Source organism: Mauremys mutica, chromosome 1, assembly GCF_020497125.1.
Source record: "Mauremys mutica isolate MM-2020 ecotype Southern chromosome 1, ASM2049712v1, whole genome shotgun sequence".
Lineage (NCBI taxonomy): Eukaryota > Metazoa > Chordata > Testudines > Geoemydidae > Mauremys > Mauremys mutica.
In genome coordinates, this window is record NC_059072.1 from 320,258,527 (window position 1) to 320,502,319 (window position 243,793).

General features: G+C 43.5%; 3 protein-coding genes across 7 annotated transcripts; 2 read left to right on the top strand and 1 right to left on the bottom strand.

The window, feature by feature from the left end:
- The first annotated feature begins 3,890 nt into the window (after nucleotides 1-3,890).
- On the top strand, nucleotides 3,891-4,910 carry GPR12 (G protein-coupled receptor 12). The gene has a single exon (XM_044999042.1). It carries the CDS (start codon nucleotides 3,906-3,908, stop codon nucleotides 4,908-4,910), a length of 1,005 nt encoding a protein of 334 aa, XP_044854977.1. The 5' UTR covers nucleotides 3,891-3,905.
- Nucleotides 4,911-79,133: 74,223 nt separating this feature from the next.
- Nucleotides 79,134-225,969, bottom strand: WASF3 (WASP family member 3). Of its 5 annotated transcripts, XM_045017208.1 has the most exons (12): nucleotides 225,896-225,915; nucleotides 204,982-205,050; nucleotides 159,321-159,410; nucleotides 132,885-132,997; nucleotides 116,444-116,586; nucleotides 104,197-104,331; nucleotides 98,569-98,722; nucleotides 96,491-96,608; nucleotides 89,400-89,575; nucleotides 85,369-85,632; nucleotides 82,935-83,314; nucleotides 79,134-81,793 (listed from the first exon to the last, which is right to left on the bottom strand). In XM_045017208.1, the coding sequence occupies exons 5-12, from the start codon at nucleotides 116,574-116,576 to the stop codon at nucleotides 81,636-81,638; spliced, it is 1,518 nt and encodes a 505-aa protein (XP_044873143.1). In that variant the 5' UTR covers nucleotides 116,577-116,586; nucleotides 132,885-132,997; nucleotides 159,321-159,410; nucleotides 204,982-205,050; nucleotides 225,896-225,915; the 3' UTR covers nucleotides 79,134-81,635. The 5 variants fall into 5 exon arrangements, with proteins under 5 accessions (XP_044873143.1, XP_044873125.1, XP_044873150.1 ...); XM_045017190.1 differs by lacking the exon at nucleotides 132,885-132,997; XM_045017215.1 differs by lacking the exons at nucleotides 89,400-89,575; nucleotides 132,885-132,997; nucleotides 204,982-205,050 and adding an exon at nucleotides 86,524-86,690 and having other exon boundaries at nucleotides 225,896-225,969.
- A 14,215-nt stretch (nucleotides 225,970-240,184) lies between these two features.
- LOC123361723 (zinc finger BED domain-containing protein 5-like) lies at nucleotides 240,185-240,838 on the top strand. The gene has a single exon (XM_045001848.1). It carries the CDS (start codon nucleotides 240,185-240,187, stop codon nucleotides 240,836-240,838), a length of 654 nt encoding a protein of 217 aa, XP_044857783.1.
- The last annotated feature ends 2,955 nt before the right edge of the window (nucleotides 240,839-243,793 follow it).

Genomic DNA, 243,793 nt, shown 5'->3' on the forward strand with positions numbered 1-243,793 from the left:
TTTACAATTTTCCATTCCAATTAAGCAATCATTAAAATAAATAAAAGAGCTTCAAAGTTTAAAATTAACCACTTTGTTAAAATATTAGGTTTCCCTCAATTGTTATACAAGTTTTAAAAGGTAATGAAAACTGTATTTGGCAATTGTAACTATTACAAATAAAATTGTGACCGAGCTAACAAATGATGAAAAGCACCAGACATATTCAAGCTAGATTGCAATAAAGCATTCTTTACACTATCACATAAGACGCTGGTGGATAAATTAAGAGGACAGGCATCAGTTCTATTGTGATATCCTTTTTGAATCCATGTTATGAGCTAGGATGCAATAGGTCATTGTAATACAACTGAATAATCTTAAAAAGAATACATACAGAATACCTGAAACATGTGACTTCAAAAAGCCTATTTTCCGTTTTGTTGCTAACATCAAAACTAGCACTCTGAGCTTGGTTCCCCCTAAGCCTGGCACCCCAGGCGGTGGTCACCTGCCCCTAAATCTGGCCTAGGTTGAGGCTCCGTATTTGCCAGCAGCAGTAAAGGCAGAGTCATAGGGTCAAAATAAGCCTGCTTTAGAAATAGATGTAAATGACGCTGAGGTTGCAATCCCTTTTAGGGCAGGGTTTATCTTTATCTTTTTGCCTAGCACACCTCCAAAGATACGCTCAGCACTAAACAACAAAAAATAGTAAATAATAACAGGGTTGCTTCCACTTATTCCAGGCCTGAATTTGACCTTTAGTATTCAGTATAAGGCGGTGCTCAGGGAGGTGGGGGGCTGTAGCAGTGTTGCTCGGGGGATTAATTATAAGTCAAGGAAGATTTGTATTATTATTGCACACATTTATAAGGTGCCACTGTGGTATTTGGGTGTCTTAAACTGAGGCACTAACATTCTCAATAAGAGCAGGAAAGCACCCGCATATTTCTACTTCTTGCAGGTTTGGGGCAGACAACGAAGAAAGATATGGCCAATCGGCTAAGCACCAGAATTCATACTTCCTTATATGAGTGCATGACATGTCTTGGCCATGCTACCCACACAGTCATTCTAATGGCATCATGTGTGACATTTATGACCAGATGGAATATGCCCCCATGTGGGGAAAATAAGACAGGGCCTGCCCAGATAATCGGGTGCTCACTTTCAGATCAGGTGCCCTTAGGGTTGCCAAGTTGCAGTGCCTAGGGGCAGGAGCCTCTTGGCACCACAGGGACTAGGGCTGGGGCAGTGGGTAGTCGGAGGGAGCTATAGCAGGGGGATGCTCAGCAGCAGCAGGTGGGGATTGGAGCCCCGGGCTCAGGGTGTCTGGGGGCAATGTAGCAGGGGGATGCTCAGTGAGGCGCAGGGTGGCTGGGGGCAGGCTCCAGGAGGCTGTAGCAGGGGAGACTCAATGTGGCAGAGAGCTGTTGCAGGGAGGGCTCAGGGAGGTGGGGTGCTGAAGCTGGGGATTGCTCAGGGCAGCGGGGGGCTGTAGCTGTGGGATGCTCAGGGAGGTGGGGGGGGCTCAGGTGGCAGCGGGGGGGTGTAGCTGGGGGATGCTCAGCAAGGCAAAAGGCTCAGGGTGTGGCAGGGGGCTGTATATGGGGGATGCTCAGGATGGCAGGGGCTGTAGCTAGGGGATACACAGGGAAGCAGGGATGCTCAGGGTGGCAGCAGGGGGCTATAGCTGGGAGGGCTCAGGACAGCAGGGGGGTGTAGCTTGGGGATGCTCAGGGGGGCTCAGGGCAACGGTAACAGGGGAAGGCTCAGGGAGGCAGGGGGCTGTAGCTGGGGGATGCACAGGGAAGCAGGGATGCACAGGGAAGCAGGGGGGCTGTAGAGGGGATGCACAGGGAAGCGGGGAGTATCAGGGATGCGGGAGGCTGTAGCTGGGGAAGGGGAGGCTCAGGGAAGCAGGGAGTATCAGGGAGGCGGGAGGCTCAGGGAGGTGGGGGCTGTAGCTGGGGAGGGGGAGGCTCAGGGAGGTGGGGGCTGTAGTTGGGGAGGGGGAGGCTCAGGGAGGTGGGGGCTGTAGCTGGGAGGGGGAGGCTCAGGGAGGTGGGGGCTGTAGTTGGGGGAGGCTCAGGGAGGTGGAGGCTGTAGCTGGGGAGGGGGAGGCTCAGGGAGGTGGGGGCTGTAGTTGGGGGAGGCTCAGGGAGGTGGGGGCTGTAGTTGGGGAGAGGGAGGCTCAGGGAGGTGGGGGCTGTAGCTGGGGGATGCACAAGGAAGCAGGGATGCACAGGGAAGCAGGGGGGCTGTAGAGGGGATGCACAGGGAAGCGGGGAGTATCAGGGAGGCGGGAGGCTCAGGGAGGTGGGGGCTGTAGCTGGGGAGGGGGAGGCTCAGGGAGGTGGGGGCTGTAGTTGGGGGAGGCTCAGGGAGGTGGGGGCTGTAGCTGGGGAGGGGGAGGCTCAGGGAGGTGGGGGCTTTGTTGGGGGAGGCTCAGGGAGGTGGGGGCTGTAGTTGGGGAGGGGGAGGCTCAGGGAGGTGGAGGCTGTAGTTGGGGAGGGGGAGGCTCAGGGAGGTGGGGGCTGTAGTTGGGGAGGGGGAGGCTCAGGGAGGTGGGGGCTGTAGCTGGGGAGGCTCAGGGAGTCGAGGGGCTGTAGCTGGGGTGGGGGAGGTGTAGCGGGGCTGCTTAGGGAGGCGGAGGGGGAGGGGGCTCAGAGCGCAGCACCCAGCGCTCGTGCCTCGCGGGGCGCGCAGACATCCCCTCATTCTAGCCCTCCTCCCAGAAGGTCGTCTGGGGGCAGGGACGGCTGCTTCTGCGCCTGCGCACCAGAGAGCAGCAGGTGTCTCCCTGTCAGCGCGTGCCTCAGCTCCTCCCCACCAACTTGGGTCCGTGCGCGCGCCGCTCATGCGACCCCTTTCCACTGCTGCCCACGTGCCTTCAGCTCCTCTTCCCGCGAACTGGCAGCGCCGCACAGCGCGCGCCCCCGCCTCTGTTCCTCTGTTGTGCGCGCGTGCCGGCGCCTCTCTCTGCCTCAGCCCCATGCACCAGGCACCGCGTCCAGGGGCCGGCGCGGAGGGGATTGCACCTGCGCTCCCTACTGCACAGCCAGGAGCTGGCACTGCCGCCCCCTCCCCGTGTCCGTGCAGTGCAAACAATGAGCCTGCCCGGAGCAGCCTGCCCTGCTGTATAGAAAGGACCTGGAGACCCTCCTCCTCCAGCAGGGGAGAAGCCAAGGTGACCACCATAGAGGGCTAGTCCCGCTGTCTGTCTGCCACTGTCTGTTTCCATCTGTCTGTATGAGATTGTGCTACCCTCGCACAGATGCTTGCATGGCATTGCTCTGTCTCCCCCACCTCATCACCTCCATTGCTATTAATTCACGACCAAGGATGCTCTGCGGGGTAAATATCCCCCGGCCCGAATTTCTAGCTGAGGTAGCTAGGACGGGGTTGCTGTATTGTCTGCTCCAGGTTTGAATCATGAGCATTCTTAACAAAATGGTAAAAAACCCTGATGTTTAATTGAAAACCCAGCTGGTGACTTGTGATTTTATTTCATGCATCATGCAACAATTGCTCTTTTTCTGTATTTAAACTCATGTGCTGTGGGTTTTGTTCATCTTGTTAAACCAAAACACCTTTCAAACAGTTATAGCTATGTTAACGGGTTTTTATTTCTTTAGTTCAGTACTATGTGTCCATACCACATTTCACTTGTTCTCCTCTTCCATTTAATGAAGAAAATCTCTCTAATTACTTCATGTCCTGTTCTTTTGTTTTCTTTAAATAATTTTAGGCAATTTTAAATTACGCATTTTTCTTCATCATTTGTACTGTCACGTTTATGTAACATGTGCCTGCCTGCATATGAGATTCATAGAAATAGCTAAGGTATTGCATGTTCTTGAATTCACTAGTACTGTATCTGAACATTAAAAAATGTCTTTTCATTGAAGAAGACAGGGGTTAAAATGAATGAAGATCTGAAGGTTAATTTAAGCTGGCTGCCTCAAGATCACTTAGAAGCCAGCTCTCCAGAGAATGTCTCAACTGCAGTCTCCTCCCTGATTCCTGTCGTAGACCCAGAACCAGAGCTCATAGTAAACCCCTGGGACATTGTTTTGTGTACTTCAGGAACCCTTATCTCCTGTGAAAATGCCATTGTGGTCCTTATCATTTTCCAAAATCCTAATCTTCGTGCCCCCATGTTCCTGCTGATAGGCAGCCTGGCACTTGCAGACCTCTTAGCAGGAATTGGATTGATCATCAATTTTATTTTTGCCTATCTTCTACAATCAGAAGCTACAAAACTGGTCACTATTGGACTGATTGTTGCCTCTTTCTCTGCATCTGTCTGCAGCTTGCTGGCTATTACTGTTGATCGTTACCTCTCATTGTATTATGCTTTGACTTATAATTCAGAAAGGACTGTCACTTTTACTTATATCATGCTTATTTTGCTCTGGGGAGCATCTATCTGTATTGGACTGCTGCCTATAATGGGCTGGAACTGCCTCAAAGATGAATCCACCTGCAGTGTTATCAGACCGCTCACTAAAAATAATGCAGCTATTCTTTCAGTCTCTTTCTTGCTCATGTTTGCTCTCATGCTGCAGCTCTACATTCAAATTTGTAAAATCGTGATGCGCCATGCCCATCAGATTGCCTTGCAACACCATTTCCTGGCCACATCCCATTATGTGACCACCCGAAAAGGAGTGTCTACTTTGGCCATTATTTTGGGGACCTTTGCTGCTTGTTGGATGCCTTTTACGCTCTATTCTTTAATAGCAGATTACACGTATCCTTCAATATATACCTATGCCACTCTCCTGCCTGCCACCTACAATTCCATCATCAATCCTGTAATATATGCTTTTAGAAACCAGGAAATACAAAAAGCATTTTGGCTCATCTGCTGTGGCTGTATCCCTTCTAGCCTGTCTCAAAGAGCAAGATCACCTAGTGATGTTTGATTAACAGCTATGAGGACTTTATTTAGCATTTTGTTTTTCAGAAATTCCTGCAACGCTCTTTGGTTAGATACATTCCTTAGATTGTACATATCTAATTCATATTCAAGCCACAGGATGCACTGACCCTTTTGTAAAGAGAAACCCCATTAACCGAAATGAACTCAGTGGTTTAAGGAAGATTTCCAAAATCAAAATGATTAGTGTTCTTTCAAATTGTATTGCTGCTCAGGTTCTATGAATAGTCTAAACTGGTAATTCACATTCACTATGATTCTAAGTTAACTTTATTAGTTAAAAAAGGTAGACTGAAGAGTTGTAGCCTTTTTAAAATAGTTTATGTGCTTGAGCTCAGTTATACTGCATGATTTTTCTGTTGTCAGAAATTCTCTCTCTCTTAGCCTTAGTGAAACAGTAAAGACTTATGTCCTTGGTTCTGTTGACATAAACTAAAATGTATATCATCAATTTAAAATAATGACCCAATAACTATTGATTCATTTGGTATTTATTGTAATACTTTCTGGACCATTAATTTGCTAAAATGAGGAAGTACTTGTGCAGGTTTACTGTTTTATATCTCAATATAAATTGATCAGTATTTTAAATGTTACCTATTTTCTCATGAGTTCTGGATAGATGCTAGAATAGAATGTACATTTCGTCTTTACTACTGCTTTGTTTCTTTTAAAAAAATCAACTATACATTTTTTAAAATATAGGACATCAGGGCCTATTGTAACATTGATTTTTAAGCAGAATTCCTCATTTAAATTGATGGGGAGTTCTACTCAGAAATCTATGGCACAATATGGCCTCTAGGAATTCTGCATTGTAATAGGTGCAGCATTTTAAGTTTCTTTGACAGATTAATATTTTCAGAAGTGTATAAGGAAATATTTAATAAAATAACTTGCTTAAAATAGTATATTTTTAGTACCTACAGTAAATGGTTCCCTAAAGTTTGCTATTGATACACAAGTGTTATTTCATGTTCTCATTGTTCTGCTATGGTTTCAGATTCTGAAGTTTGAAAATTCTTTGAGGATGTCAGGTGCATAATTGTATGTAGCAAAAATGCCTACGGAACATATTTTCTGCTATTCTAACAATTTAATCTTTGAGTCCATCACATATTATGATGCTCAGTACTATATACATATCATTTCACTTTATTCTAAGATAATACTCCATGTGTAAAAGGCAAAGCTTCCTTTCATGAATGGTTTAATTTAAGCTGCTTCTGATCTTTTCCCTGAAGCCACATTAGATTATTAGAACAAAAATGTTGTTTTCTAATAACAAGGTTGTATTGACAGAAGAAAAAGCTTACCGGAAAATAATACCCTGATTTTGGATTTCTTTGTTAAACTTAAGGTTTATTCTTTCATTAGTGAATGGGAATTTATAGTAAAACTTCCATTAGTGCTGATGGAAGTTACATGTATAAATGCCTAGGCACCAATATTGGGGTGTAGTCCCCTAAATGTCAAAGTAAATATACTATATTGTTGCTTTAGTATCTTCCATTATAGTTTAAAAAAATCTCAAATTTTGATGAAAAATACCTGTACAGTATAGAGAGTATACACTACTATGCTGCTGCCACTCAATCTTTTCAAATGGTATCTTTCCTTTCATTTAAACTTTTGGAACACTGTAGCTTTTGTGGCAAACTTCTGTGACATTAATAATCTTTATGCTATACCCAGAACTAAATTTCAAATGTGAGTCACTTCTATATTAGCAATAATTTATTTTAGTTTCAATGCCAGATTCAAATTCCATTATTTACTTAGTTAATGATATCTGGCTATTACTTTGCATTAATCTAATCAAATTTAATATTGTATGGTGGCGGCCATATCTTGACAGGACTGTGCTCTTGCAGCTCCCGTTGGCTTCACTGGGACTTGTAGGTGCTCAACACCGACTGAAATCTCTCCTCAAACTATATAGGATATTTGTGTTCTTTATCTATCCCTGAATATTAATGAAGTTCTAGTAGTTACCAGTTTTCTATTGTCTATAAGAAATCATCACTTCATAAATACCTATGATGTATATATACCTGATTTTTTAAAATATAGACACACACACACACACACACAAAGTATCAAATATACTGGAAATTATTGCTAGGATCATTTGTTAAAATTTTGAAATGAATTATGCATAAGGGTCACAAATGCTATTTGCTTGTTAACAAACACAGATAAGACTTGTTAAAACTATACAAACAAAACCTACCGCTCTCTTCCTTTATCCTTTCCATGAGTTTGGTCAGTTGCATCAAAGTGCCAAAAACTGATCAGGACAAACACCTACTGTTGTGACTAAAATTCTATCCCAAGAGGAACTGAGTTTTGCTCCACTTCTATCTAGGTACTAATATGCCCCTTCAGTACCAGAGTATCTGAGCACCTCACGATTATTTTTATGTCTTTATCCTCATAACAGCCCTGTGAGGAAGGGAGGGACTATCATCCCCCGTTTACAGCTAGGGAACAGAGACACAGTGACACCCACTGACTTGCCCAAGGTCACACAGGAAATCCATGGCAGAGCATAGAATTGAACCTCAGTCTCCTGAGTAGCAATCTAGTTCCCTAACCACTGGATCATCCTTCCTCTACTCTTGGCCCACTTCTCTTCCAGTCTGGATCACGCCCTCCTGTGGCAAAACCCATAGCATGGGGCTCTGGAGAAGAGATCTGTGATTTCAGTGGTTGTTCCATCAGAGAGATTCCCACCCCCTTGCCCAAGTAGGCCATTGTACTTAACAACAAATCCGGAAGATCTCCAGAGATCTGTAGGAGGCCACAGCTGACCATATGGAGGCTGTATGCCTCTGCACTGGCTCTGGTCTGGTAGGAGGATTCAGCAGAAAATATCCAAGGATGCCAGAGTGGGACAATGTGGGTCCCCACCATAATCTTACCCTCTCCTCTGCTCCTGGCTTACCTGATGTTCACCTCCTCACTCAGTGTGGAACTTAGACCTGTAGATCAGCCAGGGAAGACACTACACTCTTCTTCCATGCAGGATCAGAGAGATTTGTACCCAGAGGGTCCTCTTCACATGCAGATCTCAGGACACCATCTGGACTGAATTTAGGATAGCAAAGGATTAAAATTACAGAGTAATGTTCAGATAGGGCTAGATTATAGAAACACTGTGTGCCCCAAGTGAGGGGCATTGCCTGTAAGTGCACTGCTTCAGAAACAGACCAGCAATCAAATTGTGACTTCAGAGTCGTTACCTTGCCCTTGATGTTACTATGGTCACTTTAATAGCTTGAATGATCTGGACTCTTTTATAAAGATGTCCTTAAACTCAAAAGGCTCTTCAGTAATAGTCCTGACAGAGGCCAAAATTCTGCTAGAAGTCAGTAAGTTTGGCCTATGTAGGACTACAGGGTTGAGTCCAAAATTATCTAAATGTAAAACTAATAGTCCTGAGGTAAATACTGCATAATATGCATCTGAATGACCTTATGTTCATATCTGTGTATTAAACACTTGCCTCACCAGATTCAATAGTTCAACAAGAAGAAATGCTTCTTAAAAGCCAGTTGACCCCACAGAAATGGATGGCTCTGTCCAACATTCTATTCAAGTTTCTGTATCTAGACAGTTCTGTCTTAGGCCACAGTTCTGCAAATTGTTCTATGTGGGCAGAGCCCAGCACCACATGGAATCCCCCTGAAGTTAGTGGGACTCCACACAGCCACAGGGACTTGCCCCCATTGAACAGCTTGAAGGAACATGTAATATTGAACAGTACTAGTCCCAGAGGTGTTAAATTGACCATTCTTAGCAATATTGGGATTCTTCACAGCTCAGTCATCAATTCAAGTGTTTTAAAAATGCACATGCATAATTTAATTAAAAGAATATTTACTTTGTTTTAAATTATTAACACGCTAGATCTATTGTTAGTAATAAGTTGTATCTTTAATGTTGAAACCTGTTGCAGTCCGTGGTTTGTGTACCCAACCTAAAAGCTTTTGCTAGTTTTTTTATTTTTCCTAGCATTTAACATTTTAGCAATAATGCAAAAAAAATGCTTTTGTTATAAGAGCAATAAAGTCCCAATAAGATACAGTTTATATAAGCTGTAGAGTCAAAGCAATAGTGAGTAAGCAATAAAATCATTAGATAAAATATTGTGTTTCAATAAGCAAATCTCACCTGTGCAAGGACTTTATGTAAGCAGAATTCATACTTTACTGTTAGGCACTGATTATAGTATTACATGGGACATTGTTTCAGGCTGGTTGCATTATGATCATTGAAGTTATTGTGTTGAAATTTTTGTGGATAACGGTTTATCTCAATTTTCGTATCCTGAATTCATAATATTTCCAAGAGAGCATTATGTTAATGTAATAGGTATTTCTATGGAATGTATTATTTTATATTGTTTAAAATTTAATTTATAGAACAGTGTTAGTATGATTTTAATTATATGCAGAGTTTCAAGTTTTAGGTTGATCTAAATAAAAAAATTATAGGGTTTCACAAGATCTACACTGGAAGTACCCCAAATTTACAATGTTGAAAATAGTGGAGGGGCCAGAGGACCCTAGAGATCAGATTATCCATGCTCATTGGCCGCAATTTTGGAGTATGAAAGGAACATGATTTTGGAATAATTGAAGAACACATCCTTCACCTCCCCCATGCCTCGCCCTGTTTAAAGCAAGCAGAAAGCTCTACTTTGCCGTGTGCAGGGGATGCTGGAATGCCATCATTGCCCGCTTCCTGTATCTCTGTAACAGAAGTTAAGTGGTGTAAAGGGCCTTGTCCCATCCCTCATCACGGAGGGGCCTACTCTACAACTTACTGAAGTCAGTGGAAGGTCTCCCGTTGTCTTCATTGGGTTTTGGATCAGGCTCAGGTTGAATTTCACCCCCAGCTCATTCTTTTCTCATTACTCCCTTTTCCTCCCTACTATAGTTACTAAATATTGGACATTTGTGGTTTGATTTTTCAATGTTGCTGAGCACCAGCAGCTTCCTTTTGCTTCAAGGGGAGCTGAAACTGCTCAGCACCATTGATAATCAGGCCATTCATGCATAATTGTCAGTTTCCTCACTTTTGTAAATTTGTTCTGGACCATATTTTCAAAATGAAGGAACTGACTTTCATCCACAGGAAGGGCATGTGCTCCTGCTTTTGAGTGAAAATATTGTGTAGAGTGGTCACCATTTAAAAACCAACTGTTTTCACATAGTTATAGCCAAGACACCAATCGTTTCCCTGTGATAGCTCAGGTAATGCTGATAGCTTAGGTACCATCCAAAAATAAAAAACGGTAATTGGGTACATAATGTGAAAAGCTTGAAAGCAAAAATAGGAGAACTAGAATGTCTGGCAATGGAAAGAGATTTTGACATTATAGGCATTTAGGTGGAATGGAGAAAGGAACGATATACCTGGCTGTATACTATATAGAATGGACAGACTAAGTAACAGAGGCAGAGGATTATCACTGTGCCAGAAAGACTGAACAGCATCTCATGAGATCACATTTCTGACCATACAGAGTATCTTACTGGATGCATATCTTAAGTATAAGACTAAAAGTACACTGTTAGGGTACCACTGGCCTCCTGATCAGGAGAAAGATATTGAGAGCACACTTTTGAGAAGAATCAAAGATGCAATTAAATATAACAAAAGAGTAGTAATGGGTGACCTCACCTACCCTCATATAGACTGGTTAGATGTCACATTGGAAAGAGGTTTAGAGCCGTGGTTCTCAAACAGGGATCCAGGGCCGCAAGTAGGTTTTAGGGGGTCCGCCAAACAGGATAAGTGTTAGACTTACTGAGGCCTAGGGCAGCAAGCTGGAGTCCCACTGCATGGGGCTGAAGCATGGGGCCCTGAGCTCTGCCACCTGGGGCTGAAGCAGAAGCCCGAGCAACTTAGCTTTACAGTGCCCCCTGTGGCATGGGGCCCTGGGCAATTGCCCCACTTGCTACCCCTTAACACCAGCCCTGGCTTTTAGATGCAGAAAACCAGTTATTGTGGCACAGGTGGGCCGTGGAGTTTTTATAGCATGACTGAGGGAGCCTCAGAAAGAAAAAGGTTGAGAACCCCTGGTGTAGAGAATCAATTTATTGACAACTTAATTGATCGTCTTCTTAGAACAGCCAGTTCTAGAGCACATAAAAGGCTATTCATGAAATAGTTCTGAGCACTGTACAGGAAATACAAGGCGTAACTAAAATTGAGCTAATATATAAATTAGCCATAGTGTCTAAACTCCTCCCATTTTCCTTTTGTGTTCATCTGTGTGTACATGTCCACTTGCTTCCTCTTCAGTCTAAGCTTTATTGCTGCTGTCAGTGTTAAACACCCTAAAGGAAGAGAATATACAAGGTCTCTCCAGAGCAATATATGAGGGTGGTGTCATTAGGCCAGTACATGAAACAGGGCCAGAAAGTGACCATCCACAAAAGAGTGGGACTGATTACACAAAATACAGTCAAATGCACACAGTAAACAGATTGAAAATATAGAGCCAAGTTAAAAAAATCATTAATCTTTTTCAGCTATAGTGATCTTAAGAGTTTTTTTCAACAATAGTGGAGCAGATCCAGGCTATTTCAAGTGTGTTTGTTGACCTTCAGGGTATACTTTACCCAGGCTTTTGAGGAAGATCGGTCTTAATGTGGCCCTTTTTTGGTGGGTCCAGAAAGCATTGTTGAGGCTACATTTTGTTGGGGACTGCTGGAAGACTAGCGCTGAATTGATGGCAAAGCACCTAGAGTTTGAATAGGTGCCTCTTCCGCACATTAGAAATCAAAATGAATAAAATATTTCCAGTCAAATGCAATTCCCAAGGTGCAGCATCTTCTAAACATTATGGTGCCCCAAGGAGCCCTAGTAAGACAATGCTGTTAAATACATTGATTTATGGCATTGTGTGTGTACCATTAACATCTACAAAGCTAGACCATTGGGCAGCACGATGGCAAGTGAAATTCAGTGTTGATACATATCAGTTAGTGGTAGGAAGGAATAATACACTGGAATACATTGGAAGGAATAATTTGAACTACTCACCATCATTCCCGGGTTCTAAGGGTACGTCTACACTACCCACCGGATCGGCGGGTAGTGATCGATCTATCAGGGATCGATTTATCGCGTCTAGTGTAGACGCGATAAAACTGATCCCCGATCGCTCTGCCATCGACTCTGGAACTCCACCACGGCAAGAGGCAGAAGCGGAGTCGACGGGGGAATGGTGGCCGTCGATCCCGCGCCACAAGGACGCGAAGTAAGTGATTCTAAGTTGATCTAAGATATGTCAACTTCAGCTACACTATTCTCATAGCTGAAGTTGCATATCTTAGATCAAATCCCTCTCCCCAGTGTAGAAGGCCTTAATGACTTGCAACCCCTCGCAAAAAAAGACTATGGCCTAGTCTATACTGGCGGGGGTGGGGGGTGCGAGGGGAAATAGATCTAAGATATGCAACTTCAGCTACAAGAATAGCGTAGCTGAAGTCGATGCATCTTAGATCGACTTAGAATCACTTACTTTATGTCCTCACGGCGCGGGATCGACGGCCGCCACTCCCCAGTTGACTCCGCTTCCGCCTCTCGCCGTGGTGGAGTTCCAAAGTTGATGGCAGAGTGATCGGGGATCAATCACTACCCACCGATCTGGCGGGTAGTGTAGACGTACCCTATGGGTAGGGGGGAATTTTTGTCGACAGCTCAGTAAAAATGTTGGTTTAGTGCTCCAGCAGTCAAAACTTGGAATGCTGTGTTCAATTTTGGCCACTAGCAGTTCAGAGATGTTCAATGAAAATCATTAAAGATTGAAAAGGTTAGGGCTATTTATTATAGAGAGGAAACTAACAGGGAAATAATAAAGGCATAGCTGCAAAATGCGCAAATGTGATTGCAAATGAGCTGCCACTTTTCTGAAAATTTGACATGGTGGGTTGTATTTTAATTATGAATGGCCTTGATCCTGCAATCCTGACATGCATAACTTCAATTAAAGTCTGTGGGAGTTTTCTGCCAATTTAAGAACAGGCATAACAGCAGATTACTTTTTAGGGTGCATCATAATACATTCCTATTTCTTCTGAAGAAGAGATGAGCCCTTAACTTTATTGTAGTTGTTTCCTTGAAAGTGATTTTAAATGTGCTACCAAACATATTACATAATAAATGCCTATGCTGAAGTTTATTATTTCAATTCTTGCTGATCTTGTTGGCTAAATTAGCCCTAGCCTTCTAGATGAGATGAAGTAAATATATATAGTACAAAACCTTCAGTAATAAGGGAGAAAAAAATCTGAACAGAGCCGATTAGACATTACGTGCAGCCTGATGAGACTCAAAAGAGAAGGTAACTGACCCCCCAAAAAATCTTGTTACAAATAAGTATTGTAATACTTACGTGAAACAAACCTTTTCAATGTTATTGAAGTTTTTCAGTGTAATTTGTGGGGTGATATTCAGCAGTATCTAGGGTTCCCAGGAGCACAGTTCTCATTGAAAATTAATGGAATTCGCAATCCTCAATTCCCTAGGTACTTTTGAAATTCTCCCCCTGAATTGCCTACTTTGTAAACTAACTAGTTTTTATGCAAATATTAAAAATAGTAATTGTATCACTGTATATTTAATCAAATATAATATCAGGTTTATCAATATCAAATTATTTTAATTAATTTTAAAGTTCATTTTCAATAGAGCTCAGATTGAAAAAAAGCCAACAAGGACAATATCTGCAAGAGTTGTTTAGTCTTGTTTAATGTAATTTCTAAACAAAATAATTCATAATATAAACAAAATGAAATATAAAACAGCAGAGTACTATAATAACAGCTACATATTATTGGTTTGAGTCTCCACTCACTTACATCAGCTTTATGCTGGTGCACTGCAATTTTAATGACTGCAATGGAGTTACTTTTTATTTACAGCAGTGAGAGATCAAAATCTGGCCTCATATCTTTAGCTCCAAGGATCTGTCTTTTTATAATTCAGAGGTATCATAATCTTACATAAGTAAGGGATCTACATTCTTACATTTGAAAGCCAAATGGTAGTACTTGTATATGTACATCCAGAAACCTTTTATTTTTAAACAAAATAAAATGCTTTAAAAATTAATTCACTCATTTTCAAATTTCCCAAAGACAAATGGATTGCATTAGATAATTGCCTGTATATTTGTGATTGACTATTATTCTGCAATTTGCTGTAACACTTTCCTATATATCTGTAGCAAATTTACAGTGGAAAAAAATCTGTATCGGTGGATGTTTTTCTTGCAGGAGATGTCTGTTTTAATTGCAGGGAAAAGTTCACGTGAATTGCTGCCATATTGATTATATTTACATTGGTAGTATGTTCTCATCCTATTTAATCCTAAACTGCAAGGTATCCTACAACTATTTAAAACTGCAAGGATGTCTCAGTAAGGGCCTAATCCTGCAGTCCTTACTCAAGGGAAACTGCAATTGAATATTAAAACACAAAATTCTAAGGACTCCACCCTGCAAGGTACAAAGTGCTGCTGCTCATCTTGGAATTGGAGGTGCGCAGCACGTTTTAGGATTGGAATGCAACAATAATTATATTTTCAGAAATTCAAAAAAATAATGCTTTAATAAATCTCTTTTACATATGCAAACTGACCTAACCCCCCCCCCCCAATCCACTCTTCATTTTAAGAGCTCAGGCAGTAAAACAATTATATATAGTCTGCTTTCTTGAAAGGAGAGAAAAACTGTGTTCTAGCACATTTTGGTATCAGTTTAAACTAGATCTGTTGATTAATGACAGTTTTAATTGCACTACTAAATAATAGAATACCTATTGAAATGTATTATGTATTTTTGGATGTTATTCTACTTTTTCATATATATTGATTCCAATTACAACACAGAATACAAAGTGTACAGTGCTCACTTTGTTATTTTTATTACAAATATTTGCAGTGTAAAAATGATAAAAGAAATAGTATTTTTCAATTCACCTCATACAAGTACTGTCAGGGCCAGCTCCAGGGTTTTTGCTGCCCCAAGTGGCAAAAAAAAAAAAAAAAAAAAGCCGCAATCGGCGGCTGGTCCACTGCGTTGCTTTCTTCTTTGGCATCAATTCTGCAGCAGGTCCTTCCCTCCGAGAGGGCCCGAGGGACCCGCCACCGAATTGCCGCCGAAGAGCCCTTTGGCCGCCCCCCAAGCACCTGCTTGCTGAGCTGGTGCCTGGAGCCGGCCCTGAGTACTGTAGCGCAATCTCTTTATCATGAAAGTGCAACTTACAAACGTAGATTTTGTGGTTACATAACTGCATTCAAAAACACAACAATGTAAAATTTTAGAGCCTACAAGTTCACTCAGTCCTACTTCTTGTTCAACCAATCGCTAAGAGAAACAATTTTGTTTACATTTAGGGGAGATATTGCTGCCGGCTTCTTATTTACGATGTCACCTGAAAGTGAGAACAGATGTTTGCATGGCACTTTTATAGCAGGCATTGCAAGGTATTTATGTGACAGATACGCCAAACATTCGTATGTCCCTTCATGCTTCGGCCACCATTCCATAGGACATGTTTTCATGCTGATCACGCTCGTTATAAAAATAATGCATTAATTAAATTTGTAACTGAACTCCTTATGGGAGGAGTGTATCTCTCCTGCTCTGTTTTACTCTCATTCTGCCATATATTTCATATTATAGCTGTTTCGGATGATGACCCAACCCATGTTGTTCGTTTTAAGAACACTTTCACTGCAGATTCGACAAAATGGAAAGAAGGTACCAATGTGAGATTTCTAAAGATAGCTACAGCACTCGACCCAAGGTTTAAGAATCTAAAGTGCCGTCCAGAATCTGGAAGGGATGAATTGTGGAGCACGCTTTCAGAAGTCTTAAAAGATCAACACTCTGATCCAGAAACTACAGAACCTGAATCACCAAAAAAGAAAAACAACCTTTTGCTGGTGGCATCTGACTCAGATTATGAAAATGAACATGCGTCAGTCCGGACTGCTTTGGATCATTATCAAGCAGAACCTGTCATCAGCATATATGCATGTCCTCTAGAATGATGATTGAAGCATGAAGGGACATATGAATGTTTAGTGCATCTGGCAGGTAAATATCTTGCAATGCTGGATACCACCATGCCATGCGAATGCCTGTTCTCACTTTTAGGTGACATTGTAAACAATAAACAGGCAGCATTATCTCCTGCACATTTAAAGAAACGCGTTTGAGCGATTGGCTGAAGAAGTAGGACTGAGTTGACTTGTAGACTCTAAAGTTTTACATTGTTTTATTATTGAATGCAGGGTTTTTTTGTACATAATTCTGCATTTGTAAGTTCAACTTTCATGATAAAGAGATTGCACTACGGTACTTGTATTAGGTGAATTGAAAAATACTTTCTTTTTTTACAGTTAAATATATGTAATAAAAATAATAAAGTGAGCACTGTACACTTTGTATTCTGTGTTGTAATTGAATCATACTTGGAAATGTAACAAACATCCAAAAATATTTAAAGAAATGGTATTCTGTTATTAACAGTGTAATTAATCACACGATTAATCATAATTATTTTTTTAATTGAGTGATTAATCTCGATTAACTTTTTAATTGCTTGACAGCCCTAGTTTAAACATATCTCTTCTATGTCATGGATAGCTGAAGTGTGATCAGTGGACACTGAGACCAACAGTCTAATGGGATTCAAAAAAAGATTGGATGTTCTCGTTAGTCATACATTTCCAGAGTTACAGTGGCAAGAGTTTAAAACAAACAAAAAACACAACCAAGAATTTGGAAGGGATATAAATCCTCTTGCTTCAAGAGGGTTGGGAAGAAATTTTCCCCATAACTGCCTGCTGTGAGGTTTCAGACACAACTAGTACTGCCCACTGTTGGAGATAGAATACGTGGACCAGTATGTTGGAGATGGACCAGTATGTAGTTTCTGTGTTCCTGCATGCAGCATTCCATCATCACATCTCTGTCTCTCACTAGGAACTTAGATAGCTGCCATCACTACAGCATCTGAGCCTATTCCATGCATTTAAAAATAGAAGTAACAACAATTTTTTTATACACACACATAATACACATAACACACAGAGTTTTCAGGGAAAATCCCACAGAAAGGAGTAAATCTTAAAATCTCTGCATCTTGGGCCTAATCCTGAGAGTCATCAATTGTCCTCAGTTCCCATCCTCTTAGATGATTCTCAGCACCTCCTAGGATCAGGCCCATTAAAGCCACAGAAAACTCAACCAGTGCTCCTTTCAGGGAAGCGGCTACAGGAAGGGGGCAGGGACCTGGCCGTCTCAGTAGGAAGATACCCCAAGATCTGCCAGGAACATAGTTTTATGGCATTGGAATGTGGGGAATCAGTGTGTTGAATCAGCCCCATTTGTGCTGCTCCCTGACTCTGTCCTACAGCTTGCTTTGCCCATTTCAGATCTGTGTAACTGTTGTTATAGTAGTGCCTGCATGTATCTATAAAATCAAATGGAATGAGTGCAGAGATGTTTCTCCAGACCTGATAGGAATAGGGGATCATACTTTACTTGACTTGCCATGAATTCCTGCTCCTTTCTTCTGTCCCCTCCCCATTTTGTGCTTCCCGCCACTGCAAACAGAGAGCTATATCAGACCCATGGTGCTCAGTGCGTCAGTAGACATGTTCAGATGTGTGGCTTTCTACACAACAGCTCTTCCAATGTGGGTTGCACCTTAAACATACAGTTATCTACTTTCATTTATTCTTGGTGTTCCTACAAGTTATTAAGGATCGGAGCAGGAAATGGGTCGAGGAGAAAGCAGAAATAATGTAATGGTGTTTGCCAAAATATAGGCTAGGAATACAATTGCAGATAATTTTACTAAGCTCTATAGTATAAATCAAAGTGCAATGACAAGCCTATGGGGCCAATTCCCCAATGCTCACACAAAGCCTGTGAAAGCCCTGCACATGCATTAGGGGGCATAATTTGGCTGTGTGTGTATTAGGCCTGATCCAAATCCCATTGAAGTCAATGGGTCTTTTATTTTGCTTGTTACTTTTAGGAGTATGTACAGTAGACCTCTGTCCACCTTTTATTCTGTACCCCTTCCTTCTGAACCAGTTTGGGGTTAAAGCCTACAGTAGTTCTTCCTTTTTTCTCTCAGCTTTACTTTACTTGCAAAAAAAACTATGAAAATTGATAGTAAATGGGTTTATAAACAGAAATTTCACAGCACATAAATATTAAGACTGTGTCTATGACATCAAGTTTAACTCTAGCCCATCAGTTTAGAATCCCCTGGGCTAATAGAATCATTTTACAATTTTCTAGAGTTATATACATGTTCACTAACCAGATCCCAGGGAACATTTCTTTTCACTACCATATGCAGTAAAAAAAATACTATGTATAATTTACAGTGCTCATCCTCTTACATACGTTCAATGGGACAGCATTCCTTAAACTGAATATAATTCACCAAAATACCTAATATTGGTGACTTCAATATGAGCATTACATACTGTATTGTGAAATGTTTTAGCAACAGCAACTGCATGGAGTTGCTTTCTGAAATACACATATCACTAGGAGCCAAACAACTTTAATCCCAGTAGTTTGAATTCTTGCATGAATTGCTTTTGATATTAATCCCAATTATTGGCTTAGTATACAAAGACCCGTGGTTACTTCTTAGATGGCCTAATTTTTTAATTGTGGTTGAAGTTTGAACCATAGGTTACTAGTGTGTAAAGAAATTTACAAATTTTATGAGTTTCCTCCAGGGTAAAGCTTTGGACTGCAACTACAGCTCTTCTTGTTGTATACATGAAAATGATTTAATGCACTTTATTTAAATAAAAATGGCACAATTCTTTATTTATAAAATGTTACAATTGCACTATGCTATAAGAATCAGTTACTAAATTTAAAATTGTACAGTTTTGTAGTCTACAGTGTAACTGCTTATTCATAAATGATTGAAACAATTAGGTCTGTTTCAGTTAATGTTAATTTTATATGTGGTACATGTAACAAATAAATTTTCCTTTGTAAAAATGCTGTGTATGTCATCATACTGATTGGATTTTATCAGTCTTCATTCTTTTTCCCCACAGGAAAATAGTTGTGCTTTTTTTAAAAATTGAGTTAATACATACACAGCAGATACACGGGATTGTCAAAAGGTGTTTGTATTTTTCCAGAATTCTAAGGATCAAATGAAAATGGAGAAGACCCCGTTGGATGCCCATAGAACTACTGACACCCTGTGTACAAAAATCTAAGTTAGTGTCATTTCACACCAGTGAGCCAGAAGAAGGTAAATTCAGGACGTGATTCTAACTTGCACTTTCTTCCACCTACTAGTTTTGCTGCTTTTCTTGCTCCACTACACCTCTCTTCTAACACCTTGGTATGTGTCATCAAATTACACTCATATACAGTGAGCCAAATTCAGAGGGTATGTAAGATGTAATAGGTGCTGGGGTATAAGTTATATCTTGGTAAGTATAGGAGAGAGTCTTAATAAATGAGTTGTAAGGTTGAATAAGATGGGAAACTGAGTTATGAGTCCACCCAATTTAGAAATCTATTTTTACCTTTATTTGTAAATTTTCAGACAGAATGATTGTCATGTACAGTTTCTGCTAATATATTTATGACAGAGAATAAACAGATAAGGTGGAACAGGTAAGGGTCCAAGTTGCCATGTTCTGGGGTACCAGAAGGCTTTTCTGTACTTCATGGCTTCTGGTCTGATTCTTCAGTCTCATTCCTTCAGCTTCCGGCCTGGTATTTCTGACTTGGGTCGTTGTTCACTTGGTTTCTTACATCTTTTCATATTACATATTCATTAGCTTTCTTCCAGTCAATCAGTGTTAAGCATTGTGTCTGACATAACCCACACAATACACATGCAAGCTTGTATGCACACAGCTTTTGCTGTCTACACTACACCTTTAAAGTCAATATTTCTTATCTTCTCCAAACCAAAATAGGACATTTAGTACCTTAGTCAATTAATAAATGACCTGTGAAACTAAAGACCATTGATAGTTGTACTTATTATGAAATACCTTATATACTTTTTATAAAATACATTTTTGTGATTGTTCCCCCCCCCCAAAAAGAAGTACTGATAGAACAGATTTTTTAAATTTATTATTATTATTGATGCTAGTGCCAATCAAGCCCATTGTGCTAGGCATTGTCAAGTCAAGTAACGAAGAAGATAGTCCCTGCACCAGAGAGCTCATGCCAGACAGGATGCAACAGTAGGATGAAACAGGTAAATGGGGCAGGGTGGTTTGGAAGGCTTTGGTTACAATGAAAGAGTTTATCAGAGAAGCAGGGGTCTCAGTTTAGAGGTCAGTGCCAGCTGGGAGCGACTTAGGCATTGTGCTGAAGTGGGTTTTAAGGAGGATTTAAAAGAGGATAAGGTGGCAGCTTAATGAATTTTGACAGGCAGTTTTCCCCATGCACAGGAGACAGCATATGGGATAAAGCATGCAGGTGCCAGAGAGTTAAATAGACAAGCAAGCCATTGAGGCTTGTGGTAAGTGATACATCTTCATTTCTCCCCAGCCTACTGTGACAGATGTTGCAAACATGTGCAGTATCTTTGGGGGAACATACTGTATGAAGTGTATGTATCACTGTGGGCCAGAATTGTATGTATGATTGTGTTCTACTTCATGGAGGAGAGTTACCACACCTCCTTCAGGAACTAAAAGAGTGGGAAGGGGGGGTGATTATGGTGAATCTCTGACTTTGTAAACACCTCCAAAGAGGTACCATCTGCTAGGGAGGCTCATGTATTCTGGTTCAAACTGGGTTTCTAGAGACTAGGAGAACAAAGGGCTTGTGGCTTTAAAAGGCTGCATTTGAATTATCTCAGGGCCTTCATTCTGATCCAGCAAAATGACAGGAACTCATGTCCAACGAGTGCCCCAACCCGTAAAGGGTTAGATGGACTTTAGCCTACTAGGGCCCCATAAGATTGATGGTGACCATTGCTAAGCTTTCAGCGTGTGTATAGGAACTTCTATTTTTTGTTTTTATGTTTTCTCTAATGCTTTTACTTTAATAATAAATGTGCTTGCTTGGAGAGAACTATGTGTAATTTTCAACTGCGGGCAGTACACTCTTCATAGCCCTTGGAGAGAAAGCAAAGCATAAGCACTGGTCTTTAGGCAGGCTGGTTTGCTGGGGATATCAAAGTTTAAGGCAGGGAGTTATGCGGCCTTAACCCCTGCCCCCACCTCCACCCCATGGTTTGAAGGGAATGGAACAAGGGTCCCTGCCCAGAGTCAGGTGACAATATGGTGGCAGCATGTGTGGGATCTATGACAGTGGGGACTTGCCGGTATAGTTACAGCCACAGTGAAAGCAGGTACTATAGACAGAAAAATCTCAGTCTTTTCAGGAAAGGACTAGCAAAAGGCGGGTGGTGGAGTAATGAACAGCTGCAAAAGTGAGCTGGTTGAGAAAAAGACAGCTCAAAACTGAGGAGTGGACAACAGCACAACTAATTGACCTGGTAAACTTTGAGGAGCAGAAAAGGAACGATGGTCCTGGATTGCATGAAGCATCCAGCCCACTGACAGAGAGACCAGCAGGTGGGAGAAATCTTGGAGCCAACTTCCTGAAGGGAAGCAGGGAAGACACTGACAGACGCAGCAACCATGCTCCATCCAGATTGAATGCACCATTGCAACAGGGATCATGGACAGATCAACAGAGCAAGAGAGACTGCAGCTAGAGAAGACCAGAGTGTGCCTGGAAACCCAGCTGCTTGCAGAACAGGAGAAGCAGCACCAGCATGAGCAAGAAGAGGACAAAGATCAGTAACATCAGCTCAAGATGGAGAAGCTGTGACAGGAAAACCCTAATCTGGTAGGTGGTGCCAGACCCCATGTACCTGTCCCAGCAGGTGACATGGACTCCAAATTATTTCCTTGCTTTAAAGAAGGGGATGTGTTTCTAAGTGCTTTTGAAATGGGATGCGAATTGAACCAGTTGGAGCAGGCAGACCTGGTCTGGTATCTGGCTCTACCACCATCAGGGACAAAGACTTTAGACACTTTTGCCCACAGAGACACTGAGACTATAAAGATTATGGGCTATACAAACAAGATTTGTTGCAAATGTTTAAATTGACCCCTGAAGTGTACAGGAGGAAGTTTCGGGAAGTTCAGGGGAAAAAAAAAAAGGGAATATGACCTATGATCAGGTGTCCACCCAAATTAGGGATTACATAAGGAAATGGGAAACTAGCTGTGGGGTTACCACAGTCAGTGAGGCCTATGGGTTTAGAACAATTCTAATCACTCTGCCACCCCGACCTAAAACCATGGTTAATTGACAAAGATCTTAGAGATGTAACCACAGCTGGGAAATAGGCAGACCATTATGTGGATAGGACGCCTGGGTTTGATAGAGACTTAGTAGAGATGGAATGGGATCAGAGGACAGGGATTCAGTCCAAGCCAAGACCTGCACCTGCAGGGTAAGGAGACCATCTCCAAGAACCTCTGGGATGGGTGGGGAAAAGTGGTATGCCATATGTGACCAGCTGGGTCACTTTGCTCAGGGTTGCCCTCTCTGCCCACAGAGGCCCAATGCAGTGCCAGAAAGGCCAGCTGCACCCTGAACTCACAGAGTTAACTGTATGACTGAACCTTCAGAGGGAGGGAGTCAGCTACTCCACCAATAGCATATAGTTTTCATGCTGAGGCATTCACACCCCAAACTACTGCCCATATGTCCTGCAGCACCCTCCTGGGTGCAGATCCATTGGCTCTCCTGTGGGAATGGAAGGTGGAAGTTAACAGGGAGATATTCACTGAATGGAGAGATACGGGGACTGCTAGGTAAGACTACAGTTAAGACCCATGTCATGAAACCCCATCAGATGCTACCAGGATGTGAAGTCTGGATTAAAGTTCCTGATGTAAAAGCCTTCGCTCTGCATACAGCACAGATTCCTATACATACCCATGAAGGGTCAAATGTGCTGGTTGTAGTTGTATAGGAAGACATTTTTATTTTGTGCTTTTGGGGAATTATATTATGGCTTTAAATGCCAAAAGGATGAATCAGACTCTCTTAAAAGTTAGCTCCAAACCTGCATGGGACTGTTAGCCAAAGTGCAAATGGAGTAGCTGACCGGGAGGAGGGATGATGGGGTTGTATCCCTGCTGCCAGTACACAAGAGGAAAAGCTGTGGAGATGATCATGATCAAGTTACCTTCCAGCGTATGCAACCAAGTACCTGAGACTGAGGGAAGGGTGATGAGAAGTTTCCTACTCCATGGGAGTGAGGAGCCATACTGACCTGAAGGGAAATTCTCCAAGTCCTGTAGCCCAGGAACCAAAGGCAGTAGAGAGCATGGTGATGGCAGTATCTCCAGCCAAAAGTGGGGGCAGCGAGGCAGCTGCAGTGCACTGCCAAATCTGACACCCACTCAATGGTGGGACATGCCCAAGTAAGGTGTACGACAGCTGCTTTGAGAGAGGATGAAGGTAACAACAGCCAGGAAGAAAGGGGAACATCTCCCAGTCTATGACTGCCTGATGGTCTGTGAAAATGTAAAGGACCCTGGAGGAAGAACAGCTGCACATCTTGACTCAGTATGAGAGTCAAAAGGTCACCCCAGAGGGGTGGAGGATCAGTGCTTTTCCCTTTCTCCCTCAGAGAAGCTGAGGTTAGGTCAAAGAGATCCTCTGGCCCCAACCTCTGAGGGGGTGGGTCAGAGAAAGGAATTTGACTATGGAAGAGGTTTGAAGATTCTCCCTTGCCCAACTCCTGTGCTATTAAAAGTAGTGCATGATTAAAAGCTGCTCCAGGAAGAGCCAGCCCTTCCTTGTTTCTCCCTTTTGTGTAAAGAGATGCTTCCTGGAATATTCCAAGGGAGGGTGGAGAACCCCAGGAAGCGTCACAGTCAGGGATGCTACAATCTCCCTTGACAACCTATTCCAGTACTTAACTTTCCTTATAGTTAGAAAGTTTTTTCTTCTAATTTCTCACCTAAATCCCCCTTGCTGCAGATTAAGCCCATTACTTCTTGTCTTATCTTCAATGGGTCTGGAGAACAAATGATCACTGTTTTCTTTCTAACAGCCCTTAACGTACTTGAAGATTTATCAGCCCCCCACCCCGGGCTTCTTTTCTCAAGAATAAACATGGACAGGTTTTTTTCTCTTTTCCTCATAGATCATGTTTTCTAAAAAATTTAATCACTTTTTCTTGGTCTCTTATTATTAGACAGTAAAAATTCTTTATGTTTTGGGAAAAATACTGGAAAGTGTCATAATTCTTTGACATTAGGTTTTTTTGGAAAATGTTAGTGTGCCTTCAATTTGGTCCCAGCAGTGCTTTGTGTTTATAGGGATCACTTTATCAAAGCCAGATGCACTTGGTCTCAGCTCATTGTGTTGTATCTTTCCATGGTTGATTTTGCAATGGAGGCCAGGGAGCACTTCTGGAACACCCATACAAGGCTTTCAGGCTTTGGTGTCTCATCACATTAAATATTTTTTTCAACATTTAGAAAATTTGTCTAAGAAATGTGTCAGTTCTTCTGCAGAGATAAAATGAGGTGTTACTCTGGGCTCATAATTTTCCTTTTCTGATTAGCATTTTTCTGGTTCCACTTGATTCCATTATAATCTAGTTTGATGAGTGCTTATTAAACTTAGATGTATTTCAGTCTCTCCATAGACCCTAAGCATGGAATCTCTGTGATACATCATTTCCACAACTTCCTTACCTCAAAATGAAACCGGGCTTCATTCTAATAAGGTTTTCTTTCCATCATTTTACCTTTAATGGTGATTAAAGAAATAGAGCTTCTTCTGCTCTAAACTTTAGAAGTTATTTTTGACACCTTTTAAATTAGAAGGCATCTTTTCCAGGCACATGTCTAGTCTGTCCTGCAAAATATTTGAGGTTTTCATATTTAACAGTAGAAACAGCTGCTTTGCAAGGATGGGTGAAGTTACCCCCATGAAACATTTGTATGCTACTATTGTATCATCATGAAAAGCCCTTTAACAAGACACTCTATAAACGTTAGACCATAATTAAGCTAATTCAGGAAATTTATGCTAGAATTTGAAATTTTGTTTTAAAAATAGTTGTGAGACCTAACAATGTCATCTGAGTACTAATGGTAACTGGTACTATGGTGATCTGGAAGCAGGCCCCTCAAGCCATAACAAAAACCGAAGCCTACTAAAATGTTGACTATTCTTGCTTATTTGCTTGAAAAAAAAAATTATGTTATGAATGCAACATGAATGACTTGCATGTTTCAGTTACTATGGACTTGGTGGGTAAGTGCCTAAGATCATGTCTCATATTTAAGTTTTAAACAAATTTGTTTAAACATTTTGAATAATTTCTAGTCTAGATAGTGATGCAATTCTGTCAACAAGGTAAGGGTTTCAGTGTGTTATCATGATTACCAGTCAGTTGTTTGTGTTTTCTCTGGATAACACTCTTGGTATAACTGTGCAGTATTCAGAAAACATAAAACAGTCCCTCCCAACCCTGATATTGTATGATAACAGCATTCAACTATGGAGTATTCCCAAAACTGAGGACATGAAAGGGCCAGTCAGCGGAGCAGGTTATTCAGAAGTAGTCTCTGTTAAAGACAAGGTAGACCTACCAGCACACTGGAGTTTGTTATTCCACTGTCTGATCAGTTTGCTTTAATTTAGTCAGTGGCAAATAAATAGGGATCAAAAATTCAAACACTACTTACTCAGATTGTCTATCTTATTGAGTCTGTTTCAGAGTACATAACAAAAGGAGAGAAAAGGCCAGTATCGGTTTTATCTAACAGACTCTAGAGTATTGTTGAGTAATAAAAATATGCTTTTCGATGAACAAAACCTTTAATATTTATTTCAGCTACTTGGAATATTTTAAGAGCTCCAGTGAGTATATTGGCAGTGTGCTTGCTGAATCCAAATAAGAACATCACAAATCTGAATACCACATCTACAGCTGCCTGTGCTTAAGAGAAGTGAACAAGAGAAAATATTTATGCTTATTTCTATTAACTTACTTTCTTTCAGTTTAAACAATGATTTATAAAAAAAACCTACCCCTGGACCCAAAGGCATATATTCCAGCTCAAGGAGACATACCCCCGCTAGTTTCAATTGAACTAGTGCACTAAAAATAGAAGAGTAGCCATGGCAGCATGGATAGTGGGAAGGGCTAGCCACTCTGAGCACAATCCCTTCCAAGACACTAGGCATGTACTTAGAGCCCTGTGCATATACAAAAATATGGATCCACATCCACCAGGATCAATCCACGATCTGATCTGCTAGCCATCTTTTATGTGTATCCGCATCCGTAGCAGCAAGCCGTCTCACAAGGGCGAGTGACAGGCAGGGGCTGGAAGGGAGCGAGGGGGAAGTGTCTTGTAGGGAAGAGGCAGTGCGAGAGTCAGGACTGACTGGGGTAAGGGGCAGTGTGGGGGTGGGGTCTTGAGCTGAAGGGGTGGTATGGGCGGGGTCTGGGAGGAAGGGGCATTGCATCGTTTGCGCTCCCAGGGGTTTGCGAGCAGCAGCACATGGCGGCAGCAGTGCATGTTACATCACAGTGGGATGGGGCGCCAGGGCCCTGCTGCTCCAATCCCCGTGGCCGGGGTGGGCCCTGCTGCCCAGGAGCCAGCGGACCAGGCCCGGGAGTGCAGCCCGTGCTGCTGGGCCAGGCTGTGGTGGGGATGCTGGCACTGCCCGAGGGTCCCAAGTTGCTGGACAGGAAGCAGTGCAGTGAGTGGACAGCCCGACTCCACCCAGACCCAGCCACTGAGCCCGTCCCCGAGCACACTGCACCCCCTGGGCTGCCCGAGCCGGATGTCGTGGGCCAGGTACTGCCAATGAGTAGAGCCCTGAGCAGTTGTATCTGTGTCTGATCCACTATCCGCAAAAATGGTCCGTGGATATGAAGTGGATATCCACAGATTTGCAGGGCTCTACACGTACTCAGGGCAGCCAGTCCCTACCACTGCTTGTGCTACCACAGCTACACTTCTACTTTTAGTGTGCTAGCTTAATGAGAGAATCACACTCCCAACTCTAAGTATTGACAAACCCCAAGTGTGTTTCACATATATTAGAAACACAATTAAATAAACATACAAAACAACTAACAGCCTCTCCTCCCTCCCCACCCCCAAAAATAACCAAATAAAATTAAAATCAAGCCTAAATGATACCCCACCTCACACCACGTGAATACCAGCTTCTAACACCTCCCTCCCTCCTCAGTAGCCTGGGAAATAGATGAGCTTTGCAATGTGCCCAGAAAGACCCTGTCTAGACAAGGGAACAAGCCATTCTGGAAATGTATTAGCTAACACATTTTATTTTCTAGCCAAGCATGCCCGAAGTCAGTAGTACAGGATTACTTCAGATGTGGGGAATGAGTTCCAAAGTGAAGGGCTTTCATGGAGAACACCTTTCCAGCAGCCCCATCTCTTTTACACCATCTTCACCGGGAAAAGGTGTTTTCTTAACTGGCACAAATCCTAGTGAACACAAAGCAGTTTGTAGACCAAATGAAAGACTAGAGGGAAGCCTAGGGTTTACCTTGACCTGCTGACACTTGTGAAAACTAAAAATCACCATGTCTCTACTGGGATTTTACCTCATGCTAGTTCACTTGAGTTAAGATTAGAACACCTTTTTGTCCTAGTGAAGACAAGGCCCAAGAGGACTCAGCCACCCAGCTTCAGTTACTACACCTGCAGCAGTATCACATGGAGAGGGGTGGTCTCTCAGGTAAGAAGGTCCCAGTCCATTTAGGACTTTATAAGTCACAAATCAACACTTAAGACTCCATCCAGAAACCAACAGGCAGCTTGCATGGATCACCCTGTATAATGCTATAATTGAACAATGTGCTTTGCAACAGTTAAAATATGGAAACCAAAACCAGAAATCAGAATCCTGTCTGAAGAGCAAGCCATCAAGTATGACTGGGTGAAAAGAGAGAACCAGATTCTGAACTCACACTGTGTGACAAAGTTCCTCCTCTACCTTGGTGTGCCCTGCGCTTGTTGGCGGATTTGCTCGCCTCACAGATTCTCCACATGGGTCAGGAAACAGCCCAGAGACTTCCCCTCTGCTAGAAACCACAGTCCAGGTCAGTTTGTCCTCTGTCTGATCAGGAGTTGGGAGGTTTGAGGGGAACCCGGGCCCACCCTCTACTCCTGGTTCCAGCCCAGGGCCCTGTGGATCGCAGCTGTCTATAGTGCCTCCTGTAACAGCTGCATGATAGCTACAACTCCCTGGGCTACTTCCCCATGGCCTCCTCCAAACACCTTCTTTATCCTCACCACAGGACCTTCCTCCTGGTGTCTGATAACACTTGTACTCCTTAGTCCTCCAGCAATATGTCTTCTCACTCTCATCTCCTCTTGCTCCCAGCTCCTCATGCATGCCACAAACTGAAGTGAGGTCCTTTTTAAACTCAGGTGCCCTGATTAGCTAGCCTGTCCTAATTGATTCTAGAAGTTTCTTAATTGGCTCCAGGTGTCTTAATTATCCTGCCTGTCTTAATTGGTTCTAGCAGGTTTCTGATTACTCTAGTGCAGCCCCTGCTCTGGTCACTCAGGGAACAGAAAACTACTCATCCAGTGACCAGTATATTTGCCCTCTACCAGACTCCTGTACCCCACTGGTCTGGGTCTGTCACAACTGTTATAAACTCACTGGCTTCAACAGAGGAGATCTACATAAGTGTGAAATCAGGATCTGGCCCAAATAGTGACATGCAGACACTGTTGCTGCTAGGCTTTGTGGGGTGTTGATTTTCAGAAGTAATTTCGAGGATGAAAGGGGAGACATTTGTTAATTGCAAGGCTGTCCCATGCATAAGGGCACAGAAGAAGTCGTTAAACAAGGAGTAAGAAGTGAATAGAAGCTGTGGGTAGGAGGAAAGCTACAGAGAGCTTTAAAAGTGAGTTGAAGTCTGAACTGTTTGTGAAAGATGATGGGATGTCAGTAGAGAGATTCAGAAGGGAAAACTTGGCCAAATTTGTGGGAAAGGAAAGATGATCTTGGTCCAGTGTTTTGAACAGGATGGAAGACAGAGAAGTTGAGGGAGGAGAGACCAGAGCAAAGGAGTTACAGTATTCAAGACAGGAGAATTAACAGTAAATAGTGTTAGGGATATAGAGGAAAAGAGCAAAATTAATGTAAACTCTATCATTATCATACAAATATAATTTTTAAAACAGTGCAGGTGTACCCAGGGCTTACAGACTTCTGGATAAACCTAAAAACATTAAAACATTTTAAACAATTCATTACACAAATTTTGTTCATATTCAGCAGTGCAACATTTTTTAAAAACTCCATGCTGGGGACTATCTGACCTGGTTCTAAGGTTCTTTGTCACCTGCTCAGGTTCTATGCCAGCTTAGGCACAGGAGCAGTAGCTCAGATTTTCATTACTATTCATGTAAGTCAAATAATTATAGATTTCAAGGTCAGAAGGAACCATTGTGATCATCTTGTCTAACTGTAGAATACAAGCCATAGAACTCCCCCAAAACAGTTCCTAGAGCATATGTTTTAGAAAAACATCCAATCTTGATTTAAAAATTGTGAGTGATGGAAAATCCACCACAACCCTTGGTAAATTGTTCCATTGGTTAATTACTTTCACTATTAAAATGCATGCCTTATTTCTAGTCTGAATTTGTCTAGCTTCAATTTCTAGCTATTGGATTGGATTATGCCTGTCTCTGCTAGATTCAAGAGCCAATTATTACATATTTGTTCTCCACATAGATACTTTTAGACTGTAATCAAGTCACCCCTGAACTGCCTCTTTATTAAATGAAATAGAATGAACTAACTATAGAGCGTGTTTTCTAACCCTTTAATATTCTCGTGACTCTTCTCTGAACCCTCCACAGTTTATCAACATCCTTCCTGAATTCAAGTATCAGAGGGGTAGCCGTGTTACTCTGGATCTGTAAAAGCAGCAAAGAGTCCTGTGGCACCTTATAGACTAACAGACGTATTTGGAGCATGAGCTTTCGTGGGTGAATACCCACTTCGTTGGATGCATGACGAATCTATAAGGTGCCACAGGACTCTTTGCTGCTTCTTGAATTGTGGACCCAAGAACTGGACACACTATTCCAGCAGCAGTCACACCTGTGCCAAATATAGAAGTCAAATAATTTCTCCTCTCCTATTTGAGATATCGCTGTTTATGAATCCCAAGATCACATTAGCTCTTTTAGCTACAGCATCACACTGGGAGCTCAAGTTCAGTTGATTGTCTATCACAACCCCCAAATCTTTTTCAGAGTCACTGCTTCCCAAGATAGAGTCTCCCATCATGTAAGTATGTCCTACATTCTTTGTTCCTAGATATATACATTTATATTTAGCCATATTTGCTTGTGCCCAGTTTACCAAGCAATCTGGATTGCTCTGTATTAATGATGTGTCCTCTTCATTATTTACCACTCCCCACATTTTTGTGTCATCTGCAAACTTTGTCAGTGATGATTCTATGTTTTCTTTCAGGTCATTGATAAAAATGTTAAATAGCATAGGGCCAAGAACCAATCCACACTAGAAACACCTCTGTTCAATGACTCCCCATTTAAAATTACATTTTGAGACCTATCAGTTAGCCAGTTTTTAATCCATTTAATGAGTGCCATGTTAACTCCATATCTTTCTAGTTTTTTAATCAAAATATCATATGGTACCAGATCAAACACCTTACAGAAGTTGAAGTATATTACATCAACACTGTTGATCAACCAAACTTGTAATCTCATCAGAAAAAGATAAAGTTAGTTTGACAGATCTACTTTCCATAAAACCATGGCATTAATTATAGTACCCTCCTTTCATTCTTTATTAATCGAGCATCTTATACATAAAAACATCAATAATCAGTTAGAATTTTCTGTAGTCTTAAAATATGGGAATAGCTGGTATTGAGTCTTCCCATCTGTACCATACAACATTTTAAAACTTGTGATGACATGTAGTATGTGAGAATTACAGACCTTTTCACTAGCTAAGCTCAATTATACTCCTTCTGCAAGACCCTTTGCTTCCAGATGGTGCTGGCTAATTATTATGCTACTATTTCTGCCTTGGCCTGAGAGGGCATCTTAGTTAGCTGCCCAGCATCCCTGACCCCTCTAGAAGAGATGGAAAGGATAAGCGTAACAGTCTCCTCTGCCAGAACTAAGATCCTGAGTCTGTTCCCATTTATCGCAGTGCGGTAGGGGCTAGGCCCAAGTTGAGTTGCTGATGCCTCAGGTTTAAAACTGTGCTGCTCCCTAGTCAGTTTTATTATTAAGACAGCAATTGTCTCTATTCAAAAGGCGACATATAATTGCATGTGCAGGGAACCAGGCAGTCATTAAAAATCTCTTTTTTTAATCATTTACCAATTGATGGACTGGCAATAAGAAATTCTACCATTGCTCACTGCTGCCATGTATAGATTGTTGTCATTTTAGTAGCATGAGAGAGATTTTGGACAGGATTGATTGCATGAAATGTAATGACCTATGATATATAGGAAATCAGACAAGAAGATCTAATGGTCCTTTCTGCCCTTAAGCTCTATGAATCTATGAAACTATGATCCACAGTAGCTACAGAGTAAAGCTCATATTGTGCTGTCTCTAAGTTAAATATTGTACCACTTCTCATTAAATATTAACGCCAAATGCCTTTGTAAACAAAATTAAACAAATGGCTTCACCATCTACTCTTTTAGGACCCCCTCACCACTTTATTTTAAAAATTTGTGCCCTTTTTGTTTCTAAAAATATTTTCCCTGTGAGTTTTCTTGTACTGTTAATTTTATTATATTTGTAACCAGACTGAATTTTAAACAGGGCCTTGCACTGAGCTCCTTAGTGGGGTATGACCTTCAGAAATAAATTTACTTGAAATTATTATTAGATCCAGGTTTTCCTTGGTTCCCTATGTTTTATATACTGTACCAGAGACAGAAATGCACCATGATGATGACTGATTTCATTAAGGAGAAAAGGTTAATATTAATAGTATGTCTCATGATACTAATGACTTAGGCCTGGTCTACACTGGGGGCGGGGTCGATCTAAGGTACGCAACTTCAGCTACGTGAATAGCGTAGCTGAAGTCGAAGTACCTTAGCTCGAATTACTTACCCGTCCTCACGGCGCGGGATCGACGTCCATGGCTCCCCCGTCAACTCCGCTACCGCCACTCGCTCCGGTGGAGTTCCGGAGTCGACGGGAGCGCATTCGGGGTTCGATATATCGCGTCTAGATGAGACGCGATATATCGAACTCCGAGAAATCGATTGCTACCCGCCGATCCGGCGGGTAGTGAAGACGTACCCTTAGACTGTAAGTTATTTGGGGCAAAGACCATCTTTTGTTCTGTGTTTGTACAGTACGTAGCACAGTGTGGTCCTGGATCCATGACTAGAGATCCTAAGCACTATGGCATACAAATAAATAATACAAATGACTGAAAGCTGCTACCATCTGCCCACTGTTCGTTGGTCTCTGTGAAATGAGTTGGTGTTTTCACTCTAGTTCACAGTGGTCCAACTCAAAATTTCCTTCACCGTTGGCCCCTTTATTCACAGTATCAGCAGGACTGAAAGGAGAAAGACAAAACTAATAACTTAAAAGATATTTCATCCAGTGCAGTAGCTAATATAGATAAAGTGAAGACTTCGCTCTCCAGGGCTGTCAGAATGGCATGTTGGGAGCCCTGAATTCATGGAGAAGAAAGGAAAATGCTAGTCCTAGTACTAACAATAAAGTATCAAGAATCCATTTATTAACAAATAATTTTCTTCAGTACTCAATATCTTATTCTACTATACATTCACTAACATTGCTTTTTCCTGGAGTAATATCTCATTAACATCCAAGTGCAACATAATTTTGATAAACCAGGAGAATTAAGTGCTACACCTGTGCATTTCATAGAAATTCCTTTTGTTAGTTTGACAGTGGGTCAAAATATCCATATAATTTGAGACCTCTCTCAATAAACAGTAAAAAAGGTAACAGCTTCTTAATTGGAGACACAGCTACTCTATAAATTACCTTCTAAATGTGCCTGTTTATAAAGAGCTTTGCAAAAAAGGGCCTATTGAAGAGTTTGGCTGAAAGCCCTGAAACACCAGTCAAGAATTTCAACCAACATGTGCGCCATAAACACTTTTTAAAAGACAGTATTTAACACTTAACAAAAGTGCATGGAAAATCTAAGGGATTAGAGCATGACCATCACCATGGTATCTGAGCAATACCTGCTCATGCATCTGCCTCATTCTACACTTGATTAGAAGAGACATATTCAATCACTAACGTGCTAGTTTCCAGAAAATCATTGGAAACCTCAGTGGTTTGCAAGCTTTGTGTCCTTCCTGCAGATCCTAAAGCACAGAACAGCTCATTTTGGAGCATAAAAGAGGATAGTCTTCATTTAACTTAATCCTGGGTAACACATATAGGAGTTTGTTCCAAGCAGTGAATATCGTCCAACCACTAACTGTGGGAACAATGAATACAGTGTAGATATGATTTTTTTTATCCTTATTCCTTATACAGGGAAGAGAAGATTGAATTAGAATTAGCAACTTATGTCAAATTTCAAGAAGAGAGACTTCTTAAAAAATGCAGAAGACAGAAACAGTTATTTCCTAACTTTCTATGGGGAAAGTTAGGAAATAATAGTGGAAGAATTCTTCTCCTCTTTATCGTGTTAGCAATCCCACTGGATTTGTTTGGACTACTGATAGGAATTAAACAAATAGGATTTTGCCCCAAATCAGCATGGGGGGCCACTAAAAAATATGTTGTTAGAGTTCCAGAGTGTGTGCTTACACTTGACACAAACAGGAGGTAAAAGTGAAGTACAATGTGGCTAAATGGCATAGTAGACAAGTTTATTCAAGCCTCTCAAAGTATCCTTTAAAATATGAAATCTAACCTAACTATACAAATAGAATGGAACAAACTCCGGTAGGGAATGCGCATGACAGAGATTGAGGATAGAGAAAATCTGAAGAGCTGCAGATATCAAGATAAATAGTACAAGATTATGGAAGTGCCTCAGAAGTAAGAACCACATGGATGTGTCTAAGAGTCCACTTGCCCACAAGGATGTGAGTAGGAAAATTAAAGCAGATAAAATGATTATAGAGAAGTTACTGGTAAATAATACTTAGCACTTAGAATGTGCTTTCCATACTGGAAGTGCTTTATAGCTATTATCTAATCTTCGCATCATCTATCTGAAGTAAGTAAATACTATTAATCTCATTTTAAAGATTGGGAAACTGACACAAGGAGAAATTAGGAGTTTTGCCTAAAGCCTCAGAGGGAGTGCCAGAGCCGAGATGAAAACCTGAGTGCTTGTCTACCAGTTTGTGTTTAGACCACCAGGATTGTCTTTCTCTTCTACCTGTGTGGATCATGAGATTTATGGAGATACATCTGCCTCAAGGTAATGAAAGTGAAGCACCACTGTCTGAGAGAGTTTATTAGAGAAGGGATGGAGCAACAAACATATCTGTAGAATAAATGTGACATTTGCAAATCATCACATAGTTCTCTCTGTCTTCTGTCTGTCTGTTGCAGTGTTGTTGTGGCCATGTCGGTCCCAGGACATGAGAGACAAAACAAGAAGAAAAGGTCTAAGGAGCTCAAAGCTTGTCTCTTTCACCAAAAGAAATTGGTCCAATAAAAGATATTACCTCACCCACCTTATCTCTTTTTGTCTGTCTTGTCTATTTAGATTGTAAGTTCCTCAGGGCAGGGACTGTCTCTTATTCTGTTTGTGCCATGCCTAAGACAAGGGGGTTGTGTCATCAGTTGGGATCCCTGGGTGCTGCAATAATAGTAACAACAATAAATAATAATAATAATACTAAGCCACATGGATAACAGGCAAACTATTGCAGACAAACACACAAGTCAGGTGTATCTGCTCCACTACAACTCTCTGGAGAGATAGCTCAGTGGTTGAGCATTGGCCTGATAAACTCAGGCCTGGTCCACACTAAAAAGGGGGTTCGAATTAGGGTACGCAAATTCAGCTACGGGAATAGCGTAGCTGAATTCGAAGTACCCTAATTCGAACTACTCACCCGTCCAGACGCGGCGGGGTCGAACTCCGCGGCTCCCCCGTCGACTCCACCACCGCCGTTTGCAGTGGTGGAGTACCGGAGTCGACCGCGGCGCTTCCGGAGTTCGAACTATCGCGTCTAGATCAGACGCGATAGTTCGAACTCCATGATGTCGAACTCACCACGTCGACCCGCGCGGTGAGTATGGACCTGCCCTTAGGGTTGTAAGTTCAATCCTTAAGGGAGCCCACTTAGGAATCTGGGGCAAAAATCAGCACTTGGTCCTGCTAATGAAGGCAGGGGGCTGGACTCGATGACCTTTCAAGGTCCCTTCCAGTTCTAGGAGATTGGTATATCTCCTATTATTATAACTCTTTCTCTCTATGCCTCTTCCTGTCTCTCTCTCATCCTGTACCCTCAGTGTTCCAGTCTGAGACAGAAGGGAAGGTCTGGCTTGTGAGTTCTGCCTGCCCAATCCAGTTAACTAATACAAAGATTATCTTAGTAGCATTAATTCCTTCAAATCCATACAAAGCAGTGGATGCAACCAAGAGCATGGCTCAGGACCGCCCAGAGGGGGGGAAAGTGGGCAATTTGCCCCAGGCCCCACAGGGGCCCCCACGAGAGTTTTTTGGGGCCCCTGGAGTGGGGTCCTTCACTTGCTCCAGGGGCCCCGGAAAACTCTTGCGGGGCCCAGGCCCCCAGAGCTTCTTCTGCTCCGGGTCTTCGGAGGCGGGGGGTCCTTCCATCCCAGGGCGGAAGGACCCCCCACTGCCGAATTACTGCTGAAGTGGGACCCGCCACCAAAGTGCCGAGTCTTTGGCGGTAATTCGGCGGCGGGGGGTCCCCGCCGTGGGTCTTTGGGGCACTTCAGCGGTGGGTCCCAGAGCGGAAGGACCCCCCACTGCCGAATTACCGCCGAAGCGGGGGCCCCCCTCCGCCGAAGACCCCAGGCCCCCTGAATCCTCTAGGCGGCCCTGGCATGGCTTCCCTGCGAGTTGCTTTTGTGGCCAACCTTTTCAGGAGCTACTGGAAGGAAGATGGCTTTGAAGGAGTCACTTGCTCTTTTATACCCAGCTGTAGGGTCACATTTTTCCATTAGTATCTCTAGAGGATATTAAACAGAAGTCTACTAAAGTTAGACACTTTAAAATCAGCAGGTCCAGGTAACTTGCATGCAAGAGTTTTTAAAAGAATTGGCTGAGAAACTCCCTGGACCATTAATGTTGCCTTTCAATAAGTCTTGGAGCACTGGGGATGTTCCAGAAGATAGGGAATAAGCTAATAAGCCAATTTTTAAAAAGGGTAAATGGGATGATTCAGGTAATTATAGGCGTGTCAGCCTGATATCAATCCTGGGCAACATAATGAAGCAACTGATACAGGACTTGATTAATAAAGAATTAAAGAAGGGTAATGTAATTAATGCAAATCAAATGGGTTTATGGAATATATCCTGTCACATTAACTTGATTTTTTTGATGAGATTTCAAGTTTGATTGATAAAGCGTTGATGTAATAGACTTATGTAAGGTGTTTGATTTGATACCCACACAACATTTTGATTAAAAAGCTAGAATATAAAAAAGACGGTTACTCACCGTTGTAACTGTTGTTCTTCGAGATGTGTTGCTCCTATCCATTCCAGTTAGGTGTGCGCACGCCGCGTGCACATTCGTCAGAAGATTTTTACCCTAGCAACACTCAGTGGGTCGGCTGGGCGCCCCCTGGAGTGGCGCCGCTATGGCGCAGGATATATACCCCTGCCGACCCATCCGCCCCTCAGTTCCTTCTTGCCGGCTACTCCGACAGTGGGGAAGGAGGGCGGGTCTGGAATGGATATGAGCAACACATCTCAAAGAACAACAGTTACAACGGTGAGTAACCGTCTTTTCTTCTTCGAGTGATTGCCCATATGCATTCCAGTTAGGTGATTCCCAAGCCTTACGTAGGCGGTGGGGTCGGAGTTAGATGTTGCAGAATGCAAAACTGCTGAGCCAAAGGCTGCATCGTCTCTGGACTCTTGGACCAATGAGGCAAAGGTGTGGACCGAGGACCAGGTAGTTGCACGACATATCCCCTGAAAGGGTATGTGAGCCAGGAAGGCAGCAGAGAAGCCTGAGCCCTGGTGGAATGTGCAGTAAGGTGGCTTTATGGAACATGGGCCAAAACACAGGAGGTGCAGATGCACGATGTCATCGAAGATGAAATCCTCTAGGAGGAGACAGGTATGCCCTTTGTCCGGTATGCCAGTACGACGAAGATTTGGGGGCGTTACGAAAGGGCTTTGTCCGCTCGATATAGATTGCGGACGCCCTACGGACGTCTAGGGAGGGCAATTGTTGCTCTCCTTGCGATGAGTGTGGCTTCGGAAAGAAGACCAGAAGAAAGATATCCTGGTTGATATGAGAGGCCGACACCACCTTAGGGAGGAAGGTCGGACGTGGTAACAACTGCCCTTGTCCTTGAGGAACACAGTATACCGTGGGTCCATCATGCAAGCCTGAAGCTCGGAGACTCGTCTGGCCGATGGAAAGGCTACAAGGAAAACTGTCTTCCAGGACAGGTATATCAGCGAGCATGCTGTCAGTGGCTCGAATGGGGCAGTCATAAAACTGGTTAGAACCAGGTTGAAGACCCAGGTTTTGGTGGGGGCCAACTGGGGGAGTATAAACGCTCCAAGCCCTTGAGGAACCTAGAAACCACAAGGTGTAAGAATACGGAGCGGCCACTCTCCGCTGGGTGGAAGGTAGAGATGGCTGCCAAGAGTACCCTTAATGATGATCGCGCCAGGCGCTGCTGTTTGAAAGACCAGAGGTAGTCCAAGATGGAATGGATCGGGACCTTGGTGGGAGAAACATTGCGCGTTTCGTAGCAACAGGAGAAACGCTTCCACTTGGCCAGATACGTTAACCGAGTGGAAGATTTCTTACCATCCAAGAGAATCCTGTAGAACCGAGGCAGAACAACGTAACTCGGATCGGTTTAGCCACGCAGCAGCCATGCTGTGAGGTGCAGGGATTACAAGTCTGGGTGGTGAAGCTTGCCGTGATCCCGCGTTATGGGGTCTGGGCAAAGAGGCAGGGGAATAGGGTTGGCTACCGACAGGTGTAGCAACCTGGTGTACCAGTGCTGCCTGGGTTACGCTGGAGCGATCATAATCAGGTGCGCTCTGTCCCTGCGGAGTTTTAGCAGGACCCTGTGAACCAGCGGGAACGGTGGAAAAGCATACAGCAGATGGCTCATCCACGGCATCAGAAAAAACCTCCAAGATCGAGCCCGGGGAGAGGCCTTGGAATGAGGAGAACTTCTCTCTCTTTTCGTTCTCGCGAGAGCGAAGAGGGCTATGCGGGGAAAGTCCCACTTCCGGAAAACGGAATGGATAATGTCTGGAGGAAACGACCACTTGTGAGACAGGAAGGATCTGCTGAGGCGATCCACCAGCTGAAACGCCTGGTATACAAGGGAGACTGCTCTCAGCTCTCGGACATTGATGTGTAAGGCCAGCTCTTGAGCCGACCGAAGGCCATGAGTGCGAAACTGACCCAGGTGAGCACCCAGCCGAGAGATGGGGTGTCTGTCATGAGGGACCCCGAGGGGTGAATGGAACAGCATCCCTGGATACACCAGGGAGGGCGTCGACTCCCGGTCGAGGGAGCCTAGGATGCTCGGGGGGAACGAGACGACCATGAGTATGCTATCTCTGCCCAGGTGGTACACCAAGGTGAGCCACGATTGAAGTGGACGGAGGCGAAGCCTGGCATGTTTGGTTACAAACATGCAGACAGCCATGTGACTCAGGATACCTAGGAAAGTGCGAGCCAAAGTTGTCGGGAAGGTCCGTAGACCCTGTACAATTGTTACCATCGCCTGAAACCGAGGCTGAGGTAAGCAGGCTCTGGCGAGACTGGAGTTCAGGATGGCCCCAATGAATTCTATTCCCTGTGTGGGAATCAGAGTGGATTTTTCTATTGATCATCAGGCCTAGACACAGGAATAGGTTCGTGTCGATGCCCACATGACTGGTAACTTGGGCCCGGTGGTCCCTCGAATGAGCCAATCATCTAGATACGGAGAACATGTATCCGACGGTGGCGAAGAGAGGCGGCGACTACAGCCATGCACTTTGAATACACTTGGGCTGTATAGAGGCCAACCGGGAGGGCCGTAAACTGGAAATGATGATGGTAGGCCCCAAACCGGGGGTACCTTCTGTGTGGAGGAGAAATGGCGACATGAAAATACGCGCCCTTCATATCGAGGGCGGCATACCAGTCTCTGGGATCCAAGGATGGGATGACGGTCCCCATGGGTACCAAGTGGAACTTAGCTGTCTCATGAACTTGTTGAGTTCCCACAGGTATAGGATAGGTCTGAGACCGCCCTATTAATGGGAGTACCGTATTGTCCCGAGTATAGGCTGCACTTTTTTCCCCTAATTTAAGTCTTTAAATTAGGGGTGCGGCCTATAATCGGGATCTTGAAAAAAAACAACAATAAAAATAGGGTACTTCAAATCCCAGCCGCGGCCGGGAATCAGAGCGCTCTGGGCTGCCCGCCGCGGCGGGGAGCCCAGAGCCCTTTAAATCCCAGCCGCGGCTGGGAATCAGAGGGCTCTGGGCTGCCCGCCGCGGTGCGGAGCCCAGAGCCCTTTAAATCCCAGCCGCGGCCGGGAATCAGAGGGCTCTGGGCTGCCCGCCGCGGCGGGGAGCCCAGAGCCCTTTCAATCCCAGCCGCGGCTGGGAATCAGAGCGCTCTGGGCTGCCCGCTGCGGCGGGGAGCCCAGAGCCCTTTCAATCCCAGCCGCGGCTGGGAATCAGAGCGCTCTGGGCTGCCCACCGCGGCGGGGAGCCCAGAGCCCTTTCAATCCCAGCCGCGGCGGGGAATCAGAGCGCTCTGGGCTGCCCGCCGCGGGGCGGAGCCCAGAGCCCTTTCAATCCCAGCCGCGGCCGGGAATCAGAGCGCTCTGGGCTGCCCGCCGTGGAGGGGAGCCCAGAGCCCTTTCAATCCCAGCCGCGGCTGGGAATCAGAGCGCTCTGGGCTGCCCACCGCGGCGGGGAGCCCAGAGCCATTTCAATCCCAGCCGCGGCTGGGAATCAGAGCGCTCTGGGCTGCCCGCCGCGGCGGGGAGCCCAGAGCCCTTTAAATCCCAGCCGCGGCGGGGAATCAGAGCCCTTTAAATCCCAGCCGCGGCTGGGAATCAGAGGGCTCTGGGCTGCCCGCCGCGGCGGGGAGCCCAGAGCCCTTTAAATCCCAGCCGCGGCGGGGAATCAGAGCGCTCTGGGCTGCCCGCCGTGGCGGGGAGCCCAGAGCCCTTTAAATCCCAGCCGCGGCAGGGAATCAGAGCGCTCTGGGCTGCCCGCCGCGGTGCGGAGCCCAGAGCCCTTTAAATCCCAGCCGCGGCAGGGAATCAGAGGGCTCTGGGCTGCCCGCCACGGCGGGGAGCCCAGAGCGCTTTAAATCCCAGCCGCGGCGGGGAATCAGAGCGGTCTGGGCTGCCCGCCGCGGCGGGGAGCCCAGAGCGCTTTAAATCCCAGCCACGGCGGGGAATCAGAGGGCTCTGGACTGCCCGCCGCGGCGGGGAGCCCAGAGCCCTTTAAATCCCAGCCGCGGCCGGGAATCAGAGGGCTCTGGGCTGCCCGCCGCGGTGCAGAGCCCAGAGCCCTTTAAATCCCAGCCGCGGCGGGGAATCAGAGGGCTCTGGGCTGCCCCAGCCGTGTCCCTGCCTCCCCCGCTGCCGGGCTCCGGCCCCGGCCCCGCGTACCCGCCTCCGCCGGCCCTGGCCTCGCGCCGCCCGGCTCCAGCCCCGGCCACGTCCCCGCCGCCCGGCTCCGGCCCCGGCCGCGTTCCCCCCCCCCCGCCCCAGGCCCGTGTACCTGCCTCCGCCGGCCACGTCCCCGCCTCCCCTGCCGCCCGGCTCCACCCCGGCCGCGTCCCCGCCTCCCCCGCCGCCCGGCTCCAGCCCCGTGTACCCGCCTCTGCCGACCCCGGCCTCAGGGCCGCCCAGAGGGGGGGGCAAAGGGGGCAATTTGCCCCCGGCCCCACGAGAGTTTTTCGGGGCCTCTGGAGCGGTGTCCTTCACTCGCTCCCGGGGGCCCGGAAAACTCTTGCGGAGCCGGGCGCAGGAGCTTCTTCTGCTCCTGGTCTTCACCTGCAGGGGGAGGTCCTTCCGCTCCGGGGCGGAAGGACCCCCCACTGCCGAGTTACCGCCCAAGCGGGACCCGCTGCCGAAGTGCAGCCCGGTCTTCGGCGGTAGTTCGGCGGCGGGGGGCCCTTCCATTCCAGGACCCGCCGCCGAAGTGCCCCGAAGACCCGTGGCGGGGCCTCCCGCCACCGAATTACCGCCGAAGACCGGGCTGCACTTTAGCGGCGGGTCCCGCTTTGGCGGTAATTCAGCGGTGGGGGCGCCCCGCGGCGGGTCTTCGGGACACTTCGGCGGCAGGTCCCAGAATGGAAGGGCCCCCCCCGCCGAAGACCCCGGGCCCCCGGAATTCTCTGGGTGGCCCTGCCTGGCCTCGCGCCGCCCGGCGCCGGCCCCGGCCGCGCGTCCCCCGCCGCCCGGCGCCGGACCCGGCCGCGCGTCCCCCGCCGCCCGGCGCCGCATTGCCCGTCCCCATCCCCGCGTCCCCCGCCGCCCGGCTCCGGCCCCGCATCCCGAGGCTCCTGGCTCCAGCCGCGGCCGGACTGTAGTGCCGCCAGCCACATCCAGGCAGCGCAGTAACGGGGCAGGGAGGGGGTGTTGGAGAGAGGGCAGGGGAGTTCGGGGTGGGGGGTGGATAGGAGTTGGGGGGGGTCAGAGGGCAGGGAACAGGGGGATTGAATAGGGGCAAGGGTCCTGGTGGGGCAGTTAGAAAGGATCAGGGGATGGATGGGAGGCAGTCAGGGGCAAGGGTTCCAGGGGCTGTCAGGGGACAGAGAGAAGGGGTGGTTGGATGGGGCAGGGGTCCCTGGGGTGGGGGGAGGTGTCAAGGAACGTGGGGGGTTGGATGGGGCAGGAGTTCGGGGGGGGGCCATGATTCCTAACCCTAAGAACATTTGCTAATGTTGTTGATTGTTGTGCAGGGGAGAGGGTGAGAACTGTTCCCATCAGTCTCCTTGTTGTCCATTCCTTTTCCCTTCTTTATTTACAGTATAACTACAAAATAGTTTTCAATATTTCTGAGTATATAACATATGCCGTCAAAAGCAGGACTACCAAAAGTGTTAAAAGTGTTAAAAATACTGGTACATGTCTTCCTATTCATTAAATAAAATACTGTTTTACTGTTCTACTAATGTGTATATTTTAAGTTAAAAAAAGTTAAAAATTTAATTTTTTTAAAATAGCACCAAACTTTAAGGGTGCGGCTTATAATCAGGAGCGGCCTATACTCGGAACAATACGGTATAAGCCTTTGCCCGTTTCGTCCTTAGGTACCTCCTCTATAGCTCCGATTCAGAGGAGCGTCCGCACCTCTTGCAAGAGGAATCGCTCGTGAGAGGGGTCCCTAAGAGGGACGAGGATGGGTAGGCTTTTGTCCCATTGGTGGTTAGAAGGACCCTAATTTTGGCTCCTTTGGGGTCCTGATTGACGCCTACGACCGCGTAAGCCACGCCCGCTCGCAAAGTCCTGTCTTTGTCTAGGCGCAGGGTAAGAGCGGTGAGCCTGGGGACGGAAAGGTCGGCGCTGAAGCACCGGCGTGTGCATGCCGAGAGAGCGCGCAAAGTGACCCTGCTACCCTTTAGGCTTTGCAGCCTAGGGCCAGTTTTTTTCAGAGAACAGGCCTTTGCCATTGAAGGGCAAGTCCTGTATAGTGTGCAGCAGCTGCGAGGGAAGGCTCGATAACTGAAGCCATGAAATGCGCCTCGTGGCAACACCCGAGGCCAGAGTCGTGGCAGCGGAGTCAGCTGCATCCAACGAGGCCTAGAGGGAAGCTCTCGCCAGCTTCTTCCTTTGCTCCAGGAGGGCATCGAACTCTTGACGGGAGTTCTGAAGAACCGACTCTGTAAATTTGCCCACCGCCACCCATAGTAGTGGCTAAGCAGGGCTTGCTGGTTTGCTACACGAAGTTGCAGGGCCCCCGCCGAGTACATCTTACGGCCCAGTAAGACCATTGGCCTAGCCTCCTTGGATTTAGGGGCTGGTGCCTGCTGGCCACGGCATTCCGTCCCATTGAGGGACTGGACGACAAGGGAGTCAGGCGGGGGGAGATGTACATATAGGTACTCGTACCCCCTGGAGGATACCGTGTACTTGTGTTTCGATTAGAGGAGGGCCCGAGGAGTATGTTCCTGCCCCCGCCTCATCTGGGGAGGAGGAAGAAGAAAAGCCAGGGACAAGCGGGTCCTGTGTGGGCTCGCGCTCCTGGACGACCTCCTGATCCGGTGGGATCTGGGAGCCCGGTGGCTGAACTGGGGCTTGCTCTGTACTGGTCGGAGGGGGACGGCTAATTGTCACCTCTGGCACCCAGTGCTCCGACGGAACAGAGCGAGATGGGATCACAGGTACGCCTCTGGCGTGGTAGTACGCCCAAGGTGTCCAGAATGACCACTGATAGGTCTCCTGGAAGACTCTGGAGGGCACATCGGAAACAGAGTACTGCGCATATGAAGTGTCCACGCGGGACGACACTGATGCATGGCTGGATGGCCCTGGAGGAGCTGAAAAGCCCTTGTTAGAGTCTCCCTCTCTAACTGACGTCGCTCGATGCGGCACCGGGAATCGGTACCGGGAGGCATACCGGTACCGAGAACGGGACCTGCCACCGGAGCGGTGCCGGGCGGTCGACCGAGATCGCGAGGCTCGATGTCGGGAGTGGCTACGGGAGTCCCGGTGCCTGGAGCAGTGCTGGGAGCTGGATCGGTGCTGAGTGTACCGGGCCGGCGAAGGGGACGCTGACCGGTGCCACGAGTACTACTGGTACCGAAATGGAGAACGGTGCCAAGACTGAGCGGCGTCGGGACCTCGATTGGTGACGGGACAGAGAACGTCTGCGGGACCGCGATCGTGAACGGTGCCGCTCTGCGGTGCCGATGGAGGGTGGTCTGATCAAGGCAGGCTTGCCGATCGACTATATAACCTGCACCGGCGGTGCTGGGGGTTGAGGCAGCACAGACGCTGTCATTACAATCAGCTCCCTTGCCGTGGAAATTGTCTCCGGCATGGAGGGAATAGTGAGCTCGACCACAGCTCGCGCCGGGGAGCTTTCAGGCACCGGACTCGACGGCTCTTGCGTGGCCGGGGTCGACGGTGCCGGTATTGTCAGTGCCACGGCAGGTATCGGAGCCGGGCGGTCCGACTTAGTATAGCGCTCGGGCTGCGGAGCAGGGCTCTGACGCAGCTTAATAGTGAGCTCGACCACGGCTCGCACCGGGGAGCTTTCAGGCAGCGGACTCAACGGCTCTTGCGTGGCCGGAATTGACGGTGCCGCTATTGTCGGTGCCTCGGCAGTTATCGGGGCCGGGCGGTCCGTCTTGGTATAGCGCTCGGGCTGCGGAGCAGGCGGCTCTCACGCAGCTTAATAGTGAGCTTGACCACGGCTCGCACCGGGGAGCTGTCAGGCACCGGAGTCGACGGCTCTTGCGTGGCCGGGATCGACGGTGCCGATATTGTCGGTGCCTCGGCAGGTATTGGGGCCGGGCGGTCCGACTTGGTATAGCGCTCGGGCTGCGGAGCAGGCGGCTCTGACGCAGGAGTCTTGTGCCTCTTCACCTTCGGGGAGAGGGATCAGTGCCGAACAGATGTTGGTGCCGGCGACGGCCGGTGCCGAGAGGCCTTGGCGATACCGGCGATCGAGGGAGCGCTTCTTGAAGACTGACCAGCGCTCGGTGCAGAGGGCTGAGGAGTAAGAGCTGCCTCTCTCAGGAGCTGCTTGGGACGAAAGTCCTGCTCCCCCTTTGTTCTCGGCTTAAAGGCCTTACAAATGCGGCACTTATCTCTTAGGTGAGATTCCCCGAGGCACTTAAGACAGGAGTTGTGGGGATCTCTTGTCGGCATCGGCTTGTGGCAGGCCGAGCTTTGAAAACTCGGTGAACCGGGCATAGGCCCAGGCACCGGGTGCGGAGAAAGGGATAATCCCCGAACCCCTGTGAACTATATACACTAACTATAGTACAAACGAATAAAGTTAACTACAACTATATAAATCTAAACTATATACACAAGAATTAACGAGAGAACTACGAGTAGCTAGGGAAGTGGAGGTCAGCTAAGCCGCGCTCCACTGTTCCAACGACCGACACGGCCAGTAAGAAGGAACTGAGGGGTGGATGGGTCGGCAGGGGTATATATCCTGCGTCATAGCGGCGCCACTCCAGGGGGCGCCCAGCCGACCCACCGAGTGTTGCTAGGGTAAAAATCTTCCGACGAACGTGCATGCGGCGCTCACACACCTAACTGGAATGCATATGAGCAATCACTCGAAGAAGAATTAGTATGACACATTAAATGGATTAAAAATTGGCTAACTGATAGATCTCAAAATGTAATTGAGAATGGAGGAATCACTGAGCAGCTCTGTTTCCAGTGAAGTCCCATAGGGATTGGTTCTTGGCCCTATGTTGTTTAACATTTTTATCAATGACCTGGAAGAAAACATATAATCATCACTGAAAAGGTTTGCAGATGACACAAAAACTGGGGGAGTGGTAAATAATGAAGAGGATATATCACTAGTACATAGTGATATGGATCACTTGGTAAACTGGGGTGCAAGCAAACAATATGCATTTTAATGTGGATAAAATATATGCATACATCTAGGAACAGAGAATGTAGGCCATACTTGTGCAATGGGGACCCTACCATGGGAAATAGTAACTCTGAAAAAGATTTGAGGGTCATGATGGATAATCAGCTGAACATTAGCTCCCAGTGTGAATCTGTGGCCAAAAGAGCTAATGTAATCCTTGGATACATAAACAGAAGAATCTCAGTTAGGTGTAGAGAGGTTATTTTACCTCTATATTTGGCATGAATGTGATCACTGCTGGAATACTGTGTCCAGTTCTTGTGCCCACAATTCAAGAAACTTCTTGATAAATTGTAGAGGGTTCAGAGAAGAGTCATGAGAACGATTAACAGATTAGAAAACATGCCCTCTAGTCATAAACTCAAGGAGCTCGATCTGTTTAGCTAACAAAGAGAAGATTAAGGGGTGACTTGATTATAGTTGTGACATTCTGCTCAGGTCACCCAGAACTATCTTAGCAAGAGTGAACTTTACTGGAGATTAGATTTGATGTGTCAGCTCCCTGCCACACCAGTCTGTCCACTTCACCAGCAAATTCCTCAAGACTCTGGCAGGCTAAACTTTGCCCTGCAGATAACAGACAGTGAACTCTAGTTCCAGAGTTCCCCCCAGACACATCTTTCTGCAGTGTCCAGCACCTCTTACTGGACACTCACAGAAATTATCAAGTTTGCTGCCTCAAAAGAGACAGAGTATACATCAGCCTGTTAGTCTAGCTGAAGATGCACACTTTACTTCAATATGACAGCACTGAGATGGCTTATAGTAAAACTATTAACAAAGAACAGAGATTTATTCATAAAGTTAAGTGATACTAAACGAGAGAAAAAGACAGGTATGGTTACTAACAAAAGAAAACAAAACACGCTCTCTAGTGACTAAAACTTAATTATAACAAGTTACAATCTTTACCTGAGACTTTTTTTCCACTTACATTGAGCTAGCAGCAGCTCCTGCTCTTCATGGGGGAAGGGATAGCTCAGTGGTTTGAGCATTGGCCTGTTATACCCAGGGTTGTGAGTTCAATCCTTGAGGGGGCCATTTAGAGATCTGGGGCAAAAAATCTATCTGGGGATTGCTCCTGCATTGAGCAGGGGGTTGGACTAGATGACCTGCTGAGATCCCTTCCAACCCTGATATTCTATCATTCAGGCCAAGAAGGATTCAATTGGCTCCGGGGGGGGGTGCTGTTCCCTATATCCCCTAATTGATGGCTAACAAGAATGGAAAATATAAGAGGGCGCAAAAAGACAAAGTCCAGGAAGACTTTTTTGGATCCCTGGTGTGCTCACTAAATTGTTCCCTCCATTGTTTGTTAGCTCAATTGTTTTACCTTATCTGTAAATGTACTTTCATTGTCCTCTGCCTGTAATCAAGCCAGTCACACAGATGAATCTTGCATCCGAAGACGTGGGTATTCACCCACGAAAGCTCATGCTGCAAAACGTCTGTTAGTCTATAAGGTGCCACAGGATTCTTTGCTGCTTCTACATTCATCTAGGGCAGACCTGTTTTATGCACTGCCTCCCAAACACATTTTAAGAACATATTTCCAGCACACACATACAACTCTTCATACACAATCTGTACGTACATCATACAATGATTTTCAGGACCAGTTGTCACCAGTTTATATACGATACCTAACATGACATCTTTTAGATACATATTATGATAACAGTGTGTTGGGGATAATAAGTGTGTAAGACCTGATATGAGTTACAGTGTGGTAGGCCCTCTGTCAATGGGCACTAAGGGGCACAACAGTCTATAAGTATCTACATGAGGAACAAATATTTAATAATGGGCTCTTCAGTTTTGCAGAGAAGGGTGTAACATGATACAATGGCTGGAAGTTGAAGCTAGACAAATTTAGATTGGAAATAAGGTGTAAACTTTTGACAATAAGGGTAATTAAACATTGGAACAATTTACTGTACCAAGGGTCGTGGGGGATTCTCCATCACTGACAATTTTTAAATCATGATTGGATGTTTTTCTAAAAGATATACTTCTAGGAATTATTTTGGGGAAATTCTATAGCCTATGTTCTACAGGCTGTCAGACTAGATCACAATGGTCCCTTCTGGCCATGGAATCTGTGAATCTGCTTTGAGGAGTGATGCTGATCTGGGCTCACATTGCCCTTCTCCTCTGTGCCCCCTAGACCAGTCCTCCCCTTCCACCCACCCCCAGGTTTGGAAACACCGTTGTCATCCAGTCAAACCAGTCAGACCAACAGCCTACGTGAGTCAGGCAGAAACTTCCACCCAGTGAAATTTCCATCTGGGATCACAAGCTAACTGATTTAAAATTTAATATCTCATTCAAGCAAAAAGAAAAAAAATTACAGTAGATTGAATATCTTATTGTATCATTCATCTCATCACAAAATGAATATAGCAGAAACAGAAAAATTCAGAGAAAGGCAGCAAAGATGATTAGATTTTACTCTAAAGACCTACTGGGAAAAGGTTTCCAAAGATTGAGAGATTAAAAATACTCTCATTATTTAGCCTGGAAAGGAGAAAAGTAAGAGGAGATATGACCGGAATATCTACAATAATGAATGGGAGTGAGGATCAGGCAGATGCTCCTGTAGCCTTTATTGATTATGGTATTGAGTAATATTGGTAACCCCTTTAAACTCTAGTATTAGACAGAGGTCCTATCTCCATGGCTACCACAGTATTCAAAACATCCAGGCTAACACCACCACATTGGCTAGCATCACTGTTTGGGTTGCAGACTTGAGGAGCATGCAAGTAAAAAGAATCACAATCGCAGGAGCATGCAAGAAACAACAATGTACCTTTATTAAAAACCTTATCACATAGAAAGAACCCAGTAAATATAACTGCCATGGAGATTGCAATGGTTTGAAAGTACAAAGTGTCCAGCACCAGTTTTTCTAATTCTTTCATCCTCCTATAGCCAGATAGAATCCAGAAAAATAGTGGAGGTGGCTGACTCCTATTGAGGGTGAGGAACGATGACCCCCAGGAAGTGACTACCCCAGCCATCAACTAGGCCCCATTTATAGTAAGTTACACAGAGGATCACCAAAGCTTATTTAATATGCATGAGGATTGAACTCCTTCATGTTCATCTTTGAAGATGTTACCCCAATATTATTGGGAGGCTTGTCACTTGATAGGCCAATTGGATAGTCCTCCTTTCAACTAATTAGCATTTACGTTGCCTTATCACCATAGTAACATATGGTTACCTTAAGGAAGTTTCCAACATTTCCCCCCAGCCACCTATGGGCATCTTATGATGTCTACTGATCTCTCTTAGACATTATTATCCAAATTCAGCAGTTATTTTCAAAACATCAGCATAACACAAACAGACACAAGCTCAGCATGTTTATTATTAACTCACTTATGTTAACTGATCTTTATAATATAGCTAACTTATCCTAAGGCCTAATTTGACTAAGCTAAATATCTTACAGACCTAAACCTGTAGATTTCTTGCATTTCAGCTTTAAACATTAAGCTATCGCTTATCTGTTACCTATCAGTTGTTAGTCTCTTATATCCAGCTCTTATAATGCATTCATTTATTAGTTACAAGCTACACTTCCATTTACCGTATCCATCATTCAAGAGCGAGGAGACTTCTTTTGTGTTAACTAATTAAAGGACTGGGCCAATCTTGCAAGGCCCAGACAGGTGATTTCTTTAATGAGAGATGGAGAGATCCATGATTCCTAAAGTGTCTTCAAAATAAAAACTGTTGGCATTTGTTTTGTACAGAATAACTTACAAATCTGAGTCTGAAGTGACCCAACCCTAGCCAGCATGGCTGCAGCTCTGAGTGCACAAGCATAGACCTGTTCATTTCTCTCAAATGTCTCCCTTCACCACCCCCTTATTATCTCTCTCTCCCTCCCCTCACTATGGTTACACACCACTTGGTCCCTATCCCCATTATCTCTTTTACCTCCCTGCCTGGCCTGCTGATGTGCTGACTCATGCTGAAATGGCTCAGCAGAAAGCTGTGCCTCCTGAAGGGATTCAACTCCGTGGCTGAATTAAATAGAACATTTCTCTCACTGTCAGGCAGGAGAAGGGATTTTCAGTCAAGCCACTTTAGCAGCTGAGCATTTCACTGGAGTAGGTGTGTTTATACAAAGTATAAAAACATAGAGGGCATCATGAATAGCTGTTATACATGTGTGCAGCTAAGCATTCTCTCACCATGACATAGTAATGAAGGGAATCTTAAATTCCCACTGTTGTTCCCTAAATCCAGAATTTAGGTACCACTGAGATCCTCATAACGCTTGCTCAGCTGCTGAACTCTGGATGCACCTAATGTCCCTTGACACTCACATTTTTTCTGTAGAAGTCCCCATAACACATAGGTTTCTTCCTCTGGGCAGGCGCACAACGTGTCACTCTAAATCAGGGGTGGACAAAATATGGCCTGCTGGCCAGATCAGCCCATCTAACATTTCTCTACGGCCTGCCAGGCTCTTTGGATGCCCCCTCGTGATCTCTGGGCTGCTAAAAGTCCCATGGCGCAGCGGGGCGCTCAGGCAGGCTGCCTGCCTGCATTGGCCCCACGCCGCTCCTGGAAGCAGCCGGCTGCTGCTGGCATGTCTCTGCGCACCCCTTGAAACTGTTGACCTTGAAACTGTCCAACATTAAACAGTTTTAAACAAAGTTCAGGATTTGTTATGCAGAGACCTCTTCCTGCTTAGTACCATGGCAAATGCACCATTAAACTTCCTTGTAACCTTTTATTAAAGATACCAAAAAGAAGGAAAACCAGTAAAAGCATTTGAAATATATCATACTAAGTAAGGCTTTCATTTTAACAACATCCCTTGTTCTGTAGCTGGAGAGTCTTGGACAGCACAGAAATGTATCTGATCAACCCACATACAAAGAAAATTGCAAACGATCACTTTCTAGACTATGAGTAGGATTGTTAAAAGCAGCAAAGTGATTTAGGAATAGTAATGCCATTAAAAGTCAATGGGACCTGCATTCTTACATCACTTAGGCACTTATGAGTATCTCACTCCAGATCAGGGGTCGGCAACCTTTCAGAAGTGCTGTGCCGAGTCTTCATTTATTCACTCTAATTTAAGGTTTGGCGTGTCGGCAATACATTTTAACGTTTTTAGAAGGTCTCTTTCTATAAGTCTATAATATATAACCAAACTATTGTTGTATGCAAAGTAAATAAGGTTTTTAAAATGTTTAAGAAGCTTCATTTAAAATTAAATTAAAATGCAGAGCCCCCCGGACTGGTGGCCAGGACCTGGGCAGTGTGAGTGCCACTGAAAATCAGCTCGCGTGCCACAGGTTGCCTACCCCTGCTCCAGATCAAATTCAAGCGTCTTGGCCTCACTTTTAGGCCCTTCAAAATTCTGCCCTTACCTACAATTGTATTTTATTGAAGTCCCCCACCCCCATTCTCTTCACTTTGCCAATGCTGCCAGCCTTGGCAGGCTGTTTGGCCACTTCTCCCACAACTGCCTTCAACAGGCCCATATAAAAAGAGCCTCTGGGCAGAGCAGGGTCAGTAGCTGCCTGGAGCTTGAGAGGGAGGATTGTGGAGTAGGCTGCAACCCTGTAGCACCTTGGACAGCTCAGTGCAGACAGCAACCCAGGGAGAAGAGAGGGAACTCCAGACAGGCTGCTGAGTGAGGAGGGTGTTGTGGCCATGGGGAAGTGGCCCAGGGAAATGCAGTGATAGTAGAGGCAAAGGAATGCAGTAAGTGACTGAGGTTTGGAAGGTCCCTGGACTGGAACCCAGAGTAGTGGTCGGGCCCGGGTCTCCCCGCCACTTGCCACTGAGGAAGTAGCAGCACAATTGACTGCAGTTGCCACTGGGGAAGTGGCTGAATTAGTAACTAAACTCCCCCAGAAGGAGGACAGAGAGAGTGACATGGCCAGAGAACTGTGTCACGAAGATGACTCCGCAGTTCCTGATGCTGCGAGAGGGGCTGCAGGCCAACAGTGGAGAAGGACCGACAGTGTGCAGACTGTGGATAGGGGTGTCGATCTCGAGCTAATCCTCAGAGTGACCTGGAGGAGGTGCCAGTCCAGTGGTGAGTGACATGCTCCATGACACTCCCACTCCACCACCTCCCAGCCCCTAAAGTAGGAGTAGCTGCAAAAAACTGAGGCATGACCAGTGCATATCTGTGATCTCCACCCCGGAACAGCCTTTGTGGGGCTTTCAGCAGCTGATATAAAGCAGAGGCTTAGACACAGCTCCACTTTATAATGGGGAGGAGACCAGCCCCAGGTTAGAGCAAGCAGTAAAGGCTGCATTGCTCAGACACAGCCCAATCTGGGATCCATAATTCTATTCAAGGTTTGAGGTATAATCTTAAAGTGACAATGAAGTTTTGACTTGAAAAATGTACATTTGTTCAGTAACAGAGTCTCAATGTTCTAAAAACACAACCTTGTCTTTTCCACTAGCATGAATCACAATAAACCTCACTGCATAAAATTTTATGCAGCAACCGTGGGTGTTCACTCAGTTTTAATTTTATTTCATATTGTGACAAGTTATTGTAAAAAGGTGCTTATTATGATGGAAATGTTGTATTGCAGTGGCACTTTTCCCCCCTCTACTAGGGATCAAAGCAAACTATTGAACATGGGAGCCTAAAAAACAGCAACAGTTGAAGCAGCTTATTGTACGGCTAGCTAACATCAACAGCAAAAAGAACAGCAACACTGTCAAGACATGTCAATCTGCTTCCAATACACAGTAATAGAATGACGCTGTAATTACCCTACAGCCAGGTCTGCGCTAGGAAAAGCACTTTTATGCCAGTGTAACTGTGTCGACAAGAGGACTTTCACTGGTATAGAAATGATACAAAAAAGTCCCACCCCATAGCCAATATTGCTAGACTGGCAAATCTTTCTAGTGGAGAGCTGGCTGACAGCACACCTATAGGTTCATGGTAAAGCCCAGGTTCCTGTAGAGGACCTTGCCTGCCTGCCATCACTACAAGTATGCGGGGTTCTCTGCTTGGTGCCCTATCTGGTTCCCTTCGTTTGACCCTTTGACTGCACTCCTGTCCCTGTTATCTCATTAGTTGTGCCCCGGAATTACTTGGTTTCCAGGTCCTGTGGATCTCCCTCTTAGGCTGAGGGGGGGGATCCTTAAGCAGTGGGCGGGTGATCCCAATAGGATCACTACAACTGTGATAAATAGACCATAATCTCTCTGGGGCAGGGACCTTTTAGTTCTGTGTTTGTACAATATCTAGCATAAAGGGGCTCTGGTCCATGACTGGGATCCTAAGCACTGCCTCAACAGAAAGAAAGAAATAACGGTGCCCACTCCAGGTGTCATTGCTGTGAATAAAAACTCTCTCCAAAAGCTGTCTGATAATCATCTGCATTCATCTCAAGTTTACTAGGTGAGGAAAATGGATCCTTGTATATTATTAGCACTATTGGTTTGTAGTCTCTCTATAAACTTTAGTTATCATGGCAGTCTGGACTTAATATTCCATCCAGAGAATGCCACAGAAGCCTCTATTGATTTCCATTCTCTTTGAGAGCTGGCTTCATATCTACTTAAATTAAAGGTTATATATATTCCAGCTATGGATTAGTTGTCATTCAAGTGTTGTTCTATTGTTATGAAGACAGGCTGACCTACTGGCGAGTTCCATTTGAAATAGGCAATAACACACCTAATGAAATATATATGGAACTAAGCTAAATAAAGAATCTTTATGCCTTAAATAAAACATCTCTGGATTGACAGCACATTTGCTATGGAAAATTTGGAATAGATTCCTCCAAAGCAACGAAGAATGTCTTCAATATATACACTGCAAAAACATGAATTCAGTGTCTGTGTTCATACAGCATCCAGCACATAGGTGCCTGCTCCCCCAGACTAAGACTGAGCTTCTCTTTCCTCTCATCAGTTGGGGGATAGTGTAAGGTGCACGGTAAGGTGTGGTTTGATCTGCGTGTGGTATCACCATTCTGGTCCTACAAATGCTTGGGTCAAACCCAGCCCTTCAGAAAAGCAATGCTCACCTGAGATTTTTTTAATACAAAATAACAAGCACACAAACTTCCAAAATAGCCATTAAAGCTGTCTGCATTCATCGTAAGGGAGCAGGGACACATCATAGTCTAGTCTCCTGTGGGCTGTAATTCTTAGGTCTCATTTCACTTGCTGGGTGTAGTGTGTGGGTGCTGGGAGGGGTTGGTGGCCTGTGATATATAGGAGGTCAGACAAGACAATCTGATGGTCCCTTCTGGCCTTACACACTATGATTCTAGGTAAGGAGACAAACTTTGGCTTTTGTTTTTTCTTCACAATTCTCCATCTGAAATAAATCAAAGGCACTTCCATAGGCTCAGGGAGCAGGAAGCAGGGAAACTTGCAAAATAAAATTGCAATTTCCAATCTTGCCCCAAAATTACTTAAATGCTCTTCCATTGCCTACAATGGTACATGTAATTAATTAGGGTTTTGTTATAAGCTTTCTGCTTAGAAAGCTTTGTTTTCCATTCCACTGATGTGGGAAGAGGCAGGTGCAGGCAGCAAAAAAAAACCCTAGCACCAGCAAACAATTACCTCTTGCACTTTGGGAGGGGAAATCTAACCATGCCTACGATCCCCACTGGCTCAAGAGGAAATTCTTGCAGGAGTGGAGGGAGGACAGATATAAGTATCACCCCTGTGGTTCATCCCACCATCACACACACACACAGATTACTGCTCATGGGGAAGGGAGAGCTCTGGATCCTATTGCCTTTGAATGTTGTTCCTAGCCATCTTGGGGAGATTGGTCCCAGTTGCTTCTCCACCAAAACCTATTCCTGGTCAGGAAAGGAGAGGAAAGCTCTTAGACCTACAAGAGCCTCTCTCTGCCCCTCACCCGCATACCAGGCCTTCTCCTACAAGATAACCTGAAGCCCCTTCCCTTCTCCTTGAAAAATGTTCCTGCCAGGCTGAACTTGGGCACCTAAAAATGTTTCCCAATAGAGTGTTGGTCAGGGTTAGAAAAGAATCTCCCAAGTTAGCAAAACCAACACTATGGCTACATCTGCACTATGAGCCCAGGTGTGAGTCCCAGCTTGCATACACATGTACAAGCTCAATTCTCAACCGGGGGCGGGATGTTACCAGTATAGATAAAGCAGTACAACTTGTGTGTAGACAGGGCCTTACCTGTGGCCAGTCAGAGATGACTTTTTGCTCCTATCCATTTTTATGGGTTTTATGAATCTCTGGAATTCAGACCAAGAGTCTGCATGCTGAGTTTCTGCCATCTCTACCTGCTCTTTCTTCTCCTCTTACTGACAGAGAAAACATGCCATAAAAATCTGTCTCCAGATGGCAATTCCCAGTTTCTCCCTCTTTGTCCTCTTGCAGGGGCTGTTGGGAATGCTTCCTGCTCAATCATACTTTAATAATTGAAGGTTTCCTACTTCAGGGCTGTTTGTGTGCATTCGGAGCTATTTGTTTCCAGGGATAATCCTTCAGGGTGAAAGATGCTATACAGATATTGTAAAAGCAGCAAAGAATCCTGTGGCACCTTATAGACTAACAGACGTTTTAGAGCATGAGCTTTCGTGGGTGAATACCCACTTCGTCGGATGCATCAGGTGCCACAGGACTCTTTGCTGCTTTTACAGATCCAGACTAACACGGCTACCCCTCTGATACTATACAGATATTATTTCACAAGAACATTTAAAGATTTTAAGCACATTGGAGTCATATTAAGTTATGTAGGAACAAATATTTCCAATTAGATGGTGTGTCTTGTGTCATGGAAGAAGAAATTGGTAGTGCCTGAGCTGTTCGTTGCATGTATGTCCCTGGCCTCGTCTCTGCCATGCACTGCTGCTCTACTCTGGGCCTAACAGCTAAATGTTGATTCTGAATAAACTCCTATAATTGCCCCATCTGGCCACTGGAGGTCAGTGTCTTTCCATCGAAATATAGCTCCTTTTACCTGTTGTGTTTGCAGGCAAGTCTTTAATCCTCTCAGGCCAGCGCTCAGCTTTTCTGGTAGTGGAACTTTTTAAGGCTGGAATCTCAATGCAATGAAGACAGCAGACAGCAGTTTTTGAAGATGGCCTCTGTTGCACTACAGGTACTGCAGTGGGATGGATTCCAGCTGCAATCTTTCTCCTTCAGTTTAAGGACCTGTACTTGCAGCCTGGACTCATCTGAGCCGTATTATTCAGTTTGACTCACGTGAGTAAGAGCTGCAGAATTGGGCCCCACATTTGTCCTATTCCCCCAGCGGTCCCATAATAAACAGAAACTTCCAATCAGAATTCCACAGGCAGCTGTGTCGTTCCCCATCCTCCAACCCCACGCTTTCCTAGTTTTATTTCTATTTTTTAAAATTTCAAATGTCTAGTCATCCCAACCCCGCCCCCCACCGCCACTCCCCCACCCCCCCTGTGTCTCTTGAGACGTGACATCTAGTGTGGCAGAGGATTCCATGGCATAGTGAACATATGTTCACAAATGTTTTTCATGCTTCCTGTAATACTTATCCTCATGAGTATTTTCAATCAAATAATGTTGTAATTACTAGATCCTTGATGCTTCCCAGCTTCAGTCTAATTAATCCTGCTTGGCTCATTTTCTAGGATTAGCTGCTGAGAAGCTGCCTGCTTAGGTGGCTACACAAGATGTATACGACAGCAATTCTGCATTGCTCCACTTCTAGAAACACTTTTTAATATTACTATTGTTTACTCATTAAGTGCCAAAAGTGTGCTAAGAACATATAGCAAAGACATGGTCCATGCCCCAAACAGCTTGCAGTTAAATGATAGATGATGCAATGGGGAGACAAAATAAAAGGTGGGGCAGGAGGAACAGTAACACAACAGTAAGATTACACAGTTACTCAGCAAAGCTAAGTGGACAGTAAGGTTGAATCATTAATTTAAATTACCACCAGACCTCACCATTACTGGCACAGAACTTATGCTTAGCACTACAATAACACTTTTCATCTCAAGATCTCAAATCAATTGGGATCGGAGGGCAAGCATCATTCCCTCTGTTTTACAGATGGAGAAACCGAGGCACAGACCACTGACGTAATTTGCCCAATGTCAACCAGTGGGTTAGTGGCAGAACCTGGAACAGAAGCCAGATTTTCCAAGCCGCAGCCCAGCATACCATCCACTGTACCGTATGGCAACCAATCTCCTATTTTATATTTCATTTACTTTTTTGGTGCTCTCTGTATCCTAGTATTTAAATCTCCAGTCTATTTTCTGATTTAACCCAGGCCCGGCTACATGCTATATTTACAGTACCTTTATTTGTGTTAACTCTGTCCTGCATTGTTTGACAACGTATTAACAAAACAACCTGAGACTTTCTTTCCTCCTCATCCCTGATTAAAAAATTGAAGGTAATTTGCCTAATTCTATTCTGATGTAAACTGAGATTTACTCAACATAGATGCATAGATCTGAGGCCAGAAGGGACAATTATGAGCATCTCATCAGACTTCTTGCATAACAGATGCCACAGAAATTCAACCAGACATTCCTGCATCAGATCCATAACTCCTAGTTGAGCTAGCACATCTTTTAAAAAGATAGGTTTCAGAGTAGCAGCCGTGTTAGTCTGCATCTGCAAAAAGAACAGGAGTACTTGTGGCACCTTAGAGACTAACAGATTTATTTGACCATAAGCTTTCGTGGGCTACAGCCCACTTCATCAGATGCATAGAATGGAACATCTAGTAAGGAGATATATATACATACAGAACATGAAAAGGTGGAAGTAGCCATATCAACTCTAAGAGGCTAATTAAGATGAGCAATTATCAGCAGGAGAAACAAAACTTTTGTAGTGATAATCAAGATGGCCCATTTCAGACAGTTGACAAGAGGTGTGAGGATACTTAACATAGGGAAATAGATTCAATCTGTGTAATGACTCAGCCATTCCCAGTCTCTATTCCCACAGCCCCCACTGGCCTGGAGCAGCGAACCACGGCCAGTGGGAGCTGCGATCGGCTGAACCTGCAGATGTGGCAGGCAAACAAAGTGGCCCGGCCCGCCAGGGGCTTTCCCTGAACAAGCGGCGGACCGGCTTTGAGAAGCACTGCTCTAGGGGACTTCACACAAACTGTGCTTTTCTGCCTTCCCAGGACCCAGGAGGCTTTGCTTGGGAATTGCAGAGGGTTGCTTTTTTCATGAAAATAAATTTCCAGTCAAGGTGGGAAAGCTCTCCAGAGAAGAGGTCCTTGCAGCATATTCTCTATGCAGCCAGACTTCAGATTAGTCCAATCTCTTCAAGTAGCTCATAGGAGTATAGGACTTACAATAATGGGTCAGACCCAAGGTCAGTCTAGTCCAGTATCCTGTCTGCAACAGTGGCCAGCACTAGATGCTTCAGAGGATGGTGTAAGAATCCCACAGTAGGTAGCTCTGGAATAATCTGTCCCACACATTAGGCCTGATCCTGGTCTCTAATAGTTAGAACATAAGGTTTAATATTCCTTCCACAACATTTGTTACTATGATTATGATATTCTTGATATCCATGTACATCCAATACCTTTCTGAATCTTGTTAAGTTCTTCGGTTCAACAACTTCCTGCAGCAGTGAGTTTTCTGCAGTTTAATCACACACAGTGTAAAAAAAAATTATTTACTGTCCCCATATTCTTGTGTTATCAGACAGGGAGAACAGCAGTTCTTGATCTACCTTCTCTAGACCTTTTTTTTATGTTATATACTTTTATCACAATGTGTGCTGTTGGAAGAGAAGCCCAGGGTATCTCTCAATCTCTCCAAGTCATTTTGTGGAGCTTTTTCTATTCAGCTAAGTGAATTTCAAATAAGGTGAGAGGAGGGTGGGGAATCATATCAGAGCACAGGTGCCAGCTTCCTCCTTGCCCCAGAGGTGCTCAATTCCTGCTCAGCCCCAGGTCCTGCCCCCACTCCACCCCTTCCTCCAAGCCCCCACCCCCACCCTACCTCTTCATGCCCAGTTCTGCCCCTCCCTAAGCGTGTCCCATCCCCGCTCTTCTCCTTCTCCCCCAGAGCCTCCTGCACACCACAGAATATCTGATTGCAGTGGGTGGGAGACGCTGGGAGGGAGGGGAAGGAGTTGATCGGCAGGGCCGCTGGCAGGCAGGAGGCACTGGGGGGAGCTGGCTGTCAGTGGGCGCTAGGCACCCGCTAATTTTTTCCATGGGTGCTCCAGGGCTGGAGCACCCACAAAGTCGGCGCCTATGTATCAGAGTATAATAAAAAAAATAGGGCTGAATTTTCATTTATACTAGTGCAAGCCCATTACCTTCTCTACCAGAGTGGCTTGTCCCTAAGGGCTGGAAGGCCTGGGGCCAGCCAACCCTGATTACTCAAGAAGCCACACCTGAGAGGAATCAGGTGATTTCCCTATAAAGAGCAGCAGAAAGCATAGGGGGAGAGATAGAACGGTTACTCACCTGTAGTAACTGTTGTTCTTCGAGATGTGTTGCTCCAATCCATTCCAGTTAGGTGTGCGCGCCGCGCGTGCACGGCTTCTCCGGAACTTTTTCCCTAGCAACCCCGGCGGGCCGGCTGGCGCCCCCTGGAGTGGCGCCGCCATGGCGCTAAATATATACCCCAGCCGGCCCATCCGCTCCTCAGTTCCTTCTTGCCGGCTACTCCGACAGTGGGGAAGGAGGGCGGGTCTGGAATGGATTGGAGCAACACATCTCGAAGAACAACAGTTACTACAGGTGAGTAACCGTTCTTTCTTCTTCGAGTGATTGCTCCAATGCATTCCAGTTAGGTGATTCCCAAGCCTTACCAAGGCGGTGGGGTCGGAGTGAGACGTGGCGGAATGCAATACCGCAGAGCCGAAGGCTGCATCGTCTCTAGACTGCTGCACCAACGCGTAGTGGGAGGCGAAGGTGTGGACCGAAGACCAGGTGGCCGCTCTGCAGATGTCCTGGATGGGGACATGGCTCAGGAAGGCGGCTGACGAGGCGTGTGCCCTCGTAGAGTGAGCGGTGAGTCGGCATGGTGTCACGTGAGCAAGCTCGTAGCATGACCTGATGCATTGAGTCACCCAGGAGGAAATGCGCTGGGTAGAGACCGGTTCGCCCTTCATGCGATCAGCGACTGCGATGAAGAGTTGGGTGGAACGCCGAAAGGACCTTGTCCGGTCGATGTAAAAAGCCAGCGCCCGACGGACGTCGAGAGTGTGGAGCTGTTGCTCCCGGGGCGAAGCATGGGGCTTCGGAAAGAAAACCGGGAGAAAGACGTCCTGATTAAGGTGGAAGGCCGAGACCACCTTTGGTAGGAAGGCCGGGTGAGGACGAAGCTGCACCTTATCAGCGTGAAAGACGGTGTAGGGGGGGCCCACCGTCAACGCTCGGAGCTCCGAGACTCTCCTTGCAGATGTTATGGCAACCAGGAATGCCGTTTTATAGGAGAGGTAGAGGAGAGAACACGTGGCCATAGGCTCGAATGGCGGACACATGAGCCTGGCCAGGACGAGGTTCAAGTCCCAGGTCGGGGCAGGGCGACGTACTGGCGGGTACAAGCGGTCGAGGCCCTTCAGGAAGCGGGAGACCATCGGATTGGAAAAGATGGTTCGACCCTCGACCGACGGACGAAAGGCGGACAGTGATGCGAGGTGGACCCGCAAGGAGGAAACCGCCAGACCCTGTTCCTTAAGGTACCATAGGTAATCTAGGATGGTAGGGACAGGTACCACGAATGGGTTGAGCCCTTGCTGGTCACACCAGAGCGCGAACCTCTTCCATTTCGCCAGGTAGGTGGAGCGAGTGGAAGGCTTTCTGCTCTCAAGCAGGACTTGCTGCACGGCCGCCGAACAGCCCCTCTCTGCGTGGGTCAACCACGCAGGTACCAGGCTGTAAGATGGAGGGACTGCAGGTTCGGATGGTGGAGTTTGCCGAAGTCCTGCGTGATGAGGTCCGGCCACAATGGGAGGGTGATGGGCTCCCAAACGGAGAGCTCGAGCAGCAGGGTGTACCAATGCTGCCTCGGCCAGGCTGGAGCCACGAGTATCATGGTGGCTCGATCCCTCCGAAGCTTCTGGAGCACTCTGTGCACGAGTGGAAACGGAGGGAAGGCATAGAGGAGGTGAGTCTGCCATGGATACAGGAAAGCGTCCGACAGAGAGCCCGGCGAGTGCCCCCGGAACGAACAGAACTGGAGACACTTCCTGTTCGCCTTGGAGGCGAAGAGGTCGACCCGGGGAAACCCCCACCTCTGGAAGATCGTGTGAGCAACGTCGGGACGGAGGGACCACTCGTGGGAGAGAAACGACCTGCTGAGATGGTCGGCCAGCGTGTTCTGCACTCCCGGAAGAAAGGACGCTTCCAGGTGAATGGAGTGGGCCACACAGAATTCCCACAGGAGGATCGCTTCCCTGCAGAGGGGTGACGAGCGGGCTCCGCCCTGCTTGTTCACGTAGAACATTGCTGTTGTGTTGTCCGTGAATACTGTCACACAGCGGCCTTCCAGCTTGGTCCGAAAGGTGTGACATGCAAAACGGATTGCTCGGAGCTCGCGGACATTGATGTGGAGTGTGAGCTCGCTTGCTGACCAGAGGCCTTGAGTGTGGAGGTCTCCCAGGTGAGCCCCCCATCCGAGCGCAGAGGCGTCCGTGGTCAACGTTGCCGATGGCCGGGGAGGGTGGAACGGGACTCCGGCGCACACGACCTCCGGGTCGAGCCATCAGCGGAGGGAGTCGAGAGCCGTCCTGTTGACTGTGACCACCATGTCGATGGCGTCGCGATGCGGGCGGTACACCGTCGCGAGCCAGGACTGAAACGGACGAAGGTGAAGTCGTGCGTACGCGGTGACGTATGTACACGATGCCATGTGGCCCAGGAGGCGGAGGCATGACCGCACCGTCGTGGTCGGGAAATTGACGAGGTCTCGGATGATGGAGACCATCGTCTGGTGTCGAGCGCGAGGGAGACAGGCTCTGGCCATCGTGGAGTCGAGGACCGCCCCAATGAATTCGACTCGCTGCGTCGGAATCAAAGTTGACTTCTCGGTGTTGACAAGAAGACCAAGGCGCCGAAAGAGAGCCAGGACCTCTATTATCTGACTCTCCACGAGCTGCCTGGACAGACCGCGAATCAGCCAGTCGTCCAGGTACGGGTATACGTGTATCTGGTTCCGTCGCAGTGCTGCGGCGACGACCGCCATGCATTTGGTGAATACTCTGGGGGCGGTCGAAAGGCCGAATGGCAACACGGCGAATTGGTAGTGGGCGTCGTTGGCCACAAACCGAAGGTAGCGCCGATGAGGGGGGTAGATAGCGACATGGAAGTAGGCATCCTTCATGTCGAGGGCCGCAAACCAGTCTCCCGGATCCAGGGAGGGAATGATGGTCCCCAAGGTGACCATGCGGAACTTGGGCTTGAGTAGGTATCTGTTCAGCCCGCGAAGGTCCAGGATAGGACGTAGCCCGCCTTTTGCCTTGGGGATGAGGAAATACCTGGAGTAAAATCCCCTGCCCCGCCTGGAGGGAGGCACCTCCTCTATGGCACCCACGCTCAACAGAGTCTGGACCTCTTGTAGGAGGACTTGCTCGTGAGAGGGGTCCCTGAAGAGGGACAGGGAAGGTGGGTGGGAAGGAGGGGGAGAAACAAACTGAAGACGGTATCCCGAGTGGACCGTGCTGAGCACCCAGCCGTCCGACGTTACTCGGGACCACTCCAAGAAAAAACGGGAGAGGCGGTTGTGAAATAAACGATGAGGATCCGTAGGGGAGAGTGATGTGCAGCCCTCGTGCGTCCCATCAAAAGGGTTGCTTCGCTGCCTGTGGGGCTTTGGAAGCGGCCTGGCCCCGGTTTCGGCGGTTGCCCGACGGGCGACGGCGATTTTGGGCCGGTCGCCGAGCCGGGTAGGGTCGGTACCGCGACTGATAGCGGGAGGGCTGCGGGCGGAAAGGTCTACGCTGCGTAACCGGCGTATGCATCCCGAGTGTCCGGATCGCCACCCGGCCGTCCTTGAGCGACTGGATCCGCGAATCCGTCTTCTCCGAAAACAACCCCTTGGTGTCAAAGGGCAAATCCTGGAGAGTAAACTGGACTTCTGGAGGCAGGGTGGAAGATTGGAGCCAGGCGATGCGCCGCATCGTGACCCCTGTTGCTAAGGTCCGTGCCCCTGAGTCCGCCGCGTCGAGGCCGGCTGTAATGGAGGAGCGAGAGGACCGCCTCCCTTCCTCCAACATTGTGGTGAAGTCCTGGCGGGATGTTGACGGCAGGAGGTCAGTGAACTTGGCCAGAGACGTGAGTATGTCGAACACGTATCTGGCCAGGAGGACCTGTTGGTTACCGATCCTCATCTGCAGGCCCCCTGCAGAATAGACCTTTCGGCCGAGAAGGTCCATCCGCCGTGCCTCTTTCGCCTTTGGGGCAGCGGCCGGCTGGCCGTTACGCTCCCTATCGTTAACGGACTGTACCACCAGGGAGTCCGGAGTTGGATGCACGTACAAGTACTCATAGCCCGAGGGAGGGACTGAGTACTTCCTTTCCACTCCCCTGGCTGTGGGAGGCACGGAAGCGGGCGTTTGCCAAATGGTGGTGGCGTTTCGTTGGACCGTGCGCACAAAAGGTAACGCAACCCGGAGTGGCACGTCTGACCCCACCACGTTTGTGATGGGGTCCTCGTCCTCTTTTACTTCCTCTATAGGGAGGTCCATAGCCGTCGCCACACGGCGGAGTAAGTCTTGATGCGCCTTCGCATCAACGGGGGGCGGCTCCCTTGATGCCGCGCCGGCCACTGCCTCATCGGGAGAGGATGAGGAGGATAACTCCTGAACGACCTCAGCCGAAGAGGGGTCCACTGCGTGGTGGGCTGGGGGTTCGGAGGGGCACTCTGGCACCACTGGAACGGCTGGCGGTGGGGATGGCGGTGGTCGAGATATCGATGCCTCTGGGACTCTGCGGTGGGCCGCTGGAGGCCTCGGCGGAGCAGGCATAGCGTCCGACTCATATTGTGCCCATGGGACCCAAAAACCCCACTGCTGGGCCCCGCTAGGCTGGGCTGGTGGCGTTGGAGGCGGGAGCCCATAGGCTTCTGCGCCGGAGGCGACCGACTCAGGGCGGGAAGGCCAGGGAGGTGCCAAAGAGGGTCCAGGGCACACCGCCGGGGGATGCTCTTCCCCTCGGCGCTGGGAAGGCGACCTCGCTCGACGGTCTTCACAGTGCCGGGAGCTCGACCGGTGCCGGGAGCTCGACCGGTGCCGGGAGCTGCGCCGGTGCCGGGGGCTGGTCCGGTGCCGGGAGCTCGACCGGGAGTAAGATCTCCGATGCCGAGACCGACCATGGTCACCGCGGTGCCGGGAGCTCGACCGGTGTCGGGAGCTCGACCGAGAGTGCGAACTGCGACGCCTGGAGCGTCCGCGGGAGTCTCGGTGCCGGGAACGGTGCCGGGACTGAGACCGGCGGTGCCTAGCTGGTGGCGACCTCGATCTGGTGCGACGTCGGGAGTGCGACCGGTACCGCGAAACGGAGCGGTACCGGGACTTCGACCGACGAGGAGACTGCGATCGGTGCCGCGATGGGGTGCGGTGCCGGGAGCGCGATCGGCGGGACGGCAAGCTGTCGACGGTGCGGGAGCGAGACCGGGACCGTGACCGACGTCCACGCCTTGATTCCATGGAGGGTGGCCGGACCATTGCCGCCGGTTTTCCTCTGGAGACGACAGCCCGCGCCGGCGGTGCCGGGGGCCGGAGGCCTGGAGCCTCTATGAGCTGTATCAGCTCTCGCGCAGAGGCGAACGTCTCCGGCGTCGACGGCCGCCGAGGCTCGACCACGGACGGCACCGGGGAGCGAGGCGGCGCCGGACTCGACGGCCCTTGCGGCGCCGGAGTCACAGGTGCAATGCACTGTTTGTGCAGAGGCACCACAGGGGCTGCAGGCTGCGGAGTCGCCTTGGCGGAGTCCTGCACGCGCGCCTGAGCCAAAGCCTTCGCCAGTCTTTGTTTCCTGGCGGGCGAGAGGGAGCGGTGCCGAGTCTTCGCAGCTGCTTTCTTCGCCGGCGGTGCCGCAGTCGGTGCCGGCGGTGTGTCCTGCACGGGAGGAGGCCGCGGAGGCGGCGCGGGCGGTGCCGGTGGTTGGAGGGACTCCTCCATGAGGATCTGTTTTAAGCGGCTATCTCGATCCTTGCGGGTCCGCGGCTTGAATTTCAAACAGATCTGGCACTTGTCAGTTCGGTGCCCTTCGCCTAAGCAGCGGAGACACGCGTCGTGCGGGTCTCCTACGGGCATCGGTTTCTGGCACCCCGTGCAGGGCTTAAAGCCCGGCGCTTTGGGCATGAGCCCGCACCGGCTAAGGCAAAAAAAGGGGGAACCCCCCCTTTTTTAGCCTAACTAACTAACACTAACTATGCTAACTTAACAACTATAACTAACTATGCTAACTATGTACAACAATGAACTAGAGAAAGCTAGGGACGTGAAGAGCTATCAAGCACTCCACAGTTCCAACTGCCGTCACGGGCGGTAAGAAGGAACTGAGGAGCGGACGGGCCGGCTGGGGTATATATTTAGCACCATGGCGGCGCCACTCCAGGGGGCGCCAGCCGGCCCGCCGGGGTTGCTAGGGAAAAAGTTCCGGAGAAGCCGTGCACGCGCGGCGCGCACACCTAACTGGAATGCATTGGAGCAATCACTCGAAGAAGAAGAAAGACTTCTAGGAGTTAGCAGGATCCAGGAGAAAGTCCTGAGAGTTAGGACTGAGATTCCAGCCACATAGGGCCTGACAAAGCAGGAAAGGCCCCAGGCAGGAAGGCCTCGGAAAAGAAAGAAAAATCCTTTATTTTGTGCAGACATTTTGATGGACTTTGTTTTGGGGTTTTGAGTATTATTTGAAGTTTATTTTATATTAAAAATCCCAGTCCCCCAGGAAAGGTATTTTTACTACAAAAAGCTTAGGTGACATTTTATTTGAAAAAGCAGCAAAGAGTCCTGTGGCACCTTATAGACTAACAGACATATTGGAGCATGAGCTTTTGTGGGTGAATACCCACTTCATCAGATGCCGGTATTCACCCACGAAAGCTCATGCTGCAAAACGTCTGTTAGTCTATAAGGTGCCACAGGACTCTTTGCTGCTTTTACAGATCCAGACTAACACGGCTACCCCTCTGATACTTGACATTTTATTTGAAGAGTTCAAGAGGGGAAACCGAGGCAGGCTGCCTGTAGTGTGACCCTAGGCCACGAGGGAGCACAAAAGAGGTGGCTGGCCTGATGTCAACTTCATGTCTATAAAATCCCCTCTCCATAAAGAAAGTGCTTAATATTTTTGTCTGATTCTCCAATCTACATGATTTTTTCTTAATGCAGCCACATGCTGTATGACATCACACAAAGGAGCTCCATTTTTTAAACATTGCTATAGTTACAAAGTGAAAGAAGAGAAGTCTTTATTCAGAGTTACTGTGAAGATCTGGCCTGGCGTTAGTGCACTGCAACATGGCACTGCAACATGGCACAACCACAATTAGGAGGAAGATCCAGACTCCAGTTCTAGGTATCTGGAGATCTAGCATTCCACGTTGACTTTCTAAATCTGTGCTATTTTTCTTGGCCCCTGCACTAACAAATTCATGTTGTTGGCAGTAACTTTAGTGCTGTCCTGCCAAACAGATTGGTTCTGGGGTTAGCTTGCCTCCTGGCTTCCCAGTACATGCCATCTTCTCTATTACATGAGAAGTTCTTTGAGGCAGTGAATGGCTTCATTTTGTGTCCTGTACACCAGGGAATTTATTGTCAGCTCTTGACAAATAAATAATAGATGGAGAAGGATAAATAGTATCTCAGAATAAGAGGGGGAAGAATGCCAATGTAAGGTTGGGAGCTAGAGCAACTGCAGTAAAACTCACCCTTGGAAGCTTTGAAAATCACTTTCCTTTATGAATTCAGAGCATTTGCCCTCTGTTCCTGAAATGATTCCTGGACGCCGATATTCTGACAATTTTTCCATGAGAGAATCTGCCCAGATTACTACACTCTCCTCTTTAAAATTCATGACTTAAAAAAAATTGATGAGGTATTTCTTTTTAATGTCATCTTTAAGACGGCATGTCCCAATGGGGTAGCAAGGCCAGCAGTTACTGCCAATGCTATTTGCCCTCTCATACATCTCAGCTGATTGATGAGGGAAATAACAGCTGAAAGAAGCAGATGGGTGAACAGGGAGGAAAAAATCATTAAGTACTGAAACAGATCAAGCAGACAGAATAAAAAGGGGAAGGTGATCTTCAAGAAAGAAGGTTTAACAAATTAAGGTTATCACTTAAAGGGCAGAGTTTCTCAGCATGTAATAAAATATACATGAAATAAAATGAAAATGTATGAATATACTGTTCACTCTGATGTCCTTACAGTCCTTAGCATAGCATGATGCCTGGTCTCTCTCTTATTCCCTGCCTCACTCCTTTAATCTCTGCCTAATATGTTTTCCTCTCTCACACTTATTTATTAAACTGACTAAAACCCACATAGTTCCTTTCATCAAATTGCTCAGCAAAGCTGGGTAAGCATTATTCTGCTAATCTTATGGATGACACTCTGAATGGCTAAATGACTTGTCTAAAGTCACTGAGTGAGTCAGAAGCAAAATTCTAAGTAGACCCCCTTATACCCTGTGTGTGTTCATTCCAATACCTCACAGGTGCCTGACAGTTCTCTATATTGTACCTGGATCTGAAGCTCCCCAGGGCTAGGGGCATTCTCCTATTTTTCTGCAGAGCACCAAGCACATCTCTGGTGCCGTGTGAATAATTAATATGAATTCCAGAAGCGTAGCAAAGAATATGGAGTGACTAGAAGCACCCGGGCGATCTCTTGCTTTGTTTAAAATGCACGCTGCTGTGGGAGCCAAAATCAGTCTCTGAGACAGACTATTTAAATAAACTGAAAAATGGAAAGTGACCAGATGGTAAAGGGATGGTTTGGAATAAAACTCAAACAGGAGTCTTTGAAGGGAATCGAGATAGGATAGAAGTAATGTGGCTCAAAATGGATTCCAAAAAGAGAGAAAGTCAGTACTACGAATTTTCCTTACACAATCCAGCTAGAAGAGATAAGAGACAATTGGAGTAACATTAAAAAAAAAAAGGTGGAACAAATACTAGTGAGAACAGGAGATTTCAGCAACCAGGACAAACCAGGGACCCACTGTGTCAACATGGACAGGGGACAAGAATTGATTCAAGAAAACAAATTAAATTGAAAATCCTGCTAAAGTGCTGCTCATAGAAAGGAAATATCTTTGGCAGGTAACATGTAAACTGAGGCCCTTGGAGGGCTAAGGGTCTGTCTACACTGCAGTTAGACACCCGCAGCTGGTCTGTGGCAGCTGACTCAGGCTCGTAGGGCTAACAAGCTGTTTTATTACCATATAGATGTTTGGACTTGGGCTGCAGCCTGAGCTCTGGGATCCTCCCATCTCGCAGCGTCCTAGAGCCCAAACGTCTACACTGCAATTAAACAGCCCCTTAGCCCAAGCCTGGTGTGCCTGAGTCAACTGGCATGGGCCAGCTGTGAGTTTTTAACTGCAGTGTTAGACATACCCTAAGAGGAAATATAAAGAACTAAAAGTCCAGTCTCCAGCTGGTATAAATCACATAGTTCCATTGACTTCAACAGTGTTACTCCACCTTATACCAGCTGAGGAGCTCGCCAAAATATCTGAAAGCTTAGAAGTAGGACGTGGACCCAGTCAGTCCACCATGTTATAAAAGGGACAAAGATGATGATGGTTGTGGTGGTAAGAAGATTGCTGGGAAGTTAAATGCACTGGCAGAAATGGAAACATTAAAGAGACTTTCAAATCACAGCAAGAGGTTGAAAAGACCTAATTAAATCTTTTCAGCCATTTTCCCATATAGCTACTGGGAGTAGTGTAGGATTAATCCTTACTATCTATTTTTTCATGCTTTGCTTACCCAAGTGTAGCTATAAATGTCTCAAGCAATGATTCTTCCCTCAGTTCTCTTGGAAAATAAATCCAAAGATCACCTAGAGATCAGCTGCTCCTGGGATAACGTTGGGGTTCACAGGCTGGTTAATATTTGTTACCATTAGGCTGTGTTCCCGTATTCATTTTCCCATGCCCCCATTTAGCATCTAAGATGATAGGTAACTGTGACCACTGAAGGGGTCAGAAAAACATGCCAACTGCTTGCCCTCTGAGTTCAAGTCACTTGTTTTTGACCATTACCAAGCACTCTGGCACACCAGGTATTTTCATCTCAGTAACCTGCCCAAGATCTCAGATCCAATCTCAGCTTCCAATTTCAACTCTCCAGCATCCTTTTTATATGGCCTCTGACTCAAGATCCAAGCATAAATGTATTCCAGACCACAGCTAATCAGGTAAGTTTTTCTGTATTTAACTATAACAAAGAATTAATCTCCCAAGAGACTTTTCTGTATTTAACTAAGAATCCTGTAAAGGCTACTTGCTTTCTTAGGTAACTGAACAAAAATTCCAATGCAATGTGAATATGTGAGAATTCCCTTTGTGTGTACAATAATCATAAGTGTTATTCATAGACAGGCACACTCATTTCTCCACTACTCTTTCATTGTTACAGAACACATGGGCCTTCCTCAGTAAAGAGGACAGCAATCCTCTCCTCCCACTCAAGCAAGGTTATTAAAACACACCTTTTAGATCATGAACACTCAGATTCCCTTCTCCCATTCCTTTCTCCATAGTACATTTCCCCACACTGCTGCCCATGCATGGAACACCCCTTCCATTCATCCCAGTTCTCCAAGCCACCGTTATCTCTTCATTCAAGTCCTTCAAAAGACCTTACATCTTCCACAAGGCCAGCAAGAGCTGAATTATCCTTAAACAAACCTCTAAAATCATTGCCTCCTTGCTTTCCCAGCGCCTCCCATCTTCTGTGCTTCTCTAAGGTCTTTGTGTACTGTACATCACCGTGCACATCATCTGTGCTAAACAAATAATAAACAAATTCCAAGTCTTGCACAAATCCAAACTGTTTGATGTTTGTAACCAATATCCCAGAAAAAGCTGTTTCCATTCCTGCTCTGTCAGAGGAATCTAAAGTGATGTCAGAGACTCATCACACGCTCAGAGTGTAAACTCTCTGGTGCAGGGACTGTCTCTGTTGTACCTGTGTACAGAGCATAGTAGAATGGGGCCCTGATCCCTGACTGGGGTCTCTGGGCACTATTACAGTATCACTAGTATGAATAATAATGTTCAGGGTCACAAATTCTCTAGCATGTATTAGTTGAGGAACAAATGATGACTGTTGTTTGCAGCCTTTGCAGGCTTTTCTGTTACTCGCTGCAGTTTGGCTGGGGATTGCCAATACTATCTGGAATTTTTACATACCTTGTGACAGAAGCAGCTTGTGCCCTACAATATAGGGATCTGGGTTGTGCAGACCATCACAATGGATCCCCATGACATGTCCCAGTGAGCACCTTCCTCATGCTCATCAGCTGTCCTGATAAATATATATTCTATTTTCTTAAAAAAACAGAAAACAAACAACATAAGAATGCACTTACCAATAACCCAAGAGCCATACGTTAGGTGAATCAAGTAAAACTATCAAGAGCTACACTACAAACATTATTAGAAACAAAAGAAAGAACAACTAAGCTCAAATATAGGTCCCACATAATCTTAAATGTCTCCGGATGACCCTAGAGAGGCAAAGGGGGTGAGGTAGTAGCTTTTGTTGGACCAACTTCTGTGGGTGACAGAGACAAGCTTTTGTGCTTACACAGAGCTCTTCCTGAGGTGGATGACCTGGGCATTGATTAGTCATTTGTTCTAACATGATGCGTGCATTCATACCCGTAATCCATTCTGACATTGAGGGAAATGTCCTTTGTCCACTGACTCATTATGCATGTTCTTGCTGGTGCCAATACTTGTCCCATACATTTCTTTGATGCCTGTTTAGCAGGTCTTCTAATGCATAACAGCTGGATTAAATAAACAAGAACCATCCAGTAAACCTGCTTGGCTCTGACTTTTCTTTTTTTCTGGTATTTTCTCAGGAGCCTGGCAAATTCTTTCATGGTTCATTGTACAGGCTATGTTACTGCTTTCATGGCTAGATAAGGCCTCATTTCCCCCCATAGGACACAAAATTGGTTCCTTGAAACAGCTTCCCTTTGGGGTATCTCTTTTTTTCAGAGACCAACATAAGGGACCCTTCATGCTCAGATCTATTATTGACAGACAAAGCAACAAATCAAGCATCTGCACAGTGCTATCGACAGGAGAGATCTCGACAAGGCACACACATCCGTCTGAGGCTGTATTGAGTTGTCTCTGGAGCCCCTCTGCGCTGAGGAACCCTCCCTCCTCTGAAAGGATGGCCTGTGGCAGAGGAATTTCTGATACTCTGACGCCAGTGGAGTCACACTGGCCAAGAGCTGGAGGGAGAAGCAGCAGAGCCCATAGCTAAGGCAGAGTTCCTATCTTCCTTAATTCATTTGCATATTGCAAATTTATTTCACTTTGAGGGCTTGTTATTTTTTTAAAACAGCATACACATCTCCTCCCAGGAAAGTCAGATTCGATCCCTTCGTTTATCCAGTTCAGATGAGAACCGCTGGAGTCGTTTGATGCCTGTTAAAACAGACAAACATGTCAACATAAGCACATTGGATTGGATCCCCAAATATTCAAAAAACTAGAGGCTAACACTGAAAATGGAGGAAACAACATGGCATGTGGACGTGGGCATCCATACTAATCAGCCATCCTAACGCCAAACCACAGCGGGTTTACAATACACGCTTATGTTGTTGCTGAGAGGACACCAGCCTGATTGTATTAAAACAGCCTTTAAGTGCCCAGAAAAGCCTAGTTTATTAGGCAAGTTTGCATTTAGAATAGGCATCTTTGTCCTAAATTATTTGAATTCAGTTTAAATCAGGCATGAAGAGGGTTAACCGAATAAAAGTAAAACCAGAGCTGCATGCCAGAAGGGCAGGAATTGTCAGGGGAACAGACCTGAGATGAATTAATTTTCCCAGTACGTTATAAGGCCTTGTCTACACTACATAAATAATCCCACTTAATCACAGTTGGGCCACAATCACTTTTCACAAACTGTTTTATGAGATGCATTCTTCTTTCCAGAAAAAAACAAGACCTATTACCATATCAGGGAATAAGGTTTTAGCCGAGGGCTTGGAGCTCCGCCATGCTTTACAACCATGTTTATTTAAACATGAGTTTTGCTAATGCAGCTAGGCCTGCAGGGTTCATGATCTGGGAAGCTGTTTCTAGCTGCCATTAATAACCACGCCCTTCCCTAGAGAAAAGGCTTTTGCAGCTAGTAATTTCATCCCCTTTACACAAACGTTGGCTGCAGAAAGCCACGTTTTTTGTTTAATTTATTTAAATATTAAGGAATCTTTGGCTGAAAGATTAGAAAGGGCTCTGAAAAGAGCTACCAGAATGATTCAAGGGCTGTAAAACGCCTTGTAGTGGGAGACTTAAGTATCTCATTGATTTAGTTTGTCCGACAGAAGGGTAAGAGCTGACAATCACAGTCTGCAAGTACCTACCTGGGGAAGATTTCGAATAGTGAGACTGATCTTTAATCTAGCAGAAATAGGCATAACAAGATGCAATGGCTGGAAGCTGCAACTAGACAAAAATCAGATTATAAATAAGACACAAAGTTTTAGCAGCACTGGCTGGCTATGCCAGAATAAGGGCAGGAGACACTGGATGTGGTGTAATTAGGCCACAACTTTATTCCTATAGGTCTGGGGGTTGGGTGGACCCCGCAGATAAAAGTGTACATTGCAGGTAATTCCATAATCATTTACATATATCTTGGTCCCCAGCCAACCCACGGCTGGGAGACCTCCCTTGAATGAGGCTTCGGGGGCATAGGCGGCAGGTTTGTATAATTTTTGGTGGGGCCCAAAATGGTGGTGCCCCCCCGCTCCCGCCCTGTAAGCTGATATAAAATGAAGCTACAACGCGTCAGTGCCACAAGATTACAAGGGTCAATTAAAAGTGGAAAGTCAGAAGCAGCACTTGCCTACTTCAATATACAGTATTATATTTTGTTGTACCTGTTGTGATGAAGTGGGAATGTTCTTAATATTTTCTCTGAATACTGTGTGGGTGCCTCAGTTTCCCCTGCAAGATGCCAACTGAAGGTGTTGGGGACAAAGAGATCAGGTGGCCTCCTTGTCCGGAAGAGACACAGAGGCCAGAGGAGGGAGTGTCAGTTTGGAGCTGGCTGGGGAAATGGGGAGAGACCCAGAACTTGGTTCTGGGCTCCCCACCCCCCAAGATGGACATGACCGAGGGGTTCTGTTTTCTGTACCAACAAGCTCTGTTTAAACTGTGTTCCCATCATCTAATAAACCTTCTGTTTTACTGTCTGGCTGAGAGTCACATCTGACTGCGGAGTTGGGGTGCAGGGCCCTCTGGTTGCCCCAGGACCAGCCTGGGCAGACTCACTATGGAAAGTGCATGACGTGGAAGGGCTGAATGCTCCGAGGTCAGAGCCAGGAAGGTGTAAGCTTCTTGCCCTGGAGGCAGTACGCTCCAAAAGAGGAGGCTCCCCCAGAGTCCTGACTGGCTTTGTATGGAGTTGTTCCAAAGCATCGCAGCATCCCCTTCCACACCGTGCACTTCCCAGAAGTCCGCACAGGCACTGACACTCCCTCCTCCGGCCTTTGTCTCTTTTCCAGGCATTAGGAGGCCACCCGATCTCTCTGTTCTCCAACACCTTCAGTTGGCACCTTGCAGGGGAAACTGATTTGGGAGAAATGAAGTAAAAGCTGCCCAAACCGAGCTTGAGCACTCCTGAATTTTGAGGGGTTCAAATCTGGAAGGCAGGTGCTGGGGGTGGGAGAGGGCTGTGGGCTCCATGGGGGAGCATGGCAGCAACTGTCTGGAGCTGCACGGAGCCAGACACGCTGGTCTGAGTGGCACAGTAAGCGGTTTGGGGGTTGGAGAAGAGGTAGGGAGTTCCGGGGGGCAGTCAAGGGACGAGGGGCAGGGGGGGTTGGATGGGGCAGAGGTTCGAAGGGGCAGTCAGGGGACAGGCAGCAATTGGATAGGCATGGGAGTCCAGGAGGTTTATCAGGGGACAGGTAGGGGGTGCAGTCCTGGGGGGGAAGTTGGGTGGGATCTCAGAAGGGGGCAGTTGGGGACAAGGAGAAGGGAGGCTTAGATAGGGGCTGAGGTCCCCAGGGGCAGTTAGGGGCAGGGGTCTCGGGAGGGGGTAATCGGGGAACAAGGACCAGTGGTGCTTAGATAGGGGGTGGAGGTTCTGGGGGGCAGTTGGGGCAGGAGTCTGGGGAGGGGGCAATCAGCGGACAGGGGCTGGGATTCAAAGGGCTCTGGGCTGCTGGCAGCCGCGGGGATCCCAGAGCCCTTTAAATCTCAGCCCCGGCTGGGAGTCAGAGGGCTCTGGGCTGCCTGCAACCGCGGGGAGCCCAGAGCCTTTTAAATCCCAGCCGCGGCCGGGAATCAGAAGGCTCTGGGCTGCCCGCTGCGGCGGGGAGCCCAGAGCCCTTTAAATCTCAGCCGCGGCTGGGATTTAAAGGGCTCTGGGCTGCCTGCAACCGTGGGGAGCCCAGAGCCCTTTAAATCCCAGCCGCGGCTGGGAATCAGAGGGCTCTGGGGTGCCCGCTGCGGCGGGGATCCCAGAGCCTCTGATTCCTGGCCGCGGCTGGGATTTAAAAGGCTCTGGGCTCCCCGCGGTTGCAGGCAACCCAGAGCCCTCTGACTCCCGGCTGTGGCTGGGATTTAAAGGGCTCTGGGCTGCCGGCAGCGCAGAGCAGGGGAGAAACCTAGCTCCAAATATTGCTGGAGCAGAGCCCCTGTCTGTGAATATTCCTGGGGCTAAAGCCCCAGGAGCCCATATAAGTTGGCGCCCATGTTCGGGGGGAGAGGTGGATTGGCTCCCTGCTGTACCAGTCATAGAAGCCCTGGACACACTGTTTCCATGCCTTTAAAGAATATCTCCTTTAAATTATTTACCAATCCATTTTATCTGATCACTGTATTCCTGCCCTAGGTAGTACCTGCACTGGACAAGGAGATACCAACAAATAGCTTGGCTGCCTCCCCACCACACCTAGCCAGATTCCCAGACATCTACTAATGCCCTCTTCAATATTGGCCAAAAGGGTCAGTTCCCGAGTCTGACAGGTGGACCCCATCCTCTGAATAATTCTGGTGCCCCATATGCTATGTCCAGAGGAGAAATTACCAACCCCGCTATGCCACCTATGAATTTGGCCACCTCCCTATTCATGTGTCTCCTACCATCGTCAGCCCATGGGAGCTTCACAGCTCTCTGCCACACTCTGCCCAATAAACACTCTGATCATTAATTCCACCCCTTTGCACATTCCCAAATCATTTCCCCCAAGGTGAACCATAATCATATCTGGTGCCTTCTCACGGGCCACCACGGTGTACAGAAGGAGCATCTGTTAGTCCCGTAACATGCCCCGCCTCTCATGCCAGCTCAGGACTGCTTCATGACTAAGGCCCAGCTGCGAAACTCCAGACAAACTGGAAGCCTGCCTATGCGTCTAGTAAACAATACTGCACCTGAAGAGCCACACCACCTTCTGCCAGGCCTGTCTGCCAGCATCTGCAATGCAAACACAAACACTGATTCCCCAGCTGGGTTCTCCCATGCGTTCTGTGTGCTCCCGAATGCCAACATCCAACTGCCTGAATTGTGCTAGGCCCCAGACCCAGCTGGGCCACACCTTTTGCCCCCTGATCCTGAATGAGTGGGAACCAAATTCACATGCTGAAAGCCCCAACCTCATCAGTCCCAGTCTTGAAATGGTAACAAACTGCTATGTTGTGAGAGGGATCCCATCACCATGAATCCAGAGGGACCCATCCCTCCCTGGCCTTATTGCCACGTATGCCCTCACAGCCTCCACAGGGCAGCTCCTGGGCTCGCCACCCGCCAGTAGAATAATGGATTCACCCTGGTCTCTGATCCATTTTGACCTCCTCAAGGTTGATGTCACTAATCACCCCTCTCAATGTATATCCCTTAATTCCAAAGCCTGTCCAGAAGAGTCCCTACAGGACCCAAGTATTAGTCTGCTTATCCTAAAAGCTAAAAAAAAAACGCTTCCAGAAATGCTGCCCTTAAAAAGGCCACCCTTGTCACAATGACATATGGTCTCTAGGATCCACACCAGATCCATAAGCGTATTAACATCAGTGGGATGACGTGCATCTTCCATATGGTGCTTCAAGACCACCCACCTAGAAACCTCAAACTAAAAACCTGAAACATTCCCATCCTAAAGGTAGCATTATATGCCTGCCTGATTATAGCCATACATCTGAACCATGCTGGGCTTCTCTCTGGCTAAGGCTCTGCAATAACACTTGCATAGATCAGGAGAGTGGCTTCTCAATTTTCCCATGTTCCAGCCACCCATAGCCACTTGGGCATTTCATTGTCCAGCTGGTTCTGCCCCAGATTGCTCTCTGTCAGCACCTCCCCTGTGCAGCAGTGAGAACATCTATATAGTCACTTCTCAACATTATATCTTTAATAGTACTGAACAGGTGAACTCCCATCGAGTCAGCCACCCCCGAGTTTTCATTGGAACAAGTTACCTTGGGATGTGGTGGATTCTCCATCACTTGAAGTCTTCAGAAAGACACACTATAGCTCAGACATTATGGACTTGATGTAAAAGTTACTGGATGAGGTTCTAGGGCCTGTGGTTATGGAGGAAGCCAAACTAGATGATCATAATGGGCTTAAAAACCTATGAATCTATATTCTAAGCTCTAAGTTTCAAACCTGAACTACTAGACGTTTGTTAGGTTTAACCACGTTCTGAAAACCCCAAAAACTTTGGACAATTGAACTCTTAGGACTTGTCTACACTGGCAAGTTACTGCGCAGTAAAGCAGCCTTCTGCAGTGTAACTCCTGAGATGTACACACTGCCAAGCCACTTAGTGTGCAGAAACTCCGCAGTTGCAGCGTTGCAAAAACACCACCTCAACGAGAGTTGTAACCCTTAAAGCGCAGAGGCTCCAGCACTGTATTGGCAGTGTAAACACATTACAGCACAGAAAGCAATCAATTGGCCTCCGGAAGTGTTCCATAATCCCTCAAGTGGCCACTCTGCTCATTGTTTTGGACTCGGCTGCCCTGGAGACATGCGCCTCTCCCCTTTCAAAGCTCCATTTGTGACAGCCTTTGTGTGCTGGGCTGATCTGCTCCGGGACACAAAGGAGGAGAGAGGGGTGTGTGTGTGCGCGCGAGAGCGCGCGCGTGCCCTGGGGAGGCCGGAGGGAGCTGATGTTGGGGTTTCCCTCTCCCCCTGCCTCAGGACTGGTTGCTTCCTGCCACTGTCTGAACAAGACAGCATGCTGACACACTCTGCCCCCTAAAACACATCTCTCTCCCCCCTCCATACACACACACACACCCTCCCTGTCATACACTCTGCCCTCCCCCCCCCCGACTTCAGTTGAAAAGCAGGCGGTGATGTAGTAGGATGCCCATGGAATATTGGGATTGGGAAACCTACATCATGTGATACTGTGCCTGCCCAATGAGGCATTGCAAACCCTTCCCAAAGCACCTGTGGCTAGTTCTACAGTGAGATAGCTACCACAACGCACTGCTGTCTTTGCCGTTGCAAGAGCTGCTAATGTGGATGTGCTCCACTGGCACAAGGAGCACAGTGTGGACACGCAACTGTGGTTTAATTCCAGAGCATTAATAAAAGTAGTATAACTTGTTGCACAGAAACTTGCCAGTGTGGACATACCCTTAGATGACAAATATTAATTTCCCATCCAATGAGAGTTTGGCTGACCTGTCCCAGAACAGAATATTTTGGTACATTAACTTACCCTTTTGTAAATTACTTATGTGCCACCTGAAATGTTTTGAAATCTCCCTAAGAAGCATTGGGTGTTTCCATGTTGCAATTTATCCAAGAATGCATAATCTTTATAAGATATGTATTCACGAGCTCCGTATGTTTGTGTCTAAATATTCTAGCATCTACAAGTCATTATGTAAGGCAGTACAGTAAGGAAGGTATTTTCTCATGTGGGCAACCTGAAGTCCAGATACATATTGTAGCCTGGCAGCAGTGGCTAAAGGAAAGCTCTGTAAAGAAGGGGTATTCTGAAAATCAAGTTCCCATTATTTGAAATGAAAGTTTGAATTAATAGTGCAGCATATGGCTGCAAACCAGCCTCTTTTTTTTTTTAAACACGAATACTGCCCCATCTAGGAGTCCCTCACTGTGTCAGCATCACCAAAGTCAAGCTGCAGCATCAGAAGCCCCTGGAGCCACAGCTGAGGGAACGATCGAGCTACCACCCACTTCTGCTGCACATGGGGTAGGGCAGGTGCTGAACTGTGCCACTCCAACAGAGGCTGGTCAAACCACAATCACTACTTGGGGTAATGGGCCACATGGAAGCTGCTTCTGCTCTGAAGGCAGCCCAAACCTTCACTGCCAAGCTGGGAAGCAGAAGTGCAACCAAGGAAGACGACGTTGGCTGGTGTGTCAACAGACAACTTGTTCCTGCTGCTGCTTGAATCACGGTGGCAGGAGAAACAACAGCCCGGGAATGCCCCCTGCAGGCTAGTAGACGCAGCTGTCCCAACAAGAGACTGGTTTCACAGGAGGAATGACAGCTCATTACAGAGAAACCCCTCCCCCAACCAGTACACCCAACTCCTGACAGTGGTGTTTTCTGGGCTGTGAAAGAGGCTTGTAAGAGTACAATATACCTATTGCTTCCCTCGCCCAATATGACCACTGATTAAAATTACAAGTCAAAATGATTTAGCAGACTATCTACATTGTGTGCGCAAAAATTTTTGAACGTCTTCTTTGAAACTAATGTCAAAGGGCATCTTTCTTACTATGCTAATTAACAACTCAATTAACAAGCAATTTTCCTCTGCAGTAAAGATACCCCAAGCCGGTTACATTCTTTAGTATTTGTTATTAATTAAATTATACTTTTTTGGCAACTGGAAAACACAACTGAGTAGCTATTTGTATAGGACAAGTTGGTGGAAACAAAAATACTATAAAACTGATGAACAAGTATCCCTATCAGTCCATCTTTACAAGTAAGTGAGGTAGGAGGAAAAATTAAAGGGATATTATAGGAGCATAACTATTACATAGTAGTTCAAAAGTATCAGGTTATCACTGATGTTTTTACTTAGCAAACCAAAAAACTAATCAATCTAAAAATAAATTAGCAGCAAAACTCATGCAATGTATTCCAAGGAAAGAAACACAAAGGCGCAAAAGCGATACTTTATTCATATTTGTTACTTTTACATACCCAGAGTAAGATATACAAACAGATAAAAATGACCTAAGAGTGAGTTAGTTTACACATCACTAAATTCAATTTAAATTTGTATTGATAAAATACTGAACGGAGATGACAAAATACTCCAAGTTCAGAAAAACAGATTGGCTACTATGGCTGAAAAATTCCAGTTATCTTTAACTGATCACAAATTATCACTTTTTTTATATTTATCATTTAAAACTAACTGATGCATATTACAAAATTTCCATGGTACACTCAGTCTCTGTGCTCATAAAATATATTTTAGTCATATCAAATTTCATTACAATGGAAAGAATTATTTGTGATGTCAGAATCTTTCGCCTCAACACAAATCAAAAGAATATTGAAAGTACCTCTCTCACCCATACAGTGACACTGGATAATACTGCAGTATTAGCTGGACTTTTATCCATTTTATTTGTTCACCCACAGAATCATTTTGGTGCATTTTGCAAACTACTGTATAACACTTATATCCTTATGACCAACAGAAACAATGTCTCTCACATGTTAATGAGGAACCACCAGCCCAGAAGTAGAATTTAGCCCCGTGTTTTAAGGCAAAAACAATCCTATAAGGTGCCGTGTGCCCTCCTTTCCCATTGGCTAACCATCGTTCAGCACCTCACAGGATAAGGCCTTTAATGGGCAGTCACACAAACAGGGAGGCAAAGCCATTTTTGCCACACTAGTATAAATCATAGTGAAATCAGAAACTTGCATGCAGATTAAACAGTAATAAAATAGCCAATAATGTAATATGTGAATATTGTGACAGGCTGAATATTATTTTCTTTGGACAAAAATACAAACTGCTGTGAGTGGACATGGATTAACAGGAAGGGAAGTTCAGAGTGAATGAGGATAAAGGCTAGAGGCATGTTCTTCCCTTCCTTCCTAAGAACAGAAGGGCCTTGCAGAACAAAAGAGCTTTACCAAATATTTGACCTGGAATTATACACAGCTCTTCTGTTACAAAGATTAAAATTGTAATCTGGGAAGGAAAAAAAAGACCAACCCTTCCCACTCTCTCACACACCATAAAAAAGCCTTATTAGGCAAGGAAGCAGTCTGAGTCGCAGTGTACAAAAGAAAAAAAATATGCAAATTTCAATATTGTATTGAATAAAGTATGAATTATTTTTTAAAGGGAATAGAGAAAGAGCAAAAGCAGACTGTATGGTAGCCTTCTTTTCTGGAAGAAACTGAAAATATATACAGCATGGTAACTAAACACCAATTAAGCCATTTTAATTGTCAGTGTTATATAAATGGGATATACTGGGATAGAAATACATTCAAAGATCAAGGGCCTTTAATGAGTGAGTTATAAGAAACTGAAATGACATTACATGACTACACACATTCCATATAAGCAAAAGTTTATCCACATACATTTATATCTACAGGAATAAAAAACTAGGTTTAGTACTTGTGAAATGTATCCAATTGCTAGCACTGAACTGAAGCCATTCCATTCATCCACATAACAGACATAGTATTACCAGTAGTCGAGTAAGCTTCCCACTCTGTACTGACAAAGTAGCTCCACTCAGGTATCTAAAAACTACTCCTGAGTGTAACAGGGCATTTCATACTTCAAGTATAGTCAATCCATGTCCAGAGACTGCCAAAAGAGAGTGTCAATTCCAATTGTGGTTGAATCACGGTGCCTACTACATACTGAACTGAGACCATTCTGTTATTTTACTGTCAAACCACCAGCCAGCAACCTCCTGTTACTGACTGAGTCATCCAGTCCTCTCAAAAATAACTAGTAAATCCTGTGAACTGACTCTTCAAACTTACATTTCATTTGTGATTTTTCAATGGCCAGAATGTGTAAAGGAGATTAAAATAATATAAGCAACTAAATCAAGAAATTACTTAAAAATAGTGTAGTAAGAAGACATTTCGTTGCTGTCTGTTATATTTTAAGGTTACATGATTTCTGAAAAATGCTAAAAAGATGACATTTAAGGAACTGAAGACATTGCTCAGTCATATATCATTAACTCTCCTCAAATACCTACATGACTAACAGCCAGTTAGTTTCACGAGTATCTAGATTACATTTTATTCTTTATAGTGTTGCAAAGTAAAAGTATATAGTTATATCTTCATGATCAAGAAAGTAAAACAAAATGCTGGTTTTGTAACAGTGCAACAACTGCAGCTTACTTTGCGTGCAGCACACGATTTGCTACGTTTAGTGGCACTTATGTATTATGCAGTAAATACCGAAAATAAGACTGAATTTTTGGATCTGCATCAGCATAATCACATTATTATTACAAGAGTTGCTAAGCTACAGCATTCTGAATACCACCAATCCATATTTAGTACTTAGATCGCTAGTTTTAATGCATTTCAACACCCTGCCTTCTGTCCTGCTAATGGTGTGATTATTGGAGCAAAGCATTTCATGAATTCTGCTTCTGCACTTGGCCCAGGTCTTAGTCTGACCAATCATTTTCATCAAATTCTGAATCATCATCAGAATCGCTGTACTCCACAGCAATGCGCCTTGAAAGAATAGTTGCCACATCATTTCCAACAGGTTCTCGCTTTGCTTCTTGTTCACGCTGCTCTTGTACCTTTTTCAGCTGAATTCCTATAGACAGGTAGACAAATCTATTCACAAACAGTTCTTTGCACCTAAAATATAATTTACGGTTGTTGCTGCAATTTATATTTTAACTGAAGTTGAGAGGCATTTCCAACAGGTGAAGGAAAAAAGACAGATTGGAAGTCATGAAAACTTTCTTGATCAAGAAAGAAAGACACACACACGAAGTGGTCTGACATCAGTCTTTCCAAGAGTACGTGCCTGTAACTTTCTAAAAAAAGCCTGCTATGGTTTAAAGTAATGTTCTAAAAGAATACAGGACACTTTCAGGAGGAGTGATGTCAAATTCTGTCTGGAAGCATTTTAAAGGGTTATGCTTTTTAAAGCAAGCATAACTGAATGAAGGCTGCAGCACCTGATTACAAAATATTTTTCAACTGTTAAAAAAAGCCAAATCAAATGCACTGGAGTCAATGTTTGGATTTCACAGCTGTTGCAAGTGACCCCATGGAACCTGCACACTTTTTAAGAGGATACTTCATATACTGAAGACGAGTAAACGTTTTCATTTGACTTCATTCAAAGAAGCACCTGAATTCATCTTAAATCTGTTGTAAGGCTTGGAATGTATGACTTGATGTACAGATCCCACCCCAAGCGTTGCAAGGAGGTTAACACCCTGAGGGCTTGTCTTCACTACCGGGATAATTCGACCTAAGTTACACTACTCCAGCTACATGACTAATATAGTTGGAGTCGACATATCTTAGGTCAACTTATCTCGGTGTCTTCACTGCGCTGAGTTGACAGGAGACACTCTCTGGTTGACTTCCCTTACTCTTCTTGGAGAGCTGGAGTACCGGGGTCAACTGGAGAGCACTCTGCCATTGATTTAACGGGTCTTCACTAGATCTGCTAAATTGATCCCTACTGCAATCGACTGCAGCAGCATCGATCTCCCCGTAGTGGAGACCAGCCCTCTGTCAAGGCATACCAAAAACGTATGTCCAAAGAGCAGGGGCTGTCAAGATAGCTAGGCTGGGCCAATTGTAGTGAAGTATTTCTCTCAGCAAATTATGAAGATGAAATTGTGGCTCGTGGTTAACAGCAGCCATGAACACAAATCATAGGAGACACTGTAGTCTCACTGTGTAAAAGGAATAGGTCTTAAATTGTGTTCACTTACCCATTCGAATAGCAGCAAGAAGATCACTTCGAGCATCACTGATCGGCGGCTGTGTGGATTCATGTCGTTTTGCCTCAGGAACTGTAAAAGCATGCATCGGGGAGGACGTGAGAGACGAACCTGCAGCAGGAGGACCTGGTGGGGGAGGAGGTGGGCCGGGGGGAGGGGAAGCTGCAACAAGAAGCCCAGAAGGAGGAGGAGGAGAAGGAGCAGCAGCAGCAGCATATGTAGACCCAGTCACTAGTCCAGAATGGGAAGGTGGCACAGGAAGTTGAAGAGGACTAACAAAAGCAGTTTGTGCTGAAGGAATCATAGGGGGAAGAGGAATGGGGGGAGGTCCAGTAGGATTATAATAATCCACCATCTGAGTTGGGAGCATCCTACATAAAAAAAGAACAAAAATAACTTTAAAGAACTGAAATGTGTGTCAGTAAGAAGAGTGCTTTTCTGAAATGACTGAAATATTTAAAACACTTAACACTTACACAGTGAGTGTAAAATGTGCTCATTTTGCCTCCGGTACCATTAACTCACTCATTTTTTACAGCTTTCCCCAGCCAATTCCTTAGATTTTCATATAGGGAATATTGCAAATACTGAGGGGTAGTGTTATATTGTTATCCAAGGCAGTTAAATTTTTAAAGGGCAAGCACTATATAGGTCTTTTCATATTCAAAGCGCTTTTACAAACACTGTCTGAATCTACCTTAATTCTCAATATGTCTGTGAGGTAGGTAAATAGATGCATTTGTTTTTAAAGAATCATTTTAATCTCTCACATAAGTAATGTGTGAAATAATATCAATATATGCATCTACTTCTATTGTTTTCTTGCAGTTTTCGATATTTTTCGGTGCACTACCCTGTGGCTATTGTTCCTCGTGTACAAGAAAATCTTGCCATTATCCCTTTGTTTGGCAATGCATTGAAAGCTTTTCACATTTTACAGACATATCAATTGTGATGTTACACCCCATATTCTTTATGGAAATATGCTTATGATACGGATATGGCATAACAAATATATTTTATGCAAGATGGGTCTTGTAAGGTATCTTCAGAAAGGTTATAATTTACTGAATGTGATTATCCAATTTGTATGCATGTATCATTTCTGTATCTAAAGTTAGGAATACTGACTATGTAACAATTACAAATGTATGTATTTGGGAGACACCCACCAGACAACAGGCCATCAGGCTTGATGGGCCATTAGGAAGAAACAATAAGACTGTGAAGATAATAATCTCTCTCCTTCCTGAGAAGCATCCTGGGACGTAGCTGTGACACTATTAGGTCAGGTGGTCCTGTCACCTGGTACTAAACACCATCTTGGACTTCTAGTAATTTTCCACTAAAAGGAGGGGAGGTCAAGACTGGGAAACAAAAGATTCCCACACCTTATGTAAATCTTATTTAAGGCCGGGGATTAAGGCAAACAGGACTCTTCTCCATTGCCTTCCTCCCCAAGAAGGAAGACTGCTGAAAGTATCTGAAGAAACAAAGGCACTGAGCGGTGGGAAAGACAAGGGCTGAGTCCAGACTAAGACAGAAATCTAGTCTGTAAAGAGAAATAACTGGAATTCTAAGTTACAGAAACTCTGCAACTTCCCAAAAACAACATTTAGGGTGAGAAATTATTTCTTGAAGCCAGTCTCTAAGATTTTAAGCTTAGTATATGTGTTTTGTTTTATTTGCTTGGTAATTTGCTTTGATCTGTTTGCTAGCCCTTATAATCACTTAAAATCTGCCTTTTATAGTTAATAAACTTGTTTTTGTTTATTATTAAACCCAGTTTGTGCAATTTATAACTGTGGGGATGGGGGGCAAGAAGTTGTGCATATCTTCCTCCACACTGAGGGAGGGGGTGAATTTATGAGCTTATGTTGTATAGATTCCTCTACACAAGACAATATTATTTTGGCTGTACTTTCCAGAGGGGAGCTGTACTTGAGTGTTGGGTAATTTCCTAGCTGAGTCTTCTCATAGAGAGCTGTTAGCAGACTCTGTGTGATTCTACAGCCGGTGCATCCCTACCCGTGTGTGTGTGCTGCCAGAGGCTGGAGAGCCTAATTCAGCAAAACAAGGAGAGGGAGCCTAGGCTAGTGGAGCAGGCAGGCTCAGTGAAATCCCAGTACATCAGGTGGCATCCCAGAAGGGGAGTCCAATCGGTCACATCAATGTTATTAAATACATTGTTCTGTATTTCAGTTTTTGACATTTCCCCACCAGCATTTAGTTCACACTGTTAAATATACTTTGCAAATTAGCAAATTTCCTACTATCTACCTTAATGAAGTGTTAACAGGATTAGTTAAGTTTGTACAGAGTTTTGAACATGTAAAACAAGTCCTAAATATTGAATTATGATGATGAAAAATCCACATCCTATTGGTCTTTCCAAGAACCCACACCAGTAAATCAGAAGTTTTACCCATAGTCTGCTGGTACCAAAGGTACAGAGCTGTGTGGGCCATCTGAGGCCTGGGGTGGAGGTGGCGGTGGTTGTTGAGGTCTGTTTAAAGTAGCATGCCGCACTGTGGTAGAAGATGGTCTATATTCATGTTCAAGTCCCTGGTTTACACCCATATACTGTGGTCCATCTCCTGTTCCATATGAAGACATTACTGGCTGCTGGTGGAGGGAATGATTCGGAGTAGCAGGATAAGAATAATCGGTAACATCGGATGCATGGGACCTGAAATTAAAGTAAATGGGATGAGGTGGAACAGAACACATGAGTGTAGCAGAACACTGTCTCCACTGCTAAGCAGTAAGGCTAATGACTGCATTGGGAATGACTTTTCTTGTGATGGGTTTCCCTATTTTCATTATCAAGCATTTGTCAGACCATGCAAACTACAACAGCAGCAATATAATTATTAAGGCAACAGCCAGCCCCTGTTCAGATTCATGTAACATCAAAATGAATTAATCTGACAAACTAGAGTACACAGAGACTAAATCTTAATCTGCAGGTCTTGCATCTTTTCAATATTTTGGCATATTAACTCTGTGACAGAATACTGTAGAATAAATCAAATCAAATTAAATTAAAAAAAGCAAAACCAATAACAGCTTTTTTTTAGTCCTCTCCTAGTTGCAAGGAAACACTGATTTTTTTTTGACAACACACAATTAATAACTGTGGGCATCCAGCTAAGTATTAACAATGAAAGCAGAAAGAGAAAGCAAGAATGGAAGCAGACAGTTATACAGAAAAACATATTTTACCAAAGCAGAGAGAACTAATTTCAAAAGCTTAATCTTTAAAGGCTTTCTTGCTTTCTTTGCATAAGTAGTTTGGTTGGAAAGGCTGAGAGAGATTGAAAAATGCACATATTATTAGTTGAGCAGAGAGTTCATAAAGATGCAAAGTCTATGATGTTTTGTCAAATAAGCCCAAGAGAGGGAGCAAAAGGATCTCTTCATCCCATAACTGCACAGTGCTGTACTACATTAGTAACAGTCGTGCGGCCTGTCACTTGGTTAAAACAGATAGTCAGTAAAATTATGCACGTCATCTCTAAGACTGGAAACAAGGCAAGCAACAAAAAGCCAGGGGTTTGAGTAAAACAAAATGACACACCCTTTGGGCATTTTGTCCTTTTTCATACTTCCTGCCTGCTCCAGTTTCTTTGCGTCACTCATGAACTCAATGCCCATTTTCCTTCTTTCCCACTCTTCTTTTCTTGTTCTTACTTTTCTCACATTTATTTGCTGGTTTCTATTTGGATTCAGCTTGTGTCTCTCTCTCTGAAGCACAACAGGTGTAACATAAATGCATTGAAATAAGTAGGCAGGCTGGAAATGTAGATTTCAAACTTTATGGATTTGACTGGAACAGCATAACAACAAAGGCTTTTTAATCACCTAAGCTCTGTATTAAAATATAACAAGATACTATGAATACAAGCACATCTTTGTATTTTGTCAAATATTTACAACAAAGCTAAAATGATTTGTATATTATGAGTTAGTTATATATAGGCACTCTATTTATAGGCATTTCTATTTGCACTTATCACCATAAGTCAACTTTTGTGAAAACTGGACTCTTCCACATTTACTTTTATAGCTTCACTCCCACAACCTTCACAAGGTAGACCAAGGTTAAAATGGTGCATTATACAAATTACTAAATCTCTTCCTCACCCTACCACAGTCCCAAAACTAACCCACAATTGAAGAGATTTCTGCAATGCAGCATTGTTGTAGCCATGTTCAGTCCCAGGACATTAGAGAGACAAGGTGGGTGAGGTAGTATCTTTTATTGGATCAATTTCTGTTGGTGAGAGAGACAAGCTTTCAAGCTACACAGAGCTCTTCTTCAGGTCTGGGAAAGGTACTAAGAGTGACACAGCTAAATACAAGATCAAACAGATAGAATGTGCGCTAACTACTTATGCTAAACTAACTTTTATTTACCTGTGTCACACTTGGTACCTTTCCCAGGCCTGAAGAAGAGCTCTGTATAGCTCGAAAGCTTGTCTCTCTCACCAACAGAAGTTGGTCCAATAAAAGCTATTACCTCATCCACCTTGTCTCTCTAGACTTTGCAATACAGACAGGTATTTGATTCATGCAAAATACATTGTTCACATTGCTATGAACATTTCAAAATCTGTAATAAGAAAGGGATAGTACAATGTTATAACCAATGATACTACAAATAATCCTCCTTCCTCCACCCACACCAAAATACCCCAGATCCTAGTGGAAGGTCTTTACAGTTCCTCCTTGGGGAAAGTTACATGTTACAACTATTTCCCAGAGCTTGCTTTCTTCACATTATAAAAATCTGAACACAAAGCATGATGAACACGTTTTGACATTACAGGGAAATAAAGGGGAAAAAAGTTAAATTAAATGTGACTCTTTAATCTCAAGGTTCCTGGAAGCCATGTGATAGGTGTGTGAAGGAAGAAAATATAGAGATGCAATAAATCTACATCTTGCAGTTGAGTAATGGGCACTGATATCATCCCATCAGTTCAATCAGACCTGGATTAACCAATGTGCCCTTGGTAAACTTGCACAGGGTCCCCATCTCAGGCCTCCCTCCTCCCTCCACAAACACTATGGGGTGTGAAAGCCACATACACACACAAAAACACCAGTGCTGGGAAAAAGGTGGGGTGGGGTGAGGGCCCTGTCTGCATGCTGTGGTAAGAGCCAACAGACCAAAGCTGGGAGGCTGATCAGCCCCATGGCACAGGAGCTGCAGCAGGGTGAATGCAGGACAAGCTCACTCTAGAATACCCTCCCTGTCCCGGGGCCTCCCACCCAGAAAGGTGGGAGCCCCCCCATTGCCATAGTGAACAAGGCACCAAAAGTCTTTTATCTGGCACTAAATTCAAGCAAGATTCAGATCAACATTTTGAAAATACTAACTTAAAAGAACTTTGCATAAAAAAAAATAGAGTGATTAGCAGGACACATTTTTGGCTGTAGAAATTATGGTAAACTAAAATAAACTGGTAAAAAAATAGACACGGGAAAAAGTGTCTAATAATCACAACTATCCAGTGAACTGAAAACATCAACCCCACTCCTGCTCAGTGGCTGTTGCCCAATGGCCACAACAAGTAAACAACCTAAACACTTACTGGAATTGTGAAATAGTTTGGCTTTTCACTAGATTCCAATTATTTCCTATGTTTCTTCTGCCTATCAATTAAATACAACACACAGAACAAACGTTTAGGGAAAAATTCTCTACCTAGACCCACTTGATGAACAGCCTCAGATGTCTGGCTCTCCCTTGCATACAGATCTCCTACTGAGTTCAAAGGGAGTTTCATACACATGGTGGGAGCAGAATACTGAAGATGAGCTCTGTTGCATGCACCTGAGAGGAGATTTTTGTTCAAAGTGACTTGTTTTAAGCCGTAACGATGCAGCTGGTTTTGTAGCTTGCTTTTGTAAAAAAGCAGAGTGACAATAAAGAACTGTTCCCCAATTATAGCATCCCAAAAAAGGCAAAATTATATACATCACCAGGTATTTAAAGTATTTCTCACTTAAATAGAAAAACACCAAGATCTCACAGATGACTAGATCATCTTGCACAGAAAAACAACATTACTGTCAGTAGCAATAAAATGTATCAAGGTCGAAATGAAGGAAGAGACACTGGAACTAACAATTATATACAGATCTAAATCTTTCTTCAATTATACCTGTTCAAAATGCAAAAATAAAATATGAAGCAAACACCATCACACAAGTTAAATACAATGACTAAAGTTCAGACAACAAAAACATATGGAGTGGATGTACAGAAATTTAAAGTAATTAGTACATATTTCTTAAATTTCACAATACTTTAAAAGCATTTTTGAGAACAAGTTTAAAATGTTTATGGTGTCTTTTCTATACTAACTGCTACATTCTCAATCTAAGACTACTCAGAATCTCTGAACATATAACTGTGATATAGTAAAGGGCTTGTTGTAAACAGACCTAGTATCTGGGGACAGTGATCCCTCTGAAGATGCTCCATGGTACACATTTTGAGACAACCTGTTGTCAGGTCTAAGCTCTTTGTCATATGCCATCATATTCCACTCCTGGCGCCTGTTCCTGGCTTTTCTAACCTTTTTCACCTCACGGGTTGTGCCATCTATACGCTTTTGCTCCTTATGTTCAAAGGAGAGAAAGCAAGCATGCAAAAGAGAAAGAAAAGGAAAGGAAAAGAGCAGGTTAAAATGCAGTTAGCGTGCATAGAAATAAGATTAGAATTACAGATAAAACCAAGTCTACATAAAATTCCTCTGCAGTAACAATGACAATGAAAGAGTTAAATATCTCCTTATACTATGGGCCTGAGAGAAGGTAATGTTATTCATTACTGTACTATTACTGTTTCTTTGACATACTTTTGTAGAAATTTTTAATTTAAGTAATGATCTTTACCTATTTCCCCAACCCAGTAAACACAGAATAACTGTCATTGTTAAAAGATACATTTTTAAAATCTTTCCTCACAATACATGGTAATGATGTATTCAGACAATTCTGAAATGCATCTGGTAACACTTCTTAGACCTACAAACAATATAAATGTGTGTGTAAAACATAATCAGAATGAATTGCATATAAACACCAATGGTTCTGCATGCCTATAAAGCACCTAGAGTTTTGAAAGAAATATGGAAAAGTGGTAACTCTTTCCAGCTGCTATTGCATGCCACGATTTGAGATTTTCTTTTGTAACTTGTTTGTCCTTTTCATGTCTGAATAACAAATAAGAAAAAGAACAAAATTCCTCCCGCTCTCTCCTCACTCTCATTTCACATTATCTTATAGGAAATGAGTCACATTAATCATATTTGCAACACGTCAGTATTCAGTTCAGTAATTTATTGTATCATGAAGCTATCAGTCTGTTTCATATACTTCAGATTTTGGTGTAAAACTCCAAGTACTTTCAGTGAATTCTTTCTTTCTTCCTCTCTTTCCGGTGCTATTTTAGTGCTTTCACAAACATCCACAATCCCAATGGTAGCTATCCTGCCCAACCAAGATGATGAATACATTTTAAAAAAAACTTAGAAATTAAAAAAAAAATAGATTTATTAGAGGGTCAAGTTTAGGTTGTCTAGTTGTTCCAGATTATTTAAGATTTGTACCTTTATTGAATGAGCACTGGAATCTAGACTTGGATAACATTTACCTCTAACTTTCTTGATTTACTGGTTCACTTTAAATCTAGAGACTTCTCCAATATATTTAATTTCAGTCAAAAGGATTGGGAAGGCTTGTTACAAAACAGAATTATGTCTGCATATAGGGCAGTTTTATTTTTATCCTATTTTAATAGTGACATTTCTTTTTATTAGCATGCAAATGTCGGGCAAATAATTCCACTGCAGCTCTGGTGATGGGTATGTGGGGTGATGAATGCAGAACTCTAGAGGATATTACTACTTTCAAAGAGAGTGGTGTCTCTCTCGCTCTTTAAATAAAATGTATAGAGCTCTGCGTAGATACAACATTTGTATACGTATCCGATCTGCAAAAATGGTCCGTTGATATAAAGAAGATTTCTGTGGATTTGCAGGGCTCTAAAAATGTAGTAGAAGCCATGTAAACAAGTAGGTGCTATAGATTAAAGAGAGGGAAGGAGTGTATAGTCTGACTTTCAGAAAATAAGTGCTTCAACAAACATGGCAAACATATTGTTAGAGACCAGAAATAATTAACTTCAGCATAACACTTGCATTAAAAAGGTTAGCAAAAATTATGCACAAAAAGCATCTGCAATGAAGTGATAGGGGTGATGTAAGAAAATAGCTTCAGCATGTATCTGCAGTACTTTGAAGAAATTAAAAAAGTTTACCAATAGTTAATATATTAATTTGAGTTTACCAATTGACAGCATAATATCACATCAGAGATCACTGACTGACTTCTTAAATACAACTGTAGAAAAATCACTTAAACACCTTAAAGAATAGGAGTACTTGAGGCACCTTAGAGACTAACAAATTTATTGTAGCATAAGCTTTCGTGGGCTACAGCTCACTTCATCGGATGCATGTAGTGGAAAATACAGAAGGAAGATATATATATATATATATACATACACACACACACACACACAGAGAACATGAAACAGTGGGTGTTATCATACACATTATAAGGGGAGTGATCAGTTAAGGTGAGCTGTTATCAGCAGGAGAGAAAAATAACTGTTTGTAGTGGTAATGAAAATGGCCCGTTTCCAGCACTTGACAAGGAGATACAAGGAACTTGGGGGGGGGGGAGGGGGATAAGCATGGGGAAATAGTCTTACTTTATGTAATGGCCCACTCCCAGTCTTTATTCAAACCTAATTTAATGGTGTCCAATTTGCAAATCAATTCCAATTCAGCAGTCTCTCCTTGGAGTCTGTTCTTTAAGTTTTTTTGTTGTAATATTGCAACTTTTAGGTCTGTAATCGAGTGGCCAGGGAGGCTAAAGTGTTCTCCAACTGGTTTTTGAATGGACACAAATCAGACGTCAAGAATTATAACATTCAAAAACCAGTTGGAGAACACTTCAAACTCCCTGGCCACTCGATTACAGACCTAAAAGTATAACAGTGCAGAATAGGAGACCTTATAGTAGTTTTTAAACGCATGGAGGATTTTACAAAAATACACTTTTGTTCGGAGAGAACACTGTCATTTGAAAGAACCATCATATTAAATGTTCATGCATGCCTCCATGAGTTTCCTAATCCTGTAAAAATAGGGTCAAAAATGAATAATAGGTATCAAGAACTTCCTATGGCCAATACCTCAACCATTTAAGGCAACTGCCCCACAGATACTCTGAAAACCTGAATCTATGAGTGATGATCACCTTTTATCTCTCATTGATTGTAGTGGAAGTTGAGGCAAAGAACCTCACAGGATTAGACCCTAAATTAGCATTCTATTTGAATGTCTGTTTTTTAGCAGACTACAGAGTACTATACATAGTTCTCATTTAGAAGACTTGTAGAGATTTTACTCTGATAAGGTACAAGTCATTTGTGGAATTCTCATGTACTGAATTCTACATGGAATTTCAGCTATAAAAATGTAAATTGTTGTCATTGCCGCTTGACTAAATACACTCAAATACATCTAAAAAGTTGCCATTCTGTGAAGTAGTTAAGTATGCTCACGCTGTCTTTAAAACTGCAAGTGCTATGTTAATAAGATTTGTAACAGAGATCTCAATATTCCCGAACTTTCTTTTTATTCAACGTACAGTATATAAACAAAAATTATTCAGTCTGAATTACATTTTTTTTCTTAGTCTACATAGGGTCTATTTTTGATCAACAAGTTAGTTTAAGAAGACAGCATCATTCTTAAAGTGCATGGGTATTCAATAGGGATGGATAATTTGTCTTAAATACATATGGTATGTAAAGAACTAAGACCTCAAAGGAAATCATATATAAAAAGAGATATAAGTAACAAATGTAAGAAATATTCCTCTAGGGGAATTCAAGACACAAAATACAATTCTTCAACTAACAAAACAAAATCTTGTCATCTTCTTTCAACATTCTAAGGGTCTAGGGCAGTTTCTCTCAAACTTTTGTATTGGTGACCCCTTTCACACAGCAAACCTATGAGTGCGACTTATATATTAAAAACACTTTTTTTGTATTTAACACTATTATAAATGCTGGAGGCATAGCAGGGTTTGGGGGTAGAGGCTGACAGCTCGTTACCCCCCCCCCCATGTAATAAACTTGTGACCCCCTGAATGGTCACGACCCCCAGTTTGAGAACCCCTGGTCTACAATGATTTAAAATGCATGACCTCACACTGGCATCAGGAGAGCTATTCGGTATGTTTCTGTCAATCATCTGAGGTAATGCCCTATTCCTCATAGCAGCTTTATATTTTTCCTTTTTTCAGTTTTGTTTACTCAATTCAAGTGCCTCATAAGGTGAAATTGTGAAGGTATATAGACTGTATTTTTAGAAGTTTACTATATTACCCTTACCAGGAATACATAACTAGATCATAGCTAGATCATAACTTCGGCATAGTGGCTCTCCTAAAAAATTGTTAAAATTTGCATACACAGGCACAAAATAAAACATAATGAATGAATTAAATTATCTAAAAATGTGCCCCAGAAATGTGTTTATGAGAATTCTCACGTTTATAGAAGAATCTCTGTAGAATAGGTTAAAATTTTCCAAATGAAAATTATTTTTCTAGAATGATGGCCTTTATAAAAATTAGATGCATTTGTGAAAAATTGTTTTTTCTAAATTATTTTTTGAAAAAACTGGAAAATGAAAAATTTACTTGATTTTTTTCAGTTAATAGATTTTCCTGTCCTTCCCCTTTTTCAAAAGTAAAATGTAAAAAAAAAAAAAAAAAATAGAAGGGACAAAAGGATTGGAAAAGAAAAAAAATAAGAATCAAAAGATGCAGTAAATAATTTTCTATAAAAATGTTAATGAAAAATATGAAAGAAACTAAATTACTCCTTTCCTAACCTGAAGAATGAAAATTATTTCTAAGTTTGTCACAAAAAAGTGTTTTCCATTTTTCAATAAGCTCTAATTCTCTACTTTGCAAGCATTTTCTATCAATAAATTCCCCCCCCCACAACACACTCACCAAAATATCTTCAATAATGATATTTGTACATCTATTTAATGTGTTTTTCTATCTCAGATGAATTGGGCCTTCCACAAATTCTTGTTTCAGAGTGGTAGCCGTGTTAGTCTGTATCAGCAAAAACAACGAGGAGTCCTTGTGGCACCTTAGAGACTAACAAATTTATCTGGGCATAAGCTTTTGTGGGCTGGAACCCACTTCATCAGATGCATGGAGTGGAAAATACAGGAGCAGATATAAACACATGAAAAGATGGGAGTTGCCTTACCAAGTGTGAGGTCAGTCTAACGAGACAATTCAATTAACAGTAGAATACCAAAGGAGGAAAAATAACTTTTGTAATGGTAATGAGAGTGGCCCATTTCAAGAAGGTTTGAGTAACAGTAATGTTACTCACACCTTCCTGTCAACTGTTTGAAATGTGCCACTCATGTACTCTGGAATGGTGGCCAAAGCATGAAGGGGCATACGAATGTTTAGCATATCTGGCATGTAAATACCTTGCAATGCTGGCTACAAAAGTGCCATGTGAATACCTGTTCTCACTTTCAGGTGACACTGTAAGTAAGAAGCGGGCAGCATATCTCCCATAAATGTAAACAAACTTGTTTCTCTTAGAGACTGGCTAAACAAGAAGTAGGACTGAGTGGCCTTGTTGGCTGTTTTACATTGTTTTGTTTCTGAGTGCAGTTATGTAACAAAAAAAAAAATCTACATTTGTAAGTTGCACTTTCATGATAAAGCGATTGCACTACAATACTTATCTGAGGGGAATTCAAAAATACTATTTCTTTTATCATTTTTACAGTGTAAATATTTGTAATAAAAATAATATAAAGTGAGCATTGTACACTTTGTATTCTGTGTTGTTCTTGAAATCAATATATTTGAAAATGTAGAAAACATCCAAAAATATGTAATAATTTTCAATTGGTATTCTATTGTTTAACACTGCAATTAAAACTATGATTAATCACAATTAATTTTTGTAATCATGATTAATTTTTGAGTTAATCGCGTGAGTTAACTGCGATTGGCAGCCCTACTTTTAATGCACTGTCACTTCCACACAGACCTGTCTAGACAGATGCAATGAAGACCTGTGTTCTCTCTCAACGTATGGTAGAATTCCCTACTGACTACTGGGACAAGTCCTTGTGGCTCAGTCTTCAGGTGAGTGAGCCTACTGACCAACCCTTCCAGTTTGATCTATTTTTAGTCTTGCAGGCATGCATCCCACCTCCCTTCTGATGTCAGGCTCCTTGTAGGCTCTATGAGCAGCAATGGGAACAGCAGTTCCACCTTACATTATGTTCACAGATCTGGTGAATGTTCTATGTGATTTATGATGCTGAGAATCCAAGGGGGTCAGGAGGAGTGAATTTCACTTTATGAATTTGGAGGAGTGAAGTTTCACTATGGTGACTTTTCACTTTGATTTAGAGGCAGGTGGCATATGTGCATTCAAAGTTTTAACATGCGACTCTCCAAATCATCAGTCTGATGGTCCTTACTTGGAGCTCTTTTCTTCTGGAATCCTTTAGACCAATTAGGCCCCTTCCCTGGTATCCAGGAGGGCATCATGCTGGATAAGACAGGCAACTGTTGCTTCATCTAACTTTTCTTCTAATTCTCCTTTCTTGGGACTGCATGAAGAACCTTATGGCCCTTCCAGAGCTTCCTCAAACCAATCAGCAGCAAAGCGGCAACATGAATAAGCATCCACTAAACTCTTCATCCCACGCAAGCTAAAAACAAACACTTTAAAAAATATATATGTGTACACCCTCACGATAGATGCCTCTGACCTGTGCTAGTCAAATACCTGAACACACTAGTAAAAATTTGGAAGATTCTTCTCTATGAAGAACTTTAATTTTTTTTGGCTTTGAGGGGCAGCAAGGAGTATCATTCCTAATACACATCCACTCTAGTTGCTTATCCATGAAATATCTGTGCTGTCTTCCAATAGAAGCAGAAAAGTGAAGAGTCACAATGAAAGAATATAAAGAAATAGGGTAATTATCTGAAATTTGTGTTCTCCTGTGGGTGTGGGGTAACTGGATAAAGAACCCCTAATAATGAATACAAAGATAAAGAAACATCATGAAACATTACAATTTAAACTTCATTCCTACCAAGGCATATACTGTTCCCAATGAAGCAAAGATGGCTGAGTTCCTGAATACTAAAAAGCAGATAATAGTAAGGATTTAAAGAAAACTATAGCTCTGTTTCATTCCATTTCCAAGCCTCAAAGTAAAGAGAATAAACTGTAATCGAAATTCTAATGCGAAACCTACTATTTCAGTCATATCTAAGTAGCAAAAGACTTTAGATATATACATAAGCTAAGCACACCCTAGCCTGGACAAGTGCACATGCATAAATTCTGTATATATATTCTACACATTTATTATACTGCTTTTTACCTTTTGTCTCCTCTTCTCTTTTCGTTTGTCTTCTGTATCTTGTAACATTTTTTCTTTCCAAAGATCAAAAAAATAGGAGGGATCAGTATAGAATTTCAAACCATCTTTCTTATCATCTCTGTAAACACAATGGAAGAAAAGCTTAGCAAATGTCAACAATACGTTATTTAAAACTCAAGAGGCTCAGCTTTGAGGTTTGTTGGTTTAAGCTTAGTCTCCTTCTATTGTTTAACTGTAGTAAGCCAAATAAAGTACACTGCACGTAATTTTAGTTCAACGTCTATGAAAGATTTCCAGAGCAATGTCATCTGCGTAAATGAACTACACTACTACTCTGAAACTACAATATATCTAACCGAATTAAAAGAAGTCTTTGAATCATGATTTGAGGACTTGAGTAACTCAGACAGATGTTATGGATCTATTACAGGAGTGGATGGATGAAGTTCTGTGGCCTGCCTTTCTGGCCTTAAGGTCTATGAGTACAGTAAAGCAAAATCTCTCAATTACACTGCTATACAGTACACTGTCACCAACATATAATTATGCAGCACAAACAGATACACAAAATACTTCATTATTCAGCTATTTATGAGCACTGGATTAATAAAATTTTAATTTCATTTTTAAATATTCAGCAATTAAAATTATCTACAATTATACCTTCAAGATAATGATACTAAAAAATACGCTGCAATCACTCTGATATATGTTATTTATATAGAGCTTTTTCAGATAAGTTACTGAAGCACAAGCATGTACTTTTTGCAGAAATATTGTACAATCAGAAATCACAAGGCATCCTGTTATAAGCATTAGTTATATTTAGCAATCACTCATATTTAAGCAATCTAATACCCAAAACATTTTAGGGAAAGAAATGATAATGTATTACCCAGAATACCTAGAAAAAAACTTAAAAATGTGATTCTTTAAACAGACTATTATAAATCTAATGGAAGCCAGAGAATGAAGTCCTGTTTACTACTGCTTACTGTACCTGTCTATTTGCCAGGAAAAAGTCAGGTAAGCAACCAAACAGCAGTAGCACCCAAAACCCAAGATAAACAGAATAAAATGTCAATTGTTATATTCTTCCTTTTCTTTACAGTATTTATATACTCAATGACAACCTCAATTTCATAGTACCAATCAGGTTCAGATTTACATTATTCTGAAATGGGATGATTTCAACCAGAGTGCAGAGTACAATTATTCATCACAACCGTATGGTGGCTTACAATTATTTTACAGTATGAAAATCCAGTTGTCTATTCAGTACAATCCACAAAACTCATCGTATTATATGTCCATGAAAAAATTACCCATCTCCACTTCTTAGGTTCACTTTCAGATGTTAATTTTTTGAGAGAAGGAACTATCTGCACTTGACAGGTATGCAGACAGTGACCCTTTTCCACTGCACCAAGGACGGGCTGTTGCTCTTTATCTAGGTATTTATGCCACCACATTCATTGGCTGAAAGCCATCTGGTATGGCAATAACTTACAACACTCCTTTGCACATGGATAAATTAAAAAAGATATTAAGTGACTTATCTAAAGCTATAGAGGAAATTAGTGTAAGAATGAGGTTTAGAAATTGGGTGTGTCTGGCTCACAATCCTGTGCTCAGACTGTATATCTTTAATATAATAATTTCTATAGCTGCTTCCATATACAAAGCACTGCAAAATCAAATTATGTTACATTATATCCAATGAGCCATTTTCCAGATTCATAGAAATCCAATCTATGAAACTAATAATTTGGTTTTCTTTTCAAATACCAAATATATTAACACCTAGAAATTAATAAATTTTTACCGTTCAGTCTGATGGGGTCTTGCATTATTTATATTTATTCCGTTTGTTAACACTGTATCATCTTGCAAAGTGCAAAGGGTGACTCAAACTGTTACCTCGTAAAACCAGAGGATACACCTGAAACCGTGTGTTCAGAAATGCATCTGTACTATATAGTTACCTATCCATTCTCCTCTATACTGCTCAGAATGTATCTAGCATTAAATGAGATGAATAGCACAGTACAAGAATTTAGGCACTACTGTATCCATACCTATACGGCGTAAGAATATTCAATGGAGGTGGTTTGTCACTCTGATTGTAGATGTCAGCCACTGGATTAGGAATGCTGTTCTTTGAAACAACTTGTTGGTCCTGTATTGTTGAACTTTTGAATGCTTTTTTCATGTTGATATCCTGTAATGATACTATTAGAGAGGAAAAGAAGATATTTAATTGTGGATATTTTCTAATATTACTACAGACCGAAAATCAGATCTAATTTTTGCAACATTAAAGAGTTCTTTATTTGAAAATATTTCAACACATTTTTCAGTACTCATATGTTGTAGCAAAACTGAAGCAATATTTATATATTTAATTTGTATAATAAATCATGTCAATTTATCACGTGAGAACATAGGAATTACCATACTGAATTGAACCAAAGATCAGTGTACACTAACTCCTCACTTAACATTGTAGTTATGTTCCTGAAAAATGCAACTTTAAGTTAAACAATGTTAAATGAATCCAATTTTCCCGTAAAATTTAATGTAAATGCGGGGGGTTAGGTTCCAAGGAAATTTTTTGGGGGCAGACAAAAGGCATCATATACTGTACAGTACTGTATTGTGGTTGGGAAGTGCCCCTGGCTTACCTCACACAGGCACAGCCCGCTGCAAGCAAGAAAGCTGGGAAGCACCTTCGCAGCAGCAGCTTCCTCGGAGAAGAATCTATTGCCAGGGGATGCTCCAGGCCCGCCTCTTCCTGTCTCTGCTCCACTCCAGACCCACCTCTTCCCACCCCCGCTCTACCTCCTCTCCGTGGCATGCCACATCCCCACTCCTTCCCCCTCCCCCCAAAAAAGTCCTAAGCACTGCCAAACAGCTGTTTGGCAGCACTTAGGACTTTCTGGGAAGGTGGGGGGAGGAGCAGAGACAAGGCGCTTCCCCGCTCTTCCCCCTCCCTCCCAGTGCTTCCCTGCCACCAAACAGCTGTTTGGCGGCGCTTAGGACTTTGGGGGGGGGAGGGGAGGAGTGGAGACCCAGCGCTTCCCCGCTCCTCCCCCTCCCTCCCAGAAAGTCCTAAGCGCTGCCAAACAGCTGTTTGGCGGTGGGGGAAGTGCTAGGAGGGAGGGGGAGGAGGCGGAGAAGAGGAACTTGTGCAATGCTCCCTTGCAAAGTCGCTGTTCTTCCACAGAATATTACAAGCAGTGGACAGAGCAGACAGCCAAACGACATTATAAGGGAGCATTGCACAACTTTAAACACGCATGTTCTCTAATTGAGCAGCGACATAACTTTGAAACAATGTTAAGCGGGAGGACATTAAGTGAGGAGTTACTGTAGTACACATCCTATCTCCAATAGTGTCACCAGATGCCTCAGAAGGTGTAAGAATCCCAGATTTGATCTCACCCTGATCTCTAATTGTTTTCACGCTTTCTCCGTATGAGCGTTTTTCCATGCCCTTGACCAGTCTTCTGAACCACCCTAAGTTCTGCAATATCTATTTTTAGATGGGGTGACCAGTAGTGAACACAAGATCCTAGATGAGGCTGCACTACTGATTTATATTAAGGCATTAGAATATTCTTTATATTGTTCACCAACCCATTCTTTATGCAACCTGACCACAGCTGAACCATGAGCAGAGATTTTTATTCATTGGGTATGTCTACACTTCAAGTTGGGGGTGCGATTCCCAGCTCAAGTAGATGTAGGGTATGTTTATATTGCAAAAAGACCTGTGGCTGCAAATCAGAGCCCAGGTCAACTGACTCAGGCTCCTGCTACAGAGCTAAAAACATAAGTGTAGACATTAGAGCCTAGGTACCAGCCTGAGCCCAGAGACCCACCACTTCCTCGTCAGGCTTCAGGGCCTCAACATCTATACTGCAATTTTTAGCCCTGTAGTGCGAGACCTGAGAGCTCCAGTCAGTTGACTCGGGCACTGAGACTCATTGCCATGGGTCTTTTTTTTTTTTTTTTTTCTGCAGTGCAAACATACCTCTACTCACGCTAGCCCTCATGGAGCTGTTACACTAAAAATAGACTACCACTGCATTAGTATGAACAGCAGGAGGAGCTAGCCACCCTGAGTGTGTGCCCATCAGAGAAACTGTGTATGTACTCAGGGTGGCTCATGCTGCTATGGCTATATTCTATTATTAGCACACTTGCCCGATGAAAGCTAGCACAAGTATGTCTCCTTGAGCTAGGAATCACAGCCCCCACCTCAAAATGTAGACTTACCCGGGTCCAATTCTTGAGTTGATATAGATTCATAGATTCTAGGACTGGAAGGGACCTCGAGAGGTCATCGAGTCCAGTCCCCTGCCCTCATGGCAGGACCAAATACTGTCTAGATGATCCCTGATAGACATTTATCTAACCTACTCTTAAATATCTCCAGAGATGGAGATTCCACAACCTCCCTAGGCAATTTATTCCAGTGTTTAACCACTCATATCCAATGCTATTCCCAGGAAATCATTCCAAGATGGGAGAGAGGTTAGCATGAGTGTACAGATCAGCAGGAAATTCTTTATCTAAAATAAAAGCATTCCAATAGTAGCAACTTGTAAGTGTGTGAGTTTAGATTTTCCCCTCCTCCAGTGTGTACTGCTTTGCATTTATTTACATTTAATTTCATTTGCCATCATGTTGCCCATTCACCTAACTTGTTTAGATCACTCTGAATTCCTCACAATCCACTCTGGTCCTGAGTCATTTACATAACTACATCATTTGCAAGTTTTGTTACCTCACTATTCATTCCCCTCCTTTTCCAGATCACTAATATTTTAAATAACGTGGAGCCTAATATGAAATCTTGAGGCATCTTGCTGCTAACCCTTTGCCACGATAAGAATTGACCACTTAATCCAAATCTTTGCTTTGTCTCCCACCTAATTTTTGAGCAATATTTAGCCTCTCACTCCATGATTATCTAGTTTCTTTGGTAGCCTCTAAGCAGATGGAGGATTTAGGAACAAAACCTTGAAACTTCAAGTCCGTCTTTCATCTGGCCAGCACATGTGGCTATGCAAACATTTGTTTTTGACACTCAATTCTTTTTTAACCTACTCGAATGTGAAATGATATGATCAGAATTACAGGCAACTTTTTCAATCATACAGTCTTGAATTGTTACATCCTAGTTTAGGAGTAATTTTTTCAAACATATAGATGATTCAGGAGCCTAAGCCCCACTGAAAGTCAAATGGGACTTAAGTATCAGAGGGGTAGCCGTGTTAGTCTGGATCTGTAAAAGCAGCAAAGAGTCCTGTGGCATGCATCCGACGAAGTGGGTATTCACCCACGAAAGCTCATGCTCCAATATGTCTGTTAGTCTATAAGGTGCCACAGGACTCTCTGCTGCTTTTACAAATTGGACTTAGGAGCTTTTGAAAATATTATCCTCAGCAATTAGCTATCCCATTCACTATGGTGTTTCCAACAACAACTTTAGGGATGAAATCTTCCTAAAAAACATTTTCCTACTGATATTAAACCGATTGGGAATATTATGGTGCTTTCAAAATTGTGTCGGATTAATAACTGATTTTACTGAAGTGAATTTTAGGAATTAAAAGAGTTTGAGTGTGGCTCATTAATTTGGAAGGTCATTAGCAGTGTTGGGGTAACTATGGAAAGTACTTTTGAGTGGAGTCTCCTGTGACCCTCAGATCTAGTCAATCATGAACATCAAAACAAAAGCTGCTCTGAGTGTCTCTCTACAGCTTCATAGGCTAACCAGAAACTATCCATAATGGAATAAATGGGCTGATTTTTTTTTAAAGTAAAACTAGTTAAGTGAATTTAGTGCTCCTGAAATATACCAGATTGAAAGACCTGAAGATTGAGGTCCTCCGATTTATCAAAGAACAGGTTCAATATGGACTTACTGAGTAGTGCTAGTTTCCTCACATTTTACCATAGCAATAAATGGTGCCTCAAACCTAAGATGCAGGAGCACCTGAAGATAGCTTAGTTTCTCAGACTACTTAGTTCTTGACCTCTCTCCTGAGATGGCCAAAAAGTGTTAAGGCCAATTCTGGTATTTTGCAAAGCAGGTATCTGTTAACTAGCAACTGGACTGAGATAAGCATACATACAGCAGGCAAAACTTTACATACAGCAGGCAAAACAGCCATCCATATAAGAACTTTGAGTCACTAGCAATCTAGATGTGAATGGTTTCATATCTTTCCAATCTCCTGAGCCATCTAAAAGTTTGCAAAATTATTTGCTAATTTTAGGGAACCATAATTACAGGGAAATATTGATAGGACTTGCCATAGTACGTTGCCATACTCTTCCAGGAAAGGGAGCATGTTCAGCAGCTGCTTCAAACCCTCATGTGGTTTGTGGCCTGAATGAAAAGTTGGCAATTTGTCCTGCCAGCTTGATGGGTTCCAGCTGACTACACTCAGTGCCAGCATTAGAGGCGAGCAATCAGGGCGATTGCCTTGAGTGCCATATTAACATCTGGGAATAGAGGGGCCAAATTCTTTTGTTTTGCTTGGCAGTTAGGAGGCAAAATACATAGGGCTGGCCCTGACTAGGCTGCCTCAGACATAGTCTGCCTCAGTAATACCCTCACAGAAGACTCACAAAAGACTGATTTATATTTCACTCTAGATTCTTCTGGCAATCCAGGTGCAAGATATAAGGAACAGAACAATTCCTGAAAGCAAACATGTGATTACAGTTGCATATCTACAGTGCGTAAGTTCCTTTAATTCAACTTGAAGGTATCCTTTGTACCTGAATGCCATCTCTGGTGTACAAGTGAAACATATATCCTAATACAGCCCTAATTTTTTTAATCATTAACATCAGCAGCTTCTTTTAAGAGATCCATTTTTATACTTACACAGTTGGCATTATGATTCTAGTAAAAACCAGCATCAAATTATACAGAGCCTTTGAATTGTTTCATTTAAAAAAAACCCAAGCTTTTCAATGTTAGGAAATTGAACTTGCAAGCAAGCTTGTACATTTCAGGTTTTTGTTTGTTTGTTTGTTTTCTTAGGTAGGACACAGGAATATGTTTTAAAAATTATTTAATGCAGTTTCCTCAAGTTTCTAATGCATATTATTAATGTGGTCATTCATTTGTAATTATATACATAAACAAGTGATGCTGTAACTTTGGTGTTGATACAAGGATGTGCAGTCTCTGGTGATTCAAACTTGTATCACATTAGCTAGCTGATATCACATAAATCTCCATTTTCTTTAGGGAAAGAAGATTATAACAGCATTGATTAGAACCAGCCATATTAGAGACACACTGATAATGAACATCAACTCTAAGCTGCAACACCTCCCTTTTAAAATGCCCTAAACCTTTTAATGGTTTTACAATTTGGAAAAATTTCACTGATGACTAAATTAAACAACTTCTGATTTATTAAGATGACCTGATCATGAGTGTAAGAGCTATGTCTCCTGTCCCGAAAGGCAAGGAGTGTATCACAAAGACCTCAAGAGGTTCAAAATATTTTTCTCCAATTAACCTACTCTGATTTTTTCCACCAAGCCCTCCTAGTAAACATGATGAACTATCAGCTCAGCATTATTCCAAAGGAAAAGCAGCGATTGTTGTGTAATTAATTACTGTGACCTTGTCAACATCACTTCTGGTTCAGTGCTTTTATGCAATTACCTACCCTCTTCCACTGTTGAATCCAGCTGGGTAACTTTGACAGCAAGGCGATCAATTCTGTCTTGAAGAGAATTTGCTCTGATGTAGAAGTTGTTGGCCTCATTAAACAACTCACCAAATATGTCTTCAGCATGCTTGCCTGTAGAGAAAAATAGAGAATGCCATCTGTTAAAGACTTATAAAACACAGGAAACACTGCTTCAACAGCATGATATTACAGTTAAACACTCATAACAGAATTACAGTATATGGACGTACTATGCACTTTAGCAATGCAGTATTACATCCAGAACAGTTAAATACAATGCAAATGGTCAGACAGATAAAAAAAAAATTAAACCATCTTCTTAAGTAGCTGAGCTGCTAACAAAAACATGTAATCATTAAAATCCACTTCTGTGCCGAAAACTCCATGTTAGCCAATGTTATTGCTATCTTTTAAAAGGTTCCAGAGTCAATCCTGAGAATAGTAGTGAGCCACAGTAAATCAGGTGTAATTTAGTATATTTATTAATCGTCTGAACAAGAGTGAGTAGCACAAAGTGGCAGAAATATGTTAAAGTTTTAAGTTGTGCCCTATAACCAGGCTTAACTGTACACATGGTTAATTAAGGACATTCCAAAAATGCCCTTCAGTGCTGTGTATTGACTGCTGGGTTGTTCAATGAAATCCTTTTGGCTGTTTTGGAATCTATTGCTGGAGAGTGAAAAATGTCCACATTCAAGAACCCTGGAGGAGCTTTCCCTTTCCTGGATCTTTTATTTGGAAAATATAGTCTATTAATTTAACAGTGACAAGTGATGCTCACAGAATAGGGATGAAGGAAAATTTACAATATTCTGATTTTATTTTCTCTCTTTTCTGAGTGGGGGAGTTTCCCAGTAGTAGAACCTCCACTAAGTGTGGTGTCAAAATCTGTAGACAACATGATGAGCTAGATCCTGAGGTGCACCCAAGCTCTGCTTAGTGCACATAGTGGGGATATAGATGTGGCATTGTGCCACCTTTCTGCCCTCCACCTCCCACCCCCAAAAAAGTCTTGGGGACAGCTGATAAACAGTCATAAGGACCAGAAAAAAAAGGGAGGGGGGAACAAACTTTTAGCAATGCCTCTATTTAAATGTTCATCTTCAGACTTCAGAATTAACTTTCCATTAAAATGAATGATCCATTTGCAGCTCAGAGTTATTGTTTCAGTGTACTTGTAGATTTAATAAGATAACACTGCATCTGATCACATTCAGAAGATTGTCTTTACAACCAGAAGAGCTAGGAAAAAGTACGTTAAAAATTTGCATTTTGCAGAAGTTATCTATATGGGAGAAACTGCTCCACTACCCTTCCCAAGGCCCTTTACTGGCTTTCACAGATTTCCTCTGATGTGGCTAAATCAAAAGCTAAAGTTTATAGTGTTTTAAAAAAGGAAAAACAATATATATGTGTCAGTTACCTTAAAGGAGGTAAAAGAGATTATTGAAGAGCTGCTTGTGAATAACTTTCTCTTTTTAACATTGAAAAATATTTTTCAACAGTACTCACTGCTCTAAAAATGAATGGAACACTAACTTCCTGCTGACAACAACAACAATCTGGTAAAACAATAGCGTAACAAATAACTCAAATGAACATAGCTGCAAATCATTTCTTAGACACACACAGCTTTTCTACCTGCTCAGAACATTACTTTTTAAATTAGATTTTTTAATAATACATGTAGTTGATAAATTGCAAAGCTGAGAACTTGAAAGCTGTCTAAAGTTAGGAGGATCATAGCTTCCATATTAAAAACTGATTGTGCTATTAAAAGCCAGCCATTTAAAAACAGTATTACATAGCTTCTGGAAAAGCTAATTATTATTTTGCAAAAAAGAAAAAAATAGTTACTTCACTTTCAAAAACAGCAGGAAATATATGCATAAGACATTCCAAAAATCACCCATTACTATTTCTGGATCAGTGTTTTTACAAGCAGAGGTGATCTGTTAATCCTTAATTTTAAAAGCTCCTCCCCAGCCACCCCAAGTAGATAAATAAATTGAAAGTCCTCTCCACTTCACGCAAAAAAACCCTTTCAATCTCTACTGTTTACTTAGTTACTGTAATATCTGACACCACAAGGCAGTTCCTCCCTGCAGTTCCATGTATCATCCTCGTACTACTCCATATTAGACTCTTCTTGATAAAGTGGCTTGCAAACTATACTTAAGTCTTTTGAGAAGATCACTACTACTTTTCATCAAATAATATGTATCATGATATTTCTCTCCAACGTCTGCAGTAAATAATTTGTGGGACATTTGTCTACAAAATGTTCACGAATCTGTAGTTGATCTCTGGTAGCAATCTCTGCAAAAATCAATTGCAATTAATTCCCTACAAAAATCTGTATTAACATATTGAGTAAGATGTCTCTGAAGTTACCTTCTGAAAGAAATGAAAATGATTAGTGCTGGTTACAGGAAAGAAACAAATCAATGATGCAGATGAGCCCGAGAAGCAAAAACCAATCAGTGTTAATTACAGAGACTATCTTCTTTTAAGCTTATTAATGAAAGTATCCAAGACTGAAAAAAATAGTATTTTTCTTGTGCCTGAGGCCGCTAATATGCTACTAGTATTTAAGGCAGGGGTGGGCAAACTACAGCCTGCAGGCCACATCCAGGCCATCAGACCTTTTACTCCAGCCCTTGAGCTCCCACCAGGGAGTGGGGGCTTGCCCCACTCCAGCGCTTCAGCTGGGGTGGGGGAGGGTCTGGGGCTTTCCCCGTTCTGCGCGTGCTGTGGCTCCGGAAGCAGGGGCAGCCAAGGGGCTCCACATGCTGCCCCTGCCCCAAGTGCAGCTCCCATTGGCCAGGAACCACAGCCAGTGGGAGCTGCGGGGGCAGTGCCTGCGGACGGGGCATGCTTCCAGGAACTGCTTGAGTTAAGCGTCGCCTGGAGCCTGCACCCCTGAGCGCCTCAACCCCCTTCCCTGATCCCCCTCCAAATCCTTTGATCCCAGCCCGGAGCACCCTCCTGAAGCCCAAACCCACCATCCCTAGCCAAACCCCAGAGCCCGCACCCCCCAGCCACAGCCCTCACCTCCTCCCACACCAACCCCCAATTTCGTGAGCATTCATGGCCTGCCATACAATTTCCATACCAAGATGTGGCCCTCAGGCCAAAAAGTATGCCCACCCCTGATGGAAAGTGATCTCGAAGTAAGAGAGTTTCAATGCATTAACTGAACAATTATTTATCTAACTGTGAAAGCCTATTACTAAAGATAGGTGGTAAGCAATGGGGGAAGGGCAGCAAAGGAATCTAAACATACGAAAGAACACAACATTTTAAAAAATGATAACAAGGAAATGAATGTAGAAGAACTAGCAATTTAATTTAGTACATTAATGAATTTATAAACTAAATTCAACTTACGAAGTATCCAATGCAAAGAGTACCAAGGGCTTTTTATATTTACATTTCAGATATAATCAGCAGTGGACAGCAACTGTTCTCCCTTCTCTGTGTACAAACATGGATAAAATCAGAGAACAAAAGAATCTGTTCCCCATAATTATTCTTGTCTGGCATATACAGTAGAAAAAAATATTTAAACTCCTTATCAGCTGTATTAGAGAGACAGGCAGAAGAGAATTTTCATAAATCAATCAATGAACCTCACTTATTTCTTGGTGGTATCGTTCAACACTTCAACTAAATGGATCCCCCAAAGAAGCATTTGCCCACTATACAGAAGGGCCATGAACATGAATGTAGCTGAAAGTTCTCATCTTGCATAGCCAAAACTATTGAGAGGCTGCCAGGTTATGGGTTAAAGGAATCCTTAACTATATTGTGTAAGTAACAACAGTATTACTAAAGGAAAACAGTATGATCCAGTGAATAAGCAAAGAGTCATCTGCCCCAGATTTTGACTTCCTACTGGCTGAAGTCCTGCTATCACACTGAACGTCACTAATCTGACGTGATGAATTTCCATCTCTCTAAAAAATTAGATAATTATCAAACAGGTGAGAAGAAGGATGCAGAAGGGTTCATTCCAAGATCTCGAGAGCTTCATCAAAATTTCTTCTTTGAAGATGTAGCTTGTGAGTAAGACAGACATACTAGAAACAGATGTTGAAGACCTATGGCCAACACTGAAGTTTTTTCAATATCATCAAGCCTTTGGTAACTGTTGATCTTCAAGATCCCCATATGTAGCTTTAAAGCCTTCCCCAACACGACTTGGTCAACTGAATCAAATGCAGTTTTCAGATTGACATACACTACATACAGGGGTTTCTTGAGCTCGTGGTGTATCTCCAATAACAAGCGAATGGCCAAAATGGTGTTTAATGTGGACTTGTTAGTCGTAAAGCATGACTGTTGGTGGTGAAGCTTCCGATGTAGCAAGGGCTCCAAATGCACCAGCAGAATATATGCAAACATTCCCTGGCACGGACAACAAGGTGATCAGTCTGTAGCTCTTACATTTGCTGTGTGGTCCCTTGCCCTTATAAAGTCAGATCACAATACTGTCCCTCCAGGTGGTTGGCAAGGTTCCAGTTCTTCACACCAGGCAAAAGATGACCAGAAGTGATTCCGGTACAGGGTCAAAAGAACATTTTAGCAGCTATAAGGAGATGCCATCAGTGCCAAATACGCGTCTCTTTTTCAGTTTGCAAATGGCGTGCTTCACTTCATCCAAAGTTAGTGCATCTGTACAAGCATCTGGGTCTGAAATTACAGTGGCTGCCAAATGATTCAGCTCTGGGCAAGCAGTGGCTACAGGGTGTTTCAGAGCACTGTGAAAATGTTCCACACAGCATGAGAGGATGTCAACATCTGATTTATATGGATGGCCTTCGCTGTCATTCAGGATGCCATTTGTAGCAACTACCTCTTGACCGCTGAGGTTGCAGATAACACGGAATGCCAGCTTTAAGTCTCCTGGCATCTGCCATTTGGTTATAATATGCCTCGCAATTGTGAAGTGCCAGGGCATTGAACTTTCGCTTCAGCTAATTATGACCACGCCTATCACCTTGCTGGTGGGCTGTGGCTTTCAATTTAATTGTCTGAAAGGCCTCCTCTGTTAGCCATGGTTGAAGAGATGGACATCTATAGCTGATTGGTGGAGGATGGAGGCGAACAGAGAGCAAGTGCCCTCAACATCATCTGGCAGTCAGCTAGAGACAAGAATCTATTGCTGATTTCGATATAAAACTTGTTACCTAAACCTGGCGTGCAGAGAAGTGCATCAATGTCAACCTTCTTCAACTGGGAGTTGAAAAATCTGGATTCTATGTACCCATCCACAAGTCATGTAATCACTCCGTGCCTCGGTTTCCCAATATTCAAATAGGGATGGATGTTACTTTATTTTGTAAAGCACTTCCATAATAGTGCTTTATAAAGAGCCAAGTATTATCATGTGTTTTTAATATTTCATGAAGTTTTTTTAAAAAAATCTTGTTTTGTTTATTTCATCCCTGTCATATATCTTTCATAGCCATTGTAATTTTCATACAATTGAACTTTTTGCTTAAGATTATTTCTGTTACACTTTTCCAATTTTATTTTCTGTGTGATCTTATTTATTTGCTCCACTTTCTCCACGTTTGCCCACGTTGTTGCGGTTGTGCCTAAATAATCCCCTTTCTTCAACTTGGCAAGCCCTCTCCCACCTTTCAGTCTGACAAGATTTTGTTTTTCCCCACCAAGTTCCACTAGTGTTACTACCAACCTATATTTCTCTGCCTGCTCATCTTCTTTGTGAGCATCTCTGCTTCTCAGCCAGGCAGAATTATCTAAACATTAGTTGACTGATTCCCCTGTCAAGCCATATTAGGGAACACTTGACTGGTGACTCCAATGTGGGAATTTGGGAAACACCCTGAAACCATGGAAAATACAGGAATTCCTATACATGTCATGACTGCTAACATCTAATTAGAACTACTGGCAATTACATCTTTTCTTTTTGACTCAACATTGGTTTTATTTTGAATTTGTAATGAATACTAAATAAAGATGGCATTTGCTACTATTTAGATGTCCGTCACAAGGATGAAAAAATGACATTACAATGTTTAAGTAGCTAAAATTAGCACAACATTAACCTCAGTTGAGAAGTAATGTAAAAGCAAGTATGATGGCACAGGATAGGATATTGGAGTTCACAGAGCAGCAATCTGAGAAAGTGAAAAGAGACTTGCAATATATTAATACTACTACTATAAAAGTAGGGTTGGCAGAATTTGATTTTTTTTTAATTGTTTTGACTGATAATGTTTATTTTTAAGCATTTTTTATTTTTATCCATTTAAATTTTTGCAATTGTGGGAAATTATGGGAGGGTCCAACAATTATTTAATAAGTAAGTTATAAGATTCAAAATGGTGAAGTTTTATAACTGTTACAAAACAAACTGTCAACATCACATGCAAAATATACAAATAAAATATCCGTAAATCAAACCCTAATAAGTTCTCAAGCAGCATTTATATTTTTCCATCAGTGTCTGTGTGTGCCCTGAACAGGACCAGCCTTTGGAGTGGGCTGCCTGGGCGGTTGCCCGAGGCGGCTTCCCAGGGCAGCCCGCCAAAGAGGGCGCCGTGCGCTGGCCCAGCCCAGCGCTATACTTGTGTGCTGCAGCCAAGGGTCCACGGCGCTGGTTCCTCTCCACCCAGCCCAGCCCCTAACCCCCACTTCTCTCTGCCAGCACCGAGTGAAGAGGAGCCCTCAGCCACTGCAGCTCCACTCCGGCCCCACCTCCTGCCCCAGAGGCTCATACCACTGGGTGGTGCGAGCGGGTGGGGGAGGCTCGGTGGCAGGCCTGTGGCAGGGTTTCTGGCTGTCCCAATTTCATGCAAAAAATTAATTCAAGCCCTGGTAGTTCATATGAGAAATGTGAAGGATGAGAGTGTGATGGTTCCCTTTTAGTGGGAGCAGCACATGCCTGGTGTTTTGGCCAGCGTTGGCTTTTACACACACAGTCCCCCCCCAACACACTCACCAGGGCTCCGTGCATCCAGGTCACTTTCCCCACCTGGGCTGTGCTCTGAGGCATCATCAGCTGCTGCTCTAGTTCCCTCTCTTCACGCAGACCAGGCAAGGAAAGTGACCTGGATGCGGAGAGCCCTGATGTTGCTCCTCGCTCTCCCCACCACCACATCCCCCTAGGGGTGTGCAGGACAAAGGAGCAACAGTCCCGAGGGGAGCGAGCAGCAATGCCAGCTGCTTCGTGCATCCAGGTCAATTTCCCCACATGGGTGCAGGAGGGGGATGCAGGGGTTAGGAGTGAAGGGGGTTCAGGGATTAGGGGTGCAGGAAGGGGAGCAGGCCTTTGGGGTGAAGGGAGGGTGGGAAGTCTGGGGAGCCCATTGGGGGCCAGGGGTACCAAAATGCAAGTTTGCCCAGGGTGCCATTTTCCCTAAGGCTGACCCTGAAATCAACATTTACCAATCAAAATCTAATCCTTCCAAGCCTATATAAAAGTATCCAAGATGGAGAGTTAGCAGCCAGCATTTTGTACACACAAAGCTCAAGGAAGAGGTCTGAATCTTATTGGGGTCTTGTCTACACTTAAAAAGCAGCTGCGCCACTGTAGTGCTTCAGTGAAGACACTACCTATGCAGACGGAAGAGCTTCTCTTGTCGGCATAGGTACTCCACTTCCCCAAGAGGCAGCAGCTAGTTTGACAGGTGAATTCTCCCATTAACCTAATACTATCTACACAGTGGGTTTGGTCAGTTTAACTAGATCGCTCCAGGGTGTGGATTTTTCACACCCCTGAGCAACATAGTTATACTGACCTAATTTTCTAATATAGACCAGGCCTCAGTATTAACACTGGAGGGGACAAAGCCCTGGGGGCTAGAGATGTGCATTTCACTTGTGCAATGAAATTCCAATCTGGTTTGTCCAAAATATATTAATTGTTAAAAAAATTCTATTTCCCTTCTCTTGTGTGGGATGCTCAGGAATTCTCATTTTAGCAGCATGTCAAAATAACTGACCACGGTTGTTGTAATCTAATCAGCTGTAGCATACTGCACTGAGAAAGCCTGAGAGCTGTCAGAGCAGAGGGAGAGGGGATAGAGCCACCATTAACCCCATTCCTCCCTAGACCCAGCGAACAGTACCAGTAGCCCTTCGCCAATACCCCTATGGGGGCACCACATGGGGCAGAAGCTCCTTTGACCTCCCAGGGATGGAGAAGAGATGGAGAGAGACAGCGCACACAAGCTAGGTTAGTCTTTCACTAGCCATCCCTAAGCCTAGCATGTGGCCCCAACAGTCCATGCCCCATTCTGGGATAACAGTTTTCTCCTAAATCCTGACGCTCAGGTGGTAAGAGTCTGTGCTGTGGTGCTAAAGGTTCAGGACTCATACCTGACGGGAGGAAGTTGTTACAGTTGAACATATGTTTTTTTACCATTTTCTTTTTTAAAAAACTAGGAAGTTACTTACAAAAACCTACGTTAAGAATATTATTCCGGTTGTATAATCAAGCACTTGACAGGCAGACTTATGGTTGCCTGTCTTCTTCTTCTTCAGTATGGCTTAGGTAGCTAGCAATGATTACAAATTTATAGATAGATTTGATAGCTAGCACATTGCCACAGCATTGAGCTGGTGAATGTCCTTCAGGCCCCTGGCAATAGAATGAAGGGGCCACTCAGATATGATGTGCTCCATCGTTTGTGCTGGTGACCACAGTTGCATACAGGTATTTGCCTCATTTTCCATTTAAAAGAGGGTTTGTCCACATTTATGATGAGATGTCGTGATGTGATTCAATCAGCACCAGTCTTTCCAACATAAATCAAAACCTGGTGGTTCCTCGGTAGGGTCAGTGATGAGCTGTTTGCTCTGACCCATCAAAATGCTCCATGTGGCTCTCCACTGAGCCTCAGCATCGAAGTTGAGTGTAAGGGTCTTGATGCAGTTCCAAAGAGGATTGCAGGATTTTCATCTTGTCTTTGGTGGGTTCTGCAGGTCATCATGCAACGGATCCTCGTGTATGCATTGACATGATTGAGAAAGCAAGAAGTCTCAGCAGCTCTTCTAATCTGGGGAGGCTGGATATGTGACAGGACCAGGAGCCAGTCAACTGGAATCAATCTGAGTGTCCCTGACACTATGGGCATGGCATTATTGAGTTGTGTATCAAGGAGTTTAGTGTGACTGCTGTGAGACAACACTGGCGCACAGCATTTGGCTGCAGAATATACCAAGGCAATTGTTGCAGTTCATAGGGTCCATGGACTGAAGCCCCATGATGTTCTGGCCAGTTTCCTGATAAGCATGACACAAGACCTGAACTTATCACAAGTGTTCTCAAGGTGTTGTCGAAAGGTCAAACTCCAGTCCAGAGTAACACCGAGATACTTAGGGTTAACCTCATGGCTGACGTTCTTACCGTAGAACTGCATATCGAGTTTGGTAGGGAGGCTTGTGTGCTGAACAGCTAGGGCAATGATATCTGCATACATGAATTTCCTCGACTCTGTCGCTGGCATATCCGCGGTGTATAGATTAAAAAGTATCGGGGCCATGCAGCATAGTTGCCTGTGAAACTTTAATTCTGCCCCCTTCTGCATATATATTATGAAACAGTTTTTAGTTATATAATCACATAGTTACCTAATCACATACTGTTTTTTCTACAGGACCCCAGTGTCACTAATTTATTATTGCCTACTGGGCCAGGATGATCTCACCACCACAGAAACTAAGGAAGTGGGGGGGAGTGAGAAAGAAAATGGACAACATAGCAATACTTAAAACAAAGGGGTATCATATTTATTTTAACAGAGTTTTACACCCATTCTACTTTCAGTTCCAAATATCTTTAAGGTCTACATGCTCCATGATTCTCAAATACAGTTACAATCTTTTATTCCTTTTGGGAACCTGAAGTTTGAGTCTTTTAAGAGAAGCAGGGTCAGTCTGTGTCTAAACTCTTCCAGGTTCAGTACCTTCCTTTCCAAGGGTCTGTCATGGATTCATAGACTCCAAGGCCCAAAGGGACCATTGTAATAATCTAGTCTAACCTCCTGTAGAACACAGGCCACAGAACTTCCCCAAAGTAAATCCTGGAGCATCTCTTTTAGAAAAACAGCTTATATCAGTGAGGCCCTGCAATGGGCACTTGTCAAAAGTTGCAACAACTACATGACTCTGACATAAGTCCAAACTGTTACCTCTGGGAGGGGGAGAATTCCAGCCTCAGGTTGTCCAAAACTAAATCCCCAGGTTTTTCTGTGAGGAAGGTGAAAAAAACCCAAGCAGCCTCAGCCAAGCTTGTGGTATGGGGAAAAATTCTCTCTCTGCTCCGCAGTGGCAACTAGCACAGCCCACAGCAACCTAGCACAGGAAGGGAGGCTGGTTCACTACTGGTAACCAGCAAACAGGAAGTGACTCTGAGCACATTGCTCTCATCATGGCTCCAAATCTCGTGCCAAATCCTGCAAGACCTTATGGCTCCAAATCACAAGCCAAATCTCACGAGACCTCAAGCCCAGCCCAGAAGTCCTGTGGAGGCTGGAAATCTCTCAAAACCTGGCCCATCTTGTCCTTTTTACCCTCTTCCATTGCAGGAGCACCAAAACATGCCCCTCACTGGGCTCAGGGCCCTCTTTCAGATGGAGGATACATTCTTGGTGTATGGGATAAAAGACAGTATTGTACTACTTCCTGAAGTGTTCAGAAATAATCAAAATTTTGCATAAATGAAGCTTTATGCTTTCTTTTGAGAATAAACATGTTGATGTTCTCTACTAGCCAACCCTTGCACATAAGGATTCAGATATAATCCTAGTACTAATAAACTGAGAGGCATCTGTTTCGGGAAATACAGCTGAGCAAGATGCACATATTTGAACCCCAGCAGGGTTCGGGACCTGACAGCCTTGGGGTTAACTTGAGGCCGAATGGCTCCCAACTACACTTTCCTGAACAATATAGTTGTAATAGAACAGTGGGGGAAAAACAAGCTTATGGATAAGAGAGGCAGTTCTGTTAGCTCTCAGCAGCAGTGGCAGGCACTCTCTTGTACAGATGGAGCCAATGACAAGCACCAGCATACAAGCACTCCTGTGCCCCTCCCAACAGACAAGTTTTTTAATGCAGTTCCATAGCTTGATACCACAGGTGCCAAATCCTGTAAGTGGAAATGCACAGAGGCCCTCAATATAGAGCACCTGCTTTGAGTGCAAAACAGAACAGGACACCATCTTAATGTCAGCATCACAATAGCTGCCATAATATATATAGAAATAGAATCCTGAGGACATTCCCCAAGAGATTCACTCACATTAAACAACATTTAGAACTGCAGTCAGATATTAAAACATGATACTTTTCTTGAACACAGTTTAGTACAGGGTGGATTAGTCAGAGCTCACTGCTCTCTAAACAAGTTCAGTAGACTCACACTTTCCTAATAAATGTAAGCTGAAAAGAATAATATCTAGTGCCATTATCTTACGGAGTTGGAAACCTAGTGAAGTCACATGACAGACTTTTTAATTAAGAGCTTTACCTGTATAAATTACTTCATGAAACCATTTGTTTCTGGCAGAAGAGTCTAAAGTCAAACATTTAATCTATAGCTAACAAATATTGTAATTATCTGAATTTCTAAAATACACAAAAATTGAAGCTCTTTCTTGAAATAGATCTAAACAAATCTAGACTTTCTTTCTAATAGTCTCTTAAGTTACCCTAACTTTCCTCAATTACTGTTTGCCATTCTGTTTACAAGGGGACAATGGCATCCATTCTCTTCCTGATGTGTGTGCTTACTTCCCATTAGTATTAACGGGTCATTTGCACATAAAGGAAGACCAGATTTCTAAGAAAAACATAAGTTTCTTAAAAGACAACTGAACCAACTTCCTGTGGCCATCTAATGTCAAGAAGCAGAGTAGTCTACTGGACTGAGCAAGGGACTGGAATTTGTGATGCATGTTCTAATCTTGGCTTTTCCATTGATTTACATGGCCTGAAGCAAGTTCACTTAGTCTCTCGGTGCCACAATTCCCACATCTAAATCTAGCTACCTCAGGGAGGTGTTGTTTGCACAGACCTTTGAAGATGTAAAGCAGAATATAAGAGCGGAAGTACTATTATGATACATTTTGCAAATGGCAAAGTCTTAAAATTTAATTTGTCCATTTAAAACAAGCAAACTTAAAGCCTTTGTGCTACTCAATTTTTCATTAATAAACAAAAGCACAAAACTATAGAGACTTACTCAGACTGCTTAGTTGCCGTATAATAGCAGCAAGGGTACTGTTGGTTACACATTCCAGTTCACTAGTTATTCCTTCAGGAAGAGCTCCTCGGCAGAGGTGCCTAGGTTCAATGTTCCTCTTTACTAAAGGCATGGCTCACAATCTGAAATTTACAGGAAAAAAACAGTGTTATAGTTCAAGCAAAATAGGAAGTTACAATGTACACTGCTCATTTCCCTAATATACCTTAAACAAGTGCTTCCTTTATTGCTTATTTTAGATCACCCTCAAGTGTTCTAGGCACTGCCAAGAAAACACAAGAATGACAAGCCCCTGCCCTGAAGAGTTTATAGTCTAAGTGGACTTAACAGACAAATGAAGATCTAACATCCAAAAGTAATGTGCTGGGGGAGAGGACACAGGTTACAGAAATAAGATTCCTCAGTTAAGGTCTTATTGGTCGTACAGCTGTTGGTTGTGCGGCTGTTACAGGGTTTGGTATTTTGTAACTAAATATACTTATTTTTCTAGATGATGTTGCAGAAATATGTTTTTAGGAATGATCTGAATGAGGTAACGATGCAGACTTGACAAACAGATTTTGGAAGACCATTTCAAGGATAAAAGGCAATATGGAATGTGCAGAGACATTTGTTGGAGTAAACAAAAGAGACATCAAGGCTTGTGTCCCTGTAGGGGTTGAGGATGGAGACAGGCAAACATGTGGCAAAACAGCAGATTGAAGGGATTGTAAAAGGAGACAAGAGCATGGTGGCTGCATAATACAGGTCCGTAAGAAAGTGAAGACAAAAAGTTTGAACTTGATGCAACATTCAATGGGGATATAGTGAAGTGACTCGAAGGTGGAGGTAAAGGTAACAAGTTAGTTTTTTTAATATCAGTTAATAAATCTTTGTAAATTAGCAAGTGAAAGGCAAGAAAGATGATTTTGAGATGGGCATTTTGGAACGAACCAAGGGAACGAGGCAAAGAAGATTAGAGAGAGGAGGAAGTTGCAGTAGTCAAGCAAGGTAATGATCAGCACGTGAACCAATGATTTTCCTGCAGAGATTGAAAGCGCAGGTATTTTCTTTTTTTAAAATGTCTGATGACAACAGCCATGCACTATTCAAGAATAAATGTTTAGCTTTGTAGGATCACAGATATATTCCAGGAGGGCATATTTTTGTACAGAAATCTGGTATCTACCTTAGGAAAACTAAGTGGCAAGAGTTTATTTGGAGGCAAATACTGAAGTCTTCCTTTTTGCTGCACTGGAGCAGTAATAAAGTAGTAATCTTTCACCTTTAAATTTACTCCTGAGAGAATTCTACGCCACTGTGCAATGCAGAATTTGTGCAGAAGGGGAGATTACTTCCATGTAACTGGAGGTTCTTTGAGATGCATGGTCCCTATCTGTATTCCACTGAGGGTTATGCACATGCGCTGTGCGCTTGGAACTTTTCTAAGTAGGAATGTCCATCGGTCCACGCATATGCCCTTGTACTGCCCCATGGTTTCGCTCAAGACGATAAAGGGCAGGGCGGACTGACTGCACCTTCAGTTCCTTCTCTACCACAAATCTAACAAATCTGCAGCAGAGGGAAAGGATGGCGGGACCGGAATACAGCTAGAGACCACACATCACAAAGAGCCTCCAGTTACACGTAAGTAACCTCCCCTTCTTCTTCGAGTGTTGGTCCCTATTGTATTCCACTGAAGGTGATTAACAAGCAGTACCTAGATGAGAGAAGGATGCAAGGAAGATGACTGCACCATAGAACAGAGACCGCTGCATCAAATGAGGCATCTGTCAGAGTCTTGCACCAGGGGACAGTGAGAAGAAAAGTTGTGTACCAAACTCCACATGGCCACCTTACATACGTCCATAAGGGACATACTGTGGAGCGCGGCCATAGCTGATGCTTGTGCTCTTGCAGAATGGGCCTGAATCCCACCTGGTGGGGACTGCCCCAACAACAGATAGAATGTAATGCACTCTGAGATCCACTTCGAGATTCTCTGGGTGGAAATGGCCTGCCCCTGAATTCTGTCTGCTATGGCAACAAATAGCCTAGGAGACTTCTGGAATGGCCTCATCCTTCGTAGGTAAAAGTCATAAGAACAAAAAAGCAGCCATACTGGGTCAGAACAAAGGTTCATCTAGCCTAGTAGCCTGTCTTCTGACAGTGGCTAATGCAAGGTGCCCCGGAGAGAACAGCCAATCCTCAAGTGATCCATCCCATCGCCCATTCCCAGCTTCTGGCAAACAGAGGCTAGGGACACCATCCCTGCCCATCCTAGCTAATAGCCATTGATGGACCTATCCTCCGAGAACTTATCTATTTCTTTTTTGAACCCTATTATAGTCTTGGCCTTCACAACATCTTCTGGCAAAGACTTCCATAGACTGACTGTGCATTGTGTGGAAAAAATACGTCCTTTTGTTTGTTTTAAACCTGCTCCCTATTAATTTCATTTGGTGACCCCTAGTTCTTGTGTTACGAAAAGGAGTAAACAACATTTCCTTATGTATTTTTTCCCACACCAGTCATGATTTTATAGACCTCAATCATATACCCCCTCAGTCGTCTCTTTTCCAAGCTGAAAAGTCCCAGTCTTATTAATCTTTCCTCATATGGAAGCCATTCCATATCCTTAATCACTACTGTTGCCCTTTCTGAAACTTTTTCAATTCCAATACATCTTTTTTGAAATGGGGCAACCACATTTGCGCATAGTATTCAAGACGTGGGCATACCATGGATTTATATAGAGGCAATATGACATTTTCTGTCTTATTAGCTATCCCTTTCTTAATGATTCCCAACATTTAGTTCGCTTTTTTGACTGCCACTGCACATTGAGTGGATGTTTTCAGAGAACTAGCCACAATGATTGTAAGATTTCTTTCTTGACTAGTATCAGCTAATTTAGACCCCATTATTTCATATGTATAGTTGGGATTATGTTTTCCAATGTGCATTACTTTGCATTTATCAACACTGAATTTCATCTGCCATTTTGTTGCTCAGTCACCCAGTTTTGAGAGATCCTTTTGTAGCTCTTCACAGTATGCCTGCGTATCTTGAGTAGTTTTGTATCATCTGCAAATTTTGCCACCTCACTGTTCACTCCTTTTTCCAGATCATTTATGAATATGTTGAATAGTACTGGTCCCAATACAGACCCCCTGTATCGGGGGGGAGGGATAGCTCAGTGGTTTGAGCATTGGCCTGCTAAACCCAGGGTTGTGACTTCAATCCTTGAGGGGGCCACTTAGGAATCGGGGGCAAAAATTGGTCCTGCTAGTGAAGGCAGGGGGCTGGACTCAATGACCTTTCAAGGTCCCTTCCAGTTCTAGGAGATTGGTATATCTCCAATTATTACCTATTACCCCTGGGGGACACTATCATCTCTCTCTCTCTCCATTCTGAAAACTGACCATTTATTTCTACCCTTTGTTTCCAATCTTTTAACCAGTTACCAATCCATGAGAGGACCTTCCTTCTTATCTCATGACAGCTTACTTTGCTTAAGAGCCTTTGGTGAGGGACCTTGTCAAAATTTTTCTGAAAATATAAGTACACAATATCTACTGGATCCCCCTTGCCACATGTTTGTTGACCCCCTCAACCAGTAAACTAGTGAGGCATGATTTCCCTTTACAAAAAACATGTTGACTCTTCTCCAACAAATTATGTTCATCTGTGTCTGACAATTCTGTTCTTTACTAAAGTTTCAACCAGTTTGCCTGGTACGGAAGCTATTATTTTTTGAGTCTTTAGCTAGCTGTTCTTTAGATTCTTTTTTGGCCTTCATAATTATATTTTTACACTTAATTTCCCAGAGTTTATACTCCTTTCTATTGTCCTCACTAGGATTTAACTTCCGCTTTTTAAAGGATGCCTTTTTGCATGATTTGGAAGCAACCACAGACTTAACAAGCCAGCAGTTTATTGCATCACTGATATAAGCCTGATCCAAGAACTTTGCAATTGTTGTATGTATTGGATTCCTTTAGCCAATTTTAACTCTCACCTTTCTTTCTTTTTTATAAATAAACCTTTAGATTTTAGATACTAAAGGATTGGTAACAGTGTGATTATTGGGTAAGATCTGAATTGCATATTGACCTGGGTGTGTGGCTGGTCCTTTGGGATCGGAAGAACCTTTTATTTGATTAAATTAATTTTACAGAACCACTCATCATGTTGAATCCAGGATTGGAAGGGCTAAGGAAACTGCTTTTTCTGACTTCTTATTAGCCAGTGTGGTAAAACGGAAGCTTACTTTTGTTGCTGGTTTGGTAGATCTTATGGGAGAACCACCACCAGTTGTGGGGTGTGTCTGCCCTATTTCTCACCAGTTTGTCCTGAATTTGGTATTCTCAGCTGTGACCTACACAGGCACAGTGACAGCCTCTCACTGCTTCTTTTACTTTGTTGTTTAGCCACGGGGGCACTTTTTTTGGTTCTCTTACTATGTTTTTTAATTTGGGGTATAAATTTAAGTTGAGCCTCTATCATGGTGTCTTTAAAAAGTTTCCATGCAGCTTGCAGGGATTTCACTTTTGGTGTTGTACCTTTTTAACTTCTGTTTCACTAACCTCCTCATTTTTGTGTAGTCACCCTTTTCTGTGTAGTTCCCCCTCCAGGGCCCTACATACATAGAGGGAGTGAAGCCATGGTTCTTCCTTTGAGGTTTGGGAAAGAAGGTGGGAAGATGTATGGGATTGCTGAGGTGGAAGGGGGAACGTACTTTTGGTAGATATTTGTGCTGCAAGTGCAGTGAGACTCTGTCCTTATGGAATGTGGTGAAAGGAGGATTTACCATCATGACCCCCAGTTCACCAACCCTTCTTACAGAGGTAATAGTGATCAGGAAAGTGACCTTCCTTGAAAGAAGAGAAAGGGAGAAGGAGACCAGAGTTCAAAGGGCAAGTTCATCAATACTGAAAGGACTAGGCTGAGATCCCACTGAGGAGCAAAATGCTGAACAGAAGGATATTTGCATACAAGGCCCTCCCAGACAAAGGGTGAGTGAAAACCAAATGCCCCCTCCTCCCAATCAGGAGGATGAAAATCACGGATAGCTGCTACATCCACCTTGTTGGAGCCGAGAGCGAGCCTCGAGGCCTTCAGAGACAGAAAATAGTCAAAGAGCATTGGGATGCCCACAGCCTTTAGGACAAGATCTTTCTGCTGGGCCCAGGAAGTGAAACATGTCCATTTGGTTTGGTAGGATCACCTCGTGGAGTCCTTCCTGCTACTCGAAAGGACATCTTGCACGCTGATGAACGTTCCCATGCTAGCAGAGGTGTCCATCCAAAAACCAAGCTCTCAGGTCTAGTGTCCACAGATCAGAGTGCCAGAGCCTGCTGTTTTGTTGTGTGAGCAGTTCCAGGAATATTAGAAGCAGGAATAGAGGATGCTTCAAACACACAGAAAAGAGAAGGAAACCAGAACTGGCGAGGCCAGGATGGCCATCGCCCTCTCCCGTTGGAGTTTGTGAAGGACAAGGGGCAGAAGCGCTAGGGGAGGGAAGGTGTAATTAATTCGGTTTAACCAGTCAATGACCAAGGCCTTGTGCTAACAATGGCACCGAGCCCTCCCCTGGAACAGTACTGGATGCACTTGGTGAGGCTATGCGAGGGGAAGAGATCCCTGACCGGGATCCTGCATGACCAAAAATACCTACGATTACCATGTCATGCAACTCCCATTTGTGGTCAACCACGAAGTTCCTACTGAGAGCATCAGCAATCACATTCTAAGCCCCCAGGAAATAGGCTGCCAAAAATAGGATACAGTGTGCAATGTACCAATTCCAGAACTGTATCGCTTTCACACACAGCGCTGGGGACCTTTTTGCCTCCTTGCTTATGTAGTAAACTGCAGTGGTGCTGTCTGACATAATCAAACTAGGGAAACGCAACCTAGATGGAGCTACTATAAGGTGAGTGCATAACTGCTTGGGAAACCGTTCCCAAAGAGTGGTTATCAGTGGATCACAATCATGCTGGAAGGGCATAATGAGGGGGTCCCACAGGGATCAGTTCTGAGTCCGGTTCTGTTCAATATCTTCATCAATGATTTAGATAATGGCATACAGAGTACATTTATAAAGTTTGCGGACCATACCAAGCTGGGTTGCAAGTGCTTTGGAGGATAGGATTATAATTCAAAATGATCTGGAAAAACTGGAGAAATGGTCTGAAATAAACAATATGAAATTCAGTAAGAACAAATGCAAAGTACTCCACTTAGGAAGGAACAATCAGTTGCACACATACAAAATGGGAAAATGATTGCCTAGGAAGGAGCACGGAGGAAAGTGATCTGGGGGTCATTGTGGACCACAAGCTAAATATGAGTCAACAGTGTAACATTGTTGCAAAAAAAACAAACACCCTTCTGGGATGTATTAGCAGAAGTGTGGTAAGCAAGACACGTGAAGTAATTCTTCCACTCTACTCCGCACTGATTAGGCCTCAACTGGAGTATAGTGTCCAGTTCTGGGTGCCACATTTCAGGAAGGATGTGGACAAATTGGAGAAAGTCCAGAGACGAGCAACAAAAATGATTGACGGTTTAGAAAACAACCTATGAGGGAAGATTGAAAAAATTGTGTTTCTTTAGTCTGTAAAAGAGAAGACTGAAAGGGGACATGACAACAGTTTTCAAGTATGTAAAAGGTTGTTACAAGGAGGAGGAAGAAAAATTGTTTTTCTTAACCTCTGAGGATAGGACAAGAAGCAATGGGCTTAAATTGCAGCAAAGTAAGTTTAGGTTGGACAAAACTTTCTAACTGCCAGGTTGGTTAAGCACTGGAATAAATTGCCAAAAGAGGTTGTGGAGTCTCCATCATTGGAGATTTTTAAGAGCAGGTTAGACAAACACCTGTCAGGGATGGTCTAGGTAATACTTAGTCCTGCCATGAGTGCAGGGGACTGGACTAGATGATCTCTCAAAGTCCTTTCCAGTTCTATGATTCTGGATGGACGTTAAAAATGCCTGGCATGCCCTGCGTACCACCCAAAGTTCCAGGACATTGATGTAAATCCTGGTTTCCCGACTGTTCCAAGTTCCTTCCTTCATGTGATCTCCCATATGGATGCCCCAGCCGTCGAGTGACCCATCCGTTATGACTGTCACGCTTGGAGAGGATGGAAGGAAGGAGATTCTGGAGCAAACTTGGAGCAGTCCTGTCCCCCCACTGAAGGGAAGATATGACTTCTGGTGGAACAGTGAGAACAGTGTCCATGGGTTGACGCATAGGGGAATAGACTTCCTGCAGCCATAGCTGTGGGCAGCAAAAGTGCAGGCAAGTGAAGGCCATGACATACGTGTACACTGCCATGTGACCAAGGAGGGAGAGAAAAGTTCTGGCTGAGACCGAGGGTTGGATGTCACTCAAGTGATCAGGTCAGTAGCGTCTGGAACCTATCCTTTGGCAGATAAGCACGTGCAGAGGTCATGTTCATGTGTGCTCCAATGAACTGCAGGGACCATGTAGGGTGCCAAAGTCAGTTTTTTGACATTTGCACTCACCCCTAGGGAGGAGAGGAGTAGAAGGAGCTGGGATATCAAGTCTCATGATTCCCTTCTGGACCATGCCGCCAGCAGCCAGTCATCAAGGTAGGGGAAGACAAGGACTCCCTGCCATCGGAGGTGAGCTGTTACTACACAGAAAACCTTGGTAAATACTCATGGAGCAATGGTAAGTCTGAATGAGAGAACCCAGTATTAGAAGTGCCAAGGACCCACCGTGAACCTCAGGAACCATCTGTGGGTCATGTGGATATTGACAAGGAAGTAGGTGTCTGGCAGAGAGAGCCATAAACCACATGCCTTTTTCTAGTGAGGGAATGATGGCCACAAGCATAACCATGAGGAACTTTGGCTTGCGACTGGAATTGTTGAGATGTGGGAGATCTAGGATTGATCTCTGTGATGGTGCCACCCATAAGGCTTTATGGAAATATGCTTATGTATGTGTGTATATATAATATAACATAACTAGAATGTGTTTTATGCTACATATGCCATGTAATATATCTCTGTAAAGGTCATGATCTACTGAATCTATTAATCCTATTTGTATGCATGTATCATTTTTGTATTCGAAGTTATGAATATTGGCTGCATACTTGTTTGATTCTAAGTAGGCTGTAGTGAAACAGTTGGTCAGCTTTCTGAGAAAAGACTATTCTCAGTAAGTGCCCCATCAAGAAACACTTAATCCAACAATGAACTTGGAGACACCAATGCACATTTGAGCTTTCCCAGGAATGTGGCTTGGCTGGTAAGGAACTCAGTCATGCATAGACATATGACTTGCCCAGATGACTCCAATACTTCATTTTGTAGCTGGACTTTGCATAGGAGAGAGGAGGGGGTCTCCACCCACAAGAGAAAGTCTATTTAAGCCCAGGGGAGATCCCTTCATTTTGTCTTCAGCTGGCTAAACAGAGAGCCTGTCCACCCCCAAAGATACCTGGAAGAAACTGAAACAAAGGACAGTGACTGCAAGGGGTGTGAGTGATTGCTGGACCAAGACTAACAGGAGATTAGTCTGTAAAAGGAAGCATTCTGGAACTGGTGAGGATATTATCTGTATTCAGTTTGATTAGACATAGATTTGCATGTTTTATTTTATTTTATTTTGCTTGGTAACTTACTTTGTTCTGTCTGTCACTACTTGGAACTACTTAAATCCTACTTTCTATATTTAATAAAATCACTTTTTACTCATGAATTAACCCAGAGTATGTATGAGTATCTGGGGGTGGGGCAAACAGCTGCGCATATCTCGCTATCAGCGTTATAGAGGGTGAACAATTCATGAGTTTACCCTGTATAAGCTTTATACAAGGTAAAATGGATTTATTTGGGTTTAGACCCCACTGGGAGTTGGGTATCTGAGTGTTAAAGATAAGAACACCTCTGCTGGTTGCTTTCAGGTAAGCCTACAGTGGTTAGGGGATGTGATTCAGACCTGGGTCTGGGTTTGCAGCAGGCTAGTGAGTCTGGCTCAAACCAGGCAGGGCATTGAAGTCCTAAGCTGATGGGGCAGGAAAGCAGGGGCAATAGTAGTCTTGGCACATCAGTTGGCAGCTCCCAAGGGGGTTTCTGTGATCCAACCCATCACAATCTCCATACCCCCTTCTTCTTGGGCACCAGGAAACAATAGAATCCTGTGCCCTGAAAGGTTGTATGGACTGGCTCTACTGCTCCTCTCTGCAGTAGGGAGTCCACCTCTAGGGCAAGGACACTGCCATGAAAGTGGTCCCTGGAAGAGGACTGGGGTGGGAGATGTGGAGGAGGTAGTGTCAAACTGTCATATAGCCATGTCAAATGACATCCAGGACCCACTTGTCCACTGTTATCGTGCTCCATGCTGGCAAAAAGAGTTTGAGATGGTCCCTGAAAGGGATGGCTGGAAAGAGCATTGGGGTGCAAAGTGGTTGACAGGTCTCTAGGTGCACTCAAATATCACTTATGTGAAGACTGAGTGTGCTGCGCAGATGACTGCCCCAGAGGACCAGGCAGATGGGATCTTTGTACCTTTGTGTACTTCTCTGGAGGCTCAAAGGCTCGCTGATTGTAGAACTGGGGAGCTCTATAGTGTTGTATAGACAGTGGGTGATAAAATTTTCATTTGGGCACTGGCATATAAATGCCTAGTGATCGTAGGGCAGCTCTAGAGTCTTTCAGTGAGTGTAAAGAATCTTCCATCTTCTGATGGAAGAGCTGCGATTCATCAAAAGGGAGGTCCTCAGTTGTGCTCTGTACCTCCCTAGGGAAGCCTGAGGAGTGTAACCAGGATTCCTTCCTCATGATGATTTGAGTTGCCACAGTACATGAGAACTTGTCTGTGGAATCAACCGCAGCCTGAAGTATGGTTCTAGTGAGCAACTTGCCCTCCTCCAAAATATCTTGGAAGCAGGCACAATCCTGATGTGGTAGCTTGTCCACAAAGTTCACCATCTGGACATAGTTCAAAAAGTCATATTTGGCCATCAGCAGAAGGTAGTTCGAAATACGAAACAGGAGGCTGGCTGTTGGATCTTAAGGCTTCCTACCCTTAAGATCCAAACCCTTGCCCTCCTTGTCAAAGGGAGTGGAGGAGGGATGCTGTTGTTTGGCCTGCTCCGTGGCAACCTGAATCGCCAGGGAATTAGGCATAGGGAGGGAAAACAGAAACTCAGACCCGTTCGAGGGGACATAGAATCTCTTTTCCACTCCTTTTGGGTGTGGGTACATGTGGTCTGGGTATGTCACACAGTACATGCTGATTGGAGAATGACATTGTTGATCAGTAGAGCCACTCTGGATGGTACCAATGCATGCAAAATGTCCAACAGTTGGTGCTGACAGTCCTGCACCCCTTCCAACAGGATCTGAACAGCATTAGCTGCTGTTCTTAACAGCTCCTGAAACTGATGATAGTCATCAGGAGGAGAGGAAGGTGTCAACAACACAGCCGCATCCGGGGACGATGAGGGAAGCCTCTCCGGACCCAGAGATACTGATGGAGCTGGGCTAACTGGTGCATGGTCTGGCCCCAATTCCAAATGTCTATCAACAAAGGATGGGTCAGTGAAATTGGGGGCTCCTTCTGGATGGATTGGGACAGTTCCGAAGGCAGATACTGGCACCACAAGCTCCAATATGGCCTACCTGGTTGATCCTGATACTGCAGTGTCAGTGCCCATGGAGTCAGATACCGATGGCTCCTGAGCTGAGACAATGGAAGGTATTGCCACAGCACTGTCAGAACCTTTGGGTAGTCACGCCTCCAGAACAGAAGCAGCAGACCATGCGTATCATCAGAGTCCACTGACTCAGAGAAACTGGAGTCCTGTACAAGTGGAGGTGCAGACAAAATGGGGTGTATTATAGGAACATGACCAGAAGGCAGCAGATCCGACATAGGAGGGAGGCCCTCTTAGCAGGCAGAGACCTCATCCCTTCCAGGGCAAACAGTTCATGAGGTCCAAGAGCACATCTGAGCCTCCCTGGAGTCAATGGCAGAGACATATGGAACCAGAGCCGGTAAGTATCAGAGGGGTAGCCATGTTAGTCTGGTTCTGTAGAACCACTTGCATCCGAAGAAGTGGGTATTCACCCACGAAAGCTCATGCTGCAAAACGTCTGTTAGTCTATAAGGTGCCACAGGATTCTTTGCTGCTTCTACAGAGCCGGTAAGGGAACCTGTCTCGGTGCATACAGTGGAAGCCCCAGCCAAGTGACATTTCCTGAATCTTTTTTTTTTTTATCATCTCTATTGTTACAGACATACTCATTGACAGATATTTTGAAATAAATTACCAAAACATTTGCATCTGGTGTGATTATATTGTGTTATTTTGACAGATAAAATATGCCGAATTTTTAAGGCACAGAATTCCCCCAGGAGAATATTGAAATCATATTGGTAAAATAGAAATAAAGTCTTTCTGCTTCTGAGACAAAACAATACAACCACTGTTTTTGATAAATCTTTAGAATTCACTTGTAGCAAGCTGGGAAGAAAAAAACATTTTAGAACACTCCATTGAGTATTTTGCAAAAAGAGTTACCTTTTAACTGAATATTAAACACACAAATTATTTAATTTCAAGAGGTTTTCAAAACAGAATCTTAATAAAAATTATTTAAAAACACATAGACTTGAATTTTAATATCTTAGTCCTCCAGAGACAGGAAGCTTTTTAAAATATTTCATGTCTTAAAGCCATTTCAGTCTGGTGATATTTTGTTTTAAATCTGATGTTTCAGAATGGATACAGGAAACTCATTTTTTATTTAATACAAGACCCACATGATGATTTTTTATTCCTGTTTGATGTTTTTGTACTCCTCGAGGACTGGATTATTAGTTTTTAAAGCACTATTTAACATGTAAGATTATTCAGTTTTATGATGTTGGCCTAACAAAATACTTCTGGATGTTTAGAACTGCTAAAGCATATGCACACTTTATGCAGGATACAGCATACTATTTGTGTAGAACAGGGGTCGGCAACCTTTCAGCAGTGGTGTGCCGAGTCTTCATGTATACACTCTAATTTAAGGCTTCACGTGCCGGTAATACATTTTAACGTTTTTTAGAAGGTCTCTAAGTCTATAATATATAACCAAACTATTGTTATATGTAAAGTAAACAAGGTTTTCAAAATGTTTCAGAAGCTTTATTTAAAATTATATTAAAATGAAGATCTTACTAGTTTACTGTGATCCTTGCCCTTGCTTTTCCTTGCTGAGTTTTCCAATGTCTGGTGGCACGTATTTGGATACTTTAAGCTGCACACAGGCTTCTGAGTGATCAGTTGATAACCGGCTGGCAGGAGGTCAGCGGCTGGAACCCCAGATCGGCAGCTGAGGTGAGTGGAGCTGGCAGCTGGTAGGGCTGAGCAGGGCCGGAAGCCTGGACCCTGTCTGACAGGGGGCCTGCGCTGGAACTCCAACTGGAAGCAAGGTGAGTGGGGCTGCGGTGGGGACCCCGGCTGGCAAGGGGCCAGCAGCCGGAACCCCAGAGCGACAGCAGGCTGAGCATCTCCGCCCACTCCGCTCTGGGGTTTCAGCCAGCAGCTCCTGACAGCTGGGGTCTCAGCCCACTGCCAGCCTGGAGTTCCTTCACCCAGGCCAGCAGCGGGCGCTGAGTGGAACCGGTGGTGGGACCCCGGATGGCAAGGGGCCAGCAGTGGGAACCCCAGCCCGCCCCGCATGCCGAGCAGCTCAGCCCGCCCCGCGTGCCATCAAAAATTGGCTCGAGTGCCGTGCCGTAGGTTGCCAACCCCTGGTGTAGAACATGAAACTACTTATAAGGAATTATTTAACTGTGTAAGAAAGGGATAAAACTGAAGCTAGTAGGAAGTAAATTAATAGGCCATCATTAGTATAACTGCAGATCCCAAATCTTAAAATTACTTCAATACATAAAACACATCATATAGTTACCTATAACCTATTCATAGGCAACATTATCATACAGGCTAGTAAAGATTTAAGCACTCTCCATGTCATATACAAGCAAAGTTTCTGAAATTCTAGTACATGATTAATGAACGTTACAAAAATATATTTTCTTAGAATTAGTCATTGTGATTTGCAATTTAGCAGTAATGTCCTCTACTTGATAAGAGAGAGTATTTTTTTAACCAGGTAAATATAGTGGAATTTCTGTTTTATATATGATTGTGCACAGCTTTTCTTCTTTCAGATGGGCTTTCTTAAATGTTCTGCAGCTCAGTAAAGAAAACACACTAGTTCCACCTGCAAGTTGTGCTTTTGGGTGTATTTTCTTTGTAGCTTATTTAACATTTAATATGTTTCAATTGGAAGTTAAATTCCAATATGTATGCTCAACAATAACCATTAAAAATATGCACTATGTTAAAAGAATATACTAGTAATTGCTTGTTTTATTTATGCAATAGGGCTCATTTAAGATGAGCACTGAAGATACATTTCTTAAGCAGCGGAGGATCAGAAAAAGGTACTCGCTTGAACGTATAATTTCTTCAGAAAATTACATTTCATCTATTCAATTCAATCAAATATGACACCTACAATATGGAGGCACACAGACCAGATTTTTGAAGTAGTTTACAGGCTTTTCTTAATTAAAGTCAATACATAAGCATAAATTCTAATACCATACTTCATTCAGCTCTGATTAAAAATTAAGACAGCACTTTATTTAAAGGAACAATTTTCTGCTTGATCTGGTATCAATTCATTAACATAAGGATCTTTTCAATTAAGTGTCTCTTGCTTTACTAATTATCCTAGAACTTTCCAGTGCTACAAACTTTTGTATACAGCTAGTAAAAATATATCTATTCTTCACCCCGTTTTATTCACTACCATATATGTTTTAACAAATGTAACATGTATTTCTTTGTGAATATATAACCCTTCTATCATTTTCTTATCACTACTCTGCATTTCACACATACTTTCCAAGTCAAGTAAACAAGTTAGAAAAATCTTATGGGTTCATGGCAGCAACATGGGTAAATTCTCTTACAATAGATATTATCAGCAAGTAGGAGTAGGAGATGAAATATGTCTCTGCATTACTAGGGCACAATTCAGACTGAGAAAAAGCATTGCCAGGTGCAGATTCTTTTTATATTAACCTTTTATTATTTTTCTAAAAGATATATAAGCAAAAACATAACATATACATAAACTTCCCATAATATATTAACCATTTGCTATCTAACCTTAGCTATACTTTAAACGTTTAATTATATATAACATGAGTGATTAAAATATAAAGCAATTTGCTTATAAAAATCCAACCAGTTAAAGAAAAATTATTAACGTTAGAAAGAATAGAAGCAAAATTCAAAGGAGAGGACTAGAGACTGGAAGGAAAGGAAGTGGGTAGAGAAGAGTGGGAGGTCAGAAAGGGCCAGGCATTTAATAGGATCAGATACTTGTAAGCTTGGCCACCACAGAAAGAATTGTATACAGTAACAAAAACCCAATGTGCAGATGGTTTTCACAAAACAGAAAGAGTGCTTCAAGTGATCTTTTGAATAATTACATTCTCTAGAAAATGCTAAGTCCTTTTATAAATATGATTTTAGTATAACACACACAACCATCCTCACTCTCAAATGGAACCATCTGAGAGGAGACTAAGGCTCAAAGAAAAGAGATCATTTTTGTATAGCTCTATCCTATTGTATGACCAGATGCTGCAAGACTTGTACGAAAACTAAAGCTTGCTGGTATTTTTTTACTATTTTATTGAATTAGTCCATGTAACCAGACTATTATACTGGTGGTTATTCCACAGTGACTACTGTGTTAGGATACATTAGAGAAGATGAGATACTGTATTTTCAAGAGAACTGAAAACCTATAGAGGAACTTTGTAAAAAGAACTTCTTAGGCAGTTATTAAAAAGAGATTATTTTGCAGGAGGTCAGAGAAGGTGACCAGAAATGGTCCCTTCTGGCCTTAAAAATCTAGGAACTTCCATGTTCTATCTTCATTTTTCCTCTACATTGCCCTTTCTGCTGTTACAAGTTACTCTCTGTGGCCCCAGAGAGTTGTTCTGCCAGTACAAGTGAAGTTGTGCAGAATGAAACATACTGCATTCTGGCATAACACAAAGCAAACTGCTTCATTGTTAATTACAGTATTTTTAGCAAACATTTTGTGACAGAGAAGGGAGGAGAATACTTTTTAATATATTGACATTTTTCAGAAACAAGCAGAAACATAGGACAAAGCAAGTAGTGCAGTGAGTTGTAATTTTTTCAGGTAACTAACCAGTTTACCAAAGTATGACCATCAGTTATACCAGCCACTGACTTGCATATCATTCATTCTACATACTCTAGAATTTGGATACAACTGAAGATGATGCAGGACAAAGAGACTTATGATAAAGGGAGAGAAAGAAAGGAGGGATTCTTCAAGGTTCTCATCATATTGGCCATGATCTAGGAAATTACATCTTAACTTTAAGCACAAGATTAGACCTGTTCACTTCAGTGGGATTACTCACATGCTTAATGTTTAGACTGTGCTTATGTGCTCTGCTAGATCAGGGCCAAAATGCTTAGCACCTTTCAGGATTGAGCCCTTAGAGTTCAAAGCTTGGTTCTGAGCATATTTTATATTGGTGCCCTATAGTGATGACATCAGCAGAAGAGCAGAAAAAATTAAAAACAGTTAAAAATATATTTTACGTGAATACCATTTAAAGGGTACTCTCAGAACATGGATTATTTTAGAGTAGTCTTGTTTTTTAAAAAATGCTATAGTGCAGGGGTGGGCAAACTACGGTTCGGGGGCCGCATACGGGCCTCCAGACGTTTTAATTTGGCCCTTGAGCTCCCGAAAAGCAGTGGCATGTCTTCACTCCAGCTCCTATGCGTAGGGGCAGCCAGGGGGCTCCGCACACTGCCCCCCACCCCAAGCGCTGTCCCCGCATCTCCCATTGGCCAGGAACCGCAGCCAATGGGAGCTACAGGGGCAGCGTCTGTGGACAGGGCAGCGCATAGAGCTGCCTGACTGCACCTCCGTGTAGGAGCTGGAGGAGGGACATGCTGCTGCTTCCAGGAGCTGCTTGAGGTAAGCACCGCCTGGAGCTTGCACCCCTGACCTCCTCCCATGCCCCAACCCCCTGCCCCAGGCCTGATCCCCCTCCCGCCCTCTGAACCCCTCGGTCCCAGCCCAGAGCATCCTCCTGCACCCCCAACCCCACCCAGAGCCCACACCCACAGCTGGAGCCCTCACCCCCTCCCACACCCCAACCCCCAATTTCATGAGCATTCATGGCCCGCCATACAATTTCCATACCGAGATGTGGCCCTAGAGCCAAAAAGTTTGCCCACCCCTGCTATAGTGTCCTTTTAATAATGTATCTTTAAAATGTGTAGTAATACCACCTGCACAATTTGTTTTAAATTAGAATTTAGTTACTCACCAGTTATTTCTGCAGAAACAGAAGAACAACAAGAGGTAACTGGTAATGTTTTCCCAATGCTTTTCCAGCTGTTTCAGCACTGTGTTGTTTCAACTGAGTTCAAGAACGTGTCCCTATAGTAAAGAGGATAATTGCAAACTACAAGGAATGATTACTGCATGTAAAAAGACTGCCACGCTGCCATAGCAAGACAGACTTAACATTCATCCAGAAAGCAGATGGAAAGTAACAGGCACGAAAGACTCCAAACACAATGCACAATCCTTCTGAATAACACCAAAGTGTGGCTATTCTAAGAGACGAGTTGAAGCTTCTAATTCTAAACAGTTTGAAGATCTTTCGACAACTGGCAAGAACTCAAACCAACAGCTGTTACTAAAACCAACATCCTTGTCCCTCCCACTCTCTCTAAGAATGACAATACATTTTACTTTAAAAACAAATAAATGCAACTGGGAGTTTCAGGAATCTAGACAGATTTTGTGCTCATTAAAAGGTGAAATAATTTTTTTTCATACATTCATAGAAGTTAGAGTTGGGAAAAAAGCCTATTCAATCATCCAATTCATCTCCCTGCAAATGAAGGATTGTTTCCTATGACACTTTATTTAGGCTATGTCTAAATACAGAGCTGTACCGATGCAGCTGCGCTGCTGTAAGATCTCTCATGTAGCTGACATGACATCTCTATGCTGATATGAGAGAGCTCTCCCAGCGATATAATTAAACCACCCCCAACAAGCAGCAGTAGCTATTCCAGCAGGAGAAGCTCTCCCACCGACACAGCGCTGTCCACTCAGGTGCTTATGTCGGTGTAACTTATGTCCACACAGCCCCAACATTTTACTGGTGTCATGCAATACTGCTTGAAAACAGTTTGCTAAGTGCAGAAAGATCAATGGGATCATATCATCCCACTTATCATTCTCTAGGCCGGTGAAGGCTCCCCTTTCCTGAGGGACTTTATTCCGGTTTGGGCTGAACCATGTCGGTCTTTGACTCTGAACTCTCTCTAATCATGTGTCTGCCATCCAGATCAAGTCCCGTGCTTTGCCATGCAGCTTGCAGACAGGAGGAAACCATTTTGCTTCTGGTTCTTGGTTCAGTGCCTGAAGTTAGCCAGAACTGCCTGGATATTGGCAGAAACTCCACAGCCAGTTAAACGGAGAATTTTTAATCAAACTGGAGATTTTTCTTCAAACCAACCACATAGAGGGGAACATGCAAACTTGAACTATCAAGCAGAAAAGCGAAGAAAGCCTGCCACGGGAGCAGCTGGTTGAGAGCAGAGCTATGTCTGCTGATCCTTCTTAAGCAAGCTAGAAAACTGCCTCTTCCGAAGCATTCTTGTTTGAATACAGGGCAACATTTTTGTTCGTTACGCATATGCCTTCCACCTTGTACTTTTCTACCATCTAAGGTGGAAGAAACAAAATGGTCGTGAATATCAACAGAACAACGTCATTCCATAGGGCCTGATCCATGGCCTATCAAAGTTGATGGGAGTCTCTTCCATTGCTTTCAGTGATCTCTGGATCAGGCCTATAGTGTGGTATGAATGTCACATTCACATGTTACATTAAAATATGAAGGTTTCTAACCATCAGAGGAGTGAAGTTCTGGAACAGCCTTCCAAGGGGAGTAGTGGGGGAAAAGACATATCTGGCTTCAAGACTAAGCTTGATAATTTTATGGAGGGGATGGTATAATGGGATAGCCTAATTTTGGCAATTAATTCGTCTACTAGCGGTAAATATGCCCAATGGCTTGTGATGGGATGTTAGATGGGGTGGGATCTGAGTTACTACAGAGAATTCTTTCCTGGGTGTCTGGCTGGTGAGTCTTGCCCACATGCTCAGGGTTTAGCTGATCGCCATATTTGGGATCGGGAAGGAATTTTCCTCCAGGGCAGTTGGCAGAAGCCCTGGAGGGTTTTCGCCTTCTTCTGCAGCATGGGGCACGGGTCGCTTGCTGGAAGGTTCTCTGCACCTTGAAGTCTTTAAACCATGATTTGAGGACTTCAATGGCTCAGACACAGGTTTGACACAGGAGTGGGTGGGTGAGATTCTGTGGCCTGCATTGTGCAGGAGGTCAGACTAGATGATCATAATGGTCCCTTCTGACCTTAAAGTCTATGATTCTATGTCACTCGGGGGTATGGTTTTTTCAGACCCTTCAGGGACACAAGTTATACCAACATACGAGGTAAATAGCTGAAGTGTTTTTGTCAGGTCCATTTTTAAAAATCCAGAAATAAGACTTCTTCAAGTTCCTCTGGGAAACAATTACACAGCTGAACAAAATACAGGGTGTCTCATCTTCACCCTGTATTTTCCCTTTGTAAGTTTTATCACTATCAATTAGGTGTTATACAGAGCTCTTCATTCCTAGATCGCATAGCATCTTACAAAGGCGAGTAACTGTCAAAATCCTCACTTTATGGAAAAAGAAAGAACAAGGACGTATAGTTTAGGTGACCACCTAATGGTCACATAATAGGTCAATAGCAGAGCCAGGAAAATAATGTAGGTCTCCTTACTTCTAGTTCCCTAACCTACCCACTGGACTACAGTACTTCCTCTAGTGATGGCTCTTCATCTTTGGTATCCACATCTTTTAGATAATTGGAGACAGTTACATAGGTACCGACTCCATGGCCGCTCCAGTCCTGGAGCACCTATGGAAAAAAAAATGGTAGGTGCTCAGCGCCCACTTACAGCCCTGCGGATCAGTGCCTCCCCCTCCCCCCAACACCTCCCCCTAGCCCCACTGATCAGCTCTTCCCCCTCCCTCCCAGCGCCTCCTGCCCACCGTGTATCAGCTGTTTAGCGGCATGCGTGGCGCTCGGGGGAGGGGGCAGAATGGGGCTGAGCAGGGGTGGGAAGAGGTGGGGCAGGGGTTTGGGGGAAGGGATGGAGTAGGGGTAAGCCCTGGGGCGGAGTGGGGGTCGAGTACCCCCCTGGCATATTAGGAAGTTGGTGCCTCTGGACACTTATGTCTTTCCTATATCCACCCTTTGTCATCACTTCGCCAAGGCTTCCTCAAATCAAGTCCTCTGATAACTCTCATTTCTTTTTCCTGAACTGCATTCAATTTGTTATTTCCTACTCAGGTTAATTTTCTCTAGGTCTCTTTGCACTAGAGTAATTTGACTCCAAAATTGACGGGGGGGGGAATGAATTAAGGAGGTAGGAATACAAATCATCAAGGCCTCATCAACTCTGCATATCTTTCTGTCCTTTCCTATCAATTCCCTTCCTCCTCCCTTCCAAACCTAGCAAATCCTCCAGCCCCACACTCTTTCCGGGTGCCCTTTTGAGGTTCCCTTATCCCTCCTCCCCGCCATGCTCTCTGTCTGCCTGATTCTCTGCTGGAGTTCCCCCCCACCCCAATCTGGTTCTCATCTTCCCCCTCAAGTTCCTCCTGGTCCCCCACCTCATATTTCCTACCACCAATCCTCTCCCCAAGTACCTTTTCAAGGAACAGCCTTCTTCCTCTGCCCCACCTGCTGAAAGTAAGATTCTCCACCCACAGCAGTCTGGAAGCAGTCACCTTTTCTCTGATCCTCCTCCTACTCTTCTGCGAGCAGACTAGCTGTCTCTATGCTGCTGTTCTGAGATGTCTCCAGCGAGCCATGGATTTTCAGTGGTATGGTAAATGTGTTCATAATAGCCTAGAGAAGTCACATCTTCCAAAGCATATGTATAAACTGTTGCCAAAAAAGCAAACATCATTCTGGAATGTATTTGCAGGACTGCAGTAAGCAAGACACGAGAAGTAATTCTTCCACTCTATTCCACGCTGATAAGGCCTCAACTGGAGTATTGTGTTCAATTCTGGGCTCCACATTTCAGGAAAGATGTGGGCGAACTGGAGAAAATCCAGAGAAGAGCAACAAAAATAACTAAAGGGCTAGAAAACATGACCTATGAGGGATGATTTAAAAAACTGAGTTGGTTTAATATGGACCAGAGAAGGCAGAGGGGACATAACAGGTTTCAGATACATAATAGGCTGTTACAAGGAGGAGGGAGACCTCTGAGGATAGGACAAGCAATAGGATTTAATTGCAGCAAGGGTGGTTTAGGTTGCCCATTAGGAAAAACTTCCTGTCAGGGTGGTTAAGCACTGGAATAAATTGCCTAGCGAGGTTGTGGAATCTCTGTCATTGGAGATTTTTAAGAGCAGGTTAGACATGGGGATGGTCTAGATAATACTTATCCTGCCTTGAGTGAACTGAACTCGAAGACCTCTCGAGGTCCCTTCCAGTCCTACGATTCTATGACATTTTCCAAGTAGTACCTTACCTGCTCTTTATCAAATTATTTCTGTAAGTCTTCCTTTCTTAGGGTACGTCTACACTACGGGATTATTCCGATTTTACATAAACCAGTTTAGTAAAACAGATTGTATAAAGTCGAGTGCACGCGGCCACACTAAGCACATTAATTCGGTGGTGTGCGTCCACGGTCCGAGGCTAGCATCGATTTCTGGAGCGTTGCACTGTGGGTAGCTATTCCGTAGCTATCCCATAGTTCCCGCAGTCTCCCCGCCCCTTGGAATTCTGGGTTGAGATCCCAGTGCCTGATGGGGCAAAAATCATTGCCGCGGGTGGTTCTGGGTAAATGTCGTCAGTCATTCCTTCCTCTGGGAAAACAACGGCAGACAATCATTTTGCGCCCTTTTTCCCTGGATTGCCCTGGCAGACGCCATAGCATGGCAACCATGGAGCCTGTTTTGCCTTTTGTCACTGTCACCGTATGTGTACTGGATGCCGCTGACAGAGGTGATACAGCAGCGCTACACAGCAGCATTCATTTGCTTTTGCATGATAGCAGAGACGGTTATCAGTCGTTCTGTACCGTCTGCTGCCATTGTAAATTGGCAATGAGATGATGGTTACCAGTCCTTCAGTACTTTACTGTCTGCTGCTGTCATGGGTGCCCCTGGCTGAGGTCGGCTGGGGGCGCAAAAGACAAAAATGGGAATGACTCCCCGAGTCAGTCCCTCCTTTATGGTATCTAAAAATAGAATCAGTCCTGCCTAGAATATGGGGCAAGTGTACTAGAGAACCAGTGTATCAGAGAACCAGAGAGCACAGCCGCTCCGTGTCAGATCCCGTAGAAATGATGAGCTGCATGCCATTCACAGGGGGTGCCCCTGCAACAACACCACCTGTTGCTTCCCTCCTCCCCCAGCCTTCCAGGGCTACCGTTGCAGTGTCCCCCCATTTGTGTGATGAAGTAATAAAGAATGCAGGAATAAGAAACAGTGACTTGTTAGTGAGATAAAATAAGGGGAAGGCAGCCTCCAGCTGCTATGATAGTCCAGACAGGACATTAAGCAGTGTTGGGGAGAGGAGCCCAGCATCCCGCTGCTATGATAGTCCAGGCAGTACAGAATCTTTTCTTTACACATGAAGGGCGGGGGCTGATGGAGCTCAGCCCCTAGTTGCTATGATGAAGACGGTTACCAGCTGTTCTGTACCATCTACCCAGGCACCCCCGGCTGACCTCACCTCAGGCCAGCCAGGAGCACTCACGGGCTGATGATGAGGACGGATACCAGTCCTTCTGCACTGTACCGTCTGCCACCAGGCTAATGATGATGATGGATACCAGTCATATTGTACCATCTGCCACAAGGGAGGGAGGGAAAGGATGCTGCAGTTCACTGCCGCAGCATCGTGTCTACCAGCAGCATTCAGTAGACATAGGGTGACATTTAAAAAAGTCAAGACACTATTTTTTTCCCTTTTACTTCTGGGGGTGGGCGGGGGTGGGTAAATTGACGAGCTATGCCCTGAACCACTCCGGACAATGTGTTTGACCCTACAGGCATTGGGAGCTCAGCCAAGAATGCAAATGCTTTTCGGAGACTGCAGGAACTGTGGGATAGCTTGAGTCCTCAGTCCCCCCTCCCTCCCTCCATGAGCGTCCATTTGATTCTTTGGCTTTCCGTTACGCTTGTCACGCAGCACTGTGCTGAGTCCCTGCTGTGGCCTCTGTCTGGAGATTTTTTAAAAATGCTTTGGAATTTCGTCTTCTGTAACGGAGCTCTGATAGAACAGATTTGTCTGCCCATACAGCGATCACATCCGTACGGTCCATGCTGGAGCTCTTTTTGGATTTGGGACTGCATCGCCACCCGTGCTGATCGGAGCTCCACGCTGGGCAAACAGGAAATGATATTCAAAAGTTCGCGGGGCTTTTCCTGTCTACCTGGCCACTGCATCCGAGTTCAGATTGCTGTCCAGAGCGGTCACAGTGGTGCACTGTGGGATACCGCCCGGAGGCCAATACTGTCGATTTGCGGCCACACTAACCCTAATCCGATATGGTAATACCGATATTAGCGCTACTTCTCTTGTTGGGGAGGAGTACAGAAACCGGTTTAAAGAGCCCTTTATATCGATATAAAGGGCCTCTTAGTGTGGACAGGTGCGGCGTTAAATCGGTTTAACGCTCCTAAAATCGGTTTAAACGCGTAGTGTAGACCAGGCCTTACTAACTCTACAACCTTCTAGCCGGGAAAGGAGTGCAAGATAGTCACGGTTTGATCAAAATAGTTTGTTCCTCTTAGCATCAGGTTTTCATTTTTGATCTTCTCATGCTATATCTGTTTGCATACTAGACAGCTGCGAAACTGGTTCAGATGTCTCTAAAGCAATTTTGTTTCTTTGTTAAAAGCTTTTTTTTTTTTGCTCTTCTATTGAGAGGAATTTTTCTTATATGCAGCTTCACAAGTTCAATTTTTTTGCTCACTTCTTCGGGTCAGATTTGACAGTCCAGTGGTATCATAAAGGAGATCAAAACAGTAAATGGCATGGGGGGAAACAGGCTTAAGCTGCAATGTGTGTAGGCCTGAAGGACTTTCACCTCAGGTGTTCTCAACCAACTTCCATGAGTCCACAAATCACCTAAGCACAAGCCAAATTAAAAGTACGTAAACAGTCCCTTGACTTCAGTGGAATTACTGAAGGTTTATTATGTCCTTTGGTACTCCTCTGAATCAGGATAATTAAGGGGAAGTTTATTATTTTTGTCTTCTCTTTAAATAGAGATTAGATGATACAGTGGTTCGGGCAATCTTGACATAAAATGTTGTAGAGGAGCAAGGTTGTGTTCTCAGGAATTCCCAGGGAGACAAGCCTAAATGTCATTAGTGTTTTTATAAACAGATTGTGGTGAGAATATCTCCCTTTTGTGCCCATGTAAGTATTGTAAGTTATCAAACAAATAGGAACATCTGATTCTGATCAACTGGCAACATTAATCAAAAGTAAAGTAAAGCAAATGCAATTAGTAAAATAATCTATTTCTTTCCAGGTACAATTAAGTAAACAGATGGGAAATTAGTAATATGACTGGGATGACTACAGTGTTTGCCTTGATTTCTTGAATACTCTGATAGTGTACTTGTTTTCAGACAATGATGGGATGTATTTATATACATTTTATTTCTTGTTCTGTTTTGGTCTACTGCAATATTAATGGATTTTTAAATTTACAGTATTTCTGCATTTCACTCCACAGTTAAAGAACTTTACTAGGAGTGTTTATATAAGCAAACTGAAAACAAAAGAGCAAGGTTTTTCTTTTTTGTGGCTTAACTCTCTTTTCTAATATTACAATGCAAGTATTTTGTATTGATTTTCTTGTTGAAGAAAAGGTTTTTTTAAAAAGGAATTCAGTTTCCTTGCCATTTCCGAGTCATTAATTTCATCCCTCTCCTCATTTATTAAGAGACATTTTCCCTCAGTCCTACTTTTCCTGGTCCATTTGTGAATGCCCCTCAGCTAACAATAACTTATTTCTCTCTTCCCCCCACCCCTTTTATTTTTTTGGCTGCACTTATCTTTTCCCTACAAGGTCTCTTTGACTAAAGTAGTCTTTTTGTTACCTCATTCTCCCCCAACTCATTGTGTTATCATTTACAGTATCAGTTTGTTTCTTTAAGCCTCTGATCTTTGAATACCCTCTTCACATCCACCAACAGGTGAAATTTTACACCTGATTTCCAATCTGAATTTTCTTAGCTTCAACTTCCAGCCATTAGGCCCTGTTATACTTTTCTTTCCTAGTTTGAAGAGACCATTATCAAATATTTGTCCCCCATATAAGTATTTACACACTAATCAAGTCACCCCTTAAACTTCTCTTTGTTAAGCTAAATCAATAGAAATCCTTGAGTCTACCACTATATAAAGGCAGGTTTTCTCATCCCCTCTTTAAATAGTCTTATGGGTTTTCTCTGAACCCTGTCCAATTTTTCAACATCCTTCTCAAACTGTGGGCAGAGTATTCCAGCAGCAGTTGTACCAGGCATAAATACAGAATTAAAATAATCTCTCTACTCCTATGCGAGATATCCCCGTTTATGCATTCAAGGATTACATTAGCCCCTTTGGCACAGCATCACGCTGGGAGCTCATTTTTAGCTGATTATTCCATACCACCCCCAAATCTTTTTCAGAGCCACTGCTTCCCAGGATACAATCTCCCATCCCAAGTATGGCCTACATTCTAGATGTACACATTTAGCCATATTAAAACACACATTGTTTGCTTGCACCCAGTTTACCAAGCAATCCGGAGTGCTCTAAATCAGTGAACTGTGCTCATCATTATTTACCACTGTCCTAATTTTTCTGTCATCTGCAAACTTTCTCAGTGATGATTTTATGTTTTCTTCAGGTCATTAATAAAAATGTTAAATAGGGTAGGGCCAAGAACTGAACCCTGTGCGACCAGATTAGAGAGACATCATATTAATTTTATTATGTTCTATTTTTAATTAAAATGTCATGCAATACCTAGTTAAACAGAAGTGTAAGTATATTACATCAGCACTATTAACTTTATCAACAAAATTTGTAATCTCACACAAAAAATCAAGTTAGTCTGACAAATTCTATTTTCCATAAACCTATGTTGATTGGCATTAGTTATTTTAGTCTCCTTTAATTCTTTATTAATCAAGTCCCGTATCAGCCACTCCATTATTTTGCCCGGGATCAATATTAGACTGACAGACTTACAATTACTAGGACTTCTTGTTTACCTTTTTAAAATATTGGCACAACATTAGCTTTCTTCCAGTCTTCTGGAACAACTCCAGTGTTCCAAGACTTATTGAAAATCAAAATTAACAATCCAAGGAGCTCCTAAAACTGTGATGCAAGTTATCTGGACCTGCTGATTTTAAAATATCTAATTTTAGTAGCAAGACAAGATGGGTGAAGTATTATCTTTTATTGGACTGACATCTGTTGGTGAGAGAGAGAGAAGTTGGTCCAATAAAAGATATTACCTCACTCACTTTGTCTCTAATATCTTGGGACCGACAGGGCTATAACTACACTGTATAATTTTAGTAACTGCTGTTCAGCAGCCTCCTGAGATACTGGTGGAATGGACCTTGTACAACAATAGTATTTTATTTTTACATTTCCTTTTTTAAGAACTGGCAAAAGTGTATGTAAAGGTAATAAAGAGTTACTAAGATTATTGGAAACCAAACTCTTGAATGAAAAATGGAATTTTGACAATCTCAAATTTATTTTGAACATACACATATTTTTGCAACACTGGGCAACCGGTGTACACTGGGTGGGGTCAGACTGAATGATATATTATAAAACAGTGGAGAAGAGGCTGGAGACCTTAATTCTCTTCTGCAACCCCTCCATTCCTCCCCAATCCCCTATCCCCTTTCAATATCCTGGACCTCCTACACAATATCATAGAATCATAGAAGTATAGGACTGGAACGGACCTCAAGAGGTCACCTAGTACAGTCCCCTGCACTCAAGGCAGACTACATAATAAACTAGACCGTTCCTGACAGGTCTTTGTCTAGCCTGTTCTTAAAACCTCCCGTGACAGAGATTCCACAACATCGCTAGGCAATTTCTTACAGTTAGGATGTTTTTCTTCATGTCCAATCTAAACCATCCCTGCTGCAATTTAAGCCCACTGCTTCTTGTCCTATCCTCAGAGGTTAAGCAAAACAATTTTTCTCCCTCTTCCTTGTAATAACCTATTACGTACTTGAAAACTGTTTTGTCCTCTCTCAGTCTTCTCTTCTCCAAACCAAAACCCAATGTTTTCGATCTTTCCTTATAGGCCATGTTTTCTAGACCTTTAATCATTTTTGTTGTCCTCTGGACTTTCTCCCATTTGTCCACATCTTTCCTGAAATGTGGCACCCAGAAGTGGACACAATACTCCAGTTGAGGCCTTATCAGCATGGAGTAGAGCGGAAGAATTACTTCTTCTGTCTTGCTTACAACACTCCTGCAAATACATCCCAGGATGATGTTCACTTTTTTTTTTTGGTAACAGTGTTACAATGTTCACTTATATTTCGCTTGTGATCCACTATAGCCCTCAGATCCCTTTTTGCAGTACTCCCTTCTAAGCAGTCATTTCCCATTTTGTATGTGTGCAATTGATTGTTCCTTCCTAAGTGGAGTACTTTGCATTGGTATTTATTGAATTTCATCCTATTTACTTCAGACCATTTCTCCAGTTTGTCCAGATCATCTGAATTTTAATTTTATCCTCCAAAGGACTTGCAACCCCTCCCAACTTGGTTATCATCCACAAACTTTATAAGTGTACTCTCTATGCCATTATCTAAATGATTGATGAAAATATTGAACAGAACCAGACCCAGAACTGATTTCTGTGGGACCCTGAGACACCCTGGCACCCTAATATTCATCACTGTCATAATTAGGATATGTTTTGTACAAAGTATGCTTTGTGAGGTATCATTTTAAAGGTCTTGATGTGCTAGACATTAATATCTCATTGGACTGTGTGTGCTGCCATCATATGTGAATTTATAAAGTTTAGCTATTTATGTGTTACTGAAACATGTTGTGAGACTGAAAACACCCACAAGCAGCCTTTCAGGTACAACAGTAAAAAGGCCAAACAACGTTAATGGCTTAGTGAGAAAAAGGAGACACAAGGATTACCCCACGAACCATCTCAATGTAAACCTCTCAGAGATAGCACTACACAATGGGAACTGTTTGACCCAGGTCACAGCAAAACAGCTTTTCAACAAGTGGGAATATATAGAAGTGGGACAATGACATCATGATGGTACCTCACACTCCCTACAACACACCTGGAAACACCTGAGAAACGAGGACTGAACTATGGGAAGTGATGGCCCCAGGCTAGCAGGATTTTTAGCCTGTGGCAGCTTGTGCCTTAGGAATCTGCCAGCCTGTTTATCACTCAGGATGAGAATTTGCCAGTTCATATCCTACCTATTTAGTGTGTTAAACACTGTTTGCGGTTTTGTTTACTAAGGTAATCTGCTTTGATCTGTTTGCTATCACTTATAATCATTTAAAATCTATCTTCTGTAGTTAATACACTTGTTTTTGTTTTATCTAAAACCAGTGTGTGGAAATCATACCTGGGGGGGGGGGTGTTGCATATCTTCCTCTACATTGAGGGGGGGGAACAAATTTTATGAGTTTATGCTGTACAGTTCTCTGTGCAGCACAAGACAGTATAATTTTGGATTTACACTCCAGAAGGGGATGTGCAATTGAGTATCAGACAGGTCCTTAGCTGAGCCTTCCCATGCACAGCTGATCTCAGCATCTATGTGTATAGCTGCAGAGCTGGGTGTGTCCCTACCTGTATGTGTGCTGGTTAAGTGCAGTCTGAAGCCTGAGGGAGGGCTTGGCTGGCTTGCTTCAGCAATACAGTGTAAAGGGAGCCCAGGCTGGTGGGTCAGGTGGGCTCAGTGGTACCCCAGTTCCAAGTGGTGCCCCGGGGGGAACCTGTCACAGACCCCACTTGATATGCCCTTCCAGTTTGACTGTGAATCATTGATAACTATTCTCTGGGAACTGTTTTCCAGACACTCTTCCAGTCCTCTGGACTCTCTCCCATCTTGCATAAGTTTTCGAAAATAATTGCTAATGGCTCAGATATCTCCTTAATCAGCTTCTTGAGAGTTCTAGGATGGATTTTTTCAGGCTGCTGATTTGAAGACATCTAGCTTGTCAAAGTAATTTTTAACTTGTTCCTTTCCTATTTTAGCCTCAGATCCTACCTCATTTTCACGGGCATTCACTATGTTAGACATCCAATTGCTACTAACCTTTTTGGTGAAAACAAAAACAAAAGTCATTTAGCACTTTTGACATTTCCATATTTTCTGTTATTGCCTTGCGTTCTTCACTGAGTAATGGCCTACTCTGTTCCCGGCTTCCACTTACTTCTAATGTATCTGTATTATCATAGTTCCTAGGAGCCCTAGTCATGAAGCAGGACCCCATTGTGCTAGACACTGTACAAACAGAGCAGTAAGACAGTCCATCCCTGCCCTAAAGAGCTTAAAATCTAAATATATCAGACACAGAATGGGAGAAGGGGTATAGACACATCCTTCAACATCCCCCTCCATACTCTGTCTTTCTCCTGAATGTCTGAGACACTCATTCTGGCAGGCAGGCAGGCAACTGCAAATGAGCTCAGATAAGGTATTCAAGCTAACAGTCTTCTGATTTATTTGGGAGGGAGCTTAAAGGAAGGTGCGTTTAGGATCCTTTTGGGATGCAATTTTCCACTCTTCGTCTCAGATCAAAGACAAATAATTCTGGAAAGATAAATAGATGAAGTGATTTTGCTCTTTGAGTTAGACAAGCATGAAAAAAGTTTCCCCCTTTGACTATCAACTCTCTAATTACGCAAAAATGGCTGAAGTTTATAACTGCAAACTTTGCATGTCTCTGGACATCTCCTTTGGTTTAGTAATTTTTAAACCAAAACTCAGTTAAAACTCAGTTAAAATGAAATGTAAGAATTCACCCACTATGTGAATACGGTAGGTAGCCTATACTGATGCAACGCTATCTATAACCCTACTGGCTGTGCAGATGGTAACTTACTGCAATAGAGGGCTGGCAGGATAGTAAAACACCTTCCCTGGGCCAAAGAGCCCTTCCAAACCTGCTGAAAGGAGTCTTGCTATTCCACACATCTCCTCCTCATAAGGGTACAAGCTACACAACATAAGTGGTTCACATGATGTGTGTTACCTACTACACTTTACTTGTATAGGTCAAGCTGGAAATTAGTGAAAAGTCTTTACTTGATATAGATGCAACAGAGACAATTATGAATTTTTTTTTAAATGTAGTTCTCCTTTAAAGGGATAAATAATTCAGTTTTATTACTGGAGGTTTTGCTGGTGGTACATATCAGATGTATCACCACTACTAGAATTTAGGATAGTGGAAGGATTTTGTTTGTTTTTGCCAATAAGAAAAATTAGAGCAGATAATATCTAGATGGTTCTCTCTCTCAGGATGGGGGTTGGTTCACAAAATTTGCAGCAATCAGGATTCTGAGAAGGTATTTAGGGACTAACAGGGTTTCTTTTCCACAATTTGCTGGTGTCCCCACACTTCATTTCAGTAAGCAGCCTGGCCCCCGCTGTCTCTCCAACTATGAAGACTGCCCCCATCCATAAAAAGAGAGAGTGCAGATCCCAAATCCACCATGGCTTCTTTTCCTTAGTCTCTAGAAAGGGTAGCAAAGAAGTGAATTGCTGGTGGGGTTGAAGATGGTGTCCTTAGCCTCTGTTTGTCAGAAGCTGGGAATGGGAAATGGGATGGACCACTTGATTACCTGGTCTGTTCATTCCCTCTGAGGCACCTGGCATTGACCACTGTTGGAAGACAGGATACTCGGCTAGATGGACCTTTGGTCTGACCCAGTATGGCCATTCTTATGTATGATTTCAGCCAGCACTGGCTTCACCCCCTCCTCACAAAAATCTTTCCCTCTCCCCATGACATCTTTCCTTTACCTTGATTCTCAGCTTCTGGGTGGCAACTCAGAGGTCTTTTATTCCTTCTTCATGCTGAAGTCTTAGGAAGGGATCTACTGGCCCTACTCCCACATATTGCTTCTTCAGTGGGCCAACAGTCAGTCCGCTCCTGTTAACAAATGCTACTGGCTGCATCTTTAGGGGAGTGGATGGTTCTACTGCCTACCTACCATTTGTTCTCCCTGTCCCCATTTGTATCTAGCAGCAGCGGTCAAATACTGACATAAAGGGAAAGTGACACAAATACTCAACACAGCTATCTGCAGCACAGTGACTTTTTCCTGGGAAAAGTTCCTTTCCTATATAAGTATTGTCCTAGCACAACCCTCCTTATTTCATTAGATCTGACAAGATTACAACCCAGGATAGTATGGCTGCAGGCACACAAATACCATTATAATCTGAAATGATGAGCAAGGAAAGTCAGAAAGAGTACAGGATCATTAAGAAGAGGGAGTCTGTATAATGCTCAACTTCTTTTAAAAAATGTTAGAGTATAGCTGTGAATGTTTAAGTGTGCTCCTTTGAAGGATACAAATTGCACATCTTAAGAACCCATAACAAAAATCAAAGTAATGAAATATAAATTTTTGCATTTCAATTTCATTGAACTGAGGGAGGGATCAGTTTTCCTATCTAAATTACAGTGTTCTTGCAATTGTGTAATGCAATAAATATAAGCAACTCATCTACTGTTTACTATGTATTTTTAATGTTATGTTGGGGAATTTACTGATAACATAAATCTTGTGATGGAGAATTTAACACATGCCAACAAATTGCATGTATGAACCTGCAATACTACTATTATTTATACTGCAATACAGACTGAAGTCCATACATATTTCAAAGACAGTTTAGAATTTACCTAAAGCTGTGTATGCTGGAAAAAATAAGAGTACTCCAGAAGCTAAAAATGTCAGAATGTTTTAACAGATGTAAACTGCAGAGTTGACTTATATTGATCCTATTTAACACTGTCTTATTGGATTTCAACTGCTTAGAATATCTGTCTGGGTCAAGACCATTGTGACAACCACAGAATGTTAAGGTCTTTAAGATCTACACTGCAATGAAAATGTGCAGTTTAAATCCTCAAAAGACCTTAAGCTAACCAGCAGTAAAATCAATGGAAGCTTCCTTTTGATTCTCAGCATTGCAATTAACCCTAACTTAAACATCTGCAGGAAAATGGTGACGGGTTCTTTTTTCCCCTGATAAATTCCTTTTGTCTTTTGAAAGTGATCTGTAGATACACAGTGTTTTCTATTTTTATTTCCTTGCTACTTAAAATTAAAAGGACAATAGGTCTATCAATGGCTGTTAGCCAGAATGGGCAGGGATGGTGTCCCTAGCCTCTGTTTGTCAGAAGCTGGGAATGGGCAACAGGGGATGGGATCACTTGATGATTACCTGTTCTGTTCACTCCCTCTGGGCCAACTGGCATTGGCCACTGTCGGAAGACAGGATACTGGGCTAGATGGACCTTTGGTCTGACCCAGTATGGCCGTTCTTATGTAAAAGCCTAGGCAAAAAGTGAAGTTAGACATAACAAAAATAAAAAAGATCTAGAGCTGACGATCCTTTGGTTGTCTCTGTCTTTAATTTGATTTATGTTTTCTGTCTTCACTAGCTGCTCAAACTAACACTTATGACTTACCCTCATTCTGATTTAGCATCTTTTTAGAAAACTGTAAATGTCTTCCCTTTTAAATTCAGTACTAGAGATGTTCAGGAATTTTTCTTCTCAACATTTTTTCAGCAGAAAATGTGGCTACTGTAAAATTGAAATTTTCAATGGGAAAGTATCAATTTGGCTGATGTTTCTCCATTTTCTATTGGGAAAAGCAAAACAACGTATTTTGTTCTGGTTTGGGTCAACCTGATTTGAAATACTTTAGTTTGTTGAACCACATTTGAACATTTTCTTTTGGGCAGGGGTGGCAGGTCTGTAGAAATTTTGGTGGTGCCCAGAACCTGCCCACCCAAACTCCACCCCCCACCTGCCTAAGGCTCTGGGAGGGAGTTTTGGTTGGGGGATGAGGTCTGGGGTGCAGGCCCTGGGCTGGGGCAGGGGATTGGGGTGCAGGACAGGTGAGAGGTTGGGCTCTGGGAGGAGGCAGTTTGGGTGGGGGGGGTCTGGGGTGCAGGCTCTGGGGGTGTAGGAGGGGGTGTAGGAGGGGGTGTAGGCTCCGGGAGGGAGTTTGGGGGCAGGAGAGGGTTTGTGGGAAGGGGGTGGGGATGCAGGCTCTGTGACAGACTTTGGATGCTGGGTGCAGGCTCCGGAGGCTAGGGTAGGGGCTGGGTGTGCAGGAGGGGGTTCAGGGTGCAGGATCTGGGAGGGAGGTTGGGGGCCAGAGTGGGTGAGGAGGGAAGGGATGCAAGCTCTGAGAGGGAGTTTGGGGATGGGGGGTGAAGGGAGGGGGTGCAGGCTCTGGGAGGGAGTTTGGGGGTTGAAGGGGGGGTGCAGGCTCTGGGATGGGGTGGGTGGGTGGTACTTACCTAGGGCTCCTAGGCAGGGCAGTCCAGTCCAGGAGTCTCCATGTGCTGCCACCCCCAGGCGCTGCCCCTGCAACTTCCCATTGGCCGCAGGGGCACATGGGGCGGGACAGACCCACCCCGCCCAGGGGCTGCAGGGAGGGGCCGGCAGCCAAATGGAGCAAGCAGGCAGGAAGCCACTCAGCATTGCTGTGCTGCCGGTGGTGAGTGGGGGCCCCAGGCTGTTTTAAATGGCCCGGGGGTAGGGTGACCAGATAGCAAGTATGAAAAAAATCAGGACAGAGATTGGGGGGTAATAGATGCCAATGTAAAAAAAAGCTCCAAAAATCAGGACTGTCCCTATAAAATCAGGACATCTGGTCACCCTACCCGGGGACCTGTGGTGGGGAAGGCGGGGCCAAGGGAGAGACCCGGCCTCCGACATTGCTGGAGCTGGGCCCTGGGTCAGGAATATTCCTGGTGCCCAGGCACCAGGGGCCCATAGGACTCGCCACCCATGGTTTTGGGTCAATTCAACATTAATCTGTGTCTGCTTGAGCTGCTGCAGTGCCTTGTGCCCCTTTCTGCCTGCCTCCCACAATGGGCCAGGTTCCCTGGCTAGACTACATCTCATGATGCACCGCAGTCTCCATTCTGGCTGCACCCACACGGTGCTTCATGGGAGTTCCGTGACTGTTGTGCATCACAAGGTGAGGTAGTCTGGCCAGGGACCCTGGCCCACAGGGAAGAAAGGGGGCATAAATTACAAGACGTGAACACAGTTTAATGTCAAATTGTTCCAAAACAAAATGTTTCAACATTTCAAAGGATTTTACCTCAAAACAGTCAAGGCTGTTATCGTAGAGATGTGTGCTGCTATCAAGAAGATTCTTTCCCTTCAGGTCATAAGACTGAGCAGTACACAAGCAGATCTAACTAGTTTCCACATTTGGGGGCCCTGACTTGTACTGGGTCCAGGAATGGGACCCATCTGCATATTCAGATACTCCCCCACCACCACATATGAAGCCATGGAGTTCAACAATAGAAAGGGGTATTTTTCTACAGTTTGGCAAGGCCCGGCTGATCACCACAGAAGGTTCACCAATATTTACATGGGGTGGGCTGGAAAGGTTCATGATACCAGGTTCTTTGGAAAATCTGGACTGTGACAAATCTCCAATGACAAATGTCAATTTTGCTGCTATAGTATCACTGAACATTGGTGGCATTGCCATTCCATCACCTATTCCGGGAGACTAAGTTTAGCCTCTAATGCCTTAGGCTTATGAAACTGAACTGTAACTAGCCTCTGAGTAGTTGCAGAATGACTGGAACATGCATTTGGAAAATTGAAATCTAGATGGAACATCCTGATAAGAAACATCTTCCTTAGGACAGCTGTTTGCTGTGTTTTGGGCAACTATTGTGAAGGCAAGGGAGAAAACATTGCAAATGGATGATGGTGGGCAGATTTTGAATGGCCTGATTGGAGGCCTCTATGAAATGATGCAACTACTCAAGGGCACAGAGTAAGAGCCGAATTACACTCATAGTTCAAGTATAGGTGACACCTGTAAAAAGCGTACATGCTTTTGTAGAGGACATCTATCAGCATTACTGACTGTGCACATTTTCTTGTGTACTTCCTTGTAAAAGGAGTTAATCAGACTTGGTGTGTATGTTATATCACATTTCTTGTTGGAGTTTTTAGTGCATGATATGTGAATGTCATATAATGCTTGTAAACAGGAGCCTTTTTGTGCATGTGTGGCTGTTATGACTGTGATGATGCATATTTCAGGGAATGGTGCAAGATTCAGAACCATGAATGTAAACACATTTTCAGTGCTTCAGTAGCAATGAATACACCAAGTCAAATGTGATAAGCTTGTGAACAGTAAAAAATGCAAAACAAAACCAAAAACTAGTCAAAATTCAAAGTTGCTCAAAGCTGGAAGGCTTCAAAGGCCCTGTGCTCCAGGAGTGTTGTTTGCCTCTCTATCATCCACAACAGTGGTGTCTGTGATGTGCTAGCCATTTCCCTGCCCTTCCCTCTCTCTCATGCCAATACTATTGTGGGAAAAGAACAAGTTAATGTCCAAGTTGTAGTCTCCATGCCAACATTGATAAAATGTTACTTTTCCATCAGTTTTGGAATTCCATTTCCATCGGCTATTTCCAGTCTTTGTGGGCTTGGAGATGGTAAGATGTTTACTTAGTTTTTCCCCTTTGCGTAGGATCCCCTGGGCCTGTCATATAATGGGAGCGGGTGGAAGGTGTTTGTTCTGCCAAGTTGGGAATAGGATGATAAATTTCAGGTAGCTGTGGGCTAGTTAAAGTGGGTGCAACAATGGCTAGCTAGTAATTGCATGTGCACTTCTGTAGGCTGACTTACTTTGGAGAATGTTACCCTGAGGCATACCCCCAACATACAGAAGGATCCTGTTCAAAAAGGTATTGGGCAAAATGGGAAGATATGCTTGCTATTGTTTGTCAAGATGGTTCCCCCAGGATGGTTTCTCCTCCACAGGTTAGGTTTCTGCCTGTGGTTCAGGCTGATCATCCAGCTGTGATTTGGGGTACTCCTGGATCTCCATCATTGTTTCTGTCCCAAGGTTCACCAGGTCAATGATGCAGCGGTTGAGGTGGATGGTACCACTGATATGGAGCATGTAGGTGCCAGGGCCAAAGGTGTCTGACGATTCAATTTTGCAGGTACTGATAAGACTGATGGAGACAGGGCCATTCTAGAGGAGTGTATGTCCTGGGCCTCCCTGTCCTTTACAGATGGTGTGGGTGAGGGATAGCCCAGTGGTTTGAGCACTGGCCTGTTAAACCCAGAGTTGTAAGTTCAATCCGTGAGGGGGCCATTTAGGGATCTGGGGTGCATGCGCACACACACGCACACAAAAAGAACACCTGTCAAGGACAGTGCTTAGTCCTGCTCATGAAGGCAGGGGACTAGACTTGATGACCTTTCAAGGTCCCTTCCAGTTCTATGAGATAGGTATATCTCCATATATTATTTATTATGGTCTGGGGGGAAAGGAGAGGCTTGGCTTGCTGGAGCTGCACTTCTCTTAGTGCTCCAGGATCTCCTGGCTCTCACAACTCTGGAGGAAAAATTCTTCACCTCCATGGTACTGAGTTGAGAGGTCAAAGCCTCTAACGCCACAGACTTAGCGAGAAACCAGCGTCTTCTGGGAGCCAGCCCCTTCTGGGAGCCAGCCCCTTATGGAAACCGAGCTCCTCTTCTTTGGAGTTTTCCTTGAGTCCTCCAAAGTCTCCTCCTCTTAGGGGACACCTTGGCCAAGGTCAAAGGGGCACTGGGTCAGTCCAGAGACAGAGGTACAGGAGGTGGAGGTCTTCTGACCTGACTCAGAAGCAGGTCAAAGGGAACACTCCATCATCAGAAATCTCAATTTAATCTCTTGATTCTTCCGTGCTCTAGTTTTAAGAGCTAGGCAGAAGTTACACTTTTGGTAGACACGGGACTCTCCCAAGCAATGGATATACTTAGTGGCCGTCACTGACCAGGATAGCCTCCCGACAAGAGAGGTAGCATTTGTAACATGCTGAGGCGTGCACACTGGACGCGCTACAGCTCTGTCGCAGGCCAAGGAGAAAGAAGAACCTAAGGGCAGTTCACCCAGGCAGCTCTATACATCCTCGGTATGCGGCACGAAGTTGTATAGAGCACATGCGCAGGCTGAATGGATACTGCTAATGGAAAATCTCCAATGAAGGTCTCTAGAGGTGCATGCACACCTGAAATACAGAATTCACAGGGATGCTACTCGAAGAGGAAGTTCTGATATTTCAGCCTTTCATCCCCATTCAGTACAAAACTATTTCAAAGTACTTGAATTTTCCACAGGACAGAAATGCTAGCTTTTGCTGAGCTCTAACATTTTTAAAAAGTAAAATACTGTAGTGTTTATTTTAGGGAAAATGTTGTACATTTCCTCAAAAGATTAGATTCCCCCCCAAACACTCATTACATGCCATTTTAGTATTAGCAAAAATTTGAAATTGTTTTAAAATACATTTCCCAACTAAGCAGATACCGCAGGTTCACTACATTCATACAGGCTGTGAAACAGAGCACAGACCAGTTCACATATGACATTGACAATAAATGGGGGTGGAGGGGAGTTCAATATTTTGCAACAAAGGGACTCTATCTCCAAAGAACAATAATCCATAAAGAAGAAAAATACATGTAAAGAGACATAAGTACAAATATTTTAAATACATTATTAAAAAATAAAAACAGCTGTTTTGACTAGTCCAGTGCAAATATGTGGAATCTAACTATAGTATATTTAAGAGAGTTTAGGTTATTGGAAAGAAGAAGAGGAAAGAAAGACTAGTCAAAGCTAAGTAACCGTGTGGAAAGGAGGTTTGATACACAAGCTCTTCTCTCAAATCCCTTTGTATATATCCAATAATTTAAAATGCAATTTACATCAATTCAGTTAAATAAAATGACAATAATTAAGGACAACATGACAAGATGTCAAATACTGAGTGTAAACAAGCCCCATAAACACCCTCAGAAGTGAATTATAACCTAACAATGAACATGCTTAGTGCTTATTAGCAATCCAGCTGAATCATTCCCTTCCCCAAACCCCGCATCAGTATTCAAAATGGCTTTTAAAATGAAATTAGGATAGTCATGCATATCTTTCAGCAGGAATAGCGGCCTAAAACAGATAGATACGAAGTGGGGGTGGGGGAGGAAATCAGGCTTCCTTAGAGCTTTCTTCTATTTTACAATCAATGTAAGTACACAGAAGGTGTAAAAGGTTAAAGTCCATAGTTGGGTGCAGACAGCTGCAGCGGCACAGGAGCCAGCAAACAGAGCTGTAAACAGGGGAGTTTCAGTGGGAGTTTGCGGGGGAGACAAAGAAACCTAGGCAAAGGAACTGACAGGCTAGTGAAGGGAGGGGGTGGTGTTCTGCCAGTGGTCTAGTGCCTGTTGGGGGTTTGTGTTGCTGTAGGTGGTGGTGGTGGTGGTCTGCTTTGGTTTGTGTTTCCTGGATTAACAGGTTTTAGGTGGGAAGTTTATGACCGATACAGAGGCACCAGTGAAAGACACAATGAGGATGACTGGATGTGGAAGCTGTGGCATGTACATGATCCTGGAGGGGGTACCTGAAAAGAGTTTCATCTGCATGAAGTGCCGACTGATAGAGCTGATGGAAGAAAAGATCCGAGGACTGGAGATGCAGGTGGAAACTCTAGTAGAGTTTAGAAGGGGGTCTGAGCAGATGACGGAGCAAAGATATGAGGAGGCTGAAGGGATAAACTCAGACTTGCAGATGGAAGCAGGACCAAAGAATTCTGAGGGGAGACTGTTGGATGAGGAAAGTGGACGGTGGAAGCATGTGACTAAGAACCAGGCAGAGGAAAAGATGGGCCAGTGAAGGAGAAATAGAGCTCAGGAACAGGTTTGCGGAGTTGGAAAATGAAGAAGGGGCACAGCAGGTGTTCGCTGAAGGTGAGAGGGCAAGGAAGAAGAGAAGAGCTGCTAGTCCTATAGGAAGAGGGGAAGAGTCAATGGAGACTACACCAAATATGAGCCCCAGGAGGATATGGGATGGGTTGCGGAGGATTGCAAGGGACAATAGAAATCGAGAGGACTTGCAGCCAGAGGGAACAGGGGATAGACCGGAGAATCACACTGTCACCAGGAAAAAGCAGGTCTATGTGATTGGGGACTCCTTACTGAAAAGAATAGACAGGCCTGTAACTAGAGCTGATCCGGAGAACAGAAGGGTGTGCTGTCTGCCGGGTGCTAAGATACGGGATGTGGACCTGAGGCTGAAAAGGATCCTAAGGGGATCAGGAAAGAATCTGCTGATTGTCCTTCATGTGGGAACAAATGATACAGCTAGATTCTCGCTGGAACGTATCAAGGGAGACTATGCCAGGCTGGGGAAGACGCTTAAGGAAATCGAGGCTCAGGTGACCTTCAGTGGGATTCTGCCTGCTCCTAGAGAAGGGCAACAAAGGTGTGACAAGATTATGGCAATTAACAGATGGCTAAGGCAATGGTGCTATAAAGAGGGCTTTGGGATGTACGGCCACTGGGAAGCATTCATGGACAGAGGACTGTTCTCTCGGGATGGACTTCACCTGAGTAAGGAGGGAAATAGATTTCTAGGATGGAGGCTGGCACAACTGATTAAGAGAGCTTTAAACTAGGAATTTGGGGAAGATGGTTGGGAGATGTCCAGGTAATCTCCACGCTGGAATTTAACATTGAGAGGGAAGAAAACCAAGTAAGAAAGGATACAGCCGTGGGTATGAGAATGGACATAAGGAGGAAGGGTAGTGTAGATACCAGTCTAATAGGTGATACTGGTGGTAGAATGTCTGTGCCTAAGCGGGTAAAGAATGTCAGTGAAGCCAAATGGCAAAAATTAAGATGTTTGTACACTAATGCGAGGAGCCTAGGTAACAAAATGGAGGAACTAGAGCTACTGATACAGAAAGTGAAACCAGATATTATAGGGATAACAGAAACATGGTGAAATAGTAGTCATGACTGGAGTACAGGTATTGAAGGCTATGTGCTGTTTAGGAAAGACAGAAATAAAGGCAAAGGAACTGTAAAGAAATAAGAAGTGATGGAATGGATAAAGACAGAGTATGTCTGGGCAAAAATCACATTGGGAAAGAAAACTACTACAGCCTCCCCTGAGATAGTGCTTGCGGTGTGCTACAGACCGCCGGGATCTGATCTGGATATGGATAGAGACCTCTTTAATGTTTTTTATGAAGTAAACACTAATGGGAATTGTGTGATGGTGGGAGACTAACTTCCCAGATATAGACTGGAGGACGAGTGCTAGTAATAATAATAGGGCTCAATTTTTTCTGGATGTGATAGCTGATGGATTTCTTCACCAAGTAGTTGAAGAACCAACATGAGGGGATGCCATTTTAGATTTGGTTTTGGTGAGTACTGAGGACCTCATAGAAGAAATAGTTGTCGGGGACAACCTTGGTTCGAGTGATCATGAGCTAATTCAGTTCAAACTAGATCAAAGGATAAACAAAAATAGATCTGGGACTAAGGGTTTTTTATTTCAAAAGGGCTAACTCTAAAGAATTAAGGCAATTAGTCAGGGAAGCGGAGGAGGCCTGGAATTACATCAAGTCCAAGTTGCAGAAACCTGCATCCCAAGAAAGGGGAAAAAAATCATAGGCAGGAGTTGTAGACCAAGCTGGATGAGCAAGCATCTCAGAGAGGTGATTAAGAAAAAGCAGAAAGCCTACAAGGAGTGGAAGATGGGAGGGATTTGCAAGGAAAGCTACCTTATTGAGGTCAGAACATGTAGGGATAAAGTGAGAAAGGCCAAAAGCCATGTAGAGTTGGACCTTGCAAAGGGAATTAAAACCAATAGTAAAAGGTTCTACAGCCATATAAATAAGAAGGAAACAAAGAAAGAAGAAGTGGGACCACTAAACACTGAGGATGGAATGGAGGTTAAGGATAATCTAGGCATGGCCCAATATCTAAACAAATACTTTGCCTCAGTCTTTAATGAGGCTAATGAGGAGCTTAGGGATAATGGTAGGATGACAAATGGGAATGAGGATATGGAGGTAGATATTACCACATCCAAGGAAGAAGCCAAACTCGAACAGCTTAATGGGACGAAATCAGAGGGCCCAGATAATCTTCATCCAAGAATATTAAAGGAACTAGCACATGAAATTGCAAGCCCATTAGCAAGAATTTTTAATGAATCAGTAAACTCAGGGGTTGTACCTGGAGAGTTGCTAACATAGTTCTTATTTTTAAGAAAGGGAAAAAAAGTGATCCGAGTAACTATAGGTCTGTTAGCTTGACATCTGTAGTATGTAAGGTCTTGGAAAAAATTTTGAAGGAGAAAGTAGTTAAGGACATTAAGGTCAATGGTAATTGGGACAAAATACAACATGGTTTTACAAAAGGTAGATCCAAACCAACTTGATCTCCTTCTCTGAGAAGGTAACAGATTTTTTAGACAAAGGAAATGCAGTGGATCTAATTTACTTCAATTTCAGTAAGGCATTTGATATGGTTCCACATGGGAATTATTAGTTAAATTGGAAAAGATGGGGATCAATATGAAAATTGAAAGGTGGATAAGGAACTGGTTAAAGGGGAGATTACAACGGGTCATACTGAAAGGTGAACTGTCAGGCTGGAAGGAGGTTACTAGTGGAGTTCCTCAGGGATCGGTTTTGGGACCAATCTTATTTAATCTTTTTATTACTGACCTTGGCACAAAAACTGGGAATGTGCTAATAAAGTGTGCGGATGACACAACGCTGGGAGGTATTGCTAACACAGAGAAGGACCAGGATATCAATCAGGAAGATCTGGATGACTTTGTAAACTGGAGTAATAGTAATAGGATGAAATTTAATAGTGAAAAGAGCAAGGTCATGCATTTAGGGATTAATAACAAGAATTTTGGTTATAAACTGGGGACACATCAGTTGGAAGTAACGGAGGAGGAGAAGGACCTTGGAGTATTGGTTGATCACAGGATGACTATGAGCCGCCAATGTGATATGGCCGTTAAAAAAGCTAATGCGGTTTTAGGATGCATCAGGCGAGGTATTTCCAGCAAAGATAAGGTGGTGTTAGTACAGTTATACAAGGCACTGGTGAGACTTCATCTGGAATACTGTGTGCACTTCTGGTCTCCCATGTTTAAGAAGGATGAATTCAAACTGGAATAGGTACAAGAAAGGCTACTAGGATGATCCGAGGAATGGAAAACCTGTCTTATGAAAGGAAACTGAAAGAGCTTGGCTTGTTTAGCCTAACCAAAAGAAGGTTGAGGGGGGATATGATTGCTCTTTATAAATATATCAGAGGGATAAATATTAGAGAGGGAGAGGAATTATTTAAGCTTAGTACCAATGTGGACACAAGAACAAATGGATATAAAACTAGACACTAGGAAGTTTAGACTTGAAATTAGATGAAGGTTTCTAACCATTAGAGGAGTGAAGTTCTGAAACAGCCTTCCGAGGGGAGTAGTTGGGGCAAAAGATATATCTGGCTTCAAGACTAAGCTTGATAAGTTTATGGAGGGGATGGTATGATGGGATAGCCTAATTTTGGCAATTAATTTGGCAATTGATCTTTGATTATCAGCAGGTAAGTATGCCCAGTGGTCTGTGATGGGATGGGATCTGAGTTACTACAGAGAATTCTTTCCTGGGTGCTGGCTGGTGAGTCTTGCCCACATGCTCAGGGTTTAACTGATCGCCATATTTAGGGTCGGGAAGGAATTTTCCTCCAGGGCAGATGGCAGAGGCCCTGGAGGTTTTCCGCCTTCCTCTACAGCATGGGGCACGGGTCACTTGCTGGAGGATTCTCTGCAGCTTGAGGTCTTCAAACCACGATTTGAGGACTTCAGTAAACTCAGACATAGGTTAGGGATTTGTTACAGGAGTGGGTGGGTGAGATTCTGTGGCCTGCATTGTGCAGGAGGTCAGACTAGATGATCATAATGGTCCCTTCTGACCTTAAAGTCTATCAGTCTATGAAGTGGATGCCATGTCAATTTCCCTTGGTATCTCTGGCTTGTTTGCCACAAATCTTCCTCCTTCCCAATATCTCAAGTTGTGATTTCAACAGGTCCTGCACACAAGCAGCTCACTAATCATTTAATTTTAATGATTCCTGTCTCAAAATCGAAAGAAAATGAAAATGTAAGGCAAGGCCAGGCACAGGTGAAGCACCATTGAAAGTAACACGTGAGCCAATATGACTATAGTAAAACAAAGACACACATGCTGCATTTTCAAATGCTTTTGTAGCTGCATATACAGTAACTCCCATTATGAGATAAATAAGCCATTATAAACCCAACAGACACCTCAGACTGAATAATTCAGTTGGGACTTTTAGGAGAAAAGACTTTTTCAAGACTTCAGGGCTGAAAAGCTGTGCACCATGAAATCAGATATTGTGTCAATGGATCTCCACTGAGCTGGCAGGATAGAATTGTTCCAGAAATTAACTAACTTAGAAACAAAGGCAAACCGTGTTTCCAAATAATCACTTACTAAAGTGAGGCTTCAGCAACTTTCTCCAGCTAGGGTCATCAAAATCTTTGTTTACGTTCCCGTAGATCCTGGAGATTACCACGAACAACACTGAAAAGTGAGAAAAATATTAAAATCAACTTTTAATTTAATATTTAAAAAAAATAATTAAAATATTTTTTGGAAACTTAAGTTTTTTTAAACAGAATCAGAACCTCTAAATTTTTAAAATCAGTTTTGGAAATGAAAACAACTCATGAAAACTCATGAAATAGCAGAACTTTAAATTAGCGGAGCATCTGTGAATAACGTACTGGTTTACAGCTCACCCTGCAATTCTGCTCTACCAGAATCAGTGCTAAATGTGCATGTTGGGAGGGCTCAGTTCCACTTAGTTTTTCAGCCAATCAGCTGGTCAGATGGAGTTATGGAAAGGATCTCATGCAGCTGTGAGCAATGGTGCTACATGGAGGGAGCAGCTAAAAAGATACTGAAAGAACAAGGGCTACAGCTTCACCTCTCTTCCCAAAACATATTCCTCCTCAGCCACTGAATATCTGAGGAGGGAGGGCAGCTTTAAACCCAACGTTCCCATCTAACGAGCAGTAATTCTGCTCTCCGCCTGCCTCCTCAAGCCTTCAACATTGCAGACTCTGCTATGGAGGTTTAGGTGCTGTCTGAACTATTTTCAGGACAGGAGTAGCAGATGTAAAAGTGGCCTCCATAGTCTCTTTTGAAGATCTGACACAACGGAGTAATTAATTAGGGGGAAGACTAAAGCCAATATATGGGAGTTAGAAGAAGTCCCCCCAGCCAGCTACTGGTTTTTTTTTTAAACACTCACAATTTAATGTAAACTGATGCATTTCAAAAGGCAAAATAACTAAGGTGACACTTGAGATTAAGTTTTTAAGATCTAGGGATGAAAAAGTTCTTATCTTCCTAGGAAGATAAGGTGAGTGAGGCCTGAAGAAGAGCTCTAGGTAGGCTCAAAAGCTTGTCTCTCACCAACAGAAGTTGGTCCAGTAAAAGATATTACCTCACTTGCTTTGTGTGTCTAATATCCTGGGACCAACACAACTACAACACTGCACACAACCTTCATAGGGACAGTATAAGCCCTATTCAGAAAGAGCATGAATCCCATCAGAAAGAGATTTAGGGTTTAAAGTCATAAAAGCATACACACACAATATGTGAATGACCCTATACTCTTGGAAGAAGAGGCTAGCCCCGAGTTCTAACCCAGCCTGATCATCACTGGAAGCTGGTCGGAGGTGGAACTAAGGTAAAACACAATCCAGAGTTGTGATTTTCTCAAATTCTCTGCCTTCCTCACTCAAAAAAAATTTAATCCCTCTAGAAATCGCAGCAAAAGACCCAGAAAAAACCCTATAAAGGTTTCATGGAACAAAAAGCACAAACAACGTAATTTACTTCTTAAACATATTTATTCCTCAAACATACAAAGGCATACACTGTGCTTTGAGATTGCATTATATGTTACTTCTTTCACAACAAAATTTTAAGTAGCATGTAAACAGCCATACATAAGTATGTTAGGATGACTGCACATAAGTTCTCTATTCTTTCTCATTTTATTTTCATTATCAGAGAAATGGCAAAGATACTTTTCTGTGCATTCTTTAATAGCATATTCAAAAAATTTGATTCAATATTCTGTGATTTTCTTTTCAGTCACAGAATCAACAACATTAAGTAGGAACATGTTTTTCCATACGTGGATTCTAATAGCAATTATCAGGTCATTTCAACCAATCATCTTGCATTAAACATCAATGTTGATTCTTCTAGTTTCTCTCTATCTGGATGAGTATATCCAGGGCTAAGCACATCAATCATTGCTATATATTCCTCATTCATACTATACATTCATGTCTTTGAATTTCAGTTCTCTTTGAAACTTCTGGGGCATGAAAGAAATTTATTACTTCCTCCAAATGGAGATATTGCTACAGAGCTAATGGAAGGATAAGAATAGGGACTTAAATTATAATTGTGGCTAAATTTCATATATGACAATAGCATCCAGACTGTGTCTACTGCATGATCAAACTCATCAATATTCTGATGTTCCTCTTCAACAGGCTAAGACTAATTCAATGGCACACTTTACCCTGAAAAATCCAAAGGCATCCATATTTTCTGAACTTTTTCAGATGACTACAAATCTTCTTGCTTGATACTTAAGATAGAATGTTTACATCTTACATAAGAAATATTGGTTTTAATTACTTCACTACTTGTTTTCTATTGCTTAAACTAGAGACAAATTAAATTGGATACATTCGTGTACTGATGTTGGTAATCACCCAAAGGGAGGACTGATCACCAAATTTCACATTTACTACAGTTAGAATGAGAAATTACCACCCGGTGAATTCAACAAATAAAGACTTAAAAACGAGATGAACTAATCAGCATTTTATAGAACCATGTTATCAGATGCCCTGTCTGCATTCCAGAAGCTTCTAGAATCTAGAAAACTAAGTCCTCACTAACATTTAGCAACTTTGCCCACTCCTATACAACATCTGACAGTTAACATGCCTCTTTTTCTGATCTCTTATGACTCCACCCATTTCCCTTCCCTCCTATTTTCTTTTCTCTATAATTTTCTTATTATACAGAAGAGCCAAAACAGGAACAACAAGAACCTTGTTCTTTTCACTTCCTTTTTAACAATCACAGATTGAATTTAAAGCCTGTTTCTATTATCAAAGATTTTTACTCACACTCTAAAAACAAACACTATATAGATTGTGTGTGTGTGTGTTTGTTTTCATTCTTTTCAGATAAGTATACTGCAGAATGACAAATTCAAACTCCAGAAACAAGATCACTGAGATGAAGTATTTGGTTTTGAGTGTTGTCACGTGGGGATGTTTGGAGGAGTTCTTATTAAACAAACAGTGCACTTACTATTCACCCCAAGAGTGTGAACATGTTTATCTTAGGGCTTTCAATTAATCGCAGTTAACTCATGCGATTAACTGGAAAAAAATTAATCACAATTAATCGCAGTTTTAATTGCGCTGTTAAACAATAGAATACCAATTGAAATGTATTAAATATTTTGGAGGTTTTTCTACATTTTCATATATATTGTATTCTGTGTTGTAATTGAAATCAAAGTATATATTATTTTATATTACAAATATTTGCACCATAAAAACGATAAAAGAAATAGTATTTTTCAATTCACCTCAGACAAGTAGTGTAGTGCAATCTCTGTCCTGAAAGTGCAACTTACAAATGAAAGTATTTTTTTTGTTACATAACTGCACTCTAAAACAAAATAATGTAAAAACTTCCGAGCCTACAACTCCACTCAGTCCTACTTCTTGTTCAGTCAATCGCTAAGACAAACAAGTTTGTTTACATTTACAGGAGATAATGCTGCCCACTGAAAGTGAGAACAGGCATTTGCATGTCACTTTTGTAGCCGGCATTGCAAGGTATTTACGTGCCAGATATGCTAAACATTTGTATGCCCCTTCATGTGTCAGCTACCATTCCATAGGACACGCTTCCATGCTGATGACACTTATTAAAAAAAGAATGTATTAAATTTGTGACTGAACTCCGTGGGAGACAATTGTATGTCCCTGCTCTGTTTTACCTGCATTCTGCCACATATTTCATGTTATAGCAGTCTCAGATGATGACCCAGCACACAAAACGCAAAGAAGGTACCTGTGACGGGTTGGATCACAGAAACCTCCCTGGGAACTGCCAACTGATGTGCCAAGTCTACTACTGCCCCTGCTTTCCCTGCCAGCTCAGGACTCCAGCATCCTGTCTTGCTGAGCCAGACACACCTGTCTGCTCCAACACAGACCAAGCGTCTGAACCACGTGCCCCAAAGCTGCAGAGTTAACTGAAAGCGACTTACAGAAGTGTTCCTGTCTTTAACACTCAGATACTCAACTCCCAATGGGGTCCAAACCCCAAATAAATCCATTTTACCCTGTATAAAACTTATACAGGGTAAACTCATAAATTGTTCACCCTCTATAACACTGATAGAGAGATATGCACAGCTGTTTCCCCCCTCCCCCGGTATTAATGCATACTCTGGGTTAATAAGTAAAAAGTGATTTTATTAAATACAGAAAGTAGGATTTAAGTGGTTTCAAGTAGTAACAGACAGAAGAAAGTGAATTACCAAGTAAAAAAATAAAACACGCAAATTTAAGTCTAATACAGTAATAAGTCTGAATACAGATAAAATCTCACCCTCAGAGATGTTTCAATAAGCTTTTTTCACAGACTGGACACCTTCCTAGTCTGGGCACAATCCTTTCCCCTTGTTCCAGCTCAGGAGGTAGCTAGGGGATTCCTCATGATGGCTGCCCCTCTTTGTTCTTTTCCGCCCATTTATATATCTTTTGCATAAGGCGGGTGTCCTTTGTCCCTCTGGGTTCCCACCCCTCCTTCTCAATGGAAAAGCATCATATTAAAGATGGATCCCAGTTCAGGTGACATGATCACATGTCACTGTAAGACTTCATTACTCACTTGCCAGCACACACATATACAGGAAGACTTACCAGAAAATCAGAGCCATCTACAGACAATTGTCCTGGTTAATGGGAATCATCAAGATTCCAAACCACCATTAATGGCCCACACTTTGCATAATTACAATAGGCCCTCAAAGTTATATTTCATATTTCTAGTTTCAGATACAAGAGAGTGATACATTTATACAAATAGGATGACTACATTCAGTAGACTATAAGCTTTGTAATGATACCTTACAAGAGACCTTTTGCATGAAGCATATTTCAGTTACATTATATTCAAACTCATTAGCATACTTTCATAGAGTGCAATGTCACAGTACCAATGTGCGATTTCTAAAGATACCTGCAGCACTCGACCCAAGGCTTAAGAATCTGAAGTGCCTTCCAAAATAAGAGAGGGACGAGGTGTGGAGCATACTTTCAAACAGCATACTCTTCAAAGAGCAACACTCCGATGAGGAAACTACAGAACCCGTACCACCAAAAAAGAAAAATCAACCTTCTGCTGGTAGCATCTGACTTAAGATAATGAAAATGAACATGTGTTGGTCTGCTCTGTTTTGGATTGTTATCGAGCAGAACCCGTCATCAGCACGTCCCCTGGAATGGTGGCTGGAACATGAAAGTGTTATGCTTATACAAAGCACACGAGATTTTTTTTTTATAGGGAAGAAGGCAACATGCCACATTTATTGAGAATACAGCAGTTAGCATATGCTTTTTAGTTACATATACACACACAATGCACACTGTTCCACCAGTCAATGTTATAGTTACCAGTCCGGATCAACCTAGTGGCCAGCTAGGCTGATCATCGGTAGGGAGGAGCCGGGTTTCGTCGGTCGTGACACGATGCTTAGGGGAAGTCTTGGCAGGACGAACCCAAAGTTTCATGGCAAGGCAGCCTGTTTATATAGTGATTTTTTTTAATTGGGACCAATGAGTTTTGCTTTGTTTTCGACAAGTGCTTTTTTTTTTAAATATTTTTATTACCGCTATTTTGTTTTTATTGGTAGGTGCTTGCTTTATTTTTAGAGTTGTTAATATTGCCCTTTTTTGACATTTCAATAGGAGCATGTTGCAGCCTCCTGGCGCCCTTGCATCTGTCTTTGGTTCCTTCCTTGTACATTTGGTTCAGCGATGGCTTTTACACTTATTTTTTAAACACATATTTCTTATTTACACATAAAACAGAATTAATTTACACAGAACAGTTTGAACAGGAACATCAAATTTCAATGCAAAAGAAAAACAATTATTGCATTATTTTACTTATTTTAAAATGCTAAGCCTACAAAAAATTGGTGACCCTCAAAGGTTTGTTACTGCCTTGAAATCAGTCCAGACAGATTCTGGCAGATGTATTTTTACCAATGGCCCATTAGGCCATTCCTTTCTGTTATTTAAAAGGGATGGCTGGCAAGATATGATCAAATCATACACTAATACATTAAATACATGCTACATTATTTTTTTATTTTTAATTTTAAATTATATTAATACAAACATAAAATTTTATTACTACATGTCTCCCTTTTGACCCCTCAAGAACAATTCTTGAGTGGGTCATATTTTATACAATTGTTTCATAGCAATACACTGAGAGACAATTTGAGCTTGTGGTTGTAATGTAACAAACTTTTTTTTTGTTTAACAGCTCATACAACACATTTCCAGCAGGCAAACACGGGACAATATTAACATAACTAGTAATGGATGAAACAAAATAGACAATGTGCCCTTAGAGGTTGGGAACCAGCCTGTAAAAACACTGTACCAATGATATGCTGTCAGTTCTTTTTTAGACTTAGCAATTTTTAGCATGTTTCCATTGGCATGTAATATTTGAATGACACGCTTCCTTATATTTTGTTGTGTTGTAAAAACTGAGTTACCTTTTTTAGTTTATTTTATACATATGTTCCCAGTGATGTGTTTTTGCTGCATGGTTCTGTGGTGACAGGTAGGGACAAGCACACCCATTTTTGAGGGCTCCATTTTGTACACCCTTGGGTATTTAATAATATATATATTTTTTAAGTTTACTGACCTATAACCAGGGTAGCTAAAAGGATTCCATGGTTAATTTTGGGAGCGGGCTCACTTTTTATATTTTTGTTTTTACAGACTGATGGCAAGCAATTTTAACAATAATTTTACCTAATAACACATCGGGCTTTACCATGCTGGAAATATATTGCATTTATTTATATCTGTACGTGTTAAACAAGGACCTTTAAAATATGCGCTAATACCCAAACATTCCCAGATATTACCCAAAACATTTTGTGTTCAAGTGATACTAAACTAAGAATTTGCATTTTAGTACATTTCATGGCCAAGGCAGTTTTATTTTTTATTTTTGTTTGTTGTTTGTACAGCAACCAGGAGGTGGTGCTTAGCCACCACCACATATTTTACATTGCTTTTAGGTTACCAGACCTACTTGTACCAAATCAACAGTATTATTTGCCTGCTTGTGAATGAGACTATTTTGCAGTTGTGACAAGAAACTTTACTTATTTTTAGTTATCTTCAGGTCTATGGTAATTATAATTTTTGCTTTAAAGCCAACTTTTTTTAATATGGTGTCTACCACATTTTGTTTTGCTTGGTTATTGGAGTGTTGATATGTTTTTATTTAGGCCATTATAATAGGAAGGGAGTAGGGTTAACATTTGGGTTCTAATTTAGACATGTTAAACTGAGTCCAATACATACTAATTTTTATTTTTACTAATAGTGGATTTAACAAGACTTTTACTGGATTACCCTAAGTTACAAACAACTTCGTTTTTTTTATTTTAATTGGGGTACCTTTTTTGAATGCATAGTTTTTGGCCCAGGTTTTGGTGCATATGTTCTGGAACCACAGGTTCAATTCACTATGGGGTATTGGACAGTATCCCACAATAACAGTTAGTACTGTTCCTGTCTTAACAGGCTCATTCCACTGATATGTTAATTGTGGGTAGCTGGAACTCCAGGTGGTATTCCCATAGGGACCCTCTAGTTTAACCCCTATTCCCCAGTGGTTTGGTATTTTTGTGGTGTATATAAGGTGAACCTTAAGTCCCCCCCTGTTTTTTTTTAGGCATACATATTGGTATTTTTTAAGGGTTTTAAGAGTTGGTTAGTATTTTTATTATACCATTCCTTGAGGATCACTGGAAGGAATCCATGATTGGTTGGTGGGGAGTGAATTATTTTTTAAATATTGGCTTATAAGGAGGGGTGCATTTTCTCCCATTATTGCTCTAATTATCCGGGTTAATCTAAATTATCTAAATTAATCTTTATTGCATTTGGCACGTAAATATCTTGCAACGCCAGCTACAACAGTGCCATGAGAATGCCTGTTCTCACTTTCAGGTGACATTGTAAACAAGCAGGCAGCATTATCTCCTGCAAATGTACACAAACTTGTTTGTCTGAGTGATTGTCCTAAGAAGAAGTAGGACTGAATGGACTTGCAGGCTCTAAAATTTTATATTGTTTTATTTTTTAATGCAGTGTTTTTTGTACATAATTCTACATTTGTAAGTTCAACTTCCATGATAAAGAGACTGCACTACTTGTATCAGGTAAGTTGAAAAATACTATTTATTTTGTTTTTTTACAGTGCAAATACTTTTAATCAAAATATAAAGTGAGCACTGTAAACGTATTCTGTATTGTAATTGAAATCAATATATTTGAAAATGTAGAAAACATCCAAAAATATTTAAATAAATGGTATTCTATTATTGTTTAACAGTGTGATTAATCACAATTTATATTTTCAATCGCTTGCCAGCCCTAGTTTATCTATGCAGTAAACTATAGGATATTCACAGGCTTCAGATTAAGCAACTTCCTGGAAAGAGAGTCTCAATCCAATATCAACGCATCTCTCTGAGTTATTAATAATAATGAATTATTGTGCCTACTTAAGAGGTATGGCAGCCTTCACTGTGAAGACAAAGACTGTAGTTCCAACCAGCTGAACAGTAACTTTAGGACAAGCTGCATAGTCAGCTTTATCTTATAAATACACCAACTAACAAACTAAAAGAAAAAAGAGGAACTTGTGGCTTAAATGTTAACAATGTACAAAAGTCAGATGGCTGGAACTATGAATATTTTTACAATATATGTTTTAAGTTTACACTTTTTTGTGTCTGCAGCTTTAAAAGGGAATAGGAATTAATCACTTGGATGTTACAAGCATTTTAATATTACCAGAAATTCAGTAGAAGAAAGCAGTTTTTAATTCGCTTAAAACTAATTTATCTTTGCCAGAAAGAATTTTAAACCCTTGAATTGTATTCCTTTTCCCAGCCCAACTCCATACTGTTTAATCTTAACTTGTGCAAAACCATGAGGAGTTTGCTTCAGTATCTTCTTTTGGATTGGACCAAAACATTTTCTTGATAGTGATTTCATACTAAAAGTTTTGCCCAGAAGAGCTGTCCTATAAACCCACTCCATCAACATGAATACATGGACAGACAGGTCTTTAGAAAACTAACCGTAAATGAATTCTGATAACGAGGTAACAATGAATCTGACAACTGACAGCTCCAGGAGAGCTGGCTGTAATTTAAAGAATCCTTATTGAGGTTGCAGGAACAAACCATCCCGATGTGTAGAAAGAATAGTAAATATGGCAGGCGACCAGCTTGGCTTAACAGTCAAATCCTTGCTGATCTTAAACACAAAAAAGAAGCTTACAAGAAGTGGAAGATTAGACAAATGACCAGGGAGGAGTATAAAAATATTGCTCAGGTATGCAGGAGTGAAATCAGGAAGGCCAAATCACACTTGGAGTAGCAACTAGCAAGAGATGTTAAGAGTAACAAGAAGGGTTTTGTTGGGAATAGAATGTGAAATGCTGAGATTGTTTAGGCTTCTGGGACGAGCCGATAATGCTGGAAATTGTGTATAAAGGGCTGACCTTGGGCGCGCTCTCATCGGCCAGCTAACTGTAAATAGGATGATAAGTCAAACAGGTGTGTAGGATGTTAATTAGGATGGGGTTACAGCTGCGGCTGTGTATATTTAATTAACCAATTAGCAACTGTCTGATTGCTGGCCATAATGGGATATAAGAGCATGTTGAAAATGAATAAAGAACTCTCTGCTTATGATCACATGGGTTGTCAGACTCTGTCCCTGCTCCTCTGCGATGCAACAAATGGTGACCCCGACGTGATTGAATGAGGACAGTGTTGGTGGCCTGAACTGAAAGGAGGAAAAGGAGGCGCACCTGAGTCTCAGTGTCGAGCGGCTAGGAGCCGCAGGGCGTCCGAAAAGAGGGGCGCACCTGAGCTCAGTGTCGAGCGGCGGCCGCAGGGCGTCCGAAAAGAAGGGCGCACCTGAGTTCAGTGTCGAGCGGCTAGGAGCCGCAGGGCGTCCGAAAAGAGGGGCGCACCTGAGCTCAGTGTCGAGCGGCAAGCCGCAGGGCGTCTGAAAAGGGAGGCACACCCCAGCCCAGAGGTGAGCAGCTAACATGGGAACCGCTGCATCAGCGGAAGAAAGGACGGTGCATGAATATTTGATGCGCATCGCGGAGCGGCAGGGAGAGAAGCTCCCCTCTGATAAGTTATCCCGTCTGCTGCGGTGGGGACGGAGAAGGGGACTTTCTGTTCAACCAAGTACAATTTTTGATAAAACTGTTTGGGAGCGGCTAGGCTCCGAGCTTTGGAAGTCGGTGGCTCGGGGCGATAAGGAGGCCTTCTCCCTGAGTCCAGTATGGAATAAGGCGAAGGAGATAGTAGAAACTCTCGCGGCCGAGGCAGGAGTGCAGGCGGCCCTTTCTGAGCTTTGCCGCCCAACGCCCGGAATGCCTTCTGTGTTGCCGGTTGGAGCCAGAGAGTTTTTCGGTGGTGAGGACACGGTGATACCTTTGGCTTCCAACCCCTACCCTATGGATGATGTTGCCCCTGCTACGGCCCCACTACCCTCCAATGTGGCTATCGGCCCCGACATGATTGATCCTGCTACGGTCCCGTTACCCCCCGATACGCCCGAGCCTATGGAGACAGCCTTGCCGTATGCACCCCCTCCAAAGCCATGCCGTGTCCACGGGGCCTGGGGGTGCCTCGATTGCGGGGGGACAGAGGAGGCTCGGGTGGAACGTGTGCCATCAAACCCATATCCCGATTTGACTACGTTTACTCAGTTTACTCAGTTTGATGCCTTCTATAAGGAGATGGAGCGCCAGGGTCGACAGCTGCAGCATATGTGTGATAAGTTGGACCAATTGGAAAGTTTTCCACCTGGATCATCGCGGTCGCATCTTCACAAGTGCTTTCATTCAACTCGCCCCCCCGCCCCGCCTGGCCCCGGGGACCCTCCAACTGGAGACCCTCCGGATCCGGTACAGCGCTGGCATGGGGTTTTAAGAGAAGCCATCCTTGAAGGTCTAACACCCGAGGCCTTTCCGGTGATTACGCCAGACCCTCAACACCCTAATCATAGACGGTGGGCCCCTTTGGACTGGAAGTTGATCCGTGAGGCACAGAAATCGATCATGGCTTATGGACTAGATAATCCGTATGTACAGTCTATCATTGAACAGGTATTTGTTGGCCAAGCAATGTGTCCGTACGATGCGATTAAGCTAGCTGATATGCTTCTTACACCTACACAGAAACTGTTGTGGAAAGATGATTGGGCTAAGAGAGTTGACTTGGCTCTTGTCCGCAATTTGGATTTACCGGATGATGATCCTCGGCGCCTGGCCACTGCTGATATGTTTTTGGGAGCCGGTCGCTTTGTTGACCCGCACTTGCAAGCTCGCCTTGAGCCCCGGATCCTGCAGCAATCACAGGAACTAGCTTTGGCTGCCTTTAAAGCGGTGCCCCAGATGGGAAAGCCGGTCCCTCCCTATGCTAAAATTACACAAGGCCCATCGGAACCGTATTCCACCTTTTTGGATCGCCTTCGAGAGGCTATTGATAGATCTCCTAATCTGATGCCAGAGGCCAGAACTGCAGTTGGACTTGATCTTGCAACCCAGAATGCAAATCCCACTTGCCGCCGTATATTAGCCCCTTGCCCAAGACTGCGACCCTGATGGAAATGATTGAGGCATGTGGTAGGGCCGCTATGCTTGAGGAGACGGATAAGGCAGCGATTCATGCTAAGGCACAGGCCTCTGCACTGGCCGTGGCGTTACAACCCCTGCTCGGGCGACAGCGGGGGGCTAGAAGACCGACCCGGCCAGCCGGCCCCTGTTTTGGTTGTGGAAAACCCGGGCATTTCCGGCGGGACTGCCCTATGCAAAATGGGCAGCAGGCCTCTGATGTGTCACCTGAAGCTGCAACTGGCGCTTGCACACGATGTGATAAGTTTGGACATCGCGCCGCCGACTGTTGGGCGCGTTACACGAAGGATGGAACACCGCTGCCGGGAAACGGATCACGGAGCGCCCCTCGGAGGAGCGCGACGACACAAGTGCCTCCACCCGCCAACCCGGCTGCCTGGAACACCTCACCGGAGCAACCCGTGGCAGTGCCGGAGTGGACTTGGCCACAGCGACAGATGTAGTTTTAGACACTGACGAGGTTCAAGTTCTTCCTTCCAACACCGATGGTCCATTAGGATTTGGACTGAGTGCCCTTTTGATTGGCCGTTCGTCGACATCGAAACAAGGTATTTTTGTTTTGCCTGGCCTTATTGATGCCGACTATACGGGGAATATTGGGATAATGGTACGTGCCCTCTGTCCCCCTGTGACTATAACTGCTGGTACACGTCTTGCTCAGTTAATACCTTTCAAGGGATGTGTGCCCCGATCGACCCCAATTGACCGCGGGTCTCGAGGGTTTGGATCCACTGGCCCTCCCCAAACTGCCCTTGCTATGGACATCACTTTGCGCAAGCCCACCCGAACTGCTCGGCTTCAGGGATCCGATGGGCGGCAAATCACTCAGGAAGCTTTTATTGGGGATGCAATGCAGAGTGGGGTAACTGAGGCACCTGGGACGACAGAGGTAGAAGATACTGTGTTTACCTTGGAATCAGAGCACACTGAAGCGGTTGCAGCTGAGGCCCCCATGCAGAATGATGTAGGAGATGCGCCATCTAACCTAGTATCAGAATGCCCAGGGGCAGTTGTAAATGGGGCCCCTCTACAGAGCGACATGTGTCCTCAAGAACTGCCTGTGTGTGGAAAGGGAGACGAAGAGGAGCAAGGGAATTTAGCTGTGCAGCTGGCAGATACTGGCTCACCCATTTTTAGTATTGAAAGCTCTGGGGCTCAAAAAACATTTGTGCCTGTTACAGCTGCAGCAATTGAAGAACAAATCATTGCAGAAACTGTAACATCTATGGAAACCTCAGCTGAAACTTTAAAGCCTTTAGAAGCAGTGCCTGGAAAATTATTTCCTGAACTAGTCCAAGATATTACCACTGCTCATTCGGGATTTGAGGCTGCAAGCAGTAGCAGTGAAGCAATTGCAACTGTGTTAGTATCAGAGATGTCTGCTGCAGTGGTGGATGGAATGTCTGAAAGAGCCACACGATGTACACAACCTGGGCCCCTGGAGGAAAGTTGCTTGTTTGCTATGCCAGGATTCTTTTTGTTTGATCCTCCCTGAATGATTTAATTGATTGAGATAATTTTTGCTTTGCCTGAATGTATAGGATGATGTCCTGATAATTTCCCCCGTAGAACTTGAACCACGATGGTGGTGGAACAGGAGAAAAAACACTCACATCATTGATATTGCCAGTGTCTAGAAATTCCTGACTAAAAAGACATTGAGAACTGACCCTGGTAAAGAAGCAAAGAATTGCACACTGGCAGGAAAAAATTTGGGACTCCTGCTAAAAACTGTGGTATTGATTGGATTTTGGGGTTTATTTTGCAGGCTGCGCCCTGTGTTGTGGAATTTTTTTTTTTTAGCATGTATTGCCCTCCCTAATTGGATTGTAAATGATATTACCCCTCCCCATTACTAACCCCTGTTTTTTAGAGCCTATTTGTTTTTTGTTTTTAAAGTTTGAGAAAATTCGGCCTAAAGGTTTGTTGAGTATTCTTAAAGCGGGGAGTTGTAGGCATAAATCTAGGAAATTTGGGAGAATGGCTTTGAATTTATGTGACCCAAAATACCTTTATGTAAAGTGCTTTGGATCGGGCCCAGGCAGGCACGCAATAGATAGAGAACTTGAAGAGGAAAAAAGGATCGGGCCCAGGCGGCGGGCAACAGACAACAAGCTTGGAATACTGGTTGATAACCTTGAGGGTGTAGTTGATAGAAAAGGTAATTAACTACTAGCGAGTAATGTTAGGCAGAGTACAAAGTTAACTCTGTGGTTGCTGGAGGGAATAGCAGTTGAATTTTGTAAAGATGCTAAAGAGAAAAGTTTTTGGTATTTTTGAAATGTTTGTAAATAAATTTAGGCAAAGAATTTAGTTTGCAATTGTTTGGTTATAAATAATTTTGTTGCATTAGTTGAAGATTGTATATTGTGCTATGTAATTGTAATTGTATTAGGCTAAGGGTATATAAGTGGTGATTTTTTTTTTTTGGGTTTAAAAGTAGAAGTTAATAGTAAGAACCCTTAAGCTGTGAATAGCTTTGAATTTAGAAGTAAGTCAGGATGCAATTGTATTACTGTAAATGATTTAATTGATGATGTAATTTTTCTTTTTTGCCTGATGGTACTAAGGGTATTTGTATATTGTATGTAATGATTGATTGCCCAGTAGGGGTAGTTTTGTTTTGTTTTTTAGATATTAAGAAAATTGGTGTTAGCTGCATAGCATTTTATGTACCATGCATTTATTTACAGAGTTAAATTTATGTTATGTGTTTTTTGTTTTGTTTTGTGGTGTTTGTTTGTTTTTTTTGTTTTTTTTGTTTTTCTCTCTGGCCAGAATTGTTTTTTGTGTTTTATGTGGTTTATGTTGTGTTTTTTCTAGGACCCCCCCTCCCTCAGTGTCAGTTTGATCGCCTGACATTTGAGGGATGATTTGGTAATAGAAGTTTGCCACAAGTTGGTGTGCTATTGAGTAGGGGGGAATCCTGTAGAATTTACACCATTTATTTGTTGTGCTTTGTTTTTGTTTGGTGTTGTTGGGGTTATGTTAAGAATTGCATGGTTATATAGGTTGGCTTTATAAAGTTTTAATTTTGGTTTGTGATAGATTGTGGTGTTATGTTGTTATAAGTTGGAAATGTTTTGCTAATGTTTTTATCCCTTTTTTTTTTCCCCTCCTTTTTGATTTTGGGTGGAGGGGGGAAGTGTTGGGAATAGAATGTGAAATGCTGAGATTGTTTAGGCTTCTGGGACGAGCCGATAATGCTGGAAATTGTGTATAAAGGGCTGACCTTGGGCGCGCTCTCATCGGCCAGCTAACTGTAAATAGGATGATAAGTCAAACAGGTGTGTAGGATGTTAATTAGGATGGGGTTACAGCTGTGGCTGTGTATATTTAATTAACCAATTAGCAACTGTCTGATTGCTGGCCATAATGGGATATAAGAGCATGTTGAAAATGAATAAAGAACTCTCTGCTTATGATCACATGGGTTGTCAGACTCTGTCCCTGCTCCTCTGCGATGCAACAGGGTTTCATCAGGTATGTTAGCAACAAGAAGCAAGTCAAGGAAAGTGTGGTCCCCTTACTGAATAAGGGAGGCAACCTAGTGACAGAGGATGTGGAAAAAGCTAATGTACTCAATGCTTTTTTTGCCTCTGTATTCACAAACAAGGTCAGCTCCCAGACTACTGCACTGGGCAACACAATATGGGGAGGAGGTGACTAGCCCTCTGTGGAGAAAGAAGTGGTTTGGAACTATTTAGAAAAGCTGGACACACAAGTCCATGGAACCGGATGCACTGCATCCGAGGGTGCTAAAGGAGTTGGCGGATGTGAGTGCAGAGCCATTGGCCATTATCTTTGAAAACCCATGGCAATTAGGGGAGGTCCCGGATGACTGGAAAAAGGCTAATGTAATGCCCATCTTTAAAAAAGGGAAGGAGGAGGATCCAGGGAACTACAGGTCAGTCAGCCTCACTTCAGTCCCTGGAAAAATTATGGAACAGGTCCTCAAGGAATCAATTCTGATGCACTTGGAGGAGAGGAAAGTGATCAGGAAAAAGTCAGCATGGATTCACCAAGTGCAAGTCACGCCCGACTAACCTAACTGCCTTCTATGATGAGATAACTGGCTCTGAGGATGAGGGAAAGCAGTGGATGTGTTATTCCTTGACTTTAGCAAAGCTTTTGATACGGTCTCTCACAGTATTCTTGCCGGCAAGTTAAAGAAGCATGGGCTGCATGAATGGACATAAGGTCGATAGAAAGCTAGCTAGATCGTCAGGCTCAACGGGTAGTGATCAATGGCTCCATGTCTAGCTGGCAGCCGGTATCAAGCAGAGTGCCCCAAGGATCGGTCCTGGAGCTGGTTTTGTTCAATGTCTTCATTTGGAGTACTGAGGCCTCATTTGGAGTACTGTGTCCAGTTTTGGGCCCCACACTACAAGAAGGATGTGGATAAATTGGAGAGAGTCCAGCGGAGGGCAACAAAAATAATTAGGGTGCTGGAGCACATGACTTATGAGGAGAGGCTGAGGGAACTGAGATTGTTTAGCCTGCAGAAGAGAAGAATGAGGGGGGATTTGATAGCTGCTTTCAACTACCTGAAAGGGGGTTCCAAAGAGGATGGATCTAGACTGTTCTCAGTGGTAGAAGATGACAGAACAAGGAGTAATGGTCTCAAGTTGCAGAGAGGGAGGTTTAGGTTGGACATTAGGAAAAACTTTTTCACTAGTAGGGTGGTGAAGAACTGAAATGGGTTACCTAGGGAGGTGGTAGAATCTCCTTCCTTAGAGGTTTTTAAGGTCAGGCTTGACAAAGCCCTGGCTGGGATGATTTAGTTGGGTTTGGTCCTGCTTTGAGCAGGGGGTTGGACTAGATGACCTCCTGAGGTCCCTTCCAACCCTGAGATTCTATGATTCTAACGATCTGGAGGATGGTGTGGACTGCACCCTCAGCATGTTTGCAGATGACACTAAACTGGGAGGAGTGGTAGATACGCTGGAGGGTAGGGATAGCAAACAGAGGGACCTAGACAAATTAGAGGATTGGGCCAAAAGAAACCTGATGAGGTTCAACAAGGACAAGTGCAGAGTCCTGCACTTAGGACGGAAGAATCCCATGCACTGCTACGACTAGGGACCGAATGGCAAGGAAGCAGTTCTGCAGAAAAGGTCCTAGGGGTTACAGTGGACAAGAAGCTGGATGTGTGTCAGTGTGCCCTTGTTGCCAAGGCTAATGGCATTTTGGGCTGTGTAAGAAGGGGATTGCCAGCAGATCAAGGGACGTGATCACTCCCCTCTATTCGACATTGGTGAGGCCTCATCTAGAGTACTGTGTCCAGTTTTGGGCCCCACACTACAAGAAGGATGTGGATAAATTGGAGAGAGTCCAGCGGAGGGCAACAAAAATGATTAGGGGGCTGGAGCACATGACTTATGAGGAGAGGCTGAGGGAACTAGGATTGTTTAGTCTGCAGAAGAGAAGAATGAGGGGGGATTTGATAGCTGCTTTCAACTACCTGAAAGGAGGTTCCAAAGAGGATGGATCTAGACTGTTCTCAGTGGTAGAAGATGACAGAACAAGGAGTAATGGTCTCAAGTTGCAGAGAGGGAGGTTTAGGTTGGACATTAGGAAAAACTTTTTCACTAGGAGGGTGATGAAGCACTGGAATGGTTACCTAGGGAGGTGGTGGAATCGCCTTCCTTAGAGGTTTTTAAGGTCAGGCTTGATGAAGCCCTGGCTGGGACGATTTAGTTGGGGATTGGTCCTGCTTTGAGCAGGGAGCTGAACCGCCTGAGGTCCCTTCCAACCCTGATGTTCTATGATTCTATGAACTCTGCTGAAAAGAAAAATGAAAAACTAAAGTAACACCATAAGTCCTAGAGCAGGGGTGAGGCAACCTATGGCACGTGTGCCGAAACCGGCATGCGAGCTGATTTTCAGTGGCACTCACACTACCCGGGTCCTGGCCGCCAGTCCGGGGGGGCTTTACATTTGAATTTAATTTTAAATGAAGCTTCTTACACATTTTAAAAACCTTATTTACTTTACATACAACAATACTTTAGTTATAGATTATAGATTTATAGAAAGAGACCTTCTAAAAACATTAAAATGTATTACTGGCACGCGAAACCTTAAATTAGAGTGAATAAATGAAGACTCGGCACACCACTTCTGAAAAGTTGCCAACCCCTGTCCTAGAGTATCTGCACAGTACATCAACACTACTATATTCAAAATATTTGATCATGAATATTTCTTCATTAGATCACAGAACTTTAGAACCTACTTCATGTCAATTTGCATTGCTAAAATTTGTTCTCTTTTCATTACTATTAAAAATCTTCTCACTGCCTAAAAAAAGCTCTTTTAAAATGTTACAATTTCACTGTTTAACTGCTTTCAAACTTCACCAACAATATCAATATTTTGTATTTTTGTAAGCTTAGAGAGATCATGCAAATACTTAAGTATGTACTTCAGTTTTGTATCTCCTACACATTTTATTTAAACACAAGTTTAAAAGATAATCAATTAAATGTTTAAATTCCCTGACAAAATTCTCTACTTCTAACATCACAAAACACCTGAAAATTGGCCAAACATCTGTAAATTAGTTAACTGCAACCAGTCAAATGTGAAGGAATTTCCATTTGCGTCCATTCATAACAGTAAGATATTTATGCTGTGAATAATCTGCATTAATTCTTCCGTGAACAATTTAAAAAAATCAAGTGTAATTAGCACCTGAGAGTCAATCATAAGAAACCTGATTTGACAGAAAAAAATATGCAAATTTAGTTGTATATTCCATTACCGTGCCTCAAAAGTTGAGTCTTTCTAAGAAGATAAGAATATAGGACTGGAACTGACCTCCTGGGTCATCAAATCCGGTCCCCTGTTATTGCAGGTAATCCTATCATACAACCCCATTCATAAACTTAAGCTCTATCTTGAAACCAGTTACGTTGTTTGCCCCCACTACTCCTATTGGAAGGCTATTTCAGAACCTCACTCCTCCAGTGGTTAGATAGTGTCTTCTAATATCCAGACTAAATTTACTCATGGCCAGTTTATACCCATTTGCTCGTGTCAACACTGTCCTTTATCTTAAATAGCTCTTCTCCCTCCATGGTGTTTGTCCCCCAGATGTATTTATGGAGAGAAATCATATTTCCTCTCAGCTTTCATTTCGCTGGCTAAACAAGCCAATCTCTTCAGCTGTCTCTCATAAAGCAGACTCTCTGTTCTCCTGATCTTCCAAGTAGCCCTTCTCTACAGCTGTTCCAGTTTCAATTCTTGCCACCCTTTTGGCTCCTTCTCATAGCTGAGACATTCTACCAGGTATCTAGTTTGATTAGCACACACAGATGGTGATAGAAAACTTTTATATATTTGACTACTGCAATCAAGAAGTTTTCTAGGATGCTAAAAAGAAAATACTTTGAGATCCCATTGTGTCTTAGGTTACTGGGTTATCATACCTTTCCTGTGGTAGGTTTTAAGGTGCTGAAATATATTCTACCGTATTGTCCCGAGTATAGGCCGCACTTTTTTCCCCTAATTTAAGTCTTTAAACTAGGGGTGCGGCCTATAAGCGGGATCTTGCCAAAAAAAAACCAATAAAAATACTTTCAATCCCAGCCGCGGCGGGGAATCAGAGGGCTCCGGGCTGCGGCGGGCAGCCCAGAGCGCTCTGATTCCCCGCCGCGGCTGGGATTTAAAGAGCTCTGGGCTCCCCGCCGCAGCGGGCAGCCTAGAGCCCTCTGAGTCCCGGCCGCGGCTGGGATTGAAAGCGCTCTGGGCTCCCCGCCGCGGCGGGCAGCCCAGAGCGCTCTGATTCCCCGCCGCGGCTGGGATTTAAAGAGCTCTGGGCTCCCCGCTGCAGCGGGCAGCCTAGAGCCCTCTGAGTCCCGGCCGCGGCTGGGATTTAAAGGGCTCTGGGCTCCCCGCCGCGGCGGGCAGCCCGGAGCCCTCTGATTCCCCGCCGCGGCTGGGATTTAAAGCGCTCTGATTCCCCACCGCGGCTGGGATTGAAAGCGCTCTGGGCTCCCCGCCGCGGCGGGCAGCCCGGAGCCCTCTGATTCCCCGCCGCGGCTGGGATTTAAAGCGCTCTGGGCTCCCCGCCGCGGCGGGCAGCCCAGAGCGCTCTGATTCCCCGCCGCGGCTGGGATTTAAAGGGCTCTGGGCTCCCCGCCGCGGCGGGCAGCCCAGAGCCCTCTGAGTCCCGGCCGCGGCTGGGATTGAAAGCGCTCTGGGCTCCCCGCCGCGGCGGGCAGCCCAGAGCGCTCTGATTCCCGGCCGCGGCTGGGATTGAAAGCGCTCTGGGCTCCCCGCCACAGCGGGCAGCCCTGAGCGCTCTGAGTCCCGGCCGCGGCTGAGATTTAAAGGGCTCTGGGCTGTCTGCCGCGGCGGGCAGCCCTGAGCGCTCTGAGTCCCGGCCGCGGCTGGGATTTAAAGGGCTCTGGGCTCCCCGCCGCGGCAGACAGCCCAGAGCCCTCTGAGTCCCGGGCGCGGCTGAGATTTTCTTTAAGTTAAAAAAAGTTAAAAATTTAATTTTTTTAAAATAGCACCAAACTTTAAGGGTGCGGCTTATAATCAGGAGCGGCCTATACTCGGAACAATACGGTATTTAAAAATATCCCTTCTGTTCTTAAAACTTTAAACATTGGCCCTAAAAATGTCCTAGTAGGACCATTATTGGGTCCCTTCTCCCTTCGTACATACATGGCCAGTGATATATGTGATAAATAAAGGACCTTGTGATAAACTCGATTTACATGCACCTTTGCTCACTTCCCCTCTACCTTATTCTCTAATCCATCTGAGCCAGGATTACTGCCAATACTCCATATCTCTAAACAACTTCCATCAGTCACTGCATTTTTTTTTTAAAGCCAGTCCAGTAGGGAAGTATTTCTATCTAAACCTCCACATATAGACGTTCACCAAAATAACAAGCTCAAGTCCAGAATGGACAATATTCAGTCCTAGACAAGTAACGAGTTTAAAATCCAATTTCTCAATCCATCAGCACTATAAAAACAACACGCTGGCTATAGAAAGTCAGGCAGGCTTGCTTTCAGATGGGCATCACAGAGTTAGGGGTACAATGAGGAGTTCTGTCATCACTTGCCCTGCAAGTCTGGATGCCTTCCAACGCTTTCCTGCTCTAGCTGCCAGTCTGGGAGGCTCACAACCAGTTTACAATTATGTGGGTCACACCCTGAAGCCCTGGTATGCTAGAGAGCCCTGGCTCAGCAACTCTGACTCTAGCAGCCTGTCTACAGCCCCACAGCTCTACTCTGGCTTCCACCAGGCTTGGTTAACAACCAGCAAGTTGATCCCAACACACTCCTAGTCCCAAATTTTCCCAAAACTGTGTGTTCTGCAAAGTCCAGCTCTCTCCTGGACAGTTCAGAGAAATAATAAGGTTCATTTGTCTCCCTAAAGACACAAAAACATATCAGATCTTATTAATTTAACTGGGGTAAAAACACCCTTCCTTTTAAACACAGCACTGCATTAGTTTATAATAAATACCGTATTTTCCGGCGTATAAGACGACTGGGTGTATAAGACGACCCCCTAATTTTCCAGTTAACTCCCCCCCAGGCTCCCCGGGCCGACACCGGAGCCGGAGCCGGCGCTGCAGCGCCCGGCTCCCCGGGCCGACACCGGGACCAGCGCCGCAGGTAAGCCGTGCCGTCCCGCCCCCTCCCCCACCCCCACACGCCCGGCTTACCTGCCCACTCCTTTTTTCAGGCTTCCCGCGAACATTTGATTCGCGGGAAGCCGGGGAAGGGGAGGAGAAGGAGGGCGGAGCGTTCATGGGAGCGGTGTCATCTATTAAGCCTGCTCGGATTGGCTGAGTCAGAGAGGCAGGCTATTACAACCTTTGCCAATCCGAGCAGGCTTTGTATGCATTAATCGCATACACCAGTGAGACCCCTCCCAGGATTGGCTCAGACGAAGCTGAGCCATACCCGGCGTATAAGACGACCCCCGATTTTTGGGGTTTTTTTTTAAGTTTAAAAAGTCGTCTTATACGCTGGAAAATACGGTAACACAAATGTATTAACAACAGGACATAGGTTAAATGATGTCAGGTAAAATGAATAAAGTCCAAGTGTTAGAAGCAAATAAAAGTGAAAACACATGCATTTAAATTAATCTAATCTAACAAAGTACAGGCTTTATTCAAGATGGTTTCTCACCTATATTCAGTTTCCAGAAACACCAAATCCTCCCCGCTCCCCACTTGGTGGAAGGACCCAGCTTTCTCAGCTTGCAAGAGCTCTGCTCCTTTGTGGCTGTCTAATGATAGATGCCAAAGAGGGCTTCTGTCTGTCCTTATATATTCCAAGGTTCAATTACTTGGTTTCAAGAGGCAGGATGACCTCATGCAGCTTTTCCCCCATTTTGTGGGCTTCCCATCCCCCTGTACATTGTAAATGGAGCGTCCACTGTTTTGATTCCACTGTGCTTAATTTACACAGGAGACAGATAAATAGTTGCCTTCCCCTGTCTGGGAGGGAACCTGTTTCTTATCTGTTTGGCCAGAGACTTTAAAGCATCATATAATTAAGTATCCATATTTCCTGGTACAGTGTTAATACATACATGTCACAATATTAAATTAGCAGTGTGGTGTTAGCTGCCAGAAAAGACCACATGCTACACACTTTTATAATACTTAATACACATCATGTACATATTTCATGCAAGAATATTAATGATCAACAATTATTACAATAGTAATTGTTTTAGAAACCCCATGGAAAGGCTGAGTCTCTTTACTTCAACTGTCACCAGTCTTGGAAAGGTAAACTAAATGAGTGTGTCTACAAGGTTGGAGCTCTGGGAAAGGGTGTGCTTAAGCAACTGTGGAGCTGGCGGTAGTCTTGGGGCCCACGCAATTGGCAGACCATGGGGACTGAGAAGGGGGTGCTAGGAAGCAGATCTGCACCTGGAGGGTGTGCCTAGAAACTCAGAAACAGAAACAAGTGCTTGGACTCAGCTCAGACTGAGGAAAGCTTTAAAAAGCATAGGTCCAGTGTGTGGGACCTAAACACAGCAGTCTGGTGAGTGTCCAGACAGGAGAGCTTGACCAAAGCTGTAACAAAGAGAATTCCTCAGAAGTGGTTCGCTTTTCTGACAGGGAGATTAAAGGTTTACATTCATAGAATATCCGGGTTGGAAGGGACCTCAGGACGTCATCTAGTCCAACCCTCTGCTCAAAGCAGGACCAATCCCCAACTAAATCATTCCAGCCAGGGCTTTGTCAAGCCTGACCTTAATGACATTGGGCATTTGCTTATCTGAGTTGAGGGTGAGTGTGTGTGTGTGTGTGTGGGTGGGTGGGTGTGGGTGTGGGGGGGTGTTTCACAGGGTTCTACTGTCATGTTAAGGTTATTAGAAGGGATTCTGAGATGGTTTGGGCTGTAATACTTTACTCAACATGGAATTTTTCGTATACCCATGTGGTGCAGTCTTTGTGCTTTCCCAATGCCTGGTGAAAAGTGGTGCTTGGATATAATTATTTAATTGAAGTTTAACCCAGGCAAAACAGAAATAATACTTGTAGAAGGAGAAAGAAATTGGAAAAGGTGTCATCTGTGCATGTTACTGGTGGAATATGTTCATCCATTTTAACGTGCAGTTTTGTTATAGCTGTGTTAGTCCCATGATATTAGAGAGACAAGGTGGGTGAGGTAATATCTTTTATTGGACCAACTTCTGTTGATGAGAGAGACATGCTTTTACACAGAGCATTTCTTTAGGTCTGGGAAATGTACTCAGAAACCAGATTGTTTAGCATCAGGGCCGGCTCCAGACCCCAGCGCGCCAAGCACGCGCTTGGGGCGGCGTCCCAGCGGGAGGGCGGCAGGCGGCTCCGGTGGACCTCCCGCAGACGTGCCTGCGGAGGGGCCGCTGGTCCCGCGGCTCCGGTGGAGCATCCGCAGGCATGCCTGCGGGAGGTCCACCGGAGCCGCGGGGTCAGCGGACTCTCCACAGGCACGTCTGCGGGAGGTCCACCGGAGCCGCGGGACCGGCAACCGCTAGAGCGCCCCCCGCGGCGTGCCGCCGTGCTTGGGGCGGCGGAAATCCTAGAGCCGCCCCTGTTTAGCATAAGTAGTTAATACATATTTCAAGGGACCATTCAAGGTGAAGTGGCCTGTTAGCATCCGTACAGGGCCAGGAAAGTGTGTGGGGAGGGGGGAGAGGGGGGGGAAGAGCTGGAAGGAGGTGGGGGCAGGGGTTAAGAAGGTTACAGATTGTTGTAGTAAACCATAAGTCCATTGTATCTGGTCAGTCCATCATTTTTAGTATTTAGCAAAGTTAGAACTTAAGCTCTCTGACTCATCTTTTGAAAGTGTTGTGCAGGTTTCCTTTGAGTATGAGGATTGATAGGTTGGCTATAGTGATTGCTTGGTGAAAATGTATCATGCCACTTGCATATGGTACATTTCGCAGATGTGAAGAAGAGCTTTGTGTAAGCTCGAAAACTTCTCTCTCATCATCATCATAAATTGGTCCAATAAAAGATATTTTCTCATCCTTCTTGTCTCTTGCATCCATTTTTATGGTAGCTTGCAGTATGGGAGTGGTACTTCATTGCTCTTGAAGTCACAAGTGGCAGTGATGATGAAATGTATTGCCATATATGTTTACACAGATGATGACAGTCATTTCTTGCCAGTGTGGACTCTTGCCATAGTCATCTATGCCACTGTTGCTTCCCTACAGAATAGATGTGACTTGTTGTACATGGGGATCCTCTGGAAGATAATTTATAAGCTTCAGTAGTACTGAATCTGGACAACCTTCCTGCTTAGGCCTTATCTGTCTATATGCAGTTTGAGCAATGATTTAACTAAATCAGTTTCTAAATTGATACAGTGAAACTGTTTGAACTGTATGTGGACCAACTGTTAGAAATTTGAACTATAAGGCACATATATTAGGTGGTCTCCACACTTCTCTGGCTTTCTCTGCACTTTTTCAAGGTGTAATTTAAACCATTGACTGAGTTATAAAGCTCAATGTAACTTACTTTAAAGCAAGATGAACATTCAGAAGGGTGGACCAATTGTTTGATATTGTTTTCAGTGGTTTTCATGGGCTTAGAAGAGAGTGACAATAACTCAAGGGTTGATTTTTTTTCACGTCATGTAAGGATTGTGTTCAGAAGGTTTTATAGTATATGGAAACTTACAGTGGGGTTAGAGTGAACTATGTGACTTTCAACTCGTGGGCAAAAAAAGTAGAGTCCTTACTATATAATCCCATCTTGTTGCTGAGTTCTCTAATACAGTATTAGTTGTTCCAGTAATGTTGGCAGTTTTTACTCCAATGAAGAGCAAATCCCATTGTATTTCTCCATTAATTTCCTTTTGGTAGATTGAAGGAAACCTACTTGTCTAGGTTTGGTATAGAACAAGTACTTACATTAGATAGCATAAGAGATATACAGACCTAAGAAAAAGAAAGGTGTAAATCATTCCCTGCTTCAGTTTCTTCACTCGAGTATTCTTTGGGATTTGATCAAGTCTAAGTATATACATGCAGGGGCGGCTCTAGGCACCAGCTAAACAAGCAGGTGCCTAGGGCAGCGAAATTTAGGGGGCGGCGAAATGACGGGCGTGTATGTGCCCGCTTACCGGAAGAGCGGCGGGAGCTCTTCCCCGGCTGCAGAGGACAGGCCGCTCCTCGGCTTGTCCCCGCGGGTGCACACCAAGAAGCGGCCCCTCCTCTGCAGCCGGGGAAGGGCCGCGCTACCAGCTCCGCCTGGGGAGGGGAGGGGGTTGCTTACCGCGGAAAGGCGGGAGCCGGTAGCGCAGCCCTGCCCGGGCTGCAGCGGAGAGGCCGCTTCTCCTCCGCTTGTCCCCGCCGGTGAACTCCGAGAAGCGGCCCCTCCTCTGCAGCCCGGGCAGGGCTGCGCTACCGGCTCCCGCCTTTCCCGGTAAGCAACACCCCCCCCCGGCGGAGCCGGTAGCGCGGCCCCGCGGCCCTGCCCCAGCTGCAGAGGAGGGGCCGCTCCTCAGCTTGTTCGCGCTGCTCTCCTGTGGGTAGCGGCCACCCCCCACCCTCCAGACAAACCGGTAGCCAGCTGCGGGCCGCCTCCCTGGGCGGGGGGGGCTAGGGCAGCGCTGTGCTGCTCGGGGGGCGGGGGCTCGGGCTGCGGTCGGCGCCGCTCGGGGTGGGGGGGGGCGGCGCTCTTCTTTTCTGCCTGGGGCGGCAGAAAAGCTAGAGCCGGCCCTGAATATATGTCCCTTCCTCTCCCCCGTCTCTTCAGCACAAATGCTTTCAGGATTAATAAACTTTTATATTCACTGATACCAAACAAGAGATCAGTAAGAAACTGTGTGTCTGTGAATGTGTATTGATTGCTGTTTTTTTTAAACTGTGTGAAAATCATGCTTCTCTGTCTTTTAAGGATTAAATGGTCTAATTACTATGTTTTACTATTTGAGAAGTCTGCGTGTGTACTTGGCAATATACCAGATGCCAAAAATGAACATACTTGCCCTGAAAAGCTTAGTCTAAAAGAAAGAAAAGACATGACTCGTTGGGAAACCCAGAGGAGGGAGTTAGCATGGAAATGAAACACTTTTTATGTATGTATTGTGGCAGAGCTCCGACCTTGTCCCCATGGGTCACACGGTTCTAGGCGGTTTATGCTAGCTTCAGAGGCTCACTGCAACCCTCCACGTAGCCCTTCTCTCTCTAGGGCCAGGGATACAGTCTACTGAGCCCTTTTCATCATAAGCCAACAAGGAGGTTGCTGAGAGAACTCCCACAGTCTCTGTTGCTCCTACGGCCTCATACCAAAACAGTTTAGCCTCCTGTCCTGACAGGGGCCTGTCTTCCCCTCCCAGGAGGTGTTCCTGTAGTGGTGGGTTGGGGGGTTCCGGCCCAGGGACCCTAATGGTAGCAGCTGTTGGCAGTCAACCTTTCACTGCCAGATTTGCTACATTTCCTGGGCCACTTTCCCACAGCTCTCCTGCTTCTCTCTTCTTCACCCTTACCTTAGGGCTCCCTTACCAATGACTTGAGGGTGTCTTCATTAACCAGCCCTTCAGCTGCACTTCCTCTCCTCTAGCTCTCCTCAGCCTGACTGAAGTGAGCCCTTTTATAGTATCAAAAAGGGCCTTAATTAGAGTCAGGTGTTCACATTACCTTCAAGGCCTCACCTGGCTCTTTGCAAGTTAATTGGAGTCAGGTGTTCTCATTAGCCTGGCACAGCCCCTGCTCTGGTCAGTCAGGAAACAGAAAACTGCTAATCCAGTGGCCAGTATATCTGCCTTCTACTACTTTGTTGTATCCAACTGGCCTGGGTCTATCACAGTATGCCTATTTCATAATAATTAGCTTCTTGTAGGCATGTGGTGGAACCGAATTTTATCCTATTACTTAAAGGAAAGGATAGTAGCTTGGCAGAGCATGGTACTTGCAGGCATTTGATATACAAAGAGCAGTATGGAAAAAGGCATCAAAGTGGAGTGGGAGTAGGGGATAAATAAGACACCGGCACAATTTATCGCATAGCTAAATAAGTTACTGCTGTCTCAGATCAGATAACACTTCATACTACGCTAGTCTGATTCAATATGGAAAAGAAACTATTGTTTGAAATGTTATAGTCATTTAAACTTCCACCGTTTTATTGTATATTTCATTGTCTTACATTTCCTTGTGGCTTTTCTTCTATTTTTATATCTGTATAGCTGAAACTGAAACCCTTTGGAACATCTGTAACCCATTTGTAAATCTGCCAGTCTCAAAGACAAAATAAGGAAGGATCATGAAGAGTAAATTCAGTTCTTTGCAGAATATAAGAAATGAACAAAAAAATCCCATACTGAACTCCTCGGTGAGGTCTGAAGTGCTGTATTTCTGAATCAGACTAGCTCTAGATTAGCATAACATTTATTCTGTGAAGCAGTCTGAGACTTTATTAAAAGATGGGTGTACTGTATTCTACAGTTCTTTGTACCTGAAAACTCAACAAAACTTGCCTCTCCAAATACCATGGGTCCAAACAATGGAATACTGAAACTGTAATACAAATAATAAATAACATTGTGAAAAATCTTAAAAATATATTCAGGGAGATTATTGGGAAGTCTACTTTTTATTCTAATATATTATGTAGAATTGCCTGATGAAAATGGACATCTGTGTAACAGTTTGCATATCTGCGTGCTAACACTGTAACTGTTCTTATTGGCAGATATTTGGTACAGAAATATAAATCTTAAGGTACTAAAATGGGATTTGAACACTTTAACAAGCCAAGTTTTCTGCTAGAAAGGATACCAATAGATTACATTATGGACTGAATCTTTAAGTACACCAGAATGATGCTCCTCCCACCTGAGGAGGCAGCAAATGGGGCATTCCACAACATTTACACCCTCCTGATCTTGACAGGGAGCCTGGGGCTACTTCAGCATCAGTTGCTTGCAGCAGCCTCAGGATTGGTTTAAGGTGTGCCCACAAGTGAAGGCCTCCGAGGAGCCCATGTCCCCTACACTGGAAGACAGGGAGCAGCTTAAATTCCCTTTTGCGCTGCTCCTTTAGTGGGGCCAAAGATCTGTTTTTGTTTAAGGCCAAAGCCATTATTTCTTTATGCAAACCTGAAAAAGTGAAGCTGTAAATAAGTTAGGAAAACCTCATCTTAAATGTACCATTAAATGATTGGTCTGACTATTTAGAAAACAAAAATGATCACCAGCTCTGCAGTAGATTTTAGAAAGTGAACACACTGGCTCTTTTTCATAAGCTAACTTACTTAATAACTTTAGAGTACAAGTTAAATGGTGGGAAAATACCGTAACATTCCAAAGTCTTTAATGTAAAAAATGTTTAAAGTGTGTTTTTATGTGAAAAGTATATTTGTGTTTTGGGTTGGAGTCCTTGGCTATCTACTCTGCTTTTTTGTGTCTGTTTAAAACCATTGGTCCTCTTGGGAAGAAGGACTCTATTTTTACTTCAGATAGTTAATTTCCTCAAACAGTTGGAATTTAAGTAACTGTTATGCTTTAGGCTTAATATAGAAAACATTTTTATTCATCACTATAGACAAACCCCTCTACATCGTCCTTTATTTTACTCATGCCAGGTTGTTGAAGGGGACCATTACAGGAGTATGAGCCTCTGCTGAGGAACATAATTTATAAGCACTTCATAAGCATTTATATATTAAATATAATATTTAAAATGTTTATACATATTTATTGTGATTTAGCCACATCCAGAGTTGAACAATGTTTGGGTTTTCTTTGTGACTATTTCTTAGTTCTGTTACATTGTTTTACACAAGCACAGGCTTCATTTAGTTTAATATAATTTTTCTTTCATAAATTGGACTTAATTTTGTTTTATACTATGTTGTGTTCTGTGCCTGAATACCTTTCAGTCGGTATTTGAATTTACAAAAGCAGATCTTTGATGTGAAGAAAGCTAAAACTTATTTATATTGAGTTTTCTCTTTGATCCTTTTCATCTAAAACAAATTTAGTAAACATATTAAATTGCAACTCAGAAAAGTTCAGTATTAACCATTCATGTAAAACAAATGTCCTAATTTGACACACAGTTTGGAAACACTACATGATCAATTGAGTCTATATTCAAACTCTCGTTTACTATGCTACACAGAAAAGTAATTTAATCTACAACAGTTCCAGTTAGATTTGTAGCATTTTACACAAACAGGTCATAATATAAAATGAAAATTACTGCCTTGGTCTGTTCCTGTAGTGTGATGAGGTATTTTTGTTTAAATCAGTTCTATTGTGGTTTTTGTCATTTCAGTTAACTTTTGTTGTGTCTCAACCACTTCTCTCTCTCTCTCTCTCTCTCTCTCTCAATTTATCAGTTTTTGCCATGGGCATTCTTTAAAAATGCACAGATAACGTCAAGGTGCTTACCACTGTAATATGTAAGATATGATGTCTGAGGGCCTTTTAAATATATACATGTGAGAAAAGGCATTTAACATTCAACTAGAAAACATCTGGCTATATGTGGGAAAATACTGTTGGTTCCATAACATGCTATTTTATGGAAATCAATGCAAAATGGAGCGCAGCAGGTACTTTAAGACTACAAGGTTCCTACCACAGATCTTACAACCTAAATTAAAACTAATACAAAGGTCTAAAGGGAAGAAATATAACATTAAAAATGTGACAGCTGTATTTCACACATATAATATATCCTTGGAACTAACAAGATGGCATATTTATGCTCCTCTCTGTTTTTAAATTAAATGATATACTGCAACATGAATAAGATTAAAGGATGACAAGGTGACATGAGTGAAGAGGATAAGGGATCAGTAAAACAACTAGCTGGCAGAGCATAATACAACACTCCCTTATGCACTAAGTAGTAAGAATGATCACTTAGAAAAATTAACTGTGGTTCTTTGTGATATCAGTGTAGATCCCACTGTAGGTGCACATGCACAAGACTAAATTTTTCTAGCATTGCTGGTCAGGGTCATGCATGCACCCTCCTTGTGCTCCCATATGAGGGTATAAAAGGCAGAGTGACAATGAAGATCCCTTTCTCAGTTCCCTCATAATGCAAAGCCCACATAGCTGAGGACTCTGAAAAGCAGGATGGAGGCCAAATCATGGGGGAGGAGAAATAGCTCAGTGGTTTGAGCATTGGCCTGCTAAACCTAGGGTTGTGAGTTCAATCCTTGAGGGGGCCATTTAGGAAACTGGGGTAAAAAAAAATCTGTCTGGGGATTGGTCCTGCTTTGAGCAGGGGGTTGGACTAGATGACCTCCTGAGGTCCTTTATGATTCTATGACTACAACATCTCAAAGAACCACAGTTATTGTAGGACAAAGTAACCATTCTTTCTTCTTTGAGGATGTGTCAGTGTGGATCCCACTGTAAGACTGGCAAGTAGTATCCTCCCAGGATGGTGGGAGTGAGTAGTTTTTAAGCTGTCTTAGAAAACAGAATGAAATATTGTTCTGCCAGTGTGTCAGGTCCAGTCAACCAGTCTCTACTGGCCCCTGACCAGGCTGCTGTGATTCTGTGTCTTAAGCCTCTAAAGAGTCTAAACAGAGCTTAAGCACCACCTCTGTCTTAGGGCCATAGGCACATTTTCTAGGTGCAGATCCTCTGGCTAGCACCCCCTGACAGTTCAGTCCATGCTGCCCACTGCCCAATCCCCGGAATGAGTGCTGGCCCCTCAGATTTCCCCTGTAGCTTAAATACACCATCCCCCATCCATACATGTAAGTCTGTTACCTTTTCAAGGGACAAGTGATATGTGCTACACCTGAACATACAGACTTCGCACAGGATTCAGACACAGCATTGCTCTCTACGTGCATTTCCTTGCCTCAGTTTCATCACCACTCTGGAGCATTCTATGAGCTGGGATCATCTCCTCTGGGACCACTCAGAATTCTTCTGCTGCAGTGCAGAGTTTGTATGCTGAAACATGGAGCCTTCTCCTCCCAGCTCACCTATTCCAATGTTAGCCAGTTCATTCTCTTTAAACGCCAGCTCTATCGCCTCTCTTTGTCCACTCTCTCCACTTTTCCCCCCTCCCTTCAGACAAGTGGGGGAAGTATCTTCTCCAAGCTCAAGCAAACCCATTGTCCCAAGATGCTTCACCCTGAATAGATGGTTGCTGAATTTTCATGACCCACCATTGTCTTTGCTCTGGCAGAGAGCATGACCTAGGCCCACTAGTCCATTTACATAGGGGCAGTGATAAAGCAATTTTCCATGAAGTAAAAACTTCAATGTCTTCAACTACCATTCATAAGCTAGATATAGTTTCCCCAAATCACACCATGTCAAATGCATAATGTTTAACCAAAGTTAGTTGATTGCACCACATAGCTGCCTTGCAGACCTCAGACTGACAATTCTGAAGCAGGGTGGCAATGTTTCCTGTGCCCTGATGGCATGTGTATTGATGTTCAGAGGGAGAGGCTTGCCAGCCAGCTGACGGCAGGTGGAAACATGCTACGACCCCTTTTGCAGTTTTCTGAGACAAGATAGCTTGGCCTTTTGATGAGCTGGATATGGCTGAAATGGAGGTGAGGAGAGAGCCTAGAAGACTTAGTCTTGGTGAGGCGACAGACATCAAAGCTCTGTAGATGACCAGTGTACAGAGCTTCTTTTCTACTAGTTTCAAGTGTGGCTTCAGAAAGAAGACTGACAAGGTAATGGATTGTTTCAGATGGATTTCCAAAAGCACATGAGGGTGAAAGTTGGAGTCTGGTTTCATCACCACCCTGTCCATGTGAAACGACATGGAAGATGGTCTTGGCCAGAAGAAGAGCTTGGAGGTCGCTGACTCTCCATGCTGATGCAATGGCAACGAGAAAAAACTTTTAAAATGGTCAGATATATTGAGCACTCTGATAACAGTTCAAAAGGAGACTATATATGCTTTAGAAGGATGACACTGAATTCCCACATTAGAGTTAGTCTCTCACTGGAGGGCAAACATGAAGGCCATTGAGGAATTTTGATATTGTAGGTGGTGAGAAATACACATACGACTGTCCTGGAGGGTGAAACACAAATATTGTGGTGAGGTGGACTTTCAGGGAGCTAAACATTAGTCCTGTATGTTTTCAGAGCAGGATACGGTCTAAGATGTTTGGTAAAAGGCTTCTGCAGGGTCAATATTATTTTGAGTTGCCCAAATGGAGACTCTTTTCCATTTTGAGGAGGATGTTTCCCTAGTGGAAAGTTTCCTGCTCTGTATAAGAATTTGCTGGACCTGTAGGGAGCAATCTCTGTCACTGTTGCTCAGCCAGCCAACATCCAGGGTGTCAGATGCAACAACATTAGTCCACATGCATTATCTGACATGGTTCTGGGATATTGGGACCTGGCAGATCAGATTGTGCATGAGGCCACTGGGACATAGGCAGCAGATCTGATAATCAATATGTCTTGGCTAATAGTGAACTATAATGATGATTAAGTCCCTGTCCCATCTGATCCTGGGAATCTGTGCAAAGGCCCTTGAGATCACTGAAGGAAGAAAGCATCTAGCAGGGATCCTGAGCTCATGCTTCCTCTGGAGTAGGAAGTTCCAGCACTTGCTCATCACCAAGAAAATCACCCAAGTCTATGGTGGAAGTCCCCACTGACAGAATGCTCCATGTAGGATGGATTTCTGCAGGGACCACTCATGATTGGTTGCCATGTTTCTGCTCAGAAAATCCACTAGGACGTTGCTGACCCACGGGAGGTGTAGAGCTAGTGAGGTCGCTTCAAAACTTGGTTGCTTCCAGACAGAGGGGATGATTAAGCACTCTTGTTTGTTTATAGAGTGCACCACCAATGTACTGTCTGTCAGGATTTGCACCATGCAGTTCCACAGAACAGGCTGGCATCTTATACAAGCCAGTGTGATAGCTCTCCGTTCCAGGATATTCATAAGTAATTTTAAATCTTCCTGAGACCACGTGCTTTGCTTTTGAAGGTGGTTCAGATGGGCACCCAGTCTGTCCCTGATGAGCATGACTGTTGGTAATAGGACTGAAAATTTCACTTATCTACTCAGCAAGTGAACTGCCACAGGACTTGAGGTAGGACTGTGACCCATCTGCTTATATGATGTCTGGATGGGAAGTACATGTATCTCAGCCATAGGCAAAGTCTGGCAAGCAGTCTGACAGACAACTAAGGGGTTGGGGTGGATGTAGAACTACAGAATGGGTACCTGGTACGTCTTCAACACATTTTGCTGTTGGTATTATAGTGGATGGAGTCTGACACCGAGCTTTTACTGGGTCTACCAGTCCCTTGTTAATGAGGAGGGTAATCCTGGCAGGACCAAAAGCTTACAGGATGTCAAACCACTTGTGGGACTTCTCTGAGATAACTGAAGTCTTGATCTCCAGAGCCTCAGCAATCCGCACAAGTTGCTCCTGGAATGCATTTAAATCATCTGGTGCAGAAACCAATGCTAAGGATTGGACTTCATCTGGCAACAATGAGGAAAAGATCTTTAGAAGGCAAGACAGAGTACTGCTGTTGTTTTGCCCCTGGACCCCATTCCTCTCAATATTCCAGCATCAGTAGTCAGTCAGGGAGAGAGCTGGAGAGGGAGACCTTTTCCTTGAGGAGACTAGCTTCTTGGATGCCTGTGAATGTAGGCCCAGTACCCCCAAAAGGACCCTGGTGACACCTGGTACGCTTACATTTGACACAGGCTGTTGACTTGACCAATACCAGTCCCGGCTGCTGTCTGCAGTCCTCTTGGTGGCGTAGCTCACAGACATCAGAGGGGAAGGCTCCCTGCTTAATGACAGGAAAATTGGTGCCTTGGTGAAAGCAAAGAGTAGACATCTTCTAGGGGTGATGCCAATGTACAGGGCTATGTCTATACTAGAGAGTCTACGACAGCATAGTGCCTTAGTGTGACGCAGTGTACACCTACAAAAAGGAGGAGTTCTGCCAGTACAGTAACCACCTCTTCAAATGATGTTAGCTATGCCAGTAGAAACCCTCCTCTGTCAGCATAGCTTTGTCTACACTGGGGGCAGTTTGTTGGCATAGCTGGGTCATTAGGGTGTTTTCCCCACACACACACACACACACACGCCTGACCAACACAGCTAAGCTGGTATAAGTTTTATTTGTCAACAAGGCCTTAGGTCCTTTTGGTACCAGAATCTGTACTGGCGGATTGCTCAGCACCAAGGAGGATCTGGTTCAGTCTCAGGCTCCTCCCTCCAAGTCAAAGCTGACACTGCTAGTAGCACATTCAGCACCAGAACATGTGCCAGCAGTGTCTGCCACATCATAACCTGCTCCTTCTCCCATCCCTCAACACCATGTAAGCTTAGAGTACTTACCCACAGATGTTTTGCTGTGCATGTCCTTGTGAAAGGACACAGAGCTCCTGTCTCAGTGCTCAGAGTAGCCCCTTTTTGTGCTCACCTTTGATGCCTTCAATATCAAAGCTAAGGTCAGCTTCAAACCCAGTGCTGGTGATGATGCCACTTGTCAGTGCTGGCTCTTACCTCAGTGCCAACTTTTCCATTGCAATCTTATCACCTGGCTGTGCTATGGCGATATAAAGAAGTTTTTGGCACGTTTCCTCTGGTATCAATGAGACCTTCATGGACTATTCCAGAAGGCAGAACTTCAGCCTCATTCACAATTTGTACATCTTCACATTGAAGGATAAGCATGCTGAGCAGCTGCTTGGAATACAGGATTCTCTCACGAGGCATTGACTGTGCCCATCCTTAAGAGGAATTAGTCCATTGCAGGATGGACATGACTTGAAGCCTGGAAGTTTTAGCTCTGCCACTATAGATACCCTATACCAGTGGTCCCCAATGCAGTGCCCACGGACACCATGCATCTTAATGCGCCTGCGTCCTGGACCCCGGGAGAGCACCCGCCGAAATGCTGCCGAATTTCAGTGGCATTTCGGCAGGGATGCCTCTCGATGACACCGCTTGTCGATGGCAAGCAGCGTCATCGAGAGGCGTTCCCACCGAAATGCCGCCAAAATTCGGCGGCATTTCGGTAGGTGCTCCACCACCGCAGTGGTCCTTCATCTGGCGCCCGCCAGACGAAAAGGTTGGGGACCACTGCCCTATACAGAAGGGCCTGTATGAGTTTCTGATCAGAGAATCTCAGTCCAATGGTTGCTGATCTGATCATGACCAGCAAAATAGATGATCAAAAGCAGTTTTGAAGATTTTCAGAAGATTTTGAAGTAGCTTTAGCCTGAGGTAAGTAGAAGGCTGGACATTCACCAGGTTCTATCTTGCTGTCACGGGTGGTAAGAGGAGAAACTATGGAAGGGTTGTGGGGACACCACCTTTACGCCCTCATGCAAGAACATGCAGAGGCACAGGGTGCATACGTGGCCCCAACTAACAGTGTTAGTTAAGGAAAAATCCAGTCTCTCACACACGAGGCTCATGCATACCTACAGAGGGAGCAAAACTAGCACACATTCAAATAATTACCAAGAAGCAGAAAGAACAAACAAGGAGTCTGAATTTAACCTGAAATGAAAAAGTCAGTGGGGATACTTGTAAAGAGCAGAAGAGAAAGCAGATAACTTTAAGCTGCAGATGTTGAGTGCAATAGAGAAAAGAAATAGAAGGCAGAGCGCACTAAAGCAGAGGAAGTTAAAGTAGTTAATACAAGAGAGTTAGGGCTTGTCCATACAGCACTGCAGCGCAGATTATGGGTGTGTGAAGTGTATGCCATGCCAAAGTGTTGCACTGTAATAGCCCCGGTGGATACTGCTGGCATGAACTAAAAGGCACCTAGTTTGCATTAACAATCCTAGGTGAAAGAGGATTACATTAACATGAATTAAGTAACTTTTAGTTGATGCCAGCAGCATCCACATCGATCTTGTGTTTGTGCTGAGCTTGTGTTTGTCAGTCTGTTTGTTTGTTTGGTTGTTTGAGGGACCGTGTGCTCTGGCTGGCAGTTGGAGGCAGGTTTGAAAGCTCGAAGCCTCTGGTAATTGGCTGAGCCTTAATCAGTGGGCAGGGCATTCACTCAGGCCAGGGCTTTATAAAGCCACGCACAAGCGACCAGGGAGCTTTGCGACCAGGGGCTGCTAACAGGGAGTTTCGCAAGGGAGTTTAGAAGGGGAGTGGGAAGGGAGTGGGAGTCCCTCGCCGACCGTAACCCCTTCCCTGTGGCCCCCCCCTAAAATCCTAAAACCTATAAACCAAACCACATTCTAAAACTACTTTCCGTAAACCACCCTTTCACTAACTAGGAGACAATGCAGGTAGAAGCCCAGCAGCAGAGTGGGGGCTATCCAGTTTATTGCACTGACTGTCGCATGTATGATTACCTGCCCTGTGGGCGGGTGGCGTATGTGTGCAGTAGGTGCAAGGAGCTCCTGGCCCTGAGAGACCATGTACGGACTTTGGAGGCCAGGGTGGCGGAACTGGAGGAGCTGAGAGAGGCAGAGAGGTATGTTGATGAGGCTTTCCGGGACACTGTAGAATTGTCCCACCTCCGCTTAGACAGCTCCTGTGCTGTTGAGGAGGAAGAATGGCCCAGGGAAGTAGAGCAGTCAATGGGAGCAGAGGGAAACCTTCCCGTAGTTGGGACCCTCCTTCCAGATGGTGCTGGGGTTGCCTCTCGCACTGAGGTTGCCTCTCCGGGGGAGGGAACTCCAGTTTCTAGGAAAAGGCAGGTGTTAGTAATGGGAGATTCGATTATTAGAAATGTAGATAGCAGGGTCTGTGATGACCGGGAGAACCGTATGGTGACTTGCCTGCCTGGTGCGAAGGTTGCGGATCTCTCGAGGCATCTAGATAGACTTATGTGTAGTGCTGGGGAGGAGCCGGTGGTCGTGGTACATGTAGGTACCAATGACATAGGTAAGGGTAGGAGAGATGTCCTGGAAGCCAAATTTAGGCTGCTAGGGAAGAGACTGAAATCCAGGACCTCTATGGTGGCATTTTCAGAAATGCTCCCAGTTCCACGGGCAGGGCCAGGTAGGCAGGCAGAGCTTCAGAGTCTCAATGCGTGGATGAGACGATGGTGTAGAGAGGAGGGGTTCATGTTCATTAGGAACTGGAGAAACTTCTGGGATGGGAGGAGCCTATACAGGAGAGATGGGCTCCACCTAAACCAAAGTGGAACCAGACTGCTGGCGCTAAACATTAAAAAGGTTGTAGAGCAGTTTTTAAACTAGGAGATGGGGGAAAGCCGACTGCTGCAGAGGAGCGTGTGGATCGGACACAGACTTCTCTTAGGGGAGAGTCTGATGATAGAGAATCTCCAGGTTATAATCAGGAGCAGAGGAATGAGAAGTATAATGTAAGGGCCGGATCAGATGATAAACAGTCACATAAAAAAGAATCTGGCACATCAGAAAAAGGTAGGCTAATAAACAGGGACAAGTTTTTAAAGTGCTTGTACACAAATGCCAGAAGTCTAAATAATAAGATGGGTGAACTAGAGTGCCTTGTGATAAAGGAGGATATAGATATAATAGGCATCACAGAAACCTGGTGGACTGAGAGAAACCAATGGGACACAATCATTCCGGGGTACAAAATATATCGGAAGGACAGAACAGGCCGTGCAGGGGGAGGAGTGGCACTATATGTTAAAGAAAGTGTAGATTCAAATGAAGTAAAAATCTTAAGCAAATCCACAGGTTCCATAGAGTCTCTATGGATAGAAATTTCATGCTCTAGTAAAAATATAAGAGTAGGGATCTATTATCGACCACCTGACCAGGACAGTAATAGTGATGATGAAATGCTAAGGGAAATTAGAGAGGCTATCAAAATTAAGAACCCAATAATAGTGGGGGATTTCAATTATCCCCATATTGACTGGGAACATTTCACTTCAGGACGAAATGCAGAGATAAAATTTCTCGATACTTTAAATGATTGCTTCATGGAGCAGCTGGTACGGGAACCCACAAGGGGAGAGGCAACTCTAGATTTAATCCTGAGTGGAGCGCAGGAGCTGGTCCAAGAGGTAACTATAGCGGGACCGCTTGGAAATAGTGACCATAATACAATAGCATTCAACATCCCTGTGGTGGGAAGAACATCTCAACTGCCCAACACTGTGGCCTTTAATTTCAAAAGGGGGAACTATACAAAAATGAGGGGGTTAGTTAGACAAAAGTTAAAAGGTACAGTGACTAAAGTGAAATCTCTGCAAGTTGCATGGGCCCTTTTTAAAGACACCATAATAGAGGCCCAACTTCAATGTATACCCCAAATTAAGAAAAACAGTAAAAGAACTAAAAAAGAGCCACCGTGGTTTAACAACCATGTAAAAGAAGCAGTGAGAGATAAAAAGACTTCCTTTAAAAAGTGGAAGTCAAATCCTAGTGAGGCAAATAGAAAGGAGCACAAATACTGCCAACTTAAGTGCAAGAGTGTAATAAGAAAAGCCAAAGAGGAGTTTGAAGAACAGCTAGCCAAAAACTCCAAAGGTAATAACAAAATGTTTTTTAAGTACATCAGAAGCAGGAAGCCTGCTAAACAACCAGTGGGGCCCCTTGATGATCAAAATTCAAAAGGAGCGCTTAAAGATGATAAAGTCATTGCGGAGAAACTAAATGGATTCTTTGCTTCAGACTTCACGGCTGAGGATGTTAGGGAGATTCCCAAACCTGAGCTGGCTTTTGTAGGTGACAAATCTGAGGAACTGTCACAGATTGAAGTGTCACTAGAGGAGGTTTTGGAATTAATTGATAAACTCAACATTAACAAGTCACCGGGACCAGATGGCATTCACCCGAGTTCTGAAAGAACTCAAATGTGAAGTTGCGGAACTATTAACTAAGGTTTGTAACCTGTCCTTTAAATCGGCTTCGGTACCCAATGACTGGAAGTTAGCTAATGTAACGCCAATATTTAAAAAGGGCTCTAGGGGTGATCCCGGCAATTACAGACCGGTAAGTCTAACGTCAGTACCGGGCAAATTAGTTGAAACAATAGTAAAGAATAAAATTGTCAGACACATAGAAAAACAAACTCTTGAGCAATAGTCAACATGGTTTCTGTAAAGGGAAATCGTGTCTTACTAATCTATTAGAGTTCTTTGAAGGGGTCAACAAACATGTGGACAAGGGGGATCCGGTGGACATAGTGTACTTAGATTTCCAGAAAGCCTTTGACAAGGTCCCTCACCAAAGGCTCTTACGTAAATTAAGCTGTCATGGGATAAAAGGAAAGGTCCTTTCATGGATTGAGAACTGGTTAAAGGACAGGGAACAAAGGGTAGGAATTAATGGTAAATTCTCAGAATGGAGAGGGGTAACTAGTGGTGTTCCCCAAGGGTCAGTCCTAGGACCAATCCTATTCAATTTATTCATAAATGATCTGGAGAAAGGGGTAAACAGTGAGGTGGCAAAGTTTGCAGATGATACTAAACTACTCAAGATAGTTAAGACCAAAGCAGATTGTGAAGAACTTCAAAAAGATCTCACAAAACTAAGTGATTGGGCAACAAAATGGCAAATGAAATTTAATGTGGATAAATGTAAAGTAATGCACATTGGAAAAAATAACCCCAACTATACATACAACATGATGGGGGCTAATTTAGCTACAACGAGTCAGGAAAAAGATCTTGGAGGTATCGTGGATAGTTCTCTGAAGATGTCCACGCAGTGTGCAGAGGCGGTCAAAAAAGCAAACAGGATGTTAGGAATAATTAAAAAGGGGATAGAGAATAAGACTGAGAGTATATTATTGCCCTTATATAAATCCATGGTACGCCCACATCTCGAATACTGTGTACAGATGTGGTCTCCTCACCTCAAAAAAGATATTCTAGCACTAGAAAAGGTTCAGAAAAGAGCAACTAAAATGATTAGGGGTTTAGAGAGGGTCCCATATGAGGAAAGATTAAAGAGGCTAGGACTCTTCAGTTTGGAAAAGAGAAGACTAAGGGGGGACATGATAGAGGTATATAAAATCATGAGTGATGTTGAGAAAGTGGATAAGGAAAAGCTATTTACTTATTCCCATAATACAAGAACTAGGGGTCACCAAATGAAATTAATAGGCAGCAGGTTTAAAACAAATAAAAGGAAGTTCTTCTTCACGCAGCGCACAGTCAACTTGTGGAACTCCTTACCTGAGGAGGTTGTGAAGGCTGGGACTATAACAATGTTTAAAAGGGGACTGGATAAATTCATGGTGGCTAAGTCCATAAATGGCTATTAGCCAGGATGGGTAAGAATGGTGTCCCTAGCCTCTGTTCGTCAGAGGATGGAGATGGATGGCAGGAGAGAGATCACTTGATCATTGCCTGTTAGGTTCACTCCCTCAGGGGCACCTGGCATTGGCCACTGTCGGTAGACAGATACTGGGCTAGATGGACCTTTGGTCTGACCCGGTACGGCCTTTCTTATGTTCTTATGATCAGTTATAGCATAATGCTTTGGTGCGCTCTGCAGTTCACATCTCTGTAGTCTGCACTACAGTGCAGTGCAGACATAGCCATAGCAGTCAAAGGTAGAGTAAATACAGGAAGTTACGGTATATTTTTCATTCGATAGAGAGACAAGCAACAAGACTGAGCAAACGACTGGTTGGGAAAAATCAATTATAAAGGACCTTGAAGTGAGAGATGAAGAGTTTATCCACCAACCCAAGGAATAACTTGAAATAAACTTTCATATTATTGAACTTTATTTTTTTAATATAAATAATTCTCATGAGCTGGAAATGCTATAAGCAGCCAATCCTCTAGATAATTTTAGTCACATAGAACAAACAGGAAATGACAGCAAAGACACTAATGCTTTAGCAACAGCATAAACTCCTGCAGGTTCACCCACCCCTCTAACACATTACACTTTTTAATTGTGGTAGCACCTAATACCCCAATCCGGGAGCACAGCCCTGCAGATTATGACGAGATGTAACTGGTAGCTAAACACACAAAACAGGAGTGGAGAAAAATGTGAAGTAATAGTTATGATGGTTGTGGTTGCATAAATCAGAAACATCAGTGGTCATAACATCAGTGGTCACCCTGTGCACACTCTCCCAAAGCTTTTTCCCTAGAGTGTATAGACTACTGTCAACAACATGGAGAAAAACAATTTGGAGATCTATCTTCCAACGGAGGCCATGCCAACAAAAAAAAACAGTGTTTAGACCACATAGAGAAGACACAATCACAAGAAAATGTCTGCCATTCTGTTAATAAATCAGTCTGGTTTCAGTAAGAATGGTCTGTCTGATGAACAGAACCTCCAGAAAACCAATCTAGAACAACTAAGAAAACCTGTATTCTGAAGGTGGCTCCAAGAAACAAAGTCCTGGTTCTGAAGTATTTTTGGAATTTGATTCTACAACTATATCTAAAATATAAATGAAAATCCAATATATGGAAAGGATTTAAAGCATTCTAAGCAAGAGAGAAAACATGGACTGTACTACCTTAGTTGTTTCTGTATCCAGCATAAAGGGAACAGAAAGTTCTGTTAGCACAGCAAAACACATCCAATGAAGAAAAGATTCTATTGATGTCATTAGAACAGTCCCTTCTGGAACAGGTGACCTGTATTAAAGCTTAATAGTTGTATGGCACAGTGATATGCAATATTTCAATATTCAATCCATTGCCAGAAATTAATATGTAGTGCTCTACTGAAATAATATCTTCCCAACAAATAATTTTTGAAATGTCCCTCTTTAACACATCTTAAGTAATAACTGGTGGCTGAAACACAAGCACACCTGCATGTAGCAACATAAGAAATATATAGTAGTTATAAAATTTAACATATATTTATATACAAAATTAATGAGTGCATAAGCGAGTACAAAAAGATCATATCTTTACTAAAAACTGATAATGTTGTAAAAATTCCACTATTCATTATTCCTTTGTATGTCGTCCCCCCACCTTTTCTCCCCAAAAGTGATATTTCCAAAGGTCTTTTTTATGAAGAAAAAACATCACTGTGCTTCAGGTTAGTCTATAATCCTAGAAACAGTTTGCATTGTTTGTTATTTATGATATGGACACATTAGGAAATAAATTGGAAACCATTTTTGAAAAGTTAATGGGGTATTACTTTTGCATGTTTGAAACCTTTAATACAAAAAAAACAAAAACATTATTGTAAAGAGACACTTAAATATTGTGTTGATTAATCAATTGCCAGAGGCCAGATCTACACTATGCACTTACTTCAGTATAGCTAAATCGCTATGGGGTGCAAAAAAAATCAACCCCCTAAGCAACACAGTTACACTGACCTTACACTCCTGTGTAGACTCCTGCCAACATAGCTACCACCTCTCACAGAGGTGGAGTAACTAAGACGACGGGACAGCTCTCCCCCGTCGGCTTAGAGCAGGGGTTCTCAAACTGGGGGTCGGGATCCCTCAGGGGGTCATGAGGTTATTACATGGGGGGGTGTCACAAGCTGTCAGCCTCCATCCCAAACCCTGCTTTGCCTCCAGAATTTATAATGGTGTTAAATATATAAACAAGTGTTTTTAATGTATTGGGGGGGAGGGGGTCATACTCAGAAGCTTGCTATGTGAAAGGGGTCACCAGTACAATAGTTTGAGAACCATGGGCTTAGAGTGTCTTCAAAGTGCTACAGCTGTAGTGTAACCTGCCCTGAGCCTCCATTTAGAACACGATAGCCATTCTATACTAACAATCCATTCTAAGGGCACTGCCTGTCAAGGTGTTACATTAGGAAAAAGGTGAAAATCTAAGGTTCTTCATAAATACAAGCACCTTAAGTATATACTTCTTAAGTATGCACTTCTGAAGTATATCCTGAAGTTTAGTCAATCAAGAGATCACATTTCATAGCAATTAGCTATGAAGCTCAAATTCACCCCAGTTCTTCAGGATTTTTCCTCATATTATCGTTTTTACAGGGTCAGCTGATAGGTCCAGATTTTTCCTTATTAAGGATAAACCAGTTAAACTAAAGCAGTTTTGCATGGATCTATGACATCATAATCCTAATTCAATATAAAAGAGTTCAGCAGTTTAGGGAGATCAAGCAAGGTACAGAAAATCAGTAGTAACTGAGCAAGGAAAGTCCATTTTTCCTTCAGTAAAAAGGTTCAAGTGGTGTACAGCCAGAAATACAGGCTGTCCTGGTCTGCACCCTCACTTGAAACTGGGGGGTTTCAAAGTGAGGACCAGCATGTATTCCCCCACCCTAAAATCCTAGGGTAGGTCTCCTTGTCGCTGCCACCACCTCGGTCAATTACGTGGGCCGGGACACCCCTGTTTTCCCCGTCTCCCTTCAAAGACGTTCCCTGGGGAAATACAGATCCACTCACAGGAGGGAAACCTCCCCCCCTCCCTCTCTCCTAGCCACTGGAAAGAGATACCTGATTCAAACTGCTTGAATCAAACCCAGGAGGAACTCTCTCTTCCCCCTCTCTTCTCTGCCCGGAGATAAGCCTGTCTCACCACCGAGAGAGAGTGTCTTAGCCCCTCCCCCTATCCACAGTAGAAGGGATTTAATCAAATCTTTATAGAAAGAATTTATTAAAAGAAAAACAAGAAAATACAGAATCTCTATGAGTCCAAGCTGGCCACTCATAGGGTATAACCTTGCTAAGTTCTGGAGAGAATTCTCTCTCTTTCTCAGTACAACGATACAGGTAGAATTAAGAATAATCAATAACAAACACACAGAATTGCAAGCATAGGATTATTAGGTGAGGACACAAAGTATCTTTCTAATACTCACTATCTTGACTAGAAGAAATTAGTTTAGAAAGGTGGAAGCTGGTAGACTTGATTAAAACATCTGGACTCTTGTAACTCCAGACGGCTAAGAACAACACCCCCCCCAAACAGAGAGAAAAAGTTCCCTCCTAGGAGTTTCAAATTCTCTTCCCTGATTGGTCCTCAGGTCAGGTGCCCACCAGGTACTATGCTTTAACCCTTTACTATCTATTCATGACACAGGCTGTTACAAAGAAATATTTTCATGAAAAAAATGTAAATAAATATTCTGTTTCAGAGTTGGAAAACTAAATGGCATTGTACTAGTTACTGAGAAACAAAAGGAGAAGTCTAAACAGAATGTAACTGGTTACTCTGATAATCATATGTCACTCTCCAGCCTCTGCTGCTCTAACAATAACTTCAGTCTCAACACCTGTTAGTTTTCTCCTCCCACTCCCATCTGCATGTAATTTTCCCCATTGGCTCCTATTCACTGAACACCTTCACTATCCCAGTTAGTCAATTCAACAACATCTCACTCTCTCGTAAAAATCCGCTTAGTCTATGAGGCCCACAAGAACTGAACTATCATTTAAACGGAAACACAAACTATGTCATATTCTGACCTTTGATTCCCTAGTATGTCCCACCTTCCATGGGCCTATATATTAGACCATAAGCTCTTCAGGGCAAGGATGGTTTGTGTACTGTAAAAAAGCTATACACATTTTCAGAACTAACTGATTTCTAATAGAAAACTAAATCCTCTTTCATTATCCAGCAGAATCAAATGCAAAAGTAAATAAGCAGGGCAATTAGAGAAAACTAAAATTTTACTTTCAAACTTTGTTATAACAGTGTATGGTGTTAACTTAGGTGAGGTCATTTCCTCTCTCCAAAAGTAATTATCTGAACAGTTTTACTTTTTTAACATGTGCAAGGGTTGTAAGGACCATGAATATCTAATGTGTAAAGATGTAGTTGAAGAACTAAGCCTAAATAGGGATGGTATAAGAACAGTATTAGAAAAATGTTGCAATTTAATACAGTACACAAAACTGTTTTATTTCAATAAGTTACACAGACCGTCTTCGAGGACAGAAAGCACCGTGCACCACAGATATTTTTCACCATGGCAAGTAGGCATACTCTTCAGGCTTGCAGATGTCACACTAATATAATTTTCAATATTTTCTTTCATTGGTGATACAAAATATTCCTGTATAAATAATGTGAACTGAGCAAAGGTTTTTTTGCTATCCACGTTACCTATTCATGAAAAAGACTTTGGTGTCAAAGTTAATTTGGAACTCAGTGTGTAAGTAGCTCAGATTATTCATTGCATTATCTTGTACTTCATAGATAAAATTAATTCACCGTAGTCTGCTGCCCAATCACTCCGTTTTATTAATTTCTTAAATTCCTCACAATCCTCTCTAAATTTGATTACCCTAAGAACTGTCATCTGCAAGTTTTTCACCCTGTTTGATAAATGCTATTATATGATATAATCACTATAGCTTGCAGCATAAGCAGAAAAGGAAAAATTTAAGGTCAGACTTTCAACCTTAATTCTGAATTTCCTCACTTCTGATTGATTCTTTAACTCTGATGTTGCAGTACTGTCAGGTTTTTATTCTTTAGTTTTGGTTTTGTGATTTATTTTGAAAGTGAATAAACTATATTTTGTATTATATATTTTATTTACATCCATTATTTAAATACTGTATATATTCAGCATTACTGAAAAGTTCGTTTCGGGTGCTTATTCCCTATTTCTAGGACACTGATCATCCTGAAAAGCACTCACTCACTCAGTCACATATCAGTTTCCACACAGTATTTACTAACTCAGGAGAAAAATGCTAGTAAATAATATTGTTACTTACCCTGTTCTCACCAGGAGAAGCTTGTTTTATTAGCCAGTGCTCTGTGTCTCATAGAAAGATTGAGCTGTCCTGATTTTAAATGGGAAACATTTTAAATTAAAACACTAATTGGGAGTGTGATCCTACACCCCACCCCCACCCCCACCCCAACTGGGACCAGCTGACATCTGAAATTTACATTCAACATATGCCCATGGCTGACTGGGGACATTTGAAATTCAGACAAAATATAAAGGGCAAAGCACAAATATCAAACAACGTTTCATCATGGTGTTACCTCCAGCCCAGCTTGTCCTATTTTGGCAGGAGTAACTCAACTTTAAAGTTTTCACCATTTTGTTTTTGCTACTTCAGCATGTTTCATTACATTACCAGTATTTTTAAGTGCTCAAAATACCCATCGTATAGCAAGTAAGTACTTCTAAATGTAGCATTTTACAAGTTAATTTTCCAGGCAATGTCTACGTAGGAGATCTATTTAAAAAAAAAATTAGTCTGACGATCAAGTCTATTGTTTCATGAGAGGAAAAAAAAAACCCAACTTCCTTAACAAGTATGTTACGATTCAGTTTTTCCAGATCTTGGTTCCCACCACAACTCAACCAGAATCTCCTGGTTCTGCAACTGTACATGTGCTATTATGCCCCTCTCCCAACCTCCTGGCTGCAGTGACAGAGATTTATCTCCATTATTCTGCCTCCCTCAGCTTTCTGACTGCTGCAAAGTTATCTGTTAGCTACCCTTCCACTCAACCTCCATTTTCAAGTCCTTTTCCCAGCGTCTGCCTCTGCTGTTTATAGTTTAGCCAGCCAGTCACAAAGTAAAGTAGACCATCTTTTTCAGGTTCAGTACTATCCATATGCTTTTGAAGAGCATGAGTGAACACTGACATACACTGGTTATTTTTTACTCTGCTGTTGTATGGGAAAGCGCCAAGTAACTGCTGAGGCTCTGAAGCTACCTACAGACTGACAAAGACAGTAATTCATCAGTTACACTCAGTTCACATTTGGAACATTTGCTTTGCAACAAGAGGGAATAGTGGGGTTTTTGTTGGGGCTTTTTGGGTGCAAAGGTTTGCTTTCATTAAATAAAAGCTCTCACCTGTAAAAGCTCGCTGTTCCCTCTGGCAATTGGGTTACACAAGTATTTAGGGATTTGGAATAGAGACCCTTTGTTACCAGTGATGAAGCACAGGAAAGAACCTATCTAGCTTGACTCTCAAAGTATGTCTCCATGATAATTAAACACCTGCAGCTGGCCCAGGTCAGCTGACTCCAGCACACAGGGTTCGGGCCGTGGGGCTGTAAAACCATTGTGTAGACATTTGGGCACAGGCTGGAGCCTGAGCTCTGGGACCTAGCAAGGGAGTAGGATCCCAGAGCCTGGGCTTCAGCCCAAGCCTAAATGTCTACACAGCAATTAAGCCCAAGTCAGTTGACCTATCCCAGCTGCAGCCATGTTGCAGGTCTTTTATTCCAGTGCAGGAATACCCCCAGAGCCCAGGAGGAGACTGCAGGGCTTGCAGTAAAAAAAAAAAAAAAAAATTTGTCAAGTGAGCACATTTGAAACAAAACAGGAAAAAAAAATGAGAAAAAATATGGAAGCCCAAAATGTCAATTTTAAAGGACTTTTTAGACTAGAACTGTATTGGACTATAATCCATGTAAATTTGAAAAATATTTGTGTATCCTGACAACTTTACAATGTCCAGATTATTTGGATTTCTACAGCAGGGATTTATGGAGAAATTTTTATAAGGATGTGCTGTTGCAGCTGAAGTACTGCAACATAGGTGATGAATGTCCACATTTAACCTTTGATTCAGAATAGCCTGGCATCGGGAAAACAAGTTTCAAATCATATTTTGATATAGTAATTGATGGTTCCTAAAACCCTGTAAGAAATGCCATAGCGTTTTTCTCATCTGAAAAACTAAAGCTACTCTGTACACCACTCATATAGACTGAGTTGAGTCTTTACGTGTACGTCAGTCACAGCAAATTTGATTTTGTAAAAATGTTAGCATGTGAAGGAAGCCCTGCTAGACTCAAAAATCCATGCTTCAGCAGAACTTTGCTACTTTCCAGTAGACATGACTTTTCCATTTAAATGTTGCCATGCAGCTCTTGTATGTTAAGCTTTCAATGACAGTTTTCACTGTCTGTTGATCACAAATTCCCCTCCATAGCACAGCGTGGAGAAGTGGTGTACAAAGATTCATAGATTTAACTTTTTTAAAACCTGAAGGGACCATTATAACCATCTAGTTTGACCTCCTGCAAAACACAAGCTCACAACTACACTAAGTGATTCATGTACTGATCACAGTAACTGTGGTTTAAGAAATTAATCCAACCTAGATTTGAAGACTTGATTTACATTGGCTTTTTACAGCACCCAGCATATATATATAAATTACTGTTTCCGACTGTATTCTGTTTGAAAGAAAAATATAATCAGAGCATGATCGCTAGCTCCTAGGCAACCACTAATTTTAGATTAGTGCTCAGCTCATCTTTATTAGGATGTCACCCAAGTTGAAGTCCCACATGATAAACACAATTTTTCTTTCTGTGTGTTACAGACTTATACTTATGGAGCCATTTGCCCTGTTATCCATTCTGATTTTAGTGGCCTATAAGAGATCCCCGCTCAGGGCCAGCTTTAGGCCGATTCCCCGGAATCGGGCCCTGCATCTTAGGTGCCTTTTTTTATTTTTTATTTATTTAAAAAAAAACAAAAAACACTCACCCGGCGGTGGTCCACTCCAGGGGTCTTTGGCGGCATTTCAACGGCAGGGGGTCCTTCGGTGCCGCAGAAGACCCGGAGCGGACCCTCTGCCACCAAAGCCCCAGACGGCCGCCAAGTATTCAAATCGTGCCCCACAGTTCATAAAGCCAGCCCTGTCCCCGCTAGTACCCCACCTTGGCTTTCTCAGTTAGAATACTGAGCCATAAGATCCTGTGCTTCCAAGTTACTGATGACTCTAACAGATTATGGTAGCTTTCAAACAGACCACCATCCACTGTGCTTTTACCAATTCTATCCTTGCTAAGTAGGTAGGGATGTTAAAAGCACAGGCATTCTCCCATCAGGTTTCAGTAATGCCAACTGTGTCAATTTTTCCCCCTACAAGACCATTTCAAATTCCTCCCATTTGTTAATAAGGCTTCTAAATCACTGGAGTGCCATTTAAATACCAGCATGATAGGCATCTTAAATAAATTCCTCAGACTTGATACATTTCAATTTACAATAGCTTTCAATTTACAGTTCTCCAAGTAATTTTCAATCCATGTGACAATATCCATATTCAATGCAAATTCAATTCATTTTCTTGGATTTTTGAGTCATTTCTCAGTGCTTTACTAATATGCTCTATTCATCTATTGATTTAGTAATTAAACACGAAAAACAACAACTGATTGACATTAGAAACCCAAGCTGTCCATTGCTAATAGTGTCATTATCCTTCAGGCATGCACTCACTATCTCAATATTAGTTCCATTATTGTATTATTTCTAAATATTATCAATAAAATTCAGTACGGGTCTAAATTTCAGAGGTGTTAAGCAACCACAGCTCCAATTAAAGTAACAGAATTTGTGGATACTCAAAATCTTGGTGAGGGCGGGGGGGGGAAGAAATCAGATCCCAAGACTATGTTCACACTACCTCACAGTTCAGACTATAGGGTGCAAGAATAGTGGTGGGTACCAAAGTGCCGAACTGTAACTCCACTGGGTGAACCTCTTCAAACAGGGCTATGTAACGAAGTTGGAATATTTTAGTTTATGCCCTCAGCACCCACGTGGGGGGAGTTAATGCAGCACTTTGGTGCATACTACTGTTCACACCACCATAGTCTGAACTGTGGGACAGTGTAAACAAGCCCTAAATTTTAGTGTACTTAAAAAAAAAAAAAAAGGTTTTCAATGCAATAGCACAATTCCAATAATCACATAGCCAAGTAAAGCTTGACTTAAGTTGGAGCCTCAATATTTAAATTTAGCTTTGAAAATTACTACAGGCTGATTGTCCCCTGGATAGGCATATACAGTAACTCCATGTAAGACAACTCTTGACATACAGATGAGCATTTACAAGGGTAATGTGCTTGTCATTTCAACCTTGACAATCAGCATGACGACATCATTAAGCTTAAGCTTCCAAAACATTTAACACTTGATTCTGCAGAAAACACAATTATGCTAGATGTTTTGAAAATAGATCATTTTTCCCCCTTTTACAAATACATGGTGATGCCAGACATATGCTTGTTTTCAAAACAACAACTGTTAAGAAGGAAGAACGCTCTTTCTGAGGTTCTTGCCAAAAATAACATTCTATGGTTTTGTGAAATATGACAGCAGGCAGCTTACTAAACTCAGAGAGTAATGAAGAGGAGGGCAGTTGCATTTGGCATAGTATCCCATGTTTTACACCCCTTTCCCTCATTTTTAAGATTTGCACTGAGCACTTTTGGGATCAATTGGAAGGAGGGGGGGGAACGTATCTTGCATTGCTCTCCAGTAAGCATTTCCAGCAGACCAAAAATCCCCACACAGTGTCAGATAGTCCAGAGGAAACCACATAAAACAGAAGGGTGTCATGATGGCTTTTTACACACCACGGGGGGGCAAGGGGAGAAAGAAGTAGGTGAAAAGTGAAGTAAAAGAGTTCAGAAAAACTAGGGAAAGAAAGAGAAAGACTGAGGTGTGACGAACGAAAACAGAAAAAAAAACCACAAAACCCAAGTGAAGAGAAGAGACAGACACCCCCCTCCCCCAAAAAAAGAGAGAGAGAGAGGGAGAGAAAAATTAACAGCTTCATTTTAAGTTGTAGGACACAGGGGGAGAAGGGATTGTATCAGGGCTTTTCAGCTGCCGCCACCACCACCTGTTTTCAGCAAGGTGGGGGTAGTAATCCCAATGAAAATTGAAATAAGCCCATCAAAAAATGCACAGAAATTAAAAGTTTAAGTAAAATCACCACAAAGTAAAGAAGTTAATATTTCAAAACACTCCACTTCATCCACAAATATATCTTGCAACAAATTCACTGCTCAAATACAATAGACAGATCAGTTAACTAAAGTACTTTGAGAACTACTGCTGAAAAGCACTATATAAGAATAGGTATACTTAGTAATAAAAGATAAAATACCTGGTTAATTTGAACCTTTTTTGCATAAACAGTAATACCACGAAACATTTATATTAACTAAAATTCCTATTTGGGTTAATATTTCTTTATGCCATACAAGAGGATAGAATTATAATTCCAAAACAGCAAAACATGCCCATTACCATCTCTGCCACAAAACCTCCTGAAGATTGCAGATCCTGCTTTGGCAGCAGGCCACCTTATTGAGCAGAAAGGTCAGACTGCTGAGAAAGGACCACAGGGCTCCTTGAAGGCAGACTTGTGCAGGAGATACAGACCCTAAGTACACTCAGTGAAGTCTTTAGGATGGTAATGAAGTAATAACTTGATTTTTAAAAAATCCCCTTTTTCATGGGTATTATTACAACATACAAGAGATTTTAGATAATTAAAAAAAAACTGAAGTCCCTGCCCCAAAGATTTTATAATAGTATTTCAGATGCAACTAAACAAGCAAGAGCAATATTGGATTCTCTGACAAAACTGTCAGTTAGGTTGCTAACTATGATAGTTGGTTTTGTGCTGTTAGTTGGCATACCTCTACTGGATGGATGCTCCTGCATTTAGTTTAGCAGCCTGTTTATGCTGGCCCAAGATTCACTCCACATAAATGGAATGATGGAGCAGAACAGGATGACTTCTTCCTCACACAGCTGTCTACAATGTGTAAGGTGGGGGGGAATGCATGATCATGGGGGACTTCAATTTGACTGACATATGCTGGACGTCTCATGCTGCCAGTGTTAAAACATCCTTGGAATTTCCAAACATTATAGATGACAATTACCTAACTCAATAACTGTGGCAACCAACACAGAGGAATTCTATATTAGACCTTGTCCTCGGGAGCCTAACAGACAAAGGAAGAACTGATTATAGATATAAAAGTTAATGCTAGTTTAAGTACAAGCGACCATTACTCGATCACATTTATAATGTGGAAAAAGAATAAAGTCCAGTAATATATATACTTGGAGCTTTACTAGGGTCAATTTCACTAAGCTGAAAACAAATACAAGCTAAATTAGCTGTGAGAAAGAATTTAATCAGAAAAATGTGAATGATAATTGGCAATCATTTACAAACACCTTACCAGATGCCCAAAAAACCACAATCAAGGAAGAAGGCTGTACTGATTAAAAACCGACTTGGTTTAGAGGGGACATGAAGGCAGCTCTAAAAACCAAACTATGTATACATACATGTGAGGGTTTTTTATTTTTATATATATGAAATATATAAACACACATGAAAGAAAAAGGAAGTTGCAAGTAATGAACATAAAACAAAAGTTAGGGATTGTAGAAAATAAAAAAGAGGAACCACGAGACACAAGGAGAACTCTACAGCCAGCAGAGTTAAAGACAATAAGGGAGGTTTTTTTCATATATTAGGAACAAAAAGAATCCTGACAATGGTATTGGTCTACTACTAGTGGGAAATGGCAGAATTATCAATAACGATGCAGAAAAGGCAGAAGTGTTCAATAAATATTTCTGTTCCGTATTTGGGGAAACAAAAACAGATGATATAGTCTCATCATATGGTGATCACACTCTTTCCATTCCACTAGTACAGTGGTCCCAAACCTTTTCTGGGTGGCGGGCGCCAAACAACGAGCCACCGAGGACCATGGCCGGCGGACAAGCATCCACCGAAATGCCGCCAAGAAGCGGCAACATCAAGAGGCATTGCCACTGAAATGCTGCCAAAAATCAGCAGCATTTCGGCGGTGGCACCTCTTGATGATGATGCTTTTTGGCGGCATTTTGGCAGATGCTTGTCCACCAGCCAGTATGCGGGCGCACACAGATGCCCCGGCAGGCACCATTGCACCCGCGCGCACCGAGTTGGGGGCCACTGCACTAGTATCTCTTGAAGATCACTCCTGGGGGAATTCTACACCACTGTGTGCGTGCAGAATTCATGTCCCCTGCAGATTTCTTTGCTTCCCCACAGAAAACAACAGGGAAGCTGCAAGAACATTCACGCACCCCTCCCTAGCAGCACAGATGTGTCATTTTGGGAGCCTGGAGCAGCCGGTGGAGAGGTAAATCAATGCAGGGAGGCTGGGGACGTCCCTGCCAATGGTTTCTACCCTGTGCTAGGCTCAGCTGCTAGTCCCGGCTTGGGGAGGACAGGACTGCAAGGATAGGCTGGGGCCAAATCAGACCCATTCCCACCCCCAGAAACCTCCCAGCTGCAGGAAGCTCCAATCTCTCCCAGCTTCCTGCCCCCACTTTTTCCTCTGCCACAGGGGAGGGGTCACTGTACAGAGAGCTGCTCCCCCATCTGCCCAACCACTATGCATCCAGATCTCCCCATACCTAGATGCTCCCCACAGAGCCTCACCCGCCCTGCACCCAGACACCCCACAGAGCCATCTGCACCCAGATTTCCCCACACAGAACCCTCTCACCCCACACCTGGATCCCCCCACACCCATACCCACGCTAAGCTCCTCCACACTTGGATCCTGCTGGGCTGAGCCTGCTTGCCCCACACATAGATTGGGAGCCAGAGCTGGGCATACAGGTAAGACTGTCCCTCTTGCTTACTATCTTAGCGCGTCTGGTGTGGAGGGGCAGGGCCCCAGCTGTTTCTGAGCAAACCCAGACCTTGTGCTGCATCAGGGTCCGTGTTCCAGGGGGGAGAGGAAGGCTGCAGGGTGATCTCTCCACGTCCATTTAGCCAGTGGCATGTGCTCTCCACTGCCATGCTGGAGCCTCCACATTTATCGACAAGTAAAATATGTAGAATTTTAAAATATTGTGTGCAGATTTTTGGTGTGGGGGGGGGGAGATGGATTTTTAATTTTTTGGCACAGAATTCCCTCAGGAGTAGAAGTTAAACAGAAGCTACTAAAGTTAGACATTTTTTAAATCAGCAGATCAGATAACTTGCATCCAAGAGAGTTTTAAAAGAGTTGGATGAAGAGAACTGATTCAGAGTGATCTAGACTGGTAAACTGGGTGCAAGCAAAAAAAATGTGTTTCAATGCAGCCAAGTGTAAATGTATACATCTGGGAACAAAGAACATAGGCCATATGTACATGATGGGGGATTCTATCCTGGCAAGCACTGACACTGAAAAAGATTTGGTGGTTGTGGTGGATAAACAGCTGAACATGAGCTCCTACTGTGACCAAAAGGACTACCTTCAATCCTTGGATGCATAAACAGGGGAACCTCGAGTAGGAGTACAGAGGTTATTATACCTCTGTATTTGGCACTTGTGCTGGAATACCACATCCAATTCTGGAGCCCACAATTCGAGACAGATGTTGGTAAGTTGGAGAGGGTTCAGAGAGGAGCCACGAGAATGATTAAAGGATCAGAAAACATGATAATGAGACTCAAGGAGCACAATTTGTTTAGCTTAACAAAGAGAAGTTTAAGGGGCGACTTGATTACAGTCTATAAACACCTAATAGGGAATAAATATTTGATAATGGGCTCTTCAATCTAACAGAGAAAAGGTACAAAAAGGCTGACAATTGAAGCTAGATACATTTACACCTTATATCCGGACTGAATTTAACAATGAATAATTAACCATTGGAATAATTTACTGTGGCTTCTGTATCATTAACAATTTTAAATCAAGATTGCATATTTTTTCTAAAAGATGTAATTATTTGGGGGAAGTCCTATGTCCTGTGCTATACAGGTCAGACTGGATGATAACAATGGTCCCTTCTGGGCTTAGAATCTATCAATCTATGAAGAGGGTTTCCAAATGGTCTTTGAAGTTTCTAGGCACAGTAAACTTTCCACATCCTCTCTTGTAGCTCACCATTCCCTGCCAGTCATTACTTTGCTCCTCAGTCAAGAGATGGCAGAGCAGGTCCAGGACACAGGTGGATGGTTATTCCAGGCCTCAGGAGGGAAACTTCTCTCCTCCCCTTATTTCCGCTGAAGAAACTCAAGTGAGTAAACATCTTCCAATGCCACCACAGCATGAAATAATGTTAGGAGCATCACTAGTATTGGTCTGGTGTTCCAGGCCTCCCTCACTACTCATGCATGCTCTTTAGGCCATTTTTTGGTAGGGATGGGGGTGGTTAATAAATGTAAAACACTTGCCTTTGTTAGGATGGACAGGAACCTTCGAATCCAGCAGCTACAAAGTGGAGAATTTCAGTTATGGAAGGAATTACATGCCCTTGAGACAGAAGTTGCAACTTTTGCATTGACCTGATGCGGAAAAGTTAAAGAGAAGAAGTTTTTCCCTTTTTTTTAAACCTTAAGCAGAAAAATTATGTACTATCTGTGTGCTTTATAGGCACATATTACCCAGGTGCAACCCAGCCCCCAGAAAGCCACTGGACCATCAGTGCCACAGTCCAGAACATCAGAAGCAGAAGGAAAAGGACATGTGGAGATCTGCAGGCACTTTGGCAGAAGGTTCAAGCTTCTGAAAGACATGCTGGAGCAGGAATGGCAATCCCTGGCTGAAGCTGAGAGGATGCTGCAGAGGGTGGGAGGGTGGCCAAATACATTGCCCATGACTGTGCCATGAGACAGCAGCAGTCTGAGGTGCATGCTGGGCATCATGATCAACAAGAACCAGAACAACATACCACCTGCTGTTATGAACTCCCCTCCAAGCTATCATGACCTGCAGCCAGTTACTTCTGTGTGAGGCAGTTAACCAGTCCCTAGATGGAAATGACCATGAGCAGCTTTACCCAATGCACTCCACCTCTTGCAGGCACGGTGGAGTGATGATAGGTACCCTAACCATATGCACTTCCCATACATGTGACACTATACTGTACACCTTGTTCATCTATCATGTTTATGTGCATAGCACCTTGTTAAGACAGCTGGACAGCAACAAAGAGGGAGAGGAACTTCACAACAGATACTTTATTGCACAATCATCTTCACAATACATGCACAGGTTGTTTTCCTATCAATCTAATTTTCCCATTCCTCCCTCCAAGCCTACAACTAACACCAGTTAGAGCACATTCTGGCTGCTTCCAGGAAGTCTGTAAAGAAGCACAATCATGTCCCCAGACTGGGCCAAAGTATCCCCTCTAAACTAAGCCCGCCCAGAACACAACATACCCCCATTGACATGAATGGCATTATAGACGCCGCTGCAGTCCAACCAGTTCTGTAGGCAGCACCATCTGGAATTCGGTTGGCCACAATCATACTGAACAGGGTCCGACTGAACCTTCTTCTGCCAGGTGCTCTCATGTCAAGGTACAGCTTAATGAACCAAGGTAGTAGAGAGTAGGCTGGGTCTCTCAAAAAACAGTGGGCACAGACAGCCCACTGACATCCATTTTAATTGTAAATTCCTGTTTGTCCCAATTCAAAAAGGCCTGATCTTCAGAATACCCTGGTAGCATGCACTTTGCCATGAATCCCACAAAATTATACTGAATATCCCTCTGTAGTCCATCAAAGCCTGCAAAACAATGGAGTAGTACCCTTTGCAGTTGACAATCATAGGCACCCTTGGGGGAAGGGGAAGGAGAGGAGGGGAAGAGGGGATGGAGGGCAAATAATGGGCATGTGTGCCATCAATGGCTCCAGCGCAGGTCAGAAAGTCCATGCATTCAAAGCTGCTACTATGAGTCAAGGATATTAGTAATCTTAACTACCCATTGGTGAACCAGTTATTTCTGTCTTGCAGACCTCTCTATCGCCAGAGCACGGACTGTTTACTTGCCAATACCAAAATGATTAGTCATTGACCTGTAACTGTCTGAGGTAGTCAACTTCCAGATGACAAAAGCTTCTGAACTGACCTGCGTGTCCTGGTACCAAATGGCTGGGAAAAGCTCATTGCACAGTTCCAAGAAGGTGCCTTTCCTCATGTGGAAATTCTGGGTCCACTGCTGTTCTTAGTCCAAAACTACCAGTCTGAATAGGGCAGAGGTCCACAAAATGTGGGGCACAGAGGAACTTTTGAAGGGCGCAGCAGGGCCTGAGCCAGCCCTCATAAGGGGCGGGAAAGGAGTGCACCCCACTCCTAGCTGGGGCCCTGCCACTAGCCTTAGCCCCCTTACCCCGTCCACATCCCCCCAGCCCCTTCTGGAGCCACAGTCCTACTCCCAGCCACAGCTCCAGGGAGAGGGGCATGATCCTGAAAAGTTTGGTGACCACTGGAATAGGGACATGGCACAGCTCTAAAAGCCTGCATTACTTGTCTCCAGTGGCTTCCAACCAGAATGCAGACCACAAACACAGGCAGAAGATATGTACTTTAACAAGTTGCCAGGCAAATACCATATCCACCCATGTGCTCAGAATGGATAAAAAAAAGTTTCCCCTAAATACACCGCTGAAGTCTGGAAGGAGCAGCTTGGAACAGTGCAATGTTTCAAAACCAAGAGATATGGTCCCAGGAAGCAAGCACCTCCACTCAAGTCAGTACTGGGACAGTGTGCATTCAGTAACTCCAGGATTGCTCAAGTTACCCTTTGCAATGTGGCTGCGCTTACTCAAACTAGAGGTATTCCACTCGAGCTAGTCGAGTATACATGTATATGTACCAAGAGCAATTTGAGTATTGCATGTGCTCATAGCTGAGCTAGGCAAGAGACACATGACAATGCAGTCAAACAATGACTCAACTTCTAGATACAAGGAAGAGCAGATCGAAGAAGACAGTTGCAAGGTAGAAAAGTAAAAAACTAATACTGTAAACAACATTTTACTTTACACAACTTTAAGTTTAGCAGTCCAGTAAATTATAAGTTACAATTGTCTGAAATATTTTACCCACTGAAGCCACAAGTAACAGAAGAAAACAAGATTAATAAGATTAGAGAAAAACTATTTTTCAGTTGCTTTACATTGCTGCAATTTTGGGGAGCAAACTATTTTTCCACACAAAGTGACTGAACCCCTACTTTGAGTGCAAAACTCAACTAAACCTTAACTCTAGAGATGAGAGTGCGCCTTCATAATATTAAACAACATTTTCAGTTGATAATCTCTCTTTAAAGGCAATAAGCTGAAAGTAAACATTTTTGAAATATTTACACTCATTCTTTATACAAAAAAATAAAAATAAGCAAAACATAAAGCACGTGTTGCATGCACTCTCTATATATACATCTCTACCTCGATATAACACTGTCCTCGGGAGCCAAAAAATCTTACCGTGTTATAGGTGAAACCGCGTTATATCGAACTTGATTTGATCCACTAGAGTGTGCAGCCTCACCCCCCCGGAGCACTGCTTTGCCATGTTATATCCGAATTCGTGTTATATCGGGTGGTGTTATAATGGGGTATTTCAATCACTGCCAAATAATGTCAAAAGTGTCTATCTGGATATGGACAGAGAAGAAAAATTACTTTGACAAATCCAGATTTGATACATGGGGTTTTGTGTCATTTACGCATTCCAGGAAAGAGTGGGAACCTATAATACCTAAAGGAGAAATAAGTTTTGCAACATTATACAAAGTAACCAGTAAGCTGGAACAAAAACAAAACAAAACAAAACAAAAAGAAGCAGCCCTCAAGTCAGATACACAACTTGACCTGTAACACAGATTACAAAGTAGTTGGCCTTACTACACACTGGTTGCTTTTTCATTACTAATGTAGTTACTGTAGTAGTATAACTCAGACTGTTTTTGAATTTTTGCCTGCTAGTTGATGAATCCACGCCAACTAGAGAATATCACCAAGTCACAAAAAGATAGCCACCACTCATTTGCTAACAATCTACTCCTGGGGGAATTCTGCGCAAAAAATAAAAAATTCTGAAACAAAAAATTAAAAATTCTGCACAATTCTGCATATTTTATTTGTCAAAATAACACACCAGTTTCAATTATTTTTGGTCATTTATTACAGACATACTTGCTAACGGGTATTTTGAAACAATACAGACAACAAAAAAGATTCAGGAAATGTTTTGACATTTTTTAAGATTCCTGACCCCCCAGCACCCTACCCTATCAGTCTCCCCGGGGCCATCCTTACCCATACGCAAAGTACGCAGCTGCGTGGGGCACCAGGAGCCCTGCACAGCTGCATGCTGCTTCAGCCCCTGCTCTGCCCCTTCCTCATGGACCCCACCCCTGCTCCACCCCGCCTCTTCCCTCCCCCGCCCAGCCCCACCTCTTCCCACCCCTGCTCTGCCCCAGCCCCACCCCCACTCCCCTGAGGACTGCAGCAGGGTTGGATTCCCAGGTTCCCCCAAGCCAGCCCCGCCCCATTGCTCTGGGATATAACTCTTGTAATGGTGAGTTCTGAGAACAGAATTTGAAAAGTACCTCCTCCTTAATATCTTGCCTCGCTAAAGTGCCTATTGCCAAACAGGTGTTTTACCCATCGCAAAACATCTTAAATTTCTGGCTGAAGGGGATTATTTAAAAGGGAGTGTACCCTTTGTGGCATTTACACCAAAGTGTCAATGACAAATGAGCCACAGGCTAATGGCATTATTTATGAAGGAGGCCATGGCAGGGACTCAGAGACCAGATCAGAGTTCTCTTTTCAAGGTGTCCTCAATCTAGAGTGGTCATTCTTTAATCCTTTGGAAACAGAGGAAACAATATTTCAGCTCTTGAGTAGAGCAGCAGAATTTTCTGGAGGATCTGAATACTGCTTTGATCTACCTGAGCTGGTTGTGCCTAAGAAGAAAGAGAAGAATGGGCATTTGGATGGACAGGACATGTTTCTTGGTTCCCCCCCCCACCCTCTCACTTCCTTCTCATCAGGTTACAAGTCATTTTGCTAGTGCAGACTGGCCTTTATAGCTTGTCTATATCAGTCCAGGTTCCTTGCCCTAATTCAAGAGACCTTCTCTCAGTTTCTTAGAACACACATTTTCTTAGATTATTGCTCCTGGGGGAATTCTGCACTACTGTGCACATAATTAATGAGCCCCGCACATTTTTAGTTTTTGCGCAGAAAAAAGCTTCTGCCAAAATGTTGCTGCAGTTCGGCCTTTTGTCCACCAATCAGGGCGCTGTGGCGCTAGAACAAAGCAGCAGCTCCTCCCCACCCGCCTCCAGAAAAGTAAGAGAGAGAGCCTGCCTTCTTTGCTGCGGGCCAGGTCAGGAGACGGGAGCTATGTGGAGACCCAGGGCCGTCCCTAGCTATTCTGGGGCCCTATGCAGCCCCGTTCTTGCCTCCCCCAGGCCTCTGATATTAAGCGGGGGGAGGGAAGAACACTAACAGTTATTAAGGTTAACGTAGGAAAGAACTGTAGACCATAACCTCCAAAGTTGGCAAACAGACAGTAACTGAGGGACAATCAGGGGTTAGGTTTTTCATACCCTCCCCATTCCAGAAGACTGGATCAGAAACCTTATCTACACTGAGTTTTCCCCTAATCTCCTATGGTTGCTATAGCTCCATCAGGGTTGCAATGGTGTAGACCAGTTACTGGCATTTTTACGGTTATGAACAGGTCTAGATGACAGTGACCTACAACAATTGTGGGATATTACAAAAAAACAGAATGTAGACTCAACCCAAGGGATATTATGCATGAATGCCCACCAACAGTTTTTCTACAATAAATGATTCTACAGTTCACGTTAAGACACAATACGCCTACAGCAAGGATCTGAAGAAGGTAATGTCATGAAGGAAAACTTTCCGCTACTATCCAGTTAGATGGAAGTTAATTTTATATGGATACATAGAGAAAACGACTATATTAAGTGCAAATGTCATTCTTTGGGCAACCTTTAGGAATTTTGTTGCATACTTGCACTGTGGAGAAATGCACATAAGTCATACTAAAACTCTGTTCATGATGTATTAATAGAAGTTATGAGAGTTGGCACAGCATGGATTACTTTTTTAATCAACAGTGATGTCTGCAGAGTATGAACTCAGAACAGATGTCAATGATACTTTCTGCATCTGTACATAAGCTCTCTCCCAATTACCAGCATTTGTTTCACAAGTCACACCATATTTAACAAATTTAAAAAGTCTCCAAATATCTAAAGAATCAGTATTAATCTACAAACTATAGAGAAACTATTTGTATGCTGCCCAACTCCAAGACAAAACGTGAAGCTAATGCTTTGCCAATTTCATACAAAGCCCATTCTGAAACATCAGCATTCTGTTTAAGTTCTTTCAGATAGTTCAATGTAGAACTAAGATCCTAGCAAACAGAAAAAATTCCACAGGCTTGTAAAGAAAGTTGTTCCCCTACATACTATCAGTATTCACAAAAAAGCCAATAATTTTTTAAAACAATTACTTTCGCAATATGTAAATTACATATCTTGTGTTTTAGGCTTAATAGTTCACGTGTGTCATTGTGCTAAAACTTAAATGAATTTGACCTAAAATAGTTACTTAGTAAGCAATCCTTAATATCTTGCCACCTTAAAACAGATAATGTAAAACATCAAAGATTGTTACTTTTCCAAGTTACACCTAGTCAAATAAGTCCAATAAAGATCATCATAAATATGCAGAAAGAAAAGTGTTTTCAATATGTGTGGCCTAGAAGTGCTGCTGGACTTACAAAGCTATTCTTAACCCTATATAAACATTCAAATTATTCCAAGACCCTTATTCTGATACTACACACATCTATTACAATGAGTGGGAGCTGATTATATATATATCAGTAAGACAAGTCCCCAAAGTATTGAGAAAGCTAAAAACTTCCATGAAGTAGAAATTAAGGATTTTTTAAAAAGTTGAATCTAGACGAGGGATCGGCAACCTTTGGCACACGGCCCGCCAAGGTGGGCCAATTTGTTTACCTGCCGTGTCCACAGGTTCAACTGATTGTGTCTCCCACTGGCCGCGGTTCACTGCTCCAGACCAATGGGGGCTGCGGGAAGCAGCACAGGCCAAGGGATGTGCTGGCTACTGCTTCCGGCCTCCCCCATTGGCGTGGAGTGGCGAACCACGGCCAGTGGGAGCCACAATCGGCCGAACCTGTGGACGCAACAGGTAAACAAACTGGCATAGCACGGCCAGCCAGAGTGCTTATCCTGGCAGGCCACGAGTCAAAAGTTGCCGATCCCTAATCTAGACCTTTACCAGGTACGACTACATACAAAATCCTAAATTTAAATAACATTAAGTTTATGTTAAAGCCAGTCTGATTTGCGAAATGGGTAAAATTAAGTATGGTGTCGGTTTAAGGGTTTACTGACAAGCTTTGGGATTTATTGTTTGTAGGATTTCAAAGGAGAACACATTCAGTTAACATTTATCTATTTAAAATAGTTAGCACTTTAATATAACTTGAATCAATAGTCTGAAGAAATCTCATTTGCAGAATTATCCCGTTTCCTCTGCAAGAATGTCACATATCACAACTGTTATAACAGCAAACAACTTAAAAGAACCATTCCATAGACTTTCATTTTGATCCTTAACTTACTGTCTTGACAGTTGACACTAGCAACAACAACAAAAAAGTTTCTTGTGCTCTGAGAAATCAAATATCAATTTTTCTGTTGAAAATAAGCTACTGTGCTATCAGTGACAATAATCACACTATGGGTTGGTTTCCAAATTATAAATTTGGCAGTTTCTCATGAAGATGTGAAGGAAAAAAAAATCTGTGCACAAATTTAAAAAATAGTTAAGCAAATGGATGTGATGCAGTTTCAGACAATATTTTCATTACTTCTTCCATGCAGCCACTCAGTTTTCTGGGATAATTTTCAGGGATAATAAGTGGAAGGATGGCTACAACACTGAATTAAGGGTTTGTCCACAGTAGGATAATACACAGTACAAGGGTGTGATTTCTAAAGCACACTAATATATTGTACATTAACTGGTCCGAGACCCTGTGGATGCACCCTAAATGTTTCCTAGCATGCTCTGACATACTACAGTAAAAGGCATTAGGGAACTTTTAGTGTGCACCAGCAGGGTCTACTAGACCAGTTAAAGTGCAACATCGTGTGATTTCTCAAATGCACTCCCATTGCCACTCTGTGTGGATAAGCCCTAAACCTCAGGGTCCTGCTTTGAGCAGGGGGTTGGATTAGATGACCTCCTGAAGTCTCTTCCAACCCTAATCTTCTATGATTCTATGATATCTGGGTTCAATTCCTAGCACTGTCACAGGCTTCCTGTGTGATTATGGGTGTACTCTCTATGCCTCAGTTCCCTGTCTGTAAAATGGGGGTAACAATATTCCATTTCTACCACTTTTTGTTCCCCTAACCTATTTAGATTGTAAATTCTTTGGGGGCAGGAACTGTCTCTTGCTCTGTGTTTGTCCAGTTCCTCACACAATGGGGCCCTCCAAGCACCATCACAATACATATAAAGATAAACAAAAGCAATTGTCTGGAAAACGCACATTCATATACTGATCTCTCTAAACAATGAGAATGTATCCAGATCCCTACCCTTAAGACTACTACTAGTTGTCAGAAATATCAATTAAAACAATGAGTCTCAGATTTCCTACTCCTCATGAAGGGTGTCCTGCTGGCATTGAGAGGATCAACAGAGCTCAACATCATTGTAGCAAAGCATGCTGAACACCCAAAATATAATATATTATTGGCATAAGTGGTGTAACTCACCACTTACAATAGCTGTGAATTGGCTGCACAGGATATTGAACTATGTTCACTCTGTTCATTCCAGTGGTGCTACCATTTTCAAAAACTTGATGGGCACTATATTGTGAAATATGAATTAATGTAGCCTGTTAAAAAAAAAAACTAAAGTACTATGCAACCTGTTTCAGCATACAATACAGTGGTACGTAGACACCAAGCAGAGACACTACTGCAAGAGCAGAGTACTAGCCAGCAGAACTGCAAAAACACTTCTTGCTCACGCTTTCCCACAAGCAGGAGAGGGAGATTTGGGAAAGCATACTATGGGAGGATTTAGAACCAACACAGAGATCTGAGTGCATGCACTACACAACTTTTTTAAATTCCTACCAGTAGCTAAGGGAATCAGGGCACACATTATCCTAAACCCATTAACTTAAATTAGAGCAAGATCAGGCTCTCAGAGCAGAAGCCCTAAACTTCAAAGGGAAGATTTTCAAAAAGACACAGGCAACAGTTAGGCACCTAACTCTCACTGACTGTCAATGGCAATTAGGTGCCTAACTACCATTAGCTCCTTTGAAAATTTCCTCAAGGGTCTATTCTACTGAGGTACTTACACTGCCCTCCTAAACATCCTGAAGTGTATAAGTAACATGACTAGCATCTGTCGCATGCAGTTCTTCCTTCTTTCTCCCCATAATGGAAGATTGTGTGAGGATTCTGTATTATACCTCTACCTCGATAGAACGCTGCCCTCGGAAGCCAAAAAAAATCTTACCGCGTTATAGGTGAAACCACGTTATATTGAACTTGTTTTGATCCACCAGAGTGCGCAGTCCCTCACCCCCACCCCAGAGCACTGCTTTTCCGCATTATATCCGAATTCGTGTTATATCGGGGTAGAAGTGTATTTAATAAATGAACACCGTGCTTACATGTATCATGTGTTTATATTAATAAAAGCAAGGTTGAGCAAGAGTGCTTTGCACTTGGAGCAGAAGGTGGTAAAGTTTGTGGTGGGTCTCAGATGCTGGATTATTTCCTACAGTTCTGGAACCACCCTTCAAGAAAGCCACATGTCCTGCACAGAAAAGTCTATCCTTGGGGTAGACAATCTTATTGTGCCTGAGAAGCAGGGCTGTTGAGAGCAGTCTTATCCATAGTATCTTATGCATGTGCTTCAGAGCTTGCAGGATCATGAAATTGTTTAAATAAAATAAAATCAGAGGAATCACAATGCAATAATATTTGGAAGTCAACCTTATGCAACATACAAACAAGAAAAATGTAATCAAAAGGCTATTTTATTAAAATCAACTAAAATTTTTCAGCGCAGAACTGAAATACTTACACAACACTTCTACCCAGAAATCTTATAGCTATATCCAACATTGTTGTAAAGTATTAGCCACATTTCACAGATGGAGAAACTGAGGCACAGAGACTATGTCTATACTACAGTGGGATCAAGCTGCCCAGTGCAGTAGACAAACTTGCACTAATTGGGCTTGAGATACCATGCTAAAAATAGCAGCATGGACATTCTGGCTCCAGTGGTAGCTTGGGCACTCAAGCCCACCCGACCCCAGGGGTCTGCGCTCTAGTAGTTAGTCTAAGGGCAAGTCTACACTACGGCGCTACATCGGCCAGCTGCACCGATGCAACTGCTCAGCTGCAGCATGTCTGGTGAAGACTAGCTATGCTGACAGGACAGCGCTCTCCCATCAGCATAATTACTCCATCTCTGCAGAGGCGGAAGCTATGTCAGCAGGAAAGCATCTTGGTGGGAGAGCGTCTCCCACCTACATAGCAACTGTGTGGACAGCGCTTAAGTCGATGTAACTTGCAGCGCTCTGGGCGGGGTGTCTCTTTCACACCCATAAGTTATGTAAATTACAACTACTTACACAGTAGTGTAGACCAGCCCCAAGTCTCAGTAGGAGCCAGGGGCAGGGTTTGTTCACACTGCTATTTTTAGAAATAAACATTCAACTTTTTTTTTTAAATCACAACTTCTGTGAAAGTTTTTAAACTACTTTTCTTACAAGTAACACCTACTACTACTACATGTGAAAAATTAGAGGAAAAAGTATTCCTCTGTTTTTTCAGTTTATTTTGTGCATTTGACAACACTGGGTATTATTGAGTTCACAGCTCTCCTGCATGGGCGGTCTGTCTCCCAGATTTTTGAATAGCTCTTTCCCACAGCAAGGCACAAAGAGAAAAGTATTTTTTAAAAGGGAAATGCAACTGCAAAACCACAAAAGCTGACAGAAGGAATATTCAAACTTTTTTTAAAACTGCCTAGATTTTAAGACATCAGTGTATCTTTAAGGGACAAATTAGATTCCTGTTAAGTATTACCACTAACTTCAAAGGAGCCTAAGTAAATAAGCCAAAGACATATAATAAGCTGGTGGCAGAGAGAGAACTCAGAAGCCAAAGTAGCCTTTTTGTACTCTAACCACTAAACCACACTTCCTCCCACACAAAAAAAAGATTTCAAAAAACCAGCTGCTCAGATAAAGCCACAGGTCGCTTTTGAGATGTCTGGAGGGGGAGTTTAGGGACATCTCAAATGCGCTTTTTAGGAAACAAAACCTATTTTAGAACTCAGAAATAACGAGTGTGATGGGAGCCAGCAGCACCTCCGGGGGGACGGGGGTGTGTGTGTGAGATTCACGCGCGCTGGCCGCAGTGAGGGGCACCCGGCACGGCTGCGGGCTACCTCTGCCGTGCAGCAGCTGGGGAGGCGTTCCGCGCGCGAGAGTGGCCGGGACAGGGGCGCGGGGGGGGGGGGTTACACTATTATCTCCCCCCCGCGGGGGGTCCGCAGGGCGGCCTCACAGACACTCCGGAACCGCGGGGCGGAGGCGAAGCCTTTGGCCGGGGTCCCCCTTTCCCCCAGCCGGAGCCCGGGATCCAGCTCCGCTCTTCCCACAGCCCTCGCCCCTCAGCGGGCCGGGCACCCGCAGCACCGGCCTCGGAGTGGGGGGGGCGCCCCTCACAGCCCCACCCGCTCCGGGAGGGAGGGGCGCGGGTCCGGCAGGAGGCCGGGGGCCGGCAGGGGGGATGAGGGGGGATTATCTCCCCGGGCTGGCGGGGCGGGGCGGGACCAAACCGCCGCCCCTTGCGGAGTCTACCTCGGCGGCAGCTGGTCGCTCACGGGGGGGAGGGTCAGGAGAACCCCCAGTACCCGCCGCGAAGGATGCGCGTTCGGGGTCGCCTGGCCCCCACCCGCACTCACCTCGCGCCGGCCCCTCACCCGCCTCCGTAGGCAGCCGCCGTGCGTAAGACTTCTCTCGGCTTGCCCCGTGTCCGAGACCCCCACCACTGGCGGCCCGCCCCAAGACACGCCCACTCAACCGCAAGCCGAGGGGGCGGGGCAAGGTCCACCAATGGGACTCAGAATTCGCGTACACACAAAATGATTGGCGTGCGCAAATGGCCAATGGGGAAGCCGGAGGCTGCGGAGGGAGAGGCGGCCTGTCACTCAACTGGCTCGAGCAGGGAGCCCTGAGTGACCTGCGTGGGGAGTGGACCCTGAGGGAAGGGGGAGGAGAACTCCTTTCCCCCGGCTCACCCACCCCGTGCACAAAGGCGGGCGCCCCCCTACGGGATCCCAGCACAGTCCGTTCTTCTCCCGACGCACACAGCAGCCCCCTCCCCGCACAGTTACTAGGACCTCTCACCACCACATACACAGTAGCCCCCCAGTGGCCAGAGTCACCCCACACACCTGCTCCCCCAGTCGCCAGAGCTTCTCACACACACACACAAAGTTACCAGCCCCCCCACCCCAGGTTGCCAGGACTATTTGTTCCCCCCCCCCCACACACACACACACACACAGTTACCAGAGCTTCTCTCCCCCCACCCCCCAGTTACTGGGGCTACCTCCACAGTTACCAGAGCCACCCCCACTTTCCCCCCCACACACACACAGTTTCCCGGAAACCCAATAGATACCAGAACCCCTACCTCCTCTACAAACACACTATGCACCTCTACCAGGGGCCATCTGCCCTGCCCTCCTCGCCTCTCCTTACACACAGTTACTGGGGGCCCTTTGTCCTGCAACCCCCGTTTAAATACCACCACCCTTACTTGGAGTCTGCCATAGGACCTTGTTCCCCTCCACCACCACCAGCCCACCCACCCCCCTGTCAGTACCTCCAGCACAATCCCATCTATGGATCCCCAATCCCTCCCTTTACCAGGGCCCCCCACAGCCTCGTCCTCTCCATTTCCAAGGTCTCCCCCAGAGACCCAGTCCAGGAATCCCTCATTCTATCCCAGTTACTAAAACCTCCCAGTTACCAGGGTTCCACATGCAGATACTCTCCCCCTCAATTCCCCGGCCAATGAGCTGGGAGGGCCCCTTGAACAGTTGCAGGGGGTCCATAGGACCTTGTGGCCCTTGCCCTGCCTGCTGGTTGCATTGTGAGAGCTGCAGCTGCTGACACAGTATGAACAATATTTCCTTCTTTTCTGGGGTTTTGCCCTTTGTAGTTAGTCCTGTAACTGGGTCTTTTGTTTCCCAGTGCAAAGCCCTTTATAAAAAATTAAGTCAGACTCTATCATGTGAGTAAGATTTTGGAAAGGGGGGAAAGCAACTGCCAAATGAACTTTAATGGCTCAGGGCACTTTATTAAATAATCACCGCTGAAAATAGAGGATTAATGAAAGACATCTTAAGTCAATGGGTACCCAACCTTTTCAGGCAACTGCAAGTTTACTCAGCTGAAACCTCATCTGTACCATCTAGAGCAGTGGTTCTCAAACTTTTTTTTCACGGACCACTTGAAAATTGCTGAGGGTCTCAGTGGAACACTTAATGATCTTTCCAAATGTTGTTTGTACCGTTAGCTAACTATTGTAAAGCCCTTTGGATAAAAGCACTATATTAAAAAAATAATTAACAGGTTTTTGTTCTACAAATAAAAGCACATAACTCATATTTTAATATCAGTAGTCTGACCTTTCTAATGCAATGGATGTGCTCTCTCTCCTCCACCACAGCAGCCCCTGAGCTTGGGCTGGGAAGGATGGAGGTCTCTCCCCAGCAGCCGCAGCTCTGGAGCTGGGGAAAGTCGCCTCTTTCTCTGGCCGCCGCAGCCCTGAACATCCCAAATTCCTCCGCCCACTCTTCTCACCCCACTGTCCCCACACCTACCTCCTATTTCCCCCACTTCAACCCACTGCCCCCTATTCCTCCCAAGGCCACCACCTCACCTTACATGTGCGTCTTCTCCAGGGTCCAGGCACCTAATTAGTGGAGCCACACCTCCGCGGCTCCACTAATTAGGTGGGTGGCCCTTCATTCTTTCGTGTGCAGCCGCCCAGGCATGCACCTTAGAGGGAATTTCCACGGACCACCTGAATGGAGCTCGCAGACCACAGTTTGAGAACCTCTGATCTAGAGTCGACCAACTCCCCATTCAGTTATACATACTTCGTTCCACAGTGGAACAGAGTACAAAACTGGGGTTTGGAGCACATCATTCTCCAGTACAGGGTAAAGCACACACAGCTACATGAGAAGCAGGCAGCAGAGGGGCTGGGCCCCATATAAACCACTAAGACCTTGATTCTTCCACTTTTTTTATGAAATAATAACTTATGCAACTGCTACCATTAATTTTGGAAGAATGGCTTGGATATTAAGATTCTACTCAGTGTAAAGACAGCAGAATTGAGCCCTAAGTTATGGAAGTTGAACCTAGGGTCAGAAAAGTTGGAAGTACCAATAGTATTAGGAACCAGCAGTTGGAAACCATTGATCTAACTCTCCAAGGTTATGGGACAAAAACCAATAAGCAGTATGGCATTTTACATTTTTCAGTACAGATGATAGTAGCTTTAAAATCACTGAGGCAAAACAGACAGAAGGCTAGGTGTCATTAGGCAACATCACTTACATGGGGGAAGGAGATGGCCTCTTCCTCAATATTAGGTTCCAATGGGGCAAAAATCTTTAGAGAGGATGATGGTCTCAGAAGGTTTTGAGACGAAATCGTTTTGCTCAAAAGGTGATTGCTTCCCCTAACACACATACAGCAAAAGAGAAAATTATTCAGAGACAGTACCACAAGACAGCTGGAAAATTACTCAGCATTGTTAAAACACTAGTACATTAGCACTGGTTCAGTAACATTTTATAGTTGCATTGAGATTCTAGGGTTTAAGAAACATTAATTTTAAATGGACCTATTACTACCAGTAATTTTTCTCTGCTACAGCAACAGAAACTGTAAGTATTCTGCATGAAGCAAGAAATTAATGCATATTTATTCCATCCACTTTCCAGTCTCCTGGATTTCTTCTCAGCTCACATTCTTCTTTTCATACTTTGGTGACATTGTTACACCAATACTTGTTTTTTTACAATAATTTCTAAATGTTTGTAGAAGTGGAAATCAGAAGCAGTTTTAACATTGCCATTTTGACCTGGTCTTGGAATTTGCTAATAATACAAGCTGCCATGCCACTTAAATTTAATCTGTCCTACATTTATAACTTGCTGTATATTAAGGGACAAAAATTGCTGGATAAATTATTTGCAATGAATCATTCAACCAGTTCTAGTTATAGGTATTGTTATTTTGGGGTGAAATCCTTCAGTCCTAGATTCAGGAAAACCCTCTGGAACTAATGTCTGCAGGACTGGGCTATTAAGAGATGTCCAGGACCAGGGGCTTGACCATCCATCTCATTAAATCAATAGTAAAACTCCCCCTGGCCTCAGTGGGTGCAGGATCAGGCTTCAATTGGAACTGATAATGCAGGAATATTAGACATCAGAACTGAGATATATTAACAGAGCTATTTGTGGAAGTGTGCATAGTAAGCTGTTTGCAATGTAACTGACTCATCTCAGCATTATGAGGCCCTCACTTTCTTGAATTGTGTATTTCACACAAAAATATAATATTAAATACATTTCTGAAGTCTATTCTCTGCTGTATCTTATAAAGGTGGCATCAAAACAGTTTTTATAGACAACAAATTTCAGTATCATGAAAGTATGCCATTGCTGAGTAATGTTAAAATAAACAATCTTATCACAAATTATACAATCCCCTGATAATCATTACAGTGCCTCTTATTATTAATAGAACATCATTATGTCTCAGAAGTGTTCAGTGTTGAATCAGCATTTGAAATAAATTGCTTTTTCTTCCATCCAGCCATACCCTACAAAAAGGACTCCATGTCTTAACTGAGGTAATTGATTTAGTACAACTAGAAGATACTTGCAAAGCCACAATATAAGATGCATTATTACATTATGGATTACTACATATCCATTAGAGGAATTTAGTTTTCAGGGCTGGTTTTCCTTAGCTTTCATAGGTATATCCATATTAAAGAAAGCAAAAGGCAAATAATTTTTATGAGATCATTGACTAATCTGTAATTTTATTTGCAATTTTTCTTCACTACTTCTCCACATTAATGCACTCAAATTACTGGAATATGGAGAAACTAGTAAATTATATTAAGATGAGATTCAACTAGGTCCTTAGTAGAAAGATATAAACGCGAAGTGGCATTATTTAATCTCATTTGTAACTGATCTTGTGAAAAAATGCAGAAAAGCAAGAACAAAAGGTAAGACCAACAATTTTTCAAGCCACTTGCTTTCATCAACTGCACAAGATCTGTAATTACACAAGTAATGAGTAAGGCCCATTAAGTTTAAACTCATACTAAGTATTTGCCATTTAAAGCACTTACGTTATTTCTGTAGGCTAGCTCCAGGGTCCATCAGTGTTCTGTGGTAGGATATCATAAGGGGTGGGAACCAGTGGTCTGTAGCAGGAACAAACATAGGGCTACAAAACCATTAAGAACCTATCCGTTGAGCAGACTCCCTTTTTTAAAATAAATATGCAAAACCACCCTTCCAAGATCAATCAGGAGATCTTCAAGAACAAAAATAAACCCTGTGGAATATAGGGATCACCAAACCATGAAACACCTATGGTCCAATTAGTCCAGTAACCATCTCAGATAGCAGATAGTACCAGATGCTACAGAGGAAAGTACAAGAAATTCCGCAAAGGACAAGTATGCAACAACTTACTTAAAGAAAAAAGAATGAGGAGTACTTGTGGCACCTTAGAGACTAACAAATTTATTTGAGCATAAGCTTTCGTGGGCTAAAACCCACTTCCTCGGATGCATGCAGTGGAAAGTACAGTAGGAAGATATATATACACAGAGAACATGAAAAAATGGGTGTTGCCATACCAACTGTAACAAGAGTAATTAATTAAGGTGAGCTATTAGGTAAGCTATTATCAGCAGGAGAAAAAAAACTTTTGTGGTGATAATCAGGATGGCTCATTTCCAACAGTTGACAAGATGGTATGAGTAACAGTAGGGGGGGAAATTAGCATGACCGTTAGCAAACCGTTTTTACTTTGTATAATGACCCATCCACTCTCAGTCCATATTCAAGCCTAACTTAATGGTGTCTAGGTTGCAAATTAATTCCAATGCTGACATTTCTCATTGGAGTCTGTTTTTCAAGTTTTTTTATTGGAGTATTGCGACTTTGAGATCTGTAATTGAGTGACCAGGGAGGCTGAAGTGTTCTCCGACTGGTTTTTGAATGTTATAATTCTTGACATCTGATTTGTGTCCATTCTTTTGCAGAGACACTGTCTGGCTTAATTTGCAGCAAGGAAGATTTAGGTTAGATATTAGGAAGAACAAAATTAAACAAAATAAGGCTCTTATCTTGAAACTTTCTAACTATAAGGATAGTTAAGTGCTGGAATAGGATATGGCTCAATAGCATTCATCACTATGTATTTTTTGACAGGTTTCCACATCCCATTTAGGGCTTATGTCCAGCCCTCCATCCTCATTTCCGTTGGCGCTGAAGTTTGGCGCTGTCAGCCATTTTGGAAAAAAATGTTTAGGTTTGAATAGGGGGAGTATTGTGTGCTTGTGCTTTGATACATTTAGAAAAAAAGATTGAAAGAATAGAGCTGGGGTCGGCATCCTTTCAAAAGTGGTGTGCTGAGTCTTTATTTATTCACTCTAATTTAAGGTTTTGCGTGCCAGTAATACATTTTAACGTTTTTAGAAGCCCTCTTTCTATAAGTCTATAATACATAACTAAACTATTGTTGTATGTAAAGTAAATAAGGTTTTTAAAATGTTTAAGAAGCTTCATTTAAAATTAAATTTAAATGCAGAGCCCACTGGACTGGTGGCCAGGACCCAGGCACTGTGAGTGCCACTGAAAATCAGCTTGTGTGCCACCTTCAGCATGTGTGCCATAGGTTGCCAATCCCTGGAATAGAGTGAGAGAGTTTAAAGATAAAAAAAAGAAATTTTGGGTAAGGTTGAGAGGAAAAAAGGAAAGAAAGGTTATTTGGGGAGGTTGAGTGATGCTTTTAAGAGATGTTTTTAAAGGCCTAGTTTTCTATGTTATTAAAGAATAGAAAGTGAACTTAAAGAAAAAGGAGATTTTTGTTTTTAAAGTGCTAGTTTGAAAGGAGAGAGAAGTTATTAAAGAAAAGAGAGATTTTTGGTGAGGTTGAGTAAGGAGAGAGGCTTTTAAAAGCCTAGTTTGGCATGTTATTAAAGAATAGAAAATTTTGAGATAAATGTAAAAGGTGTATTAAATATAGGGTAGGTTAAGAAAAAAACATTTAAAAAGTTAAATAAAAGAGAAAACTAGGTTTAAAAGGGAAAAGAAAGCCCTTTTGCAAAGGGCAAAGATAGACAGCCCGTGGTTGAATGAGAGAGGAGAGAGAGAGAGATCTTACCATTCCAAGTCTTTTTGCAGAATGAACCAACTTCCCAGGTTTACTCCCCCTCAGACTTGTTATCACTGTCTTTGGATCGGACCAATCAGATGTTCTACAGCAGCAGCATAGAATTTATTTTCCTGAACCAATCCTAGAGTCTCAAGATTTTAAACAACAGCCAACTCCCTTCTCTCGCCTCCCTCTCCTCCCCCCTTAACTGCCTTAGTCTTATCTAAAAAAACAGACCCCAAGCATTTTTTCCACCATCAAGCACTGCCTGAGAGAGAAACAAAATGAGGATTGTCCTGGGTGCGCCATGATGCCGGTCAGAGGCATCACGACTGCGCGTACTGGTCTTTAGATGATGTGAACTGTAAAATTAAAGAAATTTTAGCAGTAGTTTGTGTATGGAGAATGTGTTAAATATCATCATCACATTGGGATATGCACTGCAGTGCCTCTGTTTAACCCAGGAACATTTAGCTCTAGAGGCAGAATTGGTGGACAAAGTGACAGAGGCCGAGGACCCAAATCGCGTTTTAGATTAAATCATCAAACCGACAGATAAACGTTTATGCGAAATGTTGAACATCTTCTTCATTCAGCAAATTACAAAATCTTGCTAAGAAAAAACACTAATGGTTAGAGCGTGTTTTGGGAACAAGCCTTGTTGTAAAATAAAAATGTCAGTTGAAAATAACCGTGTGAAGCGTGTTATTATGGAGTTCAAGGGATGTGGGCAGTGATGAGCTGCCAAAATCTTAACAACCGGTTCCCTATAAAAAGTTCTGATTTAAGGGGGGGGGAGGGAAGATGAAGGGGGAATCAAAATCATAAAGAGGAGAAGGGATAAAGTTTGCAGATGATACTAAACTTCTCAAGATAGTTAAGACCAAAGCAGATTGTGAAGAACTTCAAAAAGATCTCACAAAACTAAGTGATTGGGCAACAAAATGGCAAATGAAATGTAATGTGGATAAATGTAAAGTAATGCACATTGGAAAAAATAACTCCAACTATACATACAACATGATGGGGGCTAATTTAGCTACAACGAGTCAGGAAAAAGATCTTGGCGTCATCGTGGATAGTTCTCTGAAGATGTCCACGCAGTGTGCAGAGGCGGTCAAAAAAGCAAACAGGATGTTAGGTATCATTAAAAAGGGGATAGAGAATAAGACTGAGAATATTTTATTGCCCTTATATAAATCCATGGTACGCCCACATCTCGAATACTGTGTACAGATGTGGTCTCCTCACCTCAAAAAAGATATTCTAGCACTAGAAAAGGTTCAGAAAAGGGCAACTAAAATGATTAGGGGTTTAGAGAGGGTCCCATATGAGGAAAGATTAAAGAGGCTAGGACTCTTCAGCTTGGAAAAGAGAAGACTAAGGGGGGACATGATAGAGGTATATAAAATCATGAGTGATGTTGAGAAAGTGGATAAGGAAAAGTTATTTACTTATCCCCATAATACAAGAACTAGGGGTCACCAAATGAAATTAATAGGCAGCAGGTTTAAAACAAATAAAAGGAAGTTCTTCTTCATGCAGCGCACAGTCAACTTGTGGAACTCCTTACCTGAGGAGTTGTGAAGGCTAGGACTATAACGATGTTTAAAAGGGGACTGGATAAATTCATGGTGGCTAAGTCCATAAATGGCTATTAGCCAGAATGGGTAAGAATGGTGTCCCTAGCCTCTGTTCGTCAGAGGATGGAGATGGATGGCAGGAGAGAGATCACTTGATCATTGCCTGTTAGGTTCACTCCCTCTGGGGCACCTGGCATTGGCCACTGTCGGTAGACAGATACTGGGTTAGATGGACCTTTGGTCTGACCCAGTACGGCCTTTCTTATGTTCTTATGTTCTTATAAAGAAATGGCTCAAGGGGAGGATATTTGCCCCACTTCCCCCCCCCCCACCCGCAGCCCTAGAGCTTACAGCCCCCCTCCCTCCCTTACCTTGTCCGCAGCTCAAAGCAGCAGGACGACTCAGGAGCTCAGCTGAGCTGCCCAGGTGCTGGCCATGCTGCGGCTCTTGGGGATGGGGGAAGTGGGGGAGGGCCCGGGGGAGACATCCTCATGGGGCCAGGGACCCCTGCAGGGCCCGGGCCAATTGCTCCACTTACCTCCTCCCTTTCCCTCTGGCCAGCCCTGGAGCTTGCAGCAGGACCCCACCCCCACCTTGCTGGGCCTCTCAAAAAGCGGCAGCAGGACAACCGGAGAGCTCAGCTGAGCTGCCCAGCTGATGCTGGCAGCTGGCCATGCTGCAGCGGCGGGGGGGGGAGAATAGCCGAGGGAGCCTCAGCCTCCCCAGCTGGGAATCCTGGGAGCAACAGGATGGTCCAGCCCACAGACCGGAGTTCTTTGCCCACTCCCTGGCCCTTTAACAACCGGTTCTCCACGGAGGTCTAATTTTAGCAACCGGTTCTTGGGAACCTGTGGGAACCGGCTCCAGCTCACCACTGGATGTGGGGTTTGTCAAAAAGGTAGTAGGTTCCCCCTGTAGTATATGTGCAGTTAGGTTAAAAGTTTGTCAACAACAACAAGAGGTATATAAGCGGTCTGTTCCTCTATCCAGCCCTGGAGCTTGTGCATGAGGGATGTAGGCTGTTGGGGCATCTGGACCATTGCAAAGCAGCCCCAGAACCCCTTTTAAATCGTACCCTCTTCCGCTTCGGTCGTACCTTTTCATTTTCCACCCCAGGCCCTCTGCATTAGCACTTAATCACAACCTCTCTGATTTCAACAATGTCTCAGCTCTCTCGTCTACTGTTTCAAATTATTTAATGCTGTACAGCATCTAGGGTTACAGTTTGCATAAAAGTGTTTTATAAAAACAAAACCAAAAATTTATTTTCTAGGGACTCAGACAAGTTAATGATCAACCAAAATGTAATTGTTGCTTTGCAGGCATTGCTACGAAGTATATTTACATTTGTTTTTGTTAATATTTCTGATAGGCTGTAGGATGGGGGAGATAATACCTCATAAAGTGGGAAAGTGCTTCCGAATGACAAACACTTGCCCGTGCTAAAGCATAACAACTAACATAGAATGGCTGCCTACAAAACTGTTTCACTAAAAGAGTTATCAACATTCCCTCTAAAACTCAGAGCAGCATTCTTACCCCTCATGACCTGATCTCTGTGGATGTGGCCTTTTTTAAAATTTGTTTGTCCTCAATTTATATTTAAAAAAAAAAAAGGAAAAAGGGGGAAAAAAGGCCGGGGTGTGTGGGGGGGAGACTTCTTATCTTTGGTAAAAAACAGCGAACTTTTTTACATACGCTAATTTTTTCTCTCTCTCTCTCTCTCTTTTTTTTGGTATAAATCCAAACTTTAAAAAGCAATCTTGTTTATTTTTTTGTTAATTTTGTTTTTTATTAAAACACATATGTAAACTCCCCTCAGTTGCCAGTTTTCATATTCTTACCCAGTTGCTGTTTTGGTACTTTAAAAACACTATTTTTAAAAGGATAGGCTAGTACCTTAAGCCTTTTTAGTTCACTAAACTTCTACAAAACATCCCTAAAAGAGGCCTTGTTTTGTTACAGCTGAATCAATACTGCTTTTTCATGTTAAACTTTAAAAAAAAACAAAGAAACATAATGCTTCCAATAGGCCTCACTGCATACAGAATATCCTTAAAAAAGGTCATGTTGTGTTACATCTCAGTCAATGCTGAATTTTCATGTTAAATTTTTTTTAAACCGTTATATAATGAAACACTGCATGTTTAGCAAGTGTTAAAAGTCTGGGGGAAAGTCTAGGGGTGAGGGGTGTTCTTCAGATATCTGAGCTTCATGCAGTCACAAAGTGATGGGTTTTGTCTTTTACAATCAGTAAATGAAATAAAATACTTGTTATAACTTTCATAAAGTATCTTTCAATGCAATCTCACCATTTGTTAAAACTTTAACAGCATTTAAAAAGTTAGGAAAGAAGTCTGTGTGAAAAAACAAGCAAACTGAAGCGGTGACCCCTAGAGCCTTGCTAAGGCAGACTATAGAGCATGGATCACTGGCTAGCCTAATTAGTTTTATCTGTTTTTAAAATGTAAAGAAAACCACAGCTCCAGCCTGTGCTGTATTATTTTAATAAAATCTATGGATCCAAAACAAACACAGGAGCTTGTACCTGTGTCTCAGCACACAGGTTGCAAATATTTAAAAACAAAGCTATTCTGATAACGCAACAGAAAAAATCATACTTAAATTTAAAAGTCCTAAAAAAATGTAAGCTTAATATAACTTTCACATGGATTTGTTAAAAAGTGGGGAGGAAAATAAACTTCTCTCTGATCCACTGGATTACAGAATAAGGGGAATATAAACTATCTGTTACTAAGGTTCTGTGGTTTTCACTCTGGGGTGTTTTCTGCATGCTCATTTTATTTATTTATTTATTTATTTATTGAAACACGTAAAAATGTTAAATAAAGGGCTCTGTCTTCAAATAGGCTTGCCTTTTCAAGTGTTTATTCCTTTACAAAATTTAATATAATTTTCACTTGTATTTGTTAAAAAGCAGGCAAAGAAGCAGCCTTCTTATCTCTGATCCACTGGTTTACAAAGGCTGTTTTTGCTGACAGCGGCTTTGCTTCAAAAGCATGCTGTTTCAAACTGTCCTTCTAAAAAATAACCAGTGCTAGTCTAAAACATAGGGGGAAACTTTTTTATCACTATACATTACTTTTATAAACAGATTTTCTGTGTTTTTAACCCTGGATTGTTTCTGCATGCTCACTTTTTATTAAAACACCTATGCAAAAGGGTTAAATGAAAAATTGTATCTTCCGATAGACTTGTGGTTCAAAGTGGTCTTCTTTTCTAATCCACTTACTTAAAAAGGCTGCTTCAAATTGTTCTCACTAAAACATAGGGAAAAGCTTTTAAAAACTTTTTCTTAGTAAGGGTTTGAGGGTTTAGGCCTGGGGTGCTTCTGCGTGGCCTTTTTTTATTGAGACAAATGCAAAAGTGCTAAATGTAGGGATGTGTCTTCATTTAGGCTTGTCTTTTAAAGTGTTTGTCCCTTTACAAGCCTTTCATCTCTATTTGCTAAAAACTTTAACAAATTACTTTTATAAACTAACTGGCTGTGGTTTTAACCCTGAGATAATTTATTTTTTTTAATTTACATTGTTAATGAGATTAGTTACAAAGTAGTGTCTTCTTCACATAGCAAAAGGAAATGTTCATTTCAACAAGTATTTGGTATAATTTTGTTTTAAAAGCAGGCCTAGGGCTTTCTTGTTATGTTCTGGCCTTCTTATCTCTGATCCACTGACTCACACACGTTGAAAAAGCACGCTGCTTCACATTTGTTCTTACTAAAAAATGACCCATGTCAGTCTAAAATAGGGGGAAACTTTTTTATCACTATACGTTACTTTTATAAACAGGTTCTCTGTGTTTTTAACCATGCGATGTTTGTGCGTGCAAATTTTTTATTGAAACACATATGCAAAAGGGCTAAATGAAGGATTGTGTCTTCAAATAGGCTTGTCCTTTAAAGTGTTTATTCCCTTACAGGCCTTAATATAACTTTCACCTCTATTTGTTAAAAAGTGGGGGAAGAAGCAGTCTTCTTCTTCTCTCTGATACACTGGCTCACAGATGCTGTTTTTGCTGCAGCTTCAAATTGTCCTCACTAAAAGCATATGGAAAAGCTTTTAAAAACTTTTTGTTAGTAAGGGTTTGTAGGTTTAACCCTGGGTTCTTTCTGCATGCTCATTTTTTATTACAACACATGCAAAAGTGTTAAATAAAGAAATGTATCTTCAGATAGGCTTGTCTTTTAAAGTATTTATTCCTTTACAAGGCTTAATATAACTTTCACTTGTGTTTATTAAAAAGTGGGGGAAGAAACAAACTTCTTCTCTCTGATCCACTGGTTTACAGAATAAGGTGGATATAAACTGGCTGTTACTGAGGACCTGTGGTTTTAACCCTGGGGTGTTTCTGCATGCTCTATTTCAGTGTTTCCCAAAGTGTGGTACGTGCACCCCTGGTGATACGTGAAAGAGGACGGAAGAATCCCATGCACTGCTACAGACTAGGGACCGAATGGCTGGGCAGCAGTTCTGCAGAAAAGGACCTAGGGGTTACGGTTGACGAAAAGCTGAATATGAGTCAACAGTGTGCCCTTGTTGCCAAGAAGGCTAATGGCATTTTGGGTTGTATAAGTAGGGGCATTTCCAGCAGATCAAGGGATGTGATCATTCCCCTCTACTCAGCACTGGTGAGGCCTCATTTGGAGTAGTGTGTCCAGTTTTGGGCCCCACACTACAAGAAGGATGTGGATAAATTGGAGAGAGTCCAGCGGAGGGCAACAAAAATGATTAGGGGGCTGGAGCACATGACTTATGAGGAGAGGCTGAGGGAACTGGGATTGTTTAGTCTGCAGAAGAGAAGAATGAGGGGATTTGATAGCTGCTTTCAACTACCTGAAAGGGGGTTCCAAAGAGGATGGATCTAGACTGTTCTCAGTGGTAGAAGATGACAGAACAAGGAGTAATGGTCTCAAATTGCAGAGGGGGAGGTTTAGGCTGGATATTAGGAAAAACTTTTTCACTAGTAGGGTGGTGAAGAACTGGAATGGGTTACCTAGGGAGGTAGTGGAATCTCCTTCCTTAGAGGTTTTTAAGGTCAGGCTTGACAAAGCCCTGGCTGGGATGATTTAGTTGGGTTTGGTCCTGCTTTGAGCAGGGGGTTGGACTAGATGACCTCCTGAGGTCCCTTCCAACCCTGAGATTCTATGATTCTATGAGTATGTGGCCCGTTCACCCAGACCGGCAGCGGGCTGAGCAGGTCCGGCAGCGAGCTGAGCGGAGCCGGCAGCCGGGACCCCAGACCCACGGCGGGGTGAGCAGCTTAGCCCGCTGCCGGTCTGGGGTTCCAGCCGCCGGCTCCTGCCAGCCGGGGTCCTGGCCGCCAGCCCCGCTCAGCCTGCTGCTGGCTGGGGGACCCCGGCTGGCAGCAGCATGCCAGTAAAAATCGGCTCGCATGCCAACACAAACCACACGTGTGCATTACCACGGGTCGGGCAATACACTTGCCTTTGTGGCATGCACAGAAGTCATACTGACGGATAAAAGATAAAAGTAAATAACTACTCATAGTAATCTAAAGATCGTAGCAAGTACATAGTTGGTGTGTATTAATATACAAAATTTCTCTCTTTTTGTTTTTGTTAAACCGATTTAGAATGGATCGCTGGCTAAAAACAGGAAGTTTGAAATGTACAAAAGAAAATTATGAAGGAAATACAAATGTTAGTGATAATTATGCTGAAAAATGCAGTGATGTGGCTACATCAGACAATTGTGATGACAAAATTAGTGAACCATGTGAACCATCTGTAAGTTTATTGAATGTATCAGCTGCAAAGAAAACAAAAAAAGCCCACAAATATGTTGAAGAAGATCTTAAACTGGGATTTTCGTGGACCGGTGATGAGGTGAAGCCTGTTCCACTATGTGTGATTTGTTACAAGACTCTCACAAATGAAAGTATGAAACCATCCAACCTAAAAAGCCATTTCGATAGCGAACAAAGAATACGAGGGAAAACCTGTAGAATTCTTCGAAAATAGGCACAAAGATCTCCAAAAGTCTCAGAAAACAATTCGTAATGTGACGGGAGGTGAAAATATGAAAGCTTTGGAAGCTTCATATAGTGTGGCATACTTAATTGCAAAGTCCAGAGCTGCTGGACTTTGACGAGACATTAGTAAAACCTGCAGCCAAAGTAATGGTGCACGTGATGATTGGAGACAAGGCTAGCAAAGCTATAGATCGTGTCCCCCTCTCAAATAACACTGTTCATTGTAGAATTACAGACATAGCCAAAAACGTAAAGCAGCAATTACTGTCAAGAGTACAAAAGAGTCGCTACTATGCACTGCAAGCAGATGGATCCACTGATGTGAATTTAGCTAATCTTTTGTTGTTTGTCAGATACGAGCTGAACAATGAAGTCCATGATGATATTTTGTTCTGCCAACATATGCCAACACATACAACTGGAGAAGCTATTTTTAAAGTTATTGATGACTTTATCAAAAACAGTGACTTGGATTGGAGATGTTGTGTTGAAATAAGCACTGATGGCGCCAGAGCCATGATTGGTTGGAAGAAAGGATTTGTTGCACGTATTCAAGCTGTTGCGCCAGAAGCGAAATCGACTCGTTGCATTCACAGGGAAGCACTCGCCACCCAGAACATGCAGGCAGATCTAAAGCAAGTACTGGATGAAGCTGTGAAAATAATCAATTTTGTGAAATGCCGCCCTCTGAACGCCCGGCTGTTTTCTCAGCTTTGTGATGAGATGGGCAGTGATTACACACAACTCCTATTTCACACTGAAGTACATTGGCTTTCGCGTGGAAAAGTTATGAATCACCTGTTTGAGCTGTGAGAAGAACTGCACTTTTTTTAGATGAAACCTTTAACCTGTGAGACCATGTACACGATTAGAAATGGCTATGCGAACTAGCATATATTGCAGATATCTTTGCTCATTTAAACAACCTCAATCTATCCTTGCAAGGGAAACTCATCCATATTCCATGTTCAAGACAAAGTGAGTGCCATAGTCGCAAAATTAAAACTGTGGCATAAACATCTTAATCATCGTGAACTGGATTCCTTTCCATCTCTTCATGACTTAGTAAAAACTCAACTAATGAACTTGATAGTGATGTGTTGCAAACCATGAAGCAGCATTTGAAAAGCTTGCAGAAAGATCTTCGTAATTATTTCCCTGAACCGGATGGCACCTTTGAATGGATAAGGAATCCTTTTATCATGAATGTTCAAACATTGCCAAATAACCTCTTTGCTTCAGAAGAAGAACAGCTCTTGGAGCTGGCTTCAGATAGCTTCCTGAAAACAAAATTTGAGCAAAATACACTGACGTCATTTTGGTTGGGGGTGAGCTCTAAATATCCAGCTCAATCAGACAAAGCTGTCAAGTATCTTCTGTCTTTTCCCACCTCGTATTTGTGCGAGATCAGATTTTCTGCGCTAGTTGGCATCAAAAGAAAAAAACTAAATTGTCTTATTGAAATGGAGCCCCATCTTCGTCTTAAGATCACAAACATCAAGCCAGATATCCCCACGATAGTGTCTGGTCAAAAGCAGTTCCATCCCTCGCACTGAATAGTTTGGTTTGTACTGAAAATTTTTCAATACCGAAATAGTAAGTATTAAAACTAGTGCTTTCTTCACTAAGCTAACCAAACCAGCGTATTTTAATTTCAGAATGATACGAATTCACCATATATATATCTATATATATATCTATATATATCTATATATCTATATATATATATAGATATACACGCTGTTCTGCCAGACTGTTGATTCGCTTCTATTATTTTAATTATTTCTAGTACTATTTCTATATGTAACTATTATTTCTATTAAGAGTTTTGTTTCAACTCTATGTAATATAATTTTGTATTTATTTCTAATAAACATTTAATCCAGAATGAAATGGATTAGGAGTGTGTTATAAAAATGTGGCTACCACCCTCTCCTCCCAAATTATCTTCACCGGAGAAGGGGTACGCCGGTAAGACAAACATCTCAAAAGGGGTGTGCAAGTGTTGTAAGTTTGGGAAACACTGCTCTATTTTATTGAAACACACCTGTAAAAATGAAGGGATGTGTCTTCATATAGGATTGTCTTTTAAAGTGTTTATTCCTTTACAATATTTAATATAACTTTCACCTCTATTTGTTAAAAAGTGGGGGGACAATCAATCTTCTTCTGTCTGATCCACTGGCTTACAAAGGCTGCTTTTGCTGATAAAGCATGCTGCTTCAAATTGTGCTTACTGAAAAATAACCAATGTTAGTCTAAAACATAGGGGGAAATTTTTTTATCACTATGATTTACTTTTATAAACAGGGTTTCTGTGTTTTTAACCCTGGTATGTTTCTGCATGGTCACTTTTTATTAAGACATATGCAAAAGTGCTAAATGACGGGATGTATCTTCATATAGACTTGTCTTTTCAAGTGTTTATTCCTTTACAAGACTTAATATAACTTTCACCTCTATTTGTTAAAAAGTGAGGGGAAGAAACAAACAACTTCTCTCTAATCCACTGGTTTACAAAATAAGGGGAATAGAAACTGTCTGTTACTAAGAACCTGTGGTTTTAAACCTGGGGTGCTTCTGCATGCTCTTTTTTATTGAAACACTCCTGTAAATAAAGGGATGTGTTTTCATTTAGGCTTGTCTTTTCAAGTAATTATAAAGCAGAGCTTTATTCCCTTACAAAACTTAATGTAACTTTTACTTGCATTTGTTAAAAAGTTTGGGAAAAAAAGCAGCCTTCTTATCTCTAATCCACTAACTCACAGATGCTGTTTTTGCTAACAGGGCTTTGCTGCAGCTTCAGGTTGTGCTTATTAAAAAATAGCCCCTAGTTAGTCTAAAACAGGGGTCGGCAACCTTTCAGACGTGGTGTGCCGAGTCTTCATTTATTCACTCTAATTTAAGGTTTTGCATGCTAGTAATACATTTTAACATTTTTAGAAGGTCTCTCTCCATAAGTCTATAAACTATTGTATGTAAAGTAAACAAGTTTTTTAAAATGTTTAAGAAGCTTCATTTAAAATTAAATTAAAATGCAGATCTTATCAGTTTAGTGCAGTGGTTCTTAACCTGGGGTGCACGCACCCCTGGGGCAAGGCCGGTGCAAGGATATTTTGCACCCTAGGTGAAACTTCCACCTTGCGCCACCCCCAACCCCTTGCACATCGGTTCATTGAGGGGAAAATCCCAATGAGCCTTTATAGACCCCAGGGACCAGCCTGCCCAGGGGCCATCCGTGCCCAGGGGCTGTTCCCCAGACCAGGTTCCCCCCTCCCCGCCCCCTGAACTCACCTGGAGGGTGCACAGCCCCCCCCCCACGAGCTCTCCCCACCCCACTCCGGTGGCCCGCACCCCAAGTCCACTCACTGGCTTTGCTGGGCTTGGGCCGCTGCAGCAGCTCGGCAAGGAGGAACCAGAGAACCAGAGCGTCCTGCTTGTGGCAGCAGCGAGCCCCAGCCATGGAGGAGCCGGCGCGGTGCAGGGGGGCAGCAGCCCTGCAAAGGCGACGGCATCGCTAGCGGGGATGCATGTGGGCTGCAGTCCCCGGGTGCCCCCCGGCTCCTCCCTTGCCACACTCGGGCTCTGCAGCTCCCAGGAGTGTGAGCCACCGCCCCTCCCGCAGCAGGCTTAGGGCCCCGCGCCCTGGCAGCTCACACTCCCGGGAGCCACAGAACCTGAGCGGGGGGTGCACCTGCCGCCTGTCTGGGGTCCCGGCCGCCGTCCCCGCTCAGCCTTGTGCTGGCCTGGGGTTCTATTCACTCAGCC

Coding starts and splice junctions, on each gene's coding strand:
- LOC123361723 (XM_045001848.1), top strand. CDS start 240,185: ATGATTGGAGACAAGGCTAGCAAAGCTATAGATCGTGTCCCCCTCTCA.
- WASF3 (XM_045017183.1), bottom strand. CDS start 116,576: ATGCCTTTAGTAAAGAGGAACATTGAACCTAGGCACCTCTGCCGAGGA. Junction 96,609..98,568: donor AATATTCTTACGCCGTATAG/GTATGGATACAG, acceptor TTGTGTTTACAG/AGATGATAAGAAAGATGGTT. Junction 81,794..82,934: donor TCTTGCTGCTATTCGAATGG/GTAAGTGAACAC, acceptor ACCTGTCTATAG/GAATTCAGCTGAAAAAGGTA.
- GPR12 (XM_044999042.1), top strand. CDS start 3,906: ATGAATGAAGATCTGAAGGTTAATTTAAGCTGGCTGCCTCAAGATCAC.